Source organism: Bombyx mandarina, chromosome 19 (genome assembly GCF_030267445.1).
Source record: "Bombyx mandarina strain Sakado chromosome 19, ASM3026744v2".
Lineage (NCBI taxonomy): Eukaryota > Metazoa > Arthropoda > Insecta > Lepidoptera > Bombycidae > Bombyx > Bombyx mandarina.
This window is the reverse complement of record NC_143225.1, coordinates 4137094-4356078: the sequence shown is the minus strand read 5'-3', so window position 1 is coordinate 4356078 and position 218985 is coordinate 4137094. Positions and strand designations below refer to the sequence as shown.

General features: G+C 37.4%; 2 protein-coding genes and 1 pseudogene across 3 annotated transcripts; 2 read left to right on the top strand and 1 right to left on the bottom strand.

The window, feature by feature from the left end:
* Positions 1–2554: 2554 nt before the first annotated feature.
* Positions 2555–21317, bottom strand: LOC114239421 (uncharacterized). Its single transcript, XM_089735274.1, has 5 exons — positions 21234–21317; positions 7144–7314; positions 5864–6834; positions 4336–4594; positions 2555–4155 (listed from the first exon to the last, which is right to left on the bottom strand). Exons 1-5 carry the CDS (start codon positions 21265–21267, stop codon positions 3194–3196), a joined length of 2397 nt encoding a protein of 798 aa, XP_089591400.1. The 5' UTR covers positions 21268–21317; the 3' UTR covers positions 2555–3193.
* An 18110-nt stretch (positions 21318–39427) lies between these two features.
* Positions 39428–186103, top strand: Ptp36E (protein tyrosine phosphatase 36E). Of its 2 annotated transcripts, XM_028169636.2 has the most exons (17): positions 39429–39666; positions 121036–121401; positions 147915–147938; positions 160125–160243; positions 170595–170682; positions 172657–172733; positions 175948–176082; positions 177944–178081; positions 180196–180362; positions 180760–180895; positions 181302–181551; positions 182176–182252; positions 183549–183680; positions 184576–184704; positions 185211–185398; positions 185754–185889; positions 185963–186103. In XM_028169636.2, exons 2-17 carry the CDS (start codon positions 121206–121208, stop codon positions 186041–186043), a joined length of 2073 nt encoding a protein of 690 aa, XP_028025437.1. In that variant the 5' UTR covers positions 39429–39666; positions 121036–121205; the 3' UTR covers positions 186044–186103. The 2 variants fall into 2 exon arrangements, with proteins under 2 accessions (XP_028025439.1, XP_028025437.1); XM_028169638.2 differs by lacking the exon at positions 147915–147938 and having other exon boundaries at positions 39428–39666.
* On the top strand, positions 97791–99216 carry LOC114247118 (uncharacterized; annotated as a pseudogene).
* Positions 186104–218985: the final 32882 nt, after the last annotated feature.

The following is a 218985-nucleotide window of genomic DNA, read 5'->3' as shown; positions in this document are numbered from 1 at the left end:
ATTTCTTCGCTCACTCCCCTCCTACCTAGCAGTTGTTTCTAAATCACTATTAAAATTTTAATTGAAGCTTTTTTTATTTTAAGCTTTCACGAAAAATGCGGACTGTAGAGTTATTGTAGACTAGCGACCCGCCCTCGCTTCGCTTCGGAAACATTAAAACACACATAAAACCAAAAAAAATAAATAAAAAATAAAAATAAAAAAGTAGCTTATGTTCATCAGGGACAATGTCGGCTTCTAATGGCAAAATAATTTTTCAAATCGGTCCAGTAGTTTCGGAGCCTATTCGAAACAAACAAACAAACAAATCTTTCCTCTTTATAATATTAGTATAGATCAAAATACTAATTTAGTACTGCTGTAGTAATTTGCTTGTTTTCTTTGTGTTCATTTTGCAGCATTTTTTCCTACCTATGCTGATAGATAGCCTTGAGAGGATCCGGACCACCGGATCGGAAACGCGACCCACTGAGAAGATCCGGCGAGAAACTCAGTTAGCTGTGTCTATGGGCTAATTCGCTCGTCGAGCCCTTCGTCGCAAGCGACGTGTTCGACGAGGACGGTGACCGGTGCCTGTGGTGCCTAAAAGCACCTGCAGCTTAGTGATTTAAAGACGACCGCATTCTTAATAAAATGAACAAACAGCTTAACATAAAGTGATATTTTTAAGGATTTTATGATACAATCTTTAGTGTTGATCTTGATTGAAACCTCTCATGCGATAATTTGTAATTTGCAGACTACAGTGTACATATTGGCAATGTGGTAAAGAATTTTATAAGCCGGCAAGAGCAGGCACTAACAATCCATTTCTGTTGGAGGCAGTTACGCATACCAGATGCTATTACTTAGTCGAGCTGCTATTGTATACAGTTAAGGCTCTGATTTTTATAGACGGCTTGCACTTTCTTTGTTTTGTCTATAGGTTTCGGTAAGTATCAACAGAAGTTAAATTCGAAGCCATTTTACTGACATTCGAAATTATGAAAGACATCTATCTACTTTTACGGAGCATTTATTAATAAATAATTTCAATTCATAACTCACGTGATATTCTGGATTGGTCGATCAATATTTATTATTTCATGGTCATTGAATCACCACGCTGTTGAAGAGTTAAATAAAATGGAAGCTAAACAAAGCCGTTGCCATAGCAACAAATTTTGCTCCTTAAGCGCTTTATTCACGTTCCATCTTGCTGTACGTCCCGCCAAGGCCATGCACGATGCACGTAGGCTTGACGTACGTCCATAATTATTATTAATTGTTTGCTGGATTTGCACGACCAATTTGGCATCCAGCGAGTTCCCCCACCACCGCGTACGTCGTGAAGATAGACAGTGAATAACGCGGACGTACGTCAGAGTGGTCCTGCGTCATGCGTGCTTGATCGTGTATAGACTTGCTGTACAGCAGATTTAACATTTGGAGCTTGTTTCGAGAGGAGACTGCACGTCAAAATGGATCGTGAAACACTTTCAAGATTTATTGAAAGATATAAGTTCCACATGTTTGTGGAATGTCTCAAGCGCAGACTATATGAATAAACAAAAAATAATAAACGTATTACAATTTTTTAGGTCCATTTTAGGGGAAGCTGCAAGAATTGATGGCGTGCGTAAAAAATGATATTAATTATTTGAGTATACTCTGTACGTTTAAAAAAATCATCCAAAACCTCTTGCTATTTTTTGCCTCTCTTCTGCTGCTGCTGACAACATCAGAAGGACTCCCATTTTTGGCGTTTTGATAAAACAGCGGGCATTTTAAATAAATTAAAACTATCTCATTTAATTCGTTCGATTCATTCTGTTCGCGCTTGATAGATCCAGCACTGCGGCCTTGAGCTGACGTACAGCCGTGATGGATCGAGCGCTAAATGCATCGTGCATCATGCATGGCCTTGGCGGGACGTACAGCAAGATGGAACGTGAATAAGGCGCTATAGTTTCATTTTAGCATTGACGTAAGCTTGTTGTACTTTGACGCCAAACAGTTTGTTCAAAAAGGTTTTCATTGAAAAAAGTTTGTTTTGGAAACATTAAATCGGCTTAGTAGTTAAATAATTTGAAATATATTACACATTTTTTTTAATTTAATACTTTATTAATTATGATTTGGTACAAACGTATTTAATATTAAAAGTAATAGTTATTATTTTATTTACACTAGTACATATTAATCTAATTCTAGTAGGTAGGATAAAAGTATAGCATTTTTAATTTAATTGTAAACTATTAAAGAATATTACTATAAGTTATTGCACTGTTATAATAAAATCTTACGCTCATGAAATTGTGAAACATCAAATATCTTCAGAAAAGGAGCAATCACAAAAAATTGATATTTTACAAAGACACAAATTATACATTGTACACAAATAAAGTGGTTTTTGTTTTATTTATTTTAAATTGAAACTACAGGCGAGAGCATAGCTTTCACCTATTCCGAAAAGGAGCAATGAAATTCAGAGCGTTTTCCCTTTAATTAACATAACGCTTTCAATCGGATGTGGTTTTAATTGCGCTGTAAAGTTACAAAGTTCAAAGACCCTTAAAGTACAAAGCGAATTCGAAGATAAAATTATGTTGAATTTTATACGTTTTTATTTCAAGCAAGAAAGAATAATTTGATGTATATAATATATAGCTTGCCTGTAGCCTGTAGCTGTAAGGTGTATGCAAAATTTTATGATGATCAACTGAATATGTAACAAAAGAAAACAAACTCACTTTCACATTTATAATATTAGTATGGTTTGTATACTTTAGGCAATATTGATACGTTACGCTCATTGATGTATTAAAAAAATATTATTAAAAAAAATTATATATCAATGGTTACGCTTTGTAACTTAAATTTTTTCATTATAAAATATGAAATTAGTTAATTTGGGTCGACTATTATCAAAGCCGGCAATGTGACTTTTGGACAATTATTGATAAATCAGAAAAACGAATTATTGACTTTGTATTCCATTGGCAGTCACAAAACTCTTCTGAACGACATCTTAGATAAATAACAGATTAAGTATTAACCTTTATTTAATGCAGGTTTTGAACCGTATTCTTCGAAGGAGACGATTATATTCAAATCAATCTGTATTGACATATCAATAACATTTTTTTGTCCAAATGCACAGATTGCCACCTTTGATAATAGACGACTCATTTGTCGTTGTTCGTTGTGTCGTTTAGAAGGTAAATTGCCGAGCCGGCCTCGTTCTAGGATATCCGTTTTCATTGTTTTCATCCAAGTCTTCTAAATTCGAGTTGTATTGATTTTGTCTGTCTGATCGTCCCCCGACTACTGACGATTGCGGTGCAGAATATGACGACGGACCAGAGTACAAGGCGTTGATATTGTTTGTGCCGTCTAATTGTCGGGCCGACGTGGGGTGCTCAACAGAATAATCGATATTTGAGGTTAATATCTGTTCCTGGTTATTGGATCGATCGATATTGGAAACGACTTCTCTGGGAGCTCCAAATTCGTCGATCTGAAAAGTATCGAGTAGCTTCTGTTGTTGTCTTTCGTTTTCCACTTCGTAACCGTTTGAAGGAATGAATTGTAAAGTTAGTGTATTCGGGAAGTTTGCGTTTGAAGGCTTCGTTTCTATGTTTGGTGTAGATTGAATTAAGTTTCCTGAAAAGTTCGGTCCAGGAGTGTTTTTATTCAAGTTCGACGTGAAATAATAAGATTGATCTTTTTCGTACGTCACTAGTTTATCGCTCTCTAAAGGATGTTTTATGGTCCCTATAATTTTGTCTTGAAGGTGTGCCGATATTCCATTGTCGCCGCTTAATAGATTGGCGAGGGTTTCTTGATTAAACGTCTGTGTTGACTGATCCGAGGAACCTATTTGTAGTTTAGCCGAACTGTATGGTAAAGTTTGCGATTGGACTATTTCGACTGCTGTCGGTGATTGATTCAATAAGTTTGTGACGTCATGGTTCCGATCTCCGGACGGGTACAAATTTGTGTCCTGTGAATATTGTGGTTGGGTATTCGCAGTAGGAATGAAATTAGAAGGAGCGTTCTGGGGAATGTTTGAGTGAATAAAGTTTGCTGTATTGCCTTGGCCTGGATTGTTTGCTGGCTGTCCGATATAACTCGTAAATGGCCTGTTGTATATTTGGTTTGTGACTTCGGGAACTGAAAATTGATACAATTGTCCACTGTATACCTGATTACCGTTATTTGCCAAAAAATTGGTATTAGGAGCTCCGCTTTGAAATTGGGATGATAAATATTGTACTCGCTGCTGTGATGGTAAATTAAGTATTCTTTGAGGTATTCTAGGTGATATGGATGGATTGTTATTTTGTACATTACCTGTTATTAGCTGATTAGATTGAATGTTCGTAGGTATATTTTGTGGTGTCGTGATGATGTTATCATTTCGATTGTAAATGTCAGCATATTGTGTCGAAGTTAACTTTGAGATCATGTTCGTGATTTGTGAAAGTTCGGCTTCGTTTACACTCTGAAATTGTGTTGTACCAGGCGTAGCAGGAATAACTTCTTGTTGAGCTATATTTGTATATTCTTTTGCAGCATTAATTGAATCAGCAAGTAGTGAGAACACCAACGCCTGTGAATTAGAAATGTTTCTATTTTGGTAAGCATTAAGTTTACCTGTTGTTACAAAGTTGGGGTTTGTCCTAAAATCATTGCTTAGAACTAAATAGTCACTATTACCAGTATTCAAGATTTCTAATTTATCAAAATCTGTTTTATTACTATTTTTGAACAAATATGATGCCACTTTTTCAGGTAGTGTTATTCTAATTGTTACTGTTCGTTCTATGGTGTTAGCTGGAGGCAATAAAGATTCTTGAAAGTATGGTAAATCTTGGGTACTGTTTTTATTCAAAACATTGTTAGTTATAAGAGGAGGTTCTAGTTTATTAGATGGAAGTGTTACTATGTTAGAGCTTTTTGTATCGACTGTTGGTAATTGCGAAGTCAAGCTTTCACCACTATCAGTTACTGATTCTGTGGGCATAAAATTGTCTTTTGGACCTTCAAAAGATTTAAACACTTGACGGTATTGACTAAATTGTGGTGGAGATGCTGTCTTTAAAATATTGTTTGTATCTTTAACTATATCATTTACTGTTGTGTCTAGCTTTTGTTTTGTTAAAATGTCATTAAAAGTTAAATTACGAGGTAAACTAGTAGTGGGAGGTCTAGGTGGTGTTGCTGTGAAGAACGAAGGGACACTAGCCGGCTTGTTAAGAACCTCTAAAGTTGATATTGTTGTTGATGGGTTAAATCTCAATTGCGCATTCGAATTATACATAGGTGGTTGAATTATGGGCGATAAATATTGCCTAGAAGGAATGGGGTTTGATGGTGGTAAATAAAAGCGGGCTGCTGGTTTAAATGTTGTTGGAGCTAAATATATTACAGAAGATGCTGTTGGTAATACGATTGTAGGGCCTAGATCTAAAGGTTCTGCTATTGTTGAATAAGGGTTCGGATTGGAAGTCAGCGCATCCTTTAGTTCTATCGAATTTGTTGTAGTAGGACGTTCGGTGGTTGCGGTTGGTATTCTGTAAAAATACGGCGTAGGTTCTGATTCTGAAATAGTACTTTCAGTCAAAGGTTCTTTTGTAGAATGTTCATATTCGTACGGTGTTGAATTATCAAGAAGATTATCATTGATCGATTGAGTAGGTTTATTATATGTATATGGAGTTGGACTGGCTATAAGTTTTGCAAATTTTGTAGGCTTTACAAGCCACGTTTTGATTACAATTCTAGATTTAGCTTTACCTGGTTTTGTTTGTTCAATTGTTTTACGAAAAGGTACAGTCTTTGTGACGACCGTTGAAGCTGCTGTGTCGAGGGTACTTACAATGTTTTGTTTTACTTCATTTTGTATATCGTCCGATATTCCGTTATTGAACTGAATATTTGCTTTTTGATTTGATATTGTTTGCGTTTCTTGTTGATTTGAGGTGTATTTTTGGTTTGTGACACTGTCAGTATTAGTCAACTTTTCACTTTCACTCAAATTTGTAGATTTTTTATTGTCAGTATTTAAAGAACGCTGTCTGCCACGTTGTCTTCGTGAAGTATTTTGAAGATTTGGAGACAGTGTTGTTGTTTGCTTTGTAAAGTATTGTGAGTTTTTCTGAATATCTTTAGTAGGTCTTTGCGGACGTGTGTTTGTAGCATCATTCGATTTTGTTTTAATTAATTGATTGAATTGGCCAGCATGACTGTTTGATATTGTGTTGGCAAACCGCAAGTTTGGTTCCTCTCGAAGCTTATTACTGTAACGTGGTGTAGTTTGTCTCTGCCTCTGAAATATTTCTGCCTCTCTTGTGCTTGGACGAACTGTCGTATACTGATTTGGATAGTTGGGCTGTGACGTGGATTCAGAGTAAAAGTTTTCGTTGGTCAAATAAGTATTTTGAATAAGATTTTGTTTGGGTACATAGACGTTACTGGGCAGACGTTCAGGACCGGCTAATAACGCTTCATTCGGGAACAACTGGCCTGCAGGAGCTTTGTAATCCTGCATTACCACAAGGCTACTTCTCATAGAGGCTTTATTGTAGGGATTGCGCATTGGATATGTGAGCATTTTCTTGATGTCCTTCATGAGTTCGGGTCCTAGTCGAAGATTCTGAAACTGTTCGTTCTTCGAGTTTAGTAGCTTTTCAGATTCTCTGCAATTGACATTCATCCACCAGTCACAAACGAAGACAGCTTGGTTGAATAAAGTTCCATTCGGACAGAGAAAAGACTGGAAGCCATATGTGGAACCGACGGTGCAGACTCTGAATACCTGACAGTTTGTTTCAAAATCTGCGTAGTATCCTGAAAAATCAAAACAAAAAAATACAGGAAAACCGGCTCACATATTATTTCTATACCCAATTGTGCTATAACCAACCAAATTATTTTAACTATTGATCTTTAGTATTTAACTACAAAATTCCGGGTCATAATATCTCAAGGTGGGTGGCGGTATTTACATTGTAGATATCATGGGCTTCAGTAACCACTTAACACCAGGTGGGCTGAGAGCTCATCCACCCATTTAAGCAATAAAAAAAAAGAAGAATTCCGGGTATGTTACGTGTATTGATCTATTAGAGCTACAAGAAACAGATATCGCGCAATAACCTGGTTCTCGTCCAGCACACGAAAATGGGGTCCTGGGTATGTTGCTGAGGGTCGGGTAGTCCTCGCCAGGACTACCCGGTACAGCGATGCGGATGTCCCACCCATGCCGGTTATTCTCATGCTGCTGCAATCCTCTACCATTCTGAGCTGACACACAGGAGACGAGGGACACTGGAAATGGCAATAAACACAAATAAAAACTTATAAGTTTTCAATACATTTTCAATGACATCATTTAACAATATTATGTTCCCGCGATTTCAAGGCTATAAATGGGAGCTCAACTTATATTGGTAGCTATTTTAAAATTTTGCTCTGTTAGATAATCAAACCTCAATTATAGATTTTTAATCTTAGAAACCATGTTTGAAAGTATTTGGATTAAGTCACGTAATAAATATACTGGGTGTTAGGAGACCGCTTCCGAAAACGAAGACAGAAGATAGTACTAATAAATAATGTAAAGTAATGTATTTTTTATGAAGCTATCGTTTCATTTAGCTGTACTAGCATGATGGAGCGTAAATAATGCTACTAAAACGTTTAAAAAATATGTTTTTTTTTAAAATCAAGATCGTTTTTTTTTGTCCCATCATCAAAGGTGTCATTAGTACTATCGGCTGTCTTCGTTTTCGGAAGCGGTCTCCTAACACCCATTATTATAGTGCAATCAGGTTATTTGCAAACATAATTATAATAAACAAAGGGCCCGGCAGATGTTGATCTGCCCTGAAATTTCAAAATATGTTGAATCAAATCACCGCGTCATTTATATAGCATAAAATTGTAAATCCAAACAATTCTGTCACTCACTGAAATTCAGTCAAAATATCATTAAATAGATTCAGCCGTTTTAGCGTAACACAACTAGCGTAGCGGTAACACAACTACTGAATAATTATATACTATTATGTTAAAGAAAACTGTACCTTGCCTAGTAAATTTTAAATTCTAAAGCTTAGTATCTTAGCTTAGCTTAGTAGTAAAATAAGATCACTTTTTATATGGGAAGTCAGCGGTCTGGTAATTTGCAAATTAAAATGAAAAAATAAAAAAATGTGACCTTATCACTAAAGTAAATATACGTGTATCGCGAACTATGCTAAGCCGGTTACGCTCTTTTGTAACTATCGTTAATTTTATAAATACAGTCAAAGCTCCTTATTTGCATTTCCTTCATTCGCGTTTTCAGTTTCTGCGGATTAAAAAACTGCGACCCAACTTCTATGTTCGCAAAAGGCAAAAGATTTCTTTATTCTATTCTATTCTAATACTCTATTCTAAGGTCTCAGTATAGTCACGTTGGTTGCCCCACCTTTTAAACTGAAACGCATTACTGCTTCACGGGAAAAATAGGAAGGGTGATGGTACCTACCCGTGCGGACTCACAAGACTTCCTACCACCAGTAAGAAGAAAACAATTTACGTATACTTTTCAAACATCACATTTACATTAAATTTCTTCAATGTGTTTTTTATATTCACGAAGAAAATCACTACACAAAGAAACGCATTTGAAAATCAAAGCCCTTGCGGTTTTGCAAAGGTAAACAAAAATCTTAGTCAATCAAGGTTTTATTGTCTTGCCGCAACAAAGCTAGAATATATTGTATCGAGATTACATTGAATCTCAGTGAACACATACGAACGTTTTGTTTTATTGCGAACCCAATAACCCTGCAATTCAATTTTGTTGAGTGTCTAGGAGTTTTCTGATTTGAATACGCTCTGACCGAAACCTAGATTCACTAATTTTATTTGTTTATTCAACAAAATTAGGGAAGACCATATAGTTATACTGACTGGCCCGGCAAACGTTGTTTTGCCATATACATTATTTCTAGGAAAGATAAATAGCCTAGATACCGACTGCAGTGCCATCTGCCGGTCTGATTTATCTAAATCTAAACCATTCTCGAATCCTCCTGAAGGTACACAGAAAATTTCATTAAAATCGGTCCAGCCGCTTAGGAGGAGTTCAGGGACAAACACACGCATACAAGAAATATATATAAAGATGGTAAATCATAAATATCAGAGAAGGATTAAAATAAAAAAAGTAGCCTTAGCTGTGACGCAGCGTGAGATTATTCGGCAATATTCATATGCTTATTACCAACCCAAATAATATATTCTAAGAAAATCGTGTCAGAACTAAACCATTTCTCAGCAAAAGAACAAAGTTAAGAACACAAACACATAGTTTCTCCTAATTCTTGATTACGCTGAATCAACAAAAAAATATAGTTATTGGACAGTCATGAATTACAATCTGTTTTAGTTCTCGTCTGTCGTAGACATTATAAAAAAAGTAGGAATAACTAAATGCGATATTCTCGATGCAGGTTTTATTGGATTAATATGGAGACGGTGCTAGGAAATTGCATTACGATGCTACAGCTTTTAGACTTTTTTAAAAGAAAAATTTCAGAATTTATTGGTAGTCGTCTCATATACATTGTTTCGTCACTAGAACCATTTGTACTTACCTACGCAGAAATGCTTTAACCAATGATTCAAATATGAAATTAAAATGTTATGTTAAAATTAAAACATGCAGAGGTTTTCAGAAATAACTTAAAAAAGAAGAAAAAAGGCCTCTGAATGTCAGCAAGACACCAATTGGGTACATGCCATACGTCGTATATTTCAGACAATTCCGGTGGTAGGACCTCTTGTGAGTCCGCACGGGTAGGTACCACTACCTGTGTAACTATAACTATTGTAACTATACTGAGACCTTAGAACTCATATCTCAAGGTGGGTGGCGGCATTTACGTTGTAGATGTCTATGGGCCCCGGTAACCACTTAACACCAGTTGGTTTGTGAGCTCGTCCACCTATCTATGCAATAAAAATAAAATAAAAATAAAAACGTGGCTTAACGAAAAATACTCCATAGTACTTGTACCAAGCGAAACGAATATATCAATATTCAAAATAGGCAGGTGAGTACCAATTTTTTCAAACAAACACGCATTCACAAATGACGCGATGAAGAAATAACACATCATGTAATAAAAGCTATTTATGACCTAATTTATACAATTTCTCCGGAAGTAGACTCACTTTAAATAATCAATACGGTTAACCTAGATTCTAAAATAGAAATAAAACGTAATTTAAAATCCTACAATAGGTGCGGTATTCTTAACAAAATGCATAATAATATATAATATTAGATAATAAGCAGCTTGCATAGTATATGTTCTAATAAAACAAGTATATAATAATTTTACAATGCAGTATTGCAAACTTCAAATACTATAGAGACAGTTCACATAAGTTTTTATTAAGCAATATTGTTACGTATAAGAAACTGATCAATGAACTGACACATTCTCTCTCACACTGTGCCAATGCTTAATGCGAAATTAGGGATGTCTCTTTTAAGTAAAATAAATCATACTAATAAAAGGTATGTAGGTAAAACTATAGGCCTATAGAATACTTTTTTATATTACTTAGAGGGGTGGACGAGTTCACAGCCCACCTGGTGTTAAGTGGTTACTGAAGCCCATAGGCATCTACAACGTAAATGCGCCACCCACCTTGAGATATAAGTTCTAAGGCTACAACGGCTGCCCCACCCTTCAAACCGAAACGCATTACTGCTTCACGGCAGAAATAGGTAGGGTTGTGGTACCTACCCGCGCGGACTCACAAGAGGTCCTACCGCCAAACATGGTAAGACTATGCTGTGGTTGAATCACGAAATTTAATATAATAGATGGATAGATAAATAGGTATACAACGCGCGAATTGAGCACGACTTCATCGATAAAGGGAAAAATAGTAGCCGAATAAAAATTGAGATGCCAAGAAATTTGTAATTAGTGAGAAGGCGTCTTGTCAAACATCACTGGTTTGAGTCACAATACTGCCTATTTCTAGCACAAAGCAGTCATAAGTTCCGGTTTGATGGATACGAGAATCATAGATAACTGCGACTATGACGTCATTCTTTACTATGGTTGATAGTGTTTCGTTTGAACTTTGGTAACCAATTAACAGCAGGCGGCCCAAGATGAGCGAATTTATGCAATAAGAATATGTTGTAGCTGAATTTGTCGGTATGTTCAGTCGTCGACTGACTCGGTGGCGCAGTAATTAGCGCCTCTGACAGTTGCGCCGAGGGTTGTGGGTTCGATTACAACATCGGGCAAACATTCGTGTGTCAAACAGGTTTATTTTCTCTTTGTCTGGGTGTGTATTATATATGTATGCACATATATATTTAAATATATATAAGTATGTAAGTCAGTCTCTGGTACCCATAAAGCAGGGAATCTTAATTTAGGGCCGGATGACCGTGCGTGAGTTGTTCCCAGTTATCTATTTAATTAATACCTACGTGGAGTAAAAACTTGATAGCCCCTTTTTACGAAAATTGTGCGGACGGAGGAGTATGAAATTTCTCACACTTATAGAGATTATAGAGAAGGAGTGCAGAATGTTAATATTTTTGTAAAATATGCATAAACAATACATTAAATAAAATAAAAAAAACATTACTCACACTACCATAATATATTTGACACACACATGCATGCATACAGACAAACAATATTTAATCTATTCTCAATTTGACCACAGACTATAAGCAATAAGAAAAGTTTGACAATAAATAAATATTATTAATATTTGTCTAAATTGTAGTCTTGGCGAAATCTGCGATTAGAGGAAGTATAAAAATAGTCTTTGACAATAGAATCATAATAGTGTACAAACTTATAATTTCAATTAATTGTAGTCGAATTTCGACTATTGGTGGACCACTAGTTGTTATTATTCAACTAAATTTGCGTTCGCCGTTGCATATCCGATTCGGTCGAAAGGTTGACAAGGCAGTTATTGTTGTCACTTCTAGTACATAATATTTCTTTGGCGATAATATCCAATGTATGACAGATGTGTTTGTCAGAGTTTACCAGCATTATTAGCTGCCTTTACGAGTATATCCGAAGCGAAATCAAAAGACCCAGATATTATACGTACATAAACAAGTAAATGTCGGTATCAACACATAGAGAGAACACAGACATCTTATTAACACGTGAGTATACAAATTAAAAGCCATAAAAATATATGAGACAGAACTATTATTTTGCTTTCATTGTTCCGGTTTGCGTCGGATATGAGTTATTATGTAACACTGGTGTTATGTTTTTTGTTTCGTGTTTCGAAATATTTATAGGAGTATTTGGCACAGAAAAAAAGAAGATTTTTTACACTATTTTCAATTTGAATTTATTAAATTATTTTTTCTTTAATTTAGTTGAATTTTATATAAAGCGTGTTTTTTAGATTTTTTAAACTATTATTTATTTTTAATTTTTTTGTTAAATTTTCTATAAAAGCGTATTTTTAAAACTATTCAGTACTTTAACATCAATTTCTGCCTTATCGACTATAGATAAAAATTATATAAATTGACAAAAATCTTATTTTGCAAATTGAATAATGGAATTATCTTATCAAATTAGTTTATTGTCATCGGTCCTCGATAAATCTACAAAGTTTGAATGAAATCTGGCCGTTTAAAGTGGGTTTTTGACCCACTTTAAACGGCCAGTCGCGTCTGAAGAAGTCAGTTACAAACATACAAATATACATATAAGTGAAGCTAATATAAAGCGTGTGATAAAAAGAGTATTTCTGAGGCTCTCTGATCAAGGTTAGAGGCATAATGTAGAATCATATACATCATAGGAATGAAAAATTTATATAAAATTTCAAAAGTGACTCCAAAAAAAAAACAGAATGTATTTGGGATCACATACTCGTAACTTCTGGTTGATTATTGTATGCACTAAGCGTTGCCGTGTACGGAGTTGTCGAATTATAACGAATTATTTTGAGAGAACTCCACCTAACACTAATTTGCTCAAGGCAATTGCTACTACTTTTTGTGCTGTTTTATTGATGGGTGAATGATATGCCCATTGTGTTAAGCCGAGATAATAACGTGAATGTCAGACTCACCCACCTTGAGACATGAGGTCGATGACTCAATTCTATCGTATAACGGCTTTTCCAGCCTACAAACTGGTACGCATGACCATTTCGCGCCAACAATACGCAGGACGCTGATACTTATATGGGCTTACGGTACGCTTCCGCAAATGCATAACTTTTGTTTGATTTTTTTCTAAAACCGAAATTCCTTCGTGGAAATCATTCCTGAATACGTGGTTAGCTCCTATTTACCTTGGAATAATAAACTTTATGCTACACATATAATAACCTTTATGGTACTTATCTATATCTATACTTAATATTATAAAGAGGAAAGATTTGTTTGTTTGTTTGTTTCGAATAGGCTCCGAAACTACTGGACTGATTTGAAAAATTCTTTTTCCATTAGAAGCCGACATTGTCCCTGATGAACATAGGCTACTTTTTTTTAAAAAAAAAATATTTTATTTTTTTGGTTTCAAGTGTGTTTTAATGTTTCCGAAGCGAAGCGAGGGCGGGTCGCTAGTGTAATATAAAGAATCCTTAATAAATAGAAAATATTAGAATGTAGGTCAGCATATTTACCTATTCGCTGGTAATCTTATATGCTATTCCAGCTTCGCGCAGACGGACACGTGAGCTCACGGGCTCAACCTGAGAGAATCTGGTAACATCAATCCCAGCAAGAGCAGTGCTTCGCAGAATCTACCACCAGATCGGAATCGTGACCCACTGAGATGTCCCGGCGAGAAATTCAGTGGACGTAACCCTATGAGAATCTCATTTATCAAATGTAGGACCGATATTTTTTTATGACAGACCATTTAATTATGTACGCTTTGATGTATACTACTGGTGGTAGGACCTCCTGTGAGTCCGCGCGGGTAGGTACCACCGCGCTACCTATTTCTGCCGTGAAGCAGTAATGCGTTTCGGTTTGAAGGGTAGGGCAGCCGTTGTAACTATACTGAGATGTTAGAACTTATATCTCAAGATGGGTGGCGCATTTACATTGTAGATGTCTATGGGCTCCAGTAACCATATAACACCAGGTGGGCTGTGAGCTCGTCCACCCATCTAAGCAAAAAAAAAAAAGAAAATGTATGGAATTGGAATTTAGTGACAACAATGTAAGCAAGATTTCCTCCCAGCGGATCAACGATCCGAAGTTTGTCATTCGAAATATGTAAAGATGTAAGCTTATCATGAAAATGGAACCCGCGCGACTTTTCCTGGATATATTATAATAATATTCTATGATAGTTACAGACATACAGTAGCTCTGGGTAGAGCAATTAGAATAATTTCGATTAATTAAAATTAATATGGATAATAATATGGAGATTAAACGAATTAGTGCTTGCTAATAAATACCCTTAATATATCCTAGTACTCACCGTATATAGTATGTCTATGGGCTCCAGTAACCACTTAACATCAGGTGGGCTGTGAGCTCGTCCACACAGCTATGCAATAAAAAATAAAAAAATAGTACTTAAGCGTACCACAATCAATCATGTCTACCTAATATTCCTCATTTAGTGATGACCAATGAATACTTCTAACACTGGAACATCCAGCTCATGTCCCAAGGTGTCAGCGTTAAATAATATTTATGGCAACAAATAATAAATGCTACAACAGCAAGATTTGAAGCGTGCAATCAAATAACTCATTCTTTATTTAAGCACAACACTATTTCGCTATAACGACTATGCAAAGTAAATGTTATTACACTGCTATTTCGCTGTTAAAAGCTTTGGTTAACCGTTAATTAAAGTGCACTCACTTAATTGCATGCCGATAATCTCTTGATTAGTTTTGGAGCGTTGCGGGATTCCATTAAATTTTATGTACGAATAATTTTACAAAACATTTCAACATGATATGGAGAAATTAAATACATAACAAAACGCCATTGTAGTCTTTGCAATGCTTGCAAAATTTATTAACGTCGGCTAAGTTTAAGTAGTCAAATAAACTTTAAATAAATAAAAAAGCGATTGTCGTAAATATCTTTTTACCGATCAATATTTGTTTTCATTATTTCACATATGTATGTGGCCATGAAAACGTTGCCATTTAAAAATATTTCTCAGAGAGACTTTGAGCAACGAACTTTTTTTTTGACATTTAGAAAAAGTGATATTAATATCGAATTTGCAATCTTTTTGTTTTATGTCAGTCATATATTTATAGTTTGGTGTTCTAAGCTAGTCTAAGTATTTATTGGTATTAAGTAGATAATATAAAGCATATAAACTAAACAGTTTCAATAAGTGTGGCACATTGACGCGACTTTCGGAATACGAAAAGTTGCAAGCGTGCTGTGGTATATGGTATATGGTTTTTTTTCCCTAAACACTCTAGTTTTTAGTAGTTCGAATAATTTGAAGAGGTTGCTGACTAATATCGAAGCAATCTAGACAGCACTAAAATCTGACAACGAAATCCATAATAAACCTGTAGCAGCATATTAAGTTCAAAGCTAGAACGTTAATGCTGACGCTAATATCTTCAAAAGTCCGTGATTTTTAAAGGTAGCTATTAAGATCAACAACGATAATGTGTTTGCTAATGAAAAGATGCCAGAAAGTAAACTCAATCTCACGACATGAGAGACGGGGGTAGGGGAAAATTCTGAGCTGATTACGGCAATGATGCAAAATAAAGTTAAAGGCTTAAATTTTAAAGTTACTACATAATCGACTATCGACATATACTTGGGCCCGCGGACTGCTTCTAATGTGTGGACCAAATTCCACATATCCCGCATGCCCCCTAGGCGCAGACACATCATATGAGTTTTCTTTGCCCCAAAAACAGAATACTAATAAGCAACTATCCTTAAACTCTAACAATAACAATAAAATCATTAATTAATTTAAATTCTATAGACGAGATTGGTTTTAAACTTTCGCAGTTTTCTACATCATAAACACTATAGTTTGATAAGTTCCTACTACGGTATATTAGTTTTAATGAGTTTCCGATATATCGGCGCTGTTGCAAACGCCACGATCCTGGGTAGATTAGAATCTAATAATATTTAAAATATAGACGAGATCTTGAACCGCCTCTAGCTATAATTTTCTCACGTGTACCGGAAACTCGGAATATACCGAATACCAAAAGTCGTTCACAAAGATATTCACGCCAGGTGGAAATCGACCCGGGGCCCTGGTACCCTAGGGCCTTTGATATAAAAGGGCTGCTATCATTATCATAGAGCACTTTGTCGTTCAGGACAAAGTAGAAGCCGTCAGACAGCGTGGATGGTTTCCCATGCGATGGACCGACCAGATCAAGTTCGCAGTTGGCAATTGTTTGCATGAGTGTACCAGGGTCAACACAAACCGGGAGAAGTGGCGATTGTTGGTGAGATGCATAGCATCTGCCCACAACAATGATACTAAATGACGACCATGACCGCTCTGACAAGAGTGATACGACAAAGAAGATCATCATCATTGATTACTACTTTTTGTTATTGCTTATTTGGGTGGACGAGCTCACAGCCCGCCTGGTGTTAAGTGGTTACTGGAGCCCATAGACATCCACAACGTAAATGCGCCACCAACCTTGAGATATAAGTTAAGCTAAGGTCTCAGTTTAGTTACTACGGCTGCCCCACCCTTCAAACTGAAACGCATTACTGCTTCACGGCAGAAATAGGCAGGGTGGTGTTACCTACACACGCGGACTCACAAGAGGTCTTACCACCAGTAATTACGCACATTATAATTTTGCGGGTTTGATTTTTATTACACGATGTTATTCCTTCACCGTGGAAGTCAATCGTGAACATGTGTTGAGTACGTATTTCATTAGAAAAATTGGTACCCGCCAGGGATTCGAACATCGGTGCATCGCTCAACACGAATGCACCGGACGTCTTATCCTTTAGGCCACGACGACTTCTACTAACGCAGTATTCAAATTATGATTTCAATGAGACCCGCTAGTCGCTTAACATAGATAGTGGCCAGAGAAGTCATTCGCTCATTAGACATATTACGTTATTTATTGCATGCATTGTGCATTATAGATATTGAATAAAGAAATACAGGCCGAGGTTAGAGGCATAACAGTCGTTTTTTTTTTTAAGTATTGTGTTAAATTTTCACAATCATCAAAACAAAAAGGCTTTAGTTCGCGTTTGTGTGAAAATTGGTGTAAAAATTATTAGTTATAATATAAATAGTTTGTCTTGAATTAATCAAAAGAAATCGGTACTGTTGATAGTGACTACTTAGTATTTAAAAGGAATAGAATATATTTGTTATTATTTATTAACAAATTAATTTGATATTAATTTTTTTTTAAATATTACACACGTTTATTGATTTGGTACCTAATTTAGATAGGCTTTTTTAATACTCTTGTAGGCAGACGAGCATACAGCTCACCCGATGGTGAGTGGTCACCATCGCCCATAGACGTCAGAAATGCCAGGGGCATAGCCAAGTCGCTGCCTACAAATACGGGTCAAGCTAATAAAAGACAAACACATATCAAAGAATGTGTTATTTTTTCATCATCAGTAAGTAGGCACAGTTTAATTAATGATAAATATCTAAGATATTGTGATCTGCCATTCGGCGTTCATTTTAATTGAAACAACGTCAGCTCCGTAATCAATCTATCGAGGAAATTCTGATCTACAAAGGGATAAGTTATTGTATACTTCAGTAATTGAATTGTAATTGAATTTATCTTGTAATTAAACTAGCGACCCGCCCTCGCTTCGCTTCGGAAACTATAATTTATTATTGATTTCTCCGCTATATAATGGATGTTATTATACATATAAACCTTCCTCTTCAATCACTCTATGTATTAAAAATAAAAAACAAAATGTGTGCAATTCACACGTGGTAGAAGTGAAACCTTCCAAAATTAAAATACAATTATCCTAAACGTCTTAAGTATATGTAAAATTTTGTCATTAGTAAATAATTGTAAGGTAGCGCCCTCTGTGAATTGATATTTTAATTTCACGTATAATCCTAAATTAAAATTCACTACAAGAGCTTTCATACACACGTTAGTATTAAAAAATCTCACAGATGGCGCTGTATTAAATAGTATGTATATTTCTGTCTCATTCTTTGCTGGCTTCATCCTACACATTTTTGTATTTGTGTCTCTTACCTGTCGTTTTTTCCGTTGCATCCGGTTTGAAATCACAACGATTCTAAAGATGTTTTCACTTCAAAAAACCGCATCAAAATCCGTTGCGTAGTTTTAAAGATTTAAGCATACATAGGGATATAGAGACAGAGAAAGCGACTTTGTTTTATACTATGTAATGATTAGTATGTGTTAAGTATGATCGCCCTGTTGCTGTAGTGGTTATGAGTGAGGCTCACAATATGCGGTACTATCAGTAATGCTTCTGAAAATCAGATGTACTTTGAAGTGCTGGTGGTAGGGCGTCTTGTGAGTCTGCACGGGTAGATACTGCTACCCTGCCTATCTCTGCCGAGAAGCAGTAATGCATTTCGGTTTGAAGGGTGGTGCAGTGAGCTCGTCCATCAATCTTAGCAGTTAATAAATAAAACGCGATACATGTTCATGAGTGCTCACGGCTTGCTGTATGTTTACAATTTTTTTTGTTGCGTTTGGATTAAGTAATTAATAAGGTAAGGTAGGACCACGAAACCTACACCACGGAACAATGATGCGCTTCGGTATACATCAGCGGTCGGGGAACTTTTTTATTACCCCACAATATTTTTGTGTAAGTTGATATTACCCCATGGCGAAGAACACACAACGAAATCGCTTCTTTTTAGCATCTTTCATATTATAGACCCATGATAATTTTGAAAAGAAAACAATAGCAAAAAATTTAATTTAATCATCATTTATTCAATTTATCAATGTAATACCTAGTAATACATAATTGTAATAATAGTAATATATGTAATATACAGTTGAGGAAAAAAAATCGCACCCACAGAAAATATAAGTAAATAATAATTTCTTGTTATTTTATAATTCATATGATATATTTCTTGTATTATTAGACGAAAAAACTAGTTTAAATTTTAAATATAGCCCCCATAAAAAAAAAAATTTTATTTCAATGTTTTTTTCGGGGAAAAAAACGCTTTATTGGACTTATTTTTTCGTTTCGTTTCATTTCGTTTCATCGAGTTTGAAATCACAACGATTCTAAAGAAGTTTCACATCAATATATGCTTTTTACTCACAAAAGTTTAATTTTTACCCCCCAAAAATTTCATTTTACCCCATTTGGGGTAATTTACCCCGATTCCCCGACCGCTGGTATAGATTTTTCACTTTGAAAATCTTTCAACATATTTATGAAAAATTCAGACTTAAATAATTTAATAACTTACAGGCCTTAGAGTAAATTCCATTCACATTTCTAATATACTTCCGAGCGATATGAGAATTTATCTCTACGGAGCGGAACTAAAATTGTTTAATAACGTCATCTTTGTTTAATACTTGGATGTTCATAATACATTACTCTCGTATGTAAATACGGAAGTCTTTAGTATAGAAACATCATTTCTTATAAAGCCGGGAGGATTCGACAGTCCTTGAAATGTGATCACCAAAATAACGCAGTTTATACGAAAGGTTTTTTGTGTTTTCTATGAGTATATTATATGCATGCATATATTATAAATTCGGATAATAATATGCATAGAGAAAAATCGATATATTACACGACTCTACAAAAAAAAAATCGTTCTTTGTCCTAACGTTTGTACTAGGTTTTTCCGGTTAATTATTGACAAAAACGAAAATAAAATACCTTTTTTTGGTATAAAGTTTGCTTTTGTGATAGTTATAGTAATAATACTCATTTTTCAATTTATTTATAAATTTTAATTAATTTTAATACGTTAAAAAAAACCGCGCTATGAGTGGGTGGTGTTTACGTTTACACAGTGCCACTAGATGCCACTCGAGTCATAAACAACGATGAGGTGTTTTGTACAAGCCCAGAAAAACTTAAAATGTCACGAAAGTGTAAATACGATGCTGATGCATTTTGTTTCATATGTGGTCAATTTATTAAAGTTCAAAAGCAAACTGTTTCATGTCATGTAATTTTTTTTTCATCTAATTACGATCTAAAATATCGAAATTTTATGCTTTGCAATCAAAGTCAAATTTGGTGTTGACCCGTGTTATTAGCGTTGTCTGCAACCCCGTGGAACTTTGTGAGATTATTCTGAACTCTATAGTTTAAACCATAAGCTAGTTAACCCTTTGAGCGCGAGCCGTCGATAGATCGACTCCTTGTTGATGCGTATAAAATGCGGAGCGTCGAAATAACCGACTGTTGCGCAGTTTGATTATAGGTATTAAGTATCGACCTGTACGGACTTCTCTTAGCGCGCGTAATTATAACGTTTTTAATAAGTTAATGACCTTTATAAATAACAATTTAAAAATATTTTGTTGTAAATTTAGCAAGTATTTTGTTTATAATGTCCTTTTTTTAGAAAAACTTTAGCATTTTCTACAAACTGTATAACTGTGATGTGCTTACTAGCATGATGTTAATTATGAAGCACATTACTAATCCTTAATATTTGTAAAGTGGGTAGATTTAATAACTGACTTTACATACATTTATTATAGAGTATAGAGGTGGGTTGCCAGAGTTATTATAAATCAAATGTAAACATTAGTTGAAATTGTCAAAGATAGGTAGAATTCACAGTAAAATATAGCATAAAAAAAATACTTCGTAATAAATTTGAGAAATTATAAAGCCCCAAGAATTTTTCATTACTAACTAAACCTTTCTCAACCTTCTTTGAATATGATTGACGTTATCTGTCACGCGGTTTCACTCACGTTGATTTTACAATTATTTAAAAAAATTAGGTAGCACGTGTATTCTTTTCCGGTATATTCAAGTGGTCTACTTAAAACTCCAGTACGCGATCTCTTTGTAAAAACCATATGAGGATGACAAACACACACTTATGCACATATTTAATATTGTTACAACCCTAATTATCATTACTAATAATATTAATAGGCACTAATCTTTCATATCAAACTCTCTAATCAATCTCAAACCATCATGTCAAATAACAATTTAATGCAAAATAAAAACTATAATATCTTCATCTCACCAGCTAGCACGAAGCACCAAGTTATACCGTCCATGGTTATTGTTACTGTTACTGACACAACACAGAGCACACCGTCAGGTGAACCTACCCTCACCACGAAAGAATCGCTTCTGTAGTCAGCGTTAACACTACGACTCGGAGAATGTCTAATTAACGTAAGATTAATTGATATTCAGCGCGTTTCTTGACGTGTTTTTTGCAATGTTAATGTGTTAATACAGAATATGGATGCGATTCGTATATTATTTACGTAGATTTCATAAGATCTTTTGCTTCAAAGAAGCGATAAGTCGAATGCATTTTAAATGTCAAGAACATGATAATATTATGATAATGTTTCAAAACATTATATTAGAGTAGCAACCCACCTTCGCTTAGCTTCGGGAGCTGTAATTTACAGATGACAGATAGATATATGCTATTACAGGCTTTTTTGTAGGACTATTTAAGATAAACATTCCCATTTTACATTGCAACTTCAATAGTTTTTGTGGCGCACACAAAAATAAGTCGCAGATGGCAAAAAAAATTCCTACTTACTTGACACATAAAACTATTTTAGTAATTCACACGACATCTTTATAAATTAAAGCCTATGTGTTATTCTGATGTGTAAGCTATATTATTGTAAAGTTTCATCAACATCCACCGATACATTATCAAAAACTTTCACATTTATTATATCAGTAGGATTCTGCAAGACAACTCCTTTGAGAAAAATTCCGTCAATAGCGGTACTTAATGTGGAAATTCAGAGCTACCTTAGTCAGCACGCTGACCGTCAACGCTAAGAACATTGGACGTTGGACAGTGACATTGGCCCACTGCTACGATGGCCGAATGTCAATCTATACTTCTATACTAATATTATAAAGCTGAAGGGTTTGTTTGTTTGAACGCACTAATCTTAGGAACTACTGGTCCGATTTGAAAAATTATTTCAGTGTTAAATAGCTCATTTATCGAGAAAGACTATAGGTTATATTATAACACCACGCTAAGACCAAAATAAGAGGAGTACCAATAAAGAATGTTTCAAAATCGGGGTTATTTTTACCTTTTGAGAGCTTCGGCTGCGTGCGCTGCAGAAACGGTTAAAGTTTCGCTAAAATAATGTATAACAGAATTGTTCCCCTTTAAAAGATCTAAAAAAAAGTCCGCGACAGTATATGTCTATATATTAAGGTTGGCTCACTATAACGTTTTTATGCTAACCAGATTTGTTCTAAAATAAAGCATTATTTGTGAAATATTCCACGCGGACAAAGTCGCGGGCAAAAGCTAGTAATAAATAATAATAATGCGGTAATAAATCGCTTAATATGCTATTCCAGTAGCTGTATATTACTGTAGTACATATTAGATTGTTCAAATATCTCGCTCGTGATGCCTAAGTGTAATTGGCAATTGTCGTCTACGTGGATCGACGTGGATCGAACCAAAATAGAATTAAGCTGCATAAATAATCTTGCCAATTATGAGGCGTTCAGCTCAATATCTCGAGTCAACAGCCCTTATCGGATTAATGCTAGATATTGCTAGTCAATTGAATCGTACTAAGAAACTCTCATAAAAGCGAAGCCCTATGTTATTGTTGGTTTTGTTGTTTTGATATATTGATAGACGAATCAATTTCGAAAATACTTTGTTGATTGAAAATTCAAAATGCTGCGCAAAAGCTGTTCAGTTGTGCAAAAAAAAATCAGGTTTTTTGGGAGACGAGCTTACGATTTTAGTTTTTTTTTTTAATAGCTTCGATGAGTGGACGAGCTCTCAGCCCACCTTGTGTTAAGTGGTTACTGGAGCCCATAGACATCTACAACGTAAATGCGCCACCCACCTTGAGATATAAGTTGTAAGGTCTCAAGTATAGTTACAACGGCTGCCCCGCCCTTCAAACCGAAACGCATTACTGCTTCACGGCAGAAATAGGCGGTCTGACAAAAAAATTAAAGTATTCACTTCGTTTTCGCGAATCGCTTAGAAACAATTAAAACTGTTTTTGCAGTTTACGGTACACAGCGACGGTCAGGCAAAACTGTAAAGTATCCAAAACGTAGAAAAGTAAAAATCTCGATATGCCGTAACATTAGTTTTATTTAAATAATTCTATAGCCAACCGTAGCCAAACTTCAGTTGGGACAGTTATTATCTATATACATATACAAAACTCAATGTGTGTATGTTTCCTATAGACTCCGAAAAGGCTGAAACTATTGCGATGATTTTTTTTGATATTATTCAGATTTATCTAAAGCGTGATCTTGTGAGGTTTCATAGCGATCGGCCAGCAAAGCGGGCCGGATATGACAAGTACAATTGAGGTTTGAGCCTCATGCCTCAAGACTAATCGCTGCGGGTCTATTCACTCCGATAACCAGCCTATATCAGGTGAACCGTGAACTCGATTACCTATCTATGCAATAAAATAAAATAAAAGCACCGAATGGAATAATACTGCTTTTCTTAACGCAGTGCATACAAATTCTGCTTAGATCAATATGACTGAAACGCTACGAAAGTATTAAGATTGCTTGAAGACTTACAATCAGCTGTGGACGTTGTTGATCGAAGTCTATGACTATAATAAACGAACCGTTGTGTATCGAGAAGTAAACTATAATCTCCTAACACCAAATGCTTAAGACCCTTCGCCAGGGACGTCTTAAGCTAGGATGGGGCCCTTGGGCACACAAGAATTTTAGGCCGTTTTGGAAAGTAAAAAAAGCTAATTATAATAACATTTTTTACTGAGTATGACCATTTATTATAGGTAATCAAATACAGTATGATATAATATGTCATTAATGATATTAGAATGCTGCTGGTTTTTTTGTTACGATTTCGATAACGGTTTCTTTCGGGATTTCTGTTGAGCAAAATCTTCTATTATAGGCATAGTATATGCCTTGTAACCTTCTGATTACTGATTTGTGAAAAAAGTGTAATGTGCCCGACAAAAATGTTTTGAGAATAAACGTGTTAGAGAAATTGTCGGTCTTTAGGGGCACCCTGAGAATGGGGGCCCTGAGCACGGGCCCCGTGTGCCCTTATGGTAAAGACGGTATTGCCCTTCGCTTTTAATTAAGAACTATTTGCCTTATTTGAAGTATGTTAAAGCCTAATTTTCAACACAACCAATTAAACAATGCAATTAAGTTAATTTCGAACTGCATATGTGCGAATAGCATATCATAATTGGCATGTGAACATTAAACAAAAAAGTTGTCACTCATGTACCAACATCGAATCATTACGTTATGAAAGTACAAACGACAAGACGTAATAAGATCAAATGATGCAATTACGTGCAATAGAATTTCATCTGCTGTACCTACGCTAATGGATATCGATAAAAACTTTTTAATTCCCCTGACGTGCGAATTCATGTGCTCAGCCAAATTGGATCATTGGTTGTCGCTCCTACGACTTGACAGAGCTTATTGTACCTTTAACCGCCGCTATCATAGGTCCGAAGATAGTTTGCAGAGATCTGAATCGCGCTAGCGACTTTCTTAAGATCAACTTGCATATAGATAAGCTCCGAACAATAACATGGACATGTCGAAATAGAGCCGAAGAACTCGTTACTCCTTCCGCCTAAATAAGGTCTAGTCCCGCAAGGTTCTGTCCTCGCCCCGCTTCTGTTCAATCTGTACTTTAATAACATCCTCTGATCACCGCTGAACCAGCTAGCTAGCCTCTTTGGCGTTTCCACAACTGTTTAGGTCCTTTATGAAGCTTCAAACCGCAGACATAAATAATCCTCAGATAGTTTAGCCGAACGAGGAGAATCGAACTTAATCTTACATATAGTATAGCAATGCTCTTCGAAAAGGGCAGCGAAGGAAGATTGGAGCACCACTCCCTGATAATGCTCTTTAAACAACCTATATTCTGACAGGACAGGAAAGTCTTAGTTGCCTTGGATAACTCTATCACCTTCTATCCTATGATCAAGGTAAACCATTATCGCGTCGCGTTCATCTCAGGTAAACTATATCTGCTGCAAACCGAGCAAGCTGCTCCTATATAGCAAGATGTCTTTTTTCCCCTACTTATTTATGCTGATAGCCTTGAGAGGCTATATCAGCGTTACCCCAGCGCGTAGGTGAGCTTGTGGGGCTCAAACCGAAGGTGTTGCTAACTCTGGCCCTAGCAAGTGTAGTGCTTCGCAGAGTCTGCCTCCGGATCGTAACTGCGACCCACTGAAAAAATCCAGCGAGTGGCTCCGCGGCTGAGTGGGCTGTGTGTGTGGGCTAATTTACTCGTCGAGCCCTTCGTCGCAAGCGACGGGTTCGACGAAGACGTTGACCGGTGCTTAAGGTACCTAAAAGCACCGTTAATGGATCGTGGATTCGTAATGGCGCATTTAGGGCGACGTCGACTGTTTATTATTCGGTCCGCAGGATTGAGTATGCATAAACAATGTATTTGTAGCTAAAGTATGAAATAGAAAGAAAATGTATAATATAAAATCAAGTTAGAGATATACTCTCTATTTAGAGTACACAGAACATTTGCCGAAACATGACCTAATGAAGTGCATACAACACATAAACTTTCTCATTTATAGAGGCATAATCATTGTACTATTACTTAAAATTGGCGTGTGCCCTTTGCGTGTTAAAGACGACAGATCCATGAATTCAGTGATTAACCAAAGTTGCATAAATAAATAAATGAGTTATGCAACTTTCACAGCATAAGATTATTTATTGCTCGAATAATTGTTGTTTGTAATTACCATATGTTGTGTTTTTGTTGTTTTTTTTTATAACGCGAATGATGAGTCTCGAAATTCGAGATGTGTGTTGTCTATGAGCTTCAGTAACCTTGTATATAACAGCTGAAATAAAACTAGCCTCTTTTAATTTCCAGTTTCACCAGGACAGGTGGGCGAGGCAAGGCTCAGCCACACAACTAGCTTGTGTGACGTATGTAATTAGTAAAAAAGCGCGTTACATCCAATTTTCATTTGTTTTTCTTAAATAAAGTAGTAATAAACCAGGGGGAGGGAAATGTATTGGGATTAATAAAATAAAAAGGAATTAAAAAAGCAACTTAGTACATATTGAAAATAGCTTTGTAATTCCACATTGTAAAATTTTGAACTATCAATATTCTCACTTGCAATAGCAACACTGCCTAGTAACTCAGAGATTTACTAGATGGCGTTACTAAATTCGTGTTTCATCAGGGTTCCTATCTCTATAGATCTACCTATCCGTCGGGTCCACGCGACCCATTACGGGAGCATGGATCGGGCTTCGGGGAAAGCACTCTTTGCCCGGGCTTAAGTTCCCTGCCCAACAGGACGGGATGGTAGTCAGGATAAATACTTGAATGAATAATGAATGAGTAATAGGTGGTTGTGAATAATCATGTGTGGAATGATTAGATTGACGTGGGTTGATTTTTAATCGGCGGGGGAGTGAGTTGGAGCCAGTTGGAGCCTTCTTATACGGCCTATTGTTAGCGGGGAGTGACTTGGAGCCTTCTACGGCCTATTGTCACCGACCATATCTCACTCTCGTCGTCGGTTTTGGTAGCCGGGTTTCTGCCTAAGATTCTTAGTACCCCCAATATTCTATTTGTAATAAATAATAGTTAAAAAGGGGAAGTCGAGTGAAGTCGTACGGGAGAAACTGATGCAGCGGGGGAGTCTCGACCCTCAGTAATGAGGAAAACGACGCGAGGAGGAGGAGGAATAGTTAAAAAAAAACTAAAAAAATAAACTTTTATAGAAAATTCAACTAAAAAATTGAAAATAAATATTAATAAATTTGAATTAACAATAGTGTAAGAAAAAATAATTTTATTGTAAAAAAGCGCGGGGTGCTTTTCACATATTATCAAAATAACCCTTCTACTCATATCTGTTCATAAAATTTTTATAACTACTGATACAATGCACCCCATTTTTTTTCATTTTTTTTAACTACCTATTATTTTTTATTTTGCATTTTTTAGTTGAATTTCAATTTTTTCAATATTTTTTTTAAATATTGAATTGTCATCGATCCTTAATAAGTATGCCAAATTTCGAGTTAATCCGAAGTTTCAAAGGGGGTCAAAATTATGTTCAAAGATCCCGTTACATGCATACTAACATACACACGTCTAATGCTATTAAAAGCCTATTAAAATAGCATTGAATATTGTAAAAGCAAACTAAGAAATTCTGAAATATAACCTAACTTTAAACTCAGCCTGTTTTTTTTGTTGTGGGTTCGATCCCTAGTTTAACACAAATCAATAACTTAACGAAATCTAATCATAAATTGAATTTCAAATTTATAAAATTTTAGAAAAAGTTAAACTTCAGAGTTTAAGAGTTGATGACCATCTTTCTTTGTAGCCTCTAATATCGATATTTTGAAGCATTAGTCGGTATTAATTATTTCATTCCACAGTCAAAACTTCAAGGGAATGATTTACCAAGTTCGTCAATTTTCGTCTAAATTTTGAAAGGCTTCGTCTAAAGCCTTGTTGGTGTGTAACTGTGATCCGTCACAATGAAGCCCGGGCCTCCCTGGGGACGTTTCGGCACACGAGTCCCGGAATCCTGTTTGTTGCCATGAAGCCGCTAAAAATCTTTTTGTTGTTACCGCAGTGCGTACACTTATTAAAACTTTTCGAGTATTTTTTATGGTACTACTAGCTGACCCGGCAGACTTCGTAGTGCCTCAATCGATAAACAAAAGACCTAAACTTTTGTATAAAATATACTTAAAGAAAAGGAATCCGTCCGACGGAGGACACGTCAAAGGAAAAACAAAATTGTTTTTTTATATAATTCCGAACATTTTCATATTTTTTCACCTTTTAAACCTTCTATGGACTTCCACGAATAATTCAAGACCAAAATTAGCCAAATCGGTCCAGCCGTTCTCGATTTTCAGCGAGACTAACGAACAGCAATTCATTTTTATATATATAGATTAGTGTCTCTACAGGAATATACATAGTACAGGTTCAAATAAATAGTCCTTAAAACTTAGTTTAAGAAAAATAAGAATACGCAATGACGCGATGAGTTCACGTTCTTTATAGCTTACCTAATTTTTTCTGGCACGGCAGTATTGTGAGGTCATTGCGAGATTTCGGCGCGTAAGTAGAGGTATGTGAGATTCGCTGGCCGAAGTAGTTTGAAAGGCTTAACGACTAAGCGACTACCCGCACTCTTGCTCAACGTTCGACCCCCGCTTTAGGATAGAACCCATGCCTATTTTTGAAGCAAAACAGTGAAGAACTCCGATTTTAAGAGTGGGACGACCGTAATGTCTAAAATTGTAGGGGTTATACCCTGCGTTGGTATCAAGGTGACTTGGGATCATCCAAGGTGGGTGGCGGCATTTACGATGTAGATGTCTATGGGCTCTGGTAATTACTTAACACCAGATGGGCCGCGACTTCGTCCACATATTTAAGCAAAAAAAAAATATAAAGACTTTCAGACCCGTTGTAATAAGCGCCTTTTGTAGGTTTGACGGGACATGGAACACCACAGAGAACAGCTTACAGTGACAGTATGAGGAGGGAATATGAGGGCACTGTATGTAATGTAATGTCAGCGCAACTGCTGGTTGCTTCAAACGGAATCGCATTACTGCTTCGCGGTAGGCTTATGTAGGCTTACCTACTAGTGCGAGCTCACGACACGACTTACTCAACGAAAAGTAAGAAAAACCACAAAAAAGTGATCAAGTAGCTAATAACAATTATTTTTATCGATCGTTTCTATCACCAATTATTATGTAAGTTTTCTTATTATATTAAAATTGCAATATTTATTAGGTATTTTATTTTAAATCAATTTAATTTAATTTTTAAATTCAATTCAATTTAATTTAATTTTCTTACTGGTGGTAGGACCTCTTGTGAATCCGCACGGGTAGGTACCACCACCCTGCCTATTTCTGCCGTGAAGCAGTAGGTAATACGTTTCGGTTTGAAGGGTGGGGCAACCGTCGTAACTATACTGAGACCTTAGAACTTATATCTCAAGGTGGGTGGCGCATTTACGTCGTAGATGTCTATGGGCTCCAGTAACCACTTAACACCAGGTGGGCTGTTAGCTCGTTCACCCATCTAAGCAATAAAAATAAAATAAAAAATGATACAAATTCGAATATTTCTTCTCGATCTTTTTATTAGCTTAAGAGCTCACCTACGCAGCAAAAAAATGTCCACAGCGTTATTACGTGGGCTTAGCGGTCCTTTTGTGGCGGTCTCGGATTCGAGGCTTTGCATTTCTGCAAAAAAAGGTCCAGTGATTATGTGAATAGCAAATTATTTTAAAAAGGTTCAGAGGGCAAGGGAACTAAAGCAGCTGTTCTACATGTTTACTTTGTATTATTATACATCATATATTTAGGATCACTTTATAAATTGTTATTTTATTGCTACGGTCCCGTGTGAGGGTAGGTCTGCGTTTACTCGTGTGCTGACTAATAATATGAACATTATTTTTTTTTTCGATTTGTGATCGTTGAAATCGTCGATCATGTCCCGGGATGTCGGCCCGGGTAAGTACCACCACCCTTCCTATTTCTGCGATGAAGCAGTAATGCGTTTCGGTTTGAAGGGTGAGGTAGCCGTTGTACTGTAAAAACGGAGACCTTAGAACTCTTGTCTCAAGGTGGGCGGTGGCATTTACGTACGAGATCGATCGATTTACGTACGAGTCTATAGGCTCCGGTAACCGCTTAAAACCAGGTAGGCCGTGAGCTCGTCCACCCATCTAAGCAATAAAAATAATAATAAAAATAACGGAATCAAAACGATGTTTTCTTTCCTCAAACTGGATAGTAAAGTTTATGGGAGGCAAGGGGTTTGGAATAGGCAGAGCGTTGGTATCGACTAAAGTGGATTCGCAAAGATTGGCTGTTTCTTTCAATGAAATGAGGTTCAATTAGTTTTGATGAATATTGAAGGTAATTTTTATCTATATTAGTTTTATGTTCTCATGTAATCGAATATATCTTATAAACAAAAATGTCTAAGAAACCACTGAATAATTCCAACTTTACTTGTAAGTATTTTAAGTCACATAATCTCTTGTTTTTTTTTTTTTGGAGCAGGACGCCTCCTACGAGGTTTCTGCGTCTAAGGGACACGCAGGGTTTCGGGGACTTGACGCTCTGCAGAAGTTAGAAGTTAGGGGGCAGACCGCGGGCACAAGGATGTACATAATCTCTTACTTTAACTAGAGGCTCATGTTTGGTAAGGGAGGACGGAAGATCGAGAATCTCTACTAATTAAGAGAGAGAAGACTAAGTATTATTGTATTGTATTATATATGCTACGTATAGAAAATAATTATTATTTTCTAACATAAGCCGCAAATTTTCTCAGGTTTAATGGACGGCTCAGTACTTGGAGTGGTTTGAATTAAACTTTTACGACTTCAAAATAAAGCGCGTGTCACACCACTTTCTTAAATTAAAAATCTATCAACAAGCCCGTGTTTCCTTAATGTAGTAGGCAGCGGCTTTGCTCTGCCCCTGGCATTGCTGAAGTCCATGGGCGACGGTAACCACTCACCATCAGGTGGGCCGTATGCTCGTCTGCTAACAAGGGCAATAAAAAAAAATAGTGTGCCATCTAACGGTACCCACATATTTTTTTATTCCTCAATTATACGTTTTTTTTAATGCCTTATGTTGGTGGACGAGCTTACCGCCCACCTGGTGTTAAGTGGTTACTGGAGCCCATAGACATCTACAACGTAAATGCGCCACCCACCTTTAGATATAAGTTCTAAGATCTCAGTATATTTATATGTAGATGAAGACGCTTCTATATATATTTTTTTTAATTTTAGTAATACAATTCACATTGACTCAGTTAATGCCCATAATGACACTCAATTTTCCAAATATCCGAGGGTATGGGGTCTGCCGTTCCAATAGTAGATAATGTGTGCATTACAGAAGCGGGCTAAAGTAGCAATCGGGCAAGTATAAGACTTCCCTTTTTATAATAACTAACTTCTCTCGATAATAACTAACTTCTCTCTTCAGCTTCTCAGCTGAAGCTTTTCTATTGGTGGTAGGATCTCATGTGAGTCCGCACGGGTAGGTACCACCACTGCGCCTATTTCTGCCGTGAAGCAGTAATGCGTTTCGGCTTGAAGGGTGGGGCAACCGTTGTATGTAACTATACTGAGACCTTACAACTTATATTTCAAGGTGGGTGGCGCATTTACGTTGTAAATGTCTATGGGCTCCAGTAACCACTTAACACCAGGTGGGCTGTGAGCTCGTCCACCCATCTAAGCAATAAATAAAAAAACTTGTCGAATAAAAATTAATAATTTAACATTTAAGTGCTGTAAGTTCAAACGTGAATAAATAAACTGTACCATTAAAATCTATTAACTTGAACATTTTATATGATCTCTTGTAAATTTAACTCATTAATCATCAAAGCAGCGACAAAGCGATACAAGTTGAACGTCCCGGGATTCTGAAAGTTCGAAGGGCGTAACCCTGTTAACCTGTGTGCAATAACTGAGCAGCAGAGCAATTTGAGGATTTCGGGGCTACTATCGGTTTATCGATGTGGACAATTTTTGTTTTTATTGCTTATATGGGTGGACGAGCTCACAGCCCACCTGGTGTTAAGTGGTTACTGGAGCCCGTGGACATCTACAACGTAAATGCGCCAACCACCTTGAGATATAAGTTCTAAGGTCTCAGTATAGTTATACCAGCTGCCCCATCCTTCAAGCCGAAACGCATTACTGCTTCACGGCAGAAATAGGCAGGGCGGTGGTACCTACCCGCGCGGACTCACAAGAGTGTCCTACCACCAGTAATTACGCAAATTATAATTTTCACTTTCACTTCACTTTTTCACTTTTTATTACACGATGTTATTCCTTCACCGTGGAAGTCAATCGTGAACAATTGTATACAATTCATATTTATTTTAAGGCACTACATGTGAACAGACACAGGTGCTACCCAGGTGTTAAGCGGTTACCGTCTATGGGTTCCACCACTAACTTTGAGACATGGAGTCCATGTTTAAAAGTTTCAATTTGTATGGCATCAAATTAATAGTGATAAGCATTACAACATGCCTTTAGTTTGACCGCCCCGGAAAAACCACGACAGACGTTGTGCCCCCCAAGACCACATTCCCGGGCGGCTTTTACCATACAGCCTTGGAATAATGGAGCGTATAATGCAAAGAAGCGGCATTTAATATGTAAGACTCTTATGGCGCCTGCTCACATATATTTGTACACGTCGGAATGAGATATTGCCTGCGAATCGAGATAGTTTTGGAAAATAACACGACTCGGCCTTAATCTAAAATATGACGGACATTCGATAAGATTTTATACATTTATTTGAAAAATGTACAAGCCAATTTATGAAATCCCTCTTTTTTTATTGCTTTGATGGGTGGACGAGCTCACAACCCACCTGGTGTTAAATGGTTACTGGAGCCCATAGACATCTACAACGTAAATGCACCACCCATCTTGAGATATAAGACCTATGATCTCAGTATAGTTACAACGGCTGTCCCACCCTTCAAACCGAAACGCATTACTGCTTCACGCCAGAAATAGGCAGCATGGTGGTACCTACCCGCGCGGACTCACAAGAGGTCCTACCACCAGTAACTTGGTACTCTTGAATTGGTATTATAATTTTTAATTTGCTAATTATATCTGTCTATTGAGAGGTGCGCAATCAGATTTCTTATTCATCTTGCTGTTATCCCTCATTATGTGAGGTCAGCGCAGCGTATCCTTGTATCATGCGGCATGGAGATCTGGCATGATTTTTACGACCGGCCACTTGCTTTACGTCAACCCTCCTTGGGTTTTATCTCCCTTTATCCATTACAACGTGCCATTAGGGGCCTTTTCTATTTCTTCTTCTAGTATTTCTTTACTTCATTCTGTTTTTCGTTCTACGATTTGAATTTTATTATTATAAACATTTAAACTAAAATCTAGATTTTGTGATGGCAAAAAGATTAAAGTATCTAATTTTATGCTCTTTTCTATATTTTGTAAATCAGTTGGCATTATTAAAAAAATATAACGTGTGTATTTAAATGTCTATAGTTTGTACTGAAGTAGACATACTCTCAGACTTATTGGGTAAGACAATGATTGTATCTATGCAATAAAGTTAATCTTATGTTGGCGGCCGTCTGGTGTAGTGGTAAGTGACATGGTCACTACACAAAGGGGGTCGCGGGTTCGAATCCCGCCATGGGAAGATATTTGTATGATGAATATAAATGTCTTTTCCAGGGTTATGGATGTATATTAAATATTAAATAAATGTATGTGTATAATAAAAATCTTACATTTATTTCCGTTATCTGGTACCTGTAACACAAGTTCTTTACGAACTTAGCACGGGACCACTTAACGTGGCGTGATTGTTATTAAAATATTTATATTTATTTATATTTATGTCTCAAGGTTGGACCTTGCCTACCGCAAAAGTATGCCCAGACTAAAATTTAGAATAAAGAAATAATTAAATTTTGAATGCAAACATATTTCGTAATGTTAGTACACTGTATTTACAACTTAGCTTTAGTTTAGTTTAGCTTCGTGCTTAGCTTTCTGAGATAGTCACATCTCTATTTGTATGCTTTAAATAAATATATACCATATTTTTTTCTCTCATTTCGTTTATTATAGACAGTTGTGACTTTTTTCAAGCGATACCATTTTCAAATGGCTGCAACGTCTTTTGCATCATCGTTTGTCCCTACATTGTCAATGTTTATGTAACAAAAGCCAATTTCCACCAAGTGAGCTGTATGTTCTTATTTCTATTGTGTTAGGTTAATGTAAAAGTAAATTATGTCCCATACATACGAAACAACTGACCCGTTTACTATTGGTGAATAGTTAAATATCAAATGTAATACTGATAACGAGACCTATGTGGACATCAAAGGACGGAGCAAGGCCCGTGTGCGTATAGTACACATATTCGTAGTTTGGGTTACATTCTGTTTCTGTTCAACTAAACTGTAAGGCTATCCAAACGAGCAACGGATCATTGGATCCTCGTAACTTCATTCATCAATCTATTCATCATGATGTTCGTCTTTATGTCTCTATACCCTATTGATGGCCCACCTGATGCAAACCTCTTTGTACATATCACTTTACCTCCATCCACCTATAATACATAGCATCAGTTCCCTATTCGAATACACAAAATATTAACCTCATAAACCCTTTTATTTTACGAAAATTGCGCGGACGGAGGAGTATGAAATTTTCCACACTTATAGAGAATATAGAGAAGAAGTGCACAATGCCAATATTTTTTTTAAATAATGCATAAAAGATACATTAAATCAATAAAGAAAACATTACACACACTACATACCATGTATTTGACGCACACACGCATGCATACTATTTATTGTCAAACTTTTGTTCTTGACGTCTGTTGTCAAATTGAGAATAAATTAAATATTGTTTGTCTTTTTTAATATTTTTTATAGTGTAGTCTTGGCGAAATTTGTGATTACAGAAGTATAAAATACAATCATAATAGTGTACAAACTTACAATTCCAATTAATTATAGTCGAATTTCGACTACTGCGGGACCTCTAGTATATTTAAACGTATGTCAGTCATGTATATATAATATGGATAATAAGCACCCAGACAAAGAATAAACAAACTGTTCATCAAATGAATATTGGCCCGATGCGGAATCGAAACCACGACCCTCGGCGCGGCAGATAAGAGCGCTAACCACTACACTACAGTGTCAGTCAGTAAATAGTATATTATTATTCAGTGAATACTTTATAAATAAACAATAATCTTGTCCTTGTAAACGTCCTTTTTCTATTGTCTAGGGTCGGGACTCTTCAATCGTTGGAAAACTAATTTGTCTGTTCTGGAAACTGGTCTTACTTGATCTCTTTATACCGTCCTATGAAGTCGAGCGTGGGCGGCTTTTGTGTCTCCTTTGTTCCGTAAGGCTCAAAGAAACTTGGATCTCATGATTTTGCGTAAGTTTTACACCTACCCACAACATAATTAGGATAGGCCATTATTTAAACTGAATGTATTATACAAGGTGTTTCGACGAAAATGTAAAACAACACATTTTTATTTTCTTAAATTGTTTTAAAAATTATTAGAACATTATCAATTAATAGATACTAGTTTGATAAATGTTTTTACATTACGAATACCTATTCCCCGGAAACCGAACAGTATTGTTAATGTCGAAATTTTTATAGTGAAAATAACAAACGCGAATTGACCAAATCAATTAGTTTTAATCATGTTCGTAATTCGGAAAAACTGTAAGAAAATTTTAAAATTTTTAGCGAGAATTCAATGAAAACTTTTTATTTATTTAATATCGCGTCAATTTTATTCAATTTACAATTTCCGATTTTCAAAATATTTACGATTTTCATACAAATACGGTAAAAACGCATTACATTTTTTCGCATTTGCGAGGCAGCTGCTCTTAATCAGTTAGGTCTCATTCGGAGTCACTCGGGCAGCTGTTAACAAATACCACCCCTCCCGGCTGAACAAGTGCTCGTCCACCTGTTCTAATAAAACTGAAAGACATCCGGGCCACCAGTAATCTTTACTTCAAAAAAAAAAATCCTTTTACGGTTTACAGTAGACAGTGATGTCCATTATACATATTATTTCCGACTTTTCGAATTCTGTATAATTTAATGATCACGGCCGATCAAGTTGTTATTTGTCGATATTTAAATATTGTGCTGGTTGCCGTCTAATTTTCAATTAAAAATATAGATTTACTTCTTTTTTTTTCTTGTTTATTGTTTAGATGGGTGGACGAGCTCACAGCCCACCTGGTGTTAAGTGGTTACTGGAGCCCATAGACATCCACAACGTAAATGCGCCACCCACCTTGAGATATAAGTTCTAAGGTCTCAAGTAAGTTACAACGGCTGCCCCACCCTTCAAACCGAAACGCATTACTGCTTCACGGCAGAAATAGGCAGGGTGGTGGTACCCACCCGCGCGGACTCACAAGAGGTCCTACCACCAGTAAAGTTACACTTTAACATCATCATCAGCTTAAATAATAGTTATGTCACTATACTTATAAGATATACTAATTAATTATAAGAAACTTATTCTTATATTATCTCTGTTTAGAATGAAAAAAAAAAAGCGAAATGAAACTGCATAAGTAGATTTTGTGAGCCTTAGGGTTTAGACTACCCTAAACCCAAGTCTACTTAAGAATCAAACAAAAGTATTTTTAAACAAATTCGTCGATGTCTGCTGAAGATTCTGGATTCACTATTTATTAACAGCAAACTGATCTAGTTTCCACGTGGAGGACGCTGATCAACAGCTCAAGCGATGTGACATCATCAGCGCCTTGACCCCAAGTTCCTGTTCACGATATTTAATACAATATTTAAGAGGAATGTATTCGTTATCTCGACTTCCTTAGAGATAATCGCTTATGTTGTATGGAATTAGGAGGTAAGGACTTTAGGAGGTAGGAAGTCGTCGTGGCCTAAAGGATAAGACGTCCGGTGCAGTCTTATCTAGCGATACAACGGTGTTCGAATCCCACAGGCGGGTACCAATTTTCCTAATGAAAAATGTACTTAACGTATGTTCACGATTGACTTCCACGGTGAAGGAATAACATCGCGTAATAAAAATAGAACCCCCAAAATTATAATCGCGTAATTACTGGTGGTAGAACCTCTTGGGAGTCCGCACGGGTAGGTACCACCACCCTGCTTATTTCTGCCGTAAAGCAGTAATGCGTTTCGGTTTGAAGGGCGGGGCAGCCGTTGTAACTATACTGAGACCTTAGAACTTATATCTCAAGATGGCTGACAAATTTACGTTGTAGATGTCTATGGGCTCCAGTAACCACTTAACACCAGTTGGGCTGTGAGCTCGTCCACCCGTCTAAGCAATAAAAATAAAAAAGGTAATCTGAAAACGCTACGTAGGTGCTTTTCTTCTTTAGTAAGAATTAATGTCGGAATATAAAAATGTATAAAATTAAGCAAGTGTGAGGTCATACACGTTGTAATGATCAGTATAGTGAGGAGATTGTAAATTAAAATGCGGACAGATTGAATGTCTTCAAATTTTAGACGTCACGTCAATATCGGATTGAATAAAATGAATGAAAAACATGTGTACGTTTCGCACGCGGTTGGAATGAAACCTTTCAAAGTATTCAATATCGTTTTCTTGCATAAACATTAATAATATGTTTGTCTCTTTTTAGGATCCTTTTTTTACCGTTTCAATTTTTTAAGAGGGGCTTAATGAATCTTTCTGGTTAAGAAATGTCCCATTTTGAACAACCCCAAGCTATGATTTTTTCTTGTCCCAAAAACACGTACAAGTTAAGGAAAGTCGCAGTGGCTCAAAGGATAAGATACACTTGGTTTACTGGTATCGAACGAATCAACTATGTCAAAATCCCGCAAGCACGTATAAATTTTTGTAATACGCCCTTAGCACCCCACACTCCAACCAATCGTTGAAATCATCCGATAACCTATATAAAAAAAATGGGTAGCAAAAATCAATTCTGAAAAAATGACTTACACCTTTTATGTATTGGTAGCGGCATCACTTAGTAATGTATATGAGAAATCACTTAGCATCAGTTGGGTCTTGAGCTCATTATTTTTACTTAAACCAAGATTGATTTTAAATCGGTTTTTACTGATTAACAGTTTCTCAGTTTTAATTGAACCTTTTGGTTTTGTTTAGCTTTGATTGCTACCATCTCATCTAGTTAGTCTAATTTCATTGCAGACGTGTACCAATAACAATAAAAAAAATACAATCACACAATTAATTCTATTATTTTTTCTCGTTTTTTTTGAGTAATATGCCTAATTGTAGCTACCTTAACGTTTTATTTCTTGTTTTAAATTATTATCATTATATGTTTCGAATATTTCACAGAAAAATGATTGAACCGTAAGCGTAATTTTCTTTGACTATTATATCTGTTACAAAATAAATTATTCTATTATATAAAATGTTATATCTTTGATATGACATTTTATATAATAGAATAATCTATATTTTTGTTATAACATTTTATATAATAGACGAATCTATTTTGTAACAGATATAATAGTCATAATGAAAATTACGTTTTCGGTTCTATCATTTTTCTGTGAAGTATGTCAAAAATGTAACAAACTCCCCTTTTTTTTTTATTCCAGTTCTAAACAAATTCTATTCGCGCAAACCAACAACAGTACGGTCCTGATTAGTTTAGTATTTTTATTTTACATTTACTAAATACAACTCAGATAATAAATTCGTTGTTCGATTTCTATTTTAGGTTTTTCTCGCTTCAACACAAAAAAAGTGTTTTTCGAAAAATTTACTACCAATATGTCAGCATTTCTAAATCTTTTTTAAATAACGATATGAAGTTTTATTTTATAAGTACAAATTATCACCATTCCGCGTCCGATGCTAATTAAATTGCCTTCCTCGATACACGACCCACATGAACGTAAGCGCTTCATTAATGCGCCGCTGCGTATCTATACTAATCTATACTAATATTATAAAGAGGAAAGATTTGTTTGTTTGTTTGTATTGAATAGGCTCCGAAATTACTGAACCGATTTGAAAAATTCTTTCACCGTTTGGAAGCTACACTATTCCCGACTGACATAGGCTATAATCTTTTTTGAAAAAAAATAGGGATTCATACTAAAACTCCAATAATGTAACCCAAGGTGTAAAAAATTACCTAAAATATTCTTTACATCGCGTGCCCTACGAAAACTATTGATGATAGAATATCTATCATGTACTACGACTTTGTAGAACACCTTATTATGTACAAGAAGTGTCGCGACAGCATATGTCTAACTATTATAGTCATGCCCCAATAAGTGTTCTTTTATTTTTTAAAATAAAACAACGTCAGATATTGTTGAAATTTTTGTTAAAGACCCGAGCGGAGCCGGAGCGGGCCGCTAGTTCATAATAAACACGATCTAAATTGTTTCAGTTTCCGTGAGCACGGAATATTCCGTCAATAACCCGTGACCGTCGGCGTGAACGTGTAACGTACCGGAAAAATTATTCCAAATAGCACTTAAGTCATTAATAATCGCGTCGTAAAGCGGCAGAATTTCAATGGTTATCCCATCGCTGCCCGGGTTATCCATTAAATAAATTTTATTCGTGTGATAAGGCGCGGGGCGCGGCGGCGGCTAGGCGGGCGCCGCCTAGACGCCCCAGCAGTCACCGCCCGCCGTTCACGCCGCGACGACGCATCGCCGATCGCCACTCGCCAGCTAAATTTACACGCCACTGACTGTCTTCCAGAACACGGTCGGAGCTGTTATAGTGAAGTGTTGTTTAGTCCAGTGAGTGTTAGCTCTGTGAGGTCCTGTCGCCCTTGAGTGAGTATCCGCCTTCGTCTACGAACCAATGTATCTTAATCACCCAACGAGATGTTACGGCCATTTTATATAGAATGCGAACATTCAACCTTGAGTCGTCAGTATTTTGGTCATTGTGAAGCTCGCAGCTGTAATGACACATGAGATTTTTTTTCTATGTTTTTTTTTGTCTTTTTCTTTTTTTAGTAAATGAACTGGGAAATAGGTGACGAAATTTGATTATATAGTTACCAGCTTTAGTCCCGTGAGACTGTTTAATATTCAAATGATCTGCGAAGGTCTGGAATCGTGTCAAGGTTGTACCCACCTTGTTATGTGAGGCGTGTTAACGTCTTCACTCACTCTCGGTATCGTAAAGTTTTGTAAAGGAATAATTGAGATCTCCCTTCGTGCCCTCGCGGTCGTAAAGCTTATGACCGTAATATCACACTTCACGTTTCGGCTATAATGAAAAAACGTGACGCGTCAATGTTTGCATCAAAATTATACGACGTTCAAACGAATCCCTTTATCGGATCATTCGTATTGAATGTACCGTATCTAGCCCACTGAGTTTCTCGCCGAATCTTCTCAGTGGGTCGCGTTTCCGATCCGGTGGTAGATTCTGCGAAGCACTGCTCTTGCTAGGGTCCGTGTTAGCAACACTCCGGTTTGAGTCCCGTGAGCTCACCCACACACGTTAGGATGAAGCTGAAATAGCCTCTCAAGGCTGTCAGCATAGGTAGGAAAGAAAAAAAAGCATTATCTGCGACCGAGCGTTTTGATCGCGTCGTTTTGAGGGTTACCGATACAAAAATTCAGTTTCAGAAAAAAAGAAAAAACCCGTGAACAAATCACGCACGGTCATCTCTGGCCCTAAATTATGATTCCCTGCATTATCGGTACCAGATATTGACTTACATACTTATATACGTTTAAATACATACATATATAGACAATAGACACCCAGACGAAGAGCAAACAAATTTGTTCATCACAAGAACTTTTGCCCGATGTGGGAATCGAACCCACGACCCTTGGCCCAACAGTGAATCGCTAACTACAGCACCACCGAATCAGAAATTTTGATAAAATCCATGATGTGTATCAGTAAATTATCTGCGTTATTAAAGTATTCGTATTTCAACCTTCATACGGTTTAAGCCAAGCTATGAAGTGTGCATTCAGATATGCCTTTTTTATGCCTTACATTAACTATTTTAATACTAAAACTTTATGACGTTATTATCAAAATTCAATTGAATATTTTTTATTAAGTTATGATGGGCACGCGAGTTCTTAGTACTTTTTTTTTGCTTGGATTGGTGGACGAGCTCACAGCCCACCTGGTGTTAAATGGTTACCGGAGCCCATATACATCTATAACGTAAATGCCGCCACCCACCTAGAGACATGAGTTTTAAGGTCTCCCTTTTAACAGTACAACGGCTGCCCTACACTTCAAACCAAAACGCATTACTGCTTCACGGCAGAAATAGGCAGGGTGGTGGTACCTACCCGCGCGGACTCACAAAAGTTCCTGCCACCTTTTTACGCGAATTATCATTTTGCGGGTTTGATTTTTATAACACGATGTTATTCCTTCACCGTGGAAGTCAATCGTGAACATATTTTTTTGAGTACGTATTTCATTAGAAAAATTGGTACTAATCTAATTTACATTCCTTAAGTGTAAGCGTTTATTACAAGCTTTTATTTAACTTGCAATGTTTGAATGCTCAGGTCCAATCTTGCTAGCTAATTAGGACCTCTATTTTTTATCTTACAGAGTTTGTTTTTACATGTTGGTTCAGTTTCATTGCTGTTGTGTTTTATGGTAATCATGACCAGTACCGACGTCTAGGATTAGCTCCAAATAAAGGAACTCTTCGGAGGCCATCATCACAGAACCGAAAAAATAATAATTGTGTTAATGATTTTAACCAATTTCGTACACAAAAAAAATAACATTTCTATTATATTATTTATGTAAGGGTTTATTTAATCTATAATATAAGCTAAGTTCCCTTTGTTTTTATTTAATACATAATTTTCTTTTTTTTATTACTTAAATGCGTGAACGAGCTCACGGCGCACCTGTTTTTAAGAGGTTACCTTGGGAAATGAGTGATTTCTTCACTTTGATGATGATATATTCGAAATGTTTTCAACACGTCATCGTCCTGATCGAACGAAGAGTTCGACGAGTGAGCTAAACCATAGACACAGCTCACTAAGTTTCTCGTCGGCTTTTCTAGGTGGTTCGCGATTCCGATCCGGAGGTAGGTTCTGCGAAGCACTGCTCTTGTTAGAGCAAGTGCTAGGAATTTCTCTCAGATTGAGCCCGGGAGCTCACCTACTCGTACGGGCATAGCTGTAATAGTCTCCTAGGCAACCAGCGAATAGTTGACAAAAAAAAGGTTTCAGTAGGTACACCTGATTTTTTAGTCAAAGCAATGAATTCGTTCTTTGATCACCACGGCTTATTGATTTATTTCGTACCGGCGCAAAGTGATTACGAATTTCCTGAAAATGTTTCATACGATGGCTTATTAATACGAAGATATGTGTACATCGTTGACTCAGAGCGTTCAATTATTAAAAGAAATACATTATGTATGATATTTGTGTTCATTAGTACGTACTTATGAACATATACGTATATGGACGCAGTTTTCGGAATATACATTTAGTTCTAATTAATAAATAATAATAAATATTTAATAACAATCACGCCACGTTAACTGGTCCTGTGCTAAGTTCGTAAATAACTTGTGTTACAGGTACTAGATAACGGAAATAAATGTAAGATTTTTATTATACACGTACATATATTTAATATACATCCATAACCCTGGAAAAGACATTTATATTTATCATACCAATATCTTCCCTTGGCGGGATTCGAACCCGCGGCCCCCTTGTGTAGTGACCATGTCACTTACCACTACACCAGACGACCGTTTATTATTAATTATAGATTAAGTATATCAGTCGTATGACTCTAGTAAGAAAACGTTTATGAAATCTGATAAGTTGATTTTTTGCCAAAGGTGGAATATCTTTATAGAAATGATTCATCAAATTAAATAAATCATCTCCAAATTATTTAATACACGTTGAATTGTCATTGTCAGTGTAGATTCAAAGACACCGCTTGAAAAACGAAAAAGAGAATAAGTCATTATAGTCCAGAACGATTCTCGACAGGGTCATCATCTTTAAAAGGCGGCCGAAAAAATCCACATAAATTGCTTTATCGAAGGCCCTACCTCGTATCGCGTGATCAAACGTAAAGGGCAACCCTGGACAGGAGAAGGGTCCGACATAAACTCGGTTACATAAATCCGGACGTTTATTGATGGCAACACTAGGGGTGCTGGACGGGAAATGAAAAACGACCAACTTCCATTGGAAACTTGCCTATTCAACTAACTAACTGTCCTTCTAGTGGTCTTCATTGGAGAACACTCGCTGAGGCCCAATTGTTACTAATTCTAGACAATATATTCAAATCTAAAACTAAGAATGATCATAGTAAACTTTAGTAGGTCGGTAGTAGGCTCGTGGCTGCGGCGGGTCGTAACAAATTTTCGTTACTAAATTAGACTAAGTAAACTGTTTAATCAGTTGTGAATTTTTGTAGCTATGCAATGTTGGCTCACTTTTACCGTATATTAACCAGTAAAAGCTTTCAACCCTGGGTGGCGCCGGAAATTGCAGCTTTCGCCGCACCGGTGAGTACATCCGACCGCGCGCCAACAGTCCTCTCTGGTCTATCTCGGTCTAGACGGTGCTTTTAAATTATACTGCCCATAATACTAACAAAATATAAAGTATCGTATAACGTGATATAGTATCATACATATAACAAATTCCTGTTTCTTTATAATATCGAACTGTAGATTTTTTTTCATGGTAAATAATATAAGCTAAAATAGAAGATTGATGTTTTTTTTTATGTACAATTCATATATTGTAAAAATTTGATCATTTCCTTAGTTATTGCTCAAAAAAAAAGAAGATGATCATACTGTCTATATCAAAGGGACGTATTCTATGTCACGTCTATTATATTAGTCTGCGTTAATCTAATTAACATAGTTGATAGTATTAATTTAGACGACGCTGAGCCGAATTTATAAAGAAAAGAACCCTTTGAAAATTTTGATCGAGAAACACCCAGGAACGAAGAAAATTCTGTGATCGTACTTCTTTGAAAAATCATCAGAATATATCGTGATTTGGATTGATAGATTTTTAATTATAACCATATAAGTAGTATAAGCTAGCTAAGAAGGGCATAAAATGATTAAGGTTTATGTGAGATTGTAATACTGGTAGTAGAACCTTTACCTTTAAAAAATATATAGTTTACTATTTTTTTATTTTTTGCTTAGGTGGATGGACGAGCTCACAGCCCACCTGGTGTTAAGTGGTCACTGGAGCCCATAGACATCTACAAAGTAAATGCGCCACCCACCTTGAGATATAAGTTCTAAGGTCTCAGTATAGTTTCAACGGCTGCCCTACCCTTCAAACCGAAACACATTACTGCTTCACGGCAGAAATAGGCGGGTGGTGGTACCTACCCGTGCGGACTCACAAGAGGTCCTACCACCAGTAAAAAATAATATTCTCATACAAAATAATTTTAATTTATGTTTCAACTCTTTCTTTTACAGCAGAGTAACAATCAATAATTGATTACATTCCGTTTAAATGAAATGTCAATGGCTAGTGATGGATGCCTTTAAATTAGTTTCAAACGGTAATTATCAACTCTTCAAGCGTCTACAAGTTTCTAGTTGAGGTGGAAACTTCCAGAACGTGACTGATTCAATCAATAATGCATTAACCGTTTGCTGAAGGCACTCGTATGGAAATAGCTGTAACTCCCATCAGAGGCATTTCAATTGAAAATTACTTTGGCAAATAAGTCATTTTCATTTATTAAATTGATAAAATTCTATTAAAAGTAAGCAATAGTGAGAAATTCATTATAAAATGACGACAATAAAACCAAATTATCCTATTCAATTCAAATTAATTATTAATTTTAATCCGGAAAGCGGCGCGTGGGTAGGTCTCCCACCAGGTCGATCGACGACCTGCAAAAGGTCGCGGGAATCCAATGGATGCGAGCAACGCAGGACTGGTCTTTAAGGCGTGCCTTGGGGGAGGTCTATAATCCAGTAGTGAACGTGGGCTGATGATGATTAATTTTAATATAGAAATAGATGTGTGTAGATAGAAATAGGTGTTTCCTGAGCGCATATCCTTCTTTAAACGAGGGTTGTGAAGAGTACTTAACGGTAGGCAGCAGCTTGGCTCTGGCCCTGGCATCGCTGAAGTCCATGGGCGACGGTGACCACTCATCATCAGGTGGGCCGTATGCTCGTCGGCTTACACAGGGAATAAAAAAAAGGATGAATATTCAAATTCAATATAGTCAAAATTCCAGTTTCAAAACACGTTAATCTTCTGAAAAGATAATGGCTAGTTAACGGTATTTCACACTATTATCGAAATTTCAATATAAAGAGATCTTAATTGCGTAGATTGTGAGTTTTATTGCAGCTGAAATGTTATCGACAATGTTCAATGAAAAATTGAATTCTTCTGTTAGATAGAAAGTAACGCTAAAGCAATTTAGTCGTTAGAAGTCATAATTTTGGTTTTAAGCTAGGCCTACCTGACTTGAACTATATATAGAGTCGTTGAGAATAAAATTTAAAATCGATTTACAAAACACGGTAATTATCGTGTTTTGGTATTGACATTATATTGCTGGTGTTAGCAAGTTCTCTCAGGTTGAGCCCCGTGAGCTCATTTAGCAGTCAACACGTAGTTGGAATAGCCTCTACTAACGATTAGGTAGGGAAAAAAAATCAGGATTATTTCTTCGAACTCAAATACAAACCCGTTAGTCTTATCTACAATGTCATTTATTTTTGAAACTTTCGCTTTTGCTATAGCAAAATCCCGTGCTTCACTCACTCAACACTAAATCGGACATCAAGCTATTATTTTAATTGAAATAGGACACGAAACGCCACGTAATTAGACGCGTATACGTTGTGAGAGTGACAGGCCAGTAACAAGTCGATTATGGCGCTAATGATTACCCAAAATTGGGGTGACTTCGTTTATGCGGTCGCTTTGTTTAGGCCCGTATTGAGTCTTTGAAGTTGTGTTTCTGTCTTTGAGAGTTTGCGGTCACTTTGACGTGAGTAATAACGGTGTAATTGAATCTCGCGCCTGTTTACTGGTGTTTATTTTACGAGACGCCTCTGATTGTTTGGCCTGTAGGATCTTTGTTTAACGGATAGTGAGATACAGATAAACAATACCTGATTAATAAATTGCGAATTGATTTCTTCGTTATTCTCATGTCGATGTTATTCTTCGATGTTTTGAATAATTTAGAGATTTCAAGGTCATGTACTCAATTATATTTCATACTCACGTGTAATTAATAAAAGAGTTACATATCCTAATACTTATCAGATTTGAATCTGTTACAAAAGCGATTTTAACTTGGCATCTTTCTTATTTTAGCCGTCGTTATAATTTCTTAATGATTTTTTGTTTATTTATGCTGTCTTGAATATTTTTTAGCTACTTTTTGATTTATTGGACGGGGTTTGAATCTTCTACGTGGTGTTGGTATGTGCGAATCTACTTCTCTTTCGAGTCACTCTTCGTCCGATCGTTCGTGTTTCGCGAAAGGACTGTCGCCGTCAGCTTAGCGTGAGTGCGAAAACGGCGAAGTGCCAAAATGCTGTACAAACCAACGATTAGCGTTAAAACTGGTTTTTAATCAACATCATTAAGACAAGCGAAGTATTTTCATTTAAAATAATTCAAATGTTGAAACAATCAATAAATTAATGATTTTCTTGTCATAAAATTTTTTCATCGTGACAAACAGATTACTAATGTGTTTTTAACGTACAATGGTCAACAAATCAAAACAGTAATATACAATAACTAGCCGTACTAGCCCGCTTCGCTGGACATTTAAAATTAGCATTATTATTGTAATTATTATTAGGGAGTCCAACACTATATGAGTGTCTAACAATATTAGCCTATCCATTAAGTACATGTATTTTCTACATGGATACCAACTTTCAAATCCATCGGATGCATGGTTCAGTAGTTATAACGGAACATCCGTAAAAACCACTGTAGATTTATATATTAGTATAGATGACAGTTCCAAAACTTTGTATCAACGATCTTAATTACTGTCCCATCTGACGCTACGGTTCGCAAATGTATTCTAGTTGGTTTCAAACAATACGATTCTCTAGTTAATTTCGGTTGACAAATTTTGACTCATCGATCCGTTGGTGAGAATCGTTTCGGTGGTTTGAGATAAAAAAAAAAATCTTTATATAAGGAGATTATTCACCTAGTGAATATGTCACTCCATTGTGCAACAAAAGATAGTAACAAAAAATTATATAAAAAAATAAAGAAAACTGTTGTCGTCTCTGAAGGCCCACCAACACTATTTTATAAAGTGACTTAGCCATTTCGGATTCCGGAAAGGCTAATACGCAATTTACACCTCCAACTTGTCGAAAATCTGTATGTTTTGCAAAGAATTATTGTCTCAGATCATCGTTCCGCGCATACTCCATCATAATGTGAAAAGCATCTTGATTTGATTTTAAGTGCCTAAAACAAGCAATCGAAAGGAATGTGACTGATCGGATACGTCGACCTATGAACTTAGGCGATTCACACACTGCTCCGCGCTCCGTCGCCTGGCGCGGAGTGGCAGATTTTAATATTGTATGCAAGTACATCGATTAGTATAGAAAATACGCAAGCTCTGACATCTGCTAGCGGGACGTGCTCCTGCGCTGTGGCCCGGTTTCGGTGTGTTTTCTATAATAACATATGCATAATAACATATTCTATATGCATACAATATTAAAAACTGCCAATCCGCGCCAGGCGACGGAGCGCGAAGCAGTGTGTGAATCGCCTTACTCATTAATGTACCGCTACAAATATGGAAGTTCAGCGGGTAGTAAATTAGTTGTAGAATGCGTCACTTAGCAAATTAAGGTTACGAATGAAAGGAAGAAATTAATGGTAGGAAGACCAACATTATGGTTTAAACGTGCTTACAAGCACTATAACCTGTGGTACGCAATTTAAAAAAAATCTATACCTCCAATATAGTTTTAGTAAAATAAAAATATACCCGATGCCTTGGCATGTAAAGAAAATTAAACTATATGCTATTGAGATACCTGAACAAAAACGTTTCAATAGGATTGGAATAACATTTATGTATGCTGCACAGAATCTCTACGGAATGCATGATAACTTCTTGGTAAGAATGTTCAAGACGTATTTTGTACTACAAGTACTGTAACTAAATTTTATGTGGTTTTGATCCAATACTACATATAAAATTAATATTAGTCAAACTAAAAATTTAAACTTAGGTTATTATCCCAATGGTCTTTACACTTTAGGGCTTGAGTCTTTATCAGGTAGACTACGAGGCCAAAATAATAAATTGACAGTATTTTAATGGGTCCTGGATACGATGGAAAATATTCAAGTGAATCGGATCTCTTGAAATTGGTGAATATTACGTCTATAATACTATTTGATAATAATAGTGCATAGGTCGGCCTGATAAAAGCATGTTGAAATTTATATATGCAAATCTTAGTACCTAGTAACCTTAGTTCCGATTGTCTCTATCTTTATATGGTACTCCTCAATACCAGGGTTATAAACTTCATGTAACACTTCTCTATTAATAATTCGCAAGAAGTCCAATACTCAACAAACAGCACAAATGGCCTCACGCTAGAATTTTAAGGTTGGCCCAAACATGATATATAATTGGGGCAATCAAAGCGAAGATTAACCTTATACTAGTTATCTATATATTAATACGTGAAGCAAAAACTTTGTATCCCTTTTAACTGTTTGAAGAAGGACATGTCATAGCGCTAGAGGGGAGCTCATTCCATAGCCGGATAGTACGTGGCAAAAAAGACCTCTGGAAACGCACTGTGGATGACCGCAGTGGCTCCAGGTAGTATGGATGAACTCTACTCCGGTGGCGGGCGGTGCGATGGTAAAAACGAGATGCCGGTATCTCGAACAATTCCTCAATAGTGTAGTCTTGGCGAAATTTGTGATTATAGAATTATAAAATACAATCATAATAGTGTACAAACTTACAATTCCAATTAATTATAGTCGAATTTCGACTACTGCGGGACCTCTAGTATTTTTTAAAACTGAAAACTAGATCTATTTTTAAATCTAATACCTCAAACTTGCATTTGTTACTAAATTAATCAAATGTCAAATACTTTTTTGAATTCAAAGTTATCTAGTTCGTATTTTAAATCAGATTGAATTAATTAATGTCTTTAGTCACATAATTAAGCCGCTTAAATCATATTGAACGTATAAGCTGAAACACAAACAGAACGTGTTACCGCCTGTGACGTCAGAGGGCGTTGCCCGTCTGGTCGGCTCAGCTAAATCTGAATTAACGTGTAGTTTAGAAAGATCCAACTATGCTTACATTGTGTTTTATCAGCCATAATGTCAATAACCTATCAATGGTGGTATAGCGCGGTGTAACACGGGTAGGTACCAATAACCCTTATACAATTGAGATTTCGGCGCTATCTTTCAAGGTGAAATATAATTTGGTCTTGAATATCATATTTGTTTTTAAAAATATTTGATTGTTCTCCGAAAATAACTTTTTGACTTCTTTTTTGGGTGTGTTCTCCGAAAATAACTTTTTAACTTCTTTTTTGGGTGAGATTAACACTTTTTTGCATAGATGCATTCGCGAAGCAGCTGCCCTTGAGCTGTTAGGTCTCCTTCGGAGGCGCTCGGGCAGCTGTTAACAAATCCCACCCGTCCTGGCCGAGCCTTTGCTTGCCCACCTGTCCTGGTGCAACTGGAAAGCCAATCGGCCACCAGTAATCCGTCCTTCCTAAAATAAAAACTTTTTTACTGCGCTTATGTTTATGGGCTATAGTGACGTGTTAACATAACCTCAAGACCGCCACCGACAAGTAGGTATTATAATAATGACTGTCCTACCCGCGTTTTCATTTTATTGCTTTAAGCATTTACAACGAAAATTTAGATTTTCAAATACCAAAAGATTTTTTTTTATCACATTTTAATCTTTTTTCTTCTGTATTTTAATAATAATACACGAAATTAATAGAATAAAAAATAACCCCAAGTCCAACAGAGACGACGGTTGGCACTTATCAAACACCTGTGACCATTTTATCGTATGAGATCAAGACCCCAAGTCAAAGAAACGTAAATGTCCCGGTTTTTTTTCATTAAATTAGACGGTAGTTTGTATAATGTTCAAATGTCGAATGTTCATAAGTCGTCCGTGATCACAAACACTCAATACTTTTTAGTATTAGGGACGTCGGAAATAATAAAAACCGGCTTAAGTCGTTAACGAACTTTTAATTATTTCTATGAAAATGTGGAAGCATGTTTAATAAATCCCAGAATTAGAGAAAATAACCAAACCATTTAACGGGACACGTTCACTATTAATTCGTAATGCAAATGTAGGGGCATTAGTGAACGGATAATGGCGTCGACCACGACAATTTGTAGCCCTTTTGTACTGAATGTTAGTTGTTGTCCGTATTATAATTAGTGTTAGTTTGTTAAGCTTAATGTAGGTACGCAATAGTTTCGCGTATGTTTTATATAACGGCCGTCTGGTGTAGTAACTGACATGTTGATCACTACACAAGGGGTCGCGGGTTCAAATCCCGCCAAAGGAAGATATTTGTATGATGAATATTTTTTTTTATTGCCCTTGTAGGCAGACGAGCATACGGCCCACCTGATGGTGAGTGGTTACCGTCGCCCATGGACTTCAGCAATGCCAGGGGCAGAGCCAAGCCGCTGCCTACCGTGAAAATATATTTTCTAGTGTTATGGATGTATATTAAATATATGTATGTGTATAATAAAAATATTAATTTTATTTCCGTTATCTGGTACCTGTAACACAAGTTCTTTACGAACTTAGCACGGGACCAGTTAAAGTGACGTGATCGTTTTTAAAAAGAAAGAAAAGAAAAAAAACATCCATGACCTGCATATAGGAGCAACGCACTTATATTCGCAAAACACAAGATCAAAACAAGCCGTTTTAGCAACCACCTTATGTGAATCCTAAAGAGCTTCGGATACATTGCCAGGCAAGATGGAGAAATTCTTGACAAATTTGTGATTACTGGCACAGTTGAGGGAAATAGATCGCGGGGGTGCAGCCTAATGCGCTGACATGACCATATCAACGCCATTCTTAATTTCGCCGTTCACGATGGACTCCGAGTGGCCGAAGATAGGCATGAGATGGTAGAACATCGTAAGGACGAAAGTCATGGAGTTGGTCACCTCTCAGACCCAGTCATGAGAAGCATGACTAGAGGAGGGGGATGTTTTATATCTTAGTTTTATTTATTTATTGCTATGGGTGAACGAGCTCATGGCAGACATGGTGCTAAGTGGTTACCGGAACCCATAGAAATCTACAACGTAAATGCCGCCACTCACCTCGAGACATGAGTTGTAAGGTCACACTTTTAGCAGTACAACGGCTGCCCTACACTTCAAACCGAAACGGATTACTGCTTCACGGCAGAAATAGGCAGGGTGGGCTCACAAGACGTCCTACCACCAGTAATTACGCAAATTATAATTTTGCGGATTTGATTTTTATTACATGATGTTTATTCCTTCACTGTGGAAGTCAATCGTGAACATCTGCTATGTACGTATTTCATAGGAAAAATTGGTACCTGCCAGCGAGATTCGAACACCGATGCATCGCTACCTACGAAATCCTCCGGACGTTTTTTCCTTTAGACCACGACGACTTGTGTAACGATATGTGACGTAATATAAAAGTTTCATTAATTCCACCATTGTCGGAACGGACATCGGCAACCACCATTATTAGCTTGATATGTGTGTTTGTTTGTATGTCACGGAATTTTTAATCGTCATTTTCACCGACTTTCAGTTATCCGATTAAATTGAAAATTTACATACCCATCTAAGACCCATACAATACAATATTTTTTTAACTTCTTTCCAATATCCTGACCAATATCGACCGGCTAAAAAAGATATGGAATTAATAATAATTGTTAGTTCAGTTTACTATTAAAGAACGGTTTCCTTAGTTTTCGAACTAACTACATAATATATTACTTTTAATTTGACAATATAATAATTTCATATTTCAATATCCTTTAAAATATGCATGCAGAAGCTTTGCTTGTTTTTTATGTGAAACAAATTGCTGTCAATACAGTCAGATTTACTAAAATCTATTCAGGAAACCCGCTTTCAACGTTGCCATTCAGCCAGTGATGAACTCATTTACTACCTGCCAACACTACACTAATCAAAACTTTATCAATAGGTTATTATTAATTTAAATGTTGTTAGTAAGCGAATCAGTCCGACCACTAAAGGATTTGTGATTTGTGGCTGATTACTTATTATTTATTTATTTATAATCGAAAACTGCTATCAGTAATGTTTACCTAGTAACTTTTAATTTGGTGTTTAATTAATTTAAAAGACCCATCGATCATCCTTTGTCTTAATAAAACAGAATATTATTTAATTTATGTTTATACAAAAATAAAAATTACAAAAATACATTGACAAAAAAATCGAGACCGTATCATAAAAACTCTTTATTTAATAGATACCTATTTTTATTGGAACAAAGTAACAATAATACAAAGTCGCATCTTCCAGTTTTCTCTTCAATTTGTATTTTATAATGACATAAAACATGAGCGGGTCATAACTTTAACGTAGCTTTGTATCGTTAAAATTATTGTATGGGCTTTAAAGTTGGCCTTGTTACATAAATTTAACATTAAGCTGATATAGATTTCATTTGCAACATTTTACTTTAGTGTTTTAAATTTTTATAATATACTCGAGAGCAATGAATGCGGGTCATCTAAAGAAACCTATAAATCTTGGAAACTATGAATGCTAGTTAAATAAAATAAAAGATTTTTAATAGACACTATAATACCCCTTAAATTTATAAGTCACTACATTTTATTTATTAAAAATTACATAAAGAAAAATGTATGTATATGTAGAATAGGGATCGCAGCGCATAAAATTAAAGTTACACTATTCCAAAATCTTCTATTATAATAGTGATTATTAATAATAATAATAATAAATAAATAAATAAAAAAAAATAGTGTTAATTATTAATTACTATTATTTATAATTAATAATTAACACTAATTTTATTACGTCTTACTCATTTTTCAACCGTCTTCGCCATCTTCCAATTCTCTGTCATTCTGTCTGTCATTCTCTTCTCTCTTTCTTTCCGTTTCCTTTCACTCACATCTTAACGCTCCGTGTCACACTCTTTTCATACGTTCCGTTCTTACCAATCCTACATATATAAATAAATATAAATATAAGTCTAAATGTTTATATGTGTAAGACGATTTGAAAAATTGTGAGAAATTGGTTGGTTTTCGTATTTAAAATGGGCTCGTGAATTATAATACCATCATTAATTTATACTTCTTTGGGATAATGTGATTTTTGGGGAATCTTAAAAATCGCGCTGCACATCCTGAAATTTGGCAAAGTAGATAATAGCTTCTTCAAACTCTTCAGATAAATAAGTATTATACTAAACCCTGGTTCTGCATATCGATTTGCAGTCTACGTTATAACTAAAACACCTTTAGTGATTGACATCTGATCTGATCATCCAATAACCGTTGAATACCATAGCAATAAAGCTTACTGATCTACTTAATAGAGTTTAGAATACCAATCTACCGCATCTCTTACTGTATAAATAATTATATAAATCCAGTAAGAGATACAGTGCATTCCCGTCCTGGCTTGAAGCCTTGGAATCTGGTGCGAACGCTATGGCACGATTAGTACCATTCTATTCCGTCTAATTCACTATATAGGTGAACAATCTCACAATCGACCTGGTATTAAGTGGCTACCAGAAGCACACCTTAACTCATGATGTCGATATCTCAATTGTACTGTAACCAATTCACGAGCAACTTCTATGTTGGGCGTTTTGTGAGATCGTACCTGTACGTACGGTAATTCCCAATTTGAAGGGAATTTTAGCCACTAAAATGATACTATTGAAATAACCACTTCACGATTCGAAGTAGGTGGCGGCATTTACTTTGCGTAGAGCCTTAGCTGCCACTGAATAGATTGGAAAATAAAGCATTCGGTTCGGTAGTTGCTGCAGAATCATGTCCAAATCCACTTTACTCCGCAAACACCGCGTACACAGGAAAAGTATAATGGCTCCTTGAACAGTATTTACCGCAGAAAAACTATTACGCGATAAGACAATCTACATTTTGTTCCCTTCTCGAGCGTTGTTTGTATTCAAAGGCTTTGTTTCTGCGACGTGCTGAATAGAAAAAAAATACATTAAAAAGAATAAGGAATATTCTAGACGATAACAGTATGAATTATGACTCGAAGCGAGGTGTAAGAAATATGTTCTGAAATAAATGGCTGGAATAAGCGGTTGCTTAAGGAGGAATAATGGACGTAAATTCCTTGAGTATTTAAGCATCAAATTGCGGTCTTCGCTATATACGGTATTATAATATTGTGAATGTGGTACAAAAGAGCAATTATACTACTAGGTACTAACTGATCTTTTTTTAATTTTTTTTATTGCTTAGATGGGTAGACGAGCTCACAACCCACCTGGTGTTAAGTGGTTACTGGAGCCCATAGACATCCACAACGTAAATGCGCCACCCACCTTGAGATATAAGTTCTAAGGTCTCAAGTAATAGTTACAACGGCTGCCCCACCCTTCAAACCGAAACGCATTACTGCTTCACGGCAGAAATAGGTAGGGCAGTGGTGCCCACCCGCGCGGACTCACAAGAGGTCCTACCACCAGTAAAAATCTAGTTGACAATAGTATCTAGTAGATCTATATAATAGAGATATCTAGTAGATCTATATATAATCTATGTACAATCTGTATAATCTATGAATAATCTAGTAGATCTATGTAATAGTCTATGTGATAGTATATCTAGTAGATAATAAGAAAATTGCACGAGGTATACATATTATCTTTCTTCCGAACAATTGGAGGTTTTGTATCCCCTTATCCAGAATTTAACTTCTCACACTATTTTATTTCAGTCACGCGTTTATCCGGTATAAAATGTTTAATAAAATCACTTTTTACTGACTCTCCTAATTGAACAATACTACAAAACTACATAAAGTATCACAATCGATCGATTCCAATCGTTCCTTCGAATGTTTTGAAACATAGTGTAAATAACGTCATAATCTTGATAAATTGTTGTTACACAACAATAACTCAGAGGAAATTGCTTGGAGCTCGTGAAACCTCAGGAACGACATCCAAACGTGACACCCTTTGTGGGCGCTATATTTACCAATCAGTGGTTGTGAATGTATATTGGATATATGTTTTTCTTCAGCTTTTTTGATCGACCCCATTATTGCTTGTTGTTTCAAATTGAACTATGTTTCATATATGGATTAAAACACTTAATTAATTATTAAGTATTATTTAATATAGGAGCGCACACTTAATCGAACACTTAGGAAAAAGACAAGACGGAAGTTGAGTAAAGAGCGAGATAGCTACATTTTAGAATTACAGCTATCGAATGCGTTTAGGAATTGGTTTGATATCTCACACTATGTATTTGATTCAGTTTAATATTTATCATATTCATTGAGTTATTTATATTCACCACACGTGCCACACGGAAATCAGTTTTTCTCGTAGCTGAATTATTCGTGTTCTATATTTATTGAACGAGTGATGAACTCTAAATACATAGATCATTATTACAAATCAATCGATGCTACAACCCTACAATACTCTGATAAGGTGGGTGGCTAGATTCACATTGTAGCAGCCCTTGGTTTTGGTAACCACATGACAACCAGGTGCGTTTTGAGTTTGTCTACTGTCAGCACATAAAAATGATAGTAATTTCACTAAAATTCAACTTTAGTACTAGGCGGTTTTGTATTGCGGTATTGTCGATGCCTAAAGGATAATGTGGCTGATGTATCGATATGTTAGGCACCATTTTTTCTATGGAAATAAGCGCATGGTGAACGCTCGAATTACTGCCATGATGAAAGAATTATATGTACCATTGAGACTTATGGAATACAAAAAAAAGGGTTGGATAAAATATTATATATTTTTACGTTTTCTATTTTTTAATGTCTGTTTCTATTCTTCAAATTTCCAATTAATCCAATAAACCATTTTATTCCGTTTTTGCGAGCCGTAGACATGATTGAAACTACTTTTATTCTTGCGTTTTCAGAAGTCATGTACGTTATTTAGTGTTCAATGTAAATAGAATTACTTTCATGACATTATAAGTTAGGTTAGTTTCCTTTATGATATAATTTTATGCCATACTCGTGGTTGTTAGGAGCATTGTGTGTATACTTAGCACATTTATTTTGATTAGTCGTGCGCACATGGCTTATGTTACAGGCTTTTTTTTTCTTATTGTTTTTTTTGTGTATCTTTTTTTATATTGTAACGTGGTTTGTGTGCCTTATTCACATTGAGAAGGCGGCACGACATGAAAAGCCTCTTATCGTAGACGCCAGTAATTACATACCTTATCCGGTGGACCGAATGGTAAACAGTTGACGTTGCCCTAAACGCGTCATTACGGATCCTGCCGATCCATTAACGGTGCTTTTAGGTACTTCAAGCACCGGTTACCGTCCTTGCTGAACCCGTCCTTTGCGACGAAGGTCTCTACGAGTAAATTAACCCATAGACACAGCCCACTGAGTTTTTCGTCGGATCTTCTCAGTGGGTCGCGTTTCCGATCCGGTGGTACATTCTGCGAAGCGCTGCTCTTGCTAGGGCCAGTGTTAGCAAAGAATAGGTAGGAAAAAAAAGAAGAAAGTGCCATATAAATAAATAAATAAATAAATAAAATGACAAAGTCTGAAATGCTGAAAGTAAATTGTAAATGTATTTTTAATTAAACCCAATAAACTTTTTATAAACAACAAACAGATAGGAATAGAAACCACCCTGCCAGCACAAATAGATAACACTTGGCTTATATTAAACCATCGCGTTTAAACTACGTTCTCTATTCCACACAGTAAACAGAACTGAACTGCAAATCATTTAATTGAGTTAAGAGTGTCGCGAGCGAGTCTAACAACTACTAACTTCTATCGAAGTTGGATGCGCAAAGTTAGGCCTCAAAACAAGCGAATCGACAAAATCGGGTTTGTGGCTTGCTATAATTGCCGTTAATTTACCTGAGACTTTTTTCGCTCTGACTGTCCGTTATGGACTGTATTTCATATTAAAGCTTCTATACTGCGAGAACTGGGTACTAAGAGACAGTAGATTCTTTTTCATTCCCATTGATAGAAAAAAATTGTAACCTGCAGCAATTATTCTCTACCGGCTAGTTTTATTTACGGCAAAACGACTAACCTTTTATTATATAGATAGATATTACGTTTATTATTAATTTTTAATGAATAATAGTGACAATCTCGAAATACTTCTCATCACCGGCAAAGTGGAAGGAAAGAGGCCTAGGGGGCGTAGTCCCATGCGCTGGTCCGATCAGATTAAGACGACTTTGGAATCCAGCATCAATGTCGCTATCCACTGCGCGGAGGACAGAAGTGAATGGAGGAACATCCTAACAAAAGTGCTCAGTAAAGGTCACGACCCTCAGAACTGAGGAATACGACGCACGGAGGAGGAGGAATGAATAATAGATATTTGCTTAATTGGTTGATGACATTGATTAAAAAATCACAAAACTTCAATCTAACCACAATGTTTTCTTTTTTCGTGGATAATTTAATTATGATAATACACTTGTGACGCAATAAGAAAACCACACAATATCTTGTTTTCATACATTAGAACACGTTAGTATTGACAAAATGAGGGACCTTTCTCTGAAAAGCTACTACGTAATAACTCTAAAAGACTTACAAGTTTTTCTCGAGGAATGAAAAGAATTTTATTATACTACTTCTGAAAATCCTACATTTAATCGGATTACTCGCTCTCGGAAGGGAATTGTTATGACGAAGTCTTAACAAAGATAATTCTTGTTCCTATTATTCATAATAATAACATTTTGGGACTACATAACGTATAGTTATTATAATGATAATAATGCCTTTATTTCCTGAACATTTTACATTTTAAAATAACAATTTCAAGTAGACTAAAAAATAAAAAAAACAATATAAGAATAAAATCTACTATAATACAAAATGTCTCTCGTCTCGGTGTGCCTTTCGACAAAGGCCTCCACCAACTCTTTCCGCTGCTTGCTGTATGATGCTACCTTATCCAAAGGGGTCCAGAAGTAATTTTTAGTTCATTCTCCCATCTTCTTCGTTTGCGACCGCGGCTCCTCAAACCATCCTTTGGGTACTATACTATCACCTGTTTATTCCATTTTTCCGTAGCGGAGCATATGCCCTGCCCATCTCCATTTGAGTTGATGAACACTTGACAGAATGTCTGTCAATTTCAATATGCACCTGATGTCTACACTTCTAACTTTGTCCACTAGATTCGAGCTTTGCACGCTCCTTTCTATACCATGTATATACTTATTACTCTATTACTATATTATACCTATTACCTATTATTCTATTATAAATGAAATTACAATATGTGGAGGGAAGGTACCTACTTATTACCACTAAGACCGTCTCATCTAATTACGTAATACATTGGGACACCACTGGCACTCTTGAATCTGAGGTACGCATTAACACCAGCGTCATGAGTACATTGCAGAACCAAAATTCAAATTTCATTCGAAACTAAGTTTAATTCAACGTGATGAGATTGTACTCCGACCACGACGAATCAGAATTAAGCTACATAACTATGTCTCATGTGCCGTCGCGATGAATTAACAACTAAGTTACGATACCGGTTGCTTCAATATGACCGACTTGCCAATGTGTTGTGACGTGTTTGATACGAAGGAACAGAGAAATTGTCATATAATTTTGAAAAACCGCAGCAGGCAACCGAATCTGGTGGTAGGACCTCTTGTGGGTCCGCACGGGTAGGTACCACCACCCCGCCTATTTCTGCCGTGAAGCAGTATTGCGTTTCGGTTTGAAGGGTGGGGCAGCCGTTGTAACTATACTGAGACCTTAGAACTTATATCTCAAGGTGGGTGGCGCATTTACGTTGTAGATGGGTCTATGGGCTCCAGTAACCACTTAACACCAGGTGGGCTGTGAGCTCGTCCACCCATCTAAGCAATAAATAAATAAATCATCATCATCTCATCATCAGAATATAGTAGGACATATTGGACATAGGCCTCTCCGATTGCACGCCACTGAGCACGATACTCGGCTTCTCTCATCCAGCTTTTGCCAGCTATCCTGCATAGATCGTCACTTCACCCAACCTAAGGACCTCTGCACTACGTTTGCTAATTCGCGGTCTCCACTCAAGAACACGCTTACTCCAACGGTTATCGGTTCTCCGCAATATGGCCAGCCCATGCCATTTCAGCTTACTAATCCGATGTGCTATGTCTATAACATTGGTTCTCTATCGCATCATCTCGTTCTAGAAAGCAACCGAATACTAATTACAAAACAATTTGAAAGTAGCAATAAAAATGTTTTTCGTATAATAAAACACAATCACTCAATTAGGAAAATTTGTGATTTTTAATTATTCTATTTTTTCTTTTCCGTCACAGCAAGCCGTTAAGAATTTGTATATAATCTGAGGTAAGGTAATTCTGTGTTTTAGCCGCAAATGACGTCATCGTTACGTCCAGCCGTGTTTCGTGTTTACGGGCAATTTAGAAAACCCCCAACTCCGGTTAGTTCTTATTAGTACCTACCTACCTAATGCTACCAAAATAGAGTCACCTTATTTCATCTTAAGATTGACTATACAGTGACTACTAACACCATACCCGTGTGAACTCTTCTATCTATCTACACTCATAAATTAACAAGACTTAATACAAAATCTCGACAGTTCAATATTAAAGCTGCTTAGGATTTTACGTCCCGCTCACACTCCAATACGTTACTTAGTGCGTGAGTGAGATGTAAGGTGACACGAATCTTGAGCACTTCTATAGAATTCACGTTGCAAATACAGATTAATTCATCGGGTATTAAGTCATCGTCTTCGTGTGCCACCCCCACCTCCCCAGGGTATTAACATCTTGTCACGTACCACACGTTCTTCCTACATCACTGAATTAAGATATGTAATATTGCTGACGAGAGAGGATTCTTTCGTTGCTTTCATTTCCATGAGGATATTAGCTTCGAGATTATGATGTGATAATGTTAATCTTAAAGAAACCGTAATGTATGTCAACTTTAAATAATGATGAAAACACAATATTAATGTTAATGTGGATCACGTTTTTGTGGTTTGTAAAGACATTTTTTTTTTTTTTTTTTATTTAATACAAGGAGAACCAACAGCCAACTAACAAAGTATAATAATATAACAAATAATAGAAACAAAAAGCCAATTAAAGGTTCTCACCAATATAAACAAATTAAAAACACTAGAGAAACAAAACCATAGAAACAAAAGAAAATTAAAGACAATCAGCAAGCAAGAAACAACATAAGGAATGGAGGAAAACACCAGACTAATTTAAATGTACACTTATGTATAAATGTCACAAATTAATTAAAAACTGTTGTGCTACACATCACCGGCACATGGCCCCGCACCCTCTGCCCCCTCATCGCTTACGAAAAATCGGGCACTAAGCTGACGTCTTAGTCCTGTGATAGAGGAATAAAATGGGTCTAAATCTAAGAACCTGCCAAGTCTGTTGAGGTCACCACCAACACGTAAAAAGAATGAGTTTTGCCTATAGTTAGTGGAAGCTAGTGGCAAAGAAATTAGATTTCGATGCCTTAAAGATATTCTCTGTGCATTGAAGTCAACTTTGGATAAGAGCTCCGGGCAATCCACCAAACCTTTAACGATCTTTAAATAATATATAATGTCGGAAACCTCACGCCGCAAGTAAAGAGGAAGTAGATGATGTTTTTTACAAAGGTTAGCATGATTATTAGAGTTATAGGCAATATTTAATTTAAAACAAAGGTACTTTATAAATTTACGCTGAATTCTTTCAATTCGTTCTATATAGATATTATATCGAGGATTCCAAACTTGTGAAGCGTATTCTAAGTGACTGCGAACAAAAGTACAGTATAGTATTTTAATAGTTTTAGCTTTACGAAAATGTTGAGAGTTACGCATAACAAATCCTAGCATTTTAGAGGTTTTAGTCACTATAGAGTTAACGTGTTCGTCGAATGTGAGTTTGCTGTCATGAACAATACCTAAGTCACGTGTACTATTAAGTTTAATTAGTTCATGTTCATTTAGTTTATACTTGTAGGCTATTTGGTTGATTTTTCGAGTGTAAGTAACAACATGACATTTAGTTGTATTAAGATCAAGTTTGTTTAGTAAACAATAATGACAAAGACGATCTAAATCAGATTGCATTAACTTGGCATCATTGATGGAAGCAACCTTCATAAAAATTTTCATGTCATCAGCGAAGCAGAGAAGGCGTGAGAATTGAAAGCACTTATTGATGTCGTTAATGAAAATAATAAAAAGCAAGGGCCCCAGTAACGAACCCTGAGGCACGCCACTGGGAATAGGTACCCAAGCAGAAATATAATTGTTGATCACGACTGCTTGCGACCTCTTCTCAAGATATGATTATAATAATACTAGCCGTACTCGCCCAGCGAAAATGAACATTGTTATTTATTGTCATTATTATTAGGAAGTCCAACACTCATATAAATATCCTATCCATTAAGTACACGCATATTCTACACGCATACCAAGTTTCAAGTCAATCGAATGCACGGTTCATTAGTTATAATGGAACATCCGTTAAAACCACTGTGATTTATATATTAGTATAGATGATCGGTTTGGAAATTATGCTTTTGTTAAACAGTAACTATGCTATAAAACAGTAGGTTTCTGATTGGGGAGTGAGCTGCCGCTATGCCAATGCAACTAAGATATTTCAACTCGTCAATGACATTAATATTTTAACGCTTAATGATTCTGACGTATCCTTAAAACCTTAACCGTTTTAGCGCTACTGTAATTTAAAAAAAAAAGATTCTGAAAATGTGATGTCTATTAACTGATATCGATTTGAAAGTGAATATTTGTTTATCAATTCGTGTTGTGTGCGTCAACGCGTCTAACGCTTATCCGATTCAGTTGAAACTTTGTATAGCCTGCAATGGATTGATGGCTTTCGAACTTTTTCAACGAACGTGCCTATTCTACATTTAAACAAAAAATCGCAGCGTCGCCGAGCTTCACTGGTAGCCAATGAAACGAAGCAGATACTAAAGTTCTCTTAATGGCGGTCTGTAAAATTAAACAAGTGAATTTGTGTCAACAAGATGTGAACGGAGAGGATTTTTGAAGTGAAACTTCTTTAGGCGCATTGAGAGTAAAATTTAACTCGTGACAGATTCACTACGGCTAAAGAGAACAGATACAATTTAGAAAGAGCGAGAGTGAGAAAATAGACAAAGTGTCTCCCGAACCACTTGACCGTGGAGAAAGGGAAAGGACAAAGCGAGCTAGGTTGTTTCTCTTTACACAGTATTCCCTATTACAAGAGAAATTTGATTTAAGGATAAAAAATTAAGAAAACCACAATACTACACACCGCAAAAGAAAGAAGTTTCACTTCTTACACGTGCACCAAGTTGCACGCGCACCATTTTTTATTTATAGTTTTAATGGTGAACGACTACCTGGGCTAAGATAATGACTATAGACATGTCTATGCGTATAGATATCTCATCGTAAATGTCGTCACGCATTTAGAGGTTGAAATCTCTGTTGTGTAGACTAACGGCCTTCCCAACCCCCCTTATATAATAATATGTACATACATAATATATTAATATGTATATTAAATGGAATAAGTGAATAAGTAAACAACCGGCATACCCCTGTCTACATGTTACTCTAATTTACTTTATTTAAATGGTATGTTATGCCCACGAAATTGATTGCCTTCTGTTCCCTAATCTATGACAAGAACGTGCTCGTAAAATGTGCAAATGCTTTCAGAGTTTCCCCATTAATGTCTTAACCTCTTTTCGAGTGGTATCTTGTTTTGGGCCACTGTGTCGCCGCAGAATTACCTAGCTGGCTAGTTACTTAACTTTAGAAGTTTCATGTTGAAATTTTTATGCAATTATTATAGTATTTTACCACATAATTTGAGATAAAGTTATATCGTATAATTTAGTGAAAACAAAATTTCATCTCAAAATTCAGCTTTTCTTTTTTTTTCATTTCAGCATTAATATGATAATATTTCGTAATTGTTACTGCGTAGAACGAAGACATTACGTATTAACCACCAGTAAAATAGTAAGTAAAGTGAAGTAAAAGAAAAGAAGCGTTTTGATATTTTCTTCACAGTAGACGATTTAAATGAGTCTTCGCCACTAAAAATAATCATAGCATTCTTAAAAACAAAAACAAAAAACGCAACTCATAATATAACAAAGAAAAGACTTTCGGAAAATCTCGAATCTGATCGTAATCTTGACCTAATGATTTAATTACTAACGTTGATCGAGTATATAATGATTACCAAATATTTGATTAGCAACGCATTACTTGAAACTCGTCATTGAGATGATCCGTAATAATAAAAACTTCTTTGTTGAAAGCAGAGCAAATTTAATTAATTCTCTCACAAGGAAACGAACGTTTTTTTTTTCATTTTTAATTAAGTTGCAAAATTATTTTCTTTACACATTTTAATAATATGGTGGAGAGTTGTGCCTTTGAGTCTTCGTAGCGTTTCCCCCAAGAGTACTTACCTGCTTTAAGGCTGTGATCGTGACTGTAATAATAATAGGAAAAAGTTCTGTTAAATTGTGGCGTTTCAAAGCACGTTGTTTGTGTACAAACGTAATCGTGTTGGCAAATTGTTTGATAAATTTAATTGTGCAATGACAGTTTATCGCTTTAAGTTTGATTCTTATTTTTATTTTTAATTTTTATTATTTTTATTTTTTACTAGCTGACCCGGCAGAGTTCGTAGTGCCTCAATCGATAAATAAAATACCTAAACGTTTGTATAAAATAAACTTAAAACAAACAAAAGGAATCCGTCCGACGGGGGACACATCAAAGGAAAAACAAAATTGTTTGTTATTATGTAATTCCGAGCATTTTCATATTTGTCTACCTTTTAAATCTTCTCTGGACTTCCGCAAATAATTCAAGACCAAAATTAGCCAAATCGGTCCAGCCGTTCTCGAGTTTTAGCGAGACTAACGAACAGCTATTCATTTTTATATATAGAGATTATTACCATCGAAGTTACTGTCCATACGATTACGGGTGCTTAGATGCCACACCGACAATATTGCCCACCAGCTTGGGACGTGAAATCGAAGTGTTAACGCCTGGCTTACACCATTAACCTAGAATGCATTACAGCTACGCGGTAGAAATAGGATATTGACACCTACCCGAGTCGAACTTTTGCTTGTAAAGATATAATCTATGTGTTTGTTTAGTTTCTTTTGCGTATAGAATTGCGTTTTCTGTAAGCCGTAGACGAAGAAAAACACAGAGTGATGCGGCAATAAGTTATTTTAATAAAACACGAAGAAATTCCAACGACTTCATCCTCTTCATGTGTTTTCTGATGAAAAATTCGATAGAAGTCTTGTCATGACGTTTATTTCTTGAATGTTATGAAATATTTTATCAAATCTATACTAATATTATAAAGCTGAAGAGTTTGTTTGTTTGAACGCGCTAACCTCAGAAACTACTGGTCCGATTTTAAAAGTCATGCAGTGTTAGATAGCGCATTTATTGAGGAATAACATCACGGTAAGACCAATACAAGTGGAGTACCAATAAAGAATGTTTCAAAATAAGGGTTTAAATACCTCCTTAACGCTCTAGAATTCAAAAACATTTTCACTTTCTACGTAAATGAAGTGGGGAGTAAAATTTTGCGTTATGCCAAAGTAACTATTCCACGCGGACGGAGTCGCGGGCAAAATCTAGTACTTTTATTTATTTAAAAACACCCCAGAAAAAGGTTGCTTCAACTTGAAATATATGTCTTGAGAGTTAATAAGAGTAATGCCTTTAAAGACTGCTCTAGCTCTACTATTGCGGAAATGAAGGCTACAGCTTCCAGACGAAACGGAAAGACCCAGCGAGCTCGATCTTTAGTTTTTTTTCACTTACCGTACTATCTTTAAGTATAGGTCTCGAATAGTTAAATTATTTATATTTCTACTATATCAATTTTTCATCTAGCAGGTACCGATGAAAGTGAGGTTCAAGGTTGAAGTGTACCTAAATGAAGACCTGAGGTGTGATAAGATGATATATATATTAGAACGTGGCCTTCTAGAACTTTTTACCATTAAGTACATCGTCTATGTAGAGAAATGGGCTTAAGCGGCTATGTATACTTCTCAGATCGGAACGCAGAGATACTTCACAGTCAATATAAACAAAACAGTGACACTTAAACGTGTGGTACAATATTAATAATATGATGTAATATATTTTAATAATACGCGCTCACTAGTGAAATAAGTGGACGATTACGGGCATGTGGAAATATTAGGAAAGGAAAAGACAATAATAATTGCTACTACGATTGAGTATAGGGATGTAGTGGAAGAAACAAAAGTGACTGATGTCTTTATTTCCTGGTAAATAGATACTAATATTAGTGGGGTCGATCTAAAAATGGTTATCAGTTAAACATTCAAAATTTTGACGAGAAGTGCTTTTGAGGAAGCGTTCGCGATGATTCTTTCATCTCGTTTTTACCATCGCATGTCACGGGGCAGAGTTTGTTCATACTATAATTCCATAAAAACGTTGCCGTAATTTATTTTGGAATGAACTGTCTTCCACGGTATACCCCGAGTACTATGACATATCCTTCTTCAAGTGAGGTTCGAGAGGAGTCGTCAGCACGAGATTTGAAAGGGGTCCTGAGGATTATGCAGGGGTTCGGCTGTACCGCTGGCATTACGGATTCCCATGAGCCATAAGGGCTGCTTACCTAAATGGCTCTTATACTTGACTTCCTACAACAGCAATAAATTAATGTTCACTGGCGCTCATAATATCCATAAATGTCTATTTAATATTCAATAGTAGCCAATCAAAGTCACTGAATGAAACCGAAAACACATTATTACCTGTCGTAAATGAAATATAATATTTTTTCTTCACAAATACGGTTCAGAAATTGCACGAACCCGTTTTCATTAAAAAGCACTCAACCCACGCCACCGCTATACTCATATTTTTGACGATAACGTTTGTAATTGACGTAATATCTGTTACCCTTTGCTTTGATATCGGACGATACAAAGACCAGCTCGAGATGATTATGTGTGGTGTCTTTAGGGCTTTTCGCAGAGAGTATTGTGTCTACCTACGTCAGTAGATACTTACAATTCCGCCCTTAATTCTACTTCATTTTTATCGAATAAAATATTATGATACTCGAATAGTAATGATAAAACTATATCGATAACGGACGGTGTGCATGTGAAAACAGATGACAATATATATCACTAATAAGACATTTTTTATCTTGTTTATTAAGAATAAATAACTGGGAAGAAATCACGCACGGTCCCCAATTTAGGATTCCCGGTTTTATGGGTATCAGGACTGACATACATACTTATAGATGTTTGAATATATACATATTATATATAGATAATCTTACTGGCGGTAGGACCTCTTGTGAGTCCGCACCGCCCTGCCTATTTCTGCCGTGATGCGTTTCGGTTTGAAGGGTGGGGCAGCTGTTGTAACTATACTGAGACCTTAGAACTCATATCTCAAGGTGGGTGGCGGCATTTACGTTGTAGATATCTATGGGCTCCGGTGACCACTTAACACCAGGTGAGCTGTGAGCTCGTCCACCCATCTTTGCAATAAAAATTAAAAAAAAATCTAGATAAAGAGCAAACAAACCTGTTCATCACACGAATGCTTGCCCGATGCGGGAATAGAACCCACAACCCTCGGCGCACCAGTCAGGGGCTCTAACTACTGCACCACCGAGTCATTCATATTATCCCATACATAATATATTCTAGATATACATATCCTATACATATTATATTATCGTATAAGTACATAAAAAAAAGCTTTCGGCTCAAATCCGATTTGGCTGATCGTGATACCGGCAGACTGTAGCGATCGGATGACTCTTGTTGAACACAATTTCATTCCGGTCACGTGACTCGATGAAAATTACGGTCCCGTATCATATCGCTTCCCTCCAAACCGTGCTCACCTGCGTGACATGACAAATTGTGACGTAGCATTTGCGAGTTCCGAGATTTGGAAATTGCACGATAATGGCGGTGCCAATCAAAACGCTTTACGTCACAGCGCGGTCCACGTACGAGCGATTAGTTCGATATTTCGGATTAAAAGCGTTAGTGCTCTAGATAAACAACAAAAAAAAATTAAAAAATACAAAAGCCTTCGTTTTTTGTTTATTTTATTACAGATCGATTGCGATATATGCCGTGCAATAAATCCTTCAAAAGGTTTTTCAGATATATCTGCATCGGATCTCATTTTTGGGGCTTAAAATTTTGATCGGTAATCGGGTAGGTACGTCGTTAGACACAAAATCGTGTTTGTGTTTGCATTGATCTAAGTAAATATGCATTATTTTAAAAATCGATAACGGTTATATTGGGGTAAAAGCAAATATATAATTACTGGTGGTAGGACCTGTTGTGAATCCGCGCGGGTAGGTACCATCGCCCTGCCTATTTCTGCCGTGAAGCAGGAATGCGTTTCGGTTTGAAGGGTGGGGCAGCCGTTGTAACTATACTGAGACCTTACAACTTATATCTCAAGGTGGGTGGCGCATTTACGTTGTAGATGTCTATGGGCTCCAGTAACCACTTAACACCAGGTGGGCTGTGAGCTCGTCCACCCATCTAAGCAATAAAAAAAAAAAATTGAACTTAAAAACTTGACCAAGATAAAATTCGAATACCGGATTGACATGTAGCTTCCAGTGGTTTTTTGTTGTTGCTGCAGTGCTAAATACTGAAAATCTACCGTTCGACAAATCTCAATTGTATACTGCTGCTTCGAAAAAATAAACATAAAACTAGAACGCTTGATTGCTACGTGAAATCAAAATTTCCATCAGTGGACTTTTAGTCTTGAAATTTCTCTACTAAAGTAAATTAGACTAGAGGTCCCGCAGTAGTCGAAATTCGACTATAATTAATTGGAATTGTAAGGTTGTACACTATTATGATTGTATTTTCAACGCCCAGACTACACTATAGAAAAATATTAACAAAGACAAACAATATTTAATCTATTCTCAATTTGACAACAGACGTCAAGAACAAAAGTTTGACAATAAATAAATAGTATGCATGCGTGTGTGTGTCAAATACATGGTAGTGTGTGTAATGTTTTCTTTATTTAGTGTATCTTTTATGCATTATTTAAAAAAAAATATTAGCATTGTGCACTTCTTCTCTATATTCTCTATAAGTGTGGAAGAATTCATACTCCTCCGTCCGCGCAATTTTCGTAAAAAGGGATACAAAGTTTTTGCTTCACGTATTAATATATAGATTCTCCTCTGTTCCGAACTAATGAATAAAATTTTAAATTAAGAAGATTTCTTATGTAAAATGTTTCTCTTTAATGGACCCAACGTTGAAGCTGCAAAGTTTTAATAAATGCGGTTCGTCACAGCTTTCCCCTCTTCCGGCCAGAGAAACGTGGGCGCACGGATAATATCATACCGAAGTGAGGGAGACTCCTCGAATCATCTCAATTCATAATTAGCCTGAAATAATTAAGGCCCGTTGACAAACCACCGCGTTTGTTTTGATGCCGGCACCGGTTTATTTGTTACGAAATATTTCATCGGCGTTCCTGAGAATTTATATTCGATTTCGAAAAAGGCCTATCTGAATAATTTGTATCTGATTTATACTGAGTTATAAATGGCAACATGGAAGGGTTTTTGAAGGCAATCAATAAATCGTTTCAGTAATGTTAAATTATTTACTCACCGTACCGAGACGTGTGAGGGTATTCGTATCTTGCAATAATATTAATCGGAAATTATTTACAACAGTTTGACAATACTATGATTATTGACTTTTACAAATTTCAAATTACATTAACAAATTTCAAGAAATATAGTTTTGTTTTTTAGAAATACATCGTATTTTTAAAATGAATATATCATAAAACGTTTGATTAATTATATTTCATTTATCAGCCTAGCTCAGTAATTACAAGATAAATATTTTCGTCCCACGGTAAAGAAGATACAAATTATATTTCAAAATATCATATTGGAGTGCTCATTCTTTTCCACTAAAGCGAAACTGCACCTTAAATTCAGAGCTTTGGATCGAATTTTTTTTATCAGATAAATAGGTTAATGATCTCACGGTCTACCTGGTGATAAGTAAATACTTATTGATCTCATGGTCTACCTGGTGATATGTAAACACTTATCTGATATCTGATCCCTGCTTATCTGATAATAAAAAAATGGATCGATCTTCGGTAATACCGAAGCCAATAGACAGCATAACGTAAATATCGCCACCTAACTTAAAACTAGAAGTCTATTTCTCAATTGTATTTAATTACTAATTACGCAAATTATAATTTGTGCAGGGGAAATTCATACCGTGATGTAATAGAGTTCCTCATTATGGAAGACATTCATGAACGTGTAGCCAACTGAATTTCTCGCCGGACCTTCTCAGTGGGTCGTGTTTCCGATCCGGTGGTAGATTCTGCGAAGCACTGCTCTTGCTAGGGCCAGTGTTAGCAACACTCTCGGTTTGAATACTATGAGCTCACCTACACGCCATTGAGAAGATGAAATAGCCTCTCAAGACTAGGTTAGCATAGGTATCAGTATCAGTATAGGTAGGAAAAAAAGTACGTATTTCATTAAAAAAAATAGTACCTGCTTGCGAGATATGAACCACGGCATAGCCGCATTACTCGACACGAGCAGGCGCCTAAAGCTGCTTTCAGACTACGCTATAATATAATAGCATATAGTATATAGCTCATAGCACAATAATATCGCGCACCATACATTGTTATGGACACGTCCACACTGTACTGTACTATATATTTTTGGCTAAGTATACGCTGCTATACTATATGGCACTATAGTATAGCGTTGTCTGAAAGCAGCTTTGTCCTTTGAGCTAACACCACTACAATTTTTTTTCTTTCATAATATTTATTTCGTGGTTGTGTTTTGTTGTTCTCGGTGAGGCAAAACGTTTTTATTTCGGCGACTCATTTAAAAATAACTTGTTAATTAAAATGGTTGGTACCGAGTGAAGATATCTCTTTTGGTCTAGTGGATGGAAACCATCACTTCTACACTTGGCGGTCGCTTCCTTGGCATATAAGTTTGGTATTACATTTTTATCATTGTAACATTTATTAATATCATATTATTTCATGATATTAATGAACCACTCGGTTCGGAAAGAAAGGTAAATCGCAAGTTAATTTGATCAAAATATCGGAAACGCTACGAACTGAAAAACAATATCCTTGCCTCTTTTATATTGGATGAAACATTTTAATTCATGTATAAAGTATACTTGTGATTCACAATATGAAAATTAATTTCCCGTCTACATATCCAGGGAAGACCTACTTTAAAAACTGCATTAATTAGAGTCCCAAACTATTTTCGGTAGCCTAGTTTCTGGGAAAAGCCCACCTCAAAAAACTCCTAACTAGCCAACACTGAAATTAAATTTTCAAATGAGCCAGCAACATTGAAGGGTCGAGTGTGTGATGCAAATACCATCGTCCGTTCCGGTGTCAGTGCCAACTGGAGGGAATTCCAATGAGGTCGAAGATTTGCATAAACACTGAACGCGCGCGATATCCGATCGAAGGAGATTTGATAAGCGATTGTAGTCTTTGATGGCTTGCTGATAACATTCAAAATGATGTGGTAATCGATAGCGACTTAGGATGCTTTCTATTGTCGAATACCTCTGTTTCATGATCGTGGAGTTTGTAGTCAGGTTATATGTTGTATACAGTTGTTAACGAGTCTGCCTGGGATTTTTTTATGGCTGAAATAAGCAAACATACCCATGGTCAATCTGTTTTATGTGGCGTAATTGTAATAAGGCGTCATAAGAGATTGTACAGGTAGATACTTATAGCCTATTTCTACTAAGAAGCGGTAATGTGTAATGGCTTAATAATTTGTACAGCAATTAAGATTGAGATCTCATGTCTTAAGGTGTATGACAAAATTCTCGTCATGATGTCTATAACAGACTCCAGCAACCATACAACACAAGGTGGGCCGTGAATTCATTCACGGTTTATCTATACTAATAAATGAAATTTAACTGTCTGTTTGTAATATGTATTAAAATAACCGCTTTTTACTACATGCATATCAATGTATGTGTACGGTACATATACCAAGATCACATTTTTTACAATTGTTGTCTGTCTGTTTGTTTGTTCCGGCTAATATCTGGAACAGCTGGACCGATTTTGACGAGACTTTCCTGGGCAGATAGCTGATGTAAAAAGGAGTGAAATATAATAAAGCAAAGTAATGTTTTGTTAAATTCCACGCGGACGTAGTCGCGGGTACAGCTAGTTGAAAAATAAAATCGAACTTGCCAATTCAATTAATTTTAAATACATTAACATTTCGTAAATCGCCGTGTAATCCGGAATACAAATTCACTGTGGTTGTAGAGCGTCGACCGCAAAAATCACACCGTAGTACATTTTTGGGTACAAATTTTGATTTAAAGCTCGATTTAAATATACACCAATGTTCTTGTAGGCGAGTGAATTATATTCATGAATTATTTTGTGAATTAACCGGTGAGAAAAAAATTCTTCATATTTCATCACTCACTTCACGTATATCTTTTGTAATTGTGACCAGCTTAGCCTCCTGTACCTAAATAAGTTGTACGAGTAAGGTTTCAGAGAGAGAACATAAAAATTCGGATGTTTAATAGTAAAGAAAGAGATCCAGCTCAAAATGTTTAATATCGAAATTTGTGGCGTATTCACGAAGTATTTAATTTTTTAATATTTTTAAATAAATAAAAATGATCCTCGTTTTTAACAGTATACATATATTCATGAAATAATAATAACGAATTGGTGGACTAGCTCGGTGGTGGAGTAGTTAGTGCCTCTGATTGTTGCACCCAGGGTCATGGGTTGACATGAACAGGTTATTTTTCTATTTGTCTGGGTGCTTATTATCTATATCATATGTATATATTTAATCGTTTAAGAGCATGTTTATCAGTCCCTGGTACACAGCGAATCCTAAATTGGAAGTCGTCGTAGCCTAAAGGTTTGGTGTATTCGTGTTGAGCAATGCACCGGTGTTCGTATCCCAGGCGGGTACCAATTTTTCTATTGAAATACTTACTCAAAAAATGTTCACGATTGACTTCCACGGTGAAGTACCATAACATCGTGTAATAAAAATTAAGCCCGCAAAATTTGTAATTTGCGTAATTACTGGTGGTAGGACCTCTTGTGAGTCCGCACGAGTAGGTACCACCGCCCCGCCTATTTCTGCCGTGAAGCAGTAATGCGTTTCGGTTTGAAGGGTGGGGCAGCCGTTGTGACAATACTGAGACCTTAGAACTATATCTCAAGGTGTGTGGCGCATTTACGTTTTAGATGTCTATGGGCTCCAGTAACCACTTAACACCAGGTGGGCTGTGATCTCGTCCACACATCTAAGCAATAAAAAAAAAATAAAAAAATAGAAATAAAAATTAAACCCGCAAACTTTGTAATTTGCGTAATTACTGGTGGTAGGACCTCTTGTGAGTCCGCACGGGTAGGTACCACCACCCTGCCTATTTCTGCCGTGAAGCAGTAATGCACTTCGGTTTGAAGGGTCGTGGGGTCGTCGCGTCCCCTTGCGGGGGCGCGGAGCGGGCCTCGGGGAAACCCCTCTGCCCGGACTACATTGAAGGGTGGGGCAGCCGTTGTAATATAAAGCTGAAACTTAGAACTCATATCTCAAGCTGGGTGGCGGGCGGCGTTTACGTTCTTGAAGACTATGGGCTCGACTTGACATCAAGTGGTCACGGACGAGTGTCTGCTTTGCTTTAATAATAGGAAGAGTATTAAAACCTACCTGCTTGTGCTCACTATATGGCATTAAAAATCGATTCAGAAAAAAAAACATGTATACAATTCAGACATGGTAAAAGTGAAACCTTAAAAAATTTCAAGATGATGAGACGAATGAAAAATTGCGGAAAGAGGATAATTGTAGGTTTTAATAATGATCATAGTCATAAAAAGTTTGATAATTATTTTACATTTTATTCTTATAGATTACATATTCAGATTCTATTAAGTACGAATATTAGGTATGAAGCAGAGCATAAAAAGAACCACGAATATAAGAAACACTGTATAATGATTCCTATCTCATTTTCTCCCACGTTAAATCTCATGAATTTATGCGTCTGTCTCTTTTTAGTGTCGCTTTATCGTTTCATGGCTTTTGAATCATAAGGAAGTTTTCACTTCAACAAATAAGGTACTACAATTCGAAACATAATATTCTGTAGAAGGATTATAATTGGATTGTCGGGAGAAAGTTTCATTATTCTATAGCTGTAGCGTCTCGAAGTACAAGGTACTGCATTGTTAATTTATCAGGTATGCACTAGCACGTCTACTCTTAATATATTACTTGCACATTCATGGAAACCGGCACATATTATATGAATCTTAGTTCGCCGTGGAATTATGAAATATAAATTATTTAAAACTCAACCCTTCGCTCATGTGAACTAGATTTAATATCGCGTGGGCGGACCCGTGCTCTGTAGAGGGATGAAAGGATGAATGCCTTTATCTCGTATACCGGCGTTTAAACTATTTCTAAATCGAATTTCGTCCAAATAAGTTCAGTGGCTTGGACTTGAAAACGTAAATTTAAAGCAAACTGCTTTTCCAGAGATCTTTTTTATCACGAACCATCCATCTCTGGTAAGAAGCTATAAGATCCACAGAGGGCATATGACTGCTTACTATTAGACATGCCGTATGCTGCTTTGAAAAACAGTAAAAAATTGAAAATAAGCTGAAGCACAGGAAGTGCATTCCAAAACATTTCAAATAATGCGCAGTGTTTTTGAAATATCCGATTTAATAATGCAATCCTGTAATATGATGCTCCCAAGTTTTAAGCTTTGTCATCTATAAAATTATACAAAAATACGGCAGAGGTCCCGAGATGAGGGCTAACAAAAAAAAAACAGAGTCAATAAAATTATTCTAAAACGGTGGTCCATGTTCTTTTTTTTTTTTAATAGATTTTATGACCTGGTAACTAAGACCTTTAAGTCATGTTTTATTTTACTTTATAATCTTAATTTTATGAAAAATGATAATATGGATTGAAATGAAATGAAGATGATTAATTTGAGACATTAATCAACTGGGATGAAATTTAATGAAATGAGATGATATGGGATGAAATATAATCGCAGTAAAATGGTGGTCATTTACTGAGATTTTTCCAGTGGACTTTTTGGAGGAACCCGAGAAGTTACATCCAGCAGCTTTGTTTCATTTTCCCACATTTGTGCACTTTCACAGATATTAAACAGTTAATAAACCACCATTATTACACATTTAAACCTGAAGAAACACTAAATAGACAAAATAAAACAAATCACACAACTTCACTCCTCGCGTTCCCGCCAAAAAGTCTGGTCCATGTTCTATTACTTTTATTCAGCTACCCCCTTACTATTTTAATTAGTATTCTTACATCTGACGTACTCGATTCTACTGTGTACATTTTTATTCGAATTAACACTTCAGTAGAACTAACACGAAATGAATCGCAATAATAAAATGATTATATTTTATAAGGCGATAAATATATAATACCAACAGTATAACAGTCCAATGTTTTTAAATACAAATACAGACAATGTTCAACGAAAATGTCTTTTATTCGTATATTCAGCACCGTTATTACTAGTTTTAAGATAATCCTGCAAAAAAACTCTCCACGAGACAGGCAGTGCCTAGTGTGGAGAGTTTTTAGCAAACTGTCATGTGTAAATGGTTTCAGGGTTAATAAATAAATTATTATTATTATTATTAATGATTACTATTATTATTATTTATTCTTGAGTTTTTTCCTGCCATTAAATAATATTATAATAGCCTACGTTTCAAATACTTTACAGTTATCGTGGTCACGAAAGACTAACTAGGGCATTACGTATTCGACGATATTTGAATATTGTGTTAACTAAGAATGAACAGCAAAAGTTTTAATTAGGTTTTCGACTCGGAAATAACGAAGGAAATACTTTAACCGACATAATTTATTTCAAATTTTAATAGCGCTAGTGCGTATGATAAGCCCTCCCCCCCCCCAACCCAAGGGTAGGTACCACCATCCGGACGGCTGATCCTTACAAACTGCTACTTCTGAATATTATTATTATATTAATATGGTAGTAAATGGCACTTACCTCGATGAAGCACCGCGCCCATGCCATCTCGGCCCGCCTTATCAGAATAATAAACATCTCTCATCGTATTCATAATATTCAATGCAAATATAGAATGAGTTCGAGTGTTTTTCCGTCGGATCGATCCGTCGGGAGTGACGCGTGATAAGATTCGTTCGATCTAACAGTTGTCATGGCAACGCAATTACGAGAATAATGTTCATTTTGGTAAATGATGTGGAAAATTCTGGAACAAAACCTTATATTCTTGGAGATAGAGTTTTTATTTTGTTGTCACTGCAGTCGGACAATAAGGTGATTGCTGTCACCCACCTTGAGGCTTGAGGCGGAAGTCTTAGTTGTATTGCTTACCCTTACATTATACCTTTTAAATCTAAGCGCATGACTGCTTCTAGGCTGAAGTAGGAGGTAGGCAGGCATCCTACCCGTACGGGCCTATCATATTGCCTACCACCTACCACTAATCTTTTTTGCATTAGACGGGCAGACAGGATCTCTAGTCCCATCTTATATCAGTGGATTACTTACTGGTGTTCATTGACCGCACAACGTGAATGTCACTTAAGTGACATAGTCAAGTTATATCAGTAGCCAACAGAACGTAAATATAAATAGGCAAAAATAAATACATAGTAACATTTTCTCCTTTGTTTGTCAAACATTTTTTGGTTTTCTTTTGTAGCTGATTGATGAATTTAAGTGTGTTCTATAAAAATTGTTTTGGGAATTCTCAGTTATTTTTATTTTAGATTTCAAAATAAAACGAACGATTCTAAATCTTGAGATATAAGTTGTTATGGTCGAATTTCGATCATTAAGTGAAGATCAGTATAAGTAAAAGTATAAATAAATCCGAATCGAACTAGGGTGATTTTCATAATTTTTTATATAAATAAATAGATTATTAGGAAAATGTCATACACGGTCATCTGGTCCCAAACTAGTTAGCTAGCTAGTCAAAGAGCTCAACGTGACGCTTGATCCATAGCATTAGCCCTTTCTTGTATGTTGGGGAATCCAATTTTTTTCTGGCTAAGGTATTGCGAACTCCAAGACGACTACCGATTAAGCCCCATCGATCACTCTCTCCCGACGTCCGACCCCGTCCGAGCCGGAATTCGGATTACGCTTTTTTTAACAGCATTAGCCGACTGAGTGTGAAGTCTGAGTCTGGGAACTGCCTATAGACTTTTAGACCTCCCTTAATGTTCCAGCAGTTATTAGCCAAAACCCTTTCCCGAACTCTTCAGGTTTTCCCCTTATGCTATTAAAGCTGTAAAGGCCTCCAGTTCATTAGCCATCCGAAAAAAGAAGTCTATGAAGCCAATACTAAAAACAGTGCATGTGCTAGTTACGCTTACTTCAAAATATAACGTTATCGATAAAATACTTTAAAAAAACAAAAGATATTTTATGAGCAACAAAAAGAAAATAAATTTTCTTTAAACGAAAATCATTTCGTTTTGCTTTCAATTAACTACGTCATTTCTTACGATCACGAAGACTACATTTCAATCGTCTTATTTTGTTAAGGTATTTTTTTTGTGCTGTTTTTTTTTTATTTCATTTTTTTATATTTATATTTTTTATTATATATTATATTCAAACATTTTGATTTCAAATGTGTAATTGAAGTGATATGCAAGCAGGATTATAATTGGAATATGTCCAATATAAATAAGAACAATTATATTTCGCTCTTATTAAATCCTCTTCCTTAATCTCACAGCCCACCTGAAATTAAGTATCTATTGTATTGTAAAATGACTATTTCATCAAATCGTCCCAAAAACCAACCAATTACGTAGTCATAAATTTCTAAGCAATTTTGTAAAAATACAGAAATATGCCTAGGCGATTTCACTCAAAGCTAAGAATGTCTAATAAGTCGTTCTGAACAATAATCCGACTTAAATGTATCGCAAATGATCCACAAATCAGATATTATTATCAATACCACAAAGAAATATGTTAAAGCATAAATGAAAGGTATTACAAAGATATTTGTGAACCAATCCTTACGGCATTACCGAAAGAGAAAAAGACTCTTCGTGTCCCAGTTTTTCCGATAATGGATGTTTGTTGTTTACTTATTTTATTTGCTAAAACTGGTTCCGTGGGTAGCTTACTGACGCATGAAATCTTTTAGATCGATTTCATAGTTACCAAAGCCCTTGACATAGTCAATATTTAAGCTTAGATAAAGCTTAAATAACGGACCGTAGCGAAGAGTTAAAATTTAAAAAAAAAACAACTTCGCAATTCTTGCGCTATAAGATGTTGTTCGTCAAGGAAAGCTTTAAATTCTAAGTGACAGACAATAAATCGACTGTGCCTCTGGCGTTACTGATATCTTTAGTCTAGACTTTAGAGCAAAGGATCTTAAGGTAACATCTATCCGGGCCCTAACAGCTATTTTCCTAATTGAAATTCGAATATAACAGAGAACTCAAGATCTCGATTCATTTTTGTTTTAAGTTTTCGTGTTTTGTTTAAGAACTGAAATTTTGTAGAAAAACAAATCATTTAAATTAAATCAATTACTTACAAATTTCATTCAAAAAATAATTTTATTTTATATAATTTTATTTATTAGGCACACAATACACATCACAAGCCAAAAAGATACATAGAAAACACAAGTAAAAAGAAACAAAATCTGGCTTGCAACATAAGCCATGTGCGCACGACTAAACAAGACATTTTTTTTTATTGCTTAGATGGTTGGACGAGCTCACAGCCCACCTGGTATTAAGTGGTTACTGAAGCCCATAGACATCTACAACGTAAATGCGCCACCCACCTTGAGATATAAGTTCTAAGGTCTCAGTATAGTTACAACGGTTACCCCACCCTTCAAACCGAAACGCATTACTGCTTCACGGCAGAAATAGGCAGGGCGGTGGTACCTACCCGTGCGGACTCACAAGAGGTCCTACCACCAGTGATTACGCAAATTATAATTTTGCGGGTTTGATTTTTATTGCACGATGTTATTCCTTCACCGTGGAAGTCAATCGTGAACATTTGTTAAGTACGTATTTCATTAGAAAAATTGGTACCCACTTGCGGGATTCGAACACCGATGCATCGCAACAACGAATGCACCGGACGTCTTATCCTTTAGGCCACGACGACTTCAAATTGCTGAGTTTGTACTTAATGGTCCTTACATCTATAGGACAAAACAACACGATAATTAACTTAAATTCGATAAGTATTAAGATCAGAACTATTAATTTATCGTTCATAAGTCCACTGGGAGAGTGTTCGGGAAAGCTGTCATACTTTCAATTTTCCTGCTCACCTCTAATAGATTAAATTTTCCTGTCTCGAACAGAAATTAGGGTTAATTTGTCTTCTTTACTTGAAAACTTGCGCAAACATTTATGCCAGTGTAATTTATGTTCTGTCAAACGAAAAATATGGCACCGAGGCCCCAAAGGGCGGGAATGTTTAAGAGTTTTACGACCTTAGTTATGTTTCTTGGAGTTTGCTCATTTGTTTTAAGAACTCTAGATGGATTCGATTCGTAACATATATAAGCATGTTATTAATAACAAGCTATTTTCGTAAACTTAATTCCTGCCCGCATAAATCATAAAAACCTGCTTATTTTTGCGTACCGATTGAAAGAGTGGGACTCTGGTAGTAGGACGTCTGGTGAGTCCGCACGGGTAGGTAGGTACCACCACCCTGCCTATTTCTGCCGTGAAGCAGTAAAACACATTACTGTTTGAAGGGTGAGGCAGCCGTTGTACTGTAAAAACTGAGACTCTAGAACTTATGTATCGAGGTAATTGGCGGTATTTATGTCGTAGGTGTCTATAAGACTCCGGTGATCACTTAACAACAGGTGGGCCGTGAGTTCGTCCACCCACCTAAGCAATAAAAAAAAGTTACATAAAATACCTTTCGACCTTACGTCTGAAGATGGTCAGTGATATTCACGTGCACTTTAAAAAACTCTTTTCACAAAGTTTCTGTGAACCTGTAGAAATCTTGCGAACATCAGCAAATGAAACAGAACAGAATGAAAAACTCTGCAAATGAAGCAAATATTACAGAGTTTGTCTAAAATTAATGGAAAGAATAAAAAGTTACAAAATTACGGAGTCAGAACTTTAGACAAATAATTCGGGCATTTGAACATTCGGCGAAAACGTTTTATTCTTTGGCAAATACATAAATAATCTCCCTAACTCTAAGCCCTTGAGATAGAAAGGTATAATTAATTCGTAACAATAAAATCTTTTCGTTAGAAACTTCTTAAAGTCTCTGTCCCGAATGTCCCTTAAAGTTTGTAGAGTGACTCGGATTCGATACAATCAGTAAAGTTTAGGTATAAACCGCTCAAACGGAACAAACACAATGGAGTGTAATTAAATAATGTAGTAGAATTCGGAATTTCGACCCCCCAAAGAACAAAGTTTTGATCTTCAACAACAATCCGATGCTGCAGATCGTGTGTTGAAGTGAAGGACACGACCCTTTTTTTCAATAGAGATAATAGGATTTCATTTGTGACTGACTGTTTCGATAGACATTTCAGTGAATTTATAATTCAAATTCGTAAATTGTTGCAAATATATCAATTTTAAAATTGTTTTACCCGCCATTCATTAATTAAGTACAGAAGGAAAATTTTGGATATTGTTTACCTACATTTAAGCTTTCTCAGTTTTTATGTAGGTATATATTTTATCCGGTTTTCCTAAAAAGTTAAATATCATTAGACAAAAATCAGGTACGCGCATGCTCGTGATATGAATATAAATTTTATGCAAGATTTTAATTTTAATTTTATAAATAGATTATGACTACATAACAACTAGGCAATCAATTACTTAGTGTTAAGAAATGTTAGTGACAACAGTCTGCAAACATGCATGCATGAGTCTTTTTTTTTTTTTGGTTAGGAGAAATTCGCCGGACTTCCGCCCTCCACTGGGGATGGAGAGCGAATCGACTCTGACATACCCCGCCCGCCCTCCACTGGGGATGGAGGGCGGGGTATGTCAGAGTCGAACTGACTAAAACCTCCTATCGCTCAACAAACAACGTCAAAACCTCGTATGAGACATAACTCATGAAAAGGCAAAGGGGGGAAAGTGAAGCGTTTAGTGCGGAGCACATCTCTCCCATCACCCTCCACCTCGGGACGCCGGACCGGCGGTCGTCGGCGCCACGACCACCAGATGTATGAGTCTGCGACATTTACAAAATGAATAGCCACTTACGACTTCAGTAAATTCAAGCTGAAGTTTCGATTTCGCTCGATATCCTTCCTACTTTTTAAATCAGAAAGCATAATGGCCTGTGCAAGTTCAGAATATATAATTATTACCACCAATAGTCAAGGAATTATTTTCCGGTAGTAGATTTATTCGCGAAGCAGTTGCCCTTGAGTTAGGTCTCTTTTGTAGGCGCTCAGGCAGCTGCTAGCAAATCCCATTTCCTCCTGATTGAGCCTTTGCTCACCCACCTGTCCTGGTGAAACTGGAAAGGCATCCGGGCCAACAGTAATCCTTCATTAAAAAAAAAAAAAAAGAAATAAATTAGGAAAGGCAAAGTCCACATAGTTAGTTGGGGGTAAAAGACGACGACTAATAAAAATTGAAACACATTGCATTTTAAACTACTATCTAACTCACTCATGTATGTATCTATTTTAGTATATTTTATAACCGGCATTCCATGAATCATATAGTTTATCATGATAAAAATAATACTAGTGTTAATGAATTTACAAATTAAGGAGCGGACGGTTAGCGTGGTATGGACATGTGATGCGTAGAGAGAAGATGCATTATACTAGGAGATGTATGGAAATGGTAGTGCAAGGTAAAGGGGGAAGAGGTCGACCGAAGAAGACACGGATGAAGTGTGTGAATGACGCTATGAGAGAGAGAGGAGTGAGTGTTGAGATGACGGCTGATAAAAGAGAATGGAAGAGAAAAATTTGCTGTGCCGACCCCACCTAGTGGGATAAGGTGGAGAAAAAGAAGAGTGTTAATGAAGGTCTCAAAGTATCATGTGCGATATTCCTATCCAAATACTTTCGACTAGTTTAGTATAATAAAATAACAAAGATTCCACTATATTGACATTCACAATATTATATGCGACTATCTAAATTAAGGGTTTCTATCACGATTTTCATATTTCATGACTTCCCGATATTTTGGCGCATTACAAGTGCCATTATCACGGGTAGATTCATGAAATGTAGAAACATAGTAAGAAGTCGTTAAGTAATAAATAGTTCATTGATATCAAAATTGGCCGTCTGCTAGCTACATCAAGTTTGGCCATCTGCTAGCTATAAATCACTAAATTGATATTCACTAACAGAATTGGTAGCTGCAGTGACCTGTGCTGTCAGAAATAGATATTCCGATCCATTTCATTCGCAGAAATAGACAATCGGATCTATTTCATTGGCTGATTGAAGTGTTCCAATGCAATCAACAACCGCGACCACGGTTTCGAGCAGATGTTTTGCTTGTTTTTATTACGAATAAGTAATTTCGATTAAGTTCAACACGACTGTACTGAAATAGGCATCATTTTAAATAAATACCGTTATGGCTCCAATTTTTGGTTCAGTTTTATGTGACGTCACAAGCTAGTGAAAACTTTTATTGTGCTTGTGATCTCGCTTTCCAGAATAAAACATCTTTAATTGTTGAGGACGAATGGTTAATTCAAAACGGTAGGCAGCAGGATAGCTTTGCCCCTGGCATGCTGATGTTCACGGGCGACGGTAACCACTCATCATTAGATCATGTGCTCGTCTGACTACAAGGATAATAAATAAAAAGTTATTAAAGTACAGCAACTGTGTCTCCTGTTATTTTTCCGTGTTATCTTTTTTACCCATTTGTTCTGTCCGGAGTAATATTTACGAAAAAATTGCTTATCTACCTATATATAATTTTATAAAGAGGAAAGATTTGTTTGTTTGTTTGCATTGAATAGGCTCCGAAACTACTGAACCGATTTGAAAAATTATTTCACTGTTTGGAAGCTACACTATTCCCGAGTGACATAGGCTATAATATTTTGTAAAAAAAATTAGGGATCCTTACTAAGGCTCCAATAATGTAACCCAAGGTGTAAAAAAATATGTACCTAAAATGTTCTTTACATCGCGTACCCTGCGAAAACTATTGATGATAGAATAAAATAATGTACTACGTTTTTGTAGAACACATTATTATTTACAAAAAGCTTCGCGACAGCATATGTCTAACTATTATAGTTATGCCGCAATAAGTGTTCTATTATTTAAAAAACTAAAACAACGTCGAATATCGTTGAAATTTTTGTTAAAGACTCGAGCGGAGCTGGAGCGGGCCGCTATGTTAAATATTTTGATGTATAGTAAATTTTTCATTATTTGTTTCCAAAGACAAGTTATAATTCCAATATAACTATGTTAGATACAACCAGAGGTCGTTAGCTTGTTCAGCCATCTAAACAATTCAGCTGTCTATATAGTTCAGTCATCTATACAGGTCAGCAATCGTCCATACAGTTCAGTAATTTATACAAAGAAAAAAGAAATGACTGTTTCTGGTCTCGTTTTATTCCCCTTATCGATGGCGTTAATGGAAATGAACGTTTTATATCGAGCGAATGCTATAATATGTCCACTACTCCGAGTTAAATCGAGTTACTGATAATAAAGAATATTCTCAATTCATATTGAAGCTCCCAGCGATCACAAGTTAACAGTGGTAGTGGTAGGGCTGCCATTCGAGTTCGTTGTAAATCGATAAAATAATTGTATTTTTTTTTAATATTATCAGTTTACGTTCTGGATTTTGAAAGTGGCTGAGAATTCAATAAATCGGCTCTCATCAAGGCATTTTTAATTCGGTTCAAAATCTTTAACTGGTTTTGAAGTGATTCTTTTCAGGAATATAAGCATTTTTTACAAACGTAGATATTAATTTCTTTTTAAACCATGTCTGTAGTTAGGTACCTGCATGATGCAAGTACCCATGTAAAATTTGAAAAGTATATTTTTGTTAACAATAAACTATTGTTTGAAAGATGGGGCCGCCGTTGAACAATTCAAATGATACTTAGATCTGATGTTTCTTCTGACAGTGAATGATTACATCCCATTTTACCATAGCAACAATTGCCATTGGAGCAAACTTCATACCCGGACTCACTGCGCTCATATCGTTTCCAGAGAACAGCCGTGTAATAATCAACTGACGCTAATTTGATCTCGACGGAATGGGGAGGCGGTTTCCAGCTATCGTTACTATATGGCGGGCTCACGAAATACAAACTCACTAAAACAACAACTGATCGATTCTACTCTACGAAGCTTAATAAATGAGTACAGTTTTCAGTTCGTTTTGGTTTAATTTTATTTCTTTCCGATTCGGATGCGGTAATTATCTTTTACACCCTCTAAACAATTATCGAAAATCGATTAGGTGTCAACCCTACGTTTCCTTTCGACCTGTCGCTTTGACAGAAGCCGGCGTCCGAGACAGTCGCGTGCTTAATACTAGCATCGACGTATACAAAATGAAAGCAAACTACACTCTTATTTACGTTATAATATAGTAACAGTAATGGTGTACTGAAGCGGAAAATAGTTCGGTTTATATTGTAAGGAAATTCACGTTTTTTTATTTTTTTATTGCACTAGGGTAAACGAACTTATGCCTGCCCGTCAATTAGCTACTAAAGCTTTTAGGTATCTATCACAACGTATCTACTGTCATCCAAAATCAGGCATGAGGTCGATGTCTCAAATGTATTACGTAACGGCAATCCTATCAATTCAATTTCAATTCAACATTCAAAACTGAAACCTATGAATGCTTCGCGGCATAGATTGGCAAAATAATGATACTTATCCATGTCGAAAATACGGCTTACCATCATATGTCTTAGTCGAATTTAGTTTTCGCAAGTAAGTTAAGTCGTAGTTAAAGTTACACGGAAATCATACCTATCTCGCAATACAGTTAACAATGTTATTGAGGTTTCGTCCTCATGTCTCAAGGCCATTGTCGAAACTCACAGCTGCCCATGAACCAGTTTGATCGCCTAGAACATTTGTGATTTTTCTTTTTTTTCTTTTTTCTTTTTTTACAAATACTGTCAAACAAAAAACAAAGCCAAATAAGTCACCAACTTAGTGAATAAAAAAAAATATATTGTATTTTTTTATAATATTTTTATATTATGTTATATTATTGTTAAATCTATAGAAAAACTATAATAATTTCACAAAAGTCACTTTCTTAGGTCAATCAGCTTATGCGGCCTCTCTTATTGCTGCCTAATTTAAATGTGGCCTCTAATGGTAAAAAGGTTCCCCACCTCTGGCCTGGAACATTAAATGAACTAATAGCCCCTGTTGTGTTATTCCGTAAAGTAAATTTAAACAGAAAATATTATAACGCTCTGTTTTTTAATTAACTGATTTTCATTACTGATAAATTAATGTCCGTGAACTATCTGCATGTGACGTGGAACGTTTATAAGCAGCAATCTCGGAATAAAATTAAAACTCATTCGGAACGCGAAACACCGCTGTTCACGACAAACGTATGTATGTATATAATATGTATATTAATACGTGAAGCAAAAACTTTGTATATCCCTTTTTACGAAAATTGCGCGGACGGAGGAGTATGAAATTTTCCACACTTTAGAGAATATAGAGAAGAAGTGCACAATGCTAATATTTTTTTTTAAATAATGCATAAAAGATACATTAAACCAATAAAGAAAACATTACACACACTACATACCATGTATTTGACGCACACACGCATGCATACTACTTATATTTACTGTCAAACTTTTGTTCTTGACGTCTGTGGTCAAATTGAGAATAGATTAAATATTGTTTGTCTTTATTAATATGTTTCTATAGAGTAGCCTTGGCGAAATTTGAGATTATAGAAGTATAAAATACAATCATAATAGTGTACAAACTTAATTATAGTCGAATTTCGACTACTGCGGGACCTCTAGTTATTATTATTATATTATTTACTGGTGGTAGGACCTCTTGTGAGTCCGCGCGGATAGGTACCACCACTCTGCCTATTTCTGCCGTGAAGCAGTAATGCGTTTCGGTTTGAAGGGTGGGGCAGCCGTTGTAACTATACTGAGATCCTTAGAACTTATATCTCAAGGTGGGTGGCGCATTTACGTTGTGGATGTCTATGGGCTCCAGTAACCACTTAACACCAGGTGGGCTGTGAGCTCGTCCACCCATCCAAGCAATAAAAAATAAATAAATAAAAAATTCCAAAAACCCTAATGAATATTTTACAAAGGTAAAAAAACATTATTTGGAAGATTTGAACTAGAGTAATGGTGCTAACAAGTAGTGTAATGGTGCTTATTTTTATAAATTAATATAAATATTATAAAACTGAAGAGTTTGTTTGTTTGAACGCGCTAATCTCAGGAAATACCGGTCTGATTTGAAAAATTCTTTCAGTATTAGATAACCTATTTATTGAGGAAGGCTATATAGGCTATATAACATCACGGTAAGGCCTATACAAGTGGAGCACCAATAAGAATGTTTCAAAATAGGGGTTTAAATAGCTCCTTAACATTCTATAATTCAAAAATATTTTCACTTTCTACGTAAATGAAGTGGGGGTAAAATTTAGCGTTATGCCAAAGTAACTATTCCACGTGAACGGCTTCGCGGGCAAAAGCTAGTAAATTTATATTAAACAAGTAAGTAAGTAGCATTATACACCTACTTAGTGGTAATTGGTTACCGGAACCTCTAGGTATCACAACCTTTCATGTTGCTACGTCTGAAGTTGCATTTTTTTAGTGTTATGGCTTTTGAAGACGGTCGGTTGTTTTTATTTAAAAAAAATAGACGAGTTAGAAAATTACGGCGTATTTTTTGATATCATTAGCGCCGGTTATACCGAAGCGTGACCGACATTTTTAAAATAGATTTATATTATAAAATACTTTAGGAATTATTGTTTACCGAGCGACCGATGATCGTACTTCTGACATAGTAAGATATCCCGGGAATACGAATCAGTGGTGCCGTCTAGGCGGACTTCGGGTAGCCTGTCAAGCCAATACCTTCCTCCAGGCTGCTTCGGACATTGTTCGGCTGGGACATAAGTTGTTCAGATACAGGGACTTTTAATAGGTTCGACTCTGGCATGCCCCACTTGCCAACTACCCACGTGTAGTCTAAAGTAGAGCGATTTCTTCTAGACCCAAAAAACAAAAGGCTTAAAACACTACAAGTACTTGCTTGTAAAACAGTAAAATTCTGACCGTCTTATCGCTTAGAACAGGGATTCTCAAAGTGGTCAATATCGGTTTCCCGAAGGACGCTATAAACAAAAACTATTTTTTAGGATCGACGTCTATCTATCTATCAAGTCTATCTATCAAGATACTGTATAAGCGATGTAACATATACCAACATGTCATAAAAATAACTAATATTTTATTAGAAAATTATGATTGTTGTCCTTTAAATAAATAAAAACTTAAAGCCGATAAGCGTGCAACGAAACCAAATTTTCCATCATATACATACGCAGAATACTAGAGTTCTTTGGACTAATTACTGAAACATTGCTTGAAAAGAGGGTCACAATCTCGAAGAGCTGATGACAGGCAAGGCAGAGGGCAAACCTCCTAGAGGACGCACTCTCACGAGATGATTGGACGAAATTCAATCTTCTATGAGCATAAAGTTCCACGATGCCCTTCACGAAGCCAAGGATCGCAGCAGATGGAAATCGTACATGAGAAAATGATGCAGCGGGGAGTCACGACTTTCAGTAATGAGGAAATCGAAGCGAGGAGGAGACGTGGGATAGAACTTTAAAAGGATTTTGGGGTATGAGGCTCTGATGTATGAATTCGTATTGGAAAAGAAGTCTCTCACTCAAAATAGTATGAGAATCCCTGGCTTGGAGCGATCTCCTTGAAGCCAAAGTAATGATTTTTTTTATTACTTTTTTCTTAGGTGGGTGGGCGAGCTCACAGCCCACCTGGTGTTAAGTGGTTACTGGAGCTCATAGACATTTACAAAGTAAATGCGCCACCCACCTTGAGATATAAGATCTAAGATCTCAGTATAGTTGCAACGGCTGCCATACCCTTCAATCCGAAACGCATTAGTGCTTCACGGCAGAAATAGGCAGAGCGGTGGTACTTACCCGCGCGGACTCACAAGAGGTCCTACCACCAGAAATTACGGTGGAATAATTTGGAAATTAAGGACATAAATGTTTGTACTTTCATCTGTTTTCTAAACAACAACGTTTTGAATACAGAATAAACAGCCCAAATATATATTATACTAAAATCAATAAAGCATTCGTTGAGACGTCTAAGCATCTAAAGAACTCTCTAGCCCGAGAGCGACCGTCGGCCTTCCGTCCCAATAAACTCATATTGTTTCGAGTTTCCATTCAGTTTGCTGAGTAATCGGAACAATATGTATGTTCTAAGTCTTTTCAATTCAGTTATTTAGAACAGCTGACGCTGGTAAATCATTAAGATTGAAAATTATTAAATCTCATTAAAAGAAACAGTTCTTGTCGTTTAGATCATTAAATAAACTAGAGGTCCCGCAGTAGTCGAAATTCGACTATAATTAATTGGAATTGTAAGTTTGCACACTATTATAATTGTATATAATCACAAATTTCGCCAAGACTACACTATAAAAAATATTAACAAAGGCAAACAATATTTAATCTATTCTCAATTTGACAACAGACGTCAAGAACAAAAGTTTGACAAGAAATAGTATGCATGCGTGTGTGCGTCAAATACATGGTATGTAGTGTGTGTAATGTTTTCTTTATGATTTAATGTATCTTTTATGCATTATTTTAAAAAAAGCATTGTGCTCTTCTTTTCTATATTCTCTATAAATGTGGAAAATTTCATACTCCTCCGTTCGCGCAATTTTCGTAAAAAGGGATACAAAGTTTTTGCTTCACGTATAAATATATAGATATATGCTACAAACGGTTGCATGGGATTTATCTAACTAACAGTATTTTGAAATTTTTAATTCGAAAATCTTGGGTATCTGTTCTTTTTCCAATGACGAGCTAACCAAAACAAAAGCACAGCTAAAAAACTGACGTCAATTAACTGATACTTCATTACGTTCCGCTGCCTGACGTCGATAAGTTCGTTTCTTCCACTAAATTCTCATTTTGCGGCTTAAGTTTGTCAAGTACTCTCAGAGACAAGAGGCATCCGTCAATCTTTGGTCTTAATAAATCCGATTTTTCTTTGAATCCTCTTTGAATTTGATGTTGGATAGCTATTCATTAAATCGGTTCTTAAAGTTATTTACTACACCTACTCCCGAAAGTTACTCTTGTTTTGCTTTATGTATATTCTAGTTCATGGCCTATACTTGAAAATGTATTGGATAAAATGAATTATAGTAAAATAAGTATGTACCGATGGATACATAATTCGTTGATATACAAATCCTAATGTTTAATGAAATATTCTAACTAAATTTTCAAAGATTATTAACAAATTTACTCAAAGCTGTACAAACTTAACTTTGTGAAATTAATTGAAATTCTCATACGAGAATATATATTTTGGAAAGGGTAAAGTCAATAGCCCAAAAGCCAAATCCTTTTGTCGTGAATCCTACCTTCGTCCACTAAAATGTCACTTCTCTGACCGCATGCTAATTAAGGTATGGGAAGGTAAATCAAGGAATTTATCGAGATCACATTTTATTCGATTAGATAAATTAGCAATGAACAACAGCGACGTTTGCGTTTCGCAAGCTGAAACATCAATTATGCTGTTGTCATTATTCAATGAATTTGAAAATGTTAGTTCTTTCTGTGTAAATTTAGAACATGTAGATAAGTTTGGTGCCTTAAGTAAAGATTCGTCGACCGGGCGTCCTAAGGGTGAGCTGCGCTATCTGGTAGCAACGTTGACTGCGGTAACCCCATTACCCTACCCGGCTTCCGAACTCAGGGGGATTGAATGCTTAGTTGAGGTTGAGTGCAAGGAAATTATGGCGCTTTAAGTAAATTGATACATAGCGTTTGCATGCGGTGTACTCGCTGCACGATTATACAAATTAAATGTAATGAAATGAAAGAAATTTAGAAGATTGTAAATTTAATAATAGAAGCCGTAAATTAAAACGTGGAAGACCAATTGAAAGATCTGGAAGATGTATATTGGCGCGTTCTCTGTGAAAAGAAACCGGTTTGTTATAGCGCAACAATTCTAAGACGTATCCAAGCAAACTTCGCATGATATTGAAATTCTTGGGGGTCGATGTTTATTTGGAGTTAAAATCCTTGTAAAACTTTAGGATTCCTCGACAGAGCAAAGCGGTTCCTCATTCCTGAACAAAAACTTTTCGTATAAAACGCACAATTCAGACCTTGTGGGAAGTACCGTTCTCAATCTTAAGCTAAGGTTACAAGCAACTACCATTTATCTCAATAGAATAACGCACCATAGCAGTGGATTGAAGTCGTCGTGGCCTAAAGGATAAGACGTCCGGTGCATTCGTATCGAGCGATGCACTGGTGTTCGAATCTCGCTGGCGGGTACCAATTTTTCTAATGAAATACGTACTCAACAAATGTTCACGATTGGCTTCCACGGTGAAGGAATAACATCGTGCAATAAAAATCAAACCCGCAAAATTGTAATTTGCGTAATTACTGGTTGTAGGACCTCTTGTGAGTCCGCACGGATAGGTTCCACCGCCCCGCCTATTTCTGCCGTGAAGCAGTAATGCGTTTCGGTTTGAAGGGTGGGGCAGCCGTTGTGACTATACTGAGACCTTAGAACTATATCTCAAGGTGTATGGCGCATTTACGTTGTAGATGTCTATGGGCTCCAGTAACCACTTAACACCAGGTGGGCTGTGAGCTCGACCACACATCTAAGCAATAAAAAAAATAAAAACCTGGAGCTACCTTGGCAACGCCTTATCATCAGGTGCTCTTACATGCAAGGGAGCTACTACAAACGAGGCTTGAAAGGGGTCCTGAGGAATATGCAGCGGCTTGACGGTGCCTTGGCATTGCTAACGTCTATGAACAACAGTGATAAATTACCATCAGGTGGAACTTGTTTGTGGACAAGATCACTATCAGAAATTAAAAAGAAACTTTCCTACCATCTCCTTCAACCGAAAATAATTCATTATTATTAATGACGAAGATGTTCTTTTATAAAATAAAATGGTGAACCCCGGTCTGGCTCCGCTGCGACTATCACAAGTTGTCGGAATAATATGTTTTTTGTAAATTCCAAATAAAGTTTGCCTCTTCCATTACGAACGCACCTAAAAAGAAACCAACCTAATTAGGCGAGCCGTTCTCAAGAGTTGTTCCGTATGAGATGTAGCAGTTGGTTCAAATATACTCATATATATTGTTAGAACAAGGTGAGTATTTTTTTTTGTAAATAAACAGATTACAAAGCGTAGATAAAACAGAATATTGTAGATAATAGAGGATATAGGCGCGAGAAGAAAGTGTATTGAATATTTGATAGTGTATAAATTAGGCAGGATATCAGTCCTAGTCCAAATTGCTTCAGGACTTAGCTATTATGATATTCTTCTTCTTTTTCTTCACCTTATCCTACTAGGTGGGGTTGGCACAGCTAATTTTTCTCTCCCATTCTCTTCTATCAGCCGTCAGCTCAGTACTCACTCCTTTCTCTCTCTCATATCGTCATTCACACACTACATCCATGTATTTTTCGGTCGACCTCTTGTCCCTCTACTATTATTATACCTATTATGATATGTCTATCTATTTATAATATATTCTTTTCTTTTATAATGATTTTTCGTAAAAGTTTATAGGGCTTAAAAATATTATTAAATTACCTGATTTCCTAGATGTAACCACGACATGCTTCTTCAAGTAACAAAGGATAAATTTGATAATTGAGATGTGTTAATTCACCTGATGCTAAATGGTTCATTGAATTTTACAAAATCAATTATCCGGTCACAACTAAAGTAATCCGCCCTTTAAATACGTAAAGTAAATAAAATAGAATTTGATTCTTTGTAATGGCAGATGTTCGGGAATTGAATCTGATCAGTTTTACAGACAATCAACTTTGTAAGAAAAGAACTTTGGGCGGATACCGAGGATTATTAAGGGTTTTGCTGCCTTGGAATTTATTGGAAATACTTGATTGGTCAAAGAATAAAATTAATTTTACAAAATGCGCCCGAGGGCCTATACGCATACTTATCAATATACTTTCTACATCGAATTTGAGCATTTGCGTTTAATCTATTTCACCGCAGTGGCAAAATGTATTGATCGCTTTTCTCCAAGCTTTGCTACAAGAATTTTTTTATTGCTAAGATGGGTGGACTCGCTCACGACTCACCTGGTTATTAATTGATAATTGGAGCCCATAGATATGAAAAGCATAAATGCCGACACACATCTCGAGACATGAGTTCTAAGTCTCAGTTTTATAGTAGAACAGCTACAACACCCTTAAAACCGAAACGCATTAATGGTTCACGGTAGAAATAGGCAGGGTGGTGGTAGCTACTCGTGCAGGCTCCTACCCCTACGTCTACATACTAATACGTCCTACCACCAGTAATTATGCACATTATAATTTTTATTACGCGATGTTATTCCTTCACCGTGGAAGTCATTCGTGAACATTTCTTAAGTACGTATTTTATCAAAAAAATTGGTACCTATCCTGGGGATTCGAACATGGGCATAATCGCATCGCTAGATACGAATATACCGAGAGTCTTTCTTACCTTTCAGGCCACAATGACATCAAAATCCTTAAATAATTTCACCGCAACAGAACAAAATTATCATGGTATTCAACTTTCAAATTTAGCACGGATTCTTTTGACTTCTGTATGAGATAAAGGACCTTTTAATTAATCCGGAAATACTACGTATTTCTGGTTTTACTACTTCGTACGTTAACTAATGGTAAATTAAGATCCATTTACGCATGATTTCGGCTCATTATCTGTGCCTTTTTACTACGTAATACTGTAAAATATGGATACTAAAACACAGCAGTCTATCAAGAATGTTTTTAAGGAAATTGCGAATATTGCAATATACAGCTTTCTCAACAACGAAAGCTAAGAAATAAATAAATAACTCTTAATAGTAGATATTGCGATAGTAGTAATGGTAGCAGCAGTATTAGTAATAGCGATGACTGTAATATTTTCAGTAGTCTTAATAGAAGAATTTCTAGAAAATAGTCATAGTCAAAATACATAGTTTCAAATATTTCAGTCAAATTGTCGAATTTTTTCCTCGCTGTATATTTCGGAGAATCAAACCTAACCAAACTACTTATTCCCCAAAGAAAGGACAACAAACTTGAATTTAATCTGTATTCCAAAATATATCTAACGAAAACAATTTCACCGTACTCTAAAACATGATGAAATCAAATCAATGAAAATGGGGAATGACAAACGCGGTAATACACGCACGGAATCACATTTGCACCTTTTCACGTACGGGAAACCAATTTACGTAATATTCAACGATAACATTTACGATGTAAAATGTATGGAAGCCGTAATCGTGCCACCGTAATGTATTAAGCTTGACACTCTTCGCGATGGTCTTGTAAACGTAATGTGTACTTTCGCATTCAATTATCTATATATTAATACTTGAAGCAAAAACTTTGTATCCCTTTTTACGAAAATTGCGCGGACGGAGGAGTATGAAATTTTCCACACTTATAGAGAATATAGAGAAGAAGTGCACAATGCTTTTTTTTTAAATAATGCATAAAAGATACATTAAATCAATAAAGAAAACATTACACACACTACATACCATGTATTTGGCGCATTAAATCAATAAAGAAAACATTACACACACTACATACCATGTATTTGACGCACACACGCATGCATACTATTTATTGTCAAACTTTTGTTGTTGACGTCTGTTGTCAAATTGAGATTACATTTCGTTTGTCTTTGTTAATATTTTTTTATAGTGTCGTCTTGGGGAAATTTGTGATTAAAAAAGTATAAAATACAATCATAATAGTGTACAAACTTACAATTCCAATTAATTATAGTCGAATTTCGACTACTACGGGACCTCTAGTGCTTTTTATTTTCTTTTCGAAAAATGGTCGCATGCGTCCTTCCTGGTGATGTTGTATTCTTCAGATCTCTCCACTTCACGTCACTTTGTTACTGGTGGTAGGACTTGTGACTCCGCATGGGTTGGTACAACCGCCCTGCCTATTTCTGTCGTGAAGCAGTAATGCGTTTCGGTTCGAAGGGTGGGGCACCCGTTGTAGCTATACTGAGACCTTAGAACGTATATCTCAAGGTGGCTGGCACATTTACGTTGTAGATGTCTATGGGCTCCATTAACCACTTAACATCAGGTGGGCTGTGAGCTCGTTCACCCACCTAAGCAATAAAAAGAAGAAAAAAAACTACAAAAACTGTGTTTGCTTTCCGGTTCAAGAATCTACTTCCAATTTCAACGACATTATTTTGCAGAGTATTTGGCATAAATATGTAAGTAATTATTGGGAAAACATTCGAAAAATTACATACTTTCAAAGCATCGGTTATAATAATGAATCTCGCGTGTGGCCTTGTTTTAACTTTGATTCAACAGTAAATGTTTATATTAGTAACTAGCGACCCGCCCTCGCTTCGCTTCGGAAACATTAAATTTTATTATTGATAGCTGAGTCCCGGAATGTTACCTGCGTTTATTGTCGTACCGCGGGTGAAGTCGCGGGGCGAAGCTGGTCTAAAAAAAGTATCCTGAGTTTTTTTTTTTATAAACTCCTTATATCAGCAGCTACCTATCAGTGAAAGTCTCGTCAAAATCAGTCAAGCCGTTCCAGAGACTAGCTGGAACAAACAGACAGACAGACAGACAGACAAAAATTGTAAAAAATGTTATTTTGGTGTATGTAGGTACCGTATATATTATATATTCATATGCATGTAGTAAAAAGAGGCTATTTCAATATTACAAACAGACTTATATGTATAGATGGGCACCAAAAGTTTTCTAACACAACACGTCATGATAAATTCTGAATTAAAAATCAATATTTCATTTTATCATAAACCCGGTTTCGTAGTGATGGCGCATTTTAATCAATTTTTATCGCTTGTTCTCGTTACAGTACACAGCTTTATACGAGAACAAAATGGGCTGCCAATTATATTTGCATTTCATTACTTCTTTATGTGTTAAAAGCTTTTTTATTATCTTTACGTTTAAAGTACAAAAGCGAATGGTTCAGCAGATAAATATTTGCAGTGGTGTTAAAGGTGGTTTGGATTCATATACAAGAGGATGAAATAAAATAATAATCTTAATAACGATAAATTACGTGTCACGTTGTTTGTCCGCGATGAACACCTAAACTATTGAATCGATTTTAACTTTATTTTTTTTAAATATGTATTTTGTTCCAACTTATGCTATAGGATGGTTTTTATTTCGATTAATGGTCGCAATATTTATTAATTAATAATAAAATGATTTCTTATGTTGAATATTGTCATTAATTGTAAGTTTCATAAGTCTAAAACAGATGGTGCCTTAGATCAGTTTTACAGACAATTTTAAAATTGTCTGCCATTAAGCAGGCCGAATGCAGGCAACATTGGAGGAAGCTGGTGCAAAAACTGGACCAAGGTGGTCACGACCCTCAGTAATGAGGAAACGACAAAGAAGAAGAAGACATTAATCTCATGGATGGTGCTGTATTATAAACTACCAACATTTCGCATAATAAGCTACAATTTAATGACATAAACACCACGTGTTGTTAAGGCTAAAGTATAATGAAATTTATTTCGTAGTAAACTCAATACAGTGAAATCCAATTGTTCTTACTTTGTTAATGTTTGGTATTAACATAGCCGGCCACGTGTTATATAGAAACAAAAACTTTAGCCACAGCAACGTGTGGCCGGGTCTGCTTGTAGTCTAAAAGATTGAGAATCACACATGTGGAATTATGGGATTGTAAAAAGTACCGAAACGCTGTGTCATATTGCTTAAATAAAGTATTTGCAAAGGCTTATATCACTTACGTGAGCAAATCAAATTGTCTAAATTAATTAAAAGTGCCGTTGGAAAATTGAGATTTCCATTAATGTTAGGAAAAAATACCTATTGATTTATGATTCACCCGTCGTATTAGCTAAAGAGTTCGACGTGGGTCCTTACCTCATAGAATAAATTCGCTGAGTGTGTTACCATTTCTTCTCACTGGTCCGTCATTCCAATGGTGGTAGATGCACACAGATTAACTGTAGTAAACCTCCTTCCTATCTGAGCCTTTGATTTCATCTCTGGGTGAGTATTTTTTTATTACTTAGATAAGTGGACGATTTCCTGATGTTAAATTACCGGAGCCCATAGACATCATGAAGTTGAAAGCCGCCACCCACCTTGAGACATGAGTTCGAAGTCTCTATTTTGACAATATAACGGCTGCCTCATCCTTCAGACCGAAACGAATTATTACTTCACGGCAAAAATAAGCAGGGTGGTGGCAATTCAGATTAGTTTTAGGTACTACTTGTACGCTTTAGTCAATATGTACTGTTGTGATTGCAATTTTTGTGCACTAATAAATAAAAAAATAAATAAAAATCCACACTTACCAAAAACATTACAATCTTAATTAGACTTTATAATAATAGACTTTATTGGATAGAAACTAAACATTTTATCAATTTTCAACCCTACAATTTCATCATATTAAAAAAGCATTATATTTAGAACGCTAGGCTAGCCTTATGGAACGAATATTAGTTTAATTAATTTTTTTTTTTTTTTTTCCTACCTAAGCTGATAGCCCTAGCGGCTATGTCAGCGTAACCCTAACTTTAGTAGGTGAGCTCACGGGGCTCAAACCTGACGATGTTGCTAACACGAACCCTAGCAAGAGTCGTGCTTCGCAGAATCTACCACCGGATCGGAAACGCGACCCACTGAGAAGATCCGGCGAGAAACTCAGTGGGCTGTGTCTGAGAGTTAATTTACTCGTCGAGCCCTTCGTCGCAAGCGACGGGTTCGACGAGAACGGTGACCGGTGCTTGAAGTACCTAAAAGCACCGTTAGTGGATCGGGAGGATCCGAGATGACGTGTTTTGGGCGACGTCGACTGCTTTCCATTCTGTCCGCAGGATCGGGAATGTAGTTTCCGGCGGCCACGATGAGAGGGTTCTCGTGTCGTGCCGCTTTATCGAAGTGGCGCATGGACGCCGACTGCAGATACTTACTGATGGACTCTAAGTCCAGGTCGTCATGGAGGTCGACATTCCTGACGAACCACGGGGCTCCGACGGCTATCCTGCAAAAACGGGATTGAATGATTTGAAAGGATTTTAAGTGTATGCGGGCCGCGTGAGCGAACACTACACTTGCATAGGTCATGACGGGGCGTATGCAAGTTTTGTAGAGTGTCACCTTATTTCTAAGGGACATTTTACTTCGCCTACATATCATCGGGTAGAGACGTCCTAGGATGAAGGCGGCACGATCGCGTACCGTCTTGATGTGGGGGCGGAATGTCATCCTACTGTCGAGGGTGACGCCTAAATATTTGACCTTCGGGGCCCACGGTATGGGCTGGTCGAACATCGTGATTGGGCGAACGGCGGGGGCGGGGGTGTTGACGCGCCTAGTCGGGAGAGGGATGCTCAGCGTGGTGTTCGGAGGGCGACCCCTTTTGAAGAGCACCGCTGTGCTTTTCGTGGGGTTAATGTCGATGCGCCACTTCCGGAACCACTGTCCCATGGTGGTAGCTGCGGTCTGAAGTCGTCGATGAAGCAACGCCTTCTTCCTACACGAGTAGTAGATGGCGGTGTCATCGGCGAAGAGCGCCAGATGGGTCTCCGGAGACCGGGGTATATCATTGATATACAAACTGAATAGTAACGGGGAGAGGGCGGAGCCTTGCGGGACTCCGGCTGTGACGTGACGGGGCCGGGAACGCGTTCCCTCGACTCGATATCGGAACGAACGGTTCGACAAGTAGTCTCGTATGATGAGCACGAGTCTGTCTGGCACTCCCATGTTATACAGTTTGTATATCAAACCGTTGTGCCAGACTTTGTCGAACGCCTTCGCTACATCGAAGAAGAGGGCTCCTGTCGGAATGGGTTTCCGCCTGTTCAGCCCTAGTAAGATGTGCTCCGTGAGGCGGTGCACTTGATGGACGCACGAGTGTCTGGCGCGGAATCCAAACTGCTCGTCTATCAGAATTTTGTTCGCGGATACAAAGCCGGCACGAAGGCAGGTAACGGCGCGCAGGGCGCCGAAGTCTTTGGGCCGACGGTTTTCGATGGCGCGTTGGCCAGACGCTTCCGCGGGGCCTTGGGGCATCCGCGGTAGTTGGCTGTGTGGCCCTGCTTCTGGCAGAGCACACAGCTCGGTGGTTCGGTCGCGGTCTCTTTGACCCGCGAACAGTCGGCTGTCGCGTGGTCATCGAGGCACTTTACGCACCGCGGACGCGCGTGGCAGTTGCGCGCGGAGTGGCCGTAAAGCTGGCAGCGGTGGCACTGCCCGGGAGTGCCTTTTCTATATGGGGCCTCGACGGTGACCCCGGATAAGCCGCAAACGGTGCGGAGGCTTGAGGCAATTCGTTTGCCTTCGGCGGTTGGTTCCAACGCGACGAGAACCATATTATACGCGAATTTGTCGCGCCCGCTGTGCATTCGGTGCACGCTTACAATCGGGTACGCCTGCCCGATGAGGTCCTCCTTGACCAGCTCGACGTCGAGCTCCTTCGGTACTCCGCGTATTACTACGCGGAGCTCGCGATCCTCCTGGAGCGCATAAGTGTGGAAGCTTATGCGCTCCTTTCGGAGGTGGGCTGTCAGCGCCCTGTGATCGTCCGGTGAGGCCGTCTTGATCTGTATGCCGTGCGCGATGTTACGCGCATGGATGACGTTGACGTTTTGAGCCTTACAGGCACGGGATACGCGATCCCACGCGGTCTTATCTTGTAAGATTACCGGCGGCGGCGCGGGAATTTTACGGACGGGCGCGGGTTGGGGTCGCGGCGACGGGGTTGCGCGGCGAGGGGAGTCGGGTGAGACCACGACTTTAGGCCGCGACGCGTTCGCGGCCTTGGGTTGTTTCGGCGCCGCGGACGGTTCCACGGCGCGGGCGCGTTTCTTTCCGCGCTTGACGGTTTTGAACCCATCGGAGGTTCCGGGTTCGGGGCTGGCGGCCGACTCGAACTCCATCTCCGACTCGGAGTCGGAGCCGGAGCTCGATGCCGCGCATGACGCGATCGACGCGGGCGCGGAGGTGGGGGGCGACATCGGCGAGTCAGGAATAGTCGCGGCGGCGGAGATCGGTGCGTGGGTGCCCTCTACTAGGCTGGCTTTGTACGCCCTAAACTTTGACATAATGTCCGGGCAGTATTCTCGGACGAATTTCTCGAACAACGCGGGGTTCTCATTTTCTTCCATCGTAGTTTTGCCCGGGGGGGGCGTCCCCGGGACTTAAGGCACACTCGCCGAAAGGCGAGTCCCCTGAGTAGGAGTTCACCCCCTGCGCTTTACCAGCTACAAGGGGGGGAGTGCCTTTGCCGTGAGAACGGCAGTCAGCTAGGATTGGGGTGGAGAGTTTGGAGGGTGGGGCCCCACTGGGTTGTGAGTGCCACAACAAGCGGTGATCGCAGTGGAGTTTTAGTCTCAAAAGAGACTGTTTTGCTCGCCGAATATATAAATGAATTTAATATATGAAATGGGATGAGTGAATGATAATGTGAATTGGCGTTTCGAGTGCACAACTCAAGTTCAAACTGTTTTCACAACTCAAGGTCGCGACGCCAGCGACAGCGCGTCAAGAATGCACAACAATGCCGCGATCGGTGCGACAACGACAATGTTGGACAACTCGAGACACACGTTCGCGACGGCAGCGACAATTTTTTGCAAAAACGCGTCCGGACTGACTGGCGTAGCAATCGGAACTGAACTTAATTAATAAGCTATTAAGCTTCCTTATATATCTTCCTGGTATATCCGGGCGGACTCACAATACGCCCTATCACCAGTAATTACGTACTTTTTTACGTTTTTAATTTTTATTAAACTATGCTACTTCTTCACCGTGGAAGTCATTCATGAGCATTTGTAAAGTATGTATCTCATTAGAAAAACTTGTACGTATCGGCTCAGTCTCATTACTCAATATGAATGAACCAGGGGTCTTAGCCTGTAGGCTAGGACGACTTCGTTATTTACCATCAACAAGTAAAGGATCTAATGTAACGAAAACTACTTTTATTATTTATTTTCACCTTTATTATTCTCATTTTACGAACTATTTCCGATATTTTCTAGCCACAGCATTTTATTAATAATAGACAAAAGTTGGCCTGATTACTTCATAGGTCTGCTATTAAAAAAGTGGTACATACATACTCTTTTATCTCTTTCGTTCATGTTTGAAGCTAATTGTAAATGAAAGAGATATTATAAGACAGTCATGCTAAACGTGATTAACGCTTCGTCATTATATAAGACCGAAATGGTTTTCAAATGTTGCCATTTTCGGACCGAAAATAATTTAATTCATTGCGAGAGTACTTTTTGTCTTCTATATTAGCGTAAATACTATTTTTTGGGTTAATATGTGGTGTATAACATTAGATAGATAAATAAATTAAATTATTTATATTTAGATATTTTTCAAACAACACAGGTAAAACTCACACAAGAAGTGCCAATACCTTCGAAAACCTTTGCAGTCAAACTATTGAAAAATGTTTCAAAAGAAAATGAGTAGTTCATATCTTTTCTAGTAATTTCAAAATATATATGATTTCTTTATGTTTGGCATAAATAATGGGACGATCTAACAATAAAGTAACAGGCATCTCTGACATAGCTCCTGTGCATTGTTCTTGGTTTACGCGTTATTTTTTATTTTTTTTATTGCCCTTGTAGGCAGACGAGCATACGGCCCACCTGATGGTGAGTGGTTACCGTCGCCCATGGACTTCAGCAATGCCAGGGGCAGAGCCAAGCCGCTGCCTACCTGCGTTAATACTACTTATACTTTACTAAAGTCACGCGAATGCTCGGTAGCTGGCTTCAAAGTGTGATTCGGAAGGAAACACAATGAATTGTGTTTGTGTACATTCGAAAAGGCAAAAGAATAGTCGGCACACGCGTTTTATCGTCTATTCAAACAAATAATTTTATTTCGAAAAGGAAATTTCGCATCCATTGTTTTACTGCCGTGTTTTTCTGGCAATGGCGATTGAGTTTCTACGACTACATTCGAATGCTCCAGGAATCGTGAATAATCAATCACTGAGATTAATTGTGTTGTTGTTTTCATACGAAACGGCAATCGGATTTAGTCGGTGACATTCGGCGGTCGTCGGATTAGGCTCCTTGTACCATCATGAATCTGTTCATAAATGTTTTTTTTCTGTTGAAGCTCTTAGATAGGCCTCTTCTAATATGCGCCACTGAACTTCACCTTTTCGCCTCATCCATTTAATTAATAAAATAATCTTGAGGTTACGCAAAGGCAAAAATCCTTACAATTTACTTTTCTTGAAACTTGACCATTCCACGGAGAAACGAGCTTAGAGATCTGCACTCGAACTTTCGGTAAAGCTAAATAAAGTAACAGCGGAAGTAAGAAACTTTACAAATACTTCACCTTTTTTACTGTTTCAAACTTTCGACTCTTCAAAGCTAAAAATCTCTAGAGAGAAATGAACGAATTTTAATTAAAATGCTTTGTTTAATAACCATGTAGGGTTACTGGTTGTTTAGTTAGCTAGTGAGAAAACATTCTGTAGGTATTTTTTTGATGCTTCACGAGTTTATTTTTTAAATATTTCAGAAGCGCGAATTGTTTTTTCTTAATTATCTTTTATATTAATTAACTAAACAATCCATTTAAATACGAATTAATTTATAAAAATACGAGAAGAAACCAAAACGGAAACGAGGGTATTAAAAAAATATATATAACACAAAATAACAATCAAGATACAAAGCAAAAGAGGTCGTGGGAACAAATCGCAAAAGAGATCATGATATTCCACATCCCTGATCCTTTTTCGCTTAGCCTTTACAAGAAGAATTTATATTCATGCAATATAAAAATAACGAAAAACTTTTTTTTATTGCCCTTGTAGGCAGACGGGCATACGGCCCACCTGATGGTGAGTGGTTACCGTCGCCCATGGACTTCAGCAATGCCAGGGGCAGAGACAAGCCGCTGCCTACCGCTAAAATGCAATTAAGTGGGGTTTATTTCTAACCGCAATTTCGCATGGTTTTTCCTATAAAAAGAACTCGCCGCCATCTGTCGCAAATGAAATTCCAGTCCAGCGCCCAACGTTCAATAGGACTTCCAAATGAAAATAGAAAAAAGCGTCGAGCTTCAACGGGCGACTAAACCAATCAATGTCCAGGGAAATAGGCCTCGAGTTGCGGGCGGGGGCTTAGTGTTGGACAGTAATCGGTTTGTCTGGCTCCCTTCGGAGCGATGTTTAAAAAATCATTTTATATTTTTTTACGAAAGCAATCAATACACAGCACGATACTGAAATTTGTATGCGCTATTTTATATTAGTCTAGACGTCGAGCAATCACATCAATGAACCGTCACGACGACAATGCAATGTAAATGCTGCCACGCATCTTGAGATATGAGTTCTAAGGTCTCAGTATAAACGGCTGCCCTACCCTTCAAACCGAAACGCATTACTGCTTCACTGCAGAAACAGGCGGGGTGTTAGTTGGTACCTACCCGTGCGGACTCACAAGAGGTCCTACCACCAGTAATTACGCAAATTATAATTTTGCGGGTTTGATTTTTATTACACGATGTTATATTCTTACACCGTGGAAGTCAATCGTGAACATTTGCTTAGTACGTATTTCATTAGAAAAATTGGTAGCGGGATTGGAACACCGTTGCATCGCTCGACACGAATGCACCGGACGTTTTATTCTTTAAGCCACGACAACTTTCGGACACAAATAAAAAATATTGTTGTAATATTATTTCTAATGTAAATGTAATAAATGCTAATGTAAATATAGCTTAATGTATACTATAATAGTTTTGCTTGTCTACTCCCAATGGCACTTTGAATTAATAGAGAAAAATTATTCTTCTATGTATTTTATATCGCGTGGTGAAAACTTTGAGGTTTGGTCCTATCTACGTAAGCTTACAACACTATCATAAATCGTCGTTCATCTTTGATTATCATAACATTAATTAACAATAGAGACAAAGAATAGTGTTACAAAATTTAACTACTTTTATACTACAAATAACTTCTTATATTACTTATAGATTTCCTAGGCCTTTAATGAACTATAAGTAGATGGATGACCTGACAACCCTCATGGCGTTTAGTGGTTATCAGAGCCCATAGATATCACAACGAATCTTACCTTGAAATGTGAACTAAATTATCTGAAAACCTTGCTACGCAATAAATTTAGGTAATGGTAGTGCCACGCCAATATTATGTCATTCATTCTTTCGTGTATAAATATTTCATCATTCGATCATTCTTTTCTCCGGCTCTAGCTCATTTCTATGAAGAGACTATCTAAATCTTTACAATATCTGCAAAATTTAATCCATAAAAATAAAATTATGATACGCGACACTCTCTTTCGCATGTTTTAAAAGCAAGCACGTATGTAAATGTGATATAGCATGCAATAAATTACAGTGTAGCAGTGAATTTTCGTGAGAAAACATATTTTTTACACGTGAAGTGAATGGGAAGATGTGACGACGCTAAGAACCCGACCTAGAGAACTCATAAATCATTCAGATTATGAGACGCCGCGGAAAAGTGCCACAATAATGTATGTGGTTCTCATTTTTGTGTTTGCACGTCTCGGTGTTGAGTGAACTTTCGCATTTCCTTCACTATACTGAAGAGATTTAAAAATAAATTTAACTGTCACTTTAAGAGTACACTAGAGGTCCCGCAGTAGTCGAAATTCGACTATAATTGATTGAAATTGTCAGTTTCTACACTATTATGATTGTATTTCATACTTCTATAATCACAAATTTCGCCAAGACTACACTATAAAAAATATTAGTAAAGACAAACAATATTTAATCTATTCCCAATTTGACGTCTGTTGTCAAGAACAAAAGTATGCAGGCGTGTGTGCGTCAATATGATATGCAGTGTGTGTAATGTTTTCTTTATTGATTTAATGTATATTTTATGCATTATTTAAAAAAAATATTAGCATTGTGCACTTCTTCTCTATATTCTATATAAGTGTGGAAAATTTCATACTCTTCCGTCCGCGCAATTTTCGTAAAAAGGGATACAATGTTTTTGCTTCACGTATTAATATATAGATAAGTATAATAATATATAATAAATAAATAAATAAGTAGGTAAGTTCGCACCTTATCTGATGTTATGGGTGACTAAAACCCGTCGACAATTCAATATGGAACTGCTGGTTCCCTTGAGAGATTTTTGAAGTGAAACTTCTCTAGAATCGTTGTGATATGATTTCAAACTCGATGAAACGAAACGAAAAAATTACTGTGCCGCGATTGGCTTGCCGAAGCGGCTCCGAGCGGCGCCGACAAATCACGAAGCGCTCCACACGGTCTCGCGTCCCCGACTAGTTCAGTGTGTTTTTGACGTCCGTGCACGCTGTCGTGGCTCTTGGAGCGCCCTAAGACAAATGTACGGCCTATCTGATGGTGAATGGTAACCGTTGCTCGTAAACTTAGCAATGCCAGAGGCACAGCCAAGTAGTTCTAGTTGCATTAGTCAAACCGAACTTCAAACTGGAATGTCTTTTATGGTAGGCAGCGGCTTGGCTCTGCCCCTGGCATTGCTGATGTCCATGAGCGACGGTGACCACTTACTATCAGGTGGGCCGTATGCTCGTCTGCCTACAAAGGCAATAAAAAAAAAAAATGTCTGCTGTGAAATAAATGAAACTGCGACACTAATACTCACAGCTTCACCACCAGTACTTAGAACGGGAAATAGTTGGACAATAAAAACACAAAAGGAACAATTCCTGTGTACCCATGCCATTCTCAACCCACTGGTTGGGTGAAACTAATTTGAGTGGGTAGCGGTCTGGGAACCCCAACGATCCATCAAAACGGACATAGCCATATTATACGGACACACAAACTCTACTAATAAACGAGTTGAGATGGACGTGCTCCGTCGAAAACTTGCTTTATTTCTATGCAGTCAAATGCGATTTTAGTCTAACGTTTTAGCTATGACATATATTAAAATAAATTTAACAAATGGTTATGCATAGATAACTGAAACTACATTTAGCGTTTAATCTTGTGTTCTTTATCGTCATTTTATTATTTGCGACATTTCGAATACTTTATAGCTTTCGTGGCCACCAACGACTATATTATATACTTGTAACTATATAAGAGTGTATAGTTTACCATTTGTAGGGCATTTTAAAGGCGCTCTGGTCGGTCTATTTCTGCATACTGAGTTAGACTTACGCCTCAAAGTGGCATTTACATTCTGGAATCTAAAGTGCCTTATTCACGATCCATCTTGCTGTACGTCCCGCCAAGGCCATGCACGATGCACGATGCAAAAGGATCATGAATAGGCTTGACGTACGTCGATAATTATTATTAATTGCGGCCTTGAGCTGACGTACAGCCGTGATGGATCGTGAATAAAGCGCTAAATGCATCGTGCATCGTGCATGGCCTTGGCGGGACGTACAGCAAGATGGATCGTGAATAAGGCACTTAAGACTCGAACTAACTCACCGCCACAATATGTTATTACCAACTCAACAACACATGCCACATAGTATTGATCTACTACTTAGATAGGAACGTATATTATATTATTGATTGAGCAGACCAGTTTACGAGAAAGACAATGGACTCGCCTCAAAGCTGGAGATAGAAATCCTGTATTGTTGATTGACAGTCCAAGATGAAACCGAAACGCAATTTGATAGAATTAGGCCTGAACAACTAAAGATTAGAAGTTATTGAACTTTTCCATTACGAAAGAAGTGGGCTGTAATAAAATGCAATGAATCGAAATGAAGAAAGTGCTTTGGATAAATCGCACTTATTCACGATACGTCATCGCCAAGAACTGCCAAAAACCATTTTCGGTTCACGGAACACAACACGTATCGTATCGTATAGCTCGTGAGATAGAAAATGGTGTTTGTTGAGTCAGAGAATTGTAAATATGTTCTAAGTACGCTTCATTTGAATTCGCAACGTATGTTTTATCTTTAAAAAGACTTGACGATGGTTAAACACAATATTTTCATCGGTTTTTGCTAGACGTGAACATAATTAAAACCGCTTTTACGATTTAATATAGCCTTTCTTATTGTCATTGTATTATTTCCGACAAGTCCAACACTTGCAGTTTTCGTGGTCACGGACAAACTGGCTTCATAGTTAGTCAGAAGAAATAATTAAAGTTGATAAATTATTTTTTATTAGTGTAAATAGACAGACTATGGTTTATTTTGTGCTATGAAGTGACCGGAGTTCATATCACATTGAGGCAGGTCAAGTTTGGTATCGCGGAAACCGGCCTCGTTGGTCGTCGACTATGGCCTCGACGACCCGTCGGTCGGGCGACCTCGGTGTGGCGCCGCGAGTCTGATTGTAGTGTTGACTGCGGGAACACCCCTACTCTGACCGGGTTCTAACCCCCGACGGAGATCGGACGTCGGGTGTAAGAATGCAGGGGAGTCGTTTAGTGCGGTAGGGCCCTAAAACTCCTTCGGCCTGCGGTCTGCTCCCAATATCAGGAGATCGTCAAGTCCCACATACCACGTAGGAGGTTCGGCATCCGGCCAAAAAAAAAAAAAAAATCAAGTTTTTTTTTAATTACTATAGACTCGTTGGTGCAGTGGCTAGTGCTAGCTCTGACACTAGACTAGCTCTAACACTAGAAGAAGGCTTAGGGACCTCGGTAGCCATACTCGTCGAACTCGACAAAGAGTTCGACGTGCAGCCTAACCTAAACATCAGCTCGCTGACTTTCTCTCCGGATCTTCTCAGCGGGTCGCGATTCCCAACCGGTAATAGATCCATTCGCGAAGCAGCTGCTCTTGAGTTGTTAGGTCTCCTTTGGAGGCGCTCGGGAAGCTATTAGCAAATCCAGCCCCTACAGGCTGAGCCTTTGCTTGCCCACCGGTCGTGGTGAAACTGAAAAGGCCTCCAGTAACCTTTCAAACATAAAAAAAATTAGTACTCGGCGCGGAAATATCGTAGGAGAGTCGAACTCCAGTCCAAAGAAAAAAGTGCAAAATATTTAACTCTGTGTCATGCGATTATTTCAAGCAAGTATTCACATAGATCGTTTAAAGAAATACCTCTCATGACATATCCAGCTACGAATAGACTTATTATTTTTTTGTAGGTATCCAGTCTATTTAAATATCTTGGTATACGGGTTTTATCAATAAGCGTCATCTGAAGGTTGATTAGAATCATAGTTTGGCTTGGAATCAGAAAATTTATGCAAATGTATATATATACATACATATACTTCTATATATTTAAACGTATATCATTATGTATATCAGTCTCTGGTTCCCAAAGTACAGGGCACCTTAATAATAAATGAATAATAATTATGCCAAAATTATGTTTTTTTTTTAATGTTAACTAGTGTAGCATTAAGCTGTTGATAACAACAACTTTAATGGAATACAGGTTAATCTAATGAATTAAGGAAGAACGAATTAGTAAATGATCAAGTACTATTAAATTGAGAATAATCAAAATTCTTAAAATGTGAGTGAAAAATTTAAGAAGAATTTATTTAAAGATTAAAATTTACGGAAATGTAGTAAATCTAAATGCCCACTATATCAACCACACTGTAATAAGACCAATAAACTATACGCTTTTTAAAAAATAAAAGCTATTTGAACCAACGTTAATCATTGCGAAATAAGTTTTACAATTTTTTCTTTACTTTGCTGGTCTTCAATCTAATTGGATACCCCTTTTTGTAAGATTCTGTGAACAGCTTGTTTTTGTCGGCACATTTCATTCGCCGGCTTCGCTCCGAGCTTGAAAGAATAAACTTGTTAACTTTTTATTTACAAACTTTACTTTGACTGTGCGGACATTTAAATATTTTTTATGTTTTACGAAAAAATATTTTTCTTCTTTACTTTCTTCCGTATGTTCATACACAAATAGTAATGCAGCGATGTAATAAGTATATCAATTGCAGTAAATGATAATAGCAGAAAACTGTTTTTAAAAGATTTTTTAAAAATTCCAATAAAGCTCCTTCGTCTACAGTTCATAATTATATAAATAAATAAAATAATTGTAAAAAAAAAACAACCAAAAAAGTTACCCTATTTTATTCTCTTCTTTTTCTCCACCTTATGCCACTAGGTGGGGTCGGCACTAATTTTTCTCTTCCATTCTCTTCTATCAGCCGTCATCTCAACACTCACTCCTCTCTCTCTCATGTTATTATTATTATCTCATTTATTCTTCGCCCATTTACAGAATATTCAAAGAAAAATAAGTTATCGCATAATTGAGTGCAGAAAGTTACAGCTCTTCCGGTAACCACTTATTACCAAACCGTATAGACATCACACCGTGAATATTGTCACCGGCCTTGAAACGTGAGGTCGAAATCCTAAAGGTAGGCATGGTGGTCGTGGACTTGGGCTGGCCTCCATTCTCCAATGAATGCTCTATTCACCGAGATTCGAAAGAGAAAATTCATATTAAATTAAAAATTTCACATCTCCTGTATTGCATTCATTCAGCGAAATCTCAGCTTAGTTTGTAAGTATAATATCACCTCAATTATAGGTACAAACAAAAACATCTTGAAATATTAAATATAAGAGCAAAATTTAAATACAATAACAATAAAAAGTCATAAAATCCACGTTTATACTATAATATTTTATAATATGAGCACATCAAACCAGGAGGATCTTTTTCATCACTAAATAGTATAAAACAAAGTCGCTTTCTCTGTCCCTATGTATGCTCAAATCTTTAAAACTACGCAACAGATTTTGATGCGGTTTTTTTAATAGATAGAGTGATTGAAGAGGAAGGTTTATATGTATAATAACATCCATTAAATAGAGGGGAAATCAATAATAAATAACAGTTTCCGAAGCGAAACGAGAGCGGGTCGCTAGTTGTTAACAAAAGAAACTAATAAAAATTCACGAACAAAATCGAATTCATCTTGAATTTTCCGATGTTTCAAATGCAGTATTATTGCAACAAAATTTATAGTTACTGTTTTCGTGATGTCTGTGACCACACAATTAACATTTCAACTTGGCTGCTATGCATTAGTCCAATTGATACAAAAGCCATTTAACCGATATAAGCAAAGAGGACAATCAAATCAGGGTTCCTTGTGAACTTTCGTCTAATCCCTGAGGCCGCGAGTTACGAGATAGCCCGGATTTCCCACGAGCTTCACTTGTATTAAGAAATAAATTCGACCACTTGCGGAAACTCGATTTTACTACGTCTCTTGCATTTACTTACATTATGTCATTGTTTATTTATGAATAAAGCACAATGTTGCTACGTAAGGATTATCATAATTCTTTAGTGATTATTAGGGATTATTATAATTAAGTGATCATTGATGCCCATTGGCATTAACAGCGTAAATACCGTCACTCAACTTCAGACTTGAGTTCTAAGTCTCAGTTTCTCAATATAACGACTGCCTCAAACTTCAAACCGAGACGTCGTGAGTCTGGTTGTAGTGTTGACCGCGGGAGCCCCCCTACTCTGTCTGGGTTCTGACCCTGGGTGGAAATCGGACGTCGAGTGAGAGAGTGCAAGGCGAGTCGTTTGGTGGGTAGGGCGCTAAAACGGCCCTTGTGGGCTCGCAGTCTGCTCTCAACATCTGCAAACTGTCAAGTCCCACATCACCCGCGCACCCCCAGGCGCGGGCCCCTCATAGGAAGTTCGGCACCGGCCCGAAAAAAAAAGGTAGTGGTATCCATGCGTGCTCACAAGATGCCCTACCACCATCATACTATTAATACTTAGAAAGTGTTGTCTTCCATACCCAAAGGGGCTGCCATTGGGCAATAACCTTTCCCAACTAGAATACATAATGACTTTCTATTACGGTAAGAACAAGAAGAAATTAGGTAATTCTTTGTATAAATCTCTCTTCGTAAGTGTACCTTTTATTATACCGTATATTTTACTACAGTATTATATTTTTTGAATTATTTTTTTGCTTAGACGGGTGGACGAGCTCACAGTCCACTTGCTGTTAAGTGGTTAATGGAGCCCATAGTAATCTACGACGTAAATGCGCCAATAATTTTGTTTCTCAGTATTTTAAATGGTCACGATTAAATATGTTTTCGTAATGTCGTATTCTGGATAGTGTTAACCTAAAAAATAAAAAATGTGTTTTAACATCATCTTGTTCCTGTTAAGATTCACAAGATTTATCGCAATGTCTTCGATTTGTATTCACGGGTAACTTCTTAGCTTCTAACTTGTGTATTTCTAGCGCGAATCAGTGATGCATTCTAGTTCGAAGAGTAAAGCAATATGATCATATCATTCGGTGCGCGTCAATCGTATGCTCCTTTGCTTTTAAAATGAAAAATTCTAAACGCATCTTAGAGATTTTAAGCGAAAAGTGTTTTTTTTTTTATTCCTTAGATGGGTGGACGAGCTCACAGCCCACCTGATATTAAGTGGCTACTGGAGCCCATGGACATCTACGACGTAAATGCGCCACCCACCTTGAGATATAAGTTCTAAGATCTCAGTATAGTTACAACGGCTGCCCCACCCTTCAAACCGAAACGCATTACTGATTCACAGCAGAAATAGGCAGGGCGGTGGTACCTACCCGCGCGGACTCACAAGAGGTCCTACCACCAGTAATAGTTCTGTTATAACGCTTAATTGGACCTTATGATACGCTTAAATAAAGCGACATTTCGGTCTATATGACCGCATAAGCGGATAAGATGGCATAGCGTGTATGCTAAATGACATAATAATATTCATATTAAAGTGCGTAATACATTAATTACATAAACTATATTAATATTACAGGACAGTGTCAAGCTGGCGAAGAGAAAAAGGTCAAGTCCGTTGACATTGTCCAAAATCGTTGTCATAATGAACGAAATGCGTCAAGCTTCCGGCTGACTCGAAAGCATCTGCCAATAATACAGCTATTAAATAACTCATAAAAAGAGCTATAACATTATGACAAGACTAAAACCGATCATAAACAAGAAAAATATGAGACCCGATAATTTTATAAACGTTGGCAAATTTTCAAAATATCGCAAACTTTGTTTTTTTAATAAATAATTTGTATTTAAATGAAGCGAAATTAATTTTTATTCGCATCGACGACTTAAGATTTATTAGACTTAGCAATGAATTTGATTTGAAACTAAATTGCGTTGGAAAGTCAATCTCCATGGTAATCAGATGAGGCCAGAGGCGGCGAACCTTTAATTATTTCTGTCCATAGGCAGTATATAGCTTCTGTTTTGTTTTAATTACTCATCTTGATGAGGTGGAAGACTGATGAACGAAGAATTCCGTGAAGGCAGGCCTGTAGGGCATTATGGTGGCATAAATGTCAGAAACTTCTGGATCGGTAAATTTACCAACAAAAAAAATTGTTTCAAATCCAAAACATGTAATCTTACAATGAATTCCTTGGTAATTTTTATGGGGGCATTTGTAAGAATTTTTGACTGAAAGTTGCAAGTTGTTGAGAATAATGTATGTTTAATTCCTATATAAATTCAATAATTTGTAGTGCCTGTGGGTTTTACTAACTAGGAAACGTAGAGGCTTTATGAAAATAAACATTTTCCTGCTCTGGATTGCATCGAAATATTTTCATTGAAGAACACAGTGACTCAGTGTTTACGGATTCCATTCATGAGATGCGATCGAAATATTTTGCCGGAAATTTGCAGGAATTCGAAATATATTTTTCTTTGAACTCAACATTTTCTGGAAATGTTTCAAATTTATTGTTTTACTTAATTTATTTTACTGATTATTTAATATGTCCCTGTCGTTAATACATACCATGGACAACTAATGAAATAATGTACCAATCTAAGAGTCCGAAGTTAAAGTTTTACGAGACTCCGCAGTTGTCCGATTTCTACAGTAAGAGACAAATAAAGCAATTAGAGTCGCTATTTCACAGAAATGAGAAAAATGCTGAAGGAGGTAACATTATTTTTATGATAAGGAACAAATTTTTTAATTCTATTTTTTCCATTATGCTGCAATACCTCAATCTCCGTTAATGGTTTAAGAGTTAAAGGATTTATTAGTGTCCTTTTTGCGCTTCCTAATATGTCTTTTATCAGCTAAATCAGTGAAATCACGCAAGAGTTAAATGTGTACAATTTAGGCCCTATTTAGTGGTAAGAGATATGTAAGCCTGTATGGATAAGAACCATCCTACTTATTTCCGGAAAGTTGGAGCGTTTGCAAGGATATTTTGAAGCATAATCATATAATTTGTATGCTTACTATTAATTATTTTGAACGATAACAGTGACCACATCGCAATCATTCTGTCATTAGTCATCTCTAAAACTATGATCTTGAATTGATTAATCTGAACTTGAATAAAACACACTTTAATCAAGTCCCAGTTTGATTACTGAAATGAATCCAAGTAACTAAATAGTCGAGTGTTTTATGTAATGTTTTGATTACGAAGATCCGGTAGGAATGGGCATCGTGCCAGAAACGTCACGGCTGGGACATTCCATGACCAATACGATCATATTCAAGTAATCAAATATATCTATCTGGGTCATTCGGTTTCTTGCATGCGATGTTTCAGATTCCTTATACGAAAGGAATACAGATAGCCCTTCTTATAACACGGTAGATATGTACGTTCCTACAAAGAAACGTGTTGTGCGAAACCGTGTTATATGATAATAGAAGCCGCTACAAAATGGAAAGTAATTTTTCTGAATGAAACATCTCAAATATTCGTGTATGTAATTTTTTAACTATACATAAAAAATAAAGCAGTAAAAATGTCGGTTATTCTCATATATATTGTGTGTTCATAGTAGATTGGACACGACTTTTAAGCACCGCCTACTTGGACACGACTTTTGTTGGGTCATTTTTAGAGCGCAGTTACATTTCCTGACTTATTATTTATTCGTAGGTTCATAGTGAATAATGTAACTAACTTGCTAAATAATTTTAAACAAAAATCTCATTATTGTGTTGTAGAAGTACCATGTTATAAGAAGGTATTGGGGAAATTTTCTTTTCGTTTTAGAGTGGAACCGTGTTGTGAAAAACCATGTTATTAGGAAGGTTACCGGTAGTTATTACTTTTTTTAAATTATATTGAGTTATGTTTTACAATTTAGACCTTTTTTATATCTGATTTCGCTATAAGCATTATGAGTTTGCTAGAAAAAAACATGTCTAATTTGAGTTAAGCTCATCCTTGTTATTGGTTTCTTCGATTATTTATTCCCTTATTACAATAACTAGAGATCAACTGTCGCTTCGAATCCACGGTCTCCAGGGATGAGAGTGAAGTCCCCTAGCGGCCTTCACTATTAGTCAATTTAATAGTTCACTTAATTTAAACAAACTAATACACGAATGCTCTATTAATAAATTTATATTTTTGGTTACGTCAGATTCCAAGCGGAAATAAACATAAAATTCGTCATTAGGAAATATTAAGAGCACTAAATTGACGAATTATTAAAAGATAGGTACTCAGTACTAAAATTAATTCAGCGTCTCTTAGGATCTTTCGGAGCGTATGTACAATTGTTCTGGCCGGGCATAATGCCCAAATCAGTGCAGGGGAATGTCCCCGCGTCGAACCCGCGTGGCTCGGCTGCCAAAAACGTGACGCCTTAGTGACGTAGTCGCTCCAAAAACGTTCGCCAACTGCATGAGCATTTTATTCGTCAGTGATCTGAATAACATCACGAATTCACGTGAACGGAAGTTTTGAAAAAAAAAAAAATGTGTGTGTGTGCAAGTCACATACGGTAGAAGTGAAACTTGTAAATAAGATATAGATGTAGATATACTGACTATTCCACTACACTATTCCGCCTATTTCTGCCGTGAAGCAGTAATGTGTTTCGGTTTGAAGGGCGGGGCAGCCGTTGTGACGATACTGAGACTTTAGAACTATATCTCAAGGTATGTGGCGCATTTAACGTTGTAGATATCTATGGTTCCAGTAATCACTTAACACCAGGTGGGCTGTGAGCTCGTCCACACATCTAAGCAAAAAAAAAAGCACAGGATGCTACGAAGAGTCGCACAAAGAGGAGACCGAGAACGTCTAATGTTTTCTATCTCATTCTCTCGCCGGCTGAATCCTATACATTTATGTGTTTGTGTCTCTATGGACTTATTTTTTCGTTTCATCGGGTTTGAAATCACAACGATTCTAAAGAAGTTTCACTTCAAAAAGAAAGCAATAATCCCGATTTTTTCATTTTTGAATGTGTACCATGAAACTGTCATTCATAATACAAATCGATGCTATTTGTGTTTTTGTGCCCCTGGTATATAATATTCAATTTTACCTTTTTAAAACATTTATACTTGTACAGATTTCGTGACTGGCTCTAACGTAAACACTATTTGTCTCAAAACTTTTGGCAGGGTGTGTTGTGAGCCTGTACGGTTAAGTACCACCATCCTGCCCATTTCTGCAGTGAAACAGTAAGCGTTACGGTTTAAAGGGTGGGGTAGTACTTTACAACTGAAACTTAGAACTCATGTTCCAAGTTTCTTGTTCGATCTTCTCACTGGATCGCGTTTCCGATCCGGTGGTAGATTCTGCGAAGCACGGCTCTTGCTAGGGTTCGTGTTAGCAACAGCGTCAGGCTTGAGCCCCGTGAGCTCACCTACTCGCCCGGTTATGCGGAAATGGTCTCTCAACGATATGGTAGGAAAAAAAGACTCAACGAGTGATATGAAAAACAAGAGTTTTATCTCAAATAAGGCGTCGTATAGACTGATTACCCTTAAAAGGGACCGATTTTTTTTTGTCGCAAATTAATTTGTAAATTGTCTCCCTAATGTAAGCCGCATCCGTCACTCAATGTCTTAAAATACATCCCACATGGTTTAATTCGCACCTCTAGCTTTTTACAATCATCTAATTGGAATATGAATTAGTAAATGAGTGTATTATGTGTAATTAATTAATTAATGTCTCTCTCTACTCTTCTTCAACCCGTGTTTTTTTTTTATTGCTTAGATGAGCTCACAGCCCATCTGGTTGTTAAGTGGTTACCGGAGCACATAGACATCTACAACATAAATGATGCCGCCCACCTCGAGATATGAATTCTAAGGTCTCAGTATAGTTATAACGGCTGCCCCACCCTTAAAACTGAAACGCATTACTGCTTCTCGGCAGAAATAGACGGGGTGTGGTACCACCCGCGCGGACTCATAAGCGGTAAAAACCACCAGTAAAAACCAGTTTAATACCATTAATTAATGTAATTATTATGAATTAAGCGCTATGACATATCATATCATCTTCAAACGAGGCTTGTGGAGAGTACTTAACGGTAGGCAGCGGCTTGGCTCTGCCCCCGGCATTGCTGAAGTCCGTGGGCGACGGTAACCACTCACCATCAGGTGGGCTGTATGCTCGTTCGCACTCGCTCGCTTATTTCTCAAAAACGAATGCACATACCACAGGACTCTTTACACCACGCTTGGTTGACTGTTAGTGAATGCTTCAGGCATTAAGTCCGCCATTGTACTTTTGTGCATAAAAGTTGAATAAATAAATTAAATAAACTAAATAAATTTGACTTTTTTTTTATAGCCCATGCAGGCAAAAACGCCCTATTGACGTCAGCATGCCAGGGACAGAAGCAATCCGCTACCTATCTACGCATGTGGCATATTTTCTTTAGTTTTACGTAAGCACGTAGTAACGCCATAAGTTTTAAACAACCTACGCACTAGTAACTACAGTATGCTAAGTGCTAAATTTGGAAGAAATATTCTTATAAGGTATCCCCCAAACTTTTCAATGGTGTAATCTAAAAGTTAAAACCTTGTTTCGCGAGCTTTATACCCTTTTAAATATATTAATTAGTAAAGTGACTGTTTAGTGATATTGTTTATGAAAACCTAAAACCACTGTGAAGTGCTGGTAGCAATATAGCAGCAACGTCTATAATTGAAATTGAGTGTGCGTATTTTCATAATGGCAACATATATGCATATTCTATGTACACCTATAACAAACACTCTTCGAAAATATATAAATTTCATAAATAAAAACCATTACTTACCACGGACGCGTGCTACCACGAAAACTGTGTAGTATTCAAGACGAAGGAAGTAATATAACAACAATAAAAATCCGAAATTAAACAGCCAAAATAGTTATCATTATGTTTACGACTCGCTAAAATCGAAGAGATTACTATATAAACTTAATTCTCCTAATTCTTTTTTGTACTGCTCTGTGTTGTCCTATGCTCTTACAGACAAAGGACATGTACGGGCTAGCTAGAGATAGTACATGAAAAGATATGAAGAAAAAAATTAATTTCAACAAGGAACAATCTACGTGCCTCTTAAACTACAGGATCTTAGCTATGTCCTTTTGATTCAGAGCCAAATATGACAACTGCTGATTAATTTATGTAATCTCTATATATAAAAATGAATTGATGTTCGATAATTCGTGACTCCCCCGCTGCATCAGTTTCTCCCGTACGATTTCCCTCCATCTGCTGCGATCCTTAGCTTCATGAAGGGCATTGTGGAAGTTGATGTTTAGAGAAAATCGTATTTGGTCCGACCATCTCGTGGGACTGCGTCCTCCGGGACGTTTGCCATCTACCTTTCCTGTCACCATCAGTTGTTCTAGATTGTGACCCTCTTTACGAGCAATATGTCCGAAGAATTCTAGCACCCTACGAAGGCATACAAAAGGCAGGCAAAATTAAATAATTTCTATTAGATACATGTATTTTGTCAAGAACATGCAGCAACAATGTGCATGCAGCGTCTATTTACAGCTATGATTACAATCGTTCTGGAATTTACTTTGCAAAACCCCATCTGTTCTTTGGTTTCTGTTTAATAGCAACACTGTCTTATAAATACTTTGATAGCGCACTCGTGTAGATAGAAAATACGTTTAGAGCAAATCAGAATGGAGATCCGTTTCGATGTTTTTAGTACGTCTTAAGTGTTTTGTTTACAAAACGATTTGCCGGTTTCAGAAATTCAATAAGTGCTCATTCGGGCGGATGTTTTTTAGAAATTACTCGATGAGAATATTATGCTTCATATAAGTATTATTTTATCATTTAATGCGAATCCACCGGTCACCGTCCTCGTCGAACCCGTCGCTAGCGACGAAGAGCTCGACGAGCGAACTAACCTATAGACACAGTCTACTGAGTTTCTCGCCGGATCTTCTCAGTGGGTCGCGTTTCCGATCCGGTAGTAGATTCTGCGAAGCACTGCTCTTGCTAGGGTCAGTGTTAGCAACTCTCCGGTTTGAGCCCCGTGAGCTCACCTATAAACGTTAGGGTGAAGCTGAAATAGCCTCTCAAGGCTTTCAGCATAGGTAGGAGGAAAAAAACACGAATAACATTTCGAATTTAAATGCTGTGTTCACAGACGTATTTAGATTACGAAGAACGTTTTTATGACGTCAACGATATTGTTAGTATTGTTTCATGCAATAATGATATCTAGTGCTGATTGTAAGCTTGAGATCTTTCTTTGTATTCCTCTAAATTCTTTCAACAAAACAATGTAATACCACAAAACAAGACAGGCTTCGATTTTAGTATGCGCTGGTGATCCTAGGGAATAGTTATAGACAACTCAAATAACAATAGCACATTTAGCAGGATGTTTTAAGTTATAAGTAAAAAATAATAGTATTAACTTTATAGTAACACATGTTTTAGACGTAAAATTCACGGTGCTAGCAAATCCAACCCCTCCTAGCTGAGCCTTTGCTCGCCCACCTGTCCTGGTGAAACTGGAAAGGCCTGTGGGCTACCAGTAATCCCTCATTCATAAAAAAAGACGTCAAATTAACAAAATGTCATCTCGTCTAGGTCGTTTGAAATAAATCCACTAATCGATAAAAATTAAAATGCGTGTCATACGGCGAGTGGGAAAAAGTCATCACAATTAATTACGTTGTCATTCTTCATTTAATTTTAAAGTATTATATTTACAAGTCGAAAGCGTTAATGCCGGAGAGCTGGCGATTACTTTCTGTTATTTCACAAACAATAATTTAATTATTAAGAAAACGTCCTTGGCGTTAATTGCAATGACAATATCTGTTCTGTGTTTTCTGTGCTATATATATATATATTTTTTTTTTTGGAAGCTCTTGCGTTGGGACTTTTTTTTTATTGCTATTGTAGGCAGACGAGCGTACGGCCCACCTGATGGTGAGTACTTACCATCGCCCATGGACTTCAGCACTGCCAGGGGCAGAGCCAAGCCGCCGCAATACCGCTTAATACTCTCCACAAGCCTCGTTTTAAGAAGGACATGACATAGGGCTCAGGAAACACCGTGGAGGGGAGCTCATTCCATAGCCGGATGGTACGTGGCAAAAAAGTCCTCTGGAAACGCACTGTGGATGACCGCAGTGGCTCCAGGTAGTATGGATGAACTCTACTCCGGTGGCGGGCGGTGCGATGGTAAAAACGAGATGCCGGTATCATCTCGAACAATTCCACAGAGCGCTTCTTATTATTATATCCGTCGGATCAGTGAGTGCGTTCTATGTAGTGGTTTATACTAAGAATACTAATAAATTTTCCTAAGCGACGTATTCAGAGGCATATGTAGTGCGCTTTGGAAAATTATGAATGAGCTAGTGCAAAATATGAAAAAAATATGTTTAGTTGTATTATTTTACGACAATTTTTAATACCGATAAAGGAAACAAATGAGAGTTTTGAAAACAACGGTTTATGTTATCGGTTTTTGTGCCGAACCACAAAAAAACTTTAAAATTACAAACGAACGAATAACAAACAGGCATCGGTCAAATACGACACCAATCAATTGTTTTATTTTAAGACGTCCGACATCAGCTCACAGCAGAACATTATTGCAGAGATACTATAGTACATATATACACACCAAAATAAACACGTTTTACGGCTGGCATTGGCGTGGTTTTGACATTGTGTAAGGTTTAGAAACGGCCGTATAAACTGTAAGCGTAATATGTATAACGAACTTTTCATTTAAACATGTTTGTTTATTGCATCATCACTATCATCATCATCGGGCCACAGTCGACTGCGCCTCTCCAAATTTGCACAATGGAGCACCGTCTATGGCTCTTTTTATCCATTTCTTTCCGCCAGGAGACATCTGAAGTCGTCGTGGCCTAAGGGATAAGACGTCCGGTGCATTCGTGTTGAGCGATGCACCGGTGTTCGAATCCCAAGCGTGTACCGATTTTTCTAATGAAATACGTGCTCAACAAATGTTCACGATTGACTTCCACGGTGAAGGAATAACATAGTGTACTAAAAATCAAACCAGCAAAACTATAATTTGCGTAATTACTGGTGGTAGGACCTCTGGTGAGTCCGCGCGGGTAGGTACCACCACCCTACCTACTTCTGGGTGATACGCATAACTGCTTCACGGCTTAAAGGGCGGAACAATTTTTATATAATGCAGTTGAGATTTCGACATCACGTTTCAAGGTGATTGATAGCATGCACGATGCCATGCCTATGGGCTCTGAATTAGATAACCATCTATACATATAAATAAAATTGGAGTGTCTGTTTGTAATATGGAAATAACCGCTTTGTACTACATGCATATTTATATACGGTACATACACCAAAATAACATTTTTTACAATTTTTGTCTGTCTGCCTGTTTGTTCCGGCTAATCTCTGGAACGGCTGGACTGATTCTGACGAGACTTTCACTGATATGTAGCTGATAATATAAGGAGTAACTTAGGCAACCTTTTAGACTAGCTTCGCCCCGCGACGTCACCCGCGGGTAGCATCGCGGGACTCAGCTATCAATAATAAAGGACAACGCCCAAAAGTGGGCCAACTTTGTGTCAAAACTATTTGTACTTGAAAAACTATACCTTATTTTTTCACGTTGTTTAGTTTATGTATCAACATTTCAAGTTATCAATTATCAATTGCTCTATACATGTCAATGTTATTTTATGTCTTACTGTAAACCCTGTCGGTAATCCTTAAATAAATAAATAAATTTCTTTCACCCTGGCATTGTTTTACAAAAAAATAAATTACTTATTTGATAACATCCGAAAACTCATAGTTTTGAAATTTGCCAATAGGCAGACAAAGGGCTTAGCCCATACAGCCTTACAGTAAACCTAAATTTTGCCAAAAGAAAGAATTGTTTGTGACTTGAACAACAAATTAAAAAAAAATTGCTAATGGTTATAATTCACAGACTTTTTTAGTTTATTCTTGTTCAATTCAATATTTATATACATATTGTAATAATAATTATTACTTAAAACCATGAATTATTTAATATTTTTAGACATTAATGATTCCATTAGTAAAAATCTCAATGGCCCACCATTACTTATTCTTATTAGGTATCATCTATGTTCAGAGAGTTTTGGCAGCAACCCGAGTGAAGCCTCACTTGAAGTTTTATTTTAATGTTTTTTTAAGTTTATTGTGATGTATAATATATATATTGGGTGTTTTTTTGTGTATTAAACGTCGTGAACAACGATTATTGAGGCATTGGAATAAAACTGTGGCTAACATAGCAGTGACTGTTTTTTTTTTCAAGATAAAAGGTCTGCGGCAACTCATGCTCAGTCAATGTGCTATTCGTCGAGTTGACGTCAATACTCCCAAAAAGCAATAAAAAGAGATACACCGGCTTTTTATTGACATGAAAATAATATAACTACGACCGACTAGGCTGTATAGGCTACGAAAGAAGGGTCAATGAAGTCCATTCTCAGAAACCACTTTCATTGTATTATTATTATGAGGATATAATAATAATAAAATGTACATAAGGGCTTATTTCTAGCAAAATTAACCACAATTAACTTATTTAACACTGTGACTAGTTATGAGAGCGATTATTGATTTCGAAGAAAACAATTCACAACTTAATTTTAGCTGCAGAAAAAAACAGATTTCTCTTAAACCTGGGTGAGAATATAAAAATCGTTTTCTGAATATGAAACGATATTTCTTTGTCTATCACTTGACAACTTTGTTTAAGGGCCCAAAGGCCCTAAGAAAATGGGCATTGTCCTTTAATGTTTCCGAAGCGAAGCTCGGAAGGGTCGGTAGTCTAATCTAAAAATAGTAATTTAATTACTTCCTAAAATAATCTAGGTATGAAAAACTAGTAACTGAAATAAAGTCTTTAGTAGCCTTTGCAAACTTTATTCTAAGCTTTAAAGCATTTTTCGTTTCGGTTTATTTAAAGATAATTTTGTTTGTTTCAGGTGTGAATTCTGCAAAAACAAAAACCCTACGGAGAATGCTACCTTTATGATATAAAGTGAAGTTTTGATATATGATCTTTATTAAAATTATTTATACACGTGTATAGTGTGTGTGTCGTGAAATGTGCTTATGCTGAACGTGTTATAGTGAATTCGTAATTTGATTCGAGATGTCTTCACGGACGGGTCCCAGGGGCACCTCGGTGGCTACTAGCCAGAGGAAGCATCGGTCCAAGTCTTCGACCAGGTATGATATGGAGAAGAAACCGAAGAAGAAGGACATGCGAACATCGGGAACAACAAGTTTGGTCTCGATACCAAACAGCATCAAGCTTACGATGTTGAATAGCGGCCTCATATCTTTTGGTGAGTTATCAATATATAGGTATATATATGAGCTGTATGTTGTTAGTATATAGTGAGTTATATATTTATTCATCCTTTTTTGAGTCAATTTTGAATTATTCCGAAGCGTAGCAACAATTGTCTTAAATAAGTCATCGTGGCCTAAAGGATAAGACGTCCGGTGCATTCGTGTTGAAGCGATGCACCGGTGTTCGAATCCCAGGCGGGTACCAATTTTTCTAATGAAATACGTACTTAACAAATGTTCACGATTGACTTCCACGGTGAAGGAATAACATCGTGTAATAAAAATCAAACCCGCAAAGTTATAGTTTGCGCAATTACTAGTGGTAGGACATCTTGGAAGTCCGCGCGGGTAGGTACCACCACCTTGCCTATATCTGCCGTGAAGCAGTAATGCGTTTCGGTTTCAAGGGCGGGGCAGCCATTGTAACTAACTATACTGAGACCTTAGAATTTATATCTCAAGGTGGGTTGTGGCGCATTTACGTTGTAGATGTCTATGGGCTCCAGTAGCCACTTAACACCAACTGGGCTGTGAGCTCGTCCATCCATCTAAGCAATAAAAAAAAAAAAAAAAAAGCATATATCGATAATCTCAATGGGGCGTGAACCCAGTTTCCCTTATAAACATACTATTACAGAAAACATGAAAACAATTTTAAAATGAAAGATTAAGTGAAGTCACAATACCATTACATTTAAATACAAATCAACGAATTGAATATTCAAACAACAAAATTACTTTTCTCCATGGAACTGTAAGAAACAAACATCTTTCTTTCTTTCTTTCGAATAATAAATAGAATGGAGTTCTTTATTAAGTAAGCGATTGGATGTAAAAACGTTGTCGCTTCCACTCTTAAGAATTCTTGACGTATAATTTGCAAGCGATGAAATTCAAAGAAACTTTTTTAGTTAAAACACAATAAAAGTATTCCTAGGGACGCTAATGGACTTTTGCAATGCATTTTTTTTTTTTTAATTTCGAATTTCATGAATATTGTATATACGTTTTAGTTTTATTGTAGCTTAGTAGATAGACATGATGTTAAGTGAATGCAGGAAACTGTTACACACTATTCTACAAAGCAGCTTTACCCTAATCAGCTCGTTTACGAATTCACTGTGTTTTTCCATTAGAGTCATCATTTTTAGTTTTCTTGTTAAATCAAATCGTATAGAAAACCAGTTAGAATCTGGAAGTCGTCGCGAGCATACATTTAAAACATACTATAGTTTGAGAAGTCAACAATAGTATTGTAAATTGTGAAGTCTAATAAAAGACAGTTTAGTTGTGAAAAGTGTTTTTGTTTTTTTTTTAAAAGAAGTTTGAGAAAGGCCGTGTAACAAAACCTTGGACCACGCATTGTGGATACCGATGTTTCTAACAATAACATTATTACTGTAATTAATAGTTAGACGTCCGTCACAAAATGTTGTCGCTTCCACTCTTAAGAATTCTTGACGTATAATTTGCAAACGATGAAATTCAAAGAAACTTTTTTAGTTAAAACACAATAAAAGTATTTCTAGGAACGCTAATGGACTTTTGCAATGCAATTTTTTTTTTTATTTCAATTTTCATTAATTTTGTAAATACGTTTTAGTTTTACTGTAGTTTAGTAGATGGACATGATGTTAAGTGAATGCAGGAAACCTTGGACAACGCATTGTGGATACCGATGTTTCTAACAATAACATTATTACTGTAATTAATAGTTAGACGTCCGTCACAAAATGTTGTCGCTTCCACTCTTAAGAATTCTTGACGTATAATTTGCAAACGATGAAATTCAAAGAAACTTTTTTAGTTAAAACACAATAAAAGTATTTCTAGGAACGCTAATGGACTTTTGCAATGCAATTTTTTTTTTTATTTCAATTTTCATTAATTTTGTAAATACGTTTTAGTTTTACTGTAGTTTAGTAGATGGACATGATGTTAAGTGAATGCAGGAAACCTTGGACAACGCATTGTGGATACCGATGTTTCTAACAATATCATTATTACAGTAATTAATAGTTAGACGTAGTCCGTCACATGAATAGCACTTGCACACATTTAATCCTATTCGCTGAGTTGGAGAACTCCTTCAGTAAACTTAGCCTATGTTAGTCACTTAATTGAACTAACATAGCTATAGTTTATTGAATATAAATCTTCGAATAACTAATATTGCGTGATGATGAGATTCGTACTAACATTTTCATTCATACATGAATTATTTATTAGAAGCGTTATATTTGAAATTATCATAGTCTACAACTCACGAACATACCTGACATATGCTTAAATAGTAAAATTTAATTATAAGGATAAATTGGGGTCCGTTCAGTCCCTCAAACAGGGCATAAGTAAGGGACTCTAACGGGAAAATTTCAAGGTTTCATTCAAACCTCTTGAACTTAGTGAACGTTTTAAAATTAATCGCATAGAAAAAGATATTAGACGAACTAGTAAAAACGTTGGAGATTTAAACCCTAAGGAATGTCGAAGTAGCCTAGAGCGATTTAGAAGTAATCACTACATAGTATAAAACAAAGTCGCTTTCTCTGTCCCTATATCCCTATGTATGCTTAAATCTTTAAAACTACGCAACGGATTTTGATGCGGTTTTTTTTAATAGATAGAGTGATTGAAGAGGAAGGTTTATATGTATAATGAAATCCATTAAATAATGGAAAAATCAATAATAAATTACAGTTTCCGAAGCAAAGCGAGGGCGGGTCGCTAGTATTCTATTTGATGAAGTTTACGTCAGTAAAATAGCTTTTTAGACGTTTAAGATCTACAGCGTTTTCCACGAACGATGGCGATCTCACATGATAAGGTAGGTCGTATGATCGGCTATGATCAAACAAAGGCTAAATAAAAGCGATCGAAATAAATCCACATTTTTTATTAGCAAACTTAATCCCCATAAAAAGATCATCAGATAAACTGTAAGCTTGTTACCGCCCTTTAAGGTTGAAAGGTCAATTATCCTTTATGGTTATATGTATTGTTGTTCTATATATTGGGTCTCGAGTCCGCAACGCTTGGCCGAGGTCACGTTATTGAGTTATACGTAATTCCACCGCGACCCGGTCAGGATGGGCACTTTGGTTAGATGTCGGTAGCGTATCAGCGTATCTAAGTCTGCAGCCAAAACACTTTTGCTTATATTACACATGAATAATGTAGAATTTTGGTTACGTTCTTATATAAGTTTTTGTGTGTGTTTTTTGATGTTATTTTTTTTGCTTAGATGGGTGGACGACCTCACAGCCCACCTAGGTTTAAGTGGTCACTGGAGCCCATAGACATCTACAGCGTAAATGCGCCACCCACCTTGAAATATAGGTTCTGAGATCTCAGTATAGTTACAACTGCTGCCCCACCCTTCAAACCGAAGTGCATCACTGATTCACGGCAAAAATAGGCAGGGTGGTGGTACCTACCCGTACGGACTCACAAGGGCTCCTAGCACCAGTTATGTTTGGGCTTCAATCGGTTATGTTTCTATCTGAACTTCAGATTTAGTGAAATGTGTAAATAGAAATTTTACAATCGGCAAAGTACATGTGAATAATCACTATACGAATGATCGATTGACAAAATAATTATTAAGATTTCACATCGATTTTAAAATTATCTGAACCAAACAACAATTTTGTATTTCTCATAGATAGTCATGTTTTTTACAAGCGCTAACGGAAGATACTGAATAATAAACATCATGTTACACAAATTATACAGACACATATTATAGGAGCACGGTTGTTGCAAGTCTTTTCAAAATCTGCGAATCTGGAAACCTTTTTTTTTGTGCCGGGGGTCGAACCTTCTGCGAGGTCTTCACGCCTAGAGGGCGCGCGGGGTATGTGGGACTGGTTCGCGACCGTGAACCGCGGGCCCAATGATATTTTAGGGCTCTACCGCACTAAACGACTCCCCTGCACTTTTACACCCGACGTCCGATCTCCGCCCGGGGTCAGAACCCAGTCAGAGTAAGGGGGCTTCCGCAGTCAACACTACAACCAGACTCGCTTCGCCACCCCTAGGACACTCGACCGACGGGTCATCGAGGCGATAGCCAACGAACAACGACACCAGTCTCCGCGATACGGCGGCCCTACCAGGCCGCCCGAGCGATTTCGCTGGTGTTCCGGGATACCCCGCTGGGTCAGCACCAGGCTGCCGTGTCGGAACGGGATACAACGCCGACCGCATCACGGACTGCTACCGTCAACGCGCCGTCCCATCCTCCTGGTGCCAGCGCGCTAGAGTGGCGAATCTGGAAACCTGAGGAAACATTACTCGGCGCAATAGTCAGAGGCTCTAATGACTCAGCCACTGAGTTAGGAGATGCGTCCCGCGTTCCCTCCAGTCCGCTTGAGCCAATGAAGTTACTTGCAAAGCAAAATATGTCGAACGCGATTCCCCTTTCGTGTATTTATCACAGTAACGCCCAGATCTATCGGCTGTTTTTAGAAACGTTTCGAATAGTCCCGTTATATTTACAAAATCTCGAAAACGTGATCAGCCCGTCCATTGCTCGACCAATATATCTAAAGGATATCATTTTTACACGTCATTTTCACAAAGGCCCCTAACCCAGTTATCGGGCACCGTCGATTCCCTAGTAGTCCGGATCAGACAATGTTACAAACGACGTAGTTTATTACGAGTGAGAAACGGCATCATTGACTAAATCGTTCGATCGAGATTCAGATATATCGGGTTATTTGTAAATAGCGCATGTTTTTTTTTTGTATCCAACTACTTTCTGCCTGTGGTACTGTTGTCGTCTTCTGAAGATTGGCTGTCATTGTAGCCAAATTAATCTTTACTTATCAAGAAAAACTGCTACTGTGTGCTGACGATTCCCGTGGAATCCCTGATACTCTTCAGGGTAGCTCATCTGAAATTTTACTTGAAAATGCTGTCTGGACTCTTCTTTAATGGTCCATAATGATTGAACACTATATTTGACCCGGCTAAGTTATTATATAGTACTAGCTGACCCGGCAGACTTTGTAATGCCTCAATCGATAAATAAAAGACCTAAACTTTTGTATAAAATAAACTAAAGGAAACAAAAGGAATCCGTCCGACTGGGAGACATCAAAGGAAAAACAAAATTGTTATTTTTATTTAATTCCGAGCATTTTCATATTTATCTACCTTTTAAACCTGCTCCGGACTTCCACAAATAATTCAAGACCAAAATTAGCCAAATCGGTCCAGCCGTTCTCGAGTTTTAGCGAGACTAACGAACAGCTATTCATTTTTATATAGGTATATATAGATAGATAATAATAATAATAATTAACACCACCATTAAATCTCACTATTGATTACAATTCACCGGCGTAAATCGGGTAACATTACGTTGTTAATTAATTATGGTAATTACATGACAGGACGATCGTTTATCAGTTGGCATGCCAAACATTTTTGAATTACCATCAATCCATTGAATGAAACACCGAAACACTCCAAATATTTCGAATGAAAATCGAAAATCACTATAATCGTTTATGACAGCTCTTCATTCGTGCATTCGTTCATCGATCAATCTATATTATCGATAGCTCGTTTATCATATTTAAAAACGTATCGGTATCGATTTGTGACGATTTCGTTGATTTTATTGGGACGTAAATAGTAATAATTAAAAGTTAATTTACGGATTCGTAAATTGCGCGTAATTACTGGTGGGTGGGTCTTGTGTGTCCGCACGGGTAGGTACCACCACCCTGCCTGTTTCTGCCGTGAAGCAGTAATGCGTTTCGGTGTGAAGGGTGGGGCATCCGTTGTAACTATGCAGAGACCTAAGAACTCATATCTCAACTTGGGTGGCGGCATTTACGTTTTAGAACTCTATGGGCTCCGGTAATCACTTAACACCGGGTGGGCTGTGTGCTCTTCCACCCATCTATGCAATTAAAAAAAAGCAATGCGATAAAGATCAAATTCGGACTTTATTTCTCAAACATCCTCTACGGGTCTCGATCATGAATATTGCGAAAAGTAGGTCGGCTGCGAACATACGCATTAGGGGTGCTAGGAAGCAATGCTTGGTATGCCGCGGATTGCACCTCGCAATAACCATTCCAAGTTTAAAGTGTTTATAATCAAAACATGACTATCCACGCTGCACAAGGCTCACAAATAATTCGGAGACATAGCTAGAAGGGGAGGAAAATGTCGCGAGAAACTTTGTTTCACGGCTGGTTGCATACTCCGAGAACGCAGCCTCATGCTATGGAGCGAACAAATCCGAGCGATGTTCAACTTTAGCGTCTGTGACGTTGTTAGCGCCGCAGAGAACAGGGCTAGGTTAAACAACATATTCCGATAAGCTTATGTATAAAGCTCACTAAGCTTAGCCCCGACGACTTCGACGCGCGAAGGCGGAGGAATCTATCTATCTATCTATATATATAAAAATGAATTGCTGTTCGTTAGTCTCGCTAAAACTCGAGAACGGCTGGACCGATTTGGCTAATTTTGGTCTTGAATTATTTGTGGAAGTTCAAAGAAGGTTTAAAAGGTATAACAAATTTGTTTTCCCTTTGATGTGTCCCCCGTTGTACGGATTCCTTTTGTTTGTTTTAAGTTTATTTTATACAAAAGTTTAGGTCTTTTATTTATCGATTGAGGCACTACGAAGTCTGCCGGGTCAGCTAGTCTCCAATAATGTAATAATGGTACGTCAACGTTCACAAAATAGCGTCAAAAAGTCGAGATTTTTTTTTTTTATTAACATATGCATACTCGTATCTAAGAGTATACATATGTTAATAAAAAAAATTATTGTTATTATTCGATTAACGAGCTTACGGTCCATCTGGTTCTAATTGGTTATCACAGATGAATCGGATCGGAACGGATACCTTTCGTAAGATTACTCAACCTGCATGTACTAAATTCAACTAAATATGATGACGACCATAGACAAGCAATCTGCAGTGACATTGACGTTTTGTGAGTTTGACAACTGACAGGCTGAATGCTCTCACGAGTGACATCATTCGGTTCATGTACCTAATATCTTGACTAATACAGATTACGCGTTGCGACAAATATATCGAACATCTATACTAATATTATAAAGAGGAAAGATTTGTTTGTTTCGAATAGGCTCCGAAACCACTGGACCGATTTGAAAAATTATTTTTCCATTAGAAGCCGACATTGTCCCTGATGAACATAGGCTACTTTTTTTAAATTTTTTTTTTATTTTTTTTTTTGGTTTCATGTGTGTTTTAATGTTTCCGAAGCGAAGCGAGGGCGGGTCGCTAGTCAGATATAAAACAAAGAAATCTGTTCATCACACACACAAAATATGTTTGCCCGATATGAGAATCGAACCCCAGACCCTCGGCCCAGCAGTCAGAGGCACTAACTACTGCACTACCGAGTCAATGCTACGCTATGATACAAAAGATTCATTTGGGTGTAATTGTCGGGTATTTATTTGCGCCAACCCTTGGCAAGTCTAAGATAACACGAGATGAAATTATCCTAAAGTAATTTGATCACAAAGTCGATATAATAATTATTCAACTATTTATCAATGTCGCGAACTTTCCAACTTAGTTAGGATTGAGCTATGCAAGCACTTTCCGTATAGAATACTTTCCATTCTCATACAATATCATTAAGATTTTTAAAGCGAACAAATTTTATGTGAATAATTTGACGGCTTTTTTTTCCATGGTTGATGCTTTTTAAATTATAAATATAAAACAAGCTTAATACCTCCTTACGAAATTAGGTCGAGAAAGGCCAAATTGGTGGTACTAAATACCTGGTCAGTCACCAGCTTATGGTATCCAAAAAAAAAACATAATAGTAAGTGAAAATATTTCCACAAATAAAAAAGGCACTATCAAATAAGACAAAGAGTTTTTACTTTCATTAAGTTTAACGCGTGCCTCTTTCGGACAAAAACAACTAAAGCAATCCAAAAAACAAAATGTTTATGTCGTAAATGCTGAATACACCGCCATTTTCGCATTTAAACTTCATGAATGAAAAGTAAAAAACCGGTTCAAACCGGCGGACGTCAGTAATTGGCAGCTCACGACGCTCTCGGTGCCAGCGGCTTTCCGCTTACCCGGCTAGAGTTTCATTTACGGCTCATTTCACTTTGTTCATAAACATTTCACATTGAACGCGTACCAAAACCTACCGTGTTTTAAACTCACACATCACAGGCAATGAAACTCAACCGGAAAAACGTAGTCCATTCTGATTTTAACAACGGGCATGTTTCTTTTTTTTTCATTTTGAACGCCACACATTTAGGAAATGACATTGAAAGAAATGTTTGCTTTGTTTTTTCGACGCCAATAGGCCATATTTTAAACAAAAAAGATGTGTGGTGTCGTGGGACACCGGATAGGAACGAAGTTTCTTATTATAAAAATATTAATTTTAAGTTCTATTCGAGGTATAAAGAAAATAATTATTCGGGTATACATTTTTATTATGATTTTTTTTATTGATAAAAAAAAAACTTTACAAAGTTATTAACTTTATTTTATTCATATGATTTATAAAAAATATATAATAAAAATATGTTATTTTTTGTACGTTATTACAAAGTTAAGTCGTACACTGTGTGTATTACTAATAAAAATCTTACGTTACGAACGTTTTCTCCGGTTAGGGTACCCCTCCGCATCGTCCCATAAGGAATTTCGTTGCAATTATTACTTATCTTATCTTATAGTATAAATTTGAAAAACAACATACCTAGTCGAATCATTAGATCCACCGCGCATGTCACCTAATAAACACCTACATGATAACTGTCACAGAACATAGGATACTCCGTATAAACTGCGACAATGGCGACACTGTTTGTCCGAGCTCAATCGTTGAAGTAAATTATGAACCCGTTTACGTGATTAATTGGTTTATTTACACAGGAGTTACGCCCGGTTGCGACCGGACGAGCGTCAAACGTGGCATGGCCTAACGCGGATGGGGACGCGCTAAAAATTATTTTTAACTAAAATTGAATTTTAATTACGTCCTGAATTTTATTATTACGGAGCTGTTATAATTTGACGGTACCCCGAAATAGCTGTTGTTTTTTTGACGTGACAACGTCTTATAATTCGATGGAGCCGGCTGCAAGCACGAAAAAACATGACTCATTGAGGCGTTCCATTTAAGGCTTGAAGTGCAAGCGAGAGCGCGCAACGGGCAACATAGAGGCACAATCGGCCTCCGCGTTCGGCAGCGTTCAAGATCTGTCTCTCTCCTACTTGAGTGAGCGATGCATCCGCGTGGACAGCTGCTATAAAATATTTTCGTCAAGTATGAAGTTCAGTGAAAAGTGAATGTGATGTCAATTGTCCATACAAAATATCTATCAAACAAATAAAATTAAAATTTTCTTTGGGAAAATGAAACCATTCCATCAGTATTTTCTTATGACGTTGTCACGTTGAACTATCCAAACCGACTTTACAGACAACCGTTTTTTTTTTTTTCATAAGAAATTCGTAGTCGTCGTGGCTTAAAAGATTAAATGGCCGGGTTAGATGTATTAAGCGATGCGGCTATGCCAGTGCTCAAATCCCGCAAACAATTCCCAATTTCTCTAATGCAAAACGTACTTAATCCATGTTCGTGAATGTGTCCAACCATGAAAGAATAACAAAGTGTAAACAAAATGAAAATGGAAAATAAATTCCTAATACTTAACTATAAAAAATACTCGTATATTCACGTTGCAGCCAATAATAACAGATTCATATTTTCAGTGTCACGATTAAAATGTATTGCGTGTTCTAGTGCCGACAGTTCTTTTTACTGGTGGTAGGACCTCTTGTGAGTCCGCTCGGGTAGGTACCACCGCCCTGTCTATTTCTGCCGTGAAGCAGTAATGCGTTTCGGTTTGAAGGGTGGGGCAGCCGTTATAACTATACTGTGATCTTAGAGCTTATATCTCAAGGTGGGTGGCGCATTTACGTTGTAGATGTCCATGGGCTCCAGTAACCACTTAACACCAGGTGGGCTGTGAGCTCGCCCAACCATCTAAGTAATAAAAAAAAAAACTTGTACTTGAGCGACGAGTACTTGAACAAATTAAAAAATCTAAAACAAAACTGATTCTTGAATAATCTAAGATTTCAAGTCGAGGAACTATATAAAGGCGGAGAATTATGTTACCGGCTCGTTATAGTCGAAATGGCTTTTAATTAAGATTTGTATACACAATGATTTCGTTGGAGTACGGAATGGCGAATGAATCTCGGAATTTCAACTTTATTGAAGTCTAAATAGAGGTTTGTTATTTCTTGGTCATTTAGTGTGGTACCCGTAAAATTATAGTCTTCGTGACTCAAATACTTTAGAAGTATTTGTCGATCAGGTAAATAGGACGTAGTCATGGCCTAAAAAAATTGGTGTAGGTACTCGTATCGAAAAATGCGATTACCGATGCCATATCTATTCTAATTTAAGATAATACGTGAAGCAAAAACTTTGTATCCCTTTTTGCGAAAATTGCGCAGACGGAGGAATATGAAATTTTCCACACTTATAGAGAATATAGAGAAGAAGTGCACAATGCTAATATCTTTTTAAAATAATGCATAAAAGATACATTAAATCAATAAAGAAAACATAACACACACTACATACCATGTATTTGACGCACACACGCATGCATACTATTTATTGTCAAACTTTTGTTCTTGACGTCTGTTGTCAAATTGAGATTAAATATTGTTTGCCTTTGTTAATATTTTTATAGTGTAATCTTGGCGAAATTTGTGATTATTGAAGTATAAAATACAATCATAATAGTGTACAAACTTACGATTCCAATTAATTATAGTCGAATTTCGACTACTGCGGCACCTCTAGTTCTAATTTAAGACGTATAAAAAAAATTGCGAATGTATAACACGGTGAAGGTAAAATATCGCGTAATAAAAATCAAACACGACAAAAAATTGCGTAATTACTGGTGGTAGAGAGTATTGTTAGTCAACACGAGTTGTTACCACCACCCTGCCTAATTCTGCTGTGAATCAGTAATGCGTTTCGATTTAAATGACGGACCGCCGTTGTACCAGAAAACTGAAACTTAGAACTCATGTTTCAAGGTGGGTGGCGACATTGATATTATGATTAATATGGGCTTCAGTAACCATAGCCTACTGAGTTTCTCGCCAGATCTCCTCAGTGGGTCGCGTTTCCGATCCGGTGGTAGATTCTGCGAAGCACTACTCTTGCTAGGGCCTGTGTTGGCATCACTCCCGATTTGAGCCCCGTGAGTTCATCTACACGTCAAGGAGAAGCTGAAATAGCCTCTCAAGGCTATCAGCATAGGTACGAAACAAAAAGGTAACCGCTGAACTTTAGATAGATTGTAGGCTCAATGACCCAGCTAAGCTATACAAAAGATTCTCACCATTAAACGCCAAATTTAACCGTATATATTGTTTTAATTATCTCCGAGACCCACGAAATCTCAGGTAACATCTGTCTCTCTCCGTAACCTTTATATTCAACTGTATAAGCGAGCCCCGAAAGCGTTGTAATAAAATACTATCGGCTTTATTGAATTTGGGAGCGTAAAAATATATGTTGATTGCTTTAAGAAGCGACAGTTGCCGATTTCATTGGCGTTTGCTCAGTAAATTGTCTCCGAATCGGGACATATTTAAAATGGGGATCGTTTACTTGGAAGCAGATCGTTTTCCTTTGTGAACGAATTTATTATTGACTTTTCAAAGAATAGAAGGTTAGATTTTTCTCCAGTCGGTATTGCCGTAAGGCTGTCTGTTTTTTGTTTAGTTAAAATTAAAACGTAAGTTTAAAATGCTTGCATTTAAAGTCCATATGTAGTGTGAAGCCTAGAGAGACTCATAGTGACAGGTAAAGTGGGTGGAAGACGATCCAGAGGTCGGAGCCGAAAAAGATGGAGTGACCAAGTGTCCGAGTATCTGGACATGAGACTGAGCCAAGCACTTCACTGTGCCACTGACCGACAAAAGTGGCTGCAAATTACAAAAAAAGGTCACAGGCGGGCGCATCACGATGCTCGGCAATGAGCGATCGACTGAAAGAGATGGAGGAGGTAGTGTGAAGCGCAATTTAGAAACAATAAATTTTGTTATATTTGAGAAACTATGTTACTTTGGATAGGATACTTTTTTCTGGATTAAAGGTGTCTAATCTAATCTAAACCCGCAATTGTGATAGTAAATAACAAACCAAATGTGCTTTCTTTAGAAAGTACAGTCACAAGAAAAACAAAACGATCAAGAATGAACACCTCATTTCCACATCATTCCGTCTGTTCTGTAGGAAAGTAGGACCTTTTCGTCTCATTTTTATTACTACAAATTCAATTAAGATTAAACAGAATATTTTATTACGAACTAGCTGGCCCAGCAGACTTCGTTGTGCCTCAATCGACAAATAAAATAAACTTAAAACAACCAAAAGGAATCCGTCCGACGGGGGACACACCAAAGGAAAAACAAAATTGTTAATTTTATTTAATTCCGAGCATTTTCATATTTATCTACCTTTTAAACCTTCTATGGACTAACACAAATAATTCAAGACAAAAATTTGCCAAATCGGTCCAGCCGTTCTGGAGTTTTAGCGAGACTAACGAACAGCAATTAATTTTTATACATATATATTATATGAAAAATGTTAAACTCTAGATTCTATGGCAGACTTACAAAGAGAAATCAGGAGATAATATTTTGGTTCTTTGCTTTCATAGTCATTGCAATCATTAGGTCGATATCTCTCTGAGTTTTATTTTTTAAATGGAAAATACGTCGCAACCCTTAAATTTAGTTCCAGTGTTATCCCGAAAGCGCCCTATCGCGACACCAGCTTATCTCAAAGCTCGATTTGTCAGTGACGCCTCGCCTGTCGCCATGAAAAGGCGAAATTTCCTGAATAATTAAACGTACGTTAGTCGGCTTTTTGCTGAAATTAAGGCATGTCTGTCACAGTTTTATTTCTTTAGAGCAATGTCAATTAATACGTTTTTTTTTTTTTTTTTTTCAAAATTACTATTATAGTCATGTGTCAAAGTGTCATCTTTGGATTGGACGGTTTTTTTAAACGACGAATTAGTTTTTAGCGATTATATTTTACAGTAAACTCCATATTTGAGCTACGAAACCAACAGGACTTCAAAATTTGAAATGACGCAAAGAAAATGTGATTAAATTTTCGTTTTTAGATTTTTATGGAAATTCTATATTTCTGGTCAGTTTAATGAAAACAATCAAATGAGTAAGTAGATGCTGATTTATTTAATAATTTCCGGAAATGCACGTTTAAATAAACACAATTCGTTTTAAAATAACAACTTTTAAAAAAATTCTTGTATTAAACTTGGATTTTAATTTTACTTTTGTAATGAAAAGAGGGCTCTTAAAATGTCCCTCAAACAACAATAGAACTTATCATCCAATGCATCCACTGAGCTTATCATTCCGTTTTAAAACATTTCCTTCTTGGTTTGTTTTCGTTGCAAACAAAATCTGCACCATCTTTCAGCTGAAAACGAGAATTATATTCGGAGGAGAGAAAATCTCATTACTTTGTTTTATTTTAGTGCTTCGTCTGACATCTTGAGATGTCTGTCTCAAAAAATAGGACTTACTTTGATAAAAACACGAGGCAAGAAAATCATGTATTGACCTTTCACATCTACTTATATAATTTTAGAATGTCTATGGACTCCGCTGAATACTTACCAGGTGAGCCGTGAGCTCGTCCCCAAATCTTAGCAATAAAAAAAACCATGTCGTTCGTGACCAAGAAAACTATGAAATATTCGAATCGTCGCAAATAATAAATTGACAATAAAAAAACATGAGATTAAATCGTAAAATTACTTTTAATTTTATTTTATTATACATTCTCGCCAAGTATTTTGTATTAAAGACTCTCACTTATCCCTTGAGTAATTTCGCTTAGTTCCTATCATCCCCACTTCGTGCAAGTCGCCTTCTGTTTTTACATATACTTCAAGCAGAAATCTTAACTCAAAGGTTCTCGTATCTACCTAAATCCACCTAAATCTCTCACCTAACCTAATCTCTACCTAATAACCTACCTACTCTAATAACCTAATCATACCAACCTAAATCTCTCAGGTTAATTTTTTTATTTTTTTTTATTGCCCTTGTAGGCAGATGAGCATACGGCCCACCTGATGGTGAGTGGTTACCGTCGCCCATGGACTTCAGCAATGCCAGGGGCAGAGCCAAGCCGCTGCCTACCGCTTAATACTCTAAATACGCTTAATACGCTAAATACACATTTAGCTGTAGCGAAGCTTAACGTAGCCGAACTACTCTTTTTGTTACGAACGAACTTACGATCTATTTGTTTTTAATTGGTTATCAAAAACCATATTGCTTACTTGCTTATTGCCACACCTTGCAACATCACTGTGTTTAGTGCGAGCTTTTTAACGCTCTAGGCTGCTCCTACTTTCACACATTATAACGCATTATAACAGCTTTGCGATGGTTTGCCGTAGTTTGCCAGGTAGTGACCTGGCAAACTACGGCAAACTACTAAAAAAATGGCACTACCTACCCGTGTGCTCTTACAATACAGGGTGTTACAATAGCCACAATTAATTATGCTAATTCCTGGATTTGGCAGTTTGGATTTTTATTTTACGACGTACGAAATATTAGTATATATATCGCAGAATGGACAAACGTGCAAAGAGATTGGGCAGCAGGAAACGATGACAATTCCAAACGTCCTCACTCTTTCTAAGTCAGACTATAGATAATAAATACACATAAATTGGTTATAGATAAACAACTCCAGCACTCATCAAAAATGTTTACGGGCGTCGGCCACTAGATAGCTTCGCTTCGATTAGTTTCTCATTGCTCCTGTAGATGGCAGTAACATATCCTATCCTATATTTTATTTTTAATGAATGATTTTGTAAATTTTCAGAAACCACAAATTGATAAAATTTTATCAATTTTTCTATAAATAAAGACTTGTATGGTTTATATTTTTTTTTATTTGCTGAGTTTAGTTATACAATAATGAAATGTCATAACTTTAACAACATATAAGCTTAGGGGCATCCGCAACAAGATATCGCTAGTTTCCATAGAGAAAAAAATATTTATCCTAAAGTATCGCGAATGTGTCTCGATTCTACTCGAGCAATGACATCTCGACTCTGCGAAAGCACACCACCCGAACTGAGCAGACGTTTGACGAGTAGTTGCAGCTCACCCCCACTAGATGGCGCGCTTTCATTTCGTTTGTCGTGTTCGGACGCGACAAGTACGTGTTTCCTTATAAAAAATAATATCATCAGCCTGTCAGATTTTAATACCGGTTTAGTCATTACTTGATACGAGGACATCGCTAGGCCACGACGACTTCAAACCCACGCAACACTTTAAAAAAACGAATTCTGCATTCTGCGTATCTGGTTGTTTCCAACAATTTGAACACCACTCACAAGATGAAAGATCTAATTAAGACCAATTTTAATTAGCGGTAAAAGTCGGCCGGTGGCAGGCGCCTTCATTAACAACCCGTAAGAGAGTTTGTTGTATGTATGTACAGGGTGGCCCATAAGTCCTTTGAAAAGTAAAATTTGAATAAAACGAACAGGGCGCGCGTGAGCGGTGCAGGGGAAGCGGGGGGAGTAACTTCGGTTTCTGGGAATTTAGTCGCGATGGAGCGTTTTACCGGAGCGGACCGTGCGTTTTGTGTGCGCGAGTTTTATAAAAACGACAATTCGGCAACCGTTGCGCGGCGTAAATTTCGAGAACACAAAGGTTTACACAACTTTGACGACACTCCAACTCTTCAAACGATTAAGAACTGGGTTGCTAAGTTCGAGGAGACCGGTTCGACGTTAGATAAACCGCGGTTGGGTCGCCCAAGGACGTCACGTACGGAACAAAACATAGACACAGTGACACAGTCTATTCGCGAAAATCCGACACAGTCAACTCGTAAGCGCGCCAGAGCATTAAACGTATCCAGGACATCGTTACAACGGATTTTGAAGAAAGATTTACATATGGACCCTTACAAAATTCAGTTGGTTCAAGAATTAAAGGAAACTGACGGTATTCAAAGACAAAATTATGCGAATGAAATGTTGAATCGGTTTACTTCCTTCAATAACATAATGTTCTCTGACGAGGCTCATTTCCATCTTAACGGGCATGTTAGTAAACAAAATTGCCGCTATTGGAGCCCCATCAATCCAAAACTTAAGCATCAGAAGCCCTTACATAGTCCGAAAGTGACTGTTTGGGCCGCTATGTCAGCCCATGGTATCCTAGGGCCTTACTTCTTTGAGGATGGCAGAGGGCGCGCAGTTACTGTTACGTCGGAGCGATATGTGGCTATGATCGAAGAGTTTTTCATACCAGAATTGCAAAACTTTTCAGGCTTTAATGCCAGGACGTGGTTTCAACAGGATGGGGCCACTTCTCACACCTCTAACACTGCTATGCCCGTTATCCGTCAACTTTTTCCTGGCAAAGTTATCTCTAAGAGAGGAGACATTTCCTGGCCTCCACGTAGTCCAGATCTGACCCCGATGGATTTTTTTTTGTGGGGCTACCTTAAGGCTAAAGTATACGACACAAACCCGCGGTCAATTGAGGCCCTAAAAGAAAACATCCGCAGAGAAATGACAAGCATTTCAGCAGTGACGTGCCGCGCAGTCATCGACAATTTTAGACGTCGTTTGCAAGAGTGCCGTGATCGCAACGGATTACATTTAGGAGATGTTATTTTCAAAAAATAATTCCCGTTTTTTAAGCTTTTTATGTAAATAAAAATTTAATTCATAATGTAATTAGTTTTATTTTAATAAAAATGTTTTCATATCAAAGGACTTATGGGCCACCCTGTACATTAGCGGTGATGTTACAAGAAAGATATCTCGTTCACTGATAAAATTACCTTTCTAAGAGGGCTGCCGCTTTCAAACGAGCGTTAAAATATCAAAAGCCTAATTAGGAAGCAAAGATATAGAAATTTTGCTCATCTCAAAGACTTTACGAGTATTATTGCGGTGAACTCTTCCCTGAAACCTATTTTTTAGTTGTCTCCCAAAGGCTCCAAAAAGTGTTTTTATTAACAATGCATCGAATACTATGTAAGGGTGTCTAATAATACTTTCAAAATAAGATATTGTTACGCCGGTAAGAGTAACGCCATCTATCGCCAAATAGTCGAACGAATATCGAAGGATTTAGTAGCACCTATAACGCTCGAGAACTACAACGCCATCTATTGTCAGATAGCGGAAACACAATACTAGAAATATGTGGAATATTCTCGATAATTCTAGAGATGACACGCAGTTAGTTACTAATCGGAACTACTCGAAGCGAAACAACGAACGGATCACCTGAAGCGAAGCGGAAGAAGTGAATTGAGAATTTTAAAGTGTTAGTGAAGTATTTTAAGTGTTCTAAGTGCTAATACAGTGTTAACTTGTATTTCGGTAGATTTTTTTATTTATCCCGAACCCCAGAGCGTAACAATATATACGATGACCATGCGCATGTAAGCGATTTCGCAAATTTAATCAAAACCAACGAGTGTTTACCCAATTATTGGTCCATCAATTGAATCACTCGGTGGCCAACGCTGTCTTCAGTGGACCAACTGAGCGAGCGATGGCAGGCCTCAGCGAGGCATTGCTGATATTATAATTTACTTTTCTTCTGTCTTGAAGTAGTTGTGTAAGTAGCAAGCGATTTGAAGGATGATACGGCCGTTGGGCAATTAAGATTTCGATGTGACGGCCTTCACGTATAATATGAAAAACGATAAACTGTAACCTCTTAGAACATATGAGCCATGGTTATTAATTTTTTTTTTTTTTTTATTGCTTAGCTGTGTGGACGAGCTCACAGCCCACCTGATGTTAAGTGGTTACTGGAGCCCATAGACATCTACAACGTAAATGCGCCACACACCTTGAGATATAGTTCTAAGGTCTCAGTATAGTCACAACGGCTGCCCCACCCTTCAAACCGAAACGCATTACTGCTTCACGGCAGAAATAGGCGGGGCGGTGGTACCTACCCGTGCGGACTCAGAAGAGGTCCTACCACCAGTAATTACGCAAATTATAATTTTGCGGGTTTCATTTCAATCTATAAATGTAATAAATTAATAAACAAATATCCTAGAAATAATTATTTCAATGTAAGATAGAAAGTATGAAAAGGAGGACACAAAGGCCAGACCGATTTTAATGTAACAAGATCGATCTTTCTAATATCAATTTATCGTTCATATTAATCAATTCGTGACGTCACTCTGCCACCCAATTCAAATAAAATCTAATCTACTCTACCCATACAAAAGCAACCTTCAACATCCCTATGACTATCAGAGACACTTGTTGCTACGACAACGGCGCATGCGTAGCAAAATCTACGTCATTCATTTTAATAAGACACCCCCGTAAAGAATCGTGATACCCTCTAACCTCCTGTTTTTTCTCATATCATTCGCGGGGAAGGAATCGAAGGGGACCAAGTTAAATTTGTTGTGCTTTAATATGTTCTGTCATTCGAGAACCATTATTCATAATATCCTCTTTTGTTCGAAGCTTAATATTCTTTGTTTTGTAAATTGACTTGCAAATTGGGTGTCTGCCTTTGTTTTCTTGTCTCTACTTTGTGACGGCTTACCGGGTTAAGGTGTAATTCTAAGCCCGACGGCAGAGTGCTGTACGGGCAGTACACTCAATTCCAACTGCAACAGTCAAGCAACACGGCCCCATTAGCACGTCATTGCGGTTCCTCCTGATCCATTTAGGGTGCTTTTAGGCACCACAAGCACCGGTCACCGTCCTCGTCGAACCCGTCGCTTGCGACGAAGGGCTCGACGAGCGAATCAACCCATAGACACAGCCCACTGAGTTTCTCGCTGGATCTTCACAGTAGGTCACGTTTTCGACCCGGTGGTAGATTCTGCGAAGCACTGCTCTAGCTAGGGTCAGTGTTAGCAACACTCCGGTTTGAGCCCCGTGAACCTACACACGTTAGGGTGAAGCTGAAATAGCCTCTCAAGGCTATCAGCTAAGGTAGAAAAAAAAAAGGCCCCAATTGGTTGTTTTCCATACCAATTGTCGCTTGCGGTGTGCATTTGCGAGCTATTGTTTGCTGCGGGGCTCGGAACTGCACCTTAGTGACCCAAAATTTTACTAGACCGTATCTTTATTATTTTTCACATCATGAGAAATCGAGATATGGAAGCCCACACCACCCCAAAAAAACAATAAAGTAGAGTCAACACAAAAATTTACTACTAATAAAAAAAAAACTTATAAATAACTATTAATGAAATATAAAACGCAAAAATTTACTCACAAGTTTATTCAGTTGAAAGTCATGAAATCCCGGGCTACCGCACAACAACCAAAGAAATCTTATAAAATTACTTTTATACCTCATTAGCTAATTAATTTGAGTGGTAAGAATAAATGTTAACTTGTTATACATATGTCTGCTAACCTTACATTTAGGTTCTCAGGAGGGTAAATATCGGATTAGCTGATTTTAACGAGGCTGTCGTTGCCTTCTTTTCGATTGTAACAAGGAATAGCTTACTTTGACTTCATTACACAAGCTAGGCGGACAAGCTCACGGCTTACTTAGCGCTTAAGGAGCTACTGAAGTCCACAGACTTCACAACTTTAATACCATCATCCTCCGTCCACCAAGTGTCGATTGGATATATTGTTTGACATCTCCTTCACCAGGAAGGAAATGGAAGGATTGTGGCATACGTATGGGCTCCCAATACTCCACCACCCTACCGATTGCTCATTCCCGTTGCTGGTATAGTTCTAAAAAATCTCCCCCCTTAATTAACCCCTGAACCGCTTTTTACGATAACCACGGGAAGAAATAGTGTAGTAGATCATATTCACACGGCCCCGGTGTGCGAATGTTGAGAAATAAAACGGAAACCATATTACATAAGTTGTCGGACGCTTCCAAAAATAGTATTTAAACCTTTTTATTCAATTCCCACAACCACCAAAACTTTATAAAAGGATTATAATATTTGTTATGCAATTAGAATAACTAAAATTAGTTAAAATTTCGACCAAATTAAGTTTATCAATGGCCGTAAACAAATAATAAGAACAATATCATCTATTGTTACATGCTACGCCTGTGGTCAATGTTTGATAATCCTTAAAATCAAATTATCAGTACCAGCATTAAACACAGCTAGTCTCTACAGGCTTCTTCGTTATACCTCTTATGTTTTTTTCATAACTAACAATTTGTGTAACAAGTAAGTAATTAAGTAAGATAAAACTACTTTGGAGGGTGTTACCGCACACACAAAATCTTAATTTACATAGAAACAGGGTGTTTATTTGACAAAAGATTAACAAGTTATAAGAGGCGAGCGGATTGAGCGTACATATACATATCAACGCTTGAAAGGCAAAAGTGACTAAGCGACAATGCGTCAACTTTACAGTAGACTAATTTAAAATAGAAATACCTGAAAACAAAAATTATTTTAACGAATCTAGCCGTAGTAGAATCTAGCTAGTAGTAGCTGTAGGATTGAAATGATTTTAATAGACCTAGAAATGTACTTTTTTGGCGCATCGAATATGGTAATTGCCTATCATTTATGTACAAAGCAGTTATTGTCGCTTAGTCACGTTTGCCTTTCAAGCGTCGATATGTATTTAAATTATTCTTAATCTTTGTTGAGAAGGTTGCTTTTTTTTAAATCTTTACGATAAGACTTACGTTCGTAATTTTTACATCGAGTATTATTAAAACTACTACTACTTTTAAAGTTAATTCTCGGATTTTTAATGTTTTTACATTTTCAGTTATCGGATACCTTTAGATATGAGTTTACATGACATTTTCTGGGTTCCGGTAACCACTTAACATCAGGTTTACTGGTGGTAGGACCTGTTGTGAGTCCGCGCGGATGGGTACCACCACCCTGCCTATTTCTGCCGTGAAGCAGTAATGCGTTTCGGTTTGAAGGGTGGGGCAGCCGTTGTAACTATATTTGAGACCTTAGAACTTATATCTCAAGGTGGGTGGCGCATTTACGATCTAGATGTCTATGGGCTCCAGTAATCACTTAACACCAGGTGGGCTGTAAGCTCGTCCACCCTTCAAAGCAAAAAAAAAAAGGTGAGCCGTAAGCTTGTCCTATCTAAGCAATAAAACAAAGGTAACAGTACCACAATCCTGGTGATTTCTACAGTTAAATAGTCATCCACTCCGGGTAAGCCGACATAGAATACAATAAAGAATTCCACTTTATCTCCCAAGGTGGGTAGCAAAATTCGCATTGTAATGTAAGATCATCTATGCCGATTTTAACCACCGAGATCTACTTGTCCTGATGGATGGCTACTGACCCGATCTCGTGTGACTGAAATATCATTTTAACACGTAAAAAAAGAAGAAGATTCTCAATTTGATGGGTTTTTTTTCTATTAAATTAGCTACTGCATAAAACCAAGGCTTATATACGGTCCATTAGCAACGGTAGCCACTCAACATTAGGTGGGCCGTTTTCTCGTTTGCCTACAAGGGCAAATAAAAAATTGTAATAAAAGACAACTTTCAGTTTGGTCTCAGGAAAATTATATGAAAATCGATTTTTTAGTTCCGTTATTAAATCAAAATAACTAGACTATATACATATATTACATACATATTTTATCTAAGTTAAGGGAATTACGTGTATTGTTTTCTTTTGATTTTTTAGTGTTATTTACGGCCATTAGAATAGTCCAAATAAACTTTTCGGGTCGGTTCTATATTTTTATTATGTTACAATGTATTTATCTACATTGACTAGACTCACTAATTAATTTAATGTTTTGAATAAACGTTCATAAAACGCTATCATCTAACTTATTGTACCAAACCTACAAACGGCACAAATAAAGAGGGGGTTGGAACTAGGCGCCGCATCGGCGCGCCCATTTCCTGGAAAAAAACACAATATCAAATTTCAAGGATCCGAAACGTAATAAAAATAATCGTTAATCGAACCGACACGGGATGGCGCGGTAACATTTACAAAAGCACTGAATGTTTCAATCGTTCTGGTAATTTTGTCTCTTTAAAGTAAGGAAATACTAGAATATTTGTTGATATTTACCCGCAAAATTATAATGCGTAATTACTGGTGGTAGGACCTCTTGTGAGTCCGCACGGGTAGGTACCACCGCCCCGCCTATTTCTGCCGTGAAGCAGTAATGCGTTTCGGTTTGAAGGGTGGGGCAGCCGTTGTGACTATACTGAGACCTTAGAACTATATCTCAAGGTGTGTGGCGCATTTACGTTGTAGATGTCTATGGGCTCCAGTTACCACTTAACACCAGGTGGGCTGTGAGCTCGTCCACACATCTAAGCAATAAAAAAAAAATCGACTCAGTTAATTCGTCTGGTTTTTTCCTTATTTTATTTTCTTTGTTCTTAACCTTTTGTGCTTCACGAATTCTTACAAAGAATATCGTAAAATGGGTAGCGAGCTCTGCAAAAATGAAAAACTGGTATTTTTTTTTCGTGTTTACATATAATTCTTGTTAAGTTTAAGCTTTTTACATATATTTAAGTTATTTTTCGAAAAATCATTTGTATCAACGTACGTACACATGCAGTATGGAACGCGAATCGTGTGAAAAATATGTTTTTTTTTTTTTTTTTTCATTGCTTAGATGGGTGGACGAGCTCACAGCCCACCTGATGTTAAGTGGATACTGGAGCCCATGGACATCCACAACGTAAATGCGCCACCCACCTTTAGATACAAGTTCTAAAGTCTCAGTATAGTTACAGCGGCTACCCCACCCTTCAAAACCGAAACGCATTACTGCTTCACGGCAGAAATAGGCAGGGCGGTGGTACCTATCCGCGCGGACTCACAAGTGGTCCTACCACCGGTAATGTGTTTTTAATACATATATTTTTCGGCAAAAATCTAGACACACGCTTTCAAAATCTCGGAATCCTGATCGTCTAAGTAGAAAAGAAAAAAACATCTGAGCATTATACAGCTGTGTTCATCGTTAGTAGTTCCAGCTAAAATCTAATAGCCGGTATTAATTTACAGCTGAGACACTGCAATCAAATCCGACTAATGGGCGCAGGCCGGTCGTAGCGCCTCCTGCTACACGGCTGCTACGATAAACAGTGCTACGAGATGCATGAATTATTATTCATGGCTAGAATAGACGATCTCAACATACATACATATATGTATAGATTAAATAGATTAGAATACTGGGAACAAATTAGCGTTCCCTATGTTATGGGGACTAGAGACTGACATAATTATATACTTATATACGTTTAAATATTATACATAATAAACACTCGGAAAAAGAGCAAGCCAACTACCTAGTTGTTTGCCCTGTGTGGGAATCGAACTCACGACCGTCGACGCTACAGTTAGAGAGCTATATAATCTAATAAATCTAATATATAATCTATCTAATATATAAATAATATACTAATATTATAAAGAGGAAAGATTTGTTTCTTTGTTTGTATTGAATAGGCTCCGAAAGTACTGAACCGATATGAAAAATTATTTCACTGTTTGGAAGCTACACTATTCCCGAGTGACATAGGTTCTGTAAGTAGGACATCTGTTTTGAAAAAAAATTTGGGATCCTTACTAAAACTCCAATGATGTAACCCAAGGTGTAAAAAATTACCTAAAATATTCTTTACATCGCGTGCCCTGCGAAAACTATTGATGATAGAATAAAATAATGTACTACGACTTTGTAGAACACATTATTATTTACAAAAAGTGTTGGGACAGCATATGTCTAACTATTATAATTATGCCGCGATGAGTGTTCTTTTATTTTAAAAAATAAAACAACGTCGTTGAAATTTTTGTTAAAGACCCGAGCGGAGCCAGAGCGGGCCGCTAGTTTAATATAAGATAGTTTCAAGTGACACTCATTTTTATCACAAGTTCATAGGCTTAGAAACATAATCGGACTGCGAGAAAATAGTAATATTGTGTTGTACGCGAGAAGATTGTTTTTTTGAAAAATGCAAAGGAGCTCACTATCCTCCTGGTGTTGAGCGATAAAGGCAGTTAAAATACAAACGTAAACTGGAGTTTCAAATAAAAACAATATCTTTTTATATTAATAAAAAAGAATTGCTGTTCGTTAGTCTCGCTAAAACTCGAGAACGGCAGGACCGATTTAGCTAATTTTGGTCTTGAATTATTTGTGGAAGTCCAGAGAAGGTTTAAAAGGTAGATAAATATGAAAATGCTCGGAATTAAATAAAAATAACAATTTTGTTTTTCCTTTGATGTGTCCCCCGTCGGACGGATTTCTTTTGTTTGTTTCAAGTTTATTTTATACAAAAGTTTAGGTCTTTTATTCATCGATTGAGGCACTACGAAGTCTGCCGGGTCAGCTAGTTATATATAAAAATGAATTGCTGTTCGTTAGTCTCGCTAAAACTCGAGAACGGCAGGACCGATTTAGCTAATTTTGGTCTTGAATTATTTGTGGAAGTCCAGAGAAGGTTTAAAAGGTAGATAAATATGAAAATGCTCGGAATTAAATAAAAATAACAATTTTGTTTTTCCTTTGATGTGTCCCCCGTCGGACGGATTTCTTTTGTTTGTTTCAAGTTTATTTTATACAAAAGTTTAGGTCTTTTATTCATCGATTGAGGCACTACGAAGTCTGCCGGGTCAGCTAGTTATATATAAAAATGAATTGCTGTTCGTTAGTCTCGCTAAAACTCGAGAACGGCAGGACCGATTTGGCTAATTTTGGTCTTGAATTATTTGTGGAAGTCCAGAGAAGGTTTAAAAGGTAGATAAATATAAAAATGATCGGAATTCAATAAAAATAACAATTTTGTTTTTCCTTTGATGTGTCGTCCGTCGGACGGATTCCTTTTGTTTGTTTTAAGTTTATTTTGTACAAAAGCTTAGGTATTTTATTTATCGATTGAGGCACTACGACGTCTGCCGGGCCAGCTAGTTTGAAATAAAAATACTTTTTAAATTTGATATACAAAACAACACACTGTATATATTTTATAAAGTTGTCTAATTTTTTTTTCTCATTTGTTTCATGTACTTATGGGGTCTCTTCAATAATACAGGTAAGTTAAATAAACAGTAATTATTCGATCGACATCTGCCTAATATTTTCTAAGCAGTCGGAATTCTATTGTTTGTTGGAATTTAATATTTAGCGGCTAATAAAACGTATGTTAATCTGTCTGAGTTCGATAGGATTCGGCATATTGAGGAATCAATCCTTAATAGTTTTAGAATATTTTTATTATTTCCCTGCACGTTGAACAGACAATTGTTTTTATAATCTTATATTATATACTCAGGATGTAAAGTTAAAAAATACATATTAAGTGTATATATTTATTTAACCAGAAGTTTTAGAGATGTATTCTATAGATTATGTAGATAGTTGGAGTATCAAAACCTACGTTTTTATAATACAGTGTTATGTTTCAGAAGATCTTGTTAATATCGTTTTCAAGTCGTCGTGGCCTTAAAGACAAGACGCCTGGTGCATTTGTATCAAGCGATACGAATGTGCCGGTGTTCGAATTCCGCAGACATTTACCAATGTTTATATTCAAATACGTACTGACCAGATGTTCACGAATGCCTTCGACAACGAAGGACTAACATCGTGGGATATAAATCAAACTCGCAAAAATTATAATTTGCGTAATTATTGGTGGTAGGGCGTGTTCTGAGATCGCACCACCACCCTGCCTATTACTGCCATGCAGCAGTAGTTTGTTTCGGTTTGAAGGGTAGGGGACAGCTTTTGTGCTATAATATAAATATATGTCCGCATGGGTAGGTACCACCACCCTGCCTATTTCTGCCGTGAAGCAGTAATGAGTTTCAGTTTGAAGGGTGGGGCAGCCGTTGTAACTATACTGAGATCTTATATCTCAAGTGAACTTATATCTGAAGGTGGGTGACGCATTTACGTCATAGATGTCTATGGACTCCAGTAACCGCTTAACACCAGGTGGGCTGTGAGCTCGTCCAACCATCTAAGCAATAATTTTTTTATCTCAAAATGGGTGATGGCATTCAGGTTGTTGATGTTGTATGGGCTCTGGTTACCACTTGTGGACCGAGTGCTCCTTCTCCAATCTAAGCAATAAAAAATATAGAAAAAATAACGAAAACAATCTTGGATGTTATTAAAATTAAACTATAAAATAGGCCACTTCCAAAAAAAATTACTATCATTGTGGAGAGCCACAATATGGTCCATGTCTATCTTATTATAAAGGTACGGATGGACCTTTACTTCGCTTCCATCCAAAAGGGTTTCCCTTGTTTTAGTTCGAGCTTATAAACAACCAACTATTATAACTTTTCTTTTTCTAAAATTGTATTATTATCTTCATATTTTAATGATAGGAATATTAATATAGTATTTTTATTTCAGACCGCGTGACCTTTAAACCAGAGAGTAAGTTTTGTGAGCGAAAAATGTGTGTGTAGAGGGTTTTGGAGGCTTATTACGGTGCATTGAATATTCGTGTATAATAATATGTATAATGAGAGAGAGAGAAAGAGAGAATGCAATAAGAATCATTAATAAAAAGAACTAAAAAATTCAAATCGCATTCTTCAAAATGACAGTTCTGAGTATTTTAGTTTAATTTTTTTTTTTTTTTTAAATTGAGAATGTATAAAACTGACAAATGATGCGACTTATCCAACGAATACATAAAAATTAAATCAGTCATTTTACGAAATACGTTTTGTTGCAAAAAGTATTATGTAACAGAAAGCAATGGCGCTGGATTTGAAACGAATAAAATTCTTGATTTAAAATACCTCCACTATGGATTCGAGTTATTTCATGCTAAGTTATTTGTTAAATGTTGTTAGGTTAGGTTAGGTTATATCTTTTTGTAAAAATTCAAATTCACGAATATTCAATCAACATAGAAAAGCCACGCTTTATACGCTAGAATAGAACTAATAATTTATTGCTGCCTTCTCAAGTTATGAAAAATCAAATCAATTAAAAAAATATATCCACAGACAATTTATACGTTGAAACAACTAACTATATTTTAATTACATCCAATAAAGAAACTTTTTTTTTAGCATTCCATATCTTTTTCATTTCAATTACTATTTATTCGAATACAATCCCAGAACTATTTAATATAAACTTTTTAAAAATTATTAGCTTAAACGCAATTTTTTTTTATTAAAATTAAAATTTCCCGTAGTTTTTACAAATGAAGGCAACAATAAAGTTTTTTGCTAAATAGTAAGTAAAGCTTCGAATAGTAGACCACCAATTAGTTACTAACGCGAGTACATTGTACGAATAAAATATCATAAGTAGTTAGTTCTTTAACATCGCGTCGTAAATCATTTCACTCTAGCGTTTATTTATTTAAGACAGATGAGAACTTTCAATTTGATTAAAAATAAACTGGGCTCAAGCGAGAGTTTTCTCGTTAAAGGTATCGGATACACACATGCGAGAGAGAAACAAGAATTTTTAATTTTAAAAGTAACTCAGTATTTTGAGCGGTCAAGTGTTGGATTTGTAATACAACGTTCAGAGTCAGACCGACCTAAAGCTATCGCTTCAACTCCTCGTTTATATAAATTTGTGTAATCAACTTGTAAATTGTTATTTTTAGAAGTCTAAAAACATACAAACAAGAAGTACACAAAGAAGTATATTTGAGATTGCAAATAGGAAATTTCTTATGATCCACCCAGTTTGGTTGAATGGTATATAATACAGTAATAGGATATAATAAAGATAATAGTAATAGGAGTCTTTAGAAATCAGAATTTGAATACGCCTGTAATCGAAAGCTCCCGTTTTGAACAACCAAGAGGAGGTCGATTGCAAAAAGCTTTAATTAGCCTACATGTGCAAGCCTTCACAACAACAAACGTGATGTCTTTGTGATAAACTTATGTAACAAGAACGATTCGGCTCGAATTCGTGACAAGCTTGAGACAATGTATCTCTGTGAAAAAAGACTCAAAAAAGAGAAGAATAGTTATTAGAAGCTTATTAATGAACTTGAATTATTTTGAAAATTCTTAGGCCGTAATTACTCACTTTAACCCTCCCAGACGTCAATTAACACAAATCTTCTATTATTTTCAATTTAACTAGAGCTCTAGTATTACCACAAACTCATTATTATATTCGATTTCAGATTTAGATAATACAATAACAAGCTTACAGTGTGTAGTTTTTGAATTAACATGATTCATCTAAGGTAATTAATTAATTAGTATGTATATTTATTTAACGTTTAATTAAAACTGTTAACTAGAGTTGAGTTTTTTAACATTTAACATTCCAGATAAATTAGTTGTCACGAAACATTGAGGTTTGTATAAAGACTTTTTATTGAGGACATAAATTAGTGAAAACTTCATTCAGATTAATATGTCAATAGTCGTAAGGGAAAAGGCTACTAATTTTAACTCTCTATTGTTCATGCTATATGTGAGCGATGAAACTTTGCAATTACGTTTTGACGCATCAAGGAAGATTTATGACACTTTATCATCAAATTTATGTACACTTACACTTCTTGCAAAGGCAGCCATAAGCGATGGCCACATAAATACGCGGTCGGGGCGCCTACGGCATTGCAGCATTGCGGAGATACGAAATGTTTAAATTAATGTCTGTGTTTTTATTCGCTCGTAATCTGTTCGCAAATAATTAATCCGATTGAACCAGTTCCAATTTTTCCTAGTATTTCAAAGAGGGTTTTTCTGTACATTTGCGGTATACAACAATTGCCTTGTCAATTTTTTTTTAATAGTTTCTCATTTAGCGAATTGTAGTCAATTTCCTCTATTATTGTACATTAATCGGAACTTTCCTTTTGCTTAATTAAAATAAATACAGATGAATAAACCAACTTTCTACAGCTACAATAATTACTGAACGAACTCAATCGAATCAAAGCCATAGAAATATACACGACCGTTGGTAAACTTTATTTTCCGAAGCCTTTGAACATCTATAAATCATCCACGTTTGGCTTTCGTGCCACGACCAAGTTCAAATATACAGGTATATTCTTATATAAAATGATTGACGATCCTAAGAACGTTTAGTCTTTGATGTAATGTATTAGAAAGTAATATTTGTAGATGGTTTTGCATGTAGTAAGTCCGTAAGGATAGGTATCGCTAACCTTACCTATATCTCCCGCGAATCAGACATGCGACAGACTTTAAGGACAAGAATAAACCGCTGCATTCCAATAAAAAGGTTAAATTAAATAAAAATTTCAATTATTCATCTGTGCTTTGTTTCAACTATAGCATAGTCATGTACTTTTTTGTCAATAGTCTGATCGGGTTTCATCTGATACATATTCAGAGTGTGATTGTTAGCGAAGCCGGATAGGGAATAGCGTAGTTTAATATAAACGGAAAACAAAACTCACTTGCAAAACGTAGTATCAGTTTTACTAGACCGCCGATCTCACGTTCATTTGTTTTTTTTTATGTTACGAGGGCTGCACTAAAAGTATCGGGAATGGAATATTTCCACTGTTCCTGTCATATTAAAATCTTTTTAATTGAAAACTCCTTGGTTTTAAAAATCGAATACCATTTATTTATTTTAAAAAATATTCTCGGTCTTGTCACGAGGTTTTGTCAAACTTGTTTAGTCGTTGAGAAAATGGAATTGACTCGAGAAATTCAAGAGCGATGATTTATTATGACTTTCGAAGTGGTTTAACACAAAACAGTGTGTTGACCGGATGATTTCTGCAGTTGGTGATGAAGCCCCATCCAAACCACAATTTATCGCTGGTTTGCTGAGTTTCAACGTGGACGTGTTAAGCTCAGTGATGATCCCCGTCAAGGTCGTCCAAAAACTGCAGTCACCCAAGAAAACGTTGATGCTGTGCGTAAGCTGATTGAGGAAGATCGACATGTGACATACCGCGAATTCAGGCAACTTTAGACATTGGCATGAATCAAATACAAATAATCTTGCATGAACAATTAGGTGTAAAAAGTTGTTTCCCGATGGATACCGCATTCGCTCTGTGAAGAGCAAAAAGCGGCTCGCGTTACTTGGTGCGTCAGAACTCTCGAAAGATTCCACGCAGGATCCTCAAATGCTGTATACAGCATTGTATCAGATGACGAATCCTGGATATACGCGTACGAACCCGAAACAAAAACCAGTCACGAGCTTGGGTGTTCGAAAATGAGTTAAAGCCAACAAAAATTGTTCGTTCACGGAGTGTTGCAAAAAAATGGCGGCCACGTTTGTCTCCAAAACCGGCCATGTTACGACTATTCCTCTTGAGGGACAAAGAACGGTTAATGCAGAATGGTATGCTAGCATTTGTTTGCCACAGGTCGTTTCTGAACTCGGTAAAGAGAACTGCGATCACGACAATGCGAGTTCTCACACCGCGCACAGAACAAAAGAGTTTTTAGAGCAAGAAAACATAGAATTATTAGACCATCCGCCGTACAGCCCCGACTTAAGCCCTAATGATTTCTATACTTTCCCTAAAATAAAGAATAAATTGCGTGGACAGAGATTTTCATCACCTGAAGAAGCTGTGGACGCCTACCAAAACGGCCATTTGGAGACCCCAACTTCCGATGGAATGGTTGCTTCAATGATTGGTTCGATCGTATGGAAAATGTGTCAAATTTCGCGGAGAATACTTCGAAAAGCAATAAATAAATTTTTAATAGTAATGTTGTGTCACTTCGTTAATTCCCGAAATTTTCAATGCCGCCTATGTATATCAGATGACTAGGTGAGTTTAATTCGCTGTCTCTTGTAAATAATATGAAGTTTCATTCCAATAAAAAGAATCGATTTTACGTCTCTTCTCTTGGGATTTTTCATTAATTTTCTAAATCAATTTCACATCGGTCCAACTACTTTCGAGTTCTTTCATACTAATCAAGCCCAGACGACTTGTTACCTGATCTTTAATTTGGATTTAATCCGATCGCTACCACCGCAGCAACAATTATAGACGAATAAAGCCATGTACATAGTATGAAACTTGGAGAAAGTTATAGTGAGAAGATGAGAGAGAGAGTGAGGTATCACAGAATCAGTTCAGGTCCATGACGGACGCAGTACAACGGACGCCATTTTTCCTTCGCCAATTGTGCAAAATACCGCTGACAGAAGAGAATGGAAAAGAAAAATTCGCTGTACCGACCCCGCATGGTGGGATAAGGTGGAGACAATGAAAAGAAGAAGCTAGCACACTTCATTCGACCACCCGCTAATAACCTAGTAACCTAGCGGGTAGTCGATCTAAAGATTTTATGAAAATTTCATCGAAATTGGTCCGAAATGTCGGGGTCTGTAATGAATATATACACTTCTTCGACTTTTAAACGTATAAAAAATATATAAAATTGCGTGCAACACAAATATTTGAAGCGTACCTAATTTACCCATAGCAATTATTAAAATTCTTGTATCAATCATACGACTACTTTGATCTCAGGGAACAGTTCCAAGAAAGTTTGAAATTGCGATATACAAATTTGCGATTTCATTTCATTTCACCATTTACTCCCTCCTCGCGGTGGAAGTCGTTCGAGCACGTATTGCTATAAGTAAGTATTTACTTACAAAATGGTACGTGTCTACTGGATTTAAGTCCCACTATAATAGTTTGTTTCTTCTTTCTCTTATCTCACATTAGTGAGGTCGACGCAGTTCTTATCATGTTGCATAGGAATTTGGTATGCGTTTTACAACCGGCCGCGGGCCTGACGCTATATTCCTTGGCTATATCTCCATATATCCATTGCATCGTGCCCAAAAAGGAACTTTTTCTGTTTCTTCTTACATCATCCAATTCTGTTCTATATCTGCATTTTTGATGTTATATATGTTACCCTAAAGCTTAGGTTTTCAATTACCAAAATATAATCTAATGTAGTATCCGCAGTCGTTTTTGCCAAACAGGCTGAAGTTCTTTTCTTGGCCAACACTTAAACCCCTACTTCCCGATCAATTGTGAGTTCAAACTTAAAATGAGAATAAATTAATTATTGGTAGAAGACTGATGATCTTATATACGACTAAGCTATGTATATTTTTAGTAAAGAAAGGTATTTAAAATTGTCTCCTATATACCATAACTAGATTCCATTTATATGGTAGGAGAATGCCGTATTCATGTTTCCCCGCATCTCACTGTAATAATGTCCCTGAAGATAGCTTGCGCCACTACTTCTATTGAAAGTTTAGAATTGGCAATGTACGACCCGGTCGAAATTCCTTTTCAAATTTAAGTCTTGAATGTTCCTTTATATATAGTCGTCGAGAAAATCACTTTCACCTTGAAACAAAAATGGAAGTATCAATTAAATCACCCAACCGAAATTCTAAAATTTTACCAACAAATCCATTATTCTCTGTCCAATCAATGTATACCGTAAGACAAAATGTAACATATTTAAAACTAATAAGCCACGAGATACGAAAAGCATAAGAAAATCAGTAAAGAATGTTAAATGTTTCACAAATTGTAATCGAACATAAAGCTTCAAACTTTTTACAACGATATTTTCCGGTCGACTTCCCACCCATGGAACTACGGAAAACATTGAATTTGACCTTGTAAAAGAATACGCAGTAATTTGCATTGCGCGTGCTAAAAAAAAAAGGTTAAGTAATTTGTAAGCATAAAAATAAACATCGCTTACCAGCGGAATTGTTCGAGAACTTTATCTAATAAATTAAGTAGTCCTCACTGACCTGAAAGATTAAAAATGTTTCATTTTTCATTCAATTTTCACTCATTAAACTTATTCATTTAAATTATTTAGAATAATAAATAGATTTCAAATAATCAAACTATAGATATCGCCATATTAAACTACTTATTAAAATAAAGGATGCATTAAAGGCACTATATTGTTCCATAATACCAACAACAGGTGTACAAAAAGTCTTCACTTCAATCAGGAATGGACAAAGTTACACTCAAACAAATACATAATATGGTTCATATCCATTCTAAAAATACCCTTTTATATTTAAAATAGATATAAAATAAAGATTTAACCGACTTACAACATAACTAAAGATGATGGAAAAATTAAGTAAACATGGTTTGTACTTGTACAAACAAAACTCAAGCATTTCAAAAGGAAAGGCGTCGTCAGGATATTGCTTTTGCCCCTTCAGCTTCAGCCTTTGTGAACACGACTACGTTAATGAATGCCACTATAATTGGGAGCTGACTTATCTACATCTCCATTCTTAAATTGGAAAGCGCTGGAAACACAATATTTAGGGTAGTTTAATTCTTTAGAGTTGATATAAGAATAAATAAAACGCAAAAAAATTATCTTGCATTGAAAAAGAATTCGTGAAATGTTGAGAACAGCTTTTTGTGCTTTGTTTAAAGACCCACTGGAACCTACGAAATGAGTAAACCTTGAATGTTACATATTGTTTTTTCAATGCCAATATGAAAAATAATATACAAGATTAATGACCCATGCTCCGTTAACTAAAAAAGTATCGTTTGATTTTTATCAAGAAGAAAATATGTATTTATAGCCAGTTCACAGTTCACATAAAACGACAACTAAGTCGCATTACCGATTAATCCATAAACGTGGCGTATATTTTTTTGTCATTATAAAATATATTGTACTAAAAAAACATAAACAATCGTATACAATGAAACTAGTCTATCAATCTGTCATAAGTGCATTAATTCGAACGAATCTTGGTTCAACGCCAAAAGATTAGATAAAAATTTGGCAAGATACGTAGCCGTAAGGTATAGGAAAATTTCCATTCAAGAATAATACGATCAAAATTGATCCAAATAAAGTTGGAACAGTATGCAGGGTATATTTCTAAATTAAGAATGTTAGATTTAAATTTTATTTTTGTTGAGGACGTATTTCATCAGAAGATTGTACCTGCTACAAGATTTGAACACCGGCATAGTCTATCGCTCGATCGCTCGATACGAATGCACGGGTTCTTATCCTATAGGCCACGACGACTTAAAAAACATATCCCACTGTATTTATAGTTCCTTATAATGGTACCCTAAGCACCACCTTTTAGTTTCAATGAAATATATTCTAGTGCTGCTTTCCAAAAATATTTATAATCATATTTAATTGGCAGCCAAACAACAACAACACAAGACAATGAAGTGTCAACTTATAACACCCTCGTTTCTCGGTTCGGGTATTAAATACATTAAAGAGATTGCCCCTTGAAGCTAAATATTTCCTCCAAACAGCTTACTAAGAAACTTAACCTAAACATAATAGCCAAAACCACGGAGTTAAATCAAAATGCTTTTAGCTATCAATTTTTATAAGTCAGGTATAATCATAATAAATACAGCTTCAACTTCATAACTAAAACGTGTTAATTCAAATTGCCATTTGGATAGAAACTACTGTGTCTTATTGAATGTATACGCTCAACAAAAACACTAATAAAATACTATATGGCAACACATGAAAATTTGACAATTCAATCGAAAAATCACACAAAGTATTTGGGATTACCACTGAAGTATGAAACCTACTGATTACGAAAACATAACTAACCTATTGATAGTGATAAATAAAATTAAATGTTTTTACACCACTTAAATACTTGTTAGGAAGCAGGAAAACTTGTTGTGGTGCTTTTTAGAAAAGATTTGATTTGATATATCGGTTGTGACTGTGGTTAGACAAAAGTGCTTCAAACATTCATATGATTATCATATATTATGTATGGTATTGGCGATATCAACAACGTTTTCTTCGTGGGTTTTATCCAATAATTCTTTTTTTAGAGATATTGTAACTGTAACTGACCGACAATAGAAAACAAGCATAATGTCGTCATGTTCCATTCCAAATCTCTCTCATCGTGACCACACAATTAGGAAGGTATAATGTGTACGTGTGTGTCCGTATATGTAACTTTGAGATGAGTTTGTATTTTGTTTTCACAACGACGTCATTGTAAATTTCAACAACTATTCGACTCGTTATATAATGTACCTAAAAACCGTTCCTATTTTAAAGGAATATTCCAGACTATGTCAGATTTGGGCCGTTCCAACATCGACGCGAAATTGGAACTCTAGGGAATGGAAAGTTCCGAAAACCATTATTGTTATTGTGTTTGTGATGTTCGATATTATTATATTTTTATGTCTAGGAATATAAAGATTGTACTGTAATATAATTTTATTGCTTCTGATCTGACGTAACCGGCGGTGAGGTGAAGGAGCGCTGCAAACTTATTCGTAATTCTTAGGATTTTGTGATTTGTATTAATCAAAATGTATTTTTTAAACGTCACTATTAGTTTTTATTAGTATGCAAATTGTTATGAGCTAAAAGTCATTAATAAATTTAGCGTATGTAATGGATGACCGTTTATATTTTAACAACCGTCATGTATAAGAGTTGATTTTTTATTAATTTATATGGGAGATGAGATCGCGATCTAATTAGTGAGGATGATAGTTTAAGAACCAGAAGTGAGAGATTGTTAAAAAAATTAACAATTAATTCAAAAGGGATCTTTAGTATCAATCTTTAACAATGAGATTTATTTACACTCAGATCCTATGCCATAAGTACAATTTTATGACAATTCCAGTGGCACTGAAGGAACAATCAAACAATAAATTGGTACAGGCTTACAAATCATACCATATCATACAAATCAACAACCGACAGTCCGACAGCACTTCCGTACCCAACCGCGTCTCAAAATGTAATGGCCACGAACCTATTCCTTGATATTTTATAAGCAGCGGCAACCTACCACCCACAAAAATGTCAAAAAAAAGCTAAACATCTAACAGTAGATATTAGGTGAATACCGAAACTTACCTTGGGATACGTAGTCAGAATCTCAACTAATGGTAATATGGCGTCTTTTAAATCCACGGGTAAGTTTCACCATCCTGCCTACTTCAAAATGGTGCGTTTCATTTTGAAGGATTGGATAGCCGATATGCTAAGCAATTGAGACTTATTCTCTTTAATAGTCAGAAACTTGCGTAATTAGCGGTGGTATTGTATTTGATATCACGCAACATCCCGCATACTTTTCGTGAAGCAACGCTGTACACAAAAGAAAAAATCACATTATTCCCTCCCTCAGTATTCGAATTCAAACTTTTGAATACTCAAGCGAAACTCGCGATTCTCTTACGCATAATCATCATTGTCATTTCCGTAATGGCTGACGGAGGGCACTTAATCCCACTCGTGTTTAGTGGGCCATAACGACCGCAACCGTCAGATCCCCGAAAGGGTTGTTCGCCCTTCAAGTTTGGAGTGTTCACTTCTTATAAATTTTTAGGTTGTTCTTTCTCATGCGATACGTTACTTTGCGTCAACCTTAATAATTCGCATTAATGTCCAACATTTGCGAATAATCATACCATGGTTTCATTAAATACGGCTTACCACAAAGCTCTCCTCGAAATGAGCTTGCTCGAAGCTCTCTAGCATCGATATTGACCAGAGAGTGCTATTGTCGGTGCTCTCACAAGATTAGACGCAACATTGTGGTCAAAGCCTTTGTCAGCCAATTAACACATGCCCTGTTTCCAAGTTGGCCAATATCCGTAACTCGACCAACAAATGCGTTTGCTATTTGAACGGTTCCCTGAACCTTTAAAGCCATACAAATTACGGCAAAAGGCGACGGTCTGTTTTTGTCTTACTTACGTAGACCCTAAAAGTATTATCTGCAAATGAAGAGTACAATAAATAAGGTGTACATACGAATGTAAGGTGCTAAAACTCAGAGTATACGAGCTACGCTTTAAATCACACTAGAACGTTTTCTGCACACGTACATAGATACGGCACCAGAAACTAAGACTAAAAGCCTTTCCGCTTAATAAATATCGAACTTCCTTGAGGCTGGTTTGAAACGCCGCCGGTCGTCAATTATACAGACAACTCCGTACAATGCAGTGGATCATATAGTTATCTATACGAGTAATATATTTTGTGTTCGATTCTGGCCCTAAAAGGGATTATTTCTTGTAAGAAATATACTGTCTATTGTTTTAAAATTGTCGATATAAAAAACAACGTCACTGCCCTTCTGAGAGGTTATCAAATCTCATAGACAATATAACGTAATTTTCACTGTCCGTATTGATACATGATGTTGAAGACTCAATTGCTTTATGAAGGAAACTCAAACCGGAACACATGACTATTTCGCGACAATGCTAAGGCAATTTAATATTTTTAGGTTTAATTTTAATACTATCGCCTATTTAATACTATTCTCTTATCGTGGAAGTTTTTGGCGCTTGTCTACTTCATTTGGATACTGGCATTGTCGCATCGATTAATACCAGTACATCAGGAATCTTATCGTTTACGTCACGGGACTCCAAACTGGTGTTGAAGCTTAATTTGTTGTTGATAGACCGTACTGTGAGCCCTATTGAGTAAATCCGTTCTGTATATCTACCTCGAAGTAGTTGTGCTATCCTGTTTGATATGCGTCGGACAGTGGTTATATTAAGATTCCGACTTCAAATCTCAAAGGAAGTATTCACGTGCTGCTGTCCCCTAGTTTGAGTTATGAAAATGTTGAACAACTCATCTGTCTAGTGGAGCAAAAAATTTAAATGGAACAAAATCATCACCATTACATCCAATTACAAAAAAAAACGACCTCATATCTAAGTTTTCTACATTTCTACGTCTGCTCTTTCGTAATTAATGAGATTAGTGTACTGTGGGTGGTGTGGTTAAGTGTTTCGAGGGACAATATTTATTCAGGGGCCTCGCTTAATGTGTTCTTTGATAATATCAGAGGTTTTGTTAGTTTTAATAGGATTTACACTTGCTCGGGCCAAACAATTTTGTGACAAACAAGACAATAAACATTTCGTGGGAACTTTCTTGGAAATCTACAAAATACTAGGTGAGAGCGGCTATGATTTCAGTTGAATTGTTTTGTCTTCTACGAGCAAATAAAACTCCATTTTATCGGGTTGAAAGTATCCACTATTAAGGAATCTCATTTTAAAAACTAGTTTAAATTTAAGTTTCAATATATTATTATATGAATTGTGAACTTCGGACGATGAACCTTACCGTTTCTTTTTTTTTAAATATATTTCTCCACTGCTGAACGAAGTAAGAAAAAAGCAAATAATTTTTGGTATTTAAGTTGCGTAATAATTATAATTTTACAGTGACGTATAAAACTAAAGAAAACTATTTAAAAAAATGGTATGCAGGTATAGTTTTACCGTTCTTTATCTCTTCTGATTATAATTGCAAATGGCCGCCATAACAAAAATACATAGTATTGAAATAAGGTTTAGTTTTTAGGTAACACAATTCATAGAACATTCTCGCTAATTTAATTCTTAATTCATTAATTAGATAATTATAATACAATGCTTTGAATCTTAACCTGCCTTTAGACCTACCTAATATTATGAAAAATAATTTTAGTATGTGTTTGAAAACGACTTTTAAAAACTTATTAACGTGTTCTTGTTTCTTTTGTATTTATTAATACCGTAATTAAAATAAAGTAGTCAACAAAGAGAACCGCTTAACCTTAACCTAACGGCTCAACTGGATTTCCGTACTAATAGTATCTGTTTCGCAGCGGACGAGAATGGTTCCATATCCGAGACGATACCGGACCGACCTGTCGAGCTAAAGAACTTCACGAAGCTCTGCGAACAGCGACGGAAGTTTCCAGTGCTTTACAAACTCGAGTTTCAGGTAAAGTATAATATAGTCAAGTAAATTTTTGTAGCATAAGCGCTCAACTCACATCCTCAGTTTTATCGAAAGAACGCCGTAGCACGTATATCGTTTTCTCGCAATAAAACTGTACTAGACGATGACCGATGATTTTTTTTTATTGCCAGATGAGTGGACGAACTCACAGCTCACCTGGTGTTAAGTGGTTTCATGAGCGCATAGACATCTACGACGTAAATGGGTCACCCACCTTGAGATATAAGTTCTAAGGTCCCAAGTATAGTTACAGCAGCTGCCCCACCCTTCAATCTGAAACGCATTACTGCTTCAAGGCAGAAATAGGCAGGGTGGTGGTACCTACCCGCGCGGACTCAAAATAGGTCCTATCACCAGTAATTACACAAATTATCATTTTGCGGGTTTAATTTTTATTACACGATGCTATTCTTTCATCGTGGAAGTAAATCGTGAACATTTGTTGAGTACGTATTTCATTAGAAAAATTGGTACCCGCCTGAGATTCGAACACCGGTGTATCGCTCAACACGAATGGACCGGACTTAAATTACTTTTACTAATTACTTATTACTTACTTAAATTTTATGTAGATTATGTAAGTTTTGTCTCAAGGTAAACGGCATTCACATTACGACGTGTATATACTCCGGAACACTTAGCACCGAAAGGGCCATGGCTCAGGAGCTTATGCTCCCTTCCGTGAAACAATTAAAGTGAAATGCACCACCCTGTCCATTTCTGCCGTGAAGCAGTAATGCGTTTCGGTTTGAAGGGCGGGGCAGCCGTTGTAACTATACTTGAGACCTTAGAACTTATATCTCAAGGTGGGTGGTGAATTTACGTTGTAGATGTCTATGGGCTCCAGTAACCACTTAACACCAGGTGAGCTGTGAGCTCGTCCACCCAACTAAACAATAAATAAAAAAATGACTACGTTACATTATACGCCATGTCTCAAGTTTGACAGCCGTATTCATTCGTGATACCGACGAAACAATTTTTCTCGTAACAAGATCCATCTAACAAAAAAAAAAAACAAGCTGATGTAACAAACAGAGTCGCAGCTCCCGAACTAACTTCTACAACTCTAACTAACGAACGCCCGTGCCGAAAGATTGTACCTCTGTCGCTTTTAATGAGCTTTATTTTCGATTAACTTTTTGGTTTTCCGAGGAAGCCGCCAGCATGTAGCTTTCGCAAAGACCTACAGTACTGACAAAAAATACTAAACTATCAGATATTTATTACTAACCAAAAATAGTTTAGTTTTCGTACATTTCATTACATTTATACTGGTGGTAGGACCTCTTGTGAGTCCGCGCGGCTAGGTACCACCACCCTGCCTATTTCTACCAGAAGCAGTAATGCGTTTCGGTTTGAAGGGTGGGGCAACCGTTGTCACTATACTTGAGACCTTAGAACTTATATCTCAAGGTGGGTGGCGCATTTACGTTGTGGATGTCTATGGGCTCCAGTAACCACTAACACCAGGCAGGCTGTAAGCTCGTCCATCCATCTAAGCAATAAAAAAAAATTCACGGGTGTGATCGCAACTTCAGTCTAATAGCTGGCAACCCTAAAGGACCACAAACTCCAGGTTCGATTTCTGATACAAGTCATCTTTATAAGATATTCAAGCTGGATTCTGATAGTTTGCTTACTAAAGATGAATTTTAAGTAAACCCTATCTAGAATGATTTCTTATCTATTACCGCCTGCATTAAGGCAACGCATACGCATTGCAAAATTTGCCACTGTAACCGTTGCTATAGGACTGATATTCTATGGATTAGAGAGTGACACAATCGACTCTTTATCCGCGAAAACTGGAATGTATTTCATTCTTTCCGAATAAAAAAATTTGGTAAAACTGCGTGTCACGTAACTAAAGTCGAAGTCCCGGAATAATAGACAAGAGTCTCATATCACATCCTTCGAATACAATAAGGGATGACAAAGATAATCTGCGAGTGTTCTTGATTATTTTACTTTCCCGTACTTTGATCTCCAGCCAAGTATTTCCATTACAGGAATCTTGTAAGCCGCCATTATGGACTGTTGTGATATTGTGATATAACACAATCCATTATTATACGCGCATGAACTGTTGAGTTTGTTTCGGTTTATATTTTTGTAGTACAAACGACAAAATATGTATCGAGTTGATGCAACAGATCTTGTAAATGTATCTAAAGTGGATCGTGGAAAGTAGTCGTCGTGGCCTAAAGGATAAGACGTCCGGTGCATTCGTATGTAGCGATGCAACGGTGTTCGAATCCCGCAGGCGGGTACCAATTTTTCTAATGAAATACGTTCTCAACAAATGTTCACGATTGACTTCCACGGTGAAGGAATAACATCGTGTAATAAAAATCAAACCCGCAAAAATTATAATTTGCGTAATCACTGGTGGTAGGACCTCTTGGGAGTCCGCACGGGTAGGTACCATCACTCCGCCTATTTCCGCCGTGAACCAGTAATGCGTTTCGGTTCGAAGGGTGGGGGTAGCCGTTGTAACTATACTGTGACTTTAGAACTTATATCTCGAGGTGGGTGGCGCATTTACGTTGTAGATGTCTATGGGCTCCAGTAACCACTTAACACCAGGTGGGCTGTGAACTCATCGATCCATCTAAGCAAAAAAAATAAATGTGGATGTAAAATGTTCTTAGACTAAAGAAGATTGTGTAATTTAAAATAGCAAATGCAATTAGCAAATTAAAGTTTCAAGTTTGATATCAGTCATATTGTTTATTATTATTTTATTAAATTTCCTGTAAACAATTTCAAAACATTTATATATCCTTGGCTTATATGATAAGATGGCCGATGTATCAACATCGAGTAATGCGACTATTCCAGTTTAAAACGCAAAAGCTCGTCAACATATACTAAATAAAAGTGAAAGATACAAACAGAGGTAAAATGATATTGAATTGTTTTAATTTTAGTCTATCTAGAAATAGATACGTATCCAACTAGTTTAATTCACAATGTATTTTGTAAAACTGAATCTTCAATCCCCCAATGCCCCAGCTGAGCCTTTCTCAATGTGCGAACCAAGCAATTTCTAGCTTTCTTGTTCCAAAGCGGTCTCATTCTAACTATTGACTTTGAGGTTAAAGTAAAATTGGTCGACTCAGATAAGCTGAGCGAACGGTGGCTCTGTATTTTGTATTGAGTCTGTCCACTAGCCCTTTTATTACAATTTTCTCTACGCAATGCTTTTTAGATAAACCGAGATTTTTACGGGTATTTTTTTTGCTCTACTATATTAAATCAGTAAGGTGAATGCTAACTGTTTGTAGCTGGAGTGTACTGGAAACATTTTAAAAGGGCGTAAATCCATTATTAATGTTTAGAGATTTTTTATTTATTTTATTATTGCTTAGATCAGTGTACGATCTCACGTAGGGATCAGTGGGCGATCTTAAGTAGTTACCAGGCCCTATAGACATAGGCGGCTTACACCTTGTAATGTTCAGCTTCAGCTTGTTAATCTTTAGGGCTATGTCGGTTACTTTGGTTCTTCGACGAATTTCCTCATTTCTGACTCAATCCATCCAATAAACTCCGAACATACCCCTTTCCATAGCAGGCTGAGCGACTTTGAACTTACGGACCAGACCTACGGTCAATGTCCACGTTTCAGCCCCATATGTCATGACCGGTAGCGCACAAACTACCATAATGTTCCCTAACCCTAGAACGATACCTCGATAAGTAGCTGATTCAGACCACTGACTGCCATAACATGAGGTGGATGGCTCAACTGTGCTGTAAAAGCCTACCTTACAAGTCTCATATTCTAAACAAAAACCGCCACCATTTTCCCTTCGCACGTTCCCTGCCCGTGTATATTTTGCGTGATGAATAATTAGCATATCCTTTTTTACAAGTTTACGGGAAAAAAATATTGATACCTAGGCGAAAGATACACTAATTACGATATTATCGTGTTTAAAAAAAACACAACTCTATCAAAGAATTCAACTGACAGAATCACATTAATAAATCGGAGCAACGCGGCGCCAAACGTGTTACGTAACAACTAATAATACTTGTCATCAGCTATATATTTATATATATATTTTTTACGATTAATTTCCATGTTTCAGAAACACGATTTCTAAATTTACAACTTTATGTAGTTCTTTGATAGTTTCATGTTGTGTGACGAATGTTTTGTAGTTCTCTTGATCGTCTAACGAGGGATATGTCTTATTTTAACAGCGGGAAGACAAAATTGATTTATCTACCGATTAGTCTAATGGCTACTTCACAAAAGTACCGCACTGAATGTATCCGATTAGGATTTAGCATTTAGTATTGAAAAGTTTTATTCTATTAGGTATTTACGAGTATATCTTGTTTACTATAATGCCAAACCTAAAATGATTAACATATCGAACAATGTTTGCCAACATGCGGACAATCACAATCCCGTGGGAAAATCTCAAGTCACTGTCAACATAAAGGTATTCCTCTCGTACACATCAATGCTAAATAAGCCACATATGACATTTCTCGGTAGATGGTATTTTATTACTTGATTGCATTACGTTAAGGTTCATTTTGTTTATAGTTCGACAAGAATATGTTACGTTTAATAACTGACCTAGGCCAGGTCGAGCCAAATAAAGCCTCGCAAGTAGGTCACGTCACTTAGAGCTCAGTCTAGATTACTCTAGATAACTTTTTGAGACACTTAAAAAGAGATTTATGTTGTCTGGGTGAATGTTATTTATGTGAAGTTCAGGAAGCTATTAGAAGAAAACCAGAGAGTAACTTGGTCTCAACTAGGAGTTTTAGGTCTTTTCGCCTCACGGACATAGGTATATTTTATTTAGCCGGTGACATTCACTTCGAATTTGCTTATGGATTTCCCCTTTTTTTTTCAACCTATACTTCGGTAGCCTTAAGGGTTATTCTAGCTAGGCACGGATTGGTAGGTGAGCTCTCGCACTCAATCTGAGAGTGTTGCTAACACTGACCCTAGCAAGAGCTCTGCTTCGCAGAATTTACCATCGGATCGTAATTGTGACAAACTAAGAAAATCCGACGCGAAACTCAGTGGTTTTTTTTTTTTTTTTTTTTTCCTACCTATGCTGATAGCCTTGAGAGTCTATTTCAGCTTCGCCCTAACGTTAGTAGGTGAGCTCGCGGGGCTCAACCGGAGAGTTGCTAACACTGACCCTAGCAAGAGCAGTGCTTCGCAGAATCTACCACCGGATCGGAAACGCGACCCACTGAGAAGATCCGGCGAGAAACTCAGTGGGCTGTGTCTATGGGTTAGTTCGCTCGTCGAACCCTTCGTCGCAAGTGACGGGTTCGACGAGGACGGTGACCGGTGCTTGTGGTGCCTAAAAGCACCGTTAATGGATCAGGAGAATCCGTAATGACGTGCTTTGGGCGACGTCGACGGTTTACCATTCGGTCTACTGGGTCGGGTATGTAATTTCCAGCGGCTACGATGAGAGGGTTCTCATGTCGTGCCGCCTTCTCAAAATGGCGCAGCGATGCCGACTGTAGATACTTACTAAAAGAGTCGAGCTCCAGGTCGTCGTGGAGATCCACATTCCTAAGGAACCAAGGCGCTCCGACGGCTATCCTGCAGAATCGTGATTGAATAACCTGAAGGGATTTCAAGTTGGTGCGGGCTGCGTGAGCGAACACTACGCTTGCATACGTCATGACGGGGCGTATACAAGTTTTGTAGAGAGTTACCTTATTACGGAGGGACAGTTTGCTTCGACTACAAAGCATTGGATAGAGTCGTCCTAGAATAAACGCGGCGCGGTCGCGTACCGTTTTTATATGGGGACGGAATGTCATCCCTCTGTCGAGGGTGACGCCTAGATATTTGACCTTCGAGACCCACGGAATGGGCTGGCCAAAGAGAGTGATGGGACTAACGGCGGAGGTGTTTGCGCGCCTACTATGGAGTGGGATGCTCGAAGTGATGTTCGGAGGGCGACCCCTTTTGAAGAGCACCGCTGCGCTTTTCGTGGGGTTGATGTCTATTCGCCACTTCCGGAACCACTGTCCCAGGGTGGCTACTGCGATCTGGAGTCGCCGATGAAGCAGCGACATCTTCCTACACGAGTAGTAGATAGCCGTGTCGTCGGCGAAGAGCGCTAGATGGGTCTCCGGAGACCGGGGTATATCATTGATATACAAACTAAATAATAACGGGGAGAGCGCGGAGCCTTGCGGGACTCCGGCGGTCAGTTGACGGGGACGAGAACGAGTTCCCTCTACTCGATATCGAAACGAACGGTTCGACAAGAAGTCTCGTATGATGAGCACGAGTCTGTCTGGCACTCCCATGTTGTACAGTTCATAAATTAAACCGTTGTGCCAGACTTTGTCGAACGCCTTCGCGATGTCGAAGAAGAGGGCGCCGGTCGGGATTTGTTTACGCCTATTTAGTCCTATCAGAATGTGCTCCGTGAGGCGGTGCACTTGTTGTACGCACGAGTGTTTAGAGCGGAATCCGAACTGTTCGTCAATGAGAATTTTGTTCGCGGTAACAAAATCCCAGAGGCGTTTCCTAAGGAGCCGTTCGTAAATTTTTCCTATCGTCGAGAGGAGACTAATCGGACGGTAACTAGAAGTTTCGTTTGTCGGTTTGCCCGGCTTATGTATACCGATAACGTCCGCTTCTTTCCACACCGCGGGAAAGATGCAGTGCGTCATAGCGGCATTTAAAATTTTAGCCAACATTGCTATCAGTTGGACTGGCAAAAATTTTAGCGCGCGGTTGTGGATGCCGTCGGAGCCGGGTGCCTTCCTAGGTTGGAGGTTGTGGATCGCGTCTCTAACTTCGTCAGTGGTAATGGGGGGTAACGCGTCCGAGGGCGGCAGGGAAGCTCTGCGCTCGACCTCCCTGTCGACTAACTCGGTGTGTTCGGGGTCCGCGTGTTGAGTGCTGGTGGTGCACTGCTCTTGCAGTGCATCGGCCAGCAGCTCAGCCTTGTCATCGTCATCGAATGCCGGTGGTTGGCCTGAAGGGCGTATGAGGGGAGGCATAGTAGCGGTAGTTTCGGATTTGAGAGTCCTAGCTAGTCGCCAGTATGCTTGGTGGGAGGGCGCGAGTTGTTCTAGATAACTATGCCAATTATCGTTACGCGCGTCGCTTAAGCGGGAGTGGACTTCGCGTTGTAGACGACGCATCCGAATCCGGTTTGAATGCGTGGGAAGACGATCGTAGGCCCGGATTGCCGCGTTCCTAACTCTTAAGAGATTCCTAAGATCGGGGGACAGTCTGATGCGGTGGAAGCTGTCCTCCACATCGACTTCTTTAGAAGATCTAATGATCGCGGAAGATATGTGATCGGTAATGATGTTTATGGATTCGACGGTGTCCTCGGGGATAGATTCGAATCCGGGCCGTAAGGGAGGATTGGCGGAGCGGTGTCGGCTAGGCACGTGCCCAGCTTATTCCAATCCACCATGGTCCTCGTAACAGTGACTGGGTTGTGGGGGCGACCGAGCTGCATAACGACAGGTCGGTGGTCTGAGTCGAGCTCTGACATTGCTTCGATGGAACGCAAGCGCAGAGTTACGTTCCTAAGCAATGCCAGGTCTATAGTGCTCGGACGGAGCGCGATGTTATACGGATAACATGTTGGAGTTGGGGGACCGACTATTTCAAAGGTGAGGTCGTCTATAAACGCGTCGAGACGCCTACCGTTAGTACGATGGCAGTTCCACCTAGTGTGGTGGCAATTTAAATCGCCTGCCAGGATGACGGAGTCTCCCATGCCGAACAGTGACTCGATGTCACTGCTCAGAAGGGGCTTGTCCGGGGGGAGATAAACGGATGCGATGACGATCGGCTGGTGTCCCGTCAGCGAGATACGGCACACTGACGCCTCGATATGTGAGAGCGAGGGAGTATCGAGAGGGACAACGTGCAGGGCCCGCCTATAGTAAATGGCAGTCCCGCCTTTGGAGGCGGTGAGTCTGTCATTCCTAACCATGACGTAATTCGCGACTTTCGGGTCGCGACGCGAGGGCTTCAGACAGGTTTCCTGCACTAATAGAATATCTACAAGATTATCGCGGAGGAATTCGAAAATTTGATCGCGTTGCCGCGCGAGTCCGTTAGCATTGTAGAATGCTAACGTAAGGGAATACGGTTTTTCTCTACCTTTTTGCGCCATTGGTTACCGGTAAAGATTTTATAACGTACGCGACACGGACTCGTAAACGTCCATGTGATCGAAAGCGGCCGCGAGCCGCTGTTCGGGGGTTACCGACCTACGGATAGCGTCAGCGAACGATCGCAGACGGTCGAAGTTGACCGCGGTGACGAAGTCACGCACGAGCGCGAAGTCGTTGGCGGCAGAGGGTTGCGGGGGACGGAACGCGGGCGCGGGGCGAGGTGCGAGCAGGGGCTGGGGCGCGGGGCGTGTCACGAGCGGGGGCGGGGGTGCGGTTTCCGTTCCCGCCTTCGTATACGGCAGCGGTTTTTTCCACGCCGACACCGTGGGAACTGCAGCCGGCACGAAGGCGGGTTTCGGCACTGAAGGCGCCGAAGTCTTTGGGCCGACGGTTCGGGGGGCTGGGTGGGTCGGACGTTTTCGCGGAGCCCTAGGACATCCACGGTAGTTCGCGGGGTGCCCTTGCTTAAGGCATAGGACACAGCTGGGAGGTTCGGTCGCGGTTTCCCTATCTCTAACGCAATCTAACGTAGCGTGATCGCCGAGGCATTTCACGCAGCGGGGGCGCGCGTGGCAATTACGCGCCGAGTGGCCATAGAGTTGGCACCTGTAGCACTGCCCGGGAGTGCCACGCTTGTGGGGGGCTTCGATCGAGATCCCGGATAGGCCGCAAATTGTCGTGAGACATGCGATCTTCTTTTTGGCCTCCGGGGTGGGTTCTAACGCCACGAGTATCATATTATAGGGCTGTTTGCCCCGCCCGCTGTGCATCCGGTGCACACTAACTATCGGGAGGGCCTGAGCGGTCAGATCCTCCTTAATGTAGTCTATTTCTAGCTCCTTAGGGACTCCGCGTATTACTACGCGGAGCTCGCGGTCCTCCTGAAGAGCATAGGTGTGGAAACCTATGTTCTCCTTTCGGAGGTATGCTGAGAGGGCCCTATGGTCGCCCGGCGTTGCGACCTTGATCTGAATCCCATGCGCGACGTTACGCGCATGGGTGTAGTTAATTTTATTTGCCTGAAGGGCCTGGGACACGCGATTCCACGCTGTCTTCTCTTGAAGTATCAGCGGGGGCGGGGCAGCTACTTTGGGAGCGGGCGCGGGCTTGGGACGCGGCGGTGGGGTTACGCGGCGCGCGGAGTCCGACTCCGGTGTAACTACTACTTTCGGTCGAGAGGCGGACGCGGATTTCGTCTGTTTTGTCGTGGAGTTCCGGGACTCCACGGCGCGAGTACGCTTCTTTCCACGTGTCACTGTTTGGAAACCATCCGAGGTTCCGGGCTGAGGGCTGGACGCGGATTCAAAGTCCATCTCCGATTCCGTATCGGAGCCTGAACTTGAGACTACGGAGGTCGCGACGGACGATACGAGCGATGACGTAATCGACGCGGGCGCGGGGGTGGGGGTAGCGTTAGGCGCTACGTGAGCCGCATCGTGGGAACGTGCGCTCGAACTTGACGCGGCGGCGGGGGGCGCGCGGTGTGCCTCCGAGGCACGGTTGAGAAACGCGGCGACGGACGCGGGGGGAGAGGGATTGCCACGAGAGGCCCTATACCTAACATACTCGGCCCTAATTGTCGGATACCTTTCCCGGAGGAACCCGACAAAATCCCTGTCACTGATAACACTCTCACTGAGTTCTTCCATGCTTCGGTCTTCTTGCCCGGGGGGGCGGCCCCGGGACTTTTGTTGAACTCGCCGAAAGGCGCCTCAGTGGGTTAAGGATTTCACCATTTAACACAGGCCATTTAACCCCTTTCCCACGAGCCGTTAAAAATCGTTATCATAGTTGTGAATATTTTCAAATGACATTAGCAGCATGTTGCAGTTTTCGTTTGTCAGAGTAAGCAAAAAAAACAAATAACCATAGAAAAAATCACGCACGGTCACCCGGCCTATAATTATGATTCCCTGTGCTATGGATACCAAAGACTGACATACAAATTGAAATACGTCTAAATATATGCATATATAGATAATAAGCACCCAGACAAAGAGCAAACAAACCTGTTCATCACACGAATGCTCGGCCGATGTGGGAACCGAGAGCCCATGACCCCCGGCGCAAAAGTCAGAGGCACTAACTACTGTTCCACCGAGTCATCCCTAAAAAGAAACCTAGATTAATGGTATATTAATTGTGAATGGGTTCTTTAATGTCTGGTTTTATATTGTTACAGACTGCGATCAAGGTCGAGATGCAGTTGTGCCGGCACGCAACGAAGAAGACAAATCTACACAAAAATCAGAATCAAAAAGTTATACCTTGTGAGTATGGTTATTTTTATATTGCCCTATTAAGAGTTTGCTTGGAGTTTATTTTAATACCCGCTTTACGCGAAAAATCAGTTATAGTGGAAGTTGGTCGTCGCTCGTGGACATTGGCTATGTTAGAGGCACAGCCGAGAAATAACCTTCAACTAAATATTCTCTATAACCCTCATTACAAAAAATACGTGTCGAGGCTATGCTGCATCACTGTGGTGAGAATTCATTACCCTTTCAAGAAATGTGGAAGGTACGAGTAAGTTCGCATTGTATCCGAGTTAAGTGATTCCAGTATTGCGATTCTATAAGCGTTGTGTGTCAAACTCGCATATCAATCCGCCGTTGGCATCCTATAAATTCAATTGCAAATTCGAATCTACACCAGCGTCGCTCTCGTGAGAGAGGTAACGAGTTGAAATAAGCATTTTAAGTTTTTGACATTTAATGTATGAGATGATGTACAGTTAAAATAATTCTCGACAAATAGGCATAAGGCGATAGTATAATGACAATAGGTGGTAAGACGTCTTGCAAGTCCACACGGGTAGGTACCACCACCCTGCCTATTTCTGCCGTGAAGCAGTAATGCGTATCAGTTTGAAGGGCGGGGCAGCAAATAAAAAAAAACCACGAGATCCGATAAAGTAGTAATAATATTTTTTACCATCTATGTGTCTATTCCTCCATTTAGTGCATTTCTTTACAGCCCCTAGTGGCTATATATGGCCTTCGGTGACCAGTTAACGCGTTTTCTGATTAGAAGCAGCTTTCGAACCTAAAATATCCGAAGCATATATTATATAAGACGCAAGGATTTAAGTATGCAAACACTATGAGCTGAGAGCCAGAGAAACGTCTAGAATACTTCGTCTAGAATCCTTCGTCGTCTGCAATTTGTCGTGAGCGTGACACAAAGGGAATTTGCGGTCCCCGCGGTTATTGTTCCCAGTTTGTTACGGTTCACAGCACCTGTTCGCTTTCTGTACTTTGACAAAACATGTGCGACGCGACACACGTATGTAGAATCGGGATGAGGATTATTTTAAGTTTTTAAATTAAAACTCGAGTTTTTAATGTCCAATTCTAATAAATAGGTCTGTCTATACGTATCTAATAATATATAGTAAGCCTAGTAATCCCGTAAGTATCTATATATTAATACGTGAAGCAAAAACTTTGTACCCTTTTTTACAAAAATTGCGCGGACGGAGGAGTATGAAATTTCCCACACTTATAGAGAATATAGAGAAGGAGTGCACAATGCTAATATTTTATTTAAATAATGCTTAAAAGATACATTAAATCAATAAAGAAAACATTACACACATTACCATGTATTTGACACACATACGCAAGCATACTATTTGCTTATTGTCAAACTTTTCTTATTGCATAAAGTCTATGGTCAAATTGAAAATAGATTACATATTGTTTGTCTTTGTTAATATTTGTCTAAAGTGTAGCCTTGGCGAAATCTTTGATTATAGAAGTATAATAAATAGTATGTGACAACAGAACCCTAATAATGTTCAAACTTATAATTTCAATTAATTATAGTCGAATTTCGACTACTGCGGGACCACTTTAATCATTAATTATTATGTCTGAATTTACCTGTGAGTTCATTTTGACAAAAACGAAGTAAGTTACGAATTACATATTAAGACATTAATTTTTTTTTAAACCCTAGTATTTCGTAAAATTACAATACACTATCTAATAATCATATGTCATACGTAAGGCTAACAAGGTTAAGTTTACGTCAATATTAGTCCTAGCAAGTTTAACTCAATCACAAAATTAACATGTAAAGCATTCCAAAAGGACTATATTAGGAAGGCAAGCGATAAAATCTTTTCACTTAATAAACATAATACCTTTATTTTAGAATTAAGTACACTGTGTATTGATTAAATTTTGTGTGTGTGTGTGTGTGTAATATCGTGTAATAATCATTTGGTGATTTTTTCCCAGATGATTACAACAGAGTGGTGCTAGACACTATAGACCGGGAACCAGACTCGGATTATATAAACGCTTCTTACATAGATGTGAGTATTTAATTATTAATGACTTTATTATGTAAACACGACACGGGATAAACTATAATTATTACAACACTTGTATGTGCGAAAGAGACAGAAAACCTCTCTCAATTCCACCCAAAAATGTTAAACCGTTGTCTTGCTATAATATCCATTTGCAATGAACTAACTCTACACTACAATCCACTTATTACACTTGTAGCGGTAGTTCCAATTTATAGAACACAAGATATTTGACATATCACCTGATTCACGCTAACGACATTTTCAAGATAACTTTGCATATATCCAAAATCGAAATAATTACACCCACTCGGTAGAAGATCTTGCCTTTTTCGTTATTCATAAAGACTTAACAATATTCCTCTTGGCGCCTATTGGTTTTAATAATCTACCTCATTACCATCATTATCATCAACAGCCATCAAATCTGTCTACACTGACTACGTCCAGCTAATAAACGCTACTGAGCTCCGTCTTCGACGATAATCACCACTTATCACTTCTATTTTTCTAAAATTCTAAAGACTGTAGCAGCACCCTCTTTGCTTTTAGAAACGAACTCAATCCATTGTACCCCTTTTTGGCTCACGTACGCCGATCTTACGTTCAATAAGACCCTTCCACATTGAAATTGGGATCACGTTCAACGTTAATGATCAAACACATTGTTGCACAAAGTGAGTCTCCATAGTCCCGTGATAGACTCTTTAGTGACAAAATATCCTTTGACTGGTTAGGGTTAGGAATGTTAGGATACCGTAATTTTGTGCATTTACGTTACTTTCTTTGTGTCCTTGAAAGAGGTTTGCTCTTTTTTTAGCATGGGTCTTTACAGATATGATCTTTTGGCACGATGCTTGGAAACTTGAGAGCCAGTGAACATTGCTAATGCCAACTATGTAAAACTGGGGATCTCCAATTCGGTGCCCAGAAATATAACGCTTGTAGAACAGAGACGTATGCATCTTCATTTGTTTCATTATAAAAATGAATAAGATCTTAAGAATAATATTTTTAACAGTCATCTCAATCGGACTTATAGAGCTTCCAACACTGATTGGGAATATGACTATTTAAAACTTTTAAAACAATGAGTAAGTAATGCTCCGTAAAGATTATGAGACTGTTTGTCGGCGAATTTATCGCCTTTTATTATTTAGCTATTGTCATTATCAGACTGTTTACATGTAACTAAAATAATAATAGCAAATGGAAAGACAATTCCTGCAACCCAAAGTCGACCTTCATTCGTATTTAAAATAGAATCACAAACCATTTTTCATAAAATAAATACATAACGAAACGAAACTTCTAGATGATAAAGTAAATTAGAATTTGTAACGTCAGCCACTTCAGTCCAATATAGGAGGAAATTAAAGACATCCGAGAAATAATCTTGTTAGCGAACACATTATTGTACCTACTAATGGTTGAGCTTCACGTATCATTTGAAAAATAGCTTTGCAATTCCAAAGCACAAAGATTAATTGGATAATATTTTTCAATTATATCCAAAATAAGCAGATCCTTACTTACAAACTTTACTAGCATTGTGTGCTTTAAGAGTCTGTAAAGACACATCTATTACTCTTGAGGTAGACCGTGCCATCTATTTGACACTAAAATGTCAATATATCAAAGTTCTAAAACTAAGGGGCTACTAGGTATTTCCCAACACTTCAATCACCAAAGACACTTTTGGTCGTATATCGATAATTCTTCTCTCTTCATCCAGAATTACCTCTTGTATTAATTTCGGGACTGTTGAAAGACAAAGTCCTATAGACACTTCAGTAATTAGTCAGTAGCCTATACCTGAATTGTCCATTATAGTCTTTGTCAGGCCTTCGTCTTCCGATGTATTGTGATTGAAAATTGTGGCTTTTTCGAATTCCCGTAATTACATTACCGCTCAAACGTCATTCAACGAAAAATTCGATATTCATTACCCATCATTCACTATCGTACCGAATTCAAATGTTTTACGATTGCCATTTAAGGCGGAATCTGCGTTTGGTCGCTCAATATACCAACTGAATGGAGCTCATTATTTTTTTATGAAGTCATAAAGAACTGTAATATACCAGACCAAGCCCTGTGTTCAAGCACTAAACATTTATAAACGTTTTTACACCGCATAAAATCTTTGTTACGTTTAATCAGATACGAAGGTGCCATAACTAGATATTACTTCAGTTATTGGCTCTGGTGTTTTATTGGCGAAAATGCTACCTACGGCAGAAATGATGTTCAATGTTCGATGTGATTCAGAGTTAGTACAGAGATGCATCGTTACTTTCATTTTAATTTCGAACTATAATGTGAACCCTTATTCAATAGTGAATCGAATTAAATATAACTGATTACACACAACGTTGTGAGGGATGACAGGATAAAAAATACCTGATTTAAATCACGTGGGATGTCAGTAATATCCTCTAATAGATTAAATAAGATCTTAAAACAGTGTCCGATCTTTTATTCTAGAAAGTAGACAGTAGGAATTATGTTCCTCTAAAGTCGTATATACTTTCCCCTATTTATTTTAAATAATAAATATGTAAAATTCTAAAGATTCTAAAGAGAACGCAAAAGAAAATTTCAAATAAAATCTATTTGATCAAATTAATAATATGCACGATGAACAGTTCCCAGAACCTATAACTTGTTTATAAATAAACGTAATGTCTCGTTTTAAACTAGTATTTATATTTGACAAAACTAACAACGAACCTTTATTTTTTTATTTTTCAATTAAGCTCACTGATTTTTTCTTGAAAATCTTTTCATTTTTTGTTGCAATTCCAAAACACCCCTAATTAATAATTTTTTTCTTTTTTCCTATCTATGGTGATAGCCATGAGAGGCTATTTCAGCTTCACCCTAACGTGTAGGTGAGCTCAAATCGGAGTGTTGCTAACACTGGTCCTAGCAAGAGCAGTGCTTCGCAGAATCTACCACCGGATAGGAAACGTGGCCCACTGAGAAGATCCGGTGAGAAACTCAGTGGGCTGTATCTATGGGTTAATTCGCTTGTCGAGCCCTTCGTTGCAACGGGTTCGACGAGGACGGTGACCGGTGCTTGTGGTACCTAAAAGCAGCGTTAATGGATCCTGAGGATCCGCAATGACGTATTTTGGGCGACGTCGACTGTTTACCATTCGGTCTACAGGATAGGTTATGCCCTAAATACTAGCGACCATTCCTTTGTTCACAGAGTTTATTAAAGCCTAAGGCGTACATAGTAACTCAGGGGCCAACCGAAGACACAGTCGTGGATTTCTGGCGGATGATCTGGCAGGAACGAGCCGCCGCCATTGTCATGCTCACTAAGACATTCGACTTCATTAAAGTGAGTATTGTTAGAAACAGTAGGAGCACCTGCTACCAAGGTAAGTCGTGTAGCAGCAAGTCTGTATAGGTAACATGTCTATTTCTGTGACGAAACAATCGTACGCGATCTGATAGGTTATTATAATAAAACAATTGAAACTTTATGGCTACGTCTCAAGATCCACAATCACAATCAGGTAGGGTCTATGGGCTCGTAAGCTCAGCTTTGCCAGTGAAAATCATAATTAGTTTCCTACTGCTGAATCCTGAGGCATTGAACAGAGGAGTTTAATTTAATAACGGTAGGCAGCGGCTTGACTCTGCCCCTGGCATTGCTGAAGGCCATGGGCGAAGGTAATCACCATCAGGTGGGCTGTATGCTCGTCTGCCTACAAGGGCAATAAAAAAAGTACCTTTTCTTGTATACGAGGGCTGCAATGCATGTCGCTTGTACACTGGCATATGTACTGCTGCCAGGGGGTATTACAAAACGAATAAGTATCAACTTGCTTATTTCTATCGTCAACATATTCCAATTTGGAGGACGTAGCAACCCTGTTGCAAAACAATTGACCTTCGGCCTTATGCCGCCAGATGGGTGGCGACATTCAAGTTGTGATATCTACGTGTTTCAGTAGTCACTTAACACCAGCTCGTTCAGACCTTTATGGAAAAGAAAATATGAAAAATATTTTCCTGGGCTCAACTGTTCTATTCGCTAAGCGCTTGTCTGTCCACCGATAGAAAAAAAAAAAAAAAAAAAAAAAACAAACCGCGTCAATCGACACTTTTATTTGCGAACACACCCATAGGAAATAGGACAGGTGAATTTATTTACCTGGTTTTTTCAATGAGAGAAAATAGTGACATTTACCTTTATCAAATCATTTAGTGGCAGTCCAAATAAAGTTGGCACAATAGAGGTCATCGTATTGAAGAGTATTTGTGAGTTTCATTGTGTGGTCAACACTGACCAGACAGTAGAACTTGACACCTATTGTTTGGTGTACATTGTTTATTTCTGCAGTATTTATTTTGTGTTATTATTTGATAATGTATTTAATAGATGATTCTGAGATACCTTTATCTATATTGAAACCTAGAGTATAATTACTAATATCAATGACATCAATTGAAAAATGAATAAACCGTAATAAAACTAAACCCTTTAGTGCCTAGCTAAGCTAGGTCTCTGGACCAACTGGTACCCTTTAGCCCAAGCACCAAAACCCATTGGAATTGGAATAAACAAAAAACAAAGCCCAGCCTTGTAGGTTTATAATGTATATGTGACCACCAGTATAATATAAAATATTTTTCGTATACCCCTATTTAAACAAAAATTTTGATTGCTTACTACGAATAAATAATAAGTTTTTTTTCGTAGATTGCGCATATACACGAACATGTGACGCCCCTAGTTGCAATAAAAAAATGTTTTATTTGATGGGTAGACGAACTCACGGCCCACCTGGTGTTAAGTGGACACAGTAACCCATAGATATCAACAACGTAAATGCAGCCACCCACGTTGAGACTAAAGTCTCAATTTTACAATACAACGGCTAACCATTGAAACCGAAGCACATTATTACTTCATGGTACAAACACGTTAGGTGGTGTTACCTACAAGCGCGGGCTTATAAGACACCCTACCACTATTACGTTGAAGAAAACTGTTCGCGTCCTAGTAAAGAATTCCTCATTACGTTTCCAATAACTCCTGATAGATTTTTGAAATGAGAAATTTAGCATAATTTTCAGAACTTGAATTTTTGTTCTAGCAGCTGCAAAACCTTCGGCACCAATTCAAATAAGTACATAGGTATAGTCTTAAAGGGTTTTGTTCACTACTTAATTTAATGCTAATTGTTCTTTAGGTTATGTGCGTCCAGTATTGGCCACCAAACAAAGAGAAAGATGAAACGTACGGAGACATCAGCGTCGGCATCGTGCAAGAAGAGGAACTCGCCAATTTCTTCATAAGAACCTTCCGACTTTATAAGACTGAGAAGGGTGTAAGTTTTTCTCTTTTCCGCAGTATAATGTTGAATTAAAAAAAAACACCAAAAAAGACGTGAATTTCTTAAGCAATTAAAAAAGGAGATGCTTGCTCTTATCAAGGGTGTAAATATATTGTATACCATAAAATTAATAAGACAAATGTGACGTCACGAAGACTGTATAGTACTGTACGGTGTTTTTTTTTATTGCTAAATGGGTGGACGAGCTCACAGGCCACCTGGTGTTAAGTGGCTACTGGAGCTCATAGACATCTACGACGTAAATGCACCACCCACCTTGAGATAGTTCTAAGGTCTCAAATATAACTAGTCAGGTCATAAGTATTGTCACACAGTAAAAACTTTTCTTTTAGAATGCTGGCCACAAAAAAGTTTATTGAATTCGAATTTCGAATTGTTCATGAAAATAAAAATGTATACTTTTAGAATTTTACTCATTTTTAAATATGGAGTGGACGCTTAAAGAAGACCGTGTTGCAGTTATTGCGTTGCATCGTTGCGGTTACGCGCCAATTCACATTTTTAACATACTGAAAAATTTGAATATAACCAAAAGATTCGTTTATCGTACCATCAAACGATACAATGAAGACTCTAGTGTAGATGACAGGTCAAGAAGTGGTCGCCCTCGGTCTGTTAGGACTCCAGCAGTGATAAAAGCTGTGAAGGCGCGAATTCAAAGAAATCCCAAACGTAAGCAGAAACTGTTGGCCCTTCAGATGGGGTTAAGCAGAACCACGGTGAAAAGGGTGTTAAATGAAGACTTAGGGCTTCGGGCATATCGAAGAAAAACAGGACATCGTTTGAATGCTCGTCTAATGGACCTGAGTCTGAAGAGATGCCGCGCTTTGCTGAAGCGGTACGCGGGAAAAATATATCGGGAAATTCTTTTTTCGGATGAAAAAATGTTTACCGTAGAAGAATGCTACAATAAACAAAATGATAAGGTGTACGCACACAGTAGTGAAGAAGCGAGCAACCGTATTCCGCGTGTCCAACTAGGTCATTTTCCATCCTCGCTCATGGTATGGTTGGGAGTTTCTTATTGGGGCTTAACAGAGGTAAATTTTTGTGAGAAAGGTGTAAAAACGAATGCAGTTGTGTATCAAAATACAGTCCTGACGAACCTTGTGGAACCTGTTTCTCATACCATGTTCAATAACAGGCACTGGGTATTCCAACAAGATTCGGCGCCAGCTCATAGAGCGAAGAGCACACAAGACTGGCTGGCAGCGCGTGAAATCGACTTCATCCGGCACGAAGACTGGCCCTCCTTTAGTCCAGATTTGAATCTGTTAGATTACAAGATATGGCAACACTTGGAGGAAAAGGCGTGCTCAAAGCCTCATCCCAATTTGGAGTCACTCAAGACATCCTTGATTAAAGCAGCCGCCGATATTGACATGGACCTCGTTCGTGCTGCGATAGACGACTGGCCGCGCAGATTGAAGGCCTGGATTCAAAATCACGGAGGTCATTTTGAATAAACTTGAATGTCATAAGAATCCATATTTTGTTAAGTTCATTTTGGTATATGAATGGTTACATAATGAATAAACTTGTTTCAATTATTTTACATTAAACATGTGACAGAATTTATGACCTGACTAGGTAGTTACAACGGCTGCCACACCTTTCAAACCGAAACGCATTACTGCTTCACGGCAGAAATAGGCAGAGCGGTGGTACCTACCCGGACGGACTCAGAAGAGGTCCTACCAACAGTAATTACGCAAATTATAATTTTACGGATTTGATTTTCATTACACGATGTTATTCCTTCACCGTGAAAGTCAATCGCGAACGTTTGTTGAGTACGTATTTCATTAGAAAAATTGGTACCCCTGCCTGGGATTCGAACACCGGTGCATTGCTCAACACGAATACACCGGACGTCTTATCCATTAGGCCACGACGACTTCAATATTTATACTGTATGGTGATAAATTCAAAAACTGTAACAATTAAAAGTAAGCATGAACAAGAAAGGGAAAGATGAAATAATTTAGATGGTTTTCATTTCTGGTCACATATTCGTGATTTCATATTACTTACATCGACGGATAAATTAATCAACAAAAGTTTTTGAGACATAAATAATACTGTAGGTGGTGATAGAAGAGAGGTTCATTCTGCAGTTCCACTATACGCAGTGGCATTCTCACACGTGTCCATTCAGCAACGCGCTCCTTGAGTTCAGGAGACGTGTCAGAGCGGTGGTTGGCAGAAGGCTGGCCGTCAACCCTGCAGCGGGGCCCATGGTCGTGCACTGCAAGTAAGTATATTGTACTTTGTTTAATTATTTTTTTCTCTAGATAGGTAGAGGAATTCATAACTCATCTGTTGCTTAGCGGTTACCGGAACTTGGCTCCATCAATGTCAATGTCACAAAGCGGGTGGCAACATACGCAAGTCATGTTTTCAAAATAGCATTTCAATAGCAAAAAAGCACAAAAGCTTTAAGTAGAAACTTGTATTACACTACAGATTTGGTCAATATACATATAATGAAATTGGGTACTTCAGAATCAATAAACCTACCTACCTTTTTAGAAAAATCCTTTTTAGAAAACTATAGAGTTCTAGACAATGAAGGTTTTTTTTTACATATTATCAGAAAAGTGATAATTAAAAAAGAAACGTAAACTAATTAATAATTTTATATATTTTAGTGATGGTGGAGGTAGATCGGGCGTGTACTTAGCTATCGACGCGAATTTGGAACTAGCTGAAGAGGAAGACAGCTTTGATGTCTTCGGATGTTTGAAAAAACTCCGGGAATCCCGAAAAGGGCTTATTGAAAACGAGGTATGAAATCTATCTATCTTCTATCTATATATATAAATGAATTGCTGTTCGTTAGTCTCGCTAAAACTCGAGAACGGCTGGACCGATTTGGTTAATTTTGGTCTAAAATTATTTGTGGAATTCCAGAGAAGGTTTAAAAGGTAGATAAATATGAAAATGCTCGGAATTAAATAAAAATAACAATTTTGTTTTCCCTCTGATGTGTCCCCCTTCGGATGGCTTCCTTTTGTTTCTTTTGTACAAAAGTTTAGGTATTTTATTTATCGATTGAGGTACTACGAAGTATGCCGGGTCAGTTAGTCCCTAAGAAATGTTTAATCTATATTAAAAATACAATATAAAAAATCAATGTGATATTACTAATGTTCCGTCAATTAATTCGGCATAATTTTTCTATTGTTAATAGGAACAATACAAATTTGTCTACGATACGTTAGAGGAACACGTCGTCTGCGGTATTTCATGGTTTCCAGTCTCCGAACTATCGCAAAGGCTGAAACAAAAATCCCAGAGGGACCCCGTCACGAAACTCAATGAGTACCAAAAGGAATACCAGCAAATATGTAAACAGACACCGAGGTTCACGATAGGGGATTGCGCTGGGGGTCATCGAGGTGATAATCGGGAAAAGAACCGCGATGTGCTAGTGGTGCCTCGTAAGTAACAATTATTTTGCCCTCCATTCGTGTCTCGGCTCACAGCGCACATGTTACAAACGGGTTGCCAGTAACAATATGCGAAGTTTTTACTTAACCCGATTTTAAAAACATCGATTAAAACGATGAAAACATATGGAACATCCCTATTTGCCAGACCACGCGTCACCGTAGTGTGGTCATTTTATAGAAAATTCAGGGCCACAAAAAAGGCTATAGACCTCACAAACTGAATGCCGCTACATGAATGAAACAAAGACGTCATCAAAGTTTCAATTGTGTAGCACTTTCATCATAATCATTAGCCCACAATCGTCCACTGCTGGAAATAGGCCTCTCCCAATCCACACCACTGAGCACAGCCTTCAGCTCTCCTCATCCACCACTTGCCGGCCACCCATTGGAGGTCATCGCACCATCTAGCCAAGGGGCGTACCGACTGGCACCCTTTAAACGAGAACGCATAACTGCTTCACCCCAGGAATAGACCAGATTACCTACATTGGTACGCTCTACAAGTACCACATCCAACACGACCTTATATCAAATGTGCGTGTGAGAGCATCCTATAATACAATAGGCTGGAATTTTGTTTCAGAAAACTCAAATGTTTCTATTTTTCAGCTGACAATTTTCGTCCCTATTTGACATCATTTCAAGGAAACAGTTTCACTGATTACATCAACGCCGTGTTCGTGGATGTAAGTAAAATTATAAAAACACAAATATTATTTGAAAAGTTTAAAATTATTATTTTTTCTCCTACCTACGCCGAAAGTTTGGTATTCCTCCCGCTGTACAGGGAAGAAAGTCTAACTTTTCCCCCCGCTGGACCCCACCGGGGCTTCGCCCCTGAACCCCGGCCTGATTCTCCACGAACTTTCGGCCTAGTAGGAGAAAAAATAGTATGTGCACCGCGGGAAAAAAGTAGGATATTTCCTCCCGCGTGTAAAATTGCCACCCGAGCCGAAGGCTAGGAAAGCTAGGAAGGAAATGTCCTACTTTTCTTCCTTGGTGCACAATGTACTATTAATTTTGATCAATTTACAATTTATAATTTTCAATTGATCTAACTGTAAATAGCTCGCTTATTTATTGTTGTGGTTAAACTGATTTACATTATGTTATTTCTGATTTGTTGCCTAAGGGGCTACTTCAATTACGCGCGGACTGGTAGGTTCGTTCGCGGAATCTTTTTGGGTCGCAATTCCGATCCAGTGGTAAATTCTGCGAAGCAATGCTCTTGTTAGGGCTAGTGTTAATAACTTCTATCAGGCTGAACCCGTGAGCTCATCTATACGTCTCGGTGTAGCTGGCGTACAACTCTTAGGCTACCATTTTTTTTTTTATGGCATAGTTCGGTAGACGAGATCACAGCCCACCTGGTGTTAAGTGGTTACCGGAGCCTACAGAAATCCACAACGTAAATGCCGCCACCCGCCTCGAAATATGAGTTCTAAGGTCTCAGTATAGTTACAACAGCTGCCCCACCCTTCATATCGAAACGCATTACTGCTTCACGGCAGAAATAGGCAGGGTGGTTACTCACTGGTGGACCTCACAAGAGGTCCTACTACCAGTAAAAAGCGAGTAGATAGGGAAAAATCTACCTAGGAGGACTAACACTGGATCGGAATCGCGACCTCCTGAGAAGATACAGAGAGAAACTCAGTAGATTATATCTATGGCTTAAGTTGCACGTCAAACTCTACAAAATATATTGTTTACTTATGATGTATTTAAAACTTATTTTCTTTTAAATTTATTTTCTTGTTCATAGCAGATTGACTGAAGTGCTTATGGGTCCGAATTTAATTATTACATTAGTCTAATTTAAATAATATTTATTATTAGGTTTTCACTGAAGCCCGTAGACTTCACAATTATTATTGAATTTCAATTTATTTCAAATCTGTCAAATAGGGCTGCATTAAATCTACGCGGCAGATATATACAGTATAGGTTCCTAATTCTAACTGACATAATACTGTTCACAGGGTTACACCAAGCCTCGTGAGTACATAGTGACGGAATGGCCTCTGATGATGACTCAAGGAGAGTTTTGGTCCTTAGTATACGATTATGAATGCGCTGCGGTCGTTGTTTTATGTGTTCCACCGAAGAATTCTGTGAGTACACTCAACTACTATCTTATCCATCTTCTTGCGTCGTATATCTCACTGCTGAGGGTCGTAACCGCCCTTCTGTATCAGCTTCTCACGCACGATCTTTCTCCATCTGTTTTTGTCTCTGGCGATGTGGAGGGCGTTGTTAAATGAGGAATTTTATAAGCGACTAGCTGTACCCGTCCGCTTCGCTGGGCATTTAAAATTAACATTATTATTTCTCACCCCCACAAAGATTCTCATCATTAACGCCCCCGCAACTGGTGTAGGGAGTCCAATACTCATATAAATATTAGCCTATCCATGAAGTACATGTATTTTATACACGGATACCAAGTTTGAAGTCAATCGGATGCATGGTTCAGTAGTTATAACGGAGCATCCGTAAAACCACTGTATATTTATATATTAGTATAGATTAAAAAGACGACCATCGTTCTGAATAGAAAGAAATATAATCTAGATTAGTATATTAAAACCGCGGGATGCTCGATGTGAGCATGGCAATAATCTGTTCTATCTGTCTAAGCATGAAGCAATAATGAAGTTGTCGATTTTGCTTCTCCGCAAAAGTGTGGGGTGGACCAAACTTATTACTTTTGAAACAATAAAATATTAGATGTGTGAGCTTAAAACTATTAATTCATTATAAGAATACATGGTCAAATAGGTATTTTTTTTCTTTTAATTAATAACATTATTATACATTATAATTACAATAATTATATATGTGACCCTTGACTGTTATGACATGGTGTAACCTAGATTGAAAATGTGTACATTGACGTAATATGGGCCGTACTGTCAAGAGCTTAAAGCTTTTTTGTGTTATTTACAGCTTAATAATCAACATGATATTATTCACTTGAAAATAACAATATATTATTATATTTTTCAGCAACAATACCCGCCGTTTTGGCCCGAGGGACGGCATTCTAAGAAATATGGACCAGTTTTTACAATAGATCACGTATCTCATAATCATTATACTAATATTAAGACTTGGATATTTAGGATCAATAAGAAGGTATGGCTTTTATTGTGGATTGTTTTATTGATATATTATTTGTTATTATAAATTATATTGTATCATCCGATTTATTTCTATATTCATTTAGTATTTGATATGTCTGTATTTTATAATAAAAAATCTAGCCTAGCTGCTGCGACATTTTTGCTAGTCCAATTAATTTGTCGTTTTTAATGATCGCTTTTTGATCTATAAAAAAATTTAAAGACAAAGGTAGCCAAATAAATGAAAGAAATTAATGAAAATTTCAATAAAATTACTGGCCCCGAAACAATCGCACTGTGATTGAATCACGATAAACGACTGAATCATTTTTTGGTTTTACAAAAAAAAAAACTTTTATTCTTGTTGAATAAAACTTTATTCTTTTAAAGTCTGTGCAAATTGAAAAAGGTTTGAATAGACTCACATTAAGTGAGGATTGTGAATGCAGTTAGGGCCTCGGCCTAGGAATATTGTGCCTCTGTTGCAGCTGTTGACATCGATTCTTTTTTTGTAATCAGATAATTTCACTGACTGAACTGATGGCTGGAGTCAAAGCTCCAACGAAAACAGTGCAACTATTCCAATTGACGTGTTGGCCAATGGGCCACAAGGTTCCGTCATCGACCAATTCACTAGTGGAGCTGATGAACATGGTGGAACGCTGGCGACAGCGGACAGACTACGGACCAGTCTGCGTTGTATCACCGTAAGTCAAAATGAAGATCATTGAAAATATTTAATAAGAACCTACTGACTGGCCGTTCTCGTGCTTTAGCGAGACTAACGAACATCAATTCATTTTTATATATATGGATTGATTTTGAAGTGCCCAATATATTTATATGTATATTGACGAATCTGTACGTGTAATAAACTATTATTAGATGTTTCTACTTAAAGCTAGGGTGCTTTTTTGCTATAGCTTAGAATCCATGGAAAGCATGACTTGTGTATGCCGCCACCCACTTTGTGACATTGACTTTGATGGAGCCAACAGCAATTCATTTTTATATTTACATATATAGATTACACATTTTTATAACTATAACTATTTTATTAAGGGATGGACGCAGCCGGGCCGGTGTCTACTGCGCAGCTAACGCGTGCATCGAACAAGTCATAAAGCACGGCGAGGTGGACGTGTTTCAAGCTGTGAAGACTGTTCGACGACACCGGCCACAGCTCGTCGAGAACATGGTATCAAAACTACATACTTTTTAATTTACTCTTTTCAATGGAATCGTTATAAACACCCTCTTTTTTCTTGCAGACCGAATACAAGTACTGCTACGATCTAGTTCTCCATTACGTGTTGCACTATTTAAATAAAGATATGAACGAAAAAAAGTGAGAGTGCGAACTCAAAGACGAACTCTGGTTCATCGAGTTCGGGCGCGGCGCGGCGCTACCCACGACGCCGGAGGAGACCAGCCCCTCCGCGGCGCCGCGCGAGCACAAGCGGCCCCAGCGCCCTCGCCGCGGGCTCTCTCTGGACCGCCTGCTGCCCGCGCCCGCTCGTCCTCAGCTGCCGCACGCCGCTACCGTCGAAGCCCCTCGTCGTCCCCGTCGGGACCGCCCTCCGCTGCGTCGCTCTATCCGCCTTGAAGACGACGACGCCGCGGCGGATGAACGCAGGCGAGCTTTTGGCCGCGGGCCTCGAGCCCCCTCCTTCGACGAAGGCGACGTCAGCGACGAGCACGAGGAATGCGATTGCGCCCGCGTCTCTCTCGAGCGCTCCGGCCCTTCCACCGAAGCGCCCGACGAAGATGACTACGAACCAGAATTTGTCGCCTCTCCGCCGTACCTGTGCGATAGGCCGACGCCGGAATTGCCGCCTCGAGCCGGTTCCTCGGATCGAGTTTTGGAACCCCGAGATGCACCCCGCGGTCCGTCGCGTGCCCATTCGCAAGGTGTTTTCGAAAGACGATTGCCAAAAATTTATAAATTCGGTTTAATGGACAAATCGAAACGAGCCAGTTCGAGCGCTCTTTACGAACGGGCCCCTCGCTCTCCGACCGAAGCTTTTTATAACGCTACCGGATCTACGAGACTGAGCTCACAAGAGCTTTTCGAGAAATTCTGTTCAGAAGATTTTACATCCTTATATGGACGCGAAGATGATCGGCGAAAGCGACCGCCACACTCGAAATCGACCGGCAGCAGCGGCTCCGACGTCCGACACGAACGTACGTGCTGTCGACGCACACCGTGCAGCTCCCAGCCTGCTCTCGGCCGCCGCCACATGTGCCATGCAGCAAGATCTGACCGCTCGACTGATTCCGAGGACATGTCACCGCACCGCGCTGGGATGAGACCGTTACCACTGGAGTCAGATCGTGATGGTCAACACTCTAGCTGTTCACGTTCTGCGCCGCTTTTGAGTCCGGACCGTTTTGAAGCTCGTTTCACATTCGACATCTCGGAACGCAGCGAAGCCACATCAAACCGAGACGAGACCCCTTCGGATGCTACCGAAACGAGGAATCTGACTCTTTACGAAGAACCACATTCGGATCGAACCAGTCTCTGTGAGCTTTATGACGCCGCGTTTTCTTCACAACGACCTTCATTTCGAAGAGACGGATCTCGTCGTCACGCGGGTGTCGTAGATTTGAGCGCGCTTAATTTTCGCGCCATTGACGACGAAAGTCCCCGTGCCAGTCGACGCACATCCCAACGGAGCGTCGATGAAACGCTACGTCAGAATTCTGAGACGCGCAGCTGGGCATCAGATTCCGTGTTCACGACTCCGGAACGACGTTTCCCTGCGGCATCTTCGCCATCCTCCGATGGCACACATCTCTCTGTTACCGCGCAAGCTGAATCCCCGCGTGCTGATTCAGCTGCGGCCGACTCCACCATCGCCGACACGACTGTCGTCGAAGAGGAACCGCCAAGCGTGATAGAACGAACAGAATACACACTCGCTCTGAAGCTCGGACGTATTGACCTGGAAGACGAACCGTCCGAGAGAAACTCCACACCGGCGGGGGGAAGTGCGCGTCTTTCGAGTCGCCCATCGATGCACAAGCTAGAACCAATCGAGCCGGAGCGTCTGTGCGGTGGCGCTAGTGAGGCGGCGAGTGTGCGGTCGGTGCGCGCGGTGCTGCGGCGTCGCGGTGCCAGCGAGCCGCGCCGATCCTCGCGCTGCTTTCCACTCTGACTGCGCGCGGCGGTGACGACTCCTGCGTTGCGTCGCAGTCGTCGCCGCAAACCGCCGCCCCTCCTCGTGCCTTCCCGCCATCTCCTTCTCTATCGTCCTCGGCTATCGCCGTATCGTCGCGTACGTCACTATCCGGTGTCAAACGGTACATTTGCGTTGGGTATCCGACGACAATTTCGATCATTTAGATAGAATAGTCTCCTTGTATTATAGCATCTCTCCCTCTAGTTGTCGTTCGTACACTTATCTGTCGTGACTGCCAAATTTTTACAATGATCATCTTAGTTGTCCCAAGAGTAGTTAGGTAGGTAGCGTAGGGCCCTCTATCGATATCGATAAATAGGCAGTGCCTGATTGAAACACTACGTGCGTAGAGCGTAGATTCTAAATTTCGTAGATAGAAATTGATCCCGAGACTCGCTGCGGGCGCCTCGGATGCAGTCCACGACTGACACAGGGTCAAGTGTTTAGAGAACTAATTACATTTAACTCACCCGCTCACACTGGTGTCCGAAAATTTACATTAAAGAACCGTAAATTTAATCTTTTCCTACTTATGGCACTACTTTTAATGTATACAAATAGTTTACGTATAGAATTTATAAAGGAAACAATCCTAGTGATCAGAATGAAACTAGACCCATGTGCCCACACCGGTGTGAACTGGATTTTATGTCGTCATAATTGTAATGTACGACAGACTACCTAGCTAGAACTTTAGATTTAATATTATATATTTTAGAGTAACAATAAAATATTGTATACATACGTGCTTTTTATAAAAAGCTGAAACTATAGTTTCGAAGCGAGATCTAAACACAACACGGAACACCTGAATAAAAGAAAATATTTGTATGAAATAATATGAACGTGTAATATTAAATAAAACTAAGTGTTGTTTTTTTAAAGGTTTGAATGTCGTGTTCGTCGATGTTGTTCAATATTTATCTAATTTATTCCAATATGTTTCGGAAATATTTAATATTTTGTGTGCGATCATGTTTATATTTATCCAATATGATGATATATTATATTATATATATTATATATTATAAAAACTATTAACTATATCGTAGCGTTTAATTAAGGATGTAAATTGAGCATTTCATGTTTTACTTGTGTCAATGTGAAAAATTACAAAAAAGAAAAAAACTCGTATTTATAGTGCCAATCATTTTAAATTATTACTTTATGTGTAACAAAGATCATTCGATGATTTGAAAAGAAATTGATTTATATATATATATATATATAAAGGAACACGGAAGATCAATTGAGTCTTCTGTCAAATAAAGTGCCAAGCACTTCTTTGTTTCCTTTCTCCTCCGAAATATCATGTTTTCCAATATAAATAGTTAGGTGACGCCAAATATTTATAGAATTACTCATGAAGTTATAAAAAAATATGATGGGATTCCTGTTTGTCTTTGTTCTCGCCAAAAAAAAACTGAAAATATATATAAATATATATATTTCTACGAAAACGAGCAGCGTAAATAACAAAAAAACTATGAAAATACTTTTAATCTCTCAAATGCATGAACAACGTGAATAGTAACTTGTCATCAAGTCCCTTAGGTTGAAATGCAAAAAAAATAATACCTTAAAACAAACGGAAAAAGAACTATATTCATTTGCTAAACTAAGAGTGAGAATTGCTCTTCTTTTAAGTTACGTGAATTCACTATACAAACCTTTGACGGACGTCACTAGATGATTTTTACGAGATATCTGATATTTACTGCTACCCTACACCATTTCGATCCGGTGGTAGATTCTGCGAAGCACTGCTCTCGCTAGGGCCAGTGTTAGCAACACTTCCGATTTGAGCCCCGTGAGCTCATCTACACGTTAGGGTTAAGCTGAAATAGCCTCTCAAGGCTATCAGCATAGGCAGGAAAAAAAATCTTCTTTAATTCTATCGTGACGTAGTCATGTTTTTTTTTTTCAATAGCGCACCAGCCATTATTGCAATTGTAAGACCACACAATCTCGTCGCTCACAGTAGGTAGATATATTTTCAATGTTGTATCTATTAAGTTGTCGACTCATCGAAATCATCAGAAAAACCTTGCTTTAAATCGGAAGTACAATTAATTGATTGGAGATTATTTTCTTAAATAAACACTCAATCTTTTCGATAACAATTTTCAAATCCTTTATTAATATATTTTATAAAATTAAAAAAAAAACGCACAAAAGTTATAATATATATACATAAAGTTTTTAACGAATCCCTTTAAATTTAAAATTACAACATATTTAGGAGTGAAAAGTTATTTGGCTTAAGTGACATTTTTGCAATTTTACAGGAGAGCCATTTACCTAATGTTTAAAATCTATCTATATATATAAAAAATAATTGCTGTTCGTTAATGTCGCTAAAACTCGAGAACGGCTGGACCGATTTAGCTAATTTTGGTCTTGAATTATTTGTGGAAATCCAGAGAATGTTTAAAATATGAAAATGCTCGGAATTAAATAGAAATGACAATTTTGTTTTTCCTTTGATGTGTTCCGCGTCAGACGGATTCCTTTTGTTTGTTTTATGTTTATTTTATACAAAAGTTTAGGTCTTTTATTTATCGATTGAGGCACTACGAAGGCTGCCGGGTCAGCTAGTTTGAAATAAATATCGTAACAAAAAAACTTCTTCAGCAACTTGAATATGGTAAACTTAATTGACGTTCAATTAAAAATGTCGAATTAGTGATAATAATTCCAAATAAAAGGGACCTTTTAATTACAAAGATAAATGTCGCTTAAACCAAAATGCCTTTCAGCCCTCTATATGTGTAAAATTTAAAATTTCACCACATGATCCCTAATGAAAGATTGTGTATTGAAGTTTTTGTATTGCTTTATGTATTCACAATTGCATATTATCCTATTTGCCATCTCTAAATTACAACAACTAATGTTATCAAACCACTTCTATTTTATTCGTGTTAAGAAAATTTAGCAATTGTATTTTTAAAAAAACCTATTAGGCTTGAAAATCATTTATTCTTTTCAAGTTATTCAACTGTATTTTAAGCTTAATTATGATCGATATATTGCTGCTAGATTATATAAGTGCGTCTGTGTCTAGATTTAAGGCATTTTATGTCGGCAGTGTCCCTTTACTGTAAACAGTTTTTTGTGGCCGGACTGTAAATTGTTTTGTTAAATTCAAATCGTATCGTAATCGTAAGCTAACTTTGAGTTTAATGGGCAACAAATGTTGTTAACTTTGCGCGAATGCAAAATTGGATTTCGGAGAATTACAGAGACAAACAATTTTTCAAATTGGTTAAACTGTATCACAACGCTATGCTTGCATCCGTACAATGACCGACCAGTGTGCTTAGTGCGAGTTTTTTAACCTTCTCGATAGCGTAAAAGTTAGCCCAATTTTGTATGCAGTAGGAACAGCGCCCCTAGCGGCAAACGCAGGCAAACGATCCTATTCCATACAAATATGAGCTAACTTTTACGCTGCTCGCTGCCGACTATCGGTGGCGCAGCGAGCTTCGTGCTCGGGGCGTGGCGCGTCTCCCCGAAAGTGAGCTGCGGGCGCGGAAGGCCCATTCTCGGCGGTCCGTGCTCGAGTCGTGGTCGAGGCGATTGGCCAACCCCACGTGGGGGCTACGGATCGTCGAGGCGATTTACCCAGTCTTTGATGACTGGGTGAATCGTGGCGAAGGACGTCTCACCTTTCGTCTGGTGCAGGTGCTGACCGGGCACGGATGCTTCGGGAAGTACCTGCGCCGGATAGGGGCTGAGCCGACGACGAGGTGTCACCATTGTGGACACGACCTGGACACGGCGGAGCATACGCTCGCTGTCTGCCCCGCTTGGGAGGTGCAGCGCCGTGTCCTGGTCGCAAAGATAGGACCTGACTTGTCGCTGCGTCGTGGCGTCGATGCTTGGTGGCGATGAGTCATGGAAGGCTATGCTCGACTTCTGCGAGTGCACCATCTCGCAGAAGGAGGCGGCGGGGCGAGTGAGGCAAAGCTCTCCTCACTACGCAGAAACCCGCCGCCGCCGAGCAGGGGGTCGGGACCGGGGTCGTATCCGTGACCTGGCCCCCTAAGAGCTAGGGGTCCCACCCGTTTTGTGCGGGGAGAGACCCAGACGTGGGGTGGCGTGCTTTGCACGCTCACCCGCAGTAGGAAGCCGGGTGATGGTAGACCGCGTTCCCCCGACCGCTCTGGGGGAAGGTGTAACGCGGCGCCATCAAAGCGGGCTCTCGGCCCGCTGAACGAGGTCCGGCGTCCGTGGGACGGTGGGATGGATGTAATGTGCTCTGCGTCAACCCTGTCCCGCCGTTTCAATAGCCCCGACTGGGCTCCGGCCCGGTCCGAGGTAGGGCGCAGGGTTGTGAGCGGCAGGAGTTTTTAATGAGGTTCAACTCCCACATACCCCAACTGCCGCGCGGGTGGGGATCCGGCGATTTTCTCCTGTGGAAAAAAAAAAAGTTGCTATCGAGAACGTTAAAAAACTCGCACTAAGCACACAGGTCCCCTTGCGTCGTCTTAAACTTTCGACAGAAACATTACTAGCAGTGCAGTATCACAAAACCGATTTGGAAATACGATATTACGCGCGTCGGGCGCTTTTGAAAGGCCGTACCTCGTAGCATCATCATCATTTCATCATCATCATCCTCATTTTCGGTAGGCAGCGGCTTGGCTCTGCCCCAAGCATTGCTGAAGTCCATGAGCGACGGTAGCCACTCACCATCAGGTGGGCCGTGTGCTCGTCTGCCTACAAGGGCAAGGGCAAAAAAAAAAGAAATCATCATTAACCTCCTTTTTAAATCTTAAACCTGGTGACCAGACTTTTACGCAAAGCCTTCTATGTCCTTCTTATATTCTGTAATATTATAAAATTCAGTTCATTAATTCAAGGCTTTAATCAATTGGGAGGAAATTAAATGAGATCAGGGATCGGATAAAATAAAGTTTTAGTAAAATAGTAAGACTTTAAGTAAGTAAGACTTTTTCAATGGATTTTTTGAGAAAACAAGAGAAGCTACGTCCAGCAGCTTTGTTTCTTTTTCCCAAATTTGGGCACTTTCACAGATGCTAAACAATTAATAAGCCACCGTTATTACACATTTTAACTTGAAGAACCACTAAATTAACAAAATAAAACAGTTCACACAACTTCGCCACCCGCGTTCCCGCCAAAGAGCCCTTAATTTTTCTTTTGTTTTGAAGCTATAGACAAGTTTTATTGTTTAATTTGAAACTGAATTCACGGATCACTGATATGTTGCCTCTAAATTAGAAAATACAACTCTATTTAAAAATTCTGTTCGTGTATAGTGTAGATCGTTCAACTTTATTTTGAGCTGTTGATTTACACCATCACAAAAATTTTCAATGTCCATCACTACATAGTATAAAACAAAGTCGCTTTCTCTGTCCCTATATCTGTCTGTCCCTATGTATGCTTAAATCTTTAAAACTACGCAACGGATTTTGATGCGGTTTTTCTTAATAGATAGAGTGATTGAAGAGGAAAGTTTATATGTATAATAACATCCATTAAATTGTGGGCAAATCAATAATAAATTACAGTTTCCGAAGCGAAGCGAGGGCGGATCGCTAGTAATAAGATAAAAAGCGATTAAAAAATTTGTAATCACAATTGCCAGTGGTATGCAGAGCTTCCATTGACGCATTCACGTTCCTTCCATTCGCGTTCCTTCCTTTTATGAGTCATCGACAATTAACCCTGAAATATCCAAGACCAATAAAAAATGGCAATTTGACATTTTAAATTCGATATCTATATTTTAACACCGTTACACCGTATTTTTTCACAAAAAACATATTCTGATTTAATTTCGTTTTTAGTGAGTATTAACAGTGACATTCTCTTTTGCGTGGTAAATATTTATTAACAGCATACATTAATTAATCGTAAGGAAATGAAATTGATTGATTTATTTATTTTGTTTTGTAATTTAAACAAACATATGAAAACCTTATCCTTGTTTAAAGATCTTTTTTAAATCTAGTCTAACAATTAGTATTAGTAGATTAGTACAGTCTTATATCTCAGTTTCAAAAAGTAATAATAGAAAAAGTATTTTCTGACGAGAAAATTATGAGGTAATTTAAAGTTAGAAAGATAAAGGCAAACTCAAGGCAGTTTTATTCGTTTTTTTTTTAAATACGCTTTTATTAGCTTCAGACGTATGTATGTTTGTAACGGAATTTTTGAACATGATTTTGACCCCCTTCAAAACGTCGGATTAACTCGAAATTTTGTATACTTATTAAGAACCGATGAAAATTCAACATAAAAAAAATTGAAAAAATTTAAATTCAACTAAAAAATGAAAAATAAATAATAGTCTTAAAAAACTAACAAAATACGCTTTTATAGACAATCCAACTAAAAAATAGAAAATAAATTTTAATAAATTTGAATTAAAAATAGTGTAGGAAAAAATGATTTTATTGTAAAAAAAAGCGTGGGGTAACAAAAGAAGTAAAAAGGAACAGCTAGCTTTGAATACTAAAGATTACGAACGTGGGCAAAACCTAAAATTATGAGGCTATTTAGTCAGCGTTAAAATTTGTGACCGTCTCTATTGATGTCGGTGAAGTGGTGTAGCATATTGTAAGCTCACATCCTCCCTCCTAATTCTGCCGCGAATCAGTCTTGCGTTCTCGTTTGAAGGTTGAAATAGCCATTTTACAATATAATTAAGACTTGGACAGCGTGTCTCAAAGTGGGGACGGCATTCACTTTGTGATATAAGCTGCGATAACCGCTTCACATCAGTTGGACCGTGACCTCGTTCACCCATCTAAACATTAATATAAAACAATGACAACGTTAGCATAAACATACTTTTCTTCAGCTCTAACATTAGGAACCGGCTTAAGGACCCTGGTAACCATACTCGTCGTACTCGACAAGGGGTTCGTCGTGCAGCCTAACCCTTGCATCAGCCTGCTGAGTTTCTCGCCGGATCTTCTCAGCGGGTCGCGATTCCTATCCGGCAGTAGATTCATCCGCGAAGCAGCTACTCTCGAGTTGTTATGTTTCCTTCAGAGACGCTCGGGCGGCTGTTAGCTAATCCCACCCCTCCTGACTAAGCCTTTGCTCGCCACCTTTCCTGGTGAAACTGGAAAGTGCCACCAGTAATCCTTCAATCATAAAAATAAACATACTCTTCCAAAAATTCAGCTTAAATTGACTTCTTAGTGAGTGGGCCTTTCCCCCTCATACAAGACGATGAACTATGTGCTATGTACTATGATTTATTTAAAACACTTCCCTGGGTTATGTATTAAATTAAATTACTTGTAAAGTTGTTTTCATTCCCGAAGAGCCTTGTCGCACCTACAGCGATATGCCAGAGCAATCTATTCTTTAAACACAATCATTTGCTAGTTAGAGAGGTACTTTCGTGCGTATGTAATAAGAATCATTTTTCAAAAGCTACCAAGGGTACGTATGAGTTCAGAAGTGACGTCCCATTCGTGGCACTTCTCACACGACTGCCCAAAAATTTGTGTAATATTTTAGGGTTCTTGTATGTACATATGTGAGTTTCTTTATTGCACCATAATCTTCAAAAGCCTGAGCACATTCGGATGTGTGGAGTGTCGTTACTTTACATAGCCCGGAGTGACTCTAATTTACTTTTTGATACGATTTTTGTCATGGCTATAGTTTTTTTTAATAGTATATTCATTAACAAAGCAACTGTGCCGAGACATGCATAACGTATTAAAAGGTTAGCATAATTGTTGATGGGAATTAAGGTATTCTAGATTTTTTGTTTAGTCACTAATAATCACGTCCACGTTATTGAAATATAGTCTTATAATGTACATATAGTTGCTAATATTATATTATTTTAGTAAAATAAAAGTATCATTGCTTAGGCTGCATAGTATGTGATTCTAGTGCTTGCTCTTCTCTGGATTTAAAAAAAAAATCATATAGACCCTGAATAGTGAAACTTTTGCTTTTTTTTATGCTAAACTCACGGGTGTCATTCAAACGTCCGACTTTTTTTATACGCAAATTCATTGAATTCACAACTTTGTAATTGAGTGTTTAAAGTCTATGTTATATTGTAGTTATTTTTTCAATGCTTTACTGTTAGTTAATATTTCATGTGGACCATTATTGAATGTTTTGTTTTAAGTAATAATAATATAGTTAATGTTAATTAAATTTTTTTTGAGCAAATTTAATAAGCTGGTTGTTATGTACATGAAAAATATAATTATTTATTTGAATATCGAACGCTTCGCACTTTTATGGTTATAAAAACAATTCAATTTCATTATATATAATATGTTGTCTTTATCACTTTCTTTTTAAAAGTACTAGTCGTTTAACATCTCACGATTTGAAATACATAGTATCGTATATATACTCTTATATACATCGACGCTTGAAAGGCAAACGTGACTAAGCGACAATAACTGCTTTATACATAAATGATAGGAAATAACCATACTCGATGCCCAAAAAAAATATATTTCTAGGTCTATTAAAATCATTTCAATCCTTTGTTAAAATATATTTTGTTTTCAGGTATTTCAACTTTAAATTAGTCTACTGTAAAGTTCACGCATTGTCGCTTAGTCACGTTTGCCTTTCAAGCGTCGATATGTATACACGATAAATCGTATCGTACAGTGCGATACGATTTATTAATTGCCAATTTCTTAAAGTATTGTATACCGTATACATATTAATTGAATTTGATAAAATAAAACGGAAACCAATAAAAATATTATTTATGTCTAAATATTATTAATAGGATAATGTGATTTCCGGTTTCCGACTTCCAAAAAAATATTGTAATATATTTAAATAGAAATAAAATAAAAAAAACCTATTGAGATATTGTTGTCATGGATGTTATATAATAAAAATGTAATTTTAAAAATTTATACATGGAACTTAATGGAAAATATATTTATTTGTTGTATAAATGAATTTGTTTTATTACTTTTTTCTGACCAGATGTGGATATTCGGTGGATTTATGTGGTGCCGGGATTCATAATCCACCTAATTATCAGACGAATGCTTACACGATGTGTGAGTCGAACACACGACTCCCGACCCAGTAGTCATGAGCGCTAACTTAAAAGTACATGTTATTACTTCTGGAATTACTGGTGGTAGGACCTCTTGTGAGTTTACTGGTGGTAGGACCTCTTGTGAGTCCGCACGGGTAGGTACCACCGCCCCGCCTATTTCTGCCGTGAAGCAGTAATGCGTTTCGGTTTGAAGGGTGGGACAGCCGTTGTGACTATACTGAGACCTTAGAACTATATCTCAAGATATGTGGCGCATTTACGTTGTAGATGTCTATGGGCTCCAGTAACCACTTAACACCAGGTGGGCTGTGAGCTCGTCCACACATCTAAGCAATAAAAAACAAAATATTATCCGCAACACGCTTCGTCAGATTATAGAAACAGAGTTATCAGCAACATGCTTCGTCAAATAGTACAAAACTTACTTTCAGCTACAATCGTCGTCATAATAAGCGCTAACTACTGCACAACCAAATCAGTTGTCTTCGTCCTGAACATCTGCCGTTAGCCCGTCAGGAAACCCATTGTCACAAAAAATTATAATTTGCATAATCACTAGTGGTAGGACCTCTTGGGAGTCCGCACGGGTAGGTACTACCACCCCCGCCTATTTCCGCCGTGAAGCAGTAATGCGTTTCGGTTCGAAGGGTGGGGTAGCCGTTGTAACTATACTGAGATCTTAGAATTTATATCTCGAGGTGGGTGGCGCATTTACGTTGTAGATGTCTATGGGCTCCAGTAATCATTTAACACCAGGTGGGCTGTGAGCTCGTCCATCCATATACGCAATAAAAAAAATAAAAAAAACATTACAAATGAAAACACGACCTCACGATTTGATCTTGATGGCGGAAATCACGTGGCGATGTCTATAATATGATCCGCGCTATATGATCAGAAATCTCTAGATGAAGAAGAAGATGCAAGTCCACGTGGGCCTAATTTTCATTTTCAACAAAATAGTAGGTAGTTACTAATAATAGTATCGCTTCTGGAACCTAAATGTAACTAAAACAAGTACTAATATTTCCTCCCTTCACGCGCGGATTTTTTTTTATTGCCCTTGTATACAGACGAGCATACGGCCCACCTGATGGTGAGTGGTTACCGTCGCCCATGGACTTCAGCAATGCCAGGGACAGAGCCAAGCCGCTGCCTACCAAATCGGGATTAATCGTGAGGAGACACGGCTGCCGGTCCAAAAAAAAAGTACCAACTACGTTGTTGACATTATTAAGATTTCCTTAGTGGTTTTTTTTTCAGAAACAGTATAGGTACAGTAATAATATGTGATTAAGGGGATTCAATTACGCCTATTCGTTGCATGAAATAATTTCATTAATTTCAATAATTTCAATATTTATGTATTACTAAAATAAACAGGGGCACCCCTGGCATTGTTGTTTGATGTCCATAAGCATCGGTAGCCACTCACACAGGTGAGATATATGCTCGTCTACCTATAATGGCAAACTAATTTTTCTAATGAAATGCATACTTTTTTTTCCTTACCTATTCCTCGGTAGCCTTAACAACCGAGGGAAATGAAAGAATTTGATTCTAGCCTTAAACCCTAGCTGAGGGTAATAGGAAAGAAAGAAAAAGAAGATAGTCTTAACCAGAACAGTGCTTCGCAGAATCTAGCACCGGATCGGAATCGCGACCCGCTGAGACGATCCGGCGAGAAACTCGGTGTGTTCTATTTTACCGAAACACGCGCTTGCTTCCATTAAAAAGATAATTAATCAAAAACATTAATGAATAGTGTTGTTCCATTTTTTTTTTTATTTTTTTTTATTACCCTTGTAGGCAGACGAGCACACGGCCCACCTGATGGTGAGTGGTTACCGTTGCCCATGGACTTCAGCAATGCCAGGGGCAGAACCAAGCCGCTGCCTACCGCTAAAACCACCATTCTATTATATTGTGTTCTCAATGATTAGAATCGTTGGAAAGTTTTCATGGTCATTATATTCGAACACCGAAGCATGGAATTTTCATTACAATTCAATTATGTCAAGGCTATATTGAAAACAACAAATTAGTAAGCGGATACCGGATCCAGATTTAATAACGTCGAAGGAAATTAACGTAATAGGAAAATATTGCCTTTAAATGGAAGGTTTCAGGGGTATTTTCATTTCAGGGGTAAATTCATTTAACATTTTCTGAGCAGATGAAAATAAAGCTGAGCTGAGGATACATTTGTTGTATCTATATATTAATACGCGAAGCAAAAACTTTGTATCCCTTTTTACGAAAATTGCGCGGACGGAGGAGTATGAAATTTTTCACACTTATAGAGAATATAGAGAAGAAGTGCACAATGCTAATGTTTTTTTTAAATAATCCATAAAATATACATTAAATCAATAAAGAAAACATTACACACACTACATACCATGTATTTGACGCACACACGCATGCATACTATTTATTGTCAAACTTTTGTTCTTGACGTCTGTGGTCAAATTGAGAATAGATTAAATATTTAAATTTAAATATTGTTTGTCTTTATTAATATTGTTTTATAGTGTAGCCTTGGCGAAATTTATGATTATAGAAGTATAAAATACAATCATAATAGTGTACAAACTTACAAATCCAACTAATTATAGTCGAATTTCGACTACTGCGGGACCACTTGTTTAATTTTTAGGCGGGATAACTGTTATTTTGAGATACCGAGTAAATTAACTCTCAGACACAGCCCACTGAGTTTCTCGCCGGATCTTCTCAGTGGGTCGCGTTTCCGATCCGGCGGTAGATTCTGCGAAGCACGGCTCTTGCTAGGGTTCGTGTTAGCATCGTCGTCAGGTTTGAGCCCCGTGAGCTCACCTACTAGCCACGGTTACGCTGAAATAGCCTCTCAAGGCTATCAGCTTAGGTAGGAAAAATAAATAAAAGAGATACGTCATATTCTTTCTCAATGTGAATGCAAAACTCTTGTAGTCATACTTATGAGCTACATCAACCACTTAACATCAAATAAAGTCGTTATTCCTAAACAATAATAACAAAATGATGACTATGAATTTTTTGTTTGCATTACATACACAAACTTCAGAATTGCAACGTCAAGACGAAATCCATGTCGCGTCGTGCGAGCCGTAACAAGATAGCCTGGCTAATATACAAGACCTGTGCATGTCTTCACCAACAATGAACTTCGTCGCAAATTTCCGATAGAGAAACAGGGTGAGAGATCAACGTAAACTAGACGGGCATCGCAGAGCCATGTTTGCTCATTCGTATCACAGAACACAACGTTGCACAATTTGAAGTCTAATGCAATATTTAAAACTATATTTTTAGTCTATACTAATATTATAAAGAGGAAAAATTTGTTTGTTTGTTTGTATTGGATAGGCTCCGAAACTACTGAACCGATTTGAAAAATTCCTTCACTGGTTGTAAGCTACACTATTCCCGAGTGACACAGCCTTTAACTTTTTTTGTAAAAAATTAGAGATCTTTACTAAAACTCCAATAATGTAACCCAAGGTGTAAAAAAAATACCTAAAATATTCTTTACATCGCGTGCCCTGCGAAAACTATTAACGATAGAATAAAATAATGTGCTACGACTTTGTAGAACACATTATTATTTACAGAAAGTGTCGCGACTGCATATGTCTAACTATTATAGTTATGTCGCAATAAGTGTTCTTTTATTTGAAAAAATAAAACAACGTCAAATATCGTTGAAAATTTTGTTATAGACCCGAGCGGAGCCGAACCTGGCCGCTAGTATATTATATTTGAGCATGCTTCTATTATCTTGTTATGTTTGTATATGACTTCCGTGTAACTCGATCCCGTGCCCACACTCTATGTCGCGATAGCAGAGACCCGTGTTCGGTAGCATAATGAAAGGTAGCCAATATTATATCACAGAATTTCAAAATATTCCCATAACTATCTGCGAGTCAAAACTAGATTTAAATCTGTTCAGTAGTAGTTTTAGCAGATCGTCGGTCCAACTCGAGGGAGGTTTACGCAAGAGCAGTGCTACGCTGTTTTTTTTTTATTTTATTAGAAATGATCAGTACGCCTCTTATAGGCTGCAAGTTCTAAGTCATCTTTTAAAATACGCGACATGGTTCTAGGTGCTATCTTCATCTCCCGAGATAAAATCTTTTGCTTTCGGACAGGATTTCTTCGAATTCTTTCCCTTACTGCTTTGACCACCTTTTTCGTACGAACACTACGTGGAAGGCCAGATCTTTTTCTGTCACAAACAGAGGAGGTCTCATTGCACCTATTAATACACAAACATTTTACTAATACCAAGCGTATGGAGAGTTTTAAAAATTGCATTTTGCAATCACAGCGATTCGATTCTCTATATCACCCCACTCCATTTTAATTTCGCAAAATATTGTACAATGTATTGGCGCCAAAATGAGACAACTCAATGAGCAATCATATAAAAATGACAGATTCCAAATTCAAATGTAATATTTCGTTTATTTTTAATTGTAACAGTAGTTATGGCCAGACTAAGTACAGGGCCTGATGTTCTATTTTACATATAATTTCATTTAGATTAGGGTTGACGCTCCACACCTTTTTGCTAATGTTCGAAATTACGAAGGAGCATAAAGTAAGCCTTTGTTTTATTTATGTGTGGAGTTAACAAGCCTAAATCACTGTACACAGCTCGGGTTTTATGCCTGTAAATGTTTGGACTAAATTGGCTTTTCGAGTGAACGCAGAAATGACATACACACTCCAAATTCCAGTACATTGTTTGATATAATACTCGCACTAATGGTAGGGCGCCTGACCGTATGGATAGACACCTATAGCATTATATTAAGTAGTAAACAAAACTGTTTAAGACTATACCTATGTACTTATTTGATTAGATCCTCATGCGTGCTCTGCAGTGGCTAGAGACACTGTATAATTTACCGTAAATAAGAACCACTACCCTACCTATTTCTCCTGTAAATCAGTAATAGGTTTCGGTTTCAATGTTTTTATTATATGATTGAAGAAGTACTGGTGGCCTGGAGGCCTTTCCAGTTTCATCAGGACAGGTGCGCGAGCAAAGGCTCAGCCAGGAGAGTTGGGATTTACTAAAAACTACACGAGCGTCTCCAAAGGAGACCTAACAACTCAAGAGCAGTTGCTTCGCGAATGAAACTGCTACCGGATTGGAATCGCGACCCACTGAGAATATCCGGCAAAAAACTAAGCGGGCTGGTGCATGGGTTTGGTTGCATGTCGAACTCTTTGCTCGATGCCGAGTTTGACGAGTACGATTGCTGGGGTCCCTAATCCTGCTCCTAGCGTTAGAGCTGAAGGCGTTCAATGCAAGAGTTATTGGATCTGATGGATTCGTAAGGAAGTGTCTAGGGCGTCGACGGTGACTGGCTCCTGCGTGACCAGGATCCGGGGAGTTTTCAGCGGCGGCAACGATAAGGCGATTATCATGATGCATAGCCTTATCGAAGTGATTTCAATGTTGGGGCAGCTGTTGTATTGTAAAACTCAGACCAAGCCAAGTTGGATGGCGGTATTTACGTTGTTGATGTCTATGGGCTCAGATAACTACTATTCACTTGGCGAGCTGTGCGATCGATCACGAAACAAAAAAAAAAAAAAAACTTCTAACGATTAGTGATTACATATTTCTTCTCTATCTATGTAGCTATATTGCAATTACATTCGAGTTGATACAAATGCGTTGTCTATTCCTGCCACAAATTAATCATTATCTTCGATTTTCATATGCATGTGTATCACAAGATGTTTACTGGTCAAATCACATAAGGCGGTATCCTTGTGCTAATTTATAATGACTGTATAGAGACGAGAGCAAACGGCTCAACGGGCGTTGAGTGGTTGCTGTCGCTCATGAACATCAACAATGCCACGGGGACAACCAAGTCGCTTTCTACCACTGAATACTCTTCGCAAACCTCGTTTGAGGAGCCGTTCTTTAATACTAATAGCGCCTAGGAAGCATCGTCTTTCAGTAAGAAAACATGTTAACTTTAAATGCTATGATCCAATCGGTGAGAAAAGTGAAACAAATGGCGATAAACCGTAGTTTTCTAGTTCACGAATGAAAAGCACGGATGATATTGCTCGAGTCACGAACGCCCTGAATAGAATCAGAATTCAAAGAAACAAAATATTTTTAGTAAGAACTCAATATTTACTGGTGGTAGGACCTCTTGTGAGTCAGCACGGGTAGGTACCACCACCCCGCCTATTTCTGCCGTGAAGCAGTAATGCGTTTCGGTTTGAAGGGTGGGGCAGCCGTTGTAACTATAGACCTTAGAACTTATATCTCAAGGTGGTTGGCGCATTTACGTTGTAGATGTCTATGGGCTCCAGTAACCACTTAACATCAGGTGGGCTGTGAGCTCGTCGCCGCCACCTAAGCAATAAAAAAAAATTAATATATTTATTTTTTCATTTTAAATAAATGCTAAAATATTGTGTTGTTTTTATTATGTCCTCTTAATATCTGATTCTAAGTGACTTAAAAAATGAGGTAAAACTCTCAATTGCATTTTGTAACAGCTCTTCAAACAGTAATTGCTTCGCGACAGAAATAATAGTAATGGCACTTAATAATTTTGCGGATGAAAAGTGAACTCTTTAAAAAAAATTGTTCACACCGTAAAGACAACAATTTTTCTCCTAAGCTGTCGGAAACTTCGATCACAATATCTGAAATACCAGTCTCCATAAAATAAAAACCGTAGAAAAGTCAAATTTTAATGTATTTTGCTCAACGAGCCATTGCAATAAGCACTCAAAGCTCTTGCTTTTAAGTATAGTAATCCCTAATTCTAAACTGAATACTCCATTGTTGTCTTGTAATGTTTCAGACGATCTATGCGAGGCCACTGAACTTAGCCAATGACGAAAAAGCGATCTCGGTCTGTTCTCGTCTTGCCATTTGGCTTTCATATAAATTGCTTCAATTATCTACGGTACTTTATCTTTTGTGTTACAGGGTCGAAATTGATTTATTTTTTCTACCAATAATTCTGACACTATTTTTCGATACCATTATAAGGTTAATACATCTTTACCGCCGTTTACATCTTCTTAATACATAGCTCGCATTAATGTCTTTCACATTTATAAGAAGAGTTCGGCCATAAATAATCATATATAAAACAACCGAAGCATTTACTTTTTAATGCATCGCGAAAAAGCTATGTTTTGGAATCGATAGAGCTTCCACATTTTATTCTAGCTTCGTCTCTGTTGCAGACATTACAAAGTCTTCATTCCGAAATCCGTCTTCGGTAATGGAAGTAAAATACCTTCCATTACAAATTCGTTCTGGAATCGTTCTTCTTTTCAACAACTAGTATCCGTTGATTTCTTTTTGCACTTTACAGGCTTTGAGCAGCGGACTCGACAAATTAGATGAATTTAAAACTTTCCCCGCAAGTTTCTTCGTTTCGCAGCTCAGTACATTTCTTCAGATGTTGAGGTCATGTTTGAAAGTAATTTGTCGTTTAAAAATACGCCTACCTTGAAGCTTTGATTTTGCGTAATTATTACAACGGCAAAACTTTTTACTATGAAAAATTATTTTGAATTTTATCGGTGATAAAAAGCTTGCTACATATACTGACAGTAATTCTTTAAGCACCGGTCATCGTCCTCGTCGAACGCGTCGATTACGACGAAGAGTTTGGAGAACCAACCCATAGACACAGTCCACTTAATTTTTCGCCGGATCTTCCCAATGGCTGCGTTTCCGTAAGTAAATTCTGTGAAGCACTGCTCTTGATAGGGCCAGTGTTGGCAACACTTCCGGTTTAAGCCCCGTGAACTCACCTACACGGTAGGGTAAAGCTGAAATAGCCTCTCAAGGCTAACAGCATAGGTAGGAAATAAAAAAAATGGAATAGCCCCTTAGACAAGCAGCGAATAGGTAGGAAAAAATATATATTAATAGGTAACTACCGCAGATACGATTCTCCTAATACATTTGGCAGTAATCGACGAACAACTTCTTTGAGTATACAAAATTTCGTTGCAATTAGCACTTAAAAATCCTGCTTTCACATATAGAAATCCCTAATTCTAAACTGAGCACTTCATTGTTACCGGCAACCAATTGACACAAATATAAGCGGCACCCCACCTTCGTACATATATCTGTTAAAGTTTCAAACGCATTGAAACAAGTAAATTTTTTGTAGCAAAAATAAGTAAGGCGGTGGTTAAAAAGTCAAGTACGGACTTACAGCTCTTAGATACACTTTTCTTGTGACTTAAAACCGCACCACAGATAACTCAAATCTTAGACAACAAATCTTAGTGCGCTTACTTCTAAAGTTGCTCCGATAAATCAGAAAAGGCCATAATCCAAAAGAACCGTCGTAACTTCACTCGTAAATCTATGTCATCGTATTGCGCAAACAGCGATCAGCCCGTGACTTGTCCACATTACTATATTTCTCATACTCTTATTTAGCCACATTACTATTTTTTTCATATTCTTATTTAGCCACATTATTATTTTTAGAGTCAGCTTCGTCAAAACTTCACTTTAAGACACATCGATTCATACACTTCGCACATTTGGAATTTTTTTTAACTGAGATCGGGAAATGAGCATTCTCCGAACCAAAGTGGCCGCTGAAACCCATAGACACTGAAATAGCTGCCAAACTTGAAACACAAAACTCGTCTTACCGTCCCTACGGCGTGAAAAAGGGACTTTCGCTATTCTTTCGCACATTCGTTCACCTAATGTCGTAGGAAAGAAGGCTCTTCAAGTACCAGTGACCATCCTCGACGTACCTTTAGATTACAACCAATAGTCTGACCAGCAAACTAGCCCGTAGCACAGTCTACCGAGTTTCTCGCCGGAACTTCTCAGTGGATCGCAATTCCGATACGGTGCTAGATTCGGCGAACCATTGCTCTTGCTGGGGCCAGATTTATCAAATTATCTCAGGTCGAGCCCGTGAGCTCACCTACCCTTCCGCGAGAAGCTGGAATAGCCCCTTATACTATCAGCGAACAGGTAAAGAAAAAAGTTGCAAAAATAAATTACACTAAACTGATACAGTTACAGTTCATTTCGTTTTTATAACCGACAAATGAGTAAGAATATTGAACACAACCGTTAACAAAGATATTAACAATGTATACATATGCCATGCAATAAAAGTCTTTTATTAAAGAAGCACCGAAATGTATGAAGGTTCGCAAGTAAAACATCATCAATGTATAAATATGTACATACAAATAACACATGCACATTCTTCGTGTAGATAATTGTACGTTAACTATGTAATACATTAATAATTAAAAAAGAATGAACTCTTGTGAAGAAATATCACATTAGGTAACAAAATATTTTTATTCCGAATTAGAGATACCTACTTACCACATCCCGAATCATTAATAAAAAAACAAAAAAATATTCAAATGAATATGAAAAAAAAGAAACCGCAATAAAAAAAGATACCGAGGAACTACTTGGTTATTAACTAGTGATAACATGAAAACACGCTGCGCCGACTCCACATAATGTGGGATGAGGGCGAGATAAATAAGAAGATCACGTACGAATCTGTATATCACGTGTAGTGCTTGCTCGCACCACCAAACCCTAAAGTCCAGATCAACGAAGATTATGATTTGCCTTAAAAGCCACAGACGAATATTAAATTACGTTTCCCTTATAAAGGCATCATTTATGCTCGGCTCACAGTTTTAAATTGAATTTCTCTTAGGCCGAACTTGGTTGAAACTTTCGTACTTCGAAGCTCAGTTGTGATTCAGTGAGATGAATATTTTTAGCCAAAGTATTTGTGGAATGAGCTTCGATAAAATTTACTCCTACGTCCCATCTAATCTTATCTATATAATCTTTATATAGGTATATAACAATGAATTGCCGTTCGTTAGTCTCGCTAAAACTCGAGAACGGCTGGACCGTTTTGGCTAATTTTGGTCTTGAATTATTTGTGGAAGTCCAGAGAAGGTTTAAAAGATAGGTAATAAATTGGTTTAAAAGGTAAGTATGAAAATGCTCGGAAATAAATAAAAATGACAAATTTGTTTTTCCTTTGATGTATCCCACGTCGGACGGATTCCTTTTGTTTGTTTTAACTTTATTTTATACAAAAGTTTAGGTCTTTTATTTATCGATTGAGGCACTACGAAGTCTGTCGGGTCAGCTATATATATATATAATAGATAAATTAAGAACCTAACTCGATACTGAGTCTGTGAAAAAGTTCCAAAATTCGCTTTTGTGATGATAGTGTGTACCATAACATGTATGCTTATTTGCCTCTATCTTGATCTTTGGAAAATATTATTAGCATATTTTTTTAAAATCTAGTCCTAAAAATTGTTCGCTTAGATATATTATGACACAAGAATACAATACAAAATACAAGTTTAAATGCTCAATTTGAAAAAATGACTTTTGCTTCTACCAAGAATACGCAAAGCACTTATAAAAATTCTAATTAGAAGCGCTACAATCGTATTATAGTATTCTGTCTTCTTCGTGTTTAAGCCCTTCAAACTTCCAATCCCTGTTACTCTTCATTATTATGATTCCGCACAGAGCAAGAACGTAATAATCTCCTGTTATTTTATGTCCTGTCGTCATTCTTCAAATCAGAATTGGCGTGCCCCGGTGCACCCATGGGACAGCAGTGGGTCGAAACCCGATGAATTCTCAGAAAGACACACTCCATAACTCTTTCTGCGAGATGGTTGACTTGCGCTAGTCTCGTGGAAGGACCTCTTGTGAGTCCGCACGGGTAGGTACCACCACCCCGCCTATTTCTGCCGTGAAGCAGTAATGTGTTTCGATTTGAAGGGTGGGACAGCCGTTGTGACTATACTGAGACCTTAGAACCTATAGTGGGTGGTGCATTTACGTTGTAGATGTCTATGGGTTCCAGCAACCACTTAGCACTAGGTGGGCTGTCAGCTCATCCAACCAACTAAGCAATAAAAAAAAATTAAAAAAAGTCAAGGATCACTTTCCGCCTTCATATTTATGAGACGCAGTTCCACGGGCGTTTTATCCACTTTTTAACTAAAAACATCTAAATAATAGATGCGACAGAATTAACAACCATTTCAAATGGCTTTTTTGTTTATTTTTCACATAAATGGGAACGTTGTTAGTTCCGGATCATGAAACACTAAAAGAAAGCGGTATCTTAGTGTTGCCAGCCTCAATAAACCCGTTATTGCTTCAGGGATCACTGAAGCCCGGGTAATCACCTCGTAACACCGTCCGGCCAACACTTTATTAAGAATACCTAGACTGTGTTCGTTTGTTTTTAAAAGTTAAAATTCCAGAATTAGTTTTATCGTAATACGCTTATTGCGTATTGTAATTTTTCAATTGAGAGAGAGAGAGTGAGAGAGACGGAGAGAGAAAGAGAGAGAGAAAGAGATGAGAGCATCAATCTCATTTTTCAAAAAAGTTATGAGCAATACCTTTAATGTTCATAGTAAATTCAATGCTCAGACACTTTGTATATGGGAGAACCCACCCATGTATTTCTTAGTGAGTCCATAAGTTTCTTCCGTTGATCTTAAATATTTTTTTAAACAGCGCAGTCGCTGTAATTTACCATTGAGATGTGCAATGAGGCGATTTAAGCTTGATTCACTGGAAAGCCAAGTTAATACGCTTGAACAAACTGCAGTCGGTGTTCGAAAAAGAAAATTGAAGTCGTTTTCTATACTAATATAATAAAGAGGAAAGATTTATCTGTTTGTTTGTATTGAATAGACTCCGAAACTACTGAAGCGATTTGAAAAATTCTTTTTTTTTATTTTTTTTTATTGCTTATATGGGTGGACGAGCTCACAGCCTACCTGGTGTTAAGTGCTTACTGGAGCCCATAGACATCTACGAGGTAAATGCGCCACCCACCTTGAGATAAGGTCTCAGTATAGTTACAACGGCTGCCCCACCCTTCAAACCGAAACGCATTACTGCTTCACGGCAGAAATAGGCAGGGTGGTGGTACCTACCTACCTACGCGCGTACTCACAAGAGGTCCTACCACCAGTAATTACATTATTATTCATAAAAAGTGTCGCGACAGCATATGTCTAACTAATATAGTTATGCCGCAATAAGTGCTCTATTATTGAAAAAAATAAAACAACCTCAAATATCGTTGAAATTTTTGTTAAATACCCGAGCGGAGCCGGAGCGGGGCGCTAGTGTATTATATAATAGTACTTTTTAATTCGAAAAACTAATAACGGAACATTTATTTTTAATTTACTTTTACTGTTACTTTCCATTGTATTGTTTTGTAAGGATATAAAAATAACAAACTCCCTTAGTTTATATCGCATAGTTAACGCTGTAGTTTTAAAAAAAACAAAATGTGTGCAATTCACACGTGGTAGAAGTGAAACCTTCCAAAATTAAAATACAATTATCCTAAACGTCTTAAGTATATGTAAAATTTTGTAATTAGTAAATAATTGTAAGGTAGCGCCCTCTGTGAATTGATATTTTAATTTCACGTATAATCCTAAATTAAAATTCACTATAAGAGCTTTCATACACACGTTAGTATTAAAAAATCTCACAGATGGCGCTGTATTAAATAGTATGTATATTTCTGTCTCATTCTTTGCTGGCTTCATCCTACACATTTTTGTATTTGTGTCTCTTACCTGTCGTTTTTTCCGTTGCATCCGGTTTGAAATCACAACGATTCTAAAGAAGTTTTCACTTCAAAAACACAAATTTCGGAACATTTTTCTTTCAAAATAGTTGGCTATAGTCTGTAGAAAAACATTTTTGTATCTATTGACCCCTGCGATTCTATTCACCCCGTTTTACGGTAGTCTTCCTAAAATTGCGACTCATTTGCGAGGTCACTGTATATTGTGGACATTTATTTTTACTAGAGGTCCCGCAGTAGTCGAAATTCGACTATAATTAATTGGAATTGTAAGTTTGTAATCTATTTTGATTGTATTTTATATTTCTATAATCACAAATTTCGCCAAGACTACACTATAAAAAATATTAACAAAGGCAAACAATATTTAATCTATTCTCAATTTGACAACGAACGCCAAGAGCAAAAGTTTGACAATAAATAGTATGCATGCGTGTGTGCGTCAAATACATGGTATGTAGTGTGTGTAATGTTTTCTTTATTGATTTAATGTATCTTTTATGCATTATTTAAAAAAAATATTAGCATTGTGCACTTCTTCTCTATATTCTCTATAAGTGTGGAAAATTTCATACTTCTCCGTCCGCACAATATTCGTAAAAAGGGATACAATGTTTTTGCTTCACGTATTAATATATAGATTACTTAGATGGGTGGTAGCGTAAATTATAATTTTACTACTTTGATTTTTATTACACGATGTTATTCCTTCACCGTGTAAGTCAATCTTGAACACTTCTTAAGTACGTATTTCATTAGAAAAAATTGGTACTTGCCTGCGGGATTCGAACACCGTTACAATATTTGCGTAATTAATATAATAATGTAATCAGTGGCATAATTAATGTAAAGCTGATAGAATGCTATTCATACAACTGTCAATATCACCAGTTCACTTAATAAATACCTAATTTATTAATTTAAAAACAAATACCATAATAAACTGGTAAATCAAAATTATATTTCGTTAAAAATCTCATATTACTCGAAATGGTTTTCCTATTATATTCCTATTTAAATGCCCATTGTGATTTCTAACTCACGTCGCATGGTGAGCAGCTATATATTTTTGCCCCTCGCTAATGGCCAACAAAAGTTCAAAAAACAAATCTGCCTGAAATACTGCTGACCTGGCAAACTTCGTAGTGCCTCAATCGATAAATAAAAGACCTAAACTTTTGTATAAAATAAACTTAAAACAAACCAAAGGAATCCGTCCGACGGGGGACACATCAAAGGAAAAAGAAAAATTGTTATTTTTATTTAATTCCGGGTATTTTCATATTTATCTACCTTTTAAACCTCCTCTGGACTTCCACAAATAATTCAAGACCAAAATTAGCCAAATCGGTTCAGCCGTTCTCGAGTTTTAGCGAGACTAACGAACAGCAATTAATTTTTATATAAAGAGATACCTAGATAAGAAACTTAAAGAATCAGTAGCAAGTTATTTATGTTCTAATAACAAAAGTTATACCAAATTTTTCGGGCAATAGTTTCGTGGACTCTTAATATGGACCCTCATCTATTTAATTTTCACCTCTCGTAACTAAATTGGACGGAGGTTTCAAAGAGATTTTACTTGGAACTTTTATAGCGCCCTCTAGTTAATAGTTTCTTTGTCTTTTGAATCCGTGATGAGTCTTAGATGGGAAACGGTTAGTTAGATGAGTATATTTTTATCTTTATCACCTTTATAGTTTGAGATTCGAATATATTCAATAATTATAATATCGGTTTTGATGACGTTCATGTCGAAAGAGAAATAAATAAGTACAAAGGATTCACCACGATCGTCTTTCATGAAGGAATGTCATTGCGTAATACGTAAATGATATTTTTTTTATTTGTATAAATACTTGAGCGAAAGGTTTATTATAATTTCAGCTGTTTTACTGAAGAAATAGCTTGGATTTAAATTTGAAATGTGGGAGAGGCATTATAGGTTTTAGGTCTGATATATCATGATTACTGGAATCCCCATTACAGTCTTTACATGTACATAGCTTTGTGATCGATAGTTTGTTTAATACATAGATGTTATATTCTACAAAATAATTTATTTATGTACCTAGTCCGCCACAGGTACCTATCTATCACAGAACACAAGATATTATACAAATGCCTGATTCTCGCTAACGACATTTTGAAGCAACAATCGCTCGGTAGACCGAAGGTTTTTGTTCGGAGTTTGCAAACTTATCTTGAAAATATCTTTACCTTTCAAAGGCATACATCATATTAATCTAAGAAAGAAATGTGGGCAAATCTGCGATGCAAACTAAACTTCACGGGGATCCCGCGAAGTCACGAATGTGTAGACAGAGATAAAATTCTTGCAAGAACATCGCAAATAACCCCTCAAGATTGATGGCCGCCCCGTCCTTCTAAGGCGGATGAAATTACAGTCGTCTGAACGTAGGCCGACGAAATTTTCCGAACATTAAAATGTATCGTGAAAACGAAATTTGTTCGGACAAAAAACCAATTTCGAGCAAAATTTTCGTCATAATTAAAAAAAAAACGGCTTAATCTCGTGAGACATTCGACGTAGTCGACTAGATGAAGCTTGGTAATAACAATAGTCTAACAGCGAGATAATCAATGGAGTATATACACGCTCTGCGTATTTTAGATGAGATATCTCGTACTATAGCCCAAGAGCCCGTGGGCTCTACCTGTATGTATTTGACCAGACCTGAATTTTCGTACATTGAGACCCCTATACCTACAATGCATGAGGTGGGGACTCACTAAGCTCAAAATGGTCGACGCGCCGAGTGCTCAGGTAGGACAGGTACCGATTTTGACGGAATTTAAATCTATTTGACCACGTCCGCCGTTTTGAAATTTTGAAAATATATGATTATTATTATCGGAAAATAAGAATGGCAGACCATTATCGCGCATTTTACTTTGTGGCAGACCACTTTGAAAATGCTAAAAAAATAAAATTTTGAAAGTAATTGACCAGATCTGCCATTGATATAATAATATATTGCTTATTATAGTCTTAAAAACTTATTTTGATCACGGCAGACCTCTACATTGCGTACACACATCAACATATAATAAAATCTTAGCTACTACCTGGCCAGATGTATATTATGTTTTCCGTTCACTGTTTTAGAGGAATATAATTTACTTGCGATTTACTTTAGCAATGTATTTACCGAAATAATTTTTTTTTATATTCTATATACTAAACTTCATTAGTTAGACAATAAAGAAGTGAATTTTTTATGGAATAATTATAAATAATACGGTATAATGCTGATCAAAAAACAATTCAATTCCTCATTTTTATTTCGTCAAGACAAAATTTAAAAGTGTTAAATCAGTTAAAAAAATATATCATGCATGCATCATATATATCAATCTTCATTCATCATCATCATCATCATCGGAGTCATCTTTATCGTTAGGCGACTCGTCTTCATCATCCATTGAATCGAATACGGCAAAAATAAAACATAAATTGTAAAATGAACGTAAATTCATCTGAACATGTTCGAGAAAGAATTGTTATCAACTTACCAGGAACATTGGTGATTAAGTCACTCACAAAATATGGAAGTTGGTCACCTTCGAACCCTTTGAAGGCATATATGTTGTCCTGCTCAATCCAACCATACTCCAATGGGTCTAAAGTTGTGGGTTGCTTTTTGTAAGCATTTCTCCAAATAGAAGAAATATAGTGAGCCCTCAAAAGTTGTTGATAAAGCTCACTCTTACGCGGTGGTATTGAGCTTGCCTCAAAATTTTGAATTTTTTTTCTATAGTTTTCATTGATGTCTGAATCTTTATAGTTGCTACCGAATAGCTGGAACCTTCCATCATCTACATCACTAGATTTTTTGGCATTGTATAGCTGGCAAGTTAAATGTTGAATGATAAAAATGAGGAATTGAATTATTTTTTGATCAGCATTATACCGTACTATTTATAATTATTCCATAAAAAAATTACTTCTTTATTGTCTAACTAATAAAGTTTTGTATATAGAATATAAAAAAAAAAAATCGGTAAATACATTGCTAAAGTAAATCGCAAGTAAATTATATTCCTCTAAAACAGTGAACAGAAAACATAATATACATCTGGCCGGGTAGTAGCTAAGATTTTAGTATTATATGTTGATGTATGTACGCAATGTAGAGGTCTGCCGTGATCAAAATAAGTTTTTAAGACTATAATAAACAACATATTATTATATCAATGGCAGATCTGGTCAATTACTTTCAAAATTTTATTTTTTTAGCATTTTCAAAGTGGTCTGCCACAAAGTAAAATGCGCGATAATGGTCTGCCATTCTTATTTTCCGATAATAATGATCATATATTTTCAAAATTTCAAAACGGCAGACGTGGTCAAATGGATTTAAAATCCGTCAAAATCGGTACCTGTCCTACCAGAGCACTCGGCGCGTCGACCACTTTGAGCTTAGTGAGTCCCCACCTCATGCATGGTAGGTATAGGGGTCTCAATGTACGAAAATTCAGGTCTGGTCAAATACATACAGGTAGAGCCCACGGGCTCTTGGGCTACTAGCTTAGCCTTGGCACTGACTTTTTCCTCTTCGTTTACTGTTATCTCATGTTTCGTTTCTTTTTATTGCTTAGATGGGTGGGCGAGCCCACAGCCCATCTGATGTTAAGTGGTTACTGGAGCCCATAGATATCTACAACGTAAATGCGCCACCCACCTTGAGATATAAGTTTTAAGGTCTCAGTATAGTTACAACGGCTGCCCCACCCTTCAAACCGAAACGCATTACTGCTTCACGCCAGAAATAGGCTGGGTGGTGGTACCTGCCCGTGCGGACTCACAAGAGGTCCTACCACCAGTAAAAATTATATTGTGGCTGATAATAGGCCGTTCAGAATTAGAATTCTTTGTAGTAGAAATAAGTAAAATGGTGGAAGCAATTCGCCTGGGATCAGTCACCAACAAGCCCTACACGTAAGAAAATGAGCAACTATCACAAATCAATCAAGCGATACCTATCCATCACGTTTCACGCTAGACTAATATAATGTAAAGCTACACCCGTTAACGATGTTCAGCCCATGTGTTTAAAAAAAGTGTGTTATTTATTTAGTCACATATTTATTCGTTTGTTATATAAAGAACATACCTACACAGATAAATTACATCTAAATTACATAGCGATCCGTTTTATACCCATAGATGTACATAATGCTTATTTTCTCCTCATTTCGCGACTTGTAGACATAGTTACAGCCACTATTAACTGAGCATCGTTCGTGGCCACGGAAACTGCAATTATCGCCTCAAAAAGAATGAATGAATAAATTGGTCTATATTTTCGAAAAAAAATTGTAATGCATCGTTCAAGAGGCTATAAAATGTAATTTGTACAGTCTACTGTCTTGAGTTAAGTCGTCTAGTGCTAAGCTAAGCGCATATCGTGAGCTGGCACGAGTGGGTGCAACCATCCTGATGAGCTTTAAGAGATGCTGCAGCCGCTACATACAATATAATTTGGCGGAGGCATCCATCCAGGTTTTTTGTCTTACAGAGTCCATATCAATATAAATCTAAATGAGCCGAGAGTCTCTCTGCCCATTTACGCTAATAGAAAAACGGTAACCGATTATCAAATAATTAATAATATACTTAACTATTAACAATTTATTGTTAACCAAATAAAAAATGGAAGCAAATATTAATTTAAACTTGATATAGATAAAAAGATGAAAGGCGATTGCATGCAGCAGAGATGCGAATGTTGCGGTGGGTGTGTAGAGTAACGAGAATGGACAGAATATGAATGAATATATTAGAGGAAGTCTGAAAGTGGGACCTGTGACAGAGAAGTTGAGAAGTGCGCGTTTGGGATGGTGTGGACATGTGAGGAGACGAAATGAAAATGAGGGCGGTAATAGAGTGCTAACTATGAATGTGGAAGGATATAGAGGAAGAGGTAGACCTAAGAAGAAATGAATGGATTGCGTGAAAGACGATATGTGTAAAAGGGAGTGAGCGAAGAAATGTTATATGATAGAGGAGTATGGAAGAAGAAAACATGTTGCGCCGACCTCAGGTAACTGGGAGAAGGACAGGATAATGATAATGTTACGTGGCAAGACATAGCCACGTAGGATAACGTATTGTGACCACACAGGTACTACATTTTATTTATTGTTAACATAGAAGTAGAAACACAATCATAATTTGCATCTGTGCTTGAACTAGGTGATAAAACCTGTATGTCAAGCAGCAATGCTCCTCTTACAAAGAATACAACAGCTTTACTTCAGATAACACAAAAATAGAAAATTATTAGACAAAAATTAAACTGAAATTCATGAATTGCCTAAAAGTGACAATATGTGAGTTTGAACATTACAATTAACAAAAACTATTGTAATGAGTGTATGAATGTACCCTCCGTGTGTGTGTGGAGTCTGAGCATGTGCGAGTGTAAGAGTGTGTGTGGGTGGGTGTACTCGTAATCAAAAATATTTAAAGCTATTTAATAAAACAGTGTCCTTGTAGTTAAAATTATATAAATTAAGTTTTAGTTATAAAATTAAATCTATATATTAATACGTGAAGCCAAAACTTTGTATCCCTTTTTACGAAAATTGCGCGGACGGAGGAGTATGAAATTTTCCACACTTATAGAGGATCACCAGTATACATATTATAATACAAACGGATCTTTGACCTTCGGTCTGAGTGGTGACAGCGACGTTGTGGTCTGTTAGCATCTACACTAACAAAAAAAACATAAGTACTTTTTCGCACCTTTGTCAAATATCTCTTCTATTCAAGGTTTGAACAACCGAAAAGTTTTATCGTTTGACGAAAAATGTTGACCGTTAACTAAAAACTCCGAGAGTGTTGTCAGAGTGAAAACAATTTAACAACACAAAAAACGGACGTGCTAACAAAGTTTAATATACATGACCCGTAGCTGCTTTTCAAGTATGCCTTTGACACATTTTTTTCAACCGTGTCTAAAATCCAACAGAAATTATTTCGTAATATAAAATTCCGGAGACAGTCAGATTGCACTCGCCCAAACTTTTCTAGCTGCAATCACTTTTAATATAATAAAGGTTTAGGTAAAAGCTGCATGGTTTAGATTATTTTTATTTTTATTTTTTATTTTATTATAGCAGAGATCGCGACTTTAATCCTCTAGCCAATATTTACGACACCCACGCTTAGAAATAAAGTAATTCTATTGTAGCAAGCACATCCTACACAGTTTTCTTTGTGAAAACCTGTCTTGGAAATTTTAAGCCTTGCTGGAATTGGTAGGAGCTCTTGTGAGTCCGCACGGGTAGGTACCGCTACCCTGCTTATTTCTGCCGTGAAGCAGTAATGCGTTTCGGTTTGAAGGGTGGGGCAGCCGTTGTAACTATACTGAGTCCTTAGAACTTATATCTCAAGGTGGGTGGCGCATTTACGTTGTAGATGTCTATGGGCTACAGTAACCACTTAACACCGAGTGGGCTGTGAGCTCGTCCACCCATCTATGTAATAAATAAAAATAAAACACTAATTACTGTACCATGACAAGATGAGAATACCAAAGTCGGATTGCACGCCAACAAAATGCTCTACAAATTTTCCTCGCACCTAACAAATTTCGATGACGCTGTAAAACGGTCGTAATTTATTTGTTTCCACAATTCAATTACTGTTCATCCATAATTATGCGAGTCTCATTAAAATTCATCACGACACATCTATGGTCCCCAAACCAGCTATTTTTCTCGACGTACATATTAATGTCAGACTGGCCACTACCCCGAAGGGTATTTTTTTAATTAAGACTCGCTCGCACTAGAGCTCTTCATTGGTGCGACTTTAAAAAAAAACACGCGTGGCACTCGGGGACTGCCGCGGTAAAGCTAATGCATAGCATATTTTATCAACTTATGCAATTATAATTAGACAACAATAATTTAATATTAAAACAATAATAAAATAAGACCACGCTATATTTATAAAAATTAATAAAAGCAAAACATTAATTGTCCCCGTCACACTCTTAAGCTAGACCGCGCGAGAGAGAGATCGGCAGACTTTTCATGATGCGCATGCAGTGCAACGTCACGCCGCGCGCTTATTCACAAACACAAGTACAACGTGTAAATGTGTTGAACGCTACCTACATGGTAGGTGGAGTGGAGGGTTTTAGGTTTTAGGTTTTATTTTCGTTACGGAATTTATTGATTCGGTCGCCGCGCTCAAAGCTCGGGATAAAAGCTATGCAATAGCTTAACAACAAAGAAACCTGATAATGGTTCGAAAAATATTACAGCGAAATATTGTGTTCAAATTTTATTTAACCCATATTTTAGTCAAATAATTTGAAACAAATCCTCAGAGAAAGAGCGAAAACTTCTCTTGGACTGCAACGCATAAAGTTGTTATCTATTTCAAATCTTTGCACGGTTTTTTAACAACCAATCTTCCTTCCCAAATTGTATCCATCATATTTCAACTATGTAGCTGCCGGAACCTCTCTTTTGATGTCCATTATCGCTTATCCGCCGCGACGTGCAACGCATCACATATTTTAAATTTCAGTGCACTAGGCTTGAACATCAGATCGACATCAACTATGAAGGGATAGCTCTTTTATAAAAAAAAAATAACGGCTAGCAAGAAATAGCAAGTCACGTAGACCAGTGACGCTAATATCGAATTTCAATGGATTTGGTATCGGAGTAATATTGGTAAATATGTAGTAGTAGAGTAGTCATTTAACGTTAAGTTTTTAAAGTCCAGTGTGAAGCAAAATAAAAAATTATGATGCTGTAGGTACGCTTCTTTTCGATGGCACGTTCACTCCAAAACAACTCGCATTCGTCTTTAAAGCGAACGTACATTTACATAACACAAATTTCAATTAGCTGCTACCTGTCCATTGCTTCTATTTAATTAAAAATTCTTCTGTGAAGCGTTCAAAAAGTTTTTATTTTCTTTTGAAATTATTCTACGTGTAGTTCATGCTTCGTTATTTCAATCTTAACGCTCGTTTTCTATAGATTTCGAAATGCGGTTCGTGCTTTTCTATACTAATATTATGAAGAGGAAAGATTTGTTTGTTTGTTTGTTTCGAATAGGCTCCGAAACTACTGGAACGATTTGAAAAATTCTTTTTCCATTAGAAGCCGACATTGTCTCTGATGAACATAAGCTACTTTTTTTTTTTTTTTTTTTTTTTTTTTTTGGTTTCATGTGTGTTTTAATGTTTCCGAAGCGAAGCGAGGGCGGGTCGCTAGTATGACATAAAGTCCGTTTCAATTTGCTACGCTCAAGTTTTCTTTTTGCTTAGATGGGTGAAATAGCTCACGTCCCACCAGTAGTTAAGCGCTTATCGAAGCCCATAGAG

What these genes read in the sequence shown, in the direction of transcription:
- Ptp36E (XM_028169636.2), top strand. Translation starts at nt 121,206, where the DNA reads ATGTCTTCACGGACGGGTCCCAGGGGCACCTCGGTGGCTACTAGCCAG. An exon ending in AGACATTCGACTTCATTAAA is followed by an intron (nt 176,083 to 177,943) that starts GTGAGTATTGTT and finishes ATTGTTCTTTAG; the next exon opens with GTTATGTGCGTCCAGTATTG. An exon ending in CGATGTGCTAGTGGTGCCTC is followed by an intron (nt 181,552 to 182,175) that starts GTAAGTAACAAT and finishes TCTATTTTTCAG; the next exon opens with CTGACAATTTTCGTCCCTAT.
- LOC114239421 (XM_089735274.1), bottom strand. Translation starts at nt 21,267, where the DNA reads ATGGACGGTATAACTTGGTGCTTCGTGCTAGCTG. An exon ending in TTGGTGCTTCGTGCTAGCTG is followed by an intron (nt 7,315 to 21,233) that starts GTGAGATGAAGA and finishes TGCCATTTCCAG; the next exon opens with TGTCCCTCGTCTCCTGTGTG. An exon ending in GTGTGCTGGACGAGAACCAG is followed by an intron (nt 6,835 to 7,143) that starts GTTATTGCGCGA and finishes TTGATTTTTCAG; the next exon opens with GATACTACGCAGATTTTGAA.